The sequence below is a fragment of the Tenrec ecaudatus genome, chromosome 4, assembly GCF_050624435.1.
Source record: "Tenrec ecaudatus isolate mTenEca1 chromosome 4, mTenEca1.hap1, whole genome shotgun sequence".
Taxonomy (NCBI): Eukaryota; Metazoa; Chordata; class Mammalia; order Afrosoricida; family Tenrecidae; genus Tenrec; species Tenrec ecaudatus.
In genome coordinates this window covers 34939592-35227949 of record NC_134533.1, presented here as the reverse complement: position 1 = coordinate 35227949, position 288358 = coordinate 34939592, and the positions used below count along the sequence as shown (strand labels likewise).

Here is a 288358-nt window from a genome sequence, read left to right as displayed (position 1 = left end):
CGTTCTGCATGTGGATATCCATTGTTTCCAGCACCACTTGTTAAAAAGGGCATCCGCTTCCCACTTGATGGTTTTGGGACCCTTGTCAAAGATCGGTTGTCTATATGCTGATGGTTGTATTCTTGGGCTTTCTATTATTTTCCACTGGTCTGAGTGTCTGTCGTTGTGCCAGTACCACGCTGTTTTGACAACTGTATCTGTGTAATAGGCATTAAAATCAGGTAAGGCGAACCCTCCAACTGTGTCCTTCTTCTTGAGGAGTTCTCTGCTAATTCTGGGTTTCTTCCCTCTCCATATGGAATTGGGGTTCAGTTTTCCCAATTTTTTTGAAGAAGGTTGATGGTATTTGTATTGGTATAGCCTTGAACTTTTAAAGTGCTTTAGGTAGGATTGTCATCTTTACTATGTTAAGCCTTCCAATCCAGAGCAGGGGATGTTCTTCTATTTGTGGAGGTCGTTTTTGCTTTCCTGTAGTAGGGGCTTATAGTTTTCCTTGTATAGGTCCTTAGTATTTTTTGTTAAATATATTCCTAGGTATTTCAGTTTGTTCTTAGCTACTGTGAAGGGTACTTCCTTCTTAATCCCCTCTTCTGTCCGATGTGTATAGAAGACCTACAGACTTCTGTTTATTGATCTTCTATCCTGACACTCTTCCATATTCCTCTGTCGCTGTAAATACTCCAGCTGTGGAGCTTTTGGGTTTTCAATGTATAGGATCATGTCATCTGCAAATAGCAATAGTTTCACCTCCTTCTCTCCCATTTGGATCCCTTTGATGTCTTTCCACTGTGTTATGTTGTTAGCCAGAACCTCCAAAACAATATTGAATAGAAGTGGGGACTGGGGGCATCCTTGTCTTGTACCCTTTTTCGGTGGGATTGTTTTTGTCTTTTCTCCATTGAATATGATGTTGACCGTTGACCTTTCATAGATAGCTTGTATCAGCTTGAGGAACTTACCTTCCAACCCTATCTTCATGAGTGTCTTGATTAGGAGTGGGTGTTGGATGTTGTCAACTTTTTCTGCATCTACGGATATTATGATATAGTTTTTATCCTCTTTCTTCTTGATGTGGTGTAATATGGATGGATTTTCGGGTGTTAAACATTCCCTGCATCCCTGGAATGAACCCTACCTGGTCGTGGTGGATGATATGTTTTATATACTTTTGTATTCTATTGGCCAATATTTTGTTAAAGATTTTTGCATCTATGTTCATTAGAGATATTGGTCTGTAATTCTCTATACCTGTGGGGTCTTTGCCATATTTGGGTATCAATGTAATGCTGACTTAGTAAAATGTATTTGGGAGTTTGCCATCATCTTCTATGTTATGGAATACTTTGTGGAGGATCAGTGTCAACTCTTCCCTGAATGTTTGGGATGCTTCCCTGGATGCTCTTCCCTGGATGCTTCTGCTGTGAAGCCATCTGGTCCTGGAGCTATGTTTGCTGGTAGGTTCTTGATGACCCTCTCTATTTCTTCTTTTGCTATGGGTTTGTTGAGGTTCTTGATCTCTGTCTGAGATAATCTAGGGAGACTGTTTTTCCAAGTATTTATCGATGTCTTTCATGTTTCTGAATTAATTAGAATACAGACCTTCATATTGCTTTGTGATTACCCTGTTAATCTCATTGGGGTCCGTTGTTATTGCCCCTGTTTCATCCCTCTCCCTGGCTATTGATGTTTGCACCTTTCTATCCTTGGTAAGCTTTGCCAGAGGACTGTCAATTTTGTTAATTCTTTCATAGAACCAGCTATTAGCTGTGTTTATCTTTTGCATTGTTCTCTCGTCTTCCCACTGGTTTAACTCTACTCTGATTTTTATTATTTCTTTTCTCTTGCTATTGGAGAGGTTGTTCTGCTGACTCAGTTCTAGTTGTTGGAAGTTTTGTGTTAATGTGTCACTCATACTCCTCTCTTCTTTTTTCATATATGCATTTAATGATATCAAGCTATCTCTGATAACTGCCTGCACAGTGTCCCATAAATTTTGATACGTTGTATTCTGGTTCTCATTAGTTTCTAGAAACTTCCTAATATCCTTTCTAATCTGGGCCTATACCCATTCATGTTGCAGGAGATCATTGTTAATCCCCTAATTGGTTGCCCTTGCTTTTCTGGACATCCTCTTATTAAGCTCCAGCTTTTGGCATGGTGATCTGAGAAAGATGTCTGGATAATATCTATGTGTTTCAATTTACTCAGACTGGACTTGTGTCCCAGCATGTGGTCTATTTAAAAAGATCCATATGCACTTGAGAAGAATGTGAAATCCTTTGCATTTGGATGGAAAGCTCTATAAATGTCTATCAGGCCCTGTTGCCTAATTATATTGTTTAATTTTATGATCTCTTTACTGAGTTTCTTTCCCAGTGATCTGTCTTTCTCTGATAGCAGAGTGTTAAATTTACCTATTATCATTGTTGAGTCCATGTTTTCTTTTTTCATCTTTTTAATAGTTTGTTTGACGAAATTCGCCACACCATTATTAGGAGCATACATATTCAATATGCTAAGAGCTTCTTGGTTTACAGAACCTTTGAGCATTATGTAGTGTCCCTCTTTGTCTCATTTTTTATGGTTTGAATTTTTTATGGTCCATTTTTTCTGAGATTAAGATAGCCACCCTTGCCTTTTTTGAGATACAATTTGATTGGTAAACTTTCTGCCAACCCTTTATTCTTAGCATATTCTTGTCTGTGTGCTTAAGATGTGTCTCCTTCAGGCAACAGATTGTTGGATTATGTTTTCTGAGCCAGTCCTAAAGCCTTTTTCTTTTAATGTATGAATTTAGTCCATTTGATATCAGAGTTATTATCACTATCTGTGGATTCATAGTTGTCATACCCTGTTTTGTGTTTTCAGTCTTTATCTCTCATATCAGTGTGCTGTTTTTGAGTGGAGAGTTTCCATCTTGTCTTCTTTTCCATCTGAGAAATTGTTGTCCTTGTAATTGTTGCTGACATGTTGGCTTCTAGATGGAGATGGCCTATATGAAGGTCTCCTGTTTGTTCTTGGTGGAGGTTGATCCTCAGGCCATAGTGAGTCAGCCAGTATCTTCTGCAGGGTCGGGTGTCTTGCAGCATATTCTTTGAGTCTTTCCTTGTCCTGCAAGACCCTTATCTAATCATCTATCTTAATGGATAACTTGGCATGGTACAGGGTTCTGGGAGAGGTGTTTTTCTCTTTCAGCTTTTGGAAGATGCTGTTCCATTCTCTCCTCCTCTTCATGGTATCTGCTGATAGGTCTGAGCATATTCTTACCTGCGCTCCTTTGTATGTGACTGTCTTCCTTTCTCTTGCTGCTCATAAAATTTTCTCTTTTTCCTCTAAGTTGGATCTTTTTATTAGTATATGTCTTGGCGTGTTCTTCTTGGGGTCTGGTCTAGCTGGCGTCCTTTCTGCTTCCTGTATGAGTGCCTGGTGGTTCTCCCTTGTTATGATGGGAAAGTTTTCTTCCAGAAATTCCTTTGCTATCTTGGCTGTCAACTTGTGTGTTGTGTTGTGCTCTGGTAGACCGATTACTCAAATGTTGTTCCTCTTTATAGCATCTGTCATTAATCTCAGACTATCTTCTGTTTCTTTAATTTTCCAATTTGACTGTCTTTCTCGCTTGCTTAGGTCTGTTTGAGTGTCCCCAAGATCACTGATATGGTTCTCTGCCTCCTCAAGCCTAATCATAAATTCTGTGACCTCGTGTGTGGCTTCTGCTACCTCCTCTGTCAGCTCCTGAAGTTCCTTTTGGTGGGTGGACTTCATCCCCCCTATTGTGGATTTCATCCTCTCTATAATGCACTTCATCTCCTCTTTCATTGCATCCTTATTCTGGTTTGCTTCCCTAAGCTCCTGTATTATTGTGAACAGACTTCTGAAGATCTCCTTCTGTGGCAGATCTATATCTGTTTCTTCTATGAGAAATGTTATCTCTGCTACAATGTTTAGTCTGTTGTTTTTTGTTGGGAGTGCTGTGGTCTGTTGATTTTTCCTTGATCCTTTCATAGGTTCCATGTTTCTGGGAGGCTAGGGGAACCTTATCTGTGTTACTGTTAAGGATTTTTTCAGGCGACTGCCTATGACCTACTATAAGGATGGGTCAGACTGCTGTGTAGGCAGAGTTCCCCGAAGGCTTAGTGACCTGCAGTGGTGAGATGTTTCAGCAACTGGAGTGGGGGTTGGAGCCTCAGTGAGTGCCCCCAGGCTACTTTGAACTAATTTGTCAGGATACCCTTAGCAGCCCTTTTTTTTGTTTAATAATTAAAAAGAAAAAATTAAAAGTTAATAATTTTTAAATAATTTTTAAAATTTGGGGGGAGGAAAAATAAAAAATGGAGAGAGAGAAAGAAGGAGAAGCTATAAAAGAGGAGAGAAAAGAAGTGAGAATTGTGAAAGTGGAAGGAGAAAAAGATATAGAAAGAAAATCTATAGAAAAGGGCAGAAGAGAAGTAATAGCAATAATGAAAAAGGAGGAAGAGAGGAGAGAAGAAAACACAGAAAGTAAAAGAAAAAAAGCAAAGCCAGCAAGAGATTATATATATAAATTTATGGGCAAGGCCTCGCTGCCACTGGATGTGGTGCTGATCTGGGCTTTGGTGCCGGACTATGTGGGGGGAAATGCTGTTCAGATAAGCAAATCTCCCAGCTCCCTGCAGGCCTGTAGAGTTGAGCCTGTGGGGAGAGGCTACAGAGGCAGGAGCAGCACCACAGGGGCAGGCCTCCTGCACCGGGTGGAAAAGGCTGGGGCCGCAAGGGGTGTTGAGGGAGGCACAGGCTGCAGCGCCTACCTCCTATGCCAGCTGAGAAAGGCTGGGGCAGGCTTAGAAGCTGGCGCTGGGGACCCCGCAGGGCCCCACAGTGATGAGAGCTGGCCGGATCGCACAGACGACTCTGGCAGGGACTACAAAGCCATGTCCTAGGCTCCCTAGCAGGCGGCGTTTATCACTTGAGCCGCTAGTCCTGTGAGCAGCGCAGGCTCCTCAGCGACGTGGTCCTGGCCGGTTCCGACAGCGGCGCTGGGAAACAGGGGGCAATGGCACTTGCCCCCACCCTGGGAGGAATACTCCCGCGGCAGGCTTAGAGCTCAGAGCCGCAGCACACCAGCGAGGGCAAAGCCGCTCCGGCAAGAGTGCAAGGTCCTGTCACTCGCGCTCCCAACTGGCACGAGCACCCATTCTTACTCCCGGTGCTGTCAGTGCTGGAAGGGGCGCCCCGGCAGCAGAGAGGTCTAGCGTTGCGGTGGGGGGGGGGGGAGGGGGATAGGGTGGCAAGTGTGCAGTGCAGGTAAGCTGACGGGGGCAGGCAGCCAGCCAAATGGGGTGCTGGTGGAGAGGTCCCAGGCAACAGTGCGGTGGATGCTCCCCATTGGGGGCTGCGCAAGGAGCCCCCAGTAGATTGCAGGTCAGTTACCCGGTCCTTGGATGAATGGAGGGAGGGACAATGTACTCTTTTTTCTTGGAATGGCTCTAAATTTCAGAAGCTGGATTTCTAATAGATTCTTTAGCTTATTGGACGTAGAGTTCATATTTGAAAGCATTATTTGTTTTCTGTCTCAGTGCACAGCCCCTGTCTATGGAGAGGCAAGATAATGTTGTTGTTGTTAGGTGTTGTGGGGTCATTTTCAACTCTTAACAACCGTGAATGGAACACTGCCCAATCCCTACCATTATTGCATTATTTGAGCCCATTGGGGCAGCCCCTGTGTCAGTCCATCTCCTGGAGGGTCTTCCTCTTGTTTGATGCCTCTCAAGTTTACCAAACATGACGTCCTTCTCCAGGGACTGGTCTCTCTGGATCACATGTCCAAAGTACGGGAGATGAAGTCTCGCCACCCTTGCTTCTAAGGATCATCCTTGCTGTACTTCTTCCAACATAGGTCTCTTTGTTCTGTTGCCAGTCCATGGTACTTTCAAGAATCTTCACTAGCACCATGATTTAAATTCACCAACTCTTCTCCAGTCTTCCTGATTCAATGTCCAACTTTCACACACGTGTGAGGCGATTAAAAATACCAAGGCTTGGTTCGGACTCACCCTAGTCCTCAGAGTGACAACTTTGCTCTTTCACACTTTCAAGAGGTCCTGTGTGACAGATTTACCTAAGGCAATGCATTGTTTGATATTTTGATTGCTGCTTCCATGAGCACTGATTGGGGAAAGGAAGAAGGTAAGGCTGAGTAGGGAGCAACATACAGAGTGAAAAGAGCCAGCCTCCCTGTTGAGCATTAACTTTGTCTCACTAGGACCAGTGGCAGCAAGTCAAGTCCTACACACGGCAGCCCTCCGCGCTCAGTAGGGCCAGGAATGGATGGTTTGGGAAAATGGGTTACCAGGTTTTCCTTTCAAGGTGCCTCTGGGTAAACCGGGGCCACCCACCTAACCGTTGTCAGGCAATGATGCAATTCTTGGACATAAGGTGGCGTGTAACCAGCTTAAGCGGTAGGTGCTGTGATTGTTCCCTTTTTCCAGAGAAGGAAACAGCTAAGACTCCAAGGGTCTATGATTTGTCTGAGGAGCACAGAGCCAAAATCTCAGAGCTGAGAACCCTGCAGGGATGCCCCTGCCTCGTGTCAGCATTTCTACAGCATGGGGCCAGCGTGATGCTCGGAGCCCTGTGGTTCTGAATAAAATCAGGATCTCTGGGTGGGACTGCCAAAGGTGGCTGAGACCCACTGAGGCAGTGCAGGCTCCTGATGGAGAAGGATCTGCTCCTCTTTCCTTCCTTGCATCTACAAGGCCCCCCAGCAACTGGAGCTCCTCCACTGCCCCCCTTCCCTTTCCCAGGCCAGATGAGGTTCTGCCTCTGCTATGCTGAGCTAAGGGAAAGTGTCAGGACAGAGAGAGGAATGAGGCCTGGTTCCCTGGCCAAGATTGATCTCTACATCTGCCACTAGGAGGTCCTGTGAAGTTCAAAGGAGAGTCAGGAGGGAACCAAAGGGCACAGGATAAAATATGTGGACATGGTTCTAGGGAGCATTGGGATGCTGGGAGGAAAAACTAATGAGATGGAGAAGGGAATTCGGGTGGGAAGGGGAGTAGGAATGATACCTGGAGCAGAGCACTGGTCTGGGAGCCAGGAGAACTAAGTTAGGAGGATGTCTCAGTCCAGCTACTCTGGGCTAGAAGGAGAGGCTTTCCTCCTAATGGACAAAGCAAGATTTAGTCTACGTTCATTCAAATGGTCCTACAATTGGGTTTTGACACCGGCCTTCTTGCTGGTCCTGTCCCATCCTCCACTCACAGGGGGTCGGAGTGGTCTTTGTGTCTCACTGCATAGCCACCTAGTTCACTGTTCCCCGAGAATGAAACCCTTGCAGATCTTTCATCTGCTGACCCTTCTGTCCCTGAAACAATGAGACTCCAGCCTGCACTGGACCTTTGCACACACTACTTCTCCCCGGGAAACTCTCTTCCCACTCCACTTTTCACTTATCCTTCAGGACTGGGCTAGCTCGACTCCAGGAAGACTTCTCTGATTCCCTCGGAGTGTGGCCTGCTTGCTTCTGCTCTTAACCCTCTGTACTGTGTGTGCTTGTTTTTGGGCCTGCTCCCTCAAAGTAGGAACTATAGCACACACACCCCTCACAACACAAACCCCCTGCCATCGAGTGGATTCCAACTCATAGTGTACTTGGACAAGGTTTCTGAGGCTGTAACTCTATAAAGAAGCCTCGTCTTTCACCTGCAGATCAGCTGGTGGGTTTGAACCTCCAGACTTGGTGTTAGCGGCCAATGCGTAAGGGACACCACTGTGAGGGTTCCAAGTGGAAGACTCCAGATGGAACCCTAACCCACAATCTCTGACTTAGGAAGCCAGTGCCTTACCCATTCCTAGTTATCAAAGAGGGCAGATGCTAACCAACGAATCCTGCACTCCAGGCCCGTCTCTCCTTCAGTTGATCCCATTCAAACACTCTGCTTTCTAGGTAGCTAGCCCCTGCCTTTTGAGGCAAAGGACTCCAGTTTGAATATTGGATCTGTCGCTTAAGACCTGTTCAGCCTTGATAATGTCACAACTCTGCACTTCAGTTGCTTCCTCTGTCCAATTGCCCACCACAGGGCTGCCACGGAGGGCTGGAATCAATGAGGTGGTACTGAATAAGCACTCAGAAAGTTCCCATGGGTACTGCACACACCTGTGCACCTGGTGTGTACACCACCTGGAGTCCCCAGGCTGGAGGACAAACAAAGGCTAGAATTTAGCTCACCTTCTACTGAGCAAGCCACACACTGCAGCCACATCCCCCCCAAAGGGTGGCCTTCAGAAATTTGCACACCTACCCTGTGAAGGTTTAAATTGTGCTTGGCACCCCCACCCCACCCTGCAAAAAAAAAAAGATCTATTCATATCTGTGTCTTAACCTCCTGTACTGGTGAATGTGTCTTTATTTGGAAATGGGGGCTCTGCAGATATAATTAGCTGAGTTAACATGAAGACAGACGGGTAATCCAATCTGACTGGTGGCCTTATAAAAATGGAACAGACATGGCAAGAGACACCCACGGAGAATGCCATGTGACAACGCAGGCAGAGATCGGAGTCAAAATGCCACAAGCCAAGGAGTGCCTGGGGCTACCCGAAGCTGGGAAGGCAAAGGAAGGCTCTTTCTTCCCCTGGAGCCTTCGGAAAGAACATGGTCCTGCTGTCTCCCCCAATTCAGAATTCCGGTCTCCAGAAATGGAGAGAATTAAATTCTGCTGCTGTAAGCCACGCCGTTTATGCCATTTGTCATGGCAGCCCTAGCCAACTAATACGGTACCTTAACATTGCTCCTGGCAGGGCCCGGTATTCATTGTTCCCTACCAGTAAGTCGGCAAGTTGGCCCCAGAGCCGTGATGGCCCACAGCTCCCCATGACCATTGGGATCCATCGGCTTTCCCCTGGCTGATTTGGGGAAGTAGGTTACCAGCCCTTCCTACCTAGTCAGGAAGCTCTGTAGAGACCTGCTCAGTGGTCTAGCCAACACAAGTCTCCAGGGACAGGCAAATGGGCCCACCCAAGGTGTTCGCATGTGAGGAGCATTGACCAGGAATCACACTTGGCGTTTCTCTCGTGGGAGGCAGAAATTCTACCAGGGAGCCCCCACTGCCTCCACCCGACACAGATGAGGTCTCACTCAACACCAACCGAGTTTAAAGTCCTTCTTCCCATACAGAGGGAAAATAGAAATTACGGTTGCTGAGAAAGTAACCATCGGAGCCCCCTTGCTGTGAGTGGCAATATCGGAGAGCAGTTACCAATAACAGCCTTGGCGTTAGACCAGGCTTAAGTCCCAGGTCTGCCCCCAACGACGATTTGGCATGATCATAAGCAGTCTGCACAGCCTCTCTGTCTCAATTCCATCATCTGTAAAAGGGGAATCACTTGGGAAGATGAATGGTGACTACTGTAATTGCTGCTTCCAGAATGCCTTATATTTTAAGTGCTGCAGCACCTAATTTTATGGGGAAAGAGCCCCCACATCACCAGAGGTAATCAAGCATTCATTATTGTAATTGGTATTTATTAAACTCCTAATGTATTCTAGACTCTGGAAGGCTTATACCACCTACCAAGAATATTCTGCTTACCAGATCGTATGCTAAGCACTTCATACACGCCATCTCATTTACACCCACAACCCCCTATGAGGGAGCTACTATTGTTATCAGCTCTGAGCGAACTTGTAGCTGAGCTAAAAAACAAAACAAACAAACAGATTCATTCCTAAGACCATCTGAGCAAACACTAAAGAAGTAAAAATAGATTGCATTTCTGAGGAAGAGAATGCCAGGATGTACTTCTAGCAAGGTGGTATCTTGGAATTGGAGTTCATGGCTGGAGGCGACCTAGATATCCCTCTCCAGGGAGCTTTGTAGAAATAAATAATGAACTCGTCCACAGCAGTCAGAAAGAACCCACTAGAGTTATGTCTTGGAAAGAGACGAGCTCTCCAAAGCAGTGTGAAATGAAGAAAAGAAATGGGGTGAGACTTGGAGCATCAGGAAGTTGTGTAGTACAGGCCAAATCCACCACCCATCCATCTGTTGGCTGTACTATAGTAACTTGCCTATTGCTGGCAGCTATAGCATCAATATTCCAGATGCCAGGAGAACCACGCGTGGTGGACAGGTCTCGGTGGAGCTCCCAGATGGAGACAGGCTCAGAAGAAGAGTTGGGCAATCTACTTCCAAAAATCAATGAAAATTAATTTTTGAAAAAATTAATTAATGAAAAGAAATCTGATCTGATGCTCGAAGATATACCCCATGGATCACCAGAGAATATTTAATATTATCTGATCTGATGCTGGAAGATACACCCCAGGACTGGAAGGCACTCACAAAACAGTGGGTTTGGCCATCCAACTGATCACAAAGATGGCGTAGCATCAGGCAGCATTGCATTCTGGTGACAATGTGCTCACCATGAGTCAGGGCCAACATGACAAGTAATGACCAAAATATGACAAATTGGGGGTGAAGTTAATGGTTACTTCACTCAACCATGAGGGCCTGTGTGTATAATTCAAAATTATACAGCAGGTGGAATAAAACATATTCTACCAACTCACCATCACAAATAGACCTGCCCAGTGGCCCAGCAGGTGGAAACCACCAGCCCCTCCACAGGAGAGAGGCAGGATTTCCTACTCCTACTCCCATAACGAACGGCAGTCCTGGAAACTCCTGGGGGCAGTTCTACCCTGTGCTAGAGGGTCGCTTTGAATTGGCATCCACTCGATGGCAGTAGGTGAGAATGGCCTGGCTGACGGCTTCCAATGGAAGATTTTCACCATCCTTGGCTTCGACTCCTGAATGATGAGGCACCCGGGTGAGAGCTGGTCTTGCTAAGTTTTCCTTACTCTCCCCCCTCTGCTGCCTGCATACGCCTGCAGCGAGGTATCCTGCAGACAAACCCAGGAAAGAAGACCGCAGAGACCTGGCACGCACACAGGCAAGTCAGCACCCTGAGTGGGAACCAGCTTGACAGCACCAACAACAAGCCACTCCTCGGGATAAGGAGTGGCAGCGTGCCTCCGCAAAGATCGCAGCCTGGCACCGGACTAGGGCGGCGCTACGCTGTCCCACAGGGGTGCTCCGGGTCGGAATGGACTCCATGCAATGAGCTTTTCATTTGTTGCTTGTTTCTGTGTTTAGATATCAGAAGTGAAATCCATAAGCGGTACCTGAGCTCCAGGTCAGGACAGCCTCCTGGATCTTCAGAGTTTCACCCCTTTGAAAGAGCCATAGATAGAAGCCGGCAAGAGTGGGGTCCTTCAAAAAAGCAGGCTCCTTCTTGCCCAAGTCTAAGGGCAGTCCTGGGCTTGAATGAGGTGAATGAGACTAAGAGAATAAGTAGACTTCAGGGTGTATGCCCGGGTTTGGTAGGAATAAGATTATCAAGTAGCCTAAAGGAGAGTCTGTGAGGTGGGCGAGCCCAGATTTGGGTGTTTGCCACACGAATGACAACAGCACCAGTCAAGTGAGACTTCTCCTTTTCCTTCTACCCCTCTCTTCTTTTCTCTGGAGGTACTGAGAGCCCCAAAGAGAGTCGGGGTGTGACGTGTGTGAAACAGGCACGTCCAGCGCTGCCTCGACCTCCTGGTCAAGTCAGAACTGAACCTGGATTGGAGGAAGGAACTAGAGGGAAGGTGAGAGGTTGGTGGGGAAAAGAGCTTGATATTAGATAAGAGGTAATAGACTAAACTTATGCCAGAATGAACGTTTGGACGTTTTAATGTCCAATAGTCAATAGAATGAGTTGACATCCAATAGTCATAACTTTGTAAGATCTGCTAGCCATCAGAATCAGCTTTGCGTTCATCCAAGATGCTATCGAAGGCTTGCAAAGGGAAATCATTAGAGAACATTCGAAGTAAGCAATGGGGGGGTGTGTGTACCAATTACTCATTGTACCATACTAATTGTACCATACTAAGTCCTCCCCATTCCAAAGAAGAAGGAGGAGGAGGAGGAGGAGGAGGAGGAGCAAGTAGCCCTGTGTTGGCCTGTAGACAGGACGTGGATGATGTTTGGGAAGTCATGGCTACTCCAGAACAGTAAGAAGGACCAAAGAGGAATCGGACGAACTTACCACTTTTCGAGGCAGATGTTCTAAATTACTTTAGTTTTAAAAAGCCATGTAGAAAGGAGTATGGGGCTTTGAATGACTTGCCTCCATTTGCCGAACAAAGCACTTGACAATCTCCTCAGCCCCAGGGGGGTGGGGGTGGGAAGCAAGCCAAACACGAGACCTAACTTGTGCATTACGCATTCCCCGCTCTAATGTCACTACAAGGCCAAACTCTGTGATTTCCCTAGTGGGTGAGGAAAATGTTGTTTATTATTCCAGCGGTTGCTATAGCAGTCAGTATTTCCCTGCTATCATCCTTTCCCCCCTAGACATTACTCCACTAATACATGTTCCAGACCTCCAATCTCAGGCAGTGCGGCCAGAAGCAAACACGCTGGTGCTGCCGTCAAGTCCGTGGCAAAGGCCAGCCCTGAGGCGGGCTGTGGAATCCTCAGCGTTTTCCATCGCCACACCAGCACCGTAGGTACGGTGGAGCCAATCTCCAGACTCCGCAGGCAAGGATCCAAAAGAGCATCAGCCAATCCCACTGTCTCCCATCCTTCGCCACCTGCGTGTCGGGCATCAGACTGCCATCTTCTCATCAAAGCACTCGAGAAAGGACACAGAAAGGCAGAGACCAGCTAGTTGAACGCCCATCAGCTTATTGCAGTGAAGAAGCCAGGCAGGTCTCCAATGTTCTGATTAAGGTGTCTGCTATCTGGACATTCCCAGGTCTTAGCAGGGTCATGGAGTTTTCGTTTATCATTCAAATAGAAGAATAAATTAATAGCTAGCTAGAACCCATACTATTAATCAAATAACCACAAGAATTCTTTGGAGCATTACATGTCTCCTTGTCACGTCTTAGCCTCATGTCATGTTTCCAGTGAATTTCATCTTTCCGGTCTGTGACTCACCTCCTTGACTGCTCATTTCTCAGTTGCTGCCTAGGAACACCATCCCAGCCATCTGTCCTTCTAAGTTCGACTTTCAAGGAACCCTGGTAGCACGATGGTTAAGTGCTCAGCAGCTAACCAAAAGACTGCTGGTTAAGCCAACAATAGCCACCACCACCATCTCCACCACCAATACCAGGCTTTGACCGAACCTTTTAGCCAAGACGGTTAACGCATAGCAAACTCTAGGAGTTGGGCTAGATTTTAATATCCACTGTATATGCACAGGATAGTCCCAGATGGGACACAATACCGAAGGACGTGAAGTCAGGAGCGGGAGGGAAGTATTCATCCAACCCCCCCAGATCGATTGAGCACCTAATGCACCACGCCAAGCACTGGGCTGAGTACTTGGGATACACTCGGGAACTGCCCAGACAAAAATCACTGCCATCGTGGGACCTTACGTTTTGTGAGATGAGGCAGTTAGAAAAAAAATCAAATAAATAAGTTGATAAGTACAGTGAAAACAATAACTGGGGAGTGCAGTGGGTGGGGAGAGTTTCGGTCTTCGGCAGGCAGACAAGGAAGACATTGCTAAGAAAGTCTTATTTGAGCAAAGGCTTGAGAACGGTGTGTGTTGTAAGTTGCATTCTATCCCCCGTTAAAAGCACGTGGAAGCCCTGCCCCCTGGTCCCGATGGATGTGTCTTTGGAAATTGGGTCTTTGCAGATGTAATCAAGTTAAGAGGAGGTCATTAGGGTGGTCCTAATCCTTGTGATTGATGGGTGTCTTTATAAGAAGAGGAGATGAGGTGCTGACAGATACAGAGAGAAAATGGTCATGTGAAAAAGGAGGAAGAGATCAGAGCTTTGCTGCCACAGGCCCAGGACCCCCTGGGGCCACCTGAAGCTAGGAAAGGCAAGAAAGGATCCTGGCCTAGAGGTTTGTAATCCCAAATTACACCCTATTTGGGATTCCTACCTAGTGTCCAGAACTGTGAGACAATAAGGTTCTGTTTTGTAAAGCCACCCAGGTGGTGTTAATGTGTTAGAGGAACTAATACTGGAGGAAAGGAGCAGTGGGGATCGATGGAGGCAGGGTACTTCAGAGAGAAGAAACAGCCAGCCCCCTATATCCCTAAAGATGACCACCAGGACCATTCTGCAGAGCCATGATCCTGGCATGGACTCTTCAACAGTGTGCTTGGTTTGCTTGTGGCAGCTTAGAGTAGCCATAGGCAAGGATCAAGTCACTTCCTGGTCAAGGGTTATTCTCATTCTAGAACCCCAAATGTAAAAAAGTAAATGAAAAACCAAACCACTTGTCACTAAGTCAATTCCAAGTCATGGCAACCCCTGTGCTGGACAGTAGAACTGTGCTCAGAGAGTTTCCATGTCAGTGACCGCCACTCCTCTCTGCTGAGGCACCTCTGGGTCAGCCTCTCAATGAAGAGTCAAGCACCACCCATTGTCATCCTAGAGGTGCTCAGGATACTTCCTTACCTAATCCATCTGGATCATATAATTTCTCATTATCTAGTTGCACGTTCCCCCTTTCACCTGACTCAAGAAGCAAATACGAACAAATATGTGTGGGCGGGAGTGAGATGGCTTTATAGCTGGTGCCGAGTCCACTCTGATTTCCCAGTGTAAGCCATCGGCTAATATTGGGATTTCATGAGTGGCAACTTGCTCTTAATGTAGCTGGCATCAGATTGCAGGTACGTGGCAATTCTGTGGCTGAGACTAGAATGAGGGAAAGTGAACCGATGCGGCGGAGTTCAGTACATTCTATTATGAACGCTAAGCACAAAGCGGGAAGCCCAGTGGTAAAAAGCTTGAGATGTGGAACTGAAAAAGACAAGTCCTGAATCCCAATCTGCCCTTTATTAACGTTTAGACTTTAGGCAAGTTACTTAACCATTTGGACCCTGGGTATTGCCCTGGTGATCACGGTGGTTCAGTGCCCACCAACCACTCAGCAGACCAAAGGCGTGGCGGTCTTCTGCTGCCAAGATGAAAGCCTTGGAAACCCTGGGGGGTGGCTCTAGTCTGTCCCATGGGATACTGACTCCATGGCGACAGGGTGGGTGTTCGTGCCAAAGGGATCCTAACAGCGTAAACAGGATGGGGTTGCTGTGAGACTTACCAGCAGTGACACAAGTAAAACAATGAGTGTGAGGCTACTCCAGAAATACCAGTTACAGCCAAGGATGCACAACCCACAGAGGCACGGTCTTCTGGGAGGGAAAGAGGGATTAGTGTTGAAAGTGGTGTAAAAAATAGTTTTCATATTATTGGTAAAAAAAATAAAATCTATCCAGCTGTACATGGCACAGATGTTTTAATTAAAATATATTTAGCTGATTTCAAAGTAGTGTGAAGTTATTGCCTGGGTCCATATTTATATGATGGGAAACCAATGTTTTGAAACAATAAACCCAACCCCCCAAACCACCACCACCACCACCACCAAGTCAATCCTGACTCAGAGAGACATGACAGGACAGAGGAGAGCTGTGTGTTACAATGGGTACTTTAGAGAAATAAATCCACAGAAACGCACGTATAAGAGAGCGTTTTACATGAAGGTTAAAAGTGCACATTAAGAAAACATCCCAACCCAGTGCTGCCCAAACCCACAAATCCAACATTAACCCATATGTCCGACACCAATCCACAAAATCCTCCTCCATCTCACAAAACACACACTATGACACTGACTGCAGGAGGAAAGCAGAATCAGTGAACATGTAAGCATCTCAGCGCTGGCAGGAGTCTCCACATGGCTGCTCCAGCACCCAGGGCTGCATAGGGTAAGTCCATACGGCTTCACCTCAGGAGTGTCTTGCAGGAAGTGAGCCTTGCCAGCTGAGGCAGGGGACTGGCTAAGGCAGCTGCACCCCGGTCCGACCATCAGACAGCAAGAGACACGAGAACTCGAAAGGCTAGGTTCACTGAACCATTTATCCCTCCGCCCTTCAATTAACCCCACATGTGTTTATCGGCCAGGTTGGCACAATAAACTAACGACCTCAAGTGGCCCCATGAGAATCCTGTAATCTTCACAGAAGTGGACTGACACATCTTCTAGCAGAGGGACTGGCAGGTTCAAACTTTTGGTTAGCATCCCCGTGCTTTAAACCACGGTGCCAAACCACGGTGTCTCAAGACAAGAGCTTGGTGCATATTTTGGCATCTTATCTAGATGAGCCATATTGAAAGCATCCTGCTTTGAAATCTGTTTTGAATCCAAGCTATTGTGAATAAATGTTTTGAAGTTAAGTTGTGTAAAATCTTTCCCACCTTACCCAGAAGTACGGCTATTCAGATAAATAAGTTTCTAAAGAGTTTTAAATTATTTAGATGAAAAATATCTGTAATTTTAAAATAGTACAAAGGACATTTCCAAAATATTTTGCCTAAGTGGTTTAGTTTAAAAGCCAATCTAAAACCAAACAGGATTTTACTGTCTTAAAAACCACTTACATGTTATGAAAACCACATGAAATGCATTCCAAATCAAGTAAGTTTGAGGAATCTAGTCCAACACCAGTATTTTGAAGAACTTTCCAATGTAACCACTGATGCTACTGCTTCTCAAAACTGAAAAGAAAATAATTATTAGATGTGAAGTTCATGTTTTTGAACGCTGTGAAATATCTTTTCTCCTTCCTGGTTAATTTTAGCCCTTGGCATTTCCAGCCAGAAAATGGGAACAGGGTTTAGCAAGTAGGCAGAGAAGAAAAGTATCAGACATCAAAAGTATGCATTCGTCCCTCTCTTCTCAGAGGAAACGTAGAGGAAGAAAATTGACCGTGCATGGGAACAACTAGTCTAGTAACAGGCTCCTTGAATATCAGTCTCCATGGCCGAGATCAGAAGAACTAGACGGTTGTGGTTAGGTGCCATTGAGTTGGTTCCAATTCTAGAGACCCGACGTACAACAAAATGAAACACCACCCAGGCCCTCACCACCCTCACAATTGTTCTTTGTGTGAGCCCCTTGTTGCAGCCATGTGTCACTCCAGCGTGTGAGGTCTTCTTCCTTTTTCAATGCTCCTCTATTTTCTCAAACATGATGTTCTTTTCGGGGGATTGGCCTCTCCTGATAACATGACCAAAGTGTGAGAGATGAAGTCTCACCATCCTCACTTCCGAGAACCTTCTTGCTGTACTTCTTCAGAGACAGACCTCTTTGTGCTGTTGGCAGTCCATGGTGCTTTTGATACTTTTTGATAGCATCATAATCCAAATACATCAATTCTTTCTCAGTCTTTCTTATTCAGTGTCCAACTTTCACATGCCTATGAGGCACCTGAATATACCTTAGTACACCTTAGCCCTCCAAGTGGCATCCTTGCTGTTCAATACTTTACAGGGGTTTTGCGCTGCAACTTACTCAGTGCAATGCAGCATTTGATCTCTTGATTGCTGCTTCCATGAGCATCAATTGTTGGTCCAAGCCAAACAAAATCCTTCATAATGTTAATCTCTTCTCCACTAATCATGATGCTTTTTATTGGTGCAGTTGTGAGGATTTCGGTATTCTTGACATTGAGCTGTAATATATATTGAAGACTGCAGTCCTTGATCTTCATCAGCAAGTGCTTCAAATTCTCCTGACTTTCAGCAAGCAAGGTTGTGTCACCTGCATAGCACTGGCCGTTAATAAGCCACCCTCCAGTCCTGATGCAGCATCCGTTTTTCATACAGTCCAGCTTCCCACATTATAGTGCCCAGTCACCACTATGAACTGCTCTGAACGGCATCTCATTAGAAGGTACTGGAGGGAGTGGGGGGAGGGGGAAGATGGAACCAAACTCAAATTCCTAAAAGATACCACACTTACAGGTCACATAGAGACAGGTGGAACCTCAAGACCGTGGCCTTTAGTCCTCCTTTGGATGGCAGCAGGAAACAAGGGTGGAGGAGGGATGACAAGGGAGGAGGAGGGATGGCAAGGGAGGAGGAGGGACGACAAGGGAGGAGGAGGAATGACAAGGGAGGAGGAGGAATGACAAGGGAGGAGGAGGAATGACAAGGGAGGAGGAGGGATGACAAGGGAGGAGGAGGGATGGCAAGGGAGGAGGAGGGATGCAAGGGAGGAGGAGGGATGGCAAGGGAGGAGGAGGGATGAATGGTGCTGCATTGAAAGGAATGTAATGAATGAGATAAGCCAATGTGAGTCCATGGTTGAATGTGAAACTGATTATCGGCTCTGTAAGCCTTCGCTCAACTTACAATGAAAGGGTGTTTTGTTTGGTTTCCGAAGATAACGATGATTTTACATCAAGGGAAGGAGAAAGGTCACTGTCTTCCTAGATCCTTTAGCTCGTTAAAGGAATCCTAGCTTCCCACGCAGTGCTTTTGGTGCGGATGCTACCCCTTGGAGTTTACTAAGGAGATGGAAGACGTAACCATACAAAGATGTTTGCATCTTTTGCAAAACTGTCTTTCAAGGGTAAAAATTAAAAATCTTCAGACTGTAAGAGTTTCACAATTCATGTGTCCAAGAAAAAAGCTTAATAAACTATTATATAGCAATAAAAAGCGATTAGAACTTTGGGAAAGTCATGGGGTAGTCCTGTCCTACAGGGTTACTATGAGTTGAAATCACTCAATGGCAGTGGTCTAGGATTTTGATGCTGTTCCTAACACTGAAAAGACCCCTTCTTTCTTTATGTTTTTGGTGAAGAATTCTCCACCATCTAATACCACTACTCTGTGAACTTTTCTCTGTTCTAAAGTGTGATAATTAGATTTAGCATCAATTTGGCTGGGCCAGGATGCTCAGTGGATTCACAGTTGAGTAGTTGAAGGGTTAGCAATCCCCAAGGGTGTGACCTAACCCAGTGCAGTCAACCCCAGAAAGGGAGTTGATGAGCGGAGTGCAAGCCCCTTAGTCAGGTCGCAGCCCTGATGCAGTTGGAAGGAAGTTTCCTCACGGGTGTGGAGACTTTGTATACAAAAGGGTGCTATGGGAACACTTACTACTTGCTGCTTTTCGGAGTCTGAATAATGCACCTGACTCATCGACCACTCATTTTTTGGACTTGAGTCATTGGTCTGCCATATTACCTACAACCCTAGGAGTCATTAGCGGCTTGCCATTTGACCTACTAATGTTGAATTCACCTGCTGTTCCATTCATAAGTTTGACCTACTAACCTTGACTTCATCCATCTCTATAGCCACCAGCCTGTGGTGTTTCTATGATCTTGGGTTCAACAGCCCCCAAAGCGATGCATCATAAAAAGCCTCCAGCTTAAGATATGGCCCATAGACTCGGAAGCTGCCAGCACTTGCCCACTTCTACAACTGTATGAGACATTTTTAAAATATAAGTTTCTGCCTATCTATTGATCTGTCACCTATCTATCATCTGTAATTCACTGGTTTTGCTTCTCTGGTGAACCCAGCCTCACACATAAGATAAAGGACACTCTTTCTCTCTCCCTGATTACCTCCTTGTGCTGTCTTACTGTGGTAGTTACATAATCTGGTATCAACTTGATGATTAAGAGTGTAGGAGTGGAGTCTATCCTGTCAATCAGGATATAGCCAATGAGGCCTCTGTCGGGGCATGGCCTTCTCCTGAGGATTCTAGGAACTCCTGTATTTCCTCCCTGGAGGAGGGAGACACTCTCTCTTTCTGCTCACTCCCTGAGAGACATTGAAGCTGACAAGACACATGGAACTACATTAGAGCCCTGGGAGCTGGAGCAGCCAAGAGGAGACCCTTGCCAGTGCTGAGATGCTTACAATGCCACTGGGTTTACAAGACTTCCCACCCACTGGCCTGTGATCTTCCTGCATTTGGTGTCATTGTATGTGTTTCCTGAGTCTGAAGAGGACGTTATAGATTGGTATTGGAAATATGGGCTAATATCAGATTTATGGACTTGATCTGGGATGTTTTTCAATATTCAATTGCTCTTGTATATAAAGTTCTTTCTTATACACATATGTGTCTATGAATTTGTTTCTCTGGTCTACCCAGAGTAACACACTTACCATCAAGTCAATTCCAGCTTCTAATGACCCTGTAGGACAGCGGTTCTCAACCTGTGGGTTGCGACCTCTTTGGGGGTCAAATGACCCTTTCACAGAGGTCGCCCAACTCATAGCAGTAGCAAAATGACAGTTATGAAGTAGCAACGAAAATAATTTTATGGTTGGAAGTCACCCCAACATGAAGAACTGTATGAAAGGGTCACAGCATTAGGAAGGTTGAGAAGCACTGTGCTAGGAGAAAGCAGAGGTGCTATTTCTAAGACCACCGTCTTTACAGAAATAGACTGCCAGATCTTTGCTCCATGTAACAGCTCTTGGACTCAAACTTCAAATTGTTCATGGAAAGTGGGTGATTCGGGAAATCTGTTGCAAGTGACCGAATCCATGAGCTTGGATGGAACAAGAGTGTTTATTGAGGAACAGAGCCCCAGGAAGACGGAATGAAGCTTTTCCATCAAAATCTGCTTCCTCAAGCAGCAGGCAGAGCAATGTTTTATAGTCAGGCGTGGGGGAAGGGGACTTCTGGAGCAGTCTGAACTATGAGGTCAGCAGTCTGCATCTGATCCTTCTTTTTGCTTGGCATGGCATCCAACTTCCCGCTGCAGATATTGCTGTCCATGTATTCTGCCCTTCAGGCGGAAATGAATTCATTTTAATTTATAAAGGGAAATCAAAGGTTTGTTAGTTCATCGTGCACTCTAAAGGTGTAAGATTGAAATAAGAGGGGAGTAAGTTATAGGAAGTCTCAGGAAAGAGAGTGGCATCACCTCCTTTTGGTCCGTCGCCACAACTGAATCCATTGTAATCATTTGGTGTCCAGTCTGTCACAATTGACATGGGACTTCCCAACGGCACAGGAGTTTTGTCAGTTATTTATAGCTCTCTTCCAAATAGGCGGTCAAATCAAAAAGTATTGCTACAAAATATCTTGGTTTCCAACGAGTTCCCATCTAGGTCTAGACACTTCTGAAGACGGCCGATTCCATGGCAGTGGGCTGAGAACATTTCCCCCAAACACCGTGTCGGTTTGGTCATCCTCCAGGGATCCAAAGCATGTTCATTTTCAACATCGAGCGTTGGGAAGAAGAAATCTGAAGGACAAGATGAGAGCGATAGGGCCAATGGGATGAGGTTTCCCGCCCGGATTACTTTAGGACAGCATTTGCTCCCCTTCAGCAATTAACAGGTGCCCGCTTAATGCCAGAAAACGGAAAAGAAAATCCTCAGGGCAACTTTCCTGGGCTTTTTCTTGCTGATGGAGTTTTCAAGTTTCTTAAAAGTTCTTTGCAATAGGTCCCCTTGATGGTCCTGTGTCTCAGGCCCCACAAAAATAGTCATTCTCTCCACCTTGACCTCTCTGCCTCGAAACTGGCTCAGCAGACCCCCTGGGGAGCCACTGCTTCAATGGGACCTTGTTCTAGAAATCATAATGGTGAATCAAGGACTCATCCGGGTTTTGATTGGGTCCATCAAATCCTCCTCATGAGTTCGGACTTTTTCCTTGATCAGTTCTTTGAGCGAGCTCAACACTTTTGCCTCCCTTGAGCGAGCTCAACACTTTTGCCTCCCATCCTTTTTATTTTTAGGCGCCCAAACTTAACAAAGATAAGTGCTTTTCTGAGAATTTGTCTGTTGTCACCCAGAGATCACAGAGAGATGTTTAAATATGTTTTGTTTGCAACAAACCTATGCATCTATTAATTAACAGGATCCCCAGCAGCAATACTTTTTGATTTGCCCTTGTTTACAGCAGTCAAGGATCTGACTCCAACCCCCCAAAAAAGAGTGCTCAAATTGAGAGATTCGTGAGTGAAAAGGAAAACAAATGCTGCAATCATGCTGCTGCGTTCTCGATGTTTTCTTTTAGTGCTAATGCCTGAGTTTCCTTTCTTTTAAAGTTAGACCCTATGACTAATGAATCACTCCCAAGCTTTTTCCAGAACTCTTAAGTGGAGAAATGGAAAAACAAGATAAGCCAAAAGGAGTAGCCCCAAGTATCTCTTTAATGGGCCACTGTAGACAGCGACTCTTGGCTCTTCAGCCTCTGTTGTTGTTGTTGTTTTAATTCAAGGAAGATGTGGGAGTCAAGGGAAAGGGTGTAAAGTTCTCTGGGAGATTTGTTAAAAATTGTTTACAAAGTTATGATGCCAGAAGGGGAAGCTAAGGACCCAAGGAAATAAGAACAGAAGAACAGAGGCTTTTCAATTTTTTAATACATTACAGGCATGGCAAATACATGGCTTTGTAGCAAATATTTTCCTGAGCCCCACCCTACACCCTGCCATCCTTAGCAGACATAACTAATCCATTAGAGAACATCAATCTGTCAGAGGACCCCTTTCCTTTGGGGGCGAAAAGCCCTTCACAGCCTGCATGTCCGAAGAGTTGGAGTTGTTATTCCTGGGCTCTCCAACCTTCCAGGAGTTTCCAACCTTGAATAAACTTCAGATTCACTTAGGGAACTTCGAGCCAAACCCTCGGAAATTCTATTTATGAGCTTGGATTGGGACACTATGACACATTGTTAAAAAATCATGTCTGGGTAAAAATATCCATAAATCCCAATATCAAGATAGACCAATGGGTTTCTTTTGTTGTTGTTTTAAACTTTTTCGTGTGACTTGGGTGAGCTTGCCATCGGTGTCCCATTCAGTGTTTCATACACATTTTATTACATCTGATTTTCAGCAATCCCCGCATTGTTACATCACTGTGATTGTGAGGTTTTTTGTGCCTGTAAGAAGATATGAGTGGCCTGTAGCCTGTCCATCAGGTTGCAGTTTGATGACCTCCTTTGAAGGTGCTGCTGGGATAAATGACTCTCTGAAAGCCAGCCCCCCACCCCCCTCTCTGTCTTTACTTTTTTGATTGACAGCCACATTGAAACCTGAATGAACCATTTGATATGGCCACTGCCATTGGATCCGCACGACTCTACACCCACTGGCCTGGTGATCTCTCTGCATTTGCATCACTGCATGTGGCTGTGTGAGCCTGAAGAGGGACTTATGGACGAGTACTGGACTCGTGGACTTGAATTAGACTAGGCTGGAATGGCTTATTGCTGCCTGATTACTTCTTGATATAAAGTTCTTTCTGATATGTATATCAGTGTCTCTGGATTTATTTCTCTAGTCAGCCCGGCCCAACACAATTCCTTAATCCTTTCTCCCTGTTTCTAGTTCCCATTCCTCCTGCTTTCTCAGACCTTCCAACCTTCTGGAATGGTGCCCTTGGGTAAATGCTGCCCCTTGGTCTTAAGTTGTTCATTAGTCTAAGTTGTGGGTACATTACCCGGGTTTTTATTCCTGTTAGACCTGTTTACTGTTTGACTGAAAACTGAGCCACAAGAATGAATTCATTTCCATACCTGAAGATCGACTAAGGGCCACAGTCTTTGTGCAATAAGCAGTTATATAAAGAGGCTTTTAACAAGAGTCTTCCCCTTTCCAACTACATATCCCTGTGAGGCCAGAATCCCCTCACAGTCATCCACCCAAACAATGTATCCCAACAGATTTATGCAAAAGCAGATATGAGAATCCAACTGACTTGATTAAAAACAAAGTAATTTCATTCTTCTGATTAAATTTCTGAGGTGTTTAAAGGTATGGGTATATACATTTTTAATTCCAACTGGTTTTTGTGTGTGTGTGTTAATGTATACTGGGTTTATTTTGTTGTTTTAAATTCAATACTAGATATTTGATTATTCTGCTTTAGTTTCTAACTTGGTAAATACCCATAGATGTAACCGACATAAGCAAAATGTCTTTGAAGTCTTCAAAAAATTATAAGCGTAGAAAGAGATTTTGAGGCCAAAAGTTTGAGAATCACGAATTTTATCAACCAAGTTCCTAGGGAGGGGTCCTGCTGGCAATGGTTACAAGTTGGGCTGATAGCCACATGCTCCCCAGTTCAAAACCATGAGCTGCTCCTTGGGAGAAAGGCGAGGCTTTCTACTCCCATGAAGAGCTACCCTGTCCTTAAAGGGTCGCTATGAGTTGGCATCGACTGGATGGCAGTGTGCCGAGTGACATCCCTGGGTATTACAAATGGCTCATGTGCTTAGGGACTAACTGAAAGGTCGGAGGTTTAATTGCAGTCGACTAGAGTCTGCTAGAGTAGATCCCGAGGTACTGCAGAAGAAAGACAGGGCTATCAATTCTGAAAACACAATCACTGAAAACACTATGGGGCACTGCTCTCCTCTGAGCCACACGGAGTTACTAGGAAACGAGATGTTTGTTTTTTAAATTTAGTCGACCCCCATTTAACAATATCGACCATAGGTCAGTTTGCCAGCCACTCGTTGCTGTAGATCCCAACTCAGGACCGCCCCCTGCTCCAAGCAGCCTCAACAGCCCACTTAGTGAAGCAAATCTGCAAGGCTTTCTTCCCAGACACATCTGCGTGAACTCAGTCCCAGCTTTAGCTGAATCAGTGGTTCTCAACCTGTGGGTCACGACCCCTTTGGAGATCAACCGACCCTTTCACAGGGGTCACTCGATTCATAACAATAGCAAAATGTCAGTGATGAAGCAGCAATGAAATAATGTTATGGTTGGGGGTGACCACCACATGAGAACCTGTATGAAAGGGTCGCAGCCTGAGGAAGGCTGAGAAGCCCTGCTCTAGATGCTGAAAGCCTTCGGTAATTGCACCACCCAACAGTCCTTGTCAGTCTCAGGGCATTTGTAAAGACAGCCCTTGCCTGTCCAGAGCTCCCACCAAGAGGAGAAGTTACTGGAATATACACCCATTATGCCCTGTAGGTGCACCTGCCCAAGCATTCAAATGAGGGTGCACAGGGTGACTCTGGGAACACCAGGCAGATGCAGTCCTTAACTCAGATGAAGTGTTCCTGTTTCCAGCATACACCCCTCACCCCCTAACCTGCCACTCTCTCTTCCTGAACCCTCGTGGGAAAGGAAGAGCCACACAGGAAACCAGGCAGGAAAGAGCAAGGCAGGCTGAGAGGATGGCGTGCTCAAATAGGCCAGGTTAAGAAAGAACTGAAATGGCTCAGGGACCAGCAAGGGGTTGTTTATCACAGCCGGTGGAGGGTCCACACAATGAGCAGTAACAGGGGGGATGGGATTTCCCACAGAACAAGAAGATAAATAAGTTTTGCAATATCTCTCATTTTTTTCCTATTAGCAGATGACACTAGTTCATTTCCCCCATGTCACGGAGGGAATGGGCGTTGATGACTCATGAGAACATGAGCCATTGCCAAGGAATTGGTGCGAGGAAGTCTTAGGCAGGGCTCTTCAAGCAAAGGCCGCAAGAAGCCTCGCCTTAGCAAATCAATGTGCTCAGTGCTAAGTCGGGTTTCTACATTTATATTTAAACCCCTGTGGCCTGGACTTCAAAATTCACATGAATTTTTAAGGTAGAACATAAAATTTAAAGAGGCTTCCTATTTGCAATGGACAGCTTTGGTTCCGTGCGTACAGTTAGAAACTTCAGCTATGATTGGTTTAATAGAGAAGTAGGCCTGCAGCCTATAAGGGAGCCTCTCCTCATAAGCAGTTTTGTTTTCTCATTTTTTCATGTCATACTTCTATATCTGCTCTTGTTTATTTTTCTGTAGGCAACAGTTTTGTTTGTGTGAGAATGGCTCCCAATGACCCCCTCCTGGTACCTGTGTCATTATGCAATCCCCTCTCTTTGAGGGGAAGCACCTAGTTACTTGCTTCTAAAGAATTAAATATGGCAAAAATGACAGGATGTCACTTTCCAGGACCAAGCTACAAAAGGCGGACTGACTTATGCCAACTTGGCCTGGCTAGGATTCGCTGTGGGTTGGCAGTAAGCCCTCCCAGATAAGGTGCAGGCTGCAGCCTGATGACGTCTCCTTGGTGGTATGGCCCTTTTTGATATTTATAAAAGAGATGCTGTGGAGAACTGTCTCTCTCCTTCCTGCTGGCATGGATCCTGCGTGTGGTATCTTGGGATATATGCCGGGTGCCTGATATTAGCTGCCAATTCTGGAAGCTCTCTATAGCCTGCCATTCCAGCTGATCTGCCAATCCGTCTCTGCTTCCACTGGCCTCTGATCTTCCGGCCCCCAGCCCCAAGCAGGTGTGCGAGTCAGGAAAAGTATCTAGTGTGACATCTGACAACAAAACTGGATGTAACAGCTTCTATGGTGGTGTGAGCCATTTTTATTTATATATACTTCTCTATGTATGTATGTATGTGTGTGTGTATATATGTATGTATATATACATATCTATATGTATATGGGTTTCTCTAGAAAACCCAGCTTAACACATATTTCTAACTTGCTCTCATTCTCTCTCTGGTTCTCACTTGCTCGCTTTGATGAGCTCCAGTGTCAGCCGCTGTTCACTGCCCCACGGAGAGACTACCTGGCAAAGGACTGATACCTGGCAAAGGACTGAGGGTGGTCTCCAGCCCACATCCATCAAGAGCCTGAGGCTGCCAGTGAAACAGGCCTTCAGGAAGTGGACATTGCCAACGACCCACAGAAGAGGCGTGTCCCTAGTGATACATCCATGGCAGTTGCGAGAGTTTCCGTCAGAGGAGCCAATAAAACTGCACCAGATTGCTAGTCCACAGAACCTGGGAGATAAAGACCAAAAAAAATTAATTTGTTATGCAATGAAGTCCCTGGATGGAATGTATTCAGGGGCTAATTGAAAGGTTGGCAGTTCAAGTTCACCCACAGATACCTCAGAACAAAGGCTTAGATATCTACTTCTGACAAACCAGTCATTGAAACCCCTACGGAGAGCAGTGCTACTCGGCTGTGGGGGGAGGTCAGATGCTTACAGACATCCGCCCTGAAGGCAGTCGCTGCCAGACTGCAGTCTCCTCCACCACAAGGGAAGGCCTGCTCCCTGCTGCTGGAGAGAATGAGTCCTTCTCCCTGAAGCTTGCAACCATTAGCTCGGTTCCTGTAGGTGGGGTTTACACCCTACTGATAATGGTTCCTATGGAGATCCAGAAAACAGGTCAAAGTTAAGCTGCTCCTGACTCTAGGATCTGCCCATCTTGTCACATGTATACCCCAATCCCTCCTTTTCCTATTGCGTGTATGTCCCTAGACCACCCCATCTCGTTGCTGTATAACCCATAGTGCATCCCCTTCCGGTGACGCATGTCTATCTGTAATTAGTGGGCTTGCACGCCCCCAAAAGGTATATAGGCCTGGAGTAGCAATAAAGATCTCTCTTCCTCTCGCCCGCCCTCACTCGCTCTCTTCCCCTCTCCTCTCCTGTCCTCTGCTCCCTTTCCCTTTGCCCTCCTTCCCTTCCCTCTCTCCCTCCACGTGGACCACCAAGCCGGGCTGAGGTGAGCATGCTACCATGAATTGTGTCTGACTCCATTTATTTCAATATTTCTCTTCTATCTCTCATGCTTTCTGTAACTTTCCTATAATCTTTACTTATTATCGCTGTACAATTACACCTACCGGACCCGTAATGATGTGTTAGGGACTGGTTTCCCCTTGCACTTGGCCATGCAAGGAGGGCCCGTGTGGTATCCCCACAACTCTGAATTGATTCAATGGCAACTGGTTAGATTTTTCTGATGCAACGATAGCGAACTGTTGTAGACAAAGTTGTTTCCACAAAAAAAGACCAAGGTTGCCAGTCCTAATCCCTATGTCTGTGGTTATAATCCCATTTGGGAATAGCATTTCTCTGTGAGATTCGTGCTGCTGGAACATCCCAGCAGGAGAGACTCATAAAGTTTGGACAGGTTATTAGGAGAGACTAGTCGCTGGAGAAGGCCGCATGCTTGGTAAGGGAGGTCAACAGAAAAGAAGCCCCTCAACGACATGAATTGACCGAGTGGCCGTCGTCGTGGGTCCCGACACACAACTGTGAGGATGGTGCCGGAGGGGGCCGGGTTCTTCGATTCAACAGCTCCTACCACCACAACAGGCATGGAGGCTGTGTCTTAAGTCAATCTCTTTTGAGATTAAAACAGAGAGAAGAAACAGATGGAGTGTAAACCAAGCAAGAAAGCAGAGCTAGAGAGAGAGAGAGAGAGAGAGAGAGAGAGAGAGAGAGAGGTGCCTCTAGAACAGGAGCCCTGAACTCCGACTCAGCCTTCAAACGATGAGAAAAGACATTTCTCCTTGCTAAGGCCGTCCCCTGGGCCTTCCTACCGCGGCAGGACCAGAAAAGCCCGATGAGAACTAGTCCATTCTCTGGAGTCAAGGTGCAAAAGGATAAAACCGTCGTCACCTTTCATAAAATAGAAGAAAAACAAAGCGTATGTCCTGTCAGACTGAGAATGTTCCAGATAAGATGGCAGGTGGAGACTGTAGGAAATCTCCGTTGTCTTTCTGCAGAGCACACTGTGGCATCCAGTTGTCCGTATGTTTGGTCCAGTTACCGTCCAACCCCGTAATTATAACAAGCCAGCACAGCTGTCTCGGGGTCTCCATTCTACGATGGCTACTATCCACTTGCATTCGTGAATCTCCATTCTTTTGCCTTCAGAAATTCAATAAACTGCCCATTGCCCATCGAAGCTGACATCCCATTCCAAGGAGCTGTTTCGGGCCTTGAACTTCCCCACCATCTTCCTTGTGCTATTTCCTCTTCCTGCCAGTGCCTCTTATCTGCTCCACCTCTCCTTTTCTGTTAGCGTTCTCATCTCAGCTGGATCAGGGGACCGTGGAGAAAATTGGGTGGCGGCTCTGCGTGAGCCAGCTTCAGATTCAAAATGGGATGTTTCCCAGGCAGGCCAGCCTTCCACACTCCCCAGACCCCAGAACAGAATTTCCAGGCGGCGCTAGTTTGAGTCCGTGAGTCAGGCTCCAAGAGGATCTTGAGCATACGCGTACTTTGTAAGAAAAATGCCTGCAGGAGGCCAGGTCTGGGCACAGACATGGGGCTGGAGTAGCAGGCTGAGCCCTTGGAGAGCTACACTCCCTGTAGTTCAGTGCCTGCAAGGCACATTCTCAGGGCTGCCCCAGAGGCGTATGACAATGGAACCTGCAGCAGGGGGGGGGGGGGTGATGTGTGTGTGTTAGAAGCCTTGGACAGCAGGGTGTGTGGTGGTGGTGGTGGTGGTGGTGATGTGTGTGTGTGTGCGTGCGCGCGCATGCGTGTGTTGGAAGCCCTGGATAGTCTGGAAGAATAACTCTCCTTTAAGAGAGTTCTCCTGAGGGAAGGAGAAAGTCAGTTTGTTGGAGACGAGGTGCCCAAATGGCGGCTGGGATCCTTGGAATCTTGTTGTGGTAGTTCCATAATCTGGTGTCAATTTGGGACTTGAGAGGATTAAGAGTGAAGGGGTGGAGTCTAGTCTGTCAATCAGGTCACAGCCAATGAGCCCTCTGTGTGCGTGGCTTTCCTCTGAGGATTCTGGGAAAACTCTGGTATTTCCTCTGCTCATTCCCTTTGAGACCCTCTACTGGCAAGGCTCACTTCCTGTGAGACATCCCTGAGGAAAAGCCAAATGGACCTACCCTGATGCAGCCCTGGGTGCTGGAGCAGCAGTGTGGAGACCCCTACAAGCGCTGAGACGCTGACAACACCTCTACATCTGTAAGATTTCCAACTCACGGATCCAAAGACTTTTTACCCACTGGCCTGTGATTGTCCTGCTCTCAGTGTCATTGCATGCATTTCGTGAGTCTGAAGAGGGCTTTATAGATTGATATCGGACGTATGAGCTAATATCGGACTTATGGACTTGATCTGGACTGGGCTGGGGTGCTACAGTTGCTCTTGTATATAAACCTCTTTCTAATACACCTGAATGTCCATGAATTTGTTTCTCTAGTCTACTCATACATCTCACACTTTCACTTTGTAAATCAAATTGATTTGAGCTTTTCAATGGAGATTATTACCTTCCCACCTCCACCTGCAGCCAAGGTAGGACAGGGCATTTGTTCTTGTCTTGGTGCCCCTGGGAACATTCTCCTCATTGTCGCCTCCCGAACCAACTGGGGGCAGAGTCCATTGCCAGGAGGGGCATTTATCCAGAGCCAGACAAGGAATAAGAGCACACACAGTTAGTATTTTTTTGTTTTCTTTTTCTTTTTTCTGATCCTTATGAGGAAAAGTATGACTTTTAACCAAAGAAGCAGAACTACGTGGCATTCCATGAGTTCGGCAGCTCATGCTCAGGGTGGCCACAGGGCCGATTCACACATTCTTCTCTGTCGCACTGAGCCACTCTGTTGGGAGCAACCTGTTCTAGTCACTAGAGAATTCATGGGAAACAAGACAGTCGGTGGAAAACCTTGTTTGGGGGCAGCGGATGGTAGTAGTATAAACCAAAAGTGACAAAACAAATGTCCATGTTAAAAAAAAGTAGGACAGTGCAGTCAACAGTGACCTGCGGGAGAGGGGGAGAGACGTGTATTCCGAGCGCGTTTCTGCTGCCTTCCCGTCTTGCCCCTCTGACTTCCTTTTGACACGGACCATCTGACCTGACTCCTGCTCGATTTCTCTCCCAACAAAACCACTGGCTTGTATTACCTCCTCCCATTAACCCTGTTAGGGGTGCCTAGTGACCCCACTGAGATCCTGTGAGAGCCCTTCCCTGCACACAGGGGACAGAGCTGGTCGTGCGGGGTTGAATAAACATCTCTTCTCAGTGAGTAACCTCTCGAATTTGTCCAGGACTCTCATTGTTTTTCCCTTTCAAAAATAAAATCCTGGACCCATAGGAGTCAGAAAAGCCATACGAGTAGAGCTTTACTTCTGGAGGCGCGAGGCCCTCCTCTCCGGAAGTGCATGCGCCACCCACCATAATGAAGAGGATGCAGTAAGTGCAAGCTTGCTGGGCCAGCGATGCCAAGGCCTGCAGTTTGCTCCAGCTTGACCATGAACCAAATGTGCAGCCTTAAACCATGGCCTCCCTCTCTGGTGACTGGTTTTCCGGTCCTGTGCCAGGCTCACAAGTGATGCTAGGTTCAAGCTCACTGTTGCAGCCACGGAGTCAGCTCATCTCCTTGAGGACCTTTCTTTGTTTTGCAGCCCCTTGACCTTGTTAAATGTGATATCCTTACCCACAGATTGGTTTCTCCCGACAACATGTCCAAAGTATGTAAGAGGAAGTCTCGCCATCCTTGCCTCTAAGAAGCACTCTGGCCGTACTTCTTCCAAGACAGATCGGTTTGTCCTTTTAGCAGTCTATTGTACTTCGGCATTCTTCTCCATCCCCACAATTCAAATATTTCTGTTTTTTTCTTTAGTCTTCTTTATTCAATGTTCAAACTTTTACATGCATATGAGGCGATTGAAAATGCCAGAGCTTGGTTCAAGTGCACCTTAGTCCTCAAAGTAACATCTTTACATTTCAGTACTCTAAGGAGGTTTTGTTCAGCAGAGTTACCTAATGCAACTTGGCTTTTGATCTTTTGCCTGCTGCTTCCATGAGCATTGATTGTGGATCCAAGCAAGAAGAAATCCTTGACAACTTCAACCTTTTCTCCATTGATCATGATGTGACCTAGTGGATCAGTTGTGAGGATTTTGGTCTTCTTTACACTGAGTTGTAATCCACACTGAAGGCTGCAAGCCTTGATCAGCAACACCAAGTGCTTCAAGCCCCCCTCACTTTCAGCAAGCAAGGTTAGGTAATCTGCCTATCACGGGTTGCTATTAACCTTCCTCCAATCCTGATGCAGCATTCTTCTTCATATTATCCAGCTTCTCCGAGGATTTGTTCAGCATTCAGATTGAATAAGTATGGTGAGAGGATGCAACCCTGATGCTCACTTTCTTAATTTTAAACCATGTAGTCACCCCTTGTTCTCAGAGCTCCCTCTTGATCCATGGGCAATATCTACATGAGCACATAGAGGCACTCTGGAATTCCTCTTCTTCTCAAGGTGATCCATAGCTTGTTATGATCCGCCCAGCCAAATGCCTTGACATAGTCGATAAAACGCAAGTAAACATCTTTCTAGAGTTCTCTGCTTGGAGCCAACATCCATCTGACATCAGTCATGATATCCCTTATTCCACATCCTCTTTTGAATCTGGCAGCTCCTTGTCAATATACTGTTGCAACCCTTGCTGGACAATCTTCAGCAAAATTGTACTTGCCTGTGATGTCAATGACATTGTTCTGTAGTTTGAGCATTCTGTCGGGTCACCTTTTTTGGGAATGAGTGCAAATATGGATCTCTTCCAGACAGTTGGCCAAGTAGCTGTCTTCCAAATTCCCTGGCATCGATGAGTGAGTACTCCAGTGTTTCATTGGCTTGTTGAAACATTTCACATCGCCAGGTTCATCGTTAAGTACATCATACATATCATTGGATGAAGGGAACAGGAGCATAAATGCTATCACTTTCTGTACCTCAGTACAGATTAACAGGCTGTAACAAAGAGACCCAAAACTACAGTGGCTTAAACAAACAACAGAGGAGGGTGTGTCTCCCCCATAAGAGAATGGTCAGCAGGGAGAGTGGACTTCTCGGCTTGTTGAGGTTGTACCAGGATCAAGGTTTCTTCTATGTTGTTGCTCTGAGCACCTGAGCACCTCGGATGTTGTTCTCATCGGCATGGTTGACTCTGGTCCAGCAGCGCCACCTTAGAGAGCAGAGGGATGGAGAGTGGAAGCATCCATCTCCTTGGAAGGGGATGATGTCAACGCTGCTCTCCAGTGCTCTCGTTCCGGAACAGGAATTTGATCACGGCTGCCAGGGAGGCTGGGGAATGTGGTGTCCAGTTGGTCAGCTGTGTTCCCTGATAGCACCTGTGGATCGGGGGTGCAGACGAGGTTTCTCAGACTGAAAGGTGAGAACAGTCAAAAGCAGACCTGGGATCAGTCTCCTCTGCGCTTTTGATAAGGCTCTTTAACAAAGTCCACAATTCTAATGTGAATTGAGTTTTAGTGGCATACTATCTTTTAATCTTACTTGTTTTGTTAGTTAATTTGTTTTCCAGGACTGTTCATTGATTCCAGTGTTAAACCTACTATTAGCTTTGTATATCCTTGTATATATTTTAATAAAGGGTTCATGATTCTCACAGCCTCACCCACTCCCCGCCCAACCACCACCACGAATCCAAAAGCAAAACACACTGCCATTCAGTAAATTCTGGCTCATAGCAACCCTGCAGGATAGGGTAGAACTGCCCCTGTGGGTTTCTGAAGTTTTAAATCTGTATGAGAGCAGAAATCCTGTGGAGCGGCTGGTGGTTTCAAACTGTCAACCTTGTTGCTAGTAGCCCAATGCATAGCCACTACATTCCCAGACCTCTTTCACAGGCCTCCAGAGGAATATAAATGTTTTTGACATGGGTCTTTTGTCACTTGAGACTTTCATCTTGATGGAAATAACTAAGTGTTGCAAGTGGTTAACATGCTAGGCTGTGCGCCAGGATGCTGACAGGTCCAGTCTACCTAAAGGCACCTTGGGGAAAGGCCTGGTGATCTAAATTTGAAAAGCCTGACACTGAAACTCCTACGGAGCGGAGTTCTACTCTGACTCACGTGAGGTCACCATAAGCTGAAGTTATCAACTCCATGGCAACTGGTTTCATTTTTGTCATAACCTTAAACTTGAATCCTATCATGCTGTATCAGCTTGTGTCCTAAATATATCCTACCATGATATTCCACTGGCTTGGGTCCTGCCAGTGACACAGATGCATAGTTAGTACAGAAATGGCGGGTTACCTCCAAACTAAGGCAAAACCAGTTCCTAGTGCACTTCACAAAGACGGGTTCCTTAACCGCTGGAAGAGGGAGAGGTGGTGGGTCATCCGTCACACTGTGTCCACTGGCATTAACGTGATGATTTCCAAGGACCTGGGGCAGCCATCAGTAAGTACCATGTCCCCCTCGAAGAGCTGCTTCAGATCCCATCAACCATCAACCTTCATGTGAAATGTATGCAGTTAATTTGAATTACATTGGCTTGGTGATAGCTTTGTTTGTATGTAATCTGTAATTTGTATTTGGTCTTTTATCTGAGCTAAAAACATAATTTTGAAAGCAGCATTATAATCAAACAATTAGTAAACCCTGGAAGAAAAGCAGTACTTTCTTTTTCTCTAAAAGGGATTCGTACATGACTTAAGTTTAAGAAAGAGACTTATCATTAATATTTTAAAATATTTTATTGCAACTCTTACAAGAGTATACACAGCCAAACAGGTTCTCACTCAATTTGTCCTACACATATTATTCAATGATATTGGTTGAACACGCAAACAAAGCTCACCACCATGGAGTTAATGTCAACTCATAGCCACCCTATAGGACAGGGTAGAACTGTCCTTATGGGTTTCCAAGACTAACGCTTTACTGCAGTAGACTGTCCTGTCTTTCTCCTGAGGAGTGGCTGCTGGTTTCAAATTGCTGACCTTGCCGATCATTGCCTAACACTTAACCACTACACTGCCAGGGCTGCATGACATTGGCTACGTTCTTCAGGTTGTGCCAACATTCTCATTATTACCATTCTAGTCTTTCCATTCTCAAGAACCCTACCTCATAGCCCTTCACCCATCTCATCTGTGCTTTAGAGCAACTGTTCACCATTCGGTCTCGCAGAGATGATTTTTCAAAGGAGCTCATTATTCAAGGGTGATATTTGTATGTTAGTAGTAACCTGCTAGCTAACTAAAACGTGACTTCAAGGGAAATGGTTGGCTTAAAGTATTTTGTTTTTTTATTTAAATCATTTTATTAGGGGCTCATACAACTCTTATCACAATCCATACATACATCAATTGGGGAAAGCACATTTGTACATTCATTGCCCCCATCATTCTCAGAACATCTGCTCTCCACCCAAGCCCCTGGCATCACCTCCTCATTTCTTCCCCTTCCTCCCCACTTCCCCCTTCCTCATGAACCCTTGATAATTTACAAATTATTATTTTATCATATCTTACACTGTCCGACATCACCCAATTCTCTGTTGTCCGTCCCCCAGGGAAGAGGTTATATGTGGATCCCTGTAATTGGTTCCCCCTTTCCAACCCACCCTCCATCCACTCTCTCAGTATCACCACTCTCACCACTGGTCCTAAAGGGATCATCGCCCTGGATTCCCTGTGTTTCCAGTTCCTATCTGTACCAGTGTGCATCCTCTGGTCTAGCCAAACTTGTAAGGTAAAGTTGGGATCATGATAGTAAGGGAGGAGGGGGGAGAATGAAGCATTTAGGAATTAAAGGAAAGTTGTATGTTTCATCATTGCTACATCACACCCTGACTGGCTCATCTCCTCCCTGAGACCCATCTGTAAGGGGATGGCCAGTGGCCTACAAATGGGCTTCGGGTCTCCACTCCGCACCACCCCCTTCATTCACAATGATATGATTTTTTTGTTCTGATGATGCCTGGTACTTGATCCCTTCGATACCTCATGATCACACAGGCTGGTGTGCTTCTTCCATGTGGATTTTGTTGCTTCTCAGCTAGATGGCCACTTGTTTACCTTTAAGTCTAGATGCTATATCTTTTGATAGCCGGGCACCGTCAGCTTTCTTCACCACATTTGCTTATGCACACGTTTGTCTTCAGTGCTTGTGTCAGGAAGGTGAGCATCATAGAATGGTTGGCTTGAAGTTTAAAGAATATCTCAGGGTAATCATCTTGGAGATTCCTCAAGCTTCAGTGGGTCCAGTAAGTGTGGATTTTTCAAGCATTTGAAGTTCTGTTCCGCATTTTCTCCTCCTTTTTATCAAGAGTCATCTATTGGGACCTTCATCTGAACATGTCTCAGTGTTAGCCAGGCACTAGCTCATTTTTGGCTCTGCGCTGAGAAGGTCATGCTTCCTGTCCCATCGATCGGTTCCTTCTCTGGGGAATCTGGGCTTCCTCTTCTCTTTTGCTCCAGACGAGTAGAAGACAAGGGTTGTATCATAGATGGCTGCTGATGAGCTTTCAAAATCCTACGTGTAGATGCTACTACCACACTATCATGTAATACATAAACTGTAAGGACTCTATTAAGTCAATTGAACGAATTTTCCAATGAGATTATGACTACATCTTCAAATAAACCAATCCTGTGAGGTTGTATCTAAGAAGAATGTGTACCTGAGACCCCTATTTGCTTCATTTGTTTTTTTGCATACATGTATTTATATATATTCATTCATCTTTGTAGATTTGAGCATTTGCTCCTTCCTTCCCGTGATTCCCTCATAGTTTCTCATCTGGCAGATCCTAAAATCGTCTTGTCCTGGCAGCACTTACGTTAGACTTTGCCCTACCTGGCCACCCAGCCTCAGGGTCTGCTCTGTGGTGCCCTGCTGGCAGAGTGGGTCCAGAGCTGATCTCCTGAGCCGCCTGTCACTCTGCAGGAGAACGATGAGGCTTTTCGTTTCTGTAAAGCATTTCACCTCGGAATCACATAGGGGCAGTTCTACTGTAACCTATAGGGTCACTATGAGTTGGCATCAACTCAGTGGCAGCAAGGTTGGTTTGGGCTTGGGGCAGAAGAAGAAAAAAACATGAACTTCCCAAAGACTTGCAGCACTGCATAAATCCAAGTAATGGTACCCAAGAGGGTGGGTAGGCTAGTCTCTGATGTTGCTGAGTTCCTGCTTGGGTAGTTGATTCTGTTACCTAGAAGTACACGGGAGTAAAAAGTTCCCTCCTTTGCCTCCTGTCTAACCCAGGACTGCCGTCTGGAGGGTAATAGTATGACAAGGGTAATAAACATCCCACCCCCCTGTGGCAATGGTGCAGGAAATGACATATATAGGGGCTGGCTAGAGGTGCATACATCAGTCTATCTCGTGCTTGGAGATCTTTGGGGATGAGAGGTGCTATATAACGGTAAGTTATGGAGACACTTAATCAACTCTTCTCCCACCGACTTGTGTTCCGTCCGTGATTTACAGACCCCTCTGTTTACCTACAGGATAATGGTCCTGGTGGAGGAGAGTAAGAGGAAATAAATGACTTGGCGGGTGATTAATTGCCCTAGTGCAGCACAGGGTCCGGTGCCGAGATCATTATTTCTATTGTATGACAAGAAAGAAAGGAGCAGAGAAGCTGTGTGCATAAATAACAGGAGAAAGATTTCCTGGCAGCTCGGCAACATTCCCCGTCCCTTTCTTTGAAGACCTGTGGCAGTGAGCATACCTTCCTTGAAATCCTTGTCTCTCTCCCGAGCTACAGCACTGATCTCCGCTCATGCATTCAGTTGAGGGCGAAGGCCATTGTAGGAACAAACGGCCATCCCCTTTCCTCCCCTCCCCTCCCCTCCCGAGGGAGCAAGGCATGGCAGCTTTGCCCTTTCTGGAGCTTGTGGACACAAGCTCTCCCTTAGGAAGCAGCTCTGGGCTTGAGGACTAAGAGGCAGCAGGGAGGAAGATCCATTTGAATTGGATGAAGAGGACAAGAAAGGGCTGAGGAAAACAGAGGAAAGGTCCTGGCCACCAGCACATCTGCTTTCCCATTTTCTGCTAATGAACTGAGCAATTAGCACCACTGTGCTCAGCACCTCCCACCATTCAGAAGCACTTGGGCGATGTGGGGGAAATGCCAGCACCCAGGTCTTCCCTGGGGGGCGGGGGGGGGGGGGAACAGGCAATGACATCATTACCTTTGGAAAGCTCATTGGATGAGTCCCACAGGCCCTTGGGTTGGGAGCACTGAGCTAATGGAAACTGAATGCCTGGGCCTTGGACTTGCTGCGAGACTGGGGCCACTGCTTTCAGCAGGAAATCCCTCACCAGGCTAAAGAGAACAGCAGCAAAGAGCGAAAGCAAAGCCACGCTGCTGGCAGACTGTTCCAGCTCCTGCGTTACTGCTTCCAACGGGGGCAATAAATCAGTGGAGGAGGGCTGTGTCTGATTTTAACTAGCCAGGGCTTTAATAGCCAATCAGCTTGGGTTTAAATGCTTTTTGAGAGTGCTCCTCGTTTGACCTTAAACAAAACAGATTCAACCTTGACATTTACCATAATTAAACAAAGAAGATTTTGCTCGTTAAATATTATATTTGTTTCTTGAGCCATGAATATGGTTCATCTTCAGGCAGTGCAATGGTGTGTCCCTCAGTCCTAGCAGCTGTCAGCAGCTGTAAGATTCCCCTCAACTGAAAACGGCAGGGAGGCTGGCATTGCCCAGGGCTCTCCTGGCGACTGTCAGCTACTGGGAAATGTCACAGACTGGCATCCTCCAAAAGGAGGAGGGGCAGGGTGCCAGGGAGAGGCCGACCACCCTGCCCCCATTCTCCTGGGTCTGTCCCTCAGCTCTCGGGGACGATGGGGCAGGGCATCATTTGGGGCTCTTGCCCAATTCACTTAGAACCCTAAATTCCCTCCTCATCTCTAGTGGAGGGCCTCAGCCAGCCACTTTGTAAATGCTGAGTAGTATTTCACTCTTCCATGATTCAGGAGCCCCGGTAGCATCATAGCATTGTGGTTATATGTTGGGCTGCTAACCAAAAGGTCATCAGTTCAAACCCACTAGCCACTCCATGGGAGAAACCTGGAGCTTTCTACTCCAGTAAAGAGTTATAGTCTCAGAAACTCACAGGGGCAGTTCTACTTTGTCCACTGACTTCATGGCAGTGTTTTGTTTGTTTGTTTTGTTTTGGTGAGGCTAGGGGTTAGGTGTTGGGCTGACAACCACAAGATCAAAGGTTCAAACCCACCAGCTGTTCCATAGGAGAAAGGTGAAGCTGTCTGCTTCCATAAGGATTTACAGCCTTGGGAACTCTTTCTTGGGGCCAATATAGTCAGAATGAACTCAATGACAATGGGGTTGGCAGATCTGCCATAATTGAGGTGACACAGTAAGTAGGCACTCAACTGCTAACCAAGAGATTGGCAGTCAGAGCTTATGCCACCACTCCTTGCAAGAGAGATTTGCTGATTTGCTCTCGTGAAGATTACAGACTAGAGAAACCCAGTGTGGTCAGTCCACTCCATCACACAGGCTTGCTAGGAGTCAACATCACCTGGACAGCACCACCTATCAGCAACTGCCTTAGATGATTAGGCCATTGGTCCAAGTTGGGTTTCAATTCCAAATTAGAATTGGAAACCAAACCAAGAGAAAGAAAATATGACTGGATAATCACATGGATAGGATGGACATGTTCAAGTCACCATATGAATGGGGGTGTGGGGGGTGTGGCAGAGGAAATCCAATCTGCGTGGAATAGGAAGAATGAACCAGAGGCAATCAGGGACAAAAACTCTAGAATGACTCTGGTGTGTGTCCTGGTCCCTGATCTTTATCCTTTCACAAGACCCCACTTTAGACCTATTTATTTGTTTTCAAGTAAATCCCCCTTCTAGCCACAGTGAACTTGACCTGGTTTTTGTATGAGTAAAATAAAGCACGTAGGGAAACATGTCTTCCCTGTTCTTGCCTCTGCATCCTTTACCTTCCCGTCTTCTGTAACAGGGTTGTCTAGGGCCAAGTCAGCCATTTAAAGCCCAAATCCACAAGCTATCTCTAACTTATTGGAAACTACACCCACTGAGATGGGTCATTTGGGGCAACCTCTTCTCAGTGCCCAATGTAACCTTTAATTCTGGAGCACTGGGCCTCTGGCTGTTGTTGTTGTTATTATTATTTCCTTTTTGTTCCTCTCTCTGATATGTTAGCACTGACATTAACTGGCCAGAGAAACGCAATGTGGCAAATTGGAATGAATGCTGGACCCAAGGAAATCAATTAGCAGGAGAATCATGGGCAAGAGACTTCACCTATCGGGCCCACCTCCGACACTGAGTCCTTCTATCTTAATCGTAGTTTGGATGCGGCATGGTAAGGCCAGGCACGAGGTCAGGAGAGGCTGTGGACATCTTCAAGCTTTTATGGTAGGAACAGGTTCCCGAGGAGAACACAGCGCACAAGAGACATTGCACTTAAGGGTCGGGTAACAACTGCTGGGATGTCTGTCTGGCCTTGTGTGTAGCAAGGAGGGTAGAATCAGCTGGGTTTGGAGGGCTTCCTGGGTATTTGGCATTTTGAATTATTCTTCAGGAGCATAGCGGCTATTCCTGGTTTTGGGGTACCTGACCGTGGGACAACTAGGACAGGTGCACAGAAGCCTCCAGAGCACTAGAACTCGATGAGGGCAGGTGTGAGTGTCAACTTAAGGTTGTGTGTCAACTTGACTGGGCCAGAAATCCCAGTGGTTTTGGGTTAATACCTAGTAATCCTTCATGACCTGACTTAACACAGGGTAATCATAGATAAGCGGTGGCAAGCCTCCCTAAAGGGATAAGAGTAGGGTAGAGATGTAACACCTTTACTCAGGTCACCATCCTGGTGCAATTAATTGCTTCAGGGATGTGACCTGCTTCCAATATAAGTAGATGCTATGGGAAAGCTTGCTAGCTATTTGCTAAGTCTGATCCTGCATGGAGCTTTGGCGGCTGAAAACCACAAGATCAGCAGTTCGACACCACAAACTGCTCCGTAGAAAAAAGACAGGGCTTTCTACTCCCAAAAGCAGTTACTGCCTCAGAAATTCACAGAGGCAGTTCTAACCTGTCATGCAGAGTCGCTATGAGTCAGCATTGACTCAATGACAGTGAGCTTGGTTTGGTTTTTGGTTGCATCCTTCATCTGGTTCATCAACCTCCAGCTCTTTGAACTTGAGCCAACAGCCTGCCAAGTGGCCTACCAATCCTAGGAGTCTTCAGGGGCCTGCCATCTGATGTACCGACCTTGAATTCGTTCACCTCTGCAGCCACAGCCTGTTGCCTTTTGCTGACTTTAGGTTGACCCGTCTCCACAGCTACAAGAGTCAGGAGAGCCCTCCTAACATCTGACCCCGGACCCTGGCACCTGTGCACGCCTGGGCTTGCTTACTTCTACAACTGTGTGAGCCATTGTCTTGGTATAAACATAAAAATCCCCTTGTGCTTCACTGGTTTTACTTCTCAGGAGAATGCCGCTTCAGACACAAACATGTACACAAATGTCAAGGCAGGTCTGGAGAAATCTAGACACACCGTGACTGGTGCGGGACCCGGCAGAAGAGTTTCCTTTTATTGTTCTTAGGGTCACTCTGAGTCCAAAGCGATCCAAGAACCCATAACAGCAACAACAAATCCTTGGAGGGCTTTCGAGCATAAAAAGTACGGGTTTTGCATCCCTGAGCTGTACTGGGTAAAGCTTGGGGCCACTACGACTGTGGCGGAGATTCAGAAAGGACACTGCCTTTCTCTCCTCTATTCCTGGGAAGGAGAGGTGCTCTTCCCCCCGGGGTGGAAGGGAGAACGTCATGAACCCCAGCAGATGTGGGCTCCCTGTTCCTAAGAAACCATCCCCAGGATCAAAAGGCAGCCAGGAGGATGGGGATGATTTTCAGAGAGCTGGTTTGACGCTCAATACCACAGCAGGTTGCAGAAAGAAGAGTTGGGGGCACAGCACAGGGAATCCTAGTTCACAGCCGAGAGCTCAGCTAGGAAGTGGCCTTTCCCAGCCGGTGACAGACTGGGAGAATATGCTCTTGCTTTCGTCTTTCTGTTGATCTTCCTGCTATATCAGACAATGCCAAGGCCAGTTAAAGTTGAGGTGTACACAGAGGACTCCGGCTTTGCCAACTTAATGAGAAGAAAGATCGGGGGCTCTGCGGTGGTGACCCAAACCATGTCTGTGCAATAGGTAAGGCACAGCCCCAAAGCAGCCTAGAGAGCTGCCTGTCCAAGCACATTCTGCAGCCATCATAGTCTGCATCAACCTCCTATCGCAAGCCGGGTCCACGACTTCCCAGACCAGACCAGTTCTTTCTTTGAAGAGCCTCTGGAAGTCATACGTTAGTTCTAAGCCCATCTTTTCCTATGTAGTTTTCCCAGATGCATTTGTCCAAATGTGAGGGAAACCGGTCTCTAACACATCATCACGGGTCCAGTAGGCGCAATTGTACAGCGATAACAAGTAAAGATTCTAGTAAAATCATAGAGAGCATGAGAGATTGAAATAATGGAGTCAGACACATTTCATGGTAGCATGATCCACTTGGAGGTCCACGTGGAGAGAGCCAGAGAAAGATTTATTGCTAACCAAGACTTTTATATTCTCTGGGGACGTGCAAGCCCCCTAATTGCAGGTGAAGACCTACATCACAGGAAGGAGTTGCACTATTGGCTATACAGCAGTGAGAGGGGAGCAATCTAGAGATATACTCGCAATAGGAAGGGGAGGGATTGGGGGCACACATGTGACAAGAAGGGCAGATCCTAGCTTCAGGATGGCAGCCTAACTTTGGATGTCACTGAGCAGGTCTCTGGCTCTCCCTGGAAACCATTATCAGTGAGGTGTAAACTTCTATCTACAGGGACCAGACTGATGGTCTCAAGCCCATTGTCCTTAACAGCAGGGAGTGGGCCCCCTTTGTGGTGGGACCAGATAGTAGTCTGGCAACTGACTGCCTTCAGGGAGGATGTCTCTTAGCATCTGAACTCCCACCATGTGCTGGCAAATAGCCTCTAATGTTTGACATGCCTTTGGGGGAAACAAAGCTGGGGAAAGGTTTCTTTATAATCCCACATCAAAATGTGGTGCTTTCCTCAACCACATCTCTACCACCCTAGCTACTTCTGTTCTTACTAGCTACTGCACAGGTCCATGCAAGGGCTGACATCATAGGTCCTCCACCAAGTCGGAGCATCGACGATGTGCCAGCCACAGTATCAGGCTTGGGAAACATTCCATTGACTCCTGACAACACTACTGTGAGATGCGCATCGTGAGCTCGGTCTCACAGATGAAGTGTGCAGATTGCAGACTCCATATCCATGCAGTCTCTATAATCCATTGCTGTGCAGGAAAATGATGCAAGCAGCAAGAATAGTGCAGAAATTGCTTTACCTGAAAATGAAGGCAGAGCCCCAGGTGCTTTCCAGAAACTTTGAAAGTAGTTTTGAAAGGTCCTAATTGGTGGCTGTTTTATAGTTAGCCCAAAGGGACAATGAAACCTTTTTCCATTGTGCATCCTGTTCCTCACTTCTCTGGGTAGAGTTTGTAACTTCTCTTTTGGGATATTGCCTGGGTTTTTTCTTTGGTTATTTCTCTACCTCTGCCAGGCAGCTATTGCTAGGTTGCTGAGGCTACCTATAAATTATGTCTCTCTCCCCCTAAAATTCTAAAGCCACTGAGAAGTAATCAAAAGAGTCAAACAGAGGTATATCTCCACAGGGAAAGTGGAACCAGACTTCAACCCAGTGCCGCAAGGTGTGAAGGCAACATCCCAGCGTGGAGTAGGGAACCAGTGGAGAGGTCTGGGAGGCTGGCCCCAGCACCAAAACTTAAGTGGATTCCTGCCCCTCCCCCAAGAAGAATTTGTTTCAAAGGACGACATTGATTCTGCAGCTCCGGGAGATGGACATATCTGACCAGAGCACACGGAAGCAGATGAAGGGGGAGGAGGAGAGAGTGGAACACAGCCTGGCCCACCTGGCCATAAGGATGATGTTCCTGAGTAGAGCAGCCAGTCCACAGAGAGAACAACAGGGCTGGCCCCACTATGAGACATGATGCCCCTCATTGACTAAGGGCGATACAGGGGACGGCACTGGAGACACAGTGTGAGAATTGCACCTGACCTGATCCCACCACACCGAGGCAAAGCGCTGGGGGAATGCAGTGGAACAGCAAGGGAATGGAGTGGCAAGGTCCCCAGGGAATGCTGAAAGTGGACTTTGGAGCCAGGGTGTGGTGCCCCAACAGACTGGACTGGAAAACACTCCTAAGGGCCAACAAATGATCCTGAACTAACCACAAGCTTTTCTTTCGTGATGTGTTTTGTTTTGTTCTTTGTCAGTGGTTTGTTGTTGTTGTTTTGTTGTCTGGTTGTATACTGTTGCTTTGTTTTCCTCTGTCTTGTTTCCATGCATGTTAGTGTCTCCACAGGTCTGTCTAAATAAGACAGGCTGGATGAACTATCTGGAGGAAAAACAATGGGACCGACAGTTCTGGGAGGACTTGAGATAGGGGGAAGGGGGGGGGTAAGGAAGTGGTGTTAACAAACACAGGGAAAAGGGAACAACATGGGACCCAAAATGGTAGTGAGAGGGGAGTGGCAGGCCTGGTAGGGAATGATCAAGGGTAAGGTACGTAAAGAAGAGGTATAGCTGTAACCCAGGTGGGGACGGAGCATGGTAGTGGGGCAGGAGGAAACTCAAGGGAGATGGAGAAAAGAGCTAGGAGTCAAAGGGCATGTATAGAGGTCTAGACAAAGACATGTACATGCAAATATATATATGAGGATGGGGAAATAGATCTATGTGTCTATATTTATAGGTTTAGTATTAAGGTGATGGAAGGGCCTTGGGCCTCTACTCAAGCACTCCCTCAATGCATGAATACTTTCTTTTATTAAATTGGCACTTTACGATGCTCACCCTCCCGACACAACTGCTGAAGCCAAAGCAGGTAAACAAGTAAATGTGGTGAAGAAAGCTGATGGTGACCGGCTATCAAAAGAGATAGTGTCTGGGGTCTTAAAGGCTTGGAGATAAACAAGCAGCCATCTAGCTCAGAAGCAACAAAGCCCACATGGAAGAACACACCAGCCTGTGTGATCACGAGGTCCCGAAGGGATCAGTTATTAGGCATCAAAGAACAAAAAATCATATCATTGGCTGCACACCTCCATGATACGATCGCCGAAGACAAACGGGTGCATAAGCAAATGTGGCGAAGAAAGCTGATGGTGCCCGGCTATCGAAAGAGATAGTGTCTGGGTCTTAAAGGCTTGAAGGTGAACAAGTGGCCATCTAGCTCAGAAGCAACAAAGCCCACATGGAAGAAGCACACCAACCTGTGCGATCACGAGGTGCTAAAAGGACCAGGTATAAGGCATCATGCTATAGATAGATAGATAGATAGATAGATAGATAGATAGATAGATAGATAGATAGATAGATAGATTGATAGATAGATATAGATATAGATATATACACCATAGTGAATGAAGGGGGAAGTGCAGAGTGGAGAACCAAAGCCCATTTGTCCGCCACTGGAGATCTCCTCACAGAGGGGTTTAGGAGAGGAGATGGGTCAGTCAGGGTGTGATGTAGTACTGATGAAGAACACAGCTTTCCCCCAGATCCTGGATGCTTCCTCCCCCCAACTACCATGATCCGAATTCTACCTTGCAGGACTGGATAGAGCAGAGGATGTACACTGGTGCATATGGGAGCTGGAAGCACAGGGAATCCAGGGTGGATGATACCTTCAGGACCAAGGGTGTGAGGGGCGATGCTGGGAGAGTGGAGGGTGAGTGGATTGGAAAGGGGGAACCAATTACAAGGATCCACATGTAACCTCCTCCCTGGGAGACAGACGGCAGAGAAAGGGGGGAAGGGAGACTTTGGATAGGGCAAGATATGACAAAATAACAATCTATAAATTATCAAGGGCTCATGAGGGAGGGGGGAGCAGTGAGGGGAAAAAAGAGGACCTGATGCAAAGGGCTTAAGTGGAGAGCAAATGCTTAGAAAATGATGAGGGCAAAGAATGTACGGATGTGCTTTATACAATTGATGTATGTATATGTATGGATTGTGATAAGAGTTGTATGAGCCCCTAATAAAATATTTAAAAAAAGAAACCAAAAGAGAATAAATGGGAAAATATTTTTTAAAAAAAGAATTGTATGAGCCCCAATAAAATGATTTTTAAAAACTCACATAAAAAAACAGTCAAACATAGGTTATCATAGTCATTTGACTGATGGCCCCCTGGCCTGATCAATGGGGGTGCACCCTGTGGCCCAAGTGAGCTTTCTATTCCTTCCTCTCTGAATTGTTCTTAGCCACCTTGTCCACCTTCGTCACAGCCAGTGGACATCGAGATACCTCTCACCTGAAAGGTTTGTCCTGGTGGGCCAACACATGAAAGAGACAGAAGGAGAAGAAATAACCATACCTGCTTCAGATCATCTAGCCAGATCCACAGGGAGCCACAAAGAGGATACTCACTGCCGTCGAGGAGAATCTAACTCACAGTGATCCTATAGGGCAGAGTAGAACTTCCCTGTGGGACTTCAAGACCGTGACTCTTTTCAAGAGTATAAAGCGTGTCTCTTTCCCATGGAGCAGCTGGTGATTTTGAAGTACTGATATTACAGTTAGCAGCCCAATGCAGAACAACTGTGCCACCAGGGGTCTTGTACAAGGAGTACAAAAGACCACAAAATTGAGCCATCAATGCCTTCCATCCCTGCATAAATCTCTCATTGCAATATGGTGTTGCCGCTCTTCCTATGAAGAGTGGAGCCAATTTCTCTACTTTCCTGAATCTGGGCTACCATTGAGACTGGCCTTGCCAATGGAAAGCAGCAGAACAACAGGATGCCACTTCTGAACCGAGCTGTCAAGAGATCTCTGCATTCTCCCTCATAAAATCCACCACCAAGTGAGGATGCCTAAGCTATCCAACCCAGTGCAGAGGCCACCTGGATAAAAACCAAAGGTCTCCAGCTCAAGGGGTCAGCCCACTGTCAGACCTGGGAGTGATGCCACATGAGACCAGCCACCATGCCATCAACTGACTGCAAACACACCCATGAGCCCAAACGGCACCACGTGGAGCAGGCACGGCAGTCTCAGCTGAGCCCTACTCAACAACCAAGCACACCACTGATACATGAGCAGGGCCTGCTCAGTAATTGCTGTTCAGCTTCACCAGCCAGCAGAATCTCTCTGGAGAAAGGCTCTAACATGGATTTCTATGGAAATATGAAGAGTGGGAGACAGCATATCTCTAATCAAGAGTTATGAATCCTGTGCCTATCATGAATGCTGAAGAGCTCCATAAATGAGAAGGCAATCTCTAATAAAAGTCAAGGACCTAATGAAAAACAGTGGGTTCATTTCCGATTGCTACTGTGGCAAATGGCCACTAATGTGATCATTTAAAACAATAAAACTGGAAAAACCTTACGCTTTGGGAGGTCAGAAATCTAAAATGAGTACCACTGGGCTAAATCCAGGTATCAGCGTGTCTGGTCGGTCCTTTTCCGGAAGGTTCTCAGGGAGAAACCTGCCCTTGCATTCCCCAGCCTCTAGAGTACATCCGTGTTCCTTCTCAAAGCCAGCAAACGTTACTCAAGGCTTGACCAGATTTTGTCCCTCTGCTTCTAACTCTTCCGCCTCCCTCTTCTACATTTAATGAAACTTCTGATGACAGTGAGTCCATGTGGATAATCTAGGATAATTTCCCTGCTTTAAGATTAAATGGTTGGCAACCTAAATTCTGAAACCTTTACTTTCTTTTCTCATGCAACATAAAATATTGACAGGCTCTGGGAATGAACATCTTTTGGGGAGGGAGGCGTTATTCTGCCTACAACAAACAGGGATGAAATTCATAAATCAGAAAGCACAGCATCACACCACTTAGCAAGGCCTAACACTGAGTTCTTTGCTTACACCTCTCCTAATAGTTTCCAAACCAAAACTCACTGCCATTGAATGTATTTTGTCTCAAAATGACCTAAAAGTAGACATAGTAAGAAGCTATAATTGTATGGCATGTCTTGGAATTCATTGGAGAGCACAGAAAATGCAAAACAAAATACATCGTATCTGTTGCTTCACTGTAATAGTTCTGGAAAGCCCAAGTTGACAGACCACCCAGCTTCCCTGTCAATCATGTTGTCAATAGCAACACTGAAATGGTGCTTGGCGCATCCAGGCTGAACCTTGTCAACAAAATAGGCCTCATGGAGTAAGAGGCAATCTGTCACAGTCTGTCAGATGGGACAGGATTTCTGAAGGCAACGAAGAGAGTTCTTGACTTCTCCTGTTTCCATCAGTCTATCAAAGGCTGTGAAAGAAGTAACACAGCAAGCGCTCTTACCAGAAGTCAGAGAAGCAGATGGGTGAGTCGGAGATTTTAAAGAATAAAGAACGGTCTTCTTAGCCATTTCCTTCTTGAAACGGAATGTCAAGGAAGGAATGATTTAAGAGGACAGTTTAAAATGATGCCTTGACTCAATGCTTCCCTTGAAGGGTACAATATACAACGGTCAACTTTACAAATATCATGAGTACTTGTTTAACCCAAATTCCATAAGTAAAGGAGTGTCATGTTGTTGTTGTCATTATTTACCCTATTATATTACAACTCACTGCAATCCCAGAGGGCAGTGTAGAGCCAACATGGGGTTCCTATACTGCCATATTGATGGGAACTGATGGCCAGGCCTTTTCTCCTGTGAAGCTACTGGTGGATTGGAACAACTGATGGATTCAAATCCCCAACATATCAGGTAACAATAGAGTACGAACCATTACGCCACCAAACTCTAGGTGCAAAGGGCGAAACATGCGCTGTTATCTTTAGAGCATGCACACATATGCATGCATGTATGTTTTGGGACAAACGTGGGGAGCAGACACCCAGAAGCCCAGCACTGACACACGCATAAGTAGTTGACCATCGTATTAATCAGGACAATGTGACTGTGGAAAAGGCAAAAGAAGTAAATGCCAACACAGGGTACTGAAGACACTGTTGTATCATGGTGGATGCTGGGACTTTGGAGCCAGATAGAGGCCAGAGTGAGATACAGCTCCATCATACCCTTATTAATCATGAGAGATGACTCTGGGAAAGCTATTTAATTTGGCTTCTCATATGTCATATCTCTTTTACTGTGTTGTAACCACAGGTCAGCAATTTGAAACACCATGGGAGACAGATGGGGCTTTCTAGTTCCGTAAAGTTAGTTTCAGAAACCCACAAGGGCAATTCTACCCTGCCTTAAAGGGTCCCTGTGAGTTGGAATGGAGTCACTGCAGTGAGTTTGGCATTTTGGTTTGTCTCTTTATTTTACTGTGTTCTGCTGGTTACATTGATTATTCTCAGTGAATTCCATCTCCTGGTATTTTTGCCTTTGTGTAGTTCCCTCTCACATCGACGCTACACATGGCCATGTGGTTCACTTTGGCCAATAGGCTAACATCCTTAGATGTGACACAATCAGAAGCTGATAAGTGCCAGCAAGTTTTGATTTGTTCATTAGGAATACTTCCACCATCACATTCCATCAAACCCTTACCCTAAGGGGCCTCCTTCCCTGCCAGCCCACAGAATTACTCAAACAAGTCAATCATACACTCCTGCAGGAACCCAGGCATACTTCACCCTCTCATGATTACAAAGCTAGCCTTCCGTCGCCCCTGCCAGTTCACTCTGCTCTCAGCTGTAACGCATCGTGTGGCCCAAGGTTGTGCGTCGTGTTCTCCTCTTCGAGGCTATGAGTATCCGCAATTAATGAACTGCTGTCAATGTCATTGGCCATCAGCTCATTGGTCCAGTACGGGTGTCTTGTGTTCAGCCATATAGTACTCTTTAGGATGGAGGCTCCCTCCTCCACCAATCAGGTGAATAGGCGGGGGCCAGAACAAGGACAGAGATGGACAGAGAAGGACGAACAGATGACTCCAAGGTTCCGAGGCAGGACACCCCTATAAACAGTAATATCCTTACCAAGGTTCAAAACCTGAGAAAGAGAGGGTTAGGGGACCACACTTCTCAGTCTCACTTGACCTTCCCATTTTGTTTGTTTATTTACTTTACCACAGGGCACATACCTGATGCAGAGCCTGTTACCTGGTCCCTGTATCATCCTCCAACTCCTCTGCCCGTCCCCCACCCTCCTCCTATCCCTACACCCAGTGGTGGGATTCAATCAGTTCACACTGGTTCAGCAGAAGGATACCTAATTTGTTGTTGGGTTGGGCAAACTGGTTGTTAAATGGCACGTATAACCGGGGTTCCTTCGCTAAGGTGGGGGGCTGCACAGCTGCCCCCTGTGGAAATTGCAAATTGACATTTCTCCTCTTTTTCAACACGCCTCTGCTCAACAGCACATTCTAAGCGCTCATTCTGTTCCTCAATATAAAAAGGTAGATGGAACTATGCTTATAATATTCATTTATTAATTTTATAAAACTTGTTATATTTTTGATGAAATTCTACATTTTTAATTTCTTTGCACTTGTAACTTCAGTAAGCAAACCTACAGTGTATAAAGCCGTGGTTCTCAACCTTCCTCAGGCCGCGACCCTTTCATGCAGTTCCTCATATGGTGGTGACCCCCCAACCAAAAAATTATTTTCGTTGCTACTTCATCACTGTCATTTTTCTACTGTTATGAATCGTCATGTAAATATCTGATAGGCAGGATGTACTTTGTTACAAATGGCACATAATTAAAGCATAGTGATTAATCACAAAACAATATGTCATTATATATTGTGAAATATTTATTTCTAATTACAAATAAATGAAGTTTTGTTTTGAAGTTTGGTGTAGCGTGGGTAACAGTCTTCATGCCAGGTACTAGTATACGGGCATATCTGCGAGTGGGTGGACCCGCCTGGAGATGGATAGAGGAGCGGTGTCTCGGTTCCTAAGATCATCAGAAATATGTTTTCCGGTGATCTTAGGCAACCTTGTGAAAGGTTTGACCCCCAAGGGGGTCACAACCCACAGGTTGAGGACTGCTAGTATAAAGAAAAAGTTCCAAGTAAGCAGAAGGTCACACAGTATCATTCATTCCAACTTTGTGTTATGCCCCAAATTCCCATGAGATATTCCGAATAAATTATGAAATTCTTGAAAGTGTTGAAAGCATTGAACATATTGTCAGAGCAATTTCTGGAAGTTCAGCAGAAACAGAAAGGGCGTTTTCAAAGTGAACATCACACATTCAGGGAAGGGAAGTCGCCTGTTTCTACTACATCAAACACAATGATGATTGTCTAATTGGCCTGCATCCAAAGGAAGGGGATCCTATTCCTACAGTGAAGAGATGGTTAAGGATAAACCCAGAACTGACTGTGCGCGGATAAAGTGAAAAATATTGCAAGTGAGAACGTCAATCTAGAAGAAATCTGGAAATATCTTAAATAGCGGTTTCATTGTTTTGTCAGGTATTTTAAATTTTTAATTAATATTTTAAAACTCTTTGTTATAACATAATCTAGTTCTATGTACCTGTTTGTTCTTGGTTAAGTATTAACTGTATGAAATAATAAAACAACCTTTCGCTATATCATTTTCATGTACTTGAAATAGTCATTAGGGCAGTGAACTGGTTGTTAGATTATTCGAATCCCATTACTGCCTCTACTCATCCGTCCTAAGCCCTCCTTCTGACTCTCAGCGCAGAAACATTTGTTCCCATCTCAGTCTCTGCCTTTGATGATCCTGATGATTGGGAAGCTTCCCCTCTCGTCCCAGAGATCTCTGTTCAGTGGCATCCCTGACGATTCTCGCTAGGAGAGCCCCCTCCCACCTCGCATCACACTCCTGCACAGCACCTGATTTACATTCCTTCCAGCCCTTACCACACCTTAAATGATTTACACTTGTCTGTATTATCTTGTTACCTAAGGGACACCTTGAACAAAAGGAGTCTGCTTGGTTGACTGTGGTTCTCCCAGCAGTAAAGCCACTGCCTGGCACCTCACAGGCATTCAACACATATTTGTTGACTCACTGACTGGGAGATGACAGAGCTGGCACACCAATGAGGGCAACAAACCTTCTGAGGATACTGGGGCTTCTTCTGGGATGCAAACTTCTCAGGGCTAAAACGGGGCAGGGCCCAGGCAAACAGAGAGCATGGAACAGCCTCCCTCAAGCCCCGGTCGTCTAATGCTCTGTACAGTGCTCTTCTCTCTCCATCGCCCTGAATCCCATGGCATCTCATTTGAGGTCAAAGACCTTGTGCCTACAGCAGTGCTTGGCACAAAGAAAGCAAGAACCAAAATAGATGTGGGATAAAATGAATAACCAAACCAAACTCACTGCCCTCAAGCCATTTCTGACTCAGAGCAACCCTGTAAGACAGTATAGACCGGCCCTTGTAGGTTTCCATCCCTGTAACTCTGTATGAGCACAGAAAGCCCTATTTTCTCCTGCAGAGTGGCTGTTGGTTTTGAACTGTCAGGCTTACACTTATACGTAACCACTATGGCACAGTGCCCAGGCTCCCCTAAAGAGAGACCTACTGTAATAGAATCTTCCTGTATATACCCATTGGTTTGAACCACATTGGTCTAGCTACACAGCAACCTCATCCCATGGGCCACGTAGGTATTCTGGCATCTTAAACAGCAGGCCATAATAAAGTCCACGGCAGTTGACTGTTCATTCTTCATGTTCTCTCCACTCTCTAGCTACTGAGCGTCAGTTGTACGTAATACCTTAGATTATTTGACCCTTCAAGGCCCACATTAAAGGGGACTCATACAGGCTCACGAAGGTGGGCAGAGGAAATTCCAGAGGTTCCAGGAAGCTGGTTCAGGTATTATCATGAACTTAATTGCATCTCCCCACCCTCTCACCTAAATATATGTTGAATACCTGGCTCCCATAAGTGTGTATGTAATCCTATTTAGAACTAGCAACGTTTTTTCTCTGTCGATGAGGCCATCCCAGTAAGGATAGGTCCCAAACCTAGCCCCTCCTGAGTTGTTAAAAAAAAATCTGAGAAGAACCACAGAGACACACACATTCAAATGAGGCATAACTCCAAGAAACCATGAAATTTGAAGGCTGTTATGTTAGGCAAGGTTCTCTACAGAAACAAAACCAAGACACTTATGATTTTATATATCTATATCTATATCTATATTTTTATATACTGAGAAGGAATACAACAACTAATTGGTCCACATAGCAGTACAGAGGGCTCAGTTCAACTCACTTTTGTACATCAGTTAATATACTGAAGGTCCTTTAACTCAAGCTGTATGCTGGTCCAAAGTCAAGGAAGCAGACAGAGGAATCTTCCCTCAAACAAGTTGAGCAGAGTTGGCTGGCAGGCAACAGACATGCCAGGGTTGGGCAGCAACAGCAGGAAGATGAGAAGTTGAGGCGCAGCCCAGGCCAGTAGCACAGGAGCGTAGGAAAGCAGGTCCCAATGGAGGCAACAGGATCCACCAGTAGCGTGGCAAAGCAGGTCCTGGTGGAGCCTCAAGCTCTAGCAATTCACGGCAAGAAGAAAGGATCCACAGGTTGGCTCAGCCCACAGGTAGCGCAGCTCATGGTTGAGGTAAAGCACTAGGTTGAGCCAAAGCACTAGCTCAGTCAGCAGCATGTTGGCCTGATCACCAGGAAGAAAGAGAGAAGGAGGCCAGCCTCAGAAAGCCATTTATCTCAATTGCCTTCCGATCATGCTGCAACCTAATTAACAGGCTAAATTCTACCCACATGTTCCTATGGTGCCAAGTTGGCACAGAAAACCTATCACAGCTGCCAATAAGGGTGACCAAAGACAAGATCCTGACAGAAAATGCATGACTGCTCTTCTAAGCCAACCACTTGTAGTATTTATGTTATGGTAGTACTGGATAACTATGATGTGTATACTAGCAAAGAAAATTATTTTTCACGTTTGGATGATAAGCCCTGAAGTCATGCACCCAAGGTAGAAAAAGAGAACAACTGAGGGTCAGAATGGCCTCCCCTGTCACTGCCTCCAGTCAGGACTGCAGGAGTTAGAGAAAGCATACGCATGCAAAGGTGGAGAATTTCTGGTGTTTAATTTGGAGAGATGGACAAAGCAGACTGCTTTGGGAATCAGGTTCTGAGCCAAGAGTCAAGAACACTCCTACATAGGACACAAAATACGCACGTGAGATCAAGGCCTTAGAGACTTTGCTGCTGAAAAGAAGATAGGCTTTAGAGCCTAACAGATCTGAGATTGAATCTCAACTCTGCCAACTGACATCTGTGTGCTCTTGACCTTAGACTACTGAACCCTCTGAGCCTCATTTTCCTCATCTGTACACCAGGGTTTCTGGGGAAACTGGAGTATGGATCTAGAGTACTTGGCACCTAATAAACCCACTACCACTGAATTGAATTCTGACAGAGTAGAAGTGCTCCTTAAGGTTTCTGACACTGGAAATCTTTATGAGAGCAGGCAGCCTCATCTCTCTGCTGCAGAGCAACTGATGGGTTTGAACCATCAACCTGGCTAGTTGTCTACCCAATGCTTATCCCATTGTGCCACCAGGGCTCCTTCAGCATAAGTAATACCAAAAAAAATCCAACTTTAACATCCAGTTGAGTATAGGTCGGCCAACGGTAAATGACAGCCATCATGATCACCATTGCCCTTCTGGTTTACCTTCAAGGGAACGTGACTTGGGCTAAGGGCGGTAGGTGGTTGTGTCCCTGGATAATGCACGATGATTAATGCAGTCAGGCTGCAAGATATGGCTTTGGCATCCTCGCAGCGAGATGGGAGTAATGAAGCTGGTGGTTTGGATGTTCTCAATACAGACAAAGCCTCCCCCACCCCCCAGGAGCGATTCCTGACTTTCATTTAGATTTAATAGACTTCGGTTTAACAAGATGGTTATTATACTTGAAATAAATACTGACTGGCCAGAAATGCAATGCTGACAGCAAATTAGGAAGGAGAGAGGGTGCCTCAGCTACATCCCTGGTCTAGCTCAAGCACAGCTTTTAATAATTAATTTGCCACTTTGATAATGCACAATAACCGCCTATTAAGCCAAGAAGCCTGCATTTATTCAATGCTAACTTAATGGCAAACAAACAAAACCTGAGTCGATAGTTGCCTCGCCAGTTATTAAAAGCTTCTCTCCCTGAGGATTTGTGTGGAAGGCAGCCGGCCGATGTGGTTGGGGCTCAGAGACTGAGGAGGAGGCAAGGAGGGGACTGGAGGAGGATTTTTTTTTTTTCGGTCCAGACCCTACCTGCTCAGGTGAGAAGATATTCCTCAGACTCTCTGGGGCTAGCACCAAGGAAACCCCTTGGAGTCCTCACCAATCTCTTGCCACCCCCGTAGCTAGCCAGAGCATTTTGTTTTGTTTGGATTTTCAAGAAGTTCTTTTTGGCCCGGTGATGGAGTTTAGAGGCAGGAAAGATAGCTAGAGAGCGGTGGGGTTCACACCAAGAATAGGGGAGTAAACAATGTGTTAGGTCTCTCTCTACGGCCTAAATTCCAACCTCAGTCCTTGGCTCCACGCGAGAAAGATTTCACGCCGAAGCCGGGCTCGTGATCCAAGTGAATTTAATGAAAGTTCAAAGAAGCATCAGGTTTTACACGGCACCCATTAGGATTCCTTTGACCATGCGGCCTGGCAGAGACTGCTCCAGACACGCAAGGATCTCTCCCCTCCCACGAAGACGACCAGACCGCACAAGCAAGCCAAGACAAGACCAGCCAAGACCCCTCTCCCTCTCCGTCCCTGCCTTTTCAAGGGTTCCCGGGGGAGGCGTGGTGAACTACCCCAGGTCGATCCCATTGGCTAAATTGCAGTCACCTGGCCCAGGTGGGCTGCTCCAGGTGTAACGCCCATCTGGGCCCATGGGAGAGAAAATCCAGCTTTTGTCCTTTGCTGGCTCTCCTGGGCATGCGTAAATGGACTTCCCAATTCCCTAGGCTAAGCTACCTAACAAATGCAGCCCAGTTTTGCAGTCGATGTGCCGTAGGAACATTGAAGAAGAAACTCTCAGGCTGGCACTTAGGACACATTAGAACCCCCCTGGGCCCCTAACTGTTGGCACATTGTTGTTGCTGGCGGACAGCCACCCTCTCTCTGTACAACCGAACGAAGCAGCCCTGTGCCATGGTCACAATCATTCCTACGTAACAACCCCTGCCACAGCCCCGGTGTCCACCCACCAGGTGGAGGGTTTGCTTTATCAAGGATGCTTGACTTTACCTAGCATGGGTCCTCCTTCTCCAGGAGCTAGTCCCTCCCGCCAGCAGGTCCAAAGTACCCAAGACAGTCTCTCCACCTTCAAACGTAACACCAGTTGTGAGGGAGATGCGGGACTCGCAGCCCTTCATGACCTAGAGTCACTCTATGTGAGAACCAATCAGGCGGCATCTGACAACAAATAGCAAGGAGCTTTAATTGGGTAAATGAAGTCTCCCCCAACAGGGAATTCGGAAATACATAGGCTTCTAAATTGGGATTCAACTCTGAGTCAGTATCGACTAGATGGCACTGAGCTAACATTACATTTAATTCCATCCACATTGGCAAAGGATACTGAGAAATGTGCTTGGAGGGCTGGATACATTGCTATACCCATCAATATCCTTTTTCTGCCACTAAACAAGACTACATACTGGGCAGGCGAATAGCAGTCCTTGCTGCTTGAGGCGACCAGGGTGAGCTGTTCAATTACTAAATCACACCTTCAAGTACCCATACTTCGCTCATCTTCCCTCCATCATCTTGGGCACTGGCCTTCTCCTTAGATTGATAGCAAGTAGCTGGGTAGTGTGGGATTATAAAGAGATTTTTCCCCAGCTTTGTCTCCCCCAAAGAAATGACAAACATTAGAGGCTATTTGCCAGTATATGGTGGGAGGTCAGATGCCTAGAGACTTCCTCCCTGAAGGCAGTCAGTTGCCAGACTACTGTCTGGTCCCACCACAGGTAGGCCAACTCCCTGCTGTTAAGACCAATGGGCTACTTCTCTCTAAAGGCTTGAGACCATTAGTTAGGTTCCTGTAGGTGGGGTTTACACCCTACTGATAATGGTTTCTATGGTGGGCCAGAGAACAGGTCAAGCTGGCTCAGTGACATCCAAAGTTAGGCTGCCACCTTGTATCTAGGATCCGCCCATCTTGTCACATGTATGCCCCAATCCCTCCTCTTCCTATTGTGTGTATAGCCCTAGATTGTCTCCCTCTCATTGCTGTATAACCTATAGTACAACCCCTTCCTGTGATGTATGTCTTTACCTGTCATTAGTGGGCTTGCACTTCCCCAAAGCTATATTGGCCTGGGTTAGCAATAGAGAGCTCTCTCTGGGCTCCCCTCTTGGCCTCTCATAGGCTCCCCTCTCCTCGCCTGCCCTCGCTCCCCGTTTCCCTTTCCCCTTGTCCTCCTTCTCCTCCCCCTCTCTCCATGTGGACCACCAAGCGGGGCTGAGGTGAGCATGCTACCATGAAACGTATCTGACTCCATTATTTCAATCTCTCTTCTATCTCTCTGCTCTCTAGGACTTTGCAATGATCTTTATATATATTAACGGTACAATTGTGCCTATTGAGCCCGTGATTAGTTGTGGGGGCTGGCGTTCCCAAACCCCAGGGTAGCGGCTCCAAATTCAGATATAAGGACCAGAGAAAGACAAGAACAAAGATTACGGCCTCTTCCCGGAAGGGAAATTCTTTCAGAATCTCAACAGCAGCCTTCCATTCCGATGACCGGAATTGGGAAAACATGGCCTCTCCCCCGGTGCTGAGAAGGAGCACCTCCGTCGGTCCCATTGGGCCACCTGCCTAAGTACCTTTGGGAAAACCAGGGGCTACAAAGCATGAGTCATTCATTGAAAGCATTGCTTTGATAAAAAAATAAAAATAAAAAAAATAAAAAATAAATAAAATAAAATAAAATTAAAAAAAAGAAAGAAAGCATTGCTTTGATCATGCTCATCTAGTTAAAAAAAGCCTGCTCAGTGTAATGAATTTAAACACTCCGGAACATAATTGAGAAAAAAGAAGAAGAAAGTTCTTTCTCTTCCCATTTCCTTTCCCTGAGGTAACCCACTATTAACATTATATATCCCTGGACTTCTTCCTAGCCATACATCGCTTTTATTCCTGGATTTTTTTTTAAAATTCAGTGAAGTATGCTGTCGCTTTATAAAATGGACTCCACTGCAAGAGAAAGTTTGCCCTGAAATCACATAAAAAACCCATCCCTACATGATTCCTTCGGGCCACATTCACTCAAAGCAATGGAAATTTAAATCCAACTGCCCTGCCAAGGGAGCTCCAAAGCTTGCAACCCCGATTTTTGTGGCTGTTGTATTTCTCGTGTTCAGTTGAGGCCGGTTTAATTAGTGCATAGGATTGTCTGGAACAATGTCATTTTTATTCCTGTTATGGCCAGAGGCAGCACAGAATTCACCGTATTTTAAATCCTAATAAAACTAGCCAGCTTAATGGTGCTTCTCTAGCATCTTTAGAGTTTAGAATGCCCTGTGCCTAAAGCGACTGATGAAAAAAAAAAAACAACAACCCATGTTTCATGGGTGTCTTAAAAGGAACAGTCCCAAAGGCCTTCCCAGGCTGGGTAAGAACATTGGAGAATCCATCGTGCCTTTGCCTCCCAACTCCGCAGGAACGATAGACTCGACGGCTTGTCTTCAAACCCTGCTATTCGCGTGTGCTGGCTCAGGGACAGGTGCCACCTCATCATCCCCAGCTGGTTGTCGGGAAGACTATACAAAGAGTCTTCGGGTGGCACAAATGATTTGCTGTTGACTCTTGAGACTTGTCTCAAAGTTGGTGGTCCAAACCCATCCAGTCGTACGTGTTGTGGAAGACAGGCCTGGCAACCGGTTGCGGTTAAAATGACATTCAAGTCAACCGCATTAGCACACAGGGTTGCTAAGAGCCAGAATCGATGTGACAGCAACTGACAAAAGCAGCTAGACTGCTGCTCAACACTCTCAGAACCGGCCCAGAGTGGCCTGTGGCGGGAGATTGGTGAATTATTCACTGTGGCTCTTCTAGCCATGGTCTTTGTAACTCCCACCTGTGACGAGGTGGGGCCATGCAAATAAGTTGTACAAGATTGGTCAGTCTTACAGGGAAACCCCTCAGGAGCAGGAATGTGGGGAGTGGCAGGGGAAGTCTCCGTGCCATCAAAAAAGAAGAGCCCAGAGTAAAGCATGCCTCTGGACCCAAGATAGCCTGTGTGATGAGCCTCCTCAGAGGCTCATCACACAGGAAAGCTGAGTGCCTTTGGACCAGGGGTCACTTGCAGAATAAGTTGCCTCCAGGTACTTACTTGGAGAATTGGAGGAACTAGAGCTGAGTACATTTAGGCTGACATTGATGGTGGAGTGGAGAGTACAATTGATCAGTTGTTCTAAAAGAGCTTTGTAGCATTGTTCAAGAAGGGCAGGGGATTGCTGGGTGGAGAGGCTGAGGAATAGAGGGAGGGACGCCCGAGGGTATAGTTGAGGCGAGGCACTCCCAACCCGAAGAACTGTATCCTGAGCATTCCTAATCTTGAATTGTAATTTGTCAACTTCCTCAATAAGCCCCACGCACATGAATATTGTCTGGGAACCCTGTGTGACTATTGCAATGAAATGTCACAGCCACGGAGAAGCTAGGAATGCCTTGGTGTCAGGATTGGTGAAGAGAGTTGGAGGGTGCTGGCATGCCGAACCTCTGCCTCACAGGAATCACCGTAGGGCTGATGTTGAGTAGAATTGTTCTTCTCCCATCCAGCTGCCATTGTGATGGTGGCAGAGCTGCTGGGCCTTGTGTCACTTTTAGTAGACTTTTCACCAAGAAGGGAGGGTTGGTTCCGGAACCACTAGAATTCAGGAGGCCCGGCTTTGAATCTGGTCTGATAGTGTAAGACTTGTGAAAACTTTGGGGGATATATTTAAGCTCTCTGAATTTTGATTCCTCTTCTGTACATTAGGTCTACGCAAGCCTCTTAGGTAGGAGAATGTCAGCTTGGCATGTAGCAAGATTCAGCAAATGGTAACACTGTGCAATGGTTATGCAGACATTCAGCTCTAACACCAAGGTTGGTGGTTCGAAAGCATCTATGGGCTCCAAGAGAAAGAGCCTGGGGATCTGCCAGGACACACTCTGGCCTCGTCCTACTCTGTCACATGAGGTCGCTAGGAGTGAGAATCAACTCAATAGCACACAGCATCAAAATTAGTCCACCCATGGCTTTTAAGATGTGACTTCTGTCTGTCATCAAAAAAACATTTTTAATATTGCCCAGCATCCCCCCTGTGTTAGGCCAAGTGTGCTTAACACGTTCCTGATACTTGGTTTCCCCTAAAAACTAAATCACAAGCAGTGAGTGGGTGGCCAAAGGAAGGATTTGTTGACATGAAGGAGGATTGTTCTGGGGCTAAAGGGAGGCAAGGCTGGCTCTGGCAAGGCCTCTGTGGTGTGTGGATGTTGCCGGGAGGCATTACTAAGGACAGGAAGCATTCCTGAGCCCGCTCCCAGACTGGCCAAGCTCCCCGCATCTCATTTTTCCCTTACACTCTTGGGTCTTGGCCGGGCTCCTCTTTCCTGGGAAACACAGATGGTCAACAAGAAAATGCAGTCTGGATTGAAGCTCAACTTAGACCCAAACCCAACCCAACCCACTGCAGTCAAATCTAACTCAAAGAGATGCTATAGGGCAAATTAGAACTGCCCCACAGCGTCTCTGAGTCTTTCGATCTTTACAGAAGCAGACTGCCACACATTTTATCAAGGAGCAGCTGAGGCGTTTGAACTGCCAACCGTTCAGTTAGCAGTTGAGCATGTTTCTACCGCACCACCAGGCTCCCCAGGCCCATTAACTTCTCTCTGTGTCTCTATCTCTATCTGTTACACACACACACACACACACACACACACACACACACACAATACAGTCCATCTACCGTACATGTGCTCCCCATTCCCTGCCTCTCACCATAGATAACATCTCCCCAAACCCAACTCTCTGCCATCAAATTGATGCCGACTGACAGCAACCCTATAGGACAGGCTAGATGTGCCTCCCCCGTTGCTGGCACCATAACTGAGACTAAAAAGCCCCGTCTTGGCCCCTGTCAGTGGCTGGTGGTTTTGAACTGCTGATCTTGCAGGTAGGAGTCCAATGCAGAGCCACTACACTACCAGTGATAGAAAAATCAGGAGAGACCCTAGTTCTCTGTGCAAATAAAGGTCTCAAACACCCTCCTTCCTCTGAGAAGCAATGCTAATCACATTGATGGACACTTTGGTCTGGTAACTGATGGAGTCAAAAGGAGGAACATTTGTTATTTGGGGTGGGGTGTGTGTGTGTGTGTGTGTGTGTGTGTGTGTGTGTGTGTGTGTGTGCACACCATGGTCATCAACATTTACTTAGGCCCCAGGTGGGATGCATCACTAGGCAGCTGAATGGCAAATCACGCTGCTCAGTATCAGGTCGGATCCTTGAGAAAGCTGCCCAGAATATGTATGTGAAGGTTTTACTGCAGAGCTTACCGTTTTTTACCAACTACTAGAGTTCAGCCATTATTATTTAAAAAGCTATGCATGATTTTTTTTACTGGAAAAACAGAAATGTCGAGATGGATACAAATGGAATGATGGTCCAGCACAGAATTATCCACCTACATATTACCTTCCTGTCACTTAGCAAAGGCCTGCTGAGCCAATGATTGAAACCATTAGTTCAAAATGGACCAATCAGAATCGATCTCCTGAATTAGACATCTCATAGCTTCACCCTTGAGAAAAGACCTTCCTACTGATGTACTAGGGGTGCTTCCCAGTGATTCATGTTCAGCTCCTCCATTGATGCGGAGAGCTTTTCCATGACCCTTTCTATTAAGTTCCATATTTTCTTTGCTTCTTAGCCAGTTACTGTGACTTGCCACCAAAGAGACATCACCTGATTCGATGGAGTGAGTACAAATTCCATAGTCACACAGGGACAGGAGTTCAAAAGTCTTACATTCTTTGTCACTCTATAACTCACTACCATCCAGTCAACTCTAATCCCAAATGGCCCTATATAGAGCTTCCAAGGCTTTGTAAATATGTATGGGAGCAGACAGCCTCAGCTTTCTCTGACAGAGCAGCTAATGGGCCTGAAATGTCGACCTTGTGATTAACAGTCCAAAGATTACCAGACACTGCCATTGGGATCCTGTATTACTCTGTATCTGCCCTTAATTATATATATACTCATTAATACTTACCCAGTTTTCCCACAATGCTCTATGAAGTAGAAATCAAAAGGGCTTATGGTAAAAAGTAAAATTGCCTCCCACATATAAACACTACTCACAGATTAGTGTCTACCCTCACAGTATGTGCCTGGGTTTCCATATTTACTGTGTGCCTACTACATGCCAGAGGAGCCCTGGTGGGGTAATGGTTCTGAGTTGGGCTTCTAATTGCAAGGTTAACAGTTCAAAACCACCAGCAGCTCAGAGGGAGAAAGCCAAGAGAAAGTCTTTCTATTCCTATAAACTCTGGAGTTAGAGTCTTGGAAACCTACAGGAGCTGTTCTCCCCTGTCCTAAACCATCCCTAGGAGTCAGACTGGCCTCGATGGCAGTGAGTTTGATTTGGTTTGGGTACGATCTGACATAGCTGTACTAGAACGTTCCACAGAGTGTGTTTTATGTCAGAGCCCTGGTGGCCCAGTGGGTTAAGATTGCTGGTTTGGGTCAGCTGCTCCGGGGAGAAAGGTGAGGTAGTCTGTTGGGGAGACTGACAGTCTCTGAAGTCCTGCAGGGTCACTAGGAGGGGAAGCAACTCTACGGAGGGAGATGGCGCTCATAATTGATTTAATCTCATAATCTCATTTAATTATCACAATATCCCTGTGAGGCAAGCACTCGTGTCCCAGTTGACAAAGGAGAACATGAAGGCTGGGGAATCAGCTACTCATGCTGATCCTCCACAGGGAGCAGCTCTGTCCTCGCCCCTGCACACACTGCCCTCTCGGTGGGCTAAAACCCAAAAAAACCAGCACCACGCTTGGTCTGTTGGCTTGGTTTTGTCATTTTTGATCTAGGGTATCACAAACCCCCCCCACCCCACCATCAAAGAAAAATCAAGCTCACGGCCATCTAGTCCATTCACGCTCATAGAGACCCTATGGGGCAAAGCCGAGCGGCCACTGTGGGCTCTGAGCTGTGGATCTGTACGGGAGCAAGCAACCTCCTCTTTCAAGCCGGCTACCAGTCCGACACATCATCCACTCAGTCAGCGGGACTCCTTTTTTAGGCCAAAGGAAATTTTTGCTTCTTACTTTTTGCTCATTGTTCTCTTGGAGTTGTCTTTTGGTTATTTTCCATTCTCCCCCCATCACACACACACACACACACACACACACACACACACACGCGCGCACACACACACGAAAAATAAGCCAGTGGCTGGTGGCTGATCCAGTTCTCCTTTGCTTTCCGTCCCTCTTCCTCTCCTCCTCCTCACCCAACGCCCTTCGAGTAGATCTCCTGCTTGCTCACCAAAGAAAAGGGAAGACGGAAAAACCTTTCTCCTGACCCAGCTCTTCTTCCTCCCTTCCCCTTGCTCTTGTCATAACAAGGGACACGAGAGAGAAAGCCAGTTGCTGTCGCGTTCACGCCAACGCACGGCAACACCACGCCCATCAGAATAGGCCAGGTGGGGCTGTCAGTGGCCGAGTCTTCAGATGTTAACCACCAACGCTTCAGTCAGCAGCTGCACATGGTAACCAGGTGTGCCACAAAAATAGACAGCACCATTCAGGAGGGGAGGTGGTTTTGAATATTTCAGGGATTAAGAATGGCCCTGGGTTCCCTTTTATGCCTTCATTACTGTAGTTTTCTTTCTTTTTAAATCATTTTATTTGGGGCTCGGACAGCTTTTATAACATTCCATCCATCAATTGTATCAAACATATTTGTACATATGTTGCCATCATCTTCTAAACGTTTACTTTCTATTTGAGCCCTCAATATCAGCTCCTCTATTTCCCTCCCTCCCCACCTCTCACCCCCATGACCCATTGATAAATTATAAATTATTATTGTTTTCATACCTTCCACTGATCGCTGTCTCCCCTCACCCAAGTTTCTGTTGTTCATCTCCCCTGGGTGGCGGGGATGGTGGTGTCATGCATCGATCATTTAGATCAGTTCCACCTTCCGCCCCTCCACCTCCACCTTCCCCTTATCCTCTGGTCTTGCTACTCCCATTTCTGTTGCTGAGGCTTATCTGACCTGGATTCCATGCGTTGTGAGCTCTTTTCTGATCCAGTGTACACGCTCCTCTAGCCAGAACGGAAAGGTAGGACTGGCGTCATGATGGTGGTGGGGGGGCGGGTTGTTGAGGAAACCTCAAAGAACCAGAGGAATCTTGGTTGGCTCATCCCTTCCTTGTGACCCTTCTGTGAGGGGATGTACTAGTGTCTACAGATGGGTTTGGGGTCTCTGCTCTGCCCCAACCTTTCTTGTTTTCTTCTTGTTTGGAGGCTTCTGGTCCCTGTTACCTGGTTCCATTGACACCTCACGGTGCAGTTTTTATTAGAGCTTATGAATGTTTAACAATTACATGCAATCAAGTGGGAAACTCAACATGGTCGTAGAGTCTGCAGATGGGAGCAAAATGTGTGTGTGTGTATGTGTGTTTGTGTGTGTGTGTGTGTGTGTGTGTGTGTGTTAGAAACGCAGTGGTGTAGAGTTCAGGAAACATACGTTCCAGGTCCAGGTTGTCGGGAACTGTACAGCCTTGGGCACGTCGCACCGTCTCCCCGAAGCTCGGCTCTCTGCTCCATCAAATCGGAACAGTAAATAACTCCTGCCTGCCTCACCAGTGCTCCCTAGCAGGTTGTGAAAATCCAAGGGAGACTGGTATGTGAAAGTACTCAACAAAACTGCAAGGGGCTATATAAATATATCACCAGCATAACTCCTCAGCCCTTCTCCGGCTATTTCTCTAGCCTGCATTGCCCCTAAAATGCAACCATTCTTTAAACTCAAGCAGGCAAGAAATGACCTCTGAGGTTTCTTTCCTCCTTTTGTCCTCCGATGGAATGAGAAGGACGCGGAGATCTCCAGCAGTGGGTCTCCGTTCACACACATGACACGCAGGCTCATCCCCGTCAGCCCCCGGGAGCGTGCCCACAAAATCAGGAGGAGCCTGGCAGCCATCCTTACCTGGGCTGTCCTGGTGCTGAGACAGAGGAGAGGCTGTCCCCTGGAGAAGCAGGCCTCTCTCATCAGACGTGATCACCACCAGAAACTCTCTGGGCGGCAAGTGGGCCTTGATTCGTGGGCCTGGGCTGCTTCACGCAGTCAAGACGAGAGAAGGTCCAGCAGCGCCTCTTCCAGATGCGCTTAGAGGACGCGGATGGGCCAATAGCCAGGAGAGAGACAGGTCTGACTTGCTTTGGACAAGCTATCAGGAGGGACTAGTCCCTAGGGGATACCATGCTTGGCTAAGCAGATGGTCCAAACACAAAGGGCCCTTGAAGAGATGGGTTGACACAGCGCTGCAGCAATGGGCTAAAGCACACCTATAGTGAGGATGGCGCCAGGGCCACACAACATAATAATAATTTTTGGAAAAAGGTCACCACACCTCTCTTCCTAGTCTATCTTAGTCCGAAAACTCCTTTAAAACGTGTCCACCGTGGGCAGCCCGGCGGCTATTGGAAATTCTGGTGGCATCACTTCCAGTATCATAGCAACACACACGTTACCGCAGTAGCACCGACTGAGAGGCAGGCAGTGGTCTTAAAGATTAAGGTCACAGAAAGCTCTCGGCACGCACGCTAACACATGGAAGGTGCCCGAATGTTCGACTGCACCTTCCGAGGGTCCCTTTCAGGCTCTGCTTCCATTTTGTTCCAAAGAGAAGCGTTCACGGGGCTGTCGGCCTGACGCAGGAGCTGAGGTCCTGGGGTTGCCTGAACCAGAGTAGCTCTCTGGGTTTGCCAACACCTTGAGGAAGCAGCGAGGGAGGAAAGCGAAGGTGAGGACAGCTAGATGGACAAAGGCCTTACACGGGGACATGACCCTCTCTGGGAATGGCCCCCTCCTCCATCTACAGTGAGGTTTCTGAAGTCGTGATATTTTGACACCTGCACCTTTGGCTTCCATGCTGTGCAGACGGGTTGCAGCAGCCACGTCTTCTCAAGAAGGCAGCCATTCCTCCCTCGTCGTCTGTTCTTAAGGCTGGAAGCTCCACTGCAACCTGCTCACTTGCGGTGACCCTGCTGCCATTTCCAATACCAGTGACAGAGCTGCCAGCAAGACAGCAATGCACAGCCACCACAGTGCGACACACAGACAGGCGGTGAGCAGACGACACAACCCTGCTTGCTGAATGTGCGGAAGGCTGGAAGCACTTCAAGGACTGCAGCTTCAGTGTGGATCACAATTCGATATAAAGAAAATGGAAAGCCTCACAATGGGACCGGTACGTACACCAACTTGACTGCACCTAAAAACAACCACACAGCCCTGGTGGTGTAGTGCATTACTGGCTGGGCCACCACCTGCAAGACTAGCGGTTCAAAACCACCACTGCACCTCAGGAGAAAGAAGAGGCCTTCTACTCCCATAGAGCAGGGTCCTCAAACTGCGGCCCGCGGGTCACATGCGGCCCCCCCAGAGGACATTTATCTGGCCCGCCCGGTGTTTTTGCCCCATTTGTTTTTTACTTCAAACTAAGATATGTGCCGTCTGCATAGGAATTTGTTCATAGTTTCTTTTTGTAAACTACAGTCCGCCCCTCCAACGGTCCAAGGGACAGTGAACTGGCCCCATTTAAAAAGGTTGAGGACCTCTGCCCTAGAGCCATCGTCTTGGAAACTTGCAAGAGCAGTTCTGTCAGGTGCTAGGGGGTTGCTCTAAGTCGGATTTGACTCGATGGCAGTGATTTTGGCATTTGGGATGGGATAAAGGAGCTTTGGTGGCACCGTGGAGTGAACGGTTCAGTCAGTGGTTCAAACCTACCAGCTGTTTCGTGGGAGAAAGAAGAGGTAGCAGTTCTGACGGAGCAGTTCTACCCTGACAGGGTCACTGTGAGTCAGCATTGTTCAGCAGCAGTGGGGTTGAACTTTGGTTTAGCGTCTCAGATTGGTTGGGAGGTTTTTATACCAATGAGATGCAGTGTGCAGGAAACAAGTACGTTCTGATGGATTATTACTGGCGTGTGACTAGCTGATTTTCCGTCCCCCTTGCTGAAATACGCAGCGACTTCCATCACGGTTCCAGCGAGAGGCCATAGGCTGTCCTTGGCCTCAGCCAGCCCTTCTGTAGCCCTACGGTAACAGCTTTTCTGAGGCGGGAGAGCCTCCTGGTCCCCTGCCTGGGCTGCTTGCTATTCTGATAGCACTTGTCTGTGCAGCAGCAAGTTCTCAGTTGTAAATTACTTACCTGCTGGCCATCATTTTCATGTAAATGGATTTTAAACAGCAGCAAAAGGAATATATTTTCATTTGGAGTTCAAGCCTCCATTTTTTAATGCGTTCCAGCCTGGCCTAGGAGAGATGGCAGAAGAATGGCTGCGAGACTCCTACAGCTAATGATGATGATGGAGATCCAGCGGGCAGCCGATATTTCACTCGCTGCCACCTCCATCCCAGCCCTGCTGCCAGCCTGGCCTTTCCCCACCATCCCTTCCATTAACACCCACTGCAGACGATGAAACTGATAGAATAAAATCTCTGCTCTCCGCAGCCTTGATTGGTCTTGACACATTATCACAGAAGAATTCAGACACGAAGCACAAAGTCCTATGTATAATAACCCCTGGCAGGAGCCAACAAAATAAAACCTGATGCTTTTACGGAGGCCCCTTTCATCAGTGATCAGAAAGCTTTACAAGCTTAATTAAGCTTCAGCAGCCCTCTGATGGGCCCTGAAAGAGGAGTCGTGGGAGTGGGGGGCGGGAGGGGCAGAGCACCACTCATTGCTCACTGGTAAGGCTCTGGGCGGCGCTGAAGAGAAAATCAACAGAGCTAGCGAGCCATCTCTCCGAGTAGGGAATGTCTGCTGAGTGAATTTTTCCTGGGCAGGTGAAACAGCACCCGAAAGGACCTTTGAGAGTCTCTAATCAAAGTACTTTTTAATCTAACAGCAATAAAAAAAACAACAACAAAAACCCAAAACTCGGTGTCATTGAGTTAATTCCTCTTCATAGACTCATAGCAACCGCGCAGGGCTGTGTACAACTGCCCGGTCGGTTTCCAAGACGAACTCTTTGAGGGAGTAGAATGCCCGTCTTTCTCCCACAGACCGCCTGGTGGTTTTGAACTGCTGGGTTAGCAGCTCAAGACGTTACACTATCCCAAGCGGGCTCCTTTCTGTCTGGGGAGCGGGTGATTAAGAATTGTCTATCTTATCAAAATAAATAAGGATTAAGTGGACCCAATATAGTTCTGTGCTTCAAGGATGTACCTGTGGGCGTGTACATGCTGTTCCCTTTCCCCACCTGGAACACCCCTACCCCTGAAAGCTCCACCTGGACATCATTGTCCCGTCCTCGATTTCGGTGTGGATTCTGCTTCCACAGAACCGAGCCCCCTGGAGGCCATCCGACCCACGTGGCCCACTATGGGGAGTTCAGTGGCTGTGGCCTTACAGGGCTTTCTGACCCAACACTGCAATTGAGAGGATTTAGTGGGCACAGGGCGTCAGGCCCCCAGTAAAATGATTTTTAAAAGGAAAAAAATATATGCTGAGAGCATTCTTCCTCTTTTTGTTTTCTATGTCTAGGTCTGAGCATATTTCATAAAGTATCTTACCTTGTCTCCCCAAGCTTCCCTGTGACATTTTCTATTTGATGCTTTGACGTCATCATTTCTTCCATTTGCTTTAGCTCCTCAATGATTGGGAGCAAGTTTTAGCGTCTCTTCTGACATCCCCTTTGAGCTTACCTTTTCTTCTGGTCTTTTAATGAATAATGTTCTTGATGCCCTCCCACAGCTCATCAGGTCTTCTCTCATTAGCGTTCAAAGTGTCAAATCTGCTCTTGAGATGGTCTGGAAATTCTGGTGAGACAAACTGAATTTTGGCTCTCATGGATTTGTTTTCTTTTTCTTCAGCTTTATTCTGAACTTGGACATGAACTATTGATGGTCTTACCCATAGTCGGCCCCTGGCCTCCTTTTAGCTGCTGATAATTGAGCTTCTCCAGCATCTCTTGCCACTGATGGAGTCAATTTGACTTCTGAGTATCCCCTCTGGAGAAGTCCATGTGTACACAGTCCCCTTGTGTGGGGCTGAAAAAAGGTACTTGCTTTGAACAAGTCACTGGTCCAGCACAATTATATCATGTAATTGCTAGCTTCATTTCTGTGACCAAGGCCATAGTTTCCAACTACATAGTTTTCTTCCTCTTTGTTTCCAAGGGTTGCATTCCAATTGCCAATAGTTATCAATACATCTTGAATACACAATCGATAAATCTCTGGCTAAAGACATTGGTACAATTCTTAAATTTCTTCGACACTAGCTTTAGTGGCTAGTGTGTAAATTTGAATAGTAGTTGTATTGATTGAATTTTTCGGAAGGCAGATAATTATCATCCCATCGCAAACAGCACTATACGTCAGGATGAATTTTGAAATGGCCTCTTTGACGGTGAATGCCATACCATTCCTCTTGACTGTGACATTCCCGGCATAGTAAAGCAGGTTACTTCCAGATTCTCAATAGCCAATAACAGTTCATTTCAGCTCACTAGTGCCTAGGATATTAATCTTTGTGTATTCCATTTCATTTTTTTTTCCATTTCATTTTTGATGGCTTCCGATTTTCTTAGATTCATACTTTGCACATTCCAAGTATTGGGCATTGGAGATTGTTGAGGCTGCATCCCTGAGTCAACCCCCATCAACAAATGAGGATCCTGAAGGTGCCACGCCCCCAGGCTTGACAACTCACATCACCAAAGCCAAGTCCATGCCAACAAAGCTCCTCCTCCATCACATGTCAAGTGCCCTCCACCCGAGGGGCCCATTTGCTGGCACTCTCTTTGACAATGCTCCACTTCCTTTCATTAGGCCTTCAGAATCCGACAGTGTTTTGAAGCTCTGTATGAGGTTTTCAGCGGCTATTTCCTCCCAGGTGGGTAGCCACGCCCTTTGTCTGTTCTTTATCTGGAAGCTCTGCCAAAACCTGGGCACTTTTGGTGACCGAGGTAACACAGCTTCCAGCAGCACAACAGCGCACAGGCCACCACAGGACAACAAGCTGACCAGTCAGGTGGTGGAATTTGACGAGTCATCTTATTAACTGATCTTCCTTGCAGGTGTATGGGATATTATCCTATAAGTGAGTGTGGTGCTTCTGCATAGATCTTGAACTGTCCTTTTTGACCATGACAATGAATTCCTCGTTTTTATGCTGTTCTTCTTCAATTTGCTGTTCCCAGCAAATACGCCATGACTGTCCAATTCAGAATGGCCCAAATCCGCCCATTTTAGCTCGTGAATGCCTAGTAAATCCATCTCCAAGCATTGCCTTTCCTCTCAGGTAACTTCCAATTTCCCTAGATCCGTACTTCATACATTCCACCTTCTGATTACTCATGGATGTTGGCAGATGCTTATTCTCATCTTGAGTTATGCCATATCCGCAATTGAAGGTCCCCAAAGCTTTGTTCTCTCCATAGCGTTAGCTCAAGTCTACTTGGAGGAGGCAGCTCTTGTCCAGTCGTGTTCTGAGTGCCTTCCAAACTAAGGGACTCATCGTGTGGAACCACAGCCCATAGTGCTCTCTCATTCAGAAGACTGCCACCGGCCAACTTTCCAGAAGTAGACTGCCAAGTCCTCCTTCCGCCTCTGACTCAGTCTTGAAGCTCCACTGAAACCTGTCACCATGCAGGACTCTGCTGGTGTGTCGGGCTGGGTTCTCTAGAGAAATAACACGAGTGATACTTGTATGTGCATGTGCGTAGAAAGAGATTTCTGTCAAGAAATGGCTTACTGAAAAAAATTATTTTATGAATTATCAGAGGTTCATGAGGGAGGGAGGGGGGAAATGAGCTGATACCAAGGACTCAGGTAGAAAGGAAATGTTTTGAGAATGTTGATGGCAACATATGTACAAATGTGCTTGACACAATGGATGGATGGATGGATGGTGATAAGAGCTGTTAGAGCCTCCAATAAAATGATTAAAAAAGAAATAAATGGCTTCCACAGTTGTCTAAGTAGGTAAGTCCAGCCTGGTTCAAGTCTTTAGGTCAGGTGTAGGCTAGGGGCTTCTCCTGACTCATATAGCTGCAGAACAGGAAGCACGATGAGGAAGCAGGAGAGCAAAGGCTAGTGGATGCAGAGGTCCATTAATCCGAAGTGGGCTGAATGAATCCAAGGTCAACAGGCCTTGAATCTTGGAATTGGCAGACAACACATCAGACTGACAATCCAGGTGCTGGATTCAGGTCCAGCAGAAGGCAAAGAAGCAAGAGTTTGGTTCGCCTCAGAGTCTCTCTTTTATACATCAGGCTGCAATTTGATTGATAGGTTGGGCTCCACCCCTACCTGCACCCAGGTATGTCTAGTTGTCATAAACTCTCACCATCACAGTTGGCTTTTGAAATACTGCTGGCATAGCTTCCAACATCACAGCCACATGCAAGTCACCCGTGCAACAAACTCAGAGAGGAATGGTGTATAAAATTACTAGTCTCACCATTATTGGGTTCATGTCAACCTTGATCTTCTCTCCAGAAACAATTTGTTCTTAAACGTTGTACCCACTCAGGCAGACAGGTTAACTGCTTTCAAGTCTATTATACTTCCTGTTAGCCTTATGAGTTTCCGATATGACTGATAAGATAGCTAGATAGATGTGTGTGTGTGTGTGTGTGTGAGAGAGAGAGAGACATTCAAAAATCTTGTGGAAAACTCCATTATCTTTTAATATGTATCTATATGCTTATGCCTGTATATGCCAAATTCTCTTAGCTATCTATTCCTATATCACAGAAATATCACAAGTGGGTGGCTTTAACAAACGGAAATTTATTCTCTCACAATTTAGGAGCCCAGAAGTACGGATTTAGGACAGCAGTTTTAGGGAAATGGTTTCTTTCTGAATTGGCTCCCAGCTTAAGAGGAAGATATTGTTTTCCTTCAACGTCTGTGGCTTCGGCGCTCCTTGGATAGCTGGATGGGTCAAGGACTAAATCAACGAGACACTGCTGGGTGAGGGTGGAGGTGGAGCTCAACCTATCAAGCAGCAGCCTGACGGCACCTCTTTGGCATCATAGACCTTGTTGTATGAGAGAGAGAGAGAGAGAGAAAGAGAGAGAGAGAGAGAGAGAGAGAGAGAGAGAGAGAGAGAGAGAGAGAGAGAGAGAGAGAGAGAGAGAGAGAGAGAGAGAGAAGGGAGTGATATCTAGAAGAGTTGACTCTTCTTTGCCTTCTACCGCAACTGGATCTTGTGGCTGGTTCTTCAAACTCCTGTTGTGTCATCTGCTGACCCCAGGAGCTGTCAGGGGACACCCCTAACTTGAACCAGATTGGACTTACCTATTTCTACAACTGTGTGAGCCATTTCTCAATATAATTCTTCCTATGTACAAGACATACAAGTGTTAGTGGTTTTGCTTCTCTAGAGAACCCAGCCTAACATGGATCCGGCTTCCCCTGGCTCTAAGAGGTACTCAGTTCACAGGCCTTGAATCTCAACTAAACTCCCTGTCTCTAGCTCTTATTTCTTGGTAGCTGTCAGGTCTCACCTTCTTTGTTCACGTCTCTCTCTGTTTATCTCCTGTAAGATAAAAAGTGATACAGGTCCTCCCCCACAGAAATTCTCCTTATATTCGATCAGGGTTGTGACCTCAACAGCAAGCACATCTCTTGGAAGTGAAAGTAGTGAGACTGTGCCTCCTTTAGACATGTTATCAGGAGGGACCGGTTCCTGGAAAAGGACATCATGCTTGGTAGAGGGTCACTGGAAAAAAGGATCCTTAAGGACATGGATTGACCCAGTGACTGCAATGACGGGCTCAAGCATCACCACCACTGTAAGCATCCACAGGTCCAGGGAAAGCGTCCTTCTGCCACACACAGAGTGGCTGTCAGTCAGAACTCCTTCAGCAGCACTAAATACCACCACCTCTTTGGGAGGGGCTAGACAACGCACCTGACAGTCAGGGCCTTGGGGAATGCTTAACCCCTGCTGTGCATTTGATTCTGACTCAAGGTGCTCGGCTCCATAGGGTCTCCTTGGCTATCTTCATTATGGAAGTGGTCAGAGGAGCCCTGACCCTCAGAAGAGCCCAGGATGGAAGGTGTCAGAGGGAAAGGAGGCCAGCAGCAGACTCCAGAGGCTCCAGGAGGCTCTGGCTTTTCAGCAAAAGTTGCACAGGAATATTGGTAACAATCCTGCTGGTCCACTTTGACATGTAAGGAGAGGAGCAAACCTGTCAGAGAAGGTACCCATCTGGTTTGAAGAGGGTGCATTGTGCTGGAGTACCACATGTTCGGTCTTTCAATGCCAGAGAGAAGTTTGGAGGAGGGCAGCAAGGGGAAAGGGCGGACACCCCTGAACCCGAACAGTGAAGTGGTGGCATCAGAAGAAGTAATCATGGCAAAAACAACAATAAATAATGGCAAGCGCTTAGATGGTCATTTAAGCGCATTGCCTAAACTAAAGCCCAGAGAGGTTAAGTAATGTTCTCAAAGTCATACACCTGGTTAAGTGGACAGGAGTGGGGCTTATTGAAATATCTCTTAACCATTCCACCTAGGAGCAACCCCTGAGAACACTGCAAAGCAAACGTCGTCTGAGTTGAGTCTCCTTCAATTTAAGGCAATCATTTTTATGGAACCTGACAGATGCCCAACAGTTTGTGGCTTACAAAGGGTTTTATAGTCATCATTCTGGACTCCCAGGCTTGTTATTTACTTCCCGTATGACTCCAGGCCTGTTGCCCGTTAAGCTAAGTCTTACTTGTCCCATCTGTCAATGGGGAATAGTTCTAGTCCTGATCAGGGTCACCAGGTAAGGTCACGCCTATGCAGGGTCCCCCATCCCTAACAAGCACCCAGTAAATGTGTGTGGTTATTGCTGTGATGGATCTCATTCATATTTCACTGGAGCTGCAGAACAGCCCTGTTAGGTGGGGAGAATTTATTATCCTCATTTCTCAGACAAGGAAGGCAAAACCCATCACAGCCAGAGAAGTGGAAAGGCCGGCCTTGGAAAATCTTCGCATTCCAAAGCTTCACCCTTCCTCCTAACCTCAATACCACTTCCTCTCATCTCCCTGGGAGACACTGTTACTTCTCCCAAGAGGACTGGGCAATGGTCGAAGAAATTGCAAGTCCAGACTTAGGGAAAAGGTACTCTGGAATATGGAAAGTCTTCGAGGTGAAGCTAACGCTCCTGTTCTTGGCTTAGCCAGGTAGCATCTACCCGCGTGTGCCTACAAGGAGGCACACGGAAAGATGCTAACCCAACTTCAGCCACAGTGGTTTCACAATGTGTGGGGGGAGCAGTGTGCAGGCCCAGTAGTAGAGGATACTGGACGTGTTGGATTCATCCGCCAGGTGAACTGGAGAGTCCTGAAAAATACTGCTAAAATAATCAAATGCCACTTTAAGATTAGGTTCCACTTCTTTTTTCGGGGGTGGTTTCCATGAACACATTAAAGTTTCCTACCTGGGTTTCCCAGGAGCTCTGGGGGAGTGGTGGTTAGGCTTTGGGCTACTGAACACAATGTCAGTAGTTCAAAACCACCAGCCACTCCTCAGGAGAAAAATGAGGCTTTCTACGCCCATTAAGATGTTCAGTCTAGGAAGCCCACTGGGGCAGTTCTACACTGTCTTATAGTGTCGTGCAGAGACCTGGATTTCCTGGTCTAGTACATAGGTCATTGATTGGGAGGTGCAGATGACTTGAGCTCTGCTGCTAACCTAAAGGTTGGTGGTTCAAACCTATCCTGTGGGGCTGTGGAAGAGAAGTTTGGAGAACCACTTCCATAAAGAATTCAGCCAAGAGGACCCTATACAGCCCTTCACCACGAGTCAGAATCAACTTGGCAGCTGGTTACACATTCTAGCCCAAGACCCTAACTTTCAGGTGCCTTCCCCCAACATTGTGTGCAGAGTTTTCACAGACATCTTTCCCTTTAAACTTGGATGAACATTCATATTTTATATCCTACACCAGGAAGACGTTTCCAACAGAGCACACTTGACTCACGGTACGTGTAGCGCTCCATTTCACTACCATGCCAATGATTAAGTCAGCAATTTTTGTATGGAACGTCCACTGAGTGCCAGGCCTGAGGACTCCACCCAAACCCACTGGCATCAAGTCAGTCCAGGCTCACAGCGACCCTGTGGGTCTGCGGAGAATTGCTCCTTAGGGTTTTCAAGACGATAAATCTTATGGGAGAAGACAGTCTCATTTTTTCCCCTCGCAGCGGTTGGTAGGATGGAATTGCCGACCTTGAAGTTAGCATCCCACTATTTAACTGGTGAGGAGGCCTCCAGGGCCCCTGGATTTGTCACAGTGCACCATAAAACAACAGGGAAGGTTGATTCCACTTGGGGTTTACAGTGAATTATCCTTTGTAGTTATGATAGCTTTCATTCGCAGCTAAAGAGCCACCGACTACTCCGAGTTTCCCCACAGCATGTAGGACTTGGCGTGGGCCACAGTAGATGCCTAATAGTCTCAGAATCGAATTGACTTAATGTCCAGTTGAAAATGCGCCGGCCTCTAATTAGATATTCTACTGACGCACACAAGATGGCGCTCTTGCTTACAGTTTGCCTAAGCTGTTGGCGAGGCTAAAAAAAACCAAATCCTCAGTTCAACCCAAAGACCAAAAATTAAATTCAATTTATCTCCCGTCTATTTAGTGTAATGAACTATGCTAGATGCGTAGGGACATAAGAGTTGATAAGACATGGTCGCCGGCCTCTAGAGAAACAGAGTCTGCTGAGGAGGAAGACCGCATTTTAAAAGAAATTAATATGTTTTGATGTATTCATAGGGGAGACGTAGTAATCTCTTTATAAGATAAAATCTATAAAAAGGCAAACAATAGTCACAGTGGGTTACGGAAAAGAGTCAATAAAGCACCCCACCCCCACCCCATCCCCAACACACACACACAGACACTTGGGTCAATAAAACACTCACCATGCCAATGAAAACAATTGAGGGGACCTGGCTCAAAGGCCTCATATCTGGTCATGTGATGTATCTGCTCAGCTGAGAGCTTAACTGCCCCATACTACTGGAGGATTCCTCCCTTGCTTAGAAGCTAAGTATGATCCGTGCCAGGTGACGAGCTAGCTAGTGCAGTGAAAGCCTGCGGGCACACCTGGAGAGGCGGAGGGTGGGGAGACAAGCCGGGGAGGGCAAACACATGTCAAGGGCGGTCCTCCCCTCACCTGGGTGAACAGAGGCTCACCTTGAGCCTGGGGCACACTTAATGTGGTCCAGAGAAGAAAGTCCCCAGAAAGAGGTGCTGGGCCTTGATGCTCCACCCCACCCCCCAAACTGTTTTTTATAACTAGTCTGTCGAATGTTATGGAATGCGCGTGTGTGTTTTCTTAATTGAAAAGTTCAGGCTGGTGAGTAAAACGATTGGCTAAATGGCAGTAAATTAAAGAGAATTGTGGGGCCTGGATCAAAGGATCGCACTTTTCTCCATGGAGGGCAGATTGGGAGACCAGTTCGGATCTCAGCTTCCCCACTCACGAGCCGGGGTGGCGGGGGGGGGGGGGGGGAATCCTGAGTAAGCCCCAGTCCTTTTCGGTGCCGGGCTTTCTCCGGGGCAAAACGTATTTTCTCTGGGAAATCACCCTCTAATACCCGCTCCGGGTGCTCTGTGCTCTCTTAGCAACGGGAGCCGCTCCCTAGAACGTCCACCCCACAAGGTCTGGGGTTGGGATTTCAAAGCCCTGGGCCCGAGGCGAGGACTGGACGGGGACAGGGAAAGAAAGGTGTTCTCCGCACACCAGAGGTGTGATCCTGCATCAGTTCCGTGGGACCCGCGGAGGTGCCAACCCCACGGTGACCTTCGGTGGTGGGCGTGCTGGAGAACAGGAACAGGGGCAGGTCGCTCCAAAGTGGTCTGCTCCACAGGGCGCCTCTCGAGAGCTAGGGTCCCATCCTGGGTGGCTCCGAGATTCCCGGGGGACCTTACATAAGGCGGCCTGGATCCCACCGCCTGGAAACGACAAAGGCTGGGGGACCCGCCCAGAGCGCGGTCGGGGACCATCTGAAGTTGGCGCAGAGAGTCGGCCACCACTGACCACTGCGAGGACCCAGGGGCGCGTCCCCCAGCCAGAGCCCGGGCTGCAGCTCGGCGACGCCCCGCGCGGGAGCCACCCGCCAGGCATCTTCCCAGCCCTGAGTCCCGGGCCGGGCGCGAGGCCATCCCTCCCTGTTGGAAAGCGCCATCGCCGCTTTAAGGGGAAGAGGAGGGGAAGGGGGCGGGCGAGCGGGGGGCGGGGAGCGGCGGCGGCGGAGGGGGCGGGGGATCCCCCCCTCGCTCCCACGTGGTCCGGGCGCCTGTGAATCGCGCCGGCCGTAGGGTCTCACAGCGAAATACAAAAGCAGCTGGGAAGCGGCGGCGGGGCGAGTTCCCAGCGCCGGGCCGGGCCCCGCAGCGCCCCGCGGCCGCGATGGGGATGAGGCGCTCGGAGCCCGGGAGCCAACGAGCTGCCGGGCCCTCCCCACCGCCGGGACCCGGGCGCCCGGGCTCGGCTTGAAGCGCGGCGGCCCCGGCAGCATGGGCAGGAGGATGCGGAGCGCCGCCGCCTCCGCGGGGCTCTGGCTGCTGGCGCTGGGCTGTGTGCTGGCGCTGTGGGGCGGGCTCCCGCCGCCGCGGACCGAGCCGCCCCAAGACCGGCTCCCGAGGCGCCCGGGCGGCCCGAGCGGTGGCCCCGCGCCGGCGCCGCGCTTCCCGCTGCCCGCGCCCCTGCCGCGGGACGCCCGCGGCGGCTCCCTGAAAACTTTCCGGGCGCTGCTCACCCTGGCGGCGGGCGCGGACGGGCCGCCCCGGCGGCTCCCGGACCAGCGCAGGCGGCACGTGCCAGCCGGGCTGCCCGGCGCGGCCGAGAGCGCCGTGGTGCACGGGGGCGTCTTCTGGAGCCGCGGCCTGGAGGAACAGGTGCCGCGGGGCTTCTCGGAGGCCCAGGCGGCCGGGTGGCTGGAGGCGGCGCGCGGCGCCCGGGTCGTGGCCCTGGAGCGCGGAGGCTGCGGGCGGAGTTCCAACCGGCTGGCCCGCTTCGCCGACGGCACCCGCGCCTGCGTGCGCTATGGCATCAACCCTGAGCAGATCCAGGGCGAGGCCCTGTCCTACTACCTGGCGTGCCTGCTGGGCCTCCAGCGCCACGTGCCGCCGCTGGCCTTGGCCCGGGTGGAGGCTCGGGTGGCTCAGTGGGCGCAGGTGCAGGAGGATCTGCGCGCAGCCCACTGGACCGAGGGCAGCGTGGTGAGCCTGACGCGCTGGCTGCCCAACCTCACGGACGTGGTAGTGCCCGCGCCCTGGCGCTCGGAGGACGGGCTTCTGCGGCCCCTGCGCGCCGCGGGGGGCGAGCTGGCCAACCGCAGCCGGGCGGAGTTGGTGGACCTGGTGCAATGGACCGACCTGATCCTCTTTGACTACCTGACGGCCAACTTCGACCGGCTCGTCAGCAACCTTTTCAGCCTGCAATGGGACCCGCGCGTCATGCAGCGCGCCACCAGCAACCTGCACCGCGGCCCCGGCGGGGCGCTGGTCTTTCTGGACAACGAGGCGGGTTTGGTGCACGGCTACCGGGTGGCGGGCATGTGGGACAAATACAACGAGCCCCTTTTGCAATCCGTGTGCGTGTTCCGGGAGCGGACTGCGCGGCGCGTCTTGGAGCTGCACCGCGGCCAGGACGCGGCGGCCCGGCTGCTGCGCCTCTACCGGCGCCAGGAGCCTGGCTTCCCCGAGCTGGCGGCGCTCGCCGACCCCCACGCTCAGCTGCTGCAGCGCCGCCTCGACTTCCTCGCCAAGCACATTTTGCACTGTAAGGCCAAGTACGGCCACCGGCCGGGGACTTAGCATCACCAGAGGTGGAGAGAGAGAAAGAGACTGGCCTTGGGGGTGGGGGATGGGCCGCCACCGCCAGCTCCTGGGACCAGCGAGCCAACGCCCAGCTAGTGGCCCGAGTGCAGTACGGGGCGCCTGTGAAACTTGAAGATCGTCCACCTGCCCTTTTCTCTCCATCCCACGTTTGAAAGTTCTGGGAGGACGAACTCACCAAGGCGAGAAGACTTAACATTCCCTCCACCCAGCAGCCTCTGCAAGGATTCGTCTCTGTGCTAACAGTTTGCGATCCCTAGGAACCGGCGGCCGAGTTTTTGCCCGGACGTGGCCTTCTCTGTCATTGTGAGAGCTACACCCCAGTCCTGAGCCCCGTCAGCCCTCTCCCGTAAAAGGAAAGCTTCCGTTTGAGCCGCTGAGCTAATTCTGCTATTTCCCACCAAATGCTGAGCTGGTGGCCCTGGAGTAGGGCCGTGACAACGGCTGGTGGAGCCCCTTCCTGTGTTCTCTCTTTGTTCCGGCCTCGCGATGGTGAGATCACTGTTAAGAGCAGAGGAAACAAGGACTCCGATAGGACAAAGAGAGCAGGACCTCCAGTCCCTGGGGAACCCTGCTGACCCTGACCTCTGCCTGACCCCGCCGATCCCCCTTGTCATTTGGGCCTGAAGGCCACTTGGTGCAAGACCAGCTGGGTGCACTGAGCCAAAATAATGACAGCCTTCCTTCCCCACCCACCCCCCTCACAACCGACCAAAAGATTGACAATGATTTTGTTCACTCGAAGAAGAAGAAAATAATTTCATGCACTTTACTTTGATTTTATTTTAATTTTTTATTAAGGAGGGAAAACTTTTTTATTTGACAAAATTTGCCTTCTATGTATATATGTGCATAAAGGGTGGTGTAAATATACTAAACAAACTTATATTTCAATAAAAGGCGTTTAAAATATAGAATTACATCCCTGTGCGTGCCACTTTGGGGCATACCACATGCCCCCCACCTATTAAGGAGAAGCTCTAAGGTTCTCTTGGGTCTGCCCTGAAAACAAAGGGCGCTTTCCAGCCCAGGTGTGGCTCCGGAATTTCAACAACTGAACAAAGACAGGTTGGTTCCCTGCCATCAGTCAGAGGCATTCTAGGGCTGGAAATTTCAGAGCACCACCTAAAAACCAGGGGTGGGGAGGGGAAGGAGGGTTGTGGAAAGAGCAGATGGGAAGGGCGGGGTGGGGGCAGTGTTCTATTTCCTGGCAAAAGTTTATGTAACAGGATTTCACTATAGTATGTTTCTATAGTGATCATTTGGAAAATACAGCGCCAGATGTGCAGACCAAAAGAATGACAAATGCCCCCTTTTAAACGACAGCAGTCACGTGCTGCACATTATTTCCAGCATCGTAATTACTGTGCGGCGCAGTGGGTGCACTTCATAAGTGGAGCACATATTGCAAACAGGTAGAGAGGAGTCATAAATTAATTCTGCTCTTTAATCTCCTGGCATAAGTTCCATTGTGTCCAGAAGATCATCATCTTGGACATCTGGACACGGCCAGCTTCCTGAAGAGGTGGAACGATTGCTGTACATCTTCTGGGCACTAAACTCGGTAACCATTGCGAGATCAGAAAAACGGGCTGCTCTGTGTGTGTGACATTTGAACCTCTCCCTTCCTGAGAACTTCAAACAGAAAGCATTTTGGGATAGTCTCAATTCCGTTTTAGAACCAGGTGGGCGAGGGGGTTGATACTGAACTGTTTTACAGCCCACTGGTGTTTTATTTGGGCCCAAGAAATCTTCCCTATTATCTTCTTTATTGAATGACCTTTAACTCAAGGCAACCTTTGGTTATAACTTTAATCCCTTTTCATTTCACTTATATTTATAAACCCAGGGTTTTATAGGCTCACGAAGAGATACTGAATCTCCTTGTGTCCCCCTTCCCACCCTACATTACAACAGCGTGTGAAATTTAACCATCTCATGCTACCCCTAATCTTTCAATGCCTATGCTAACCCAACCCCTAATTCAGCTGGGAAAGGAAAAAAAAGCAACTGACAATTTGTGGTGTGAGCCAAAGTTTTCCTAACATAGTCCCCCAAATGTACTAACAATGGCAGATCTTGTTGCAAAATACCGTGGAGTGTAAGACCCCTGATAACTCGGCCTTTGAAAGAGAAACATTTGCCACTTCTGGTGGTGAATGCCTTTGGAAGATTTGCCTGAGTCCATGGGGACAGCCCCAAGCAAAGGACAAAGATCCAGCAAGCTGCAGTGTTACCAAGCATGTGCATCTGGAGGACAACAATGAGCAGAGCTAAGTCAGAAGTTCCCCAGTTTGTACAGGAAATACACTCTTATTCCCTATAGTTCAGCCCTGGTGAGTCTGGACCTGTGGCATTCTCTGCATTCCTTCCGAATTCAGGTCCAAGCCCAGACTTGATCATGATGAACCAGGAGCCCAGAAGCAAGCCTGGTGTAAGGAGTCTCTCTCAGATTCTTTAGTCTCTCAGATTCGTTAGTGAGCTGTGTCTGCCTGTTTGGAGAAGTAAGTTTAATTACATGGTGGAGTTGTTAAGGGAACCAAGACTTAATTACAGAGACCAGGTTTTCACTGTCGCTCTTCCTCATGGATAACTGGGCAACTGTGGCAGGGAAAGATCCATTAAAGTGTTGCCATGGTCAGCTAGTATTGCTAGAGCCTAATCATTTTTTCAGATGGAGAGAGAAAGAGAGAGAACAAAAAACCTTGCAGTCTGCAACGAGATGTGGGAAAGTAATGGGTTCGCAGACAGGCTTGCTTTGTCCTCCACCTGACCTACCTCCACTAGGTCATTGAACTTGGTGTGCTCGCCTGTGAAACGAAATGGAACTGTGCAGCACAGAGGTACGTCATCCAAAGCCCACTGCCGTCAAGTTGATTCTGACACAGGGACCCTCTGGGACAGAACATAAACTACACCCCCAGTATCCACAGCTGTAATTTTTACCGAAGCAACCTGCTGCATCTGTCTCCTGAGGACCGGATGCCGGCTAGGAACCACCAACCTCTGCAGTAGCAACTGAACACTTAACCACTGTCCTGCCAGGGTTCTGAGTACCTGAGACTCAATTGTCAGTGAGTTGATTCTGACTCCCCGGCATCACTATAGGACAGGGTGGAACTGTCCCCAGAGGACTGCTGAGCCTGCTGACAGAGTGCCTCATCTGTCTGTCACAGAGGGGCTGGTTGAAGTGTACCAGCAGGGCTCCCTGTCAGGCACACACCCGGGTCCTCAAAACAACGAAAGAAGCAGCCTCGTTTCCCGGTAGCTCTCAAAAACTCTGCTTGATACCCTTAAGTAAACTCCTTGTTCTCAGCATCAAAGCCAAACTTCGCAGATACTAAGGTAAAGAAAGCTTCAGTGAAAGTGAAGTCATCCTCTTGTTGAGGACTCCCATCACAGGGTGATCTCCACATGGTTTCGAGTTGCACAATTTCAGCCAAGCGATGGACCAGAACCCCGGCCCCAAGGTGGCTATAAAAAACCCAAAATGGAAACAGTGACCGTGAAGTCAACTTCAAATGTGTGGAAACCCAATGTGTGTCCCTAGGGTTTTCAAGGACTGATTTGGGGGAAGTAGATTGCCAGATCTTTCTTCCAGGTGCCTCTGTGTGGACCCGCATCACGAACCTTCACAGGTGACAGCCACCTGTGGTCAGGGACTCCCAGGCAGATAGGCTACAAAGGTAGAGCAAGTTTTAAAAGAAAGGGGTGGGGGGGGGAGGCGGGGGAGTAGATGGCTCATTGCAAATCTCTCATCACTTCTGGAAAGCATCAAAACGTGGTGAATCTTTGCAAGAACAATCCTCCTCCCAATTTCCTTCTGCCAAGAGAAAGTAGGCAGTTGGCCTGTTCTCCCTGGATTTGCCTGATTAACTCACTTTGTCAATGACATAGTTCTAAAACTCCATTAAGAGGCCTTGGTCCTCACCTTCCTGCCTTCGAATCAGGAGGAGAAAAAGAAAACAAAACAAAATAAACCAAATTATTTTAACACATCTCGATACTTCTCAACCTTCTGCCTAGACTGTTGCCGAGAGTCCTCTACAGCCTAAGAGGCTGATTATGTGGAATCAACGAATAAATATTGTCCTATTCTCAGAACTTCACGAGCGCAGTCTGTGTGATGTTTGTTTACTGGCGGCCCAGATCCTTTCTTAAGTCAAGACCAGAGGCACCTTGAGTTCTGGGCAGACTCCTCTTTCATAATCCCAGTTCTCTGCAGTCATAGCTCATGTTCCACATGCTTCTGTTTTGGCTCAGGACGGCCAGCCAGTGTGCGTGAGTCTGGTGGGAATTATATTCTTCAACTGGTTATCTTGTTTCTGAGAATATCCTCTAGATGAGTCGTCATTGGCACCTCCTTTTCTCACAGTGAGGGTCTGACCTCTGTCTTGTGTGGCTCATGAGCCTCAGAGAGCCGTGAGCTGTGGGGTTTTACATCTTCTGAGACACCCACCAGTCATGGATCATCGAAGGCTGAGGTCTGAATATCTGACTCTCCATCTGCCTGCCCCATTCGACAGAATCACTGATCTCGTATGGCATGAGGGTAGCCGGAGGATTGGAGAAAGAGAAAGGGAAATCCAGTTGGTACAGAAATACAGGACGTGCCAGTTACCAGGTGCTAGAAAAAGCACGGTGAAAGGTGACACACCTTCCAGAGGGACACTTTCATCTCTAGCGCCTAGAGAGAAGGATCCTGGGAGCCAGGCAGTCTGGGTTGCTCCCGAGTCCCTGGACAAACCAGTTCACACTCAGCTCTGATTGGCTCCCATGATTTTATTTGAAACAGGATTGTCTCTTGTTTCATTCCACCAGAAACTTCCAGTCTCTTATTTAAAACAATACGCCAGACCGAAAAAAAGCACAGTCCCCAGAGTGGTCCAACATGTGCACACACTCACGCATACACGACAAACAAAACTTCCACAAGCACACGTGCAACCACTTTGCTCTATTTCTGTTCCTTCTCTTCTTCTTTTGTGGTGGTGATGGAACGCTCAACTCCTCCTAATATAGTCAAGCCATTTGGACTGGACGGCATGCGACCCACACGTTCAAACAAGAGAAATAACACACACACACAGGCGTAGGGGAGAAACAGATGGGAAATAAAACCAGAATGAAGGAGGGGCAGTCCTTTTCTGTCAAAAACGAGGTCCTCCAATCCCTGCCTTTCTGCCCCGTGTTGTCACCATGGCCTGGGAGTGGACGCATTGTCATAGGGACCCTCTCCTCTTTCTTCCTCAGAGCAGCTGCCACCTGTGAGTCATGGACCTCATGGTGAGCAGCCCAGTGCACATTGCCACCAGATACGCGAGTCCAGAACTACTGGTTGGTGCCATCTCTGGATGACATTGATAGATTTCAAGGTTTGTCCTTCCCAGTGGTTCAAACTCTTACCCAAAGATGACCCATTGGAACCCACCATTCCCCCGGAGGGAGATCGAGTAGTGCGCTTCACGGGAACAGGCTTGGAGATCCACTGGGATTGTTCCACTGTGAAACATTGGGAAGCTGGGAGCTGAGAATTAACTTTCCATACCCAATCTTTGTTATTTTTTATCAGTTTTACTGGGACATAATCTACAGATTATACAACCCCATACTTCAATCACAGCAAGAAGGGTTGTACAATCATTGCCACATCAACTTTAAGCATTTTCTGATTTTCTCGTGTACTCTGTTATTAGCACCCCATTTCTCCCTCAACCCCCCCGCCCCCTTGTAGTGCCTCTAAGAAACCATCCATCCAGTTCCTGACTCTATACATTGAACCATCCTGGATTTTGTATACTGAAAAACGTACAAAACACCCCCACAAAAAACGCGAACAACAAAGAAACAATAAAGCTAATAATAGTAAAATAGAGAAAATCCTCAATCAAAAAGAATGCAGAAAAGTTTTAAAACTAGAACCATTTAAAATGTGTGAAAAAGGAGATCAAATAATAAGGTGTTAAATTTTAACATCTGCCAAACTCCACTTTTCAATGCAGCCTGCATGATAACAAGGCTCTTCACACCCCTGCTCGATGTCACCAGAGGCTTAATCTACTTGTAATTCCCCTTCACCTTTTTAAAAAACTAATACAGCATTTAATTGGGTCAAAAGGAAGGTCAAATAAGATGTCATATTTTAACATATCTACTGTAATCATCTCCATAATAGTCCCTGATAACAAGGCCATTCACATTCCTCTACTATGGCCCCAGGGGATTGACTGGAGGCTTAAACTATGTGTGACCCTGCACATGGCTCTCGGGTTTCCACTGTCACCCATAGCCTTCTGCAAACCAAGCGTTCTCAGCTGAAGCTCTAGTACTATTCCTTCCCTTGGATTTGGGTGATGTTATTGACAATCCTTGGATCACACAGACTGGTGTGCTTCTTCCATGTTTCCTTAGTGGACGCCTCACTTAGATGGCTGCTTGTTTGAAGACAAGCTTTTAAGATCCCAGATGCTATTTTTTTAAGAAAGCAGTTTTTTATATATTCTAAATATCTACTTACAGATTACTCTATTTCTTTTTTTATTAAATACTTTTATTGGGGACTCTTACATCTCTTATCACAATCCATACATTCATCCAGTGTGTCAAGCACATTTGCACATATGCTGCCATCATCATTTTCAAATCATTCTCTTCCCACTTGAGCCCCTGATATCAGCTCCCCATTTCTTGCCCTCCCTCCCCACCCACCCTTCCTCACAAACCCTTGATAGGTTATAGATTATTATTTTCATATCTTACATCATCCTCTATCGCCCTTCACCCACTTTGCCATTGTCTGTCCCCCTGGGAGGGGTTAATCATAGGTTGATCCTTGTGATTGATTCCCCCTTTGACCCCACCCTCCCCTAATCCTCCTGGTATCTCTACTCTCATTGTTGGCCCTCAGGGGTTTATCTAGTCTGGATTCCCTGTGTTGTGGGCTCTTATCTGTAGCAGTGTGCATGTTCTGGTCTAATCCGATTTATAAGGTAGAATCGAGGTCATGATAGTGGGGGGAAAGAAGCACCAAAGAGCTAGAGGAAAGTTGTGTGTTTCATCGGTGCTATACTGCACTCTGACTGTCTCATCTCTTCCGTGTGACTTTTCTGTGAGGGGATGTTCAAGTGTCTACAGATGGGCATTGGGTCTCTGCTCCATGCCCCCCACCCCTATTTGCATTGGGTATGGTTTTGTTCTGGGTCTTAGATGCTTGATACCTGATCCCATCAACACCTCGTGATCACACAGGCTGGTGTGCTTCTTCCATGTAGACTTTGTTGCTTCTGAGCTAGATGACTGCTTGTTTACCTTCAAGCCTTTAAGACTCCAGATGCTATATCTTTTGATAGCCAGGCAACATCAGCTTTGTTCACCACATTTGCTTCTGCACCCATTTGGTCTTCAGCAATCATATTGAGAAGGTGAGCATCACAGAATGCCGGATTATTAGAACAAAGTGTTCTTGTGTTGAAGGAGTGTTTGAGTTGAGCCAGATGCTATTCTTTCTAATAACAAGGTACCATCTACTTTCTTCACCACACTTTGCTATAGCACCCATATCTTCAATGATCTCTTCATGAGGGCTAGGATGAAGCAGGGCCATGTCATAAAAACCAATTATTTTTAGATTGGTGCTAGAATTAAGTGAACACCTCATCTTTTTAAAAACAATTTTATTGGCATGTAATTCACATATATAATTCAATAGTTCAAGCACATCAATGGGAATTATAGAATTATCACCACCATCAGTTTCAGAACATTTTTTTATTCTTGTACTCATAGTTATGAACTCCCCATGTCCCCACAATCTCCCCTGTCGTACCTCCAAGAAACCACTCATCCAGTTACTGTCTCTATCGATTTACCTATCCTGGATTCCATCTACAGAAACACAAAACAAATCTGACAACAATAACTACATAAAGTAGATACAAACCTCAATAGAAAAGCAGAAGGTATTAAAAATTAGAACACATTAAAATAGATCATCAGCGAGATCAAATGATATGGAGTCAGCACCCAGTCTTGCTTCTAAGTTATTAATCCCTTTATTTTGCTTTCCAACTGTTTTTCTGCACCTCAGTGTATGAACTAACTTCCTTCATGGTGAGAGGTTGGATGTTCAAGCCCAGCACTGCTCCAAGGAGAAAGCTGTGGCCATCTTCCCCCATGGATTTACAAAGCCTAGATTCCCTAGAGAGTCACAGAGTGGGAATGCACTCAATGGGAGTGGGTGGGAGTGGGCAGAGATGGGGCCCTGGCAGCATAGTGGTTTAGAATTAGTAGGGCTCAAACCTACTAGTCTTTAGATGAAAGATGTAATATTCACCACTAAAATTCTTCTGTATTCTTTATCCACTGTCCAACTTTTGTGACTATAAAGATCAAAGTTGATCAGGTCGGCCTTATTTCTCAAAGTGACCTCTTAACATGTTAGGGATGACAGCCTAGAAGACCCAATGGGCCAATTCTGTCCCGTGGTGACTGACCACTCTGACTTGAAAACCAATGGTCCTTAAAAAGTATGTGGCTAAGGCACAAACTTTTACACATGTACATACACACAACCAAGACGAATAGGGCAAGGTCACTGGGAGCTAGCCCCCTATTCAATGGTGGCACTATTTTGTCACCTCTACACATGTCTCTCATGCCAATGTAAGGGCACTGGGGACCAGCTCCCCACGGGGGACAAGCAGACAGTGGAAACAAACATGCTATCCCTCAGTGGTTAAGGTACTATGGATTGAAAATTTTTTAAGTACACCATGAGTCTCCCCACTTGGCCTGAAGTGTCTCCAGCCCAGGGGGCAGAGGGGAGGGGAGGGCTACACTGGCCAAGTAACTGCTCCCACATCTCACCTGCTGTGTTAGGCCAAGTTGACTAGATCAGCGGTTCTCAACTTGTGGGTCTCGAACCCTTTGGGGTTCAAAAGACCTTTTCACAGAGGTCACCCGAATCATGACAGTAGCAAAATTACAGTGATGAAGTAGCAATGAAAATAATTTTATGATTGGGGAATCATGGCATGGTTGAGAACCACTGGACTAGAGAAATCAGTGACACTCATGTGCAAGAAAGAGCTTTATATCAAGAAGTAATTGTTTATCAGGAAAACATCCCGGCCAACTCCAATCCAGAAATCTGATACTGGTCCATAAGTCCCTCTTCAGACTCATGAAGCCACATGCAATGATGCAGAATACAGGAAGATCACAGGCCGGTGGGTGCAAAGTCCCATAGCTCCAATGGCAATAGGCGCATCTCCAGGGCTCTGGAAGTAAGCAGGGTCACCAGTAGGAAGTTGAAGGCACAGAAAGAGAGGGGGTGGGGTTCCCAGGATCCTCCTTATGAGAAGGCCACACCCACAAAGAGTCACCATCAGGATATGACCTGATTGACAGGCTAACCTCCACCCTTACACTTTTATATATCTTCAAGTTGACATGAAATTATGTAACTACCACAACCCCAATAGGTTCTTGCCTGCTGGTTTCAAACTCTGCCCAGTGAGCCCCTCAGTGGTGGGATGAGGACATCCTTGACTCTCTTCAGGCTGTCAAGGTGTACCCCCTACGCCCGTTGGTCATGGCTGTACAGGGGCAAATTCCTGCCCAGCCTACATACATTGCTTGTCCCCCTCCCTTCATATGCCATCAGCAGGGTCTGAGCTGGGTGGCCTGTGTGCTGGGAGGAGGTGCTAATTGGAGCCGTTGGGCAGGGCCTCCACACAGGTCAAAGGCAGAGACTGCTCCTCAGATGACCTGTGGGCAGAGAGGCTTGGGCTGAGCCTGGCCTCCTGAGGTACCTCTTCAAGTGTACCTGGAAAGGCTTCCTCTCCCCTGCCCCTGGGGCACCATGTGACCCCAACAGTCCTCCCCTCCCCCCGCTCCCCAGGAGCTCCTTGCATGCAGGCCTGGGCCTGAGCAGGACCGAGGGGCAGCAGTGCTGATGGGCCTGTGCTTCAGCAGGTCAACCTCAGCAAACATCTGGAGCGCCTTCATCGCCCCGGCACTGCCTGGTCTTTGGTCGCCACCCTATCAAGCAGTGGTGGTCGCATCTCCTCAGGTACCACAGTCAACAAGAGCTTCTGCAGGCCCCGGTGAAGGGCGTGTTCTCAGGATGCTAGGGGGTGGCAAGCAGGCCCTGGTACATCCAGCTGAGCATGCCATCCTGCAGCATGGTTCAGGGCAGCAGTGGGAGGGGGGGGGCATCTGGCCAGCCCGCAATCCAAATCCAGGCCCTCAGCAGCCAGGAGAGCAGCGGCATGAAGCCACCTCACAGCGTCTACAAATAATAGTGGAAGAGAGCATCACTGGCCAGGCTGCCCAGGATGGCCAGCTGCTTTGAGGCCCAGGATAGGACCTGCTCCTCTCCCCCCCAGGTCCAGGTGATCATTGGCTCCTGCCATAAGCATGGGCCCATGTCCATGAGGTCACTGACCACATGGCTCTAGTGTCCCTGGCCCGGGTAGGGGGTGCCAGCATGCTGTTAGCTATGGTGTCTAGGTGTGCAGGATAGCAGGGGGTGGAGGGCCCCTCAGCTACCAGATGCACCTAAACCCATTCTCTCCCAAGCGCCTCGTCGACTTCTGGTGCTAGGTGTGACTCTGCACTGAGTCCAAACCTCCTGAGTGGGTCACAGGCTCCAATATGAAAAACACTCGATTGGATGATTGCTAAGCTCCCTGCCAGCCCTGAGAGCCCAGGGAAATTCCATTTATAACCAGTTACCACCTGCTACAATTTTTCCTAAAAGAGAATACAAACAGAATTCAATTTTGTGTACTCTTTAAAAACAAAAGGCTCAAGTACTTTATTTCGACATGTTAAGTGGGAGAACTGCTCAAAAAAAAAAATCGTACAGAAGGCCGTGTTAAAAATACTTTTCAAACCCCCGAAAAGTGAGAAGTCACTTTCAGTCTGTTCCCACCACGTGTGAGCACATAGTGCTGTTGTAAGGCTTTGTTTTAAAAAAAAAAAGACGGAAAAACAAGCCTTTGTACCACTGTCTCCTCATGGCCCAAGGATGACTCAGGAGGACGGTTTATTTTCTGTGTATTCATAAAGATCAGATGTAAGAGTCATAATTTTTTAATGTGACTGTTTTACCAGTTTCTCTTGCTGTGTCCTGCTGTGGGGGAAACTGCATTAATAAACTATGTCTCAAAGCTGCCTGGCTGGAATTTTTTTTTCTCTGTGGGATGCCACCAAATATAGCTAACGGAATGCTCATTTTATTTATCTTTTCAACTTTCTTCCCATTTTGGATATGTCTTCTTGACACACTTGAAATCTCTCTCTTAAAGACACCTTTCATTGTTTTGGGGGTTGGTTTTTTTGTTTTTAAGCAGAATCGAGAGCTAATTGTTCAGTGAGCTAGCAAAAAAAACCAAGTCCTTTTCCCTTCCCCGGTGCTCTGTGGTGGTTTGGTTTGGTGATTGTTGTTGTTATGGCTTTCATAGCGATCGTGCACTCAGTCCAGCAAACTGGGCCCGTCTATGGAACCGGCATTTTTCCTGTAGCTACAGATTTGGGCGGTGAGACAGTGTGGGCTAATCATCGGGAAGTACCACCTTGAAGTTGATGGCTATCTACCTGGCCTTTCTCTTGGCCTGCTTCCACCTCCCTCGTGCTGTGTTTGGGTTTTCATGTTTAAGGTTCATTAAATAACTCTTCAGTTGCCCCCCATGACTTGAGCATGGGCAGAGGAGAGCAGCCTTGTCGCTACCTGGGTCAGGGAGGCAGCATGATGGAGTGGAGGCAATGCCCATCTGGGCAATCGAGAATTGGGATGGAGTTTAATTGTTGTTTTTAATAGCCCAAGATGATGACCTCCAAATTTTTCTCATTTATAAAAGAAAGGCAAGAGTACAAGGTCTCGAGAGTTCTTTTCAAGTCTAGAAAACACCATGTTTTTATATACAGTAATAAATTCCTTCCCTACCCTCCAGTTTCTCTTTGGCGGGTAGCTTTGGGTTCAGTAACTACTTAGGTACCTCCTACATCTCAGGCCATCTGCTAGCAACTGCGTATTGAATGGTAGCAAGATCGGTAAGGCTTCTGCCTTTATACGAATTAAGGTCTAGTTGAATGTTTTTGCATCATCAATAAAGCACAAGTAAACACCTTTCTTCACCAGGCTTCCTCACTCAATATTCACCTTTCATCGGAGGTGATTGACAAGACCACGACTTGGGCCAGGAAGAGAAGTATCTGTGAACTTAAAGGGTGGTGCACGCAGAGAATCCTGAAAACACAGGCTTCGTCTCACACACTCTGGACGTGTTCTCAGGAGAGACCAGTCTCTGGAGAAGGACATCAGGCATGGGAAAGAAGGACATCAGGCGTGGCGAAACAGAGGAAGAACTCAAGGAGATGGTGTGCCACAGGGGCTGCAACCAGAGCTCAGACATCACAACCCTTCTGAGCATGTCTCAGGAGCAGGTCGTGTCTTGTTCTGTTGTATGCAGGTTGCCTATGAGTCAAAATGGACTCAACAGCATCTAAGAACAACAAACATCGCTCTGGTATTCTCTGCCTTTGGCCACGATCCACCTGACGTCAGCAATGATACACCCCCACCCGCCCTCATGCCATGTCCTCTTCCGAATCTGGCTGGAATTTCTAGCAACTCCCTGTCAATATACTACTACAATTCTCTTCAGTACAGTTTTAATTGTATGGGATATAAACCATCTTCAATAATTTCTGTATTCTGTTGGATCCCTTCTCTTTGGAACGAGTACAAGTACGACAGGGAGCTGTCTTCCAGATTTCTTGGCATAGATGAGCACGTGCTTCCAGCGCTTCATCCGCTTGCGGGAACATTCCTTTGGTGTTCTGTTCGTTTCTAGAGCTTTGCTCTTCATTAACGCCTTCAATGCAATTTGGACTTCTTCCTCTAGGACCATTGTTTTTTGATCGCGTTACCGCTTGAAATAATTGTGTGCTGGTCAGGTTTGATTATTATGGTTATTTTAGTACAATTCTTCTAGTCTGTTCCTTCCATCTTCTTTTGACATTTTCTGCATTGTTCAATATTTTGACCATGGAATTTTTCAATATACCCGAGACTTGAATTTTTTCCCTTCAGTTCTTTCGGTTTAATACATGTTGACTGTGTTCTTCCTGTTTGGCTCTTTAGCTCCATATCTTTGCCCAGTTCATGGCAATACTTTACTTTGTCTTCTCTAGCTACCCTTTGAAAATTTCTGTTCGCCTCTTTCATTTTGTTTCTTCCAGTTCATCATTCAAAAGCAAGTTTCAGAGTCTTCTCTGACATTCACTTAAAAACATTTTTTTTCTTGTCTCCTGGATGACCTTTCCCTGCAGGTATGCTAGTCCCCATGTCACCCACAGCTCGTCAGGTCTGCTGCCATTCGTGTTTATTGAGTCCAATCTATTCTTGAGGTAGTCTCACAATTCAGGTGGGATCAACCCAAGGTCATACTGTAGCTCTCATAGATTTGTTTTAATTTTCTTTTGCTTCAACGTGAACGTTCATATGAGCAATTGATGCTTTATTCCACAGCCATCCCTTGGCCTCGTGTTAGCTAATGATATTAAGTGTCTTCTTCGTCTCTTCTCACATGCAGAATCAATTTAATTTTATGTATCCCAACTGGCAAAATCCACATGCATTGTCATTGTTTATGCTGTCAGGAAAAAAGGTATTTGCCATGAAGAAGTCATTGGTTCTTCAAAATTCTACTATGGTGATTTCCAGCTCCGTTTCAGTCAACAAGGCCGTATTTCCCAACTAGTGCTCCTTCCTCTTCGATTTTCAACTTTCCAATTCCATGCATCTTGATTGCATGTTTAATAAATATCTGACTAACGACACTGGTAGAATTCTTTACTATCCTCATTACTAGTGGTGGCTGTATAATTACTGGCGTTTGAGTAAATTGAAATGATTGTAGTAACCAACTTCCTTGTATGCTCATTGATGTATTATTACAGAAAGCATTGTGGTTCCAGATAGATTGACATGTTTCTTTTGGCAACGAATGTGATACCATTCCTCTTGCATTTGTCATTCCTGACATAGTAAACCATGTGACTGTCTGACTCACAATGGTCAAGGCCAGTCCATTTCAGCTCACTAATGCCTAGTATATCAAACTGGATGTATTCCGTCACATTTTCAGTGACTTCCAAATTTCCTAGATTCATAATTCATGCATTTCATGTTCTGATTACTAACAGACACTTGCAGCTGTTTCTTTTCATCTTGAGTCTTGTCCATCAGCAAATAAAGGTTCCAAAAATTTTATGCCATCCATATCCCTGTGTTCGACTCTACTGTGAGGAAGCAGTCCTTCAAAGTCCTCTTTCACGTACCTCCAAAGGGAAGGGCTCATATTCAGGCACTGTATCTGACAATGTTTAGCTGCTGCTCATAAGGTTTTCAATCATTTATCTCTCAGAGGGGACAGCCAATTTCTTCTCCCTAGTCTGTTCTTAGTCTGAAAGCTCTGCTGAAATGTGTTCACCATGGGCGACCCTGCCAGGATTTGAAAGACAAGTGACATACTCTCTATATCACAACATCATAAAGCCACCACAGTGCAACAAACTGACAGGCTGGGCCAGGGTTGGAAAACAGATTCTGTCTATAATATATTTTTAAATCATTTTATCGGGACACATACAACTCTTATCACAATCTAGACATACATCAATTGTGTAAAGCACATTCCTTGCCCTCATCATTCTCAAAACATTTGCTGTCCACTTAAGCCCTTGGCATCAGTTCCTTATTTCATCTCCTCCTGTCTCCCTCATGAAGCCTTGATAATTTATAAATTATTATTTTGTTATATCTTACACTGTCCGACGTCTCCTTTCATCCACTTTTCTGTTGTCTGTCCCCCATGGAGGAGGCTCTATGTAGACCCCTGTAACTGGTTCCCTCTTTTCACCCCACCCTCTCTCCACCCTCCCGGTATCGCCACTCTCAGCACTGGTCTTATAGGGATCATCTGTCCTGCATTCCCTGTGTTTCCAGTTCCTATCTGTACCCAAGTATATCCTCTGATCTAGCCATATTTGTAAGATAGAATGGGGATCATGATAGTGGGAGGGGGGTAGGGAGGAAGCATTAGGATGTAGAAGAAAGTTGTATGTTTCATTGTTGCTGCACTGCACCCTCACTGGCTCCTCTCCTTCCCATGACCCTTCGTTAAAGGGATGTCCAGTTGCCTACAGATGGGCTTTGGGTCCCCAATTTGCACTCCCCCTCTTTCACAATGATATGATTTTTGTTCTTTGATGCCTGACACCTGATCCCTTCGACACCTCATGATCACACAGGCTTGTATGCTTTCCCCATGTGGGCTTTGTTCTTCTCAGCTAGATGGCCACTTGTTTACCGTTAAACCTTTAAGAACCCAGACACAATATCTTTTGATGGCTGGACTCCATCAGCTTTCTTCACCACATTTGCTTATGCACCCATTTGTCTTCAGCAATTGTATCAGGGAGGTGAGTGCACAGTGATATGATTTTCTGTTCTTTGATGCCTGATAACAGATCCCTTCCGCATCTCCTGATCACACAGGCTGGTGTGCTTCTTCCATGTGGACTTTGTTGCTTCTCAGCTAGATGGCCACTTGTTTACCTTCAAGTCTTTAAGACCCCAGATACTATATCTTGTGATAGCCGGGCACCATCAGCTTTCTTCACCACATTTGCTTATGTGCCTGTTTCGTCTTTAGCGATTGTGTTGGGAAGGTGAGCATTATGGAATGCCAGTTTAATAGAACATGTTCTTGCATTGAGGGAGTACTTGAGTGGAGGCTCAATGTCCATCTGCTACCTTAATATTAAACTTATAAATATATGCACATACATCTATTTCCCCATCCTCATGTGTAAATATAGTTACATATGTACATGCCTTTATTTAGACCTCTATAAATGCCTCCTAGCTCTTTCCTCTATTTCCTTTGACTTTCCTTTTGTCCCACTATCATGCTAAGCCTTCATTTGGGTTTCAGTAATTCCTCTCGGTTCCATTACCCTTGGTCATGCCCTACCAGGCCTCCTACACCCTCCTCACCACTGATTTGGATCACTTGTTGTTCCCTTGTTCCTGGGTAGGTTAACACTACTTTCTTTCCCCTACCTCCCCCTCTCCCATATGCCCCTGGAAACATCGGTCCTGTTGTTTTCTCCTCCAGATTGTTCATCGAGACAATTTATTTAGACAGTCCTGCTGTCAATAATATTAATAGCTACTTTTTGCTGCGTGTGTGCTACCAAACAAGACTTTATGTTAGATATTTGGCTGAGTTGTTGCCAGGAGTAGAAATGATAACTATGGTTGAATTTTTTTATTTCAAAGATGTAGAACGTTTTAAACAGGTTAAGTAAATTGTGTGTGCCTTGTGCCAAAGATATGTCTATTGCTAAAGACTGGATTATATTTTCCCCTCATCAATCTTTCTTCTTCTCTTTGTTTTTGTATCAATCTTTTTTTAACTGCTCTCATCCAAGATCTTTTCTTTGTCTTTGGCATCCTGTAATTTCCTTGTGATGTCATTCAATACAAATGTATTTGTTTTTTTCATATTTGTTTTATTTAGTCATACTTGTTTTATTCCAACATGAATCTGTTCTATTTCTTAAATCTAAGGCTTCTTCTTCTTTTTCTTTTAGTCCAGAAAAATCCCCTCCATCTCTTCAAATGTGTCGTTTCCTTCCAGAAATATTACTGGGCATATGTTAGGTCATCTAAACTGGGCATATTACTGGGCATATGTTAGGTCATCTAAACTGGAAATATTACTGGGCATATGTTAGGTCTATAAACCTTGGTACAAGTTCTCTTCCATACTTTTATTCTCCATTTTCCATTTTCCATTTTACCTTCCGGTGTTCTCTTCTGGGTACTGTCCTCTGTGTAGCTTCCAGTTCACGAACACTCTCTTCATCAGTGGTCAATTTCCGTTTAATCCATCCCTAAAATTCTATTTACTTGTCATGTTCATTTCAGTTACCGCTTCTCTTTTCCAAAGCTCCTTTGTGCTTATTTTCAAAATGTCTCAGTCAGATTTTAATATTATCTTCTTCATTTATCATGTCCTCAGGCTTTAGGTATTCAATCATGTCGAGGTGTCCATCTGATTATTCTTGTATCCGAGACTCTGGAGTGCTCTAGAGCTGTTGTTTGCTGTGCCCCCCGACTTTTGCACATATAGGATGGCCTTATAAAACAAAAAATGCTCAAGTAGCCTTAAATTTCCAGTAGAGAATATTTTTTAGTGTGAGTATGTCACATGCTACATTTGAGATTTGCTCATACTAGAGACTTATCTTTCTTGTTGTTTATTTGAAATTCAATTTTAATTGGTGTGATGGTTACAGATTATGTCAACTAGACACTCCTGGGTAAGGGTAGGGGTGGACCTCAACCTATCCTTGAGGTTACAGCCTTCTGACACTTCCTTGGTTTCGTAAGCCTTTTTGTAGAAGAGAGAGAGACCCAGGAGAGTTGAATTCTGTTTAGCCCTTTGCCCTCTGTCAGAGCTGGATCTCGAGTCTGGTTCCTCAATCTCCTGTTGCATCTCCTGCCGATCCTAGGAGTCATCCGTGGACTTCAGACCTCTGCATCCACCAGCCCCCTGCGGTCACAGATTCATCATCCTGCTTCCTGCTCATCAGCCTCCACAGTTCTGGAGAAGCCTAACTTGAACCAGACTGAGCTTACCGATTTCTACCACTGTGCCATCCAGTTCTTGTTATAATCTCTCTCCATACACAACACGTACAGTGCCACTGGCTTTGTGTTTCTAGAAAATCCAACAGAACACAACTGGACCTCCTGTTTTGTTTTTGCTTCATTCTAACACACTGGCCCATGAAGGCTTGCTTCTCTGTGTATCTCATCATTTGAAATTGAAAGCTAATGCACAGCCCGACTACGTGAGATTCCCGTTTTGTTTGGATTGAAGGGACATTGCTCCCAAGAAGAGTTCATTTCCTTGTTCCAGGTACCGGTGACCTAGAACTGGCTCACTTAGTTATTGCATGACCTTAAATATGAGGTCCTAGCAGATCGTGTAAATTTAAATACCAAACATGTGTGATATCAGGAAGAGTCATCGGTGAAATGGTTAGTTCTCCGAGGCCCAGTTCAGACAAAGATAAGCAACCTTCCTCTATATTTCCCCTAGCTAGAAGGAAAGATTTCCCCCTTAAGGGCCCTGGCTTTATAGAGTGTCTTAGATCTAGCTTTTCCTCCAGTTGGAGCTCATTAAACCCAAACCCTCTGATTACCAGGACCACTCCCCACCGCCCACCCCCACGCCCAAATCAGGGCAGACTCAGTTTCACTGCGCACCCATCACTCTGGTTTGGGTTCGGGTTTCCCTTTCAGTGTTATGAGCTCAGCTGTGCATTTTCAAAGATGTTTGATATGTTTGATAAAACATTTATAGGTGTTTTCTAAAAAGAAGGCTTGTAGGTCATTGCTGAAAACAAAGTCCACCTGAGCTCTCTCGAAACCCTGCTATCAAATCCTGTTTGCAAGACGCAGGCCCTTACTTGAGGATTAGATGCCCTATTTGGTTATTCAGAGAGATTTCCCCAGAGTGGAGACATTTACTTTAATAGGATTTGACCTGGAATAATCCACGAAACAAGTGACCCACGAGTCAATAGCAAATTCTGTTCTGTTTGCAAGTTTGAAATATAAGCCGGGGAGATGATTAAAAGGCAAGAAGAAAGGAAAAGCTTGAGGACAAGGGGAGCAGGGACTGGGGAGGGATTGTTCAAAAGAAGGAAGCACATGTGGTTGAGTGACAAAGGGGCAGCCCTTGCCTCTGGTGCATCTAGCACTGGGAATGAACTCGAATCGGTGTTGGAGCCAGCAAAAGTGGTGCCACATTGCAAGCAAAAGAGCTAATGTCCCTGCAGGTTACATTCAACATCAGAGAAAGGTCAAGTAACTTCAGGGAAAATGACTTTCCATCTGCAGTCAGCTTCCTGCCTCTCCCAGCGCTCCATCCCAGTCCGGTCATCACCAACTGATCGTTGGCTCCTTCACACGGAAGACCTGACCCTGTCAACCTGATGAAGCAAAGAAAACCTTTGCCATCAGCCAGATAGCTGGCATCCCATTTGCTTTCATTAGCCAGGGGGGCCCATCTCTAGAGGCCTATTAGCAAAATCAAAAATGCTAATGAGAGACGAGGTTAAGTATCTTTGACTTCTCAAGGCATCGAACTAATAAAAGATGCCCAAAAATGACAAAAAGTTACTGAGCAACTCCCATCTCTTCCAGCTGTTTGTAGTTGTACATATTACAACATTCATCATTCCACTCCACAGAAAGATGCTGGAGGCATGACTCATGCCATGCAAACTATTGAAATGCCTGTGGGCTTAGCAACATACAAGTCATTGGTTCGTGTGAAATCTCCATTGAGTTATTTTAGACCCTAACTCATGGCTCAGGTATGTGCAGTATGCATCTGGACAGCTATATTAGTTATTATGCTATTGACATAGTTCCAGTTCAGTTGATAAATGCCCATGTCTAGAATTACCCTGTGTCTCCAGAACGCCCCTCCCACCTTCTCAGCCTGTGTTCTAAAAATACTCCTGCCCACCTCTCCAGGACCCAGCAACTAAGTGGTTCACTCCCGGCACTGCAGGAAGTTCCTAGGACAGCACCCAGCACAAAGGCCAGTGTAAGGGTGCTTGCTCAGCCATCTAGTTTGAATAATGTATATAGTCGTCGTTGCCGTTGTTGTTGTTGTTGTTGTTGTTGTTGTTAGGGGTCATCAAGCTGGTTCCCATCCATAATGAACCTACATACAAGCGAAGAAAACAGCGTCTGGTCCTGCGCCATCCTCACAATTGTTCCTAAGCTTGAGTCCATTATTGCAGCCACTGTGCCAATTCATCTTTTGGATGGTTTCGCTGCTCTTCCACTTTACCAAGTATGATGTCGCTCTCCATGGACTCGTCCCTCCTGACAGCATGTCCAAGGTATGCAAGATGTATAATGGAATAAATCCTTGGTACAGTGAACTTGCCCTCTTAAGCCTTTCTTTAGTTCCTCTGATTTACGCGCAGGCTGCCTTCTTTGTCGCGAGTCGATGCTGCTGCTCTCGTCATTGTTAGATGCTGTCAAGCTGGTCTCATTCATAGCAATCCCGTGAACAATAGAGTGAAACACTGCCCAGTCCTGCACCGTGCTCCCTACCATGGCTATATACGGTCCACTCTGCCAGCCCTTCTCCTTGCAGGTCTTCCTCCTTTTTCCCAATCTTCTACTGTACCTACTAAGAGGTCCTTCTCCAGAGACCAGGCCCTCCTAATAGGTTCAAAGTAAATGAGACCAAGTCTTGCCATCCTCAAATCTGAGGAGCATCCTGGTTATATGTGTGCCAACACAGAAATGTTTGTTCTTCTGGTAGTCCATGGTGGAGTTAATATTCTTTGTCAACACCATAATCCAAAGACACCAAAGCTTTTCCAGTCTTCCTTCTTCAGTTGTCTACCTCTCGCATGCATATGAGGTGATAGAAAGCATCCAACCTTGGGAACAAGTGCCTTTGCATCTCGAAGTATAAACAGGATACTCCTTAAAAGATGTTGAGAATTTCCCAATTCCACCTTACAAATCTGGCTAGACCAGAGGATGTACACTGATACAGATAGGAACTGGAAACACAGGGAATCCAGGACAGATAAACCCCTCAGGACCAGTGCTGAGAGCGGCAATACCGTGAGGGTGGAGGGAAGGTAGGGTAGAAAGGGGGAACTGATTACAAGGATCTACATATAGCCTTCTCTGTGGGAGATGGACAACAGAAAAGTGGATGAAGGGAGACGTCGGACAGTGTAAGATGTGACAAAATAATAATTTATAAATTATCAAGGGTTCATGAGGGAGGGGGAGTGTGGCGGGAGGGGGAAAATGAGGAGCTGATGCCAATGGCTTAAGAAGAGAGCAAATGTTTTGAGAACGATGAAGGTAACAAATGTACGAATGTACTTTACACAATGGATGGATGTATGGATTGTGATAACAGTTGTATGAACTCCCAATAAAGTGATTAAAAGAAAAGATGGTGAAATGTCATCTGATATATTTTGGACACATTGCAGGAGAGACCACGCCCAGGGGAAAGCACCACCCTTGGAAAAGTAGAGGGCCTGTCAGAAGGAAGATCCTCAACAGGCTGCTTCGACACAAGACCTACAACGGACTCAAACCTACCAGCAACGGGGAGGACGGAGCCGGGCCAGGCAGGGTTTTGTTCCGTTGTTGACAGGGTCATCTTGAATTGGAACCAGCTCGTTGGTTAAAGCAATGACTAGTATGCAATATAGACTCAATAGATATTAGAAATTCGGTGCTAAGATGAAGAAGACACAAGAAAAAAATGGAGGCCCTGACAAAGTGGCTTCTTTTCTTCCCATTTCTATTCAATCTTTGGGGTTTACGAATCCCATTTAAATGCACCTAAAGTTGCTGGTGCTATTGTCACCGTAGCTCCTGAGACCTTCGTTTGTTGAGCCCCTGTTCCCACAGCCCATTTTAGCAAAAGCAGGTTCCCCATGTCAGTTTGCTATGGGTTCTCCCTTGAGCCAGTTTCTCTGCAGGGGCCTCCAAAGAGAAGCCATAGAAGCCCGCAGTTAAAGGGAGATCATCCTGGCAGAGTCAAAGAAAGGAGGCCATCCCTTATAAGCCTGTTAAAAAAAAACGGAGAGGGAAAAGAAAGAACAAAAGAGAGTGAAATCACCTTTGTGAAATCGATCACAGCAATGAATAGAAAGGAGAAAGAAATTCAAGCTGGAAAAGGCTCAGGACAGAGGCCCAGCAGTGCCTCTGACAGGTTTACAAAACTGCTTAGCTGGTGCCCCGGAGAAGAAAGGGCTGGTGGGGTGGGGGTGAGTCGCTTGGTGAAAACAAATCTTCCTAGGATGCGTCCCAAGATTAGAGCTCATCCCTGGGGACCCCCCAGTACTGACATCAAAGCCAGCATCACATGCATCATGCTGGGCGGCTTAGGAGAAAATGGAGGCACCAAGGCTGATGAAGATCACAAGTCTTCCCCCAGAGAATGTCACATGGAGATCATGCTGTGACGTGCACCCTCGTGAACTCCATAAACTTTGGGATTATTCAAGCTAGAGGCAGGGAATGCGTCTCCTGAGGACTGTACCTTCTACAGATGGGTGGGTCCTAAGGGTTTTCCCCGGCTTTGTGCTGTCACCACACTCAATGTCGGGCCATGTAGGCAAGGTTTAGTTGGCAGGACTGTGCCCTTTGACTAAAGTGGCCATGAAACATCCCCCATCCCCCCCCCCCCCCCCATGGACTGAGAACGTTGACACCACTGTGGTCCCTCAGCATCCGTTTCTTCACAGGAAACCCTGGACAATTCCCCGGATGTGCTAAAATCACCCGGTTTGTTGAGTCCTAAAGCTAGGGGCCCTAGATTGCTGTACTACATAATGTGATTTAAACTCAGCCACCTGGATTCTTCTCCCTCTCAAGACCTTCCTTCTTAAGAAAGGGGAAAAAAAAGGAATTGTCTGTTTTTCGGCTGATGAGATTGGGGAGGGGAGATGTGTTTCCCTTCTACCAGACTCTTCTGCAGCTGGCTGGGACCTGGCTGTTCCAAACTATTGACTCAAATTCCTTTCAAGCCTGGGAATTCCCATTTCCTGTCATTATTTTCCCTCTTGCTTATCTGTGCCAGAGTAGGTTTCTGCTGCTTACAATTAAAAAGACCCTCTCAGATTTAAAATAAGAAAGAGAGAGAGAGAGAGAGAGAGAGAGAGAGAGAGAGAGAGAGAGAGAGAGAGTTCAAGCAGTAAGATGGGTGGAAATGATGTCTGGAGAGATTGTGCCAGGACAAGAGACTATTTCCCTGAATGCAGTGTCCAGGGGTCAGTAGGAGTGAAGAGGCCAGGGGCAGGAACACCAAGAGTACCTGTCCCTCGCCATCTGTTTGATTGGACAGTGACTCTTTGACCCGACCCAGCGTCCTGTTGCTGGCCCCGGAAGTGGTGGAAAGACAGGCTTAGTCGCATAGTGGTTCCATTGCACCGAGAACTGTACTGGTGAATTAGGGAAGAAGGACTGGTTTGCAGTGTGCCAATTTCCATGGTAGAAATACTTCCCCCCTGACTAATTTCCAGCTAGAAAGTGAGGTTGCTGAATACTGAATTTGTAAGTGTTACACAAAGTCGGCTTTCCCGAGGCAGCTCAAGCACAGTGCTGCCTCTGCCTGTCTACATGCGGCAACGACATAAGGGCACTTTCTGGGGAGTCGTCGGGGCTGACGTTTAAAGAACCTTCCAGGTCTCAGGATTGGAGGGAGGCTTATTTACAACCTGTGGTAGGCAGATGACACCACCTCGGTTGCTGAAAGCGAGGACCTGAAGCACTAGCTGATGAAGGTCAGGGATGACAGCCTTCTGCATGGACTATAGCTCCATGTAGATAAGACCCCAGTCCTGCCAACTGTGCCAATCAGTAACATCATGAGAAATGGAGCAAATGTGGTGAAGAAAGCTGATGGTGCCCGGCTATCAAAAGAGATAGTGTCTGGGGTCTTAAAGGCTTGAAGGTGAACAAGCGGCCATCTAGCTCAGAAGCAAATAAGCCCACATGGAAGAAGCACACCGGCCAGTGCAATCACGAGGTGCCCAAGGGACCAGGTATAAGGCATCATGCAAAAAAAAAAAAAGATGTAAGTGTGTGTATGTATGTGTATATATGTGTATATGTATATATGTATGTATATATATGTATATATATATCATATTAAATGAAGGGGGAAGTGCAGAGTGGAGACCCAAGGCCCAAGTGTCGACCAATGGAGATCCCCTCATAGAGGGGTTTAGGAGAGGAGATGGGTTAATTAGGGTGTGAGGTAGTATCGATGAAGAACACAGCTTTCCCCCGGATCCTGGATGCTTCCTCCCCCCAACTACCATGATCCGAATTCTACCTTGCAGGGCTGGATAGGACAGCGGCTGTACACTGGTGCATATGAGGGTTGGAGGTACAGGGAATCCAGGGTGGATGATACCTTCAGGACCAAGGGTGTGAGGGACGATGCTGGGAGAGTGGAGGGTGAGTGGGTTGGAAAGGGGGAACTGATTACAAGGATCCACATGTGACCTCTTCCCTGGGAGAGGGACAGCAGAGAAGGGGGGAAGGGAGACTCCGGATAGGGCAAGATATGACAAAACAACGATGTATAAATTACCAAGGGCATATGAGGGAGGGGGAATGGGGAGGGAGGAGGGGAAAAAAAAGAGGACCTGATGCAAGGGGCTTAAGTGGAGAGCAAATGCCTTGAGAATGATTGGGGCAGGGAATGTATGGATGTGCTTTATACAATTGATGTATGTATATGTATGGATTGTGGTAAGAGTTGTATGAGTCCCTAATAAAATGTAAAAGAAGAAAAGAGAAAAAAATTTAAGAAAAGAAAAAAAAATAATAAAATAAAATCTGCCTAAAAAAAAAAAAAAGATCGAGGGGTTCAGGATTTTGCCATGTTTGGATCCACACTTAACACTCACAGGAGCAGCACTCAAGAGATCAAAGGACACATTGCATCGGGTTAATCTGCTGCACATGATCTTTTCAATCACACCGTGCACGTGCAAGATGGACATTGAATAAAGGAGACTGAAGAAGAAGTGATACATTTGAAGTGTGCCTAAGACTATTGGAGTACCAATAGGACAAACATATCTCCGTCTTGGAAGAGCAATAGACAGAATGCTCCTTCGAGGCAAGGATGGGGAGACTTTGTCTCATTTACTTTGGACATGTTGTCAGGAGAAACCATGCTCGGTAAAGCGGAGGAGCGGTGAAAAGGGGGAAGGCCCTCAGCAAGATGACTGACACTGCGGCTGCGACAGCGGTCTCCCACAGAACCACTGTGAGGCTGGCGCAGGACCGAGCAGGGTTTCCTTCGGTGGCACCCAGCGTGGTTCTGAGTGGGAACCAGCTGGACAGCACTTAACAACGACACCATGGACCCCATTCTAGGCGCGTTGCGTGTCTTCTCCCGTTGAGTCATATCTTGAGGCAGGTGCGGTTACAATCACCACTCTCCAGACAGGGACACTAAAGTACCAGGAGAACCGGGACCTGTTCAGAATCATAAGACTCAGAAGTCTAGATGCTGTGAGTGCACTCCAGCAGCACCTACCTCGGGCACTGTGCTGGCAGTAGGGTTATCATCAGGCACTGTACTGGCAGTAGGGTTACCAGGCACTGTGCTGGCAGTAGGGTTATCATCAGGCACTGTGCTGGCAGTAGGGTTATCAGGCACTGTGCTGGCAGTAGGGTTATTATCAGGCACTGTGCTGGCAGTAGGGTTATCAGGCACTGTGCTGGCAGTAGGGTTATCAGGCACTGTACTGGCAGTAGGGTTATCAGGCACTGTGCCGGCAGTAGGGTTATCAGGCACTGTGCTGGCAGTAGGGTTATCAGGCACTGTGCTGGCAGTAGGGTTATCAGGCACTGTGCTGGCAGTAGGTTATGAAAGATTTTGCCCTTTAAAATGGGGAGGTGGTCTCAGAACTACAATCATGTCATTTGCAGGTACTGTCACATATTTTCTACGTGAGCCCGTTTTTTATCCCCTTTTTATATGGATATGTTAATCGTCTACCTTTATAAAGAAAGGGAAGCATACTGAACTAGTAATATCGAACAATTGTTGAGCTAGTACCTGCTGTGGACCATCTACTTGTCTAGATTTGCATCTTATCTTTACAATAACCCTTTAGAGCTAGAGATTACTATATCCCTTCTGCAGGTAAGAAAAGGCTGAATGCGGGTGGTGAAGTGGGTTACTTCCTGAGCTGCTAACCAGCGGTCAGCAGGTCAAATTCTTGAGCTCCAGTGGGGGAAGATGAGGCTGTCTATTCCCATAAAGATAGATAGTCCGGGGAACCCAAAGAGGTAGGTCAACATTGTCTGATAGGGTCACGATGAGTCGGCATCAACTCGACGGTCATAACTGAAGGCTCATTACAAGTTGAGGTACCAAAGTCTGTCTGGCTATTAGGCAATCAAGAAAACCTCTCCAAACTCACTGCCAAGAAGTTGATGCCGACTCATAGAGACCCTGTCGGCCAGGATAGAACTGCCTGTGGGTTAACAAAGCTGTCGTTCTTGATGAGAGTACAAAGCCACATCATTCTTTCACAGATTGACTAGCAGTTTCGAACTGCTGAACCTAGTGGTTAGCAGCCCAAGAGCTAACCACGACCCCACCAGGGCACTCTACTCTCAATAAGACTGAGAGTATCACGTGAGTGAATAAGATTTACCATCTTTCTGATAGGTGGCCGCCATCTTTTGTTTCTTTAAGTCATTTTATTTGGGGGATCATACAACTCTTTCCACAATCCATACATACATATATACATTGTGTCAAGCACATTTGTACATCTGTTGCCATCATCAGTCTCAAAACATTTTCTTTCTACTTGGGCCCTTGATATTAGCTCCTGAATTTTAAAATCATTTTATTGGGGCTCATACAACTCTTATCACAATCCATACATACATCAATTGAGTAAAGCACCCTTATACAGTCGCTGCCTTCATCGTTCTCAAAATTCACCTTCTGCTTGGGTTCCTGGAACCAGCTCATTTTCCTTTTTTCCCTCCCCCTCCCTCCCCGTTCCCCTCTCCCTCATGAACCTTTAATAATTTATAAATTATTATTTTGTCTTATACTGCCCGGCATCTCCCTTCACCCACTTTCCTGTTGCTCATCCCCCAGAGAGGAGGTTATATGTAGATCCACAAGATCGGTTACCCCTTTCTACACCCCTTCCCTCCCGATATCATCACTCTCACCATTGGTCCTGAGGGGTTCATCTGTCCTAGATTCCCTGTATTTCCAGTTCCCATCTGTACCGTGTGCATCCTCTGGTCTAACCAGGTTTACAAGATAGAATTGGGATCATGATAGTTGGAGGGCAGGAAGCATTTAAGAACTAGAGAAAGGTTGTGAGTTTCATTGTTGCTACACTGAACCCTGAGTGACTCATCTCCTCCACACTACGCCTCTGCAAGGGATGTCCAGTTGTCTACAGATGGACATTGGGTCCCCATCATGCCCTCCCCTCATTCACAATGATATGATTTTTTTTCTCCGCCTTTGTTGCTTGAACCTGGTCCCCTCAGCCCTTCATGTTCACACATGTTGGTGTGCTGCTTCCATGTGGGCTTTGTTGCTTCTGGGCTAGATGGCCGCTTGTTTACTTTCATCTGTTGTTTTTCTTAAAATCATTTTATTAGGGGCTCATCCAACTCTTATCACAAGCCATACATACATCAGTTGTATAAAGCACGTTTGTACATTCGTTACTCTCATCATTCTCAAAACATTTGCTCTTCACATAAGCCCCTGGCATCCGTTCCTAATTTCCCCCTTCCCTCCCCCTCCCTCATGAACCCTTGATAATTTATCATTTATTATTTTGTCATATCTTATACTGTCCGACGTCTCCCTTCACCCACTTTTCTATTGTCTGTCCCACAGGGAGGAGGTTATATGTAGATTCCTGTAATCGGTTCCCTCTTTCCACCCCACTTTCCCGGTATTGCCACTCTCACCACTGGTCCTGAAGGGATCATCTGTCCTGGATTCTCTGTTTCTAGTTCCTATCTGTACCAGTGTACATCCTCTGGTCTAGCCAGATTTGTAAGGTAGAACTGGGATCATGATAGTGGGGGTGTGGGGTGGGTGGCAGAAGCATTTAGGAAATAGAAAGTTGTATGTTTCATCATTGCTATGCTGCACCCTGACTGGCTCATCTCCTCCCCGTGACCCTTCTGTAAGGATATGTCCAGTTGCCTACAGATGGGCTTTGGGTCCCCACTCCACACTCCCCTTTATTCACAATGATATGTTTTTTTGTTCTTTGATGCCTGATACCTCATCTCTTCGACACCTCGTGATCACACAGGCTTATGTGCTTTTTCCATGTGGGCTTTGTTGCTTCTGAGTTAGGTGACCGCTTGTTTACCCTCAAGCCTTTGAGACCCCAGATGCTATATCTTTTGATAGCTGGCCACCTTCTTAAAGTTGCTTTTGTTTTAATTGTGCTCTTCTTTCATTTTGATTGAAGTTTTTCTATGTTCTATATACTCATTTGTTTGTTTGTTAGTTTGCATCCTGTGGCGTTTTGTGTGATTTTCTGCAGAAGAAATCCAAGATAAGTAGATCTATAGAGAACGCAATTAGATTGATAATTGCCTAGGGGAAGATGATATTGGCCGGGGAAGATGGGGGAAATAGGGAGCGAACCACAAGGAGTACAAGAAGAAACCAAAGCCAAACTCAATGGGGCCAATGTTGACTTGTAGTGACCGGCTATGGGTTTCTGAGACTGTCAATGTTTATGGGAGTAGAAAGCCCAGTCTTTCTCCTGAGGAGCTGCCAGCCACGGGGATCACAGCCCAACGCTGACCCACTAGGCCTCTGACATTGATTCTTGTGATGATTGCACAAATCTTCTCAATATGATTAAACGATGAACTTGTATGATATGTGAAGTACATGCCATATCCTACAGGGGCAGTTCTACCTGGCCCCGTGGGGTCTTTGTGAGTTGAAATGTATTGATGTCACTGAGAGAGACTTCATTTCATTCACAAGAAACCAAGTTATACAAGTTGCCCCATGTGAACTAGTAAGTGCTGATGCAAATCGCAGTCTGCTTGCTGCCAAAGCTCCTGACCTTCACACCATGCCCAGTGACGTCCCCCTCTGAGTGAGCCTCCTGATAGCACAGCCAGAGTGATTTTTCCTAGACAGCCTTGCCTGATTAACTCTGCCAAGTGCCCCTGCCAGGGCCAACTGCAATCCCAAGCCCCAGAGGGTGTCTTCTTAACCCCCTGCCTTTTGTTCATGATCGCCTAAGTCCATATTTTCTCTACCAAGGTCACCTCTCTTTGAAGATCAATAGCCCGTTTAAACCCCAGCAATGATGAGTTGGGTTTGCTGATCTGCGACTGCCCCGTGGGGCCTCGGTGGGATGGATGAGGCTCGGGATCACGGGGTGTAGGCTTCTCCTTGGGTGTGATACTGGGGATAGATTCTGCCAGATATAGACGCAGCCGAACCTGACTTCCTTGACAGGTGTGATAGGGATGAGGTGCTCCCGTTATTGGTGATAATGAGACTTTTCAGTGTCTGTCAGTCAGAGAACAATTGATAGCATCACGTGAATGGCAGCTTCTCAGCTAACTTACTGAGCACAAGCAGAGCTGCTGAACCCGCCAACGCTTTGAGGAAGTCATTGAGGCTGGTTCTGAAAGGGTTAACCGTGCGCCAGCCTGAACGGTGGGAGCTCCTGGGAGCGGAGTGGGTGGAGGTGGGGATGGAGGATGTGTGACTTTCAGACACATATCCATAGCAAAACCGTAGAGAAACCGTTTTAAACCATATTGTCCCCCCGCTCTGGTTTGCATACTAATGTCTTTAGGATGACTTGCCCCTGCTCTGGCAATCTGTCACCTGTAATGGAGGAGCAGAGGCGGGCGTCTGGGAGTCTAAAGGGCTGAGTAGCACACCCTGGTTTTTATGGGGCTGCCCTGTCGGTTCTTGAACTAAGTTTGGGCCCTGGTGAAGGGGCAGCTCTGCAGGTATACCTGAGAACACTGCCCGGTCATCTCAACACCTCTTCCACTCCCAGGAATGTGCACAAGGCTGGCTCCCAACTGGCTTTTCTGATTCCTGCGAGAGATGTGCCTAGATATAATGAAATGACACTTGAGTCAGAATCTCTGGGGGTGATTGCCATCTATAGATTTCTCAGTCACCTGGGGATTTATAAGAATCACCTGGAGGATCTTGTTTAGTCATAGATTTGATTCGGATTCTGTATTTCTGGGGTCGAGAGGCAAGTTCTCAGCAGGGGGTTGAATGGAAATGAACGAGTTCAAAGCCAAGCGACACCCAGCACAGTGCAGGTCACCAAGGTGCTTACCAAGCAAGACCAACTGAAGGCCAGCGTGACTCTTCCTTGCCATAATCTGTAAAGTGTGTTTTGAATGTTAGCTGAGTGCACACACTTGCCTTATCCTACTCTTCCAGGAAGCATCATTATTTAATCTGTTAACAGAGGAAGACATGGAAGTCCTGATGTGTAATGTAAATTGCTAAATCCCACGGCAGTGATGGGAAAGAAACAACAAACCCAACTCCCTGCCATTGATTCAATGTCAACTAACTCACAGCGACCCTATAGGACAGGGTAGAACTGCCCCTGGGGGTTTCTGAGACTGTCACTAGGGATGGGAGGATTTCTGCCCAGTGATCGCAAAACAAGACAAAAACAAACAAACAAACAAACAAATAAAAACTACTGGCTGTTAATTCGATTCTAACTTATGGTGATTCAATGAGTACAGAATAGAACTGTTCCATTCGGTTTTGAGAATTATCGTTCCAGACACTTCTGGGTGGATGAATAATCAATTGCTTAGCTGTCCATGCTACCCAGGGACTTAGAAGAAGGATTTAACTTTGACCTGCCAGTGGCCCAAAGCAGCACCATCCACACGATCCTCACCTTTTATCCAATGCCCTCTTCATGGTGTTTCAGTGCCAGATGGTCAGAGGGATCTGAGTCGACCTGCCTTTTGCCACGCAGCTAACCCAAGCTCGGAAATATTTTAGCATTTGTCAGTAGAAGTCTACTTCTAAGCCAGGGAACTAAAATATACAGCCTGATCTGATAATAGCTAAATGGAGAGAGACCTAGAGAATTTCCCTAATAAAGATGCAGCTATCTGTCATGCGCGCCTTTGGCTGGCTTCTAGAAATAGAACCATAGGGCGGCGAGCGTTTCCCCGTGATCAAGGAGAACCGCGTCTGAACGGCATTGGTAATAACCATAAGCTAAATGCAGGCCATTGCTTCTGAGCCATTTCTGACGTATGGCGACCCCAGGAGTGTCAGAGTAGAATTGCACCCTGTGTAGTTTCACCGTGAGGACCTTTGCAAAGTGGACCACCAGGCCTTTCCCCTGAGGCACCTTTGGGTGGGTTGACCTATACCCCTGGGACAACTTTTAGCATAATTCACTTATCCCTGACCCGGCCTCTCTCTTGGTCTGAACATAGTGATGTGGCATTTTGTTTGTTTTGTCGGTCTGAGCGCCTCAATGATGTGTGCCTTTCCCAGGTACTGCTGCCACCCTTAATATTTATCACGAAGATATATATTGTGCTTGTGGAGCCCCGGGGGTGAGAGTGGTTATGTGTTGGTCTGTGACCCGCATGGTTGGCAGTTCGGAACCACCAGCTGCTCCTCGGGAGAAAGACTGGGCTTTCTACTCCCATAAACAGTTATAGTCTCAGAAACCACAAAGGTTCCGTCGCTATGGCATTGCCTCGATGGGCAGTGAGTACTCATGGTCATTGGAGCCAGCTGATATGCATTAAGGTTTTACTGGGCTTCAGGGTTTTATGGCCTGGGCGAAATTCCTGGTTCCAACACTTCCATAAATGGATTACATACCCTTGGGCAAGTTACTTCACCTCTCCGTGCCTCAGTCTCCTTATCTGTGAAGTGAGGGCGGTAACAGCACCCCTTCTTGTGAGAATTAACTGTGCTCATGAAAGAAACCACTGAGTAGGGTGAAACTTATTGCCACAGAGCCAACTCCAAGCCATAGCGACCCTGACCCTACAGGACACAGCAGAACTGACCCAAAAGGTCCCCAAGGCCGTCAGTCTTTATAGAAGCAGACGGACCATCTGCCTCCTGTGGAGTGGCTGGTGGATTTGAACCATTGACCTGATGGTTTTCAGCCGAGCACTTAAACCACAGCATCACCAGGGCTCTAACACAACATTGTACCTGACTGAAAACGAAACACGATGCACATCAGACATTATTGGGAATGCTGTGGAATACACGGCTGCATCTTACTTCCCAAGCTCCAGTGAGATGGAGAATCTGGCCCGCCCATGGTCCCCGTGTAGGAATGCACCTCTGACTCTGGCAGGCAAGGGAAGCAGACCTAGGAGGTGAGAGAAGGTGGCTTTGAACCCAGCGTAAGCATCAAACATTCTCCTCTGGTACCAATTACTGTGATAAATTGAAGGCGACAAGTTATTTTATGACATAAATGCAAATCAGCATTCACTTCACTGTTATTTCCAGTGCCTGGCACTTTAACGGTCCCCATAAGTTTGCCTCACTTGCAGCAAGTACCCGTGTGTTCACAGTCAGCCAGAGAATTTATTTTTAGGTGGGGAGTGCAATGAACTGAGCCCACCGGCTGACTTAGAAAAATGATCACATTCGCATCCACAAATTACTCACAAAGCTAGTTAGCATTTGAGCCTCTGTGGGGGAAATAACACGATACATAGAGGTTTGTCAAAGGGGCTCATTTCCACCTGCCAGACTTGCCTCTCTAAATATTAAGCGTTCCCATTTTCATAAGAGTGTGTATTGTTTTGTTTTGTTGGGTTTTTTTATCCACCCGACGACCCAGCCAAGAGTGTGTATTGTGTGTGTGCTTATCAAGAAAGGAAAACGCCTGTCGCCCAAATGTACCCTTCCCCACAAGTGACAAGGAGCTGAGACCTTCTGCTCCTAACCCAACCTTGCAGGGGAAAGAGCCTGGTTCCTGTCCGTTGAGCCAAGAAGCTCTGTGCCCTTGAAACGCGGACGTCAGTAACCTCCACCTGAAAGGAGACAGAAAGGGAGAGACTCTTATTTCCATCCGACCTGCAAACACCAGAATCGGTGCAAGGCGGTCACTTGCCCGAGAAGGGAAGCGCACAGGTTTATGTGGAGTCCTAGAAGAATGGAAACCCTACACCAGGTCCGAGGCAGAAAACTGGCGAGATCAGGAAATACAGCTCTCCCGAGTTTCCCTGTATTTGCTTCTGCTCAACACTGACGTCGCTTTCTTGTCCTGCCGTTCCCCCAGGCCCCTTCCTTCCTGTTGATGTTGATGGGGACTGACGGTGCAGAGAGACCCCCCGGAGAAGGCGGGATCGTCCCCGTGCCTTCACCTCGGCCGCCGTCTGACACTGGCACCCGTGGGCATGAACGGACAGCGGAAGCTGTTTAACATGCTGCCTAATTAATTTAAAATACAACTTCAGAGAGACAACCCCTAATTGTTCAAAGCACTTTCATTAGTACATAAAGATAATCACAGAACGAAGCCATTAAGAGTCCTAATAAGGAGACAGGTGCACAAAAGAAGTCACGATCCCCAAAGGCATTCTTCTCTCCTGAGGAGTTCAGGCCCTGTATTCATTCATTGATTCACCCCTCCATTCAGAGTATCTATTCTTCATTCACCACGTCTCTACTGAATGAGGGCTTACCTCTAGGTTCCTGCCACTCAGTCACCAGAGCCTTCCCTCCTGGAGAGGTGACTTGTTTTCTCATTTTTCTCCTGCTTTCCTACAATTGCTGTTTGAGTCTGCGTTTGTGTGTGTGTGTGTGTGTCCTGTTTCCATTCTGAGATGCAATCAGTGAGCGAGGGCAGGCAGGGAGAGACAGCTTTTTGCACACCACAGGACAAGGAGACTCCCCCAGCACTTTGCCTTAAGTTCATGGCATCCAGTTTCCCCCTGACATGTTGGCACCTGGAGGCACAGTCGCACCCCTCCCCCACCCTCCAACTCGAAACCTGACATCGCTTCATGTCAAGTGTTTAATTTCCCATTGTTTGAGATAAAATGGTATGTAAAGCATGCGTTGCTATGGCTGCAAAAGCCAACGATGTCTTCAGAGGCCCCCCGAAACTGGTAAATTTGGGTGTGTCCAGGTATCAGGAAGCTGGAAAAGGCAAAGAATGAATGACCTTCCCAAAGGACACTTTCAGTGGGCAGCTGTGCACTAAGTATATTGTCCTGCACCAAGCTCTTCCTTCTACCTGGTTGGGAGGACAAGATGCACCTGCTCAGCTCTTGCTTTCAGCTGTTTTGTGGAGTTCACGTTTTACCTGGAAGCCTCTCTGAAAAAGACCCTGGGCAGTGCTGTTCTGCTCTCAGGTGGGGAAGGTGAGGGGGTTGGGATTCAACCAAGACAGTCTCTTTGGTTGAACATGATACTTGAGGTTGGGAAACTACATCCTAAAGCTGAATGCATATGCCGCTCCACTCTTAGGTACATACCCAATGGAAGTACCCGCATACGTTCCCAAAAGACACACCAGCGGTACTAGTCATAATAGGCACACACACACACACACACCACCACCACCACTGCCACCACCACCACCACCGCCGCCACCACCACCACCGCCACCCCCCTCTGGCAACTGCTCAAATGCCCAGCATCACAATGATGCTGTTGTTGGGAGGCCCTGTCCAGTCGGTTCTGACTCACAGCGACCCGGTGGACAACAGAAGGAAACATGCCCGGGTCTGTGCCAGCCTCACCATTGTTATGAGTCATTTTTATGACCTCCAAAATGCGGTAGTTCCCCCATATGACGTATTTCCACGGCGCCATATATTACCCCCTTTCCTACTTACTGTTTTCTACGTTCAGCTCCCATCGGACATGAAAGTGCATGAGGACAGACACCGGGTCCAAAGATGGTGCATGTATGTCTAGCACCCACCGGAACCCCCTTTGGGACAGAAGAGTACCCAATAATCTTTTACTGCATGGTTGCGATCCCAAGTCCCTTCTTCGTGAGTAAAAAATGCATTTCTGTCAACAATGCATTTCCACGGGTTGCGTTGAGCGGGGAGAGGGAGAGTTAGCATATGCTTACATTGGACCCTGCCTGTGCATTGTGCCAGTATCATCATATTACAAGAATCCTTGCAAGAACACTAAGGTAGATATTATTAATGGCTTCTTCTTATAAATCAAGAAACTGAGGCTTAGAAAGGTTAAGTAACTGGGCTAAGGCCAGCTAGTGGCCTGAGTCTCAATTCCTTGATCTCTGTCTCACTGGTAAATGTTTCTGATGTCCTATCTCCCTCACAGAGCTGGAGGCAGGGGTGGGGGTGGAAAGGGCCTCTGAAATAACCACAGTCAATTTCCATATTAATTATGTGAGGCTGTATTGGATGTGTCCTGATATTCTATTTTGTCACTTTAGCAATGACAGGCCTGCATTTCTACATCGCTTAGCCACGGTGCCTTAGTTTTGACCTCCGGCCTCCCCTGATTCTTTGAAATTGCTTCATTTCTCTCCTTTCAAAGGGAGCCCGGGCTGCTTCAGTTGGGAGGCCCACAACAATTTCCTTCCAAATCCCTCTTTTCTCAGGCTACTGTGAAGTTATTGGCTGCTTGAGAGGCTCTCCTGCCCCCACCCCTAACTAGTCTCCAGGGTGAGTCACCTGCAGGCATCAGCAGGTGGGTGTATAACAGGGGGGGCATTATTGCCAAGTTCAAGGGCTCTGGAGATGCTTCACAATGTAATGCCCAATCCTACCTCCTCCACTCAGATTGTGACTCGCTCTGCCTAGGCATTCTCATCTGTAAACTGTCACCTGTCTGTCGCACAGGGTCGTTGAGGGGACTCAGCGATTTCACAAGTGCACCGTGGCTAGCCCAGAGTCAATGTTTGATACACTAATGAGGGGTTGTAATGTTTTTATCAGCATCACTGAAGAATTTGAGATAAAACATACACTGCCATTGAGTCGATTCTGACCCCTAGCAACTCTCAAGGACAGACAGAGCAGAACTGCCCTTGCTTGTTTTTGAGACTGTGTGTCTTTAATGGAGAAGAAAGCAAGCCCCAAACCAAGCTCACCGCCATCAAGTCAATATGGTGGCTCATAGCGACCCCTGTGGGTTTCCTACAGTGTAACTGGTTATGGGAGTATAAAGTCCAATCTCTCTTTCCTGCGGAGCTGTTAGTGGTTTCGAACTGCCAACCATGCGGATCGCAACTCAATGTGTAAGCACTCCACCACCAGGGCTTCTAATGGAGCAGAAAGCCTCCTGTTTTCTGAGATAAAACAGAAGAAACTTTATTCTGTGTGCAAAAGTCTTCCCCAGACTCCTTCATGTTGTCTAGTTCTCTTTCTGCAAAGGGACTAGAAGCTATGTACCCCTGGGTGGTTTTTGCAGTGGGGTTAGCAGTGGATTCCAGAAAGCTGGGCTCCTGGGGAGGCAGGATTATTCCCACCGGGTGTAGCTCTGGTGGCCATGCTTTCTTTGTTGAGTTTTCTTTCTCCCCTCCCACTCCCCACCCCTCAGCAGTCTTCTCTATCTCTCCCCAGTGCTCCTGTGGCAGGAAAAATTCATTCCCCTTTCTAACTGAATCACAGCTTTAATAAAGCTATTGTATTTGACCACAGGCTTAGGAAGTGGTAATATAACATAATAAGAGGCGATCATTAAAGTTCTATAAAGCAAGCATGCAGCTCCTTCATTTCCAGTGTCCCCAAGCCTGAGATAAGGGATAAACATTTTTTAATCAAAATCTAAATAACAGTATACCTCACTTTTCATTTCATTTCAAGTATTTCCCCCATTAAGTATGTGGTGTTTTCTAATTTCCTGAGTAGATCAGATGGGCTATAAAAGATGATGATTATTATTTTTAAGTTTGGGGGGCACTTTCCTGACTGCAATTTCAGCACATGTCTTTGGTTAGGTTTCCAGAGAAGTGAGCCAAGGATGATTACAATTCTCGAGGCTGATTTGCAGAAGAATAAGAACAAACGAGCACTGGGAGGTAAGGACATTTATTGGAGGGGAAACTGGGTAAGTGGCTCAGAAATACGGAGGAAAAGAAGACATTAATTATATGATTCAAAGGGTTATGCGGAGGGAAATTGTTTTAAAGAAAAATAGAGGTTTTTTCCCCCTGCTTTTGTTTACATGAGAAACAGCTGCATAAACATTGAAATCTTAGTCAGGGACTCCATTTGCTAACTGGGTGGCCTTGGACAAGTAACTGAACCTCTTTGAGACCCATTTTTTGGGGGTGTGGTGGGGTCTGTCAATGGCAGGAATGCAAACTTCATTATTCACCAGACTGTCAGGAGATGTCAAAAGAGACAGTGTTTTCAATGCCCTTAGCTCAGTCTCCAGCACGCTATAAATGCATAGTTCACTACAAATGGCCATGCAGAGTTCCTGATCATGTAAACAGCATGCTTGGCTGCTAACTGTAAGGGTAGCAGTTCAAGGTGACTCCCATAGTGTCTTGGAAGAAAGACCTGGCAGTCGGTTTCCCCCAAATGAGCCACTGAAAACCCTAAGGCACAGAATTCTACTCTGATCCACATGGGATTGCCATGGGTCAGAGCCGACTCTGCGGCCACTGGTTTACTACTTGTGCAGACACTTCTTAGCATTCTTCTATTTCAGACGTTGGGACACTTCCAAATGAATCACTCAGAGTGAACTTATTTGAGGCATTCTGAAGCTGCCTGGGCTCCGGTACCAAACATGTAAATCTTGGGTACACTTGTAAGTGAGCTGACAAAGTGGGACTTGACAACTTTATCAATGCAATCAAAAGAATATTTTTCACTCTATTTTATAGAGTCAAAAATGCATATTTTCCCACATTTTGACACCTCTCAAATCAGAATATCTTGCAATTCCAACAGTTTTTTCCTTTCTTAGTGCTATGTAAAATAATGGTGTATATCCCAATTTATGGTGCTCACAATGTAATGAAATATGGTATTAAGCATCAAGCTTCTGGGAGAACTCTTCTGAATAAATCAGCCCAATCAATTCCTGCCCCACAGAGGACAATGTAGAATATGTAAAATATAGGAAATGATAAAGATAACACAGAAACAGGGAAGACTCGTGGTCCCTTATTAAAACAAAATTAGTCAAACTGATAAATTAAAAAAAATAAAATCCTGTCTCATCCTCATCTTGGAAACGTGTTCGAGTCCTGTAACCTCTTTGAGCCTTGACTGTCTGTTCCCTGAAAGGGAGCTCCTAAGAAGCTTAAGTGGTTCTGGGCAGGGTTGAAAACCTCGCCAGGTAAAAGCGTTGTACGAACCATCATGCTTGTTTGCTGCGGTGACAAATCCCACAAATTACGTGGCAAAAAAACTCCAACACAAATTTATCATCTGAAGGTTCAAAGTCCAAGACAGGTCTCACTGATGTAAAACCAAGATATTGGCAGTCCGTGGTCTTTTCTGGAGGCTCTAGGGAAGAATGGTTCCCTGACTTCTCCAGCTGCGAGAGGCCACCTGCAGTCCTTGGCTCATGGCTTCTTCCTCCAGCTTTGAAGTCAAACACAGCAGCTTCATTCCTTCTCACATCACTTTGCCTACTCCTTCTGCTTCCTTCTTCCATTCTGAAGAATCCCTGTGCTTATACTGAGTCTGCTTAGATAATGGTAGTTAATAACCTCAGTTGAAGCTCAACTGATCAACAGCTTTAATTCATTGACAACATTAATTTCCTTTTGCTATTTAACCTAGCGTAGGCACAGGTTTGGTGGACTGAAGCCTGGGCCTCTTTGTAGGGCTAGTAATACACCTAGCACACTAATTAAATTAAAAAAAACTCAACATGGGGTTGGTTCCAACGTGTGGCCATTACATGTGCTACAGAGTAGGACCGAGCTCCCCAGGATTTTCGTGGATATAATCTTTATGGGAGCTCACTGCCAAGCCTTCTTTCTTTTATTTTTTAAAAACATTTTATTAGGGTTCATACAACTCTTATCACGATCCACACATATACATACATCAATTGTATAAAGCACGTCCGTACATTCTTTGCCCTAATCATTTTCTAAGCTTTTGCTCTCCACTTAAGCCCTTTGCATCAGGTCCTTTTTTTTCCCCCTCCCTCCCTGCTCCCCCCTCCCTCATGTGCCCTTGGTAATTTATTTTGTCATATCTTGTCCTATCCGTTATTTTGTCATATCTTGTCCTATCTGGAGTCTCCCCTCCCCCCTTCTCTGCCGTCCATCTCCCAGGGAGGAGTCACATGTGGATCCTTGTAATCAGTTCCCCCTTTCCAACCCACTCACCCTCCACTCTCCCAGCATCGCCCCTCACACCCTTGGTCCTGAAGGTATCATCCACCCTGGATTCCCTGTGCCTCCAGCCCCCATATGTACCAGTGTACAACCTCTGCCCTATCCAGTCCTGCAAGGTAGAATTCGGATCATGGTATTTGGGGGGGAGTAAGCATCCAGGATCTGGGGGAAAGCTGTGTTCTTCATCGGTACTACCTCGCACCCTGACTGACCCATCTCCTCTCCTAAACCTCTCTATGAGGGGATCTCCAGTGGCCGACACTTGGGCCTTGGGTCTCCACTCTGCACTTCCCCCTTCATTCACTATGATATATATATATACACATATATATATACTTTTTTTTGCATGATGCCTTATCCCTGGTCCCTTTGGCACCTGGTGATCGCACAGGCTGGTGTGCTTCTTCCATGTGGGCTTTGTTGGTTCTGAGCTAGATGGCCGCTTGTTCACCTTCAAGCCTTTAAGACCCTAGACACTATCTCTTTTGATAGCCGGGCATCATCAGCTTTTTTCACCACATTTGCTTATGCACCCATTTGTCTTCGGTGATCATATCATGGAGGTGTGCAGCCAATGATATGATTTTTTGTTCTTTGATGCCTGATAACTGATCCCTTTGGGACCACGCGATCACACAGGCTGGTGTGTTCTCCCATGTGGGCTTTGTTGCTTCTGAGCTAGATGGCTGCTTGTTTATCTTCAAGCCTTTAAGACCCCAGACATTATCTCTTTTGATAGCCGGGCACCACCAGTTTTCTTCACCACATTTACTTGTTCACCCGCTTTGGCTTCAGCAGTTGTGTCAGGAGGGTGAGCATTGTAGAGTGCCAATTTAATAAAAGAAAGTATTCATGCATTGAGGGAGTGCTTGAGTAGAGGCCCAAGGTCCTTCCGCCACCTTAATACTAAACCTATAAATATAGACAAATAGAGCTATTTCCCCATCCTCATATATATATTTGCATGTACATGTCTTTGTCTAGACCTCCATAAATGCCCCTTGACTCCTAGCTGTTTCCTCCATCTCCCTTGACTTTCCTCCTGCCCTACTACCATGCTCCGTCCCCATGTGGGCTACAAAGAAGAGGTATAGCCAAGCCTTTTTTCCATGACTTTGCTGGCAGAGTTTGAACCACCAACCTTTAGATTAGTAACTGAGCACAAACTTTTTATCCCCCCTCAGGAATACCAAACTAGACTAAATTAAAATTTAAACCATTAATTACTAATGGCAAAGATTTGTTAAGGCCTGATTTGTTGTTGTTAGGTGCTATAAAGTCGGTTCCAATCATAGCGACCCTGTGTACAACAGAGTGAACCGCTGGCCGGTCCTGTACCATCCCACAATTCTTATGCTTGAGCTCATGGTTGCAGCCCCCATGTCAAGCCATCCTGTTGGGGACCTTCCTCTTTCACTGTTCCTCTACTGACCAAACATGATGTCCTTTTCCAGGGACGAGCCTCTTCCAATAAACGTCCAACATGTAGGTGCGGTGAAGTCTCACCATCCTTGACTCTAAGAAGCATTCTGGCTGTACTTCTAGGGCAGATTTGCTTGTTCTTTTGGAGGCTCTTGGTAGTTTCAATATTCTTCGCCAGCACCATAATTCAAATGCATCAATTCTTCTTAGGTCTTCCTTATTCAAGATCAACTTTCACATGCGTAGGAGGTGAGTTGAAAACTTCCTTGGTGCCAGCTCTCAGCACTCAAATGCTAAGCACTTTTGCAAACATTCACTTACCTTCAGACAGGGACCTTTACTGCTCTCATTAGCCCTGGGTGCTTAGCCTTGGTGCTAGGTGAGCTCAGCTGCGAACTGGAAGTCTGGTGATGAGTCCTCTTCCCATGAAGGTTCTTGAAGGGAAGCCTAGTGATCACCTTCTGAAAAAACAGCCATCAAAAGTCCTATGAGACACAGTTCTACATGGATGGACATGATGGATGGACATGGCTGTCAGAATCGACCCAATGCTAACTGATTTTTAATCTCTTATAGTTACAGCCTCAGTAACTGCTATGGCAGCATAGTGCCTTAACACTTTTTTGAAAAGGCCTTATTTTTAAAGAGCATGCTTAGAGGGACTCAGTCACCTACTACCTATCACTCACACCCTACTCTTAGCCAGTTCAAGAGGGTACCTTTCATGAAGCAAAGTTCTTCATTCATGGGTAGAATAATAAATTGAGTCATGATGCCAAGAAAACAGACTTACCCTTCAGAAAAAAATTAATGGGGCCCCCATCTCAAATGATACACAAAGGTGAGCTCTGGCTGACACTCAATGTAAAAAATAGAAACACGGAGACAAAGGAACAGGAAATGTATCATTATTACTTGGGCAGAGGAAGACTCCTTGAATACAACGCATTCAGGGACATCGAAACCCAAGGTCGTCTTTCAAAAAGGGCTCCCAGAACGCTGGTGACAGACTGAGAGAAGATAACTGCAATCTAAAGCTGATCAGAATTTAATATCTAGAAGGCACAAGAGATTACCTAGGAAAATGGTGTTGCTTGGTAGTTATTGTTGACAGGTACCATCTAGTCCATTCTGACTCACAGCACATGTCTGGGCAACAGAACAAAACATTGCCCGGTCCTCTACCATCCTCACAATTGTCATGCTTGAGCCCCTGGCTCCAGACATTGTTTCTGCACATCCATCTCTTGGAGTTGTCTTCTTTTTTGCTGACCGTCCTTTTTATTAAGCAAATGTCCTTGTCCAGAGCCTGAGTTCCCTTGACAGCACAGCCAAGGTATGTGACCCTGTCTCACCATCCTCACTTCCAAGAAGTATTATGGCTGTACTTCTGCCAAGACAAATTTGTTTGTTATTCTGGCAGTCTATGGTCATTTCAATATTCAATTTTCTTTGCCAATGTATTCAAATACATGGATTCTTCTGTGGGTGTCCTTATTCATTGTCCAACTTACACTTGCATCTAAGGCATTAGGAAATACCACGTAGACTTTAGTACTCAAAATGGCATCCTTGCTCTTAACACGTTAAAGAGGGTTTTGCCACAGAATTTTCTCAAAGCAGTGCATTGTTTGCTTTCTTGACTACTGTTTCCATGCGCATCGGAGCCAAGCAAAATGAAATCCTTGACAACTTCAATCTTTTCTCCATGTATCATGGTGTTGCTTATTGGTCCAGTTGTGAGAATTTTAATTTTCTTTATGTTGACTTGTGATCCATAAAGCTATGTTATGATCTGACTAACTACTCCTGATGTACAGAGATAGTGCACTATCGACTGAAATCCTAAGTCTATAATTATTTCCAGCCCAGTTCAACAAAGCAAAGTCCTGTTGCTCTTATGTTGAGGTGACTCAGAGGCACAATACAGGGTAGAGGATCCCCATAGGATGTCAAAGGCTGTAATCTGTTGTGGAGCCCTGGCGGCATGATGGGCTACACATTAGGCTGCTACCCAGAGAGATGAACAGTTTGAAACCAGCAACTGCTTCTCCACAGAATGCCGTCTCCTCCACAAAGATGTACAGTTCACGGACACCCACTGAGCGGTTCCATTTTTTCATAGGGTCACCATGAGTTAGCTCAAGGGGCCATACGTTTTACATTTTTATATATGAGACTACTCCATCTTCTCGGCCCCTGCCCCTCATGCTCATAGGTTAAGAACATCCACCTTTGGGTTCACAGCTAAGCTGTTTAATCACTGCGTCACCATGGCTTTGATTAGTTCCAGTCCTTAGATGACAACTTCCCCAATTTGAGGGGTGAGAGACAAATTTCAGGATTTTTCTCACTCCAAAGAGTGCATTCACAGATGATTAAGTGCCTGCCTTCAATCCTAGCAGCGCACTGCAATAAAAGACAAGACCACCCAAAGAAAGCTTATCTCAAGAGAGCTTGAAAAACATCTTTTTGCCAAACGGAATTAGTATCACTCTGGGGGCTAGGAAGGTGACTTAAAGACCAGGGAGGAAGTAAGAGATTAACCCACAATTAACCGGAGGTTCTTGGAAATACATCTCTGGGCCTTTGCTTTCCACAAGGTAGGATAGAGATTTCAGTGAGCTGGGACTTTGTAGAAAGTGTTTGGAGAAGATTGAAGCCAGCGTCACGGGCTTTTAAATTATAGGTGAAAGAAAGGGTTGTGAAAGTAAAAGACGTTTATGATTTCTAAAGTTACAGAAACTATTTGGCACGATTAGCAATGCGCAGACTAACAGCTGTGACTAAAATGCCTTGATCTGGACGTAACTGTCAAATGTCCTTATTTTTTTTAAGGCGTGAGGGTATGTGGAGTATGATGTTGCCAAACGGTGGCGCTCTCTTGTAACTAGGGGAAGAAAATGAACATGTTCTGAAGGCTGTTGGGTCAAGGAATGATTTTGTGTATTGATTTCTGTCACCATAAAGACAGCCTAATTTCATAAGACTGAGCCCGGCTGACGAGGTGCTGGAACTTTCCCTACAGCAACGGGTTCAGAACTTCCACCCTATTTTTCAGAAAGCAAATTCATTCTGTATGAATCTTTCCAACGTCTGGTTCTCTATTCAGAACAGGTGTAGGGATGGTAGTTGATTGCCCAGTAGGAGGGAAGCTACAGGTAAGGTTATTGGGGCACTGAGGTAACGCCGGTTGCTCGTATTACTTTGAGGATTCGGCATTGGAGTGAGTGTGATTCCTAGCGCAGCACATTCTGTTTGCGTCATCGTTAACAGGGTTCTTCCCCTGTCTGAATCTAGGTTTGTTCCATGGTATGAAGTTCAAATAAATATCTAATGATTTGAGAGCTAGTGCTCAAATAATAGCAGACATCTGTTTATCTTAGGAGTACACCACTTCTTTCTGAGCTTTCCACTCAGAAAACACACTCCATGCAAACTCTATGCGCTAACTGGGCCGTTCTCCATAGTGGCTGCCTTTGACCCTCGTGGAGATGCCCCACCGTCATTGCTAATCAGAATGAGAAGACAAGGCCCTCCATAAATGACCCCTAATGATCGGGCAACTTGTTTTGCAGCAACTATACCAAAACGGACTTGGCATCAAGTATGGGCTAGTTCCATAATGAAGTCCTGAAAGGGTAGAGTGGCTTTAGTAGTGGGCACTGGGCAGCAGATGGACCAGCTTTGAAGAGCGTGTTCCTGAAAACATACAAAAAACAGAAGCACCCAACTCACTGCCATTAAGTCGATGCAGACTCAGAGCAACTCTGTCGGTCAGGGCTGAACTGCCCCGTGAGTTTCCAATACTCTGTTTATGAGAGCAGAAAGCCACAACTTTCTCCCACAGTGTGGGTGGTGGTTTCAAACTTCCGACCTTGTGGCTCGAAGCCCGCCTCATAACCACTACACCACCAAGGGCCCTCACCCAAAAGAAAGGAGGAAAAGGTGATTGATAATTGGAGGAAAGATAGTCCTTGGAAAGCCCTGTAGAAATTGGTGAAGAACTTAAACCTCTGACCGATAGCCATGAGACTAAGCCTCGCTGTTTGGAAAAGGAGTTCTACATTTCTAGACAGGCCTTCCAGATAACATCTTTCCTGAAGTCTCTGTGAGACCCCGAACCAGAACCACCCAGCGAAGCTACTCCAGCTCTACACCTCAGAAACTGCATGAGATGATATTTGCTTTAAGCAGTCAAAGATGGGGCTACTTTTCTATAGTGCAGTAAACTAACATACCAAGGGTACTTGCTCTGACTGCTCCAAAGATCGTCATTTCTAAGAAAGCAAGTGTTCGGATTTCTGTGCAGAGGAGCACAAAAGATGTGTGTCATAGAGTCTGGCACAACTTGTTACCAGAGCTTGATATAGTCCCCAGATTTTAACAGCTCCATCTGTTTCTGGCTCTAAACCCCTTTCTCCACAGCGGGCTCAAAGGATTGTGAAATACTGACTTGCACAGTATGATAGTTTTACTTTCAGGTAAAATTAGAACGAAAAACATAATGAAAATTGTAAGATACCCTTCCCCAACACCCACACAAAACTGTCCTTTTAAGACATTATAAAGTGTTTTCATTTAAAAAATAAAAATTTTCTTTCTGATCACATTCCTTTTATGAAGACTAAATTGTTTCCTTTCAAGCCTGGGGAGGTGGAAGTAACTAAGCAGGGCGCACTATTCATAGGGGTACTAATGTTGACGTTTGAGTTGTCATCTGCTGACCTTTTTTTCTTCTTCCCAGAATAGTGCCATCAATCCCCGTTTTGAATGCAGACACTGAAATCATTTCCAGGGAAATGAACTGGAGAAAAGCAAAACTGTGCACGGAATCGTGACAAAACAAACCTCCTGATTTTCTTCTGAACATTTTATAGATTGTTCGGAGGGTTGAAAGCAAGCGATTTCTAACAAATAAATATTGAACAAAGGCTGCACAGCGATCAAACATACATTAACACATATTTAGAAATACGTATCTTTCATCCCACTACACCCACTTGTAAAGAGCCCTGGTACCTTGGTAGATTGTCAGTTGGATGGCTTATAACCAGCTACTCCTTTTGGACAAAAATATGAGGCTTTCTGCTCCTGTGAAGATTTACAGGCTCTGCCCTGGAAACCCACAAGGGCAATTCTACTCTGTCCTATAGGGCCAGCATGAGTGTGGTAGTTATATAATTTCATGTCAACTTGCTAAGTAAGTGCAAGGGTGGAGTCTAGCCTGTCAATCAGATCACAGCCTGATGATGCTTCTTTGAGAGTGTGGCCTTCCCATGAGGATTCTGTGAACTTCCTCTTTTTCTCCCTGGAAGTGGGCCACACACTTTCTCTCTGCCACTCGTTCCTGCTGTTGAGACCCCCAGAGAGCTGGAGGAACCACGTGGAGACCCACATCAGTACTGAGATGCTTCCACAGCCACTGGATCCATAAGACTTTTCACCCACCAGCCTGTGATCTTCCTGTATTCTGCACCTCTGCATGTGCTGTATGAGTCTGAAGAGGAATTTATGGACTAGTATCAGACATATGAACTAATATCAGACTTAGGGACTTGAGCTAAGGCTGGGATGGTTCCTCAAAATACAATTGCTCTTTGATACAAAGCTCTCTCTTTCACACAAGCGTCTCTGGATTTGTTTCCCGAGTCAACCTGGACAAACACGATGAGTCAGAGTTCACTCAATGGCAGTGTTTCTGAGTTTCCACTCTACTGCTAAATGCTAATGCTTTTGAATTTCCACCCAAGTCTGTATTTCTGTGCAGATTCTCTGGCTATCCTAGCTAAAATTCATCTAAGGCAGTATGGCTTTCAACCTTCCTAATGCTGCGACCCTTTTGTGGTGAGGCCCCCCAACCATAAAATTATTTTTATTGCTACTTCATAACTGTAATTTTGCTACTATTATGAATCGGGCAACTCCTGTGAAAGAGTCGTTGGAACCCCCAAAGGGGTCACGACCCACAGGTTGAAAATTGCTGACCTAAGGGAATCAATGGAGAACAAACACCATTCCACCCTCTCGGATGCTTTTCAACCACACCTTTATCTTCTCCCCTGATTATATCAATATGTGCTTTCTCCTTTCCCAAATACAAAGCAAAAGTTCCTTTTTAACCAGAGAGGCACAGGTATGGGATACAGGTGGTAAGGGGTGGCCATACCACCACTAATCATCCCTAAGTATCCTCTTCCCAACTTCACTGGGGAGTCGATGCCAACTCATAATTCTTAAAAAAAATAAAATAAAATAAATAAAAATTTCTTTAAAGAGCCAAGATGAAGCTTCCCATTTCCAAAAAGAGTTAGCATCTCTTGGAAACTCACAGGGGGGCAGCCCTACTGTGCCCTGTAAAGTAGCTGAGTCTGACTCGACTCGATGGGAATAAGTTTTTGAGTACGAAAGATAATTTGTGCCAATGATAATGGCTAACAACAGAGGGCTGTCACCTTAACATTTGGTCTACAACTGTAGGCATTACTGTTGTCACTGTACAGGTTTGGGGTCACAAAGCTAGCGCTTAGATAAACCAGAATTTGAGCTCTCTCTCTCCCCAGATCTTCCAAAGTCAGCTCTTTAAAAGAGTCACATACCTATGTAGTCCAATTGTTAGCATTTTAGTATTGCTCTTACGGAGTCAAATAGGGAAATGGCATGTAATCGGGAATTCTCACTGGGCAAATACTGTGTCCTGCTGCCTCTCTTCATCTGACTTCTCATACTAGTCCCCAAGGCCGTCTGTCAGAAGAGGGCACAGAGGTGGCCACCTTAGCATCTCTGAGCCCCTGGAGGAAGGGATGCAAATAGACTCTGCAAACAGACAAAGCACAGACAAATCAAATGTTGGTTTGCTCATTCTGACTTGGGTTCCCAGAGCCTAAGAGAACAAACACACCGCGGGCCCTAGGGAAGTCCCAAGCGACCACGACCCGCCTGGTAAACAACACTGCCCAAGGCTCCTTGCAGGACACGCGGCGCCTTGGGGGCTGTGAGGGGGATGCCCCACACAGGCCTAGTGGTCTCCTAAAGGCAGGTGGGGATCCCTGGGAAGCAAATGGAGGAGACGAGTCTCAATTCCCGCCTCGGGTCCGGGCAGGGTGGGGGTGGGTTGCACCCCGCGCTCCCCCAAAGTTGCGAATCCGCCCCGCGGAGCCGGGCCCCGCGGGAAGCGCAGAAAAGGGCCATTGCCACTTTAAATGACTCCGGAAGAGAAAGGAGGCCGCCTGACAGGGAAAGCCGAGTGGAGCCGGGGTGGCCTCCACGCGCTCGCCGCCGGGGACTGCGGGAGGCCGGCGGGCTGCAGCGACGCGGGCGCGGGGGCGCGCGGGAGGCGGCCGGCGCCGCGCCGGAAGTGCCCGCGACGCCAGCGGAAGCGCAGCGGCGCGCGGGGCACGGCCGCGCCGGCGGGAAGGCCGCTGGCTCCTCAGCCCGGGACGGCGGGAGCTGCGGGGAGCGGGCGGCCTCGGCCCTGCGCGGAGTCCCGCCGCGGGCCCGGCGGGCGGGCGTCGATTTCCCGGGCAGGGGCCCCGGTGGGGAGGAGGACGTGAGGAGGCCGCCCCGAAGACGCCGGGCCTGGAGGCCCCGGGGCGGCGCGCGGCCCCCACATGGCCTCGGGCGTGGGCGCGGCCTTCCAGGAGCTGCCGCACGACGGCACGTGCGACGAGTGCGAGCCCGACGAGGCCCCGGGCGCCGAGGAAGTGTGCGGGGAATGCGGCTTCTGCTACTGCCGCCGCCATGCCCGGGCGCACAGGCACAAGTTCTTCAGCCACCACCTGGCCGCCTACATCCACGGCGCGGGGCCCGGGGCCGCGGGGGCCGACAAAGGCGAGGCCACGGTGGAGAATGAGCCCGAGGTAGAGAGCGAGGCAGGGGATGGGAGTCAGGCCGAGGACTACGAGAGCCAGCCCGCAGAGAGCGAGACGGAGGACGAGAGCGAGGAGCACAGCGAGGAAGAAATGGAGGATGAGCAAGAGAGCGAGGTGGAGGAGGAAGAAGAGAATCAGGAAGAAGGAGAATCCGAGGCCGAGGGAGAAACTGAGGCGGAGAGTGAATTCGACCCTGAAATCGAAATGGAAGCAGAGAGAGTGGCCAAGAGGAAGTGCCCCGCCCACGGGCTGGATCTGAGCACCTACTGCCGGGAAGACGGGCAGCTCATCTGCGTCCTGTGTCCTGTCATCGGGGCTCATCAGGGCCACCAGCTCTCCACGCTCCACGAAGCCTTCGAAGAGCTGCGAGTAAGTATTGGGCCTTCAGAGCCTAGGCCTGGGGGTCAGGATGCCTGCATTTCAACTCTGATGCCTTAGCCGTGGCCGTGGGCCCTTTACTTGCTCCTAAAAGGCCAGCCCAGCACGTTTGTCCACTTTTCTTAATGGTTGGACTCGTTTGAGAATCAGATAGATCTCTGGACCTTCACCCAAGGGGGAAAAAATGCATGTATCCACAAACTCTAGTATTCAATTTCGTAAAACTGCAAGTCTCTCAAGTCTGGATTCCCCGAGAAAGCGTGTCTTGGGAGCTTAAACCAACTGCCAGTTGTGTTGATGTTTGACTTCTGGTGATCTCCTGTGTCAGTAGAACTGTGCTCCATAGGGCTTTGAGTGACCGCTTTTTCAGATCACCAGGAATTTCATCTTAGGGGCTCCTTGGAAACTTGGACCCCACTTACGACCATTTCTGACTGCATCACCTGTGTTTACTTGTGCTGTGACTTCACAGGGCAACATCTGTGCCTTCTTGAAAACATGGGAAGCAACTGCTGCCAAATGAATCCAAGCAGATAGTCACAGTGAAAGATGCCCTAAAGGAGTGATTTTAAAAAATAACTTCATGCGGGCCCTGGAGCTCTTTCTGGTTCTTCGCATGTGTGAAATGAGACAGGAAAGGGGGCTGAGAAGGTAGAGATCAAATTAGGATGAGGTGAGGATATGGATGTCCTCCATCTTTTATAAGCGTGCAGAACCGCGGTCTAGCGTCTTGGACCATGTTGGTATCTTAGATAGGCGTTTGGCGAGTGATAGGCGAATAAATACTTGTTGAATGAATGGATTTGCAAATTGTTTTCCTTTTATTTGTATCTTGCATGCTTACATTTACAGAAACAGCTGGAGTTGTAAGTTTGAGCAGGGCGAACGGTTGATTAAGTGATCACATCATACGTGAATGTTACCCTCTGAACAGCTTTCTTCCCTAAGCAACCTTAAAGAGTTGTTGGGACTGGGGTAACAAATACTTGATAATTATGGTTCCCTTGTTTCTTTTTTATCTTTAAACTTTCTGTAAAACATTAAGAAAGTGCAAAAATGTGTGCATCATTGAATAAATAGAGGCAAATATTCTTACGGAACCATCACCTAGTTTATAGAACATGACTAGCAAGTTTTGAGCCCCCTTCCCATCCCCTTCTCCAATTATAACCATGGTGATAATTCACCTGCTGATCTTTATATCTTACCATGTATTGTGCATGCCGAAACTTTTGGAGTCTGGCACAATGAGAATGAATATACATTCCTCAGGGCTTTGCTTCCTTTTCTTGATGTACTTTTGGGGTACATTGAGTGCATGCCTATGGTTTGCTCATTTTTATTGCTGTATAGAAAGTCCATTTCATGGATATGTTAAATAGCAGATGAGTATTGAGTTTGTTTCTAGGTTCTGGCACCATTACAAACAAGGTTGGCTGAAATGTTACTGGTCGTGTCTCCTGGGGCATGTTTATATACATTTATTTATGTGGAATAGAAACCTAGTGCACTTCCTAGGTCACAGAGTAACCTATCTTCTTAGTAATCAATGTTGCCAGCTAGTTTCCAAAGTAGTTGTACCAACTTGTGTTGCTATTAAGACTGCATGATAGTTGCTCCAGCTGTGTACTTTCACCAACAGTTGCTTTTGCCGAAATTTTACATGGTTGTCATTCTTGTGGGCATGTAATAGCTTTTTACTGTAGTTTTAGCTTGCATTTCTCTAGTTACCAATAACTTTAGCATATTTTGTATTTCCCTTTCTTTGAAGTGCATATCTGATTTTTGCTCATTTTTTTCCCTACTGGTTTGTCTTTTTCTCATTAATTTACAGGAGATTTTTGTATTATTTGACTTCGTTGTTGGTTGGAAATATCTTCTGCCTCTCTGGTTTTATTCTTCCTTTCTCCTTGTGTCTCATTCTCCATAATCTCTTCTTTCTTCCTTTTGCTTTTTGTGCCTTGTTTTTATGTCTTATGCCCTTGATATTTGTGTAATGGAGATAAAGGTTCAGTTTCATAACCTCCCCACCTTCCCCATATGACTAGCCAGTTGGAGCCCTAGTGGTGTAGTGGTTACTACAGTGATCTGCGTGGCGGCCATTTGGAACCCACCAGCAGCTCCGCAGGAAAAAGACTAGGCCTTTTATTCCTATAAATGGTTACATTCTTGGAAGCCCATTGTGGGGGTGGGGTGCTGCAAGTCAGCATTGACTCCATGGCAGCGAGTTTGGTTTGGAATAACCATTTGCTAGCAGCATTTATAATAATGCCCAGCCAAATTTGTGTTTTCAACTGTTAATTGGGTTAGTTCTTTTCCTCCTTCCTACCTCAAGTGTAGTTATGTTATCAACTTGTAATGCATTAGATTCATTTGTCATTGCTTATGTTGAAATTCAAGGAGCCCCTGTGGTGCAGTGGTTAAGTATTTGGCTGCTCTCTGAAAAGTAGGTGGTTTGACCCCACCAGCTGCTCTGTAAGTGACAAATGTGGCAATATGCTTCAGTAAAGATTTATAGCCTTTTGAGGATCTATAGGGCAACCCTGCTCCATCCCGTAGAGTCGCTATGAGTCAGAATTGACTAAACGGTGATGAGTTTTTGAGGTTGGATATTATATTTAGGTTTCCCCACATTCTGGTTGACTTTATTAATTTTGTTTCTTTTCTGGGCTATGAACCATTACTGTGGTTCTGACACAGACACGCAACCACATGCATTCTCACACACAGTGAGACACAGTGACAGTTTAATAACTCAGTGGGAAGCTTATTACAGATGATGCATTCTATTTCTAGTCTTTCAAAAATTCTTTTGCCTTCTCCCACTGTGATTTCATAGTACACTCACTAACGGCTATATACTGAATTTTGAAAAGCACTAGCCTAGAAATCTGTGTGGCAGCTCACACTCTAAGATTACCTGAAGAAACAATGAAGTTTGTATATGAGGGACATCAAAAAGTTTGTGGAAAATGCAAAGATGATGGAATTTTCCCGTGAAATTTTGAAGCCCCTTCAAATAGTGGCAAAGGGAGATGTTGGCAAAATTTAGTGTTTATTGAGTATCTTTGGAATTGTTTTCATTATGTTTCTAGGGGTCTCTTGCCCTTCAGCATACCTTTAAAAGGGTGGGCATTTGGGGAGAGGAATGTTTAATTAAGCTACACTGGGAACAGCTGCAAAGAGGAGCTAGTGAGGGGACTTGTAGCAGAGTTGGAGGGGTATTGGCATATGCCTCGAACAGCTGTGTCTCCAGAGGCCCTAGAGGTGGAGCTATGGCAGACTGCAACCCGCGTGGTCAGTGGATCTTGCGCTCTCGTTAACTCATAAGGAGAAGCTTATGGGGAGGCAGGGCATTGAAGAGCAGCTGCAATGTGCCTATTTTTATAGTTTTGGGTTCTTAGCCTCACCTGAAGGGAATTGACACCTTATAATAAAAGAAAGCACTGACTACACAGTGGTTCAATTAGTGCTTTATTCATTTGTACAGAAAATGATAAAAATGAAAATTAAGATAAAGCATATGACTTGGTGTCACTAGTGCAAGCTACCCCTAAATGGCTCTGTGAACTATGTCTGTGAGAAGGTTGCAGATCTGGGGTTTTCCATCTCCGTCTACCACCCCAAGTGCCCATTCTTGCCCTGTACTAGAAGTGTAGAAAGTCTGGCAGAAGGCATATTAGCGTTCATGTCGTCTATGCACTTGCCAGAGGAATAGTTGTGTGGCGTCCTCAAGTCAGTTTCCGCTCATAAAACCGCCTGTTCATGTGCCATCCTCAGCTTCTGTTCTTGAGCCCATTGTAGCCACCATGTCAAACCATCTCTTAGGTGCCACTCCATCTTCAAAGAGGAGAGAGGCAATTTGGGATGGTGACGTGTACTATGACGATAGTTAATCCTAGTGATAAAGAAGTGGAAGTGTGGCAGGATGAGGTTAATGTTTTTGAAAGGGTTATCATGGAAGACAGCTGAGTGTATGTTAGTTGGGTGGGAACCTAAGTCAGGAGCTCTTGCAAAGATCCACAGACATCCCCCTATTGTGCACCATTTGGTGTTATTTGCACAAAGTCTAGTAGTTTTCTTCATAGCAGAAATGAGTGGTTTGGTTTATATGTCTTACAGAGGATGGGTTGGCTTTAGAACTGAGAGTAATATATTACTTTAGTGTTTTGCTGCTAGCCAGGTAAAAATACTTCTTTATGGAAGGAATATGAGTTAGGGGTTTTCGTTTTAAAATAGTTAAAACTTTTCAGAGCGTCAATGCTCTGGAGTGTTATTCAAGAGAAGCTTACTAGACAGGCTGATAAGGTGAACAGCACCACCTGTGAGGAACATGCTCTTTAGAACATTCAGGTACACATGACCAAAACGACAGCATTTGGCCGAAAAGAAAATTCAGGGGGCAGGAAGGGGCAGGAGAGGTGTTGTTACATACCATCAAATCGGCTCTGATGCATGTAGACCCTCTACACAACAACAAAACACTGCACGGTCCTGCACCATCCTTATAATTGTTTCTCTGAGCCTACTGATGCAGCCACTGTGTGAGTCCAGCTGGTGGACGGCCTTCCTCTTTATTGCCGCTCCGCCACCTTACCAAATATGATGTCCTTCTCTCGGGACTGTTCGCTCCTCATAACATATCCAAGGAATGTACAATGAAATCTTGGCCCTCCTGCCTCTAAGGAGCACCCTGGCCTTACTTTCAACACAGATCTGCTTATCCTTTGAGCAGTGGTACATTTACTATCCTCCTCCAGCACCACCATTCAAACGCACAAATTCTTCCACATCATCTTTATTCATTGCCCAACTTTCACATGTATGGAATGGACTGGAGAATACCATGGCTTGAATCAGGCACACCTTAGTCATCAAAGGAACATCCTTCTTTTTCAATACTCTAAAGAGTTCTTGTACAAGAGATTTACCTGAAACAGTATGTCTTTTGATCTCTTGAATTACCTCTATGAGCATGAATTGTGTATCTAAGTAAGACACCATTCTTGACAGCTTTAACCCTTTCTCCATCTATCATGAAGTTACCTATTGGTTCATTTGTGAGGATTTTGAATTGTAATCCATAGGTTTTTGGGTTTTTTTAATCCATTGTAATCCATACTGAAGGCTACAAACCTTGATCTTCATCAGCAGTTGCTTCAATTCTTCCTTTTCAGCAAGCAAGGTTGTGTCATCTTCAAACTGCAGGTTGTTAATAAGTTTTACTCCAATTCTGAAGCCACCCTCTTCTTCATTTAATCCAGTTTCTCTGATGATTTGCTCAGCAATAGATTGAACAACTATAGCAAGAGGATACAACCCTGATGCACACCTTTCCTGATTCTAAACTCTGCAGCACTCTTGTTCTATTCTCACAACTGCCTCTCGATCTACAGGAGCACAATGACGTGTTCCAGAATGCCCGTTCTTCTCAGGTGTCCACAGTTTATTATGATCCACACAGCCAAATGGCTTTGTGTAGTTAGTGAAACATAAGTGAACATCTTTCTGGTATTCTCTGTTTTTAGCCACAATGCATCTGACATCATCAATGTCACTTTCTGAATCCGGCCTGAACTCCTGGCAGTTCCCTGAACTTCGTTGCTGCAACCTTTGATGCAAAATTTTACCTGTGGGTGATATCGCTGCTATCATTCTATAGTCTTAACATTCTCTTTGGTCACAGATCTTTGGAATTGGCACAGATATGGATCTCTTGCAGTCAGTTGACCAAGTAGCTGTCTTCCAAATACAATTTTCTGGTATAGATGAGTGGGTGCTTCCAGTGCTGCTTTAGTTTTCTGAAGCATTTCAGTGAGTATGCCATCCATTCCCGGAGCCTTGTTTTTGGCTCATGCATTCAGTGCAGTTTGAACTTCCTTCAGCACCATGATTCATGCGCATATGTTACCTCTTGTGATGTTGGGCTGTCAGCTAGTTCTTTCTGGTGCAGTAACTGTATTCTTTCCATCTTCTCTTGATGCTCCCTGCATCATTCAATATTTTGCCCCTAGACTCTTTCAAAATTGAAACTCAAGGCTTGAGCTTTCCTTGAGTTCTTTCAGTTTCAGATATGCTGAGCGTGTTCTTCCCTTTGGTTTTCTAATTCTTGGTCCTTGCATATTTTGTTAAAATATTTGGTTTTGTGTTCTTGAGTTTCCCCTAGAAATTTTCTATTCAGCTTCTTGATTGCATCCTTTCTTTCACTTGTTTTAGTTACTCTCTGATTAATAGCAAGTTTCCGAGTCTTTTCTGACAGCCACTTTGACCTTTTGCTTTCTTCAAAAATAATGGTCTTGATGTCCTCCCACAGCTCATCACGTCTTCTGTCATTAGTGTTCAAGGCATCAGATCTGTTCTTGAGATATTCTCAAAATTCAGCAGGGATAGATTCAAGGTCATATTTTGACTCTGGAGGGTATGTTTTAATTTTCTTCAGCTTTATCCTGAACTGACATGAGCAACTGATGGTCTGTTCTACAGTCAGCCCCTGATCTGGTTTTAGCTGCGGATATTGAGCTGCTCCATCATGTCTTCCCACGGATGTAGTCAGTTCGATGTCTGTGTATTCTATCTGGGAAAGTCTGTGTATGGTTGACTTTTGTACTGTTGAGTAAATGTATTTGCAGTGAACAAGTTGTTGGTTTGCAATATTTCATGCGATCACCAAGTCCATAGTTTCCAACAACTGTTCCTTCTTTGTTTCCAAGTTTTACATTCCAGTTGCAAGTAACTATCAATGCATCTTGATTCCATGTTTGGCCAATTTCCAACTGAAGTCATTGGTAGAATTCTTTGATTTCTTCATCACGATCTTTTGTGGTCAGTGCATAAAGTTTAATAATGGTTGTATTGATTGGATTTCCTTGAAGGCAGATAGATTGATGAATGGAAATAGGTTACCTAGGGTAGAAGTGAGGTCAGTGATGACACACTTGGGGGGTTGCATGGAACTATCTATAAACAAATTGTCAAATAGGAAACCAACTTGTTTTGTAAATGTTTGCCTAAATCCCAATGTTTGCAAGAATAAAACCCCAAAAAAACCCTAGAGGTCTTCTGCACATAAGTAGAAGGGAAAAGGATATGCCCTGATTCGGATGTGGGCTCTCCCCACAATATTCATTATTAACATTATACTTCATTTATAAGATCTGGATAAGTAAAATATCGATCAGAAGGGTGGCTAAAGCAGAAAGTATGGTCAGTGGAAAGCCTTCCGGGTATAAGTAAACTTGTGATGGTGGAGGCACAACAGAAGGCCATTGTAGGCTACAGTGAAAGGGGAAGTGGCAAGAGCTCAGCAATGCAGCCAGTACTCTTCCTGCATACAACCTTAACTGCATATTTGAATGACCTTGGAGGGAGGGTGTTTAGAAAATACCCATGATTGGTCCCACTCCAGCCAGTTAAATCAAAATCACTGTGGATATATTTATGTGTGTGTGTTTATCTATAGGTAAGTGAAGTTTGAATTTAGGCTAGTTTGAGATTTACAGAAAATTGAAAAGATAGTATAGCGTTCCTACAGAGGCCAACCCCTTTCCCCTGTCAGGGACATCTCCTGTTCGTACTGCACATCTGTCACAGTGTGGCCTCATATCGATAATTACAGAGCTCTGGTGGTGTAATGGCTATGCCTTGGGTTGCTAACCGTAGGTTAGCCATTCAAAACCACCAGCTACACTGTGGGAGAAAGATACGGCTTTCTTTTCTCATAGTTAGTGTTGGAAATCCACAGGGACTGTTCTCTGTCCCGTAGGGACACTATGAGTTGGAATAGACTTGATGGCAGTGAGTTTTTTGGCTTGTGTTTGGTGGTGCAATGGGTTAAACATTGGGCTGTTAACCACAAGGTTGGTGGTTCAAACCTACCAGGCAGGGTCCTTGGTCCAGAAAGACTCTGAAGTTAAGGAACCAGCAAAAGTTTCTTGAAGAAAGGAATGTTTAAGATGGGCTTAGAAAAGTAGATAGGGTTTTACTATGTAATTATTTGTTCAATACTCTTCCTCAGTATTCCCATAGCAGCGGTCTATACATTTATTATATTACTAATTGTTTCTAGGTGCCATTGAGTGAAGAATTAAACTCACAGCAACCCAATAGGAAAACAAAGTGTTCATAGGCTTTCTGAGGCTGTTAAATCTTTTATGAAGCGTTCTGCCTCATCTTTCTCCCATTGAGTGGCTAGTGGGTTTGAACTACCAACTTACCCTGCTGTGGCTCCAGGACTCCTTAAATACATGTATTACTAAACACAGTATACCATATGAGTGTTTTCTTTTCCCATGTGTGTCCTGTGAGTTTTGAACTTTTCTAGTTAGGTTCCCAGCACCTAGTATAGTGCTTTGCTAGTATATGTACAACACATATATGGTAAATATGTAAGATATTGAGTATAATAGAAAACCAACAGAATTAGTATTGCATAGGGGCTACATTATAGTTGGAGTTCTTGAGTGGTGTGGTCTGTTAAGCACTGAACTACTACGAGCTGAAAGCTTGGCAGCCCCACCCAGAGGTACTTTGGAAAGATCACAGCTTTGACAACTCTGGAACAGTTCTCTGCACACATGGGGTCACCATGACTAAGAATCAGTCTCATGGCAACAACCCAGAGTTATTGTGCTCAAAACACCACTTCATGGTGCTGAATGAAGACCAAACTGCATAGTGAAAAACGAGGTTCTATGAATTGATGTAATACCATGTGAAATATCTCAAGAAGCTGATAAAGCACTAGAAATGCTCATTTATGCCAAAAAATGTGGACGAGAGCTACATGGCTAACAAATTGGAAGAGATCCATATTTTTCCCATCCCAAAGAAAGGTGACAAAGTGTACAAATTATCCAAAGAAAGGTGACAAAGTGTACAAATTATCAAACAATAGCAATATCACATGCAACTCAAATTTTGTGGAGGAACTCCCAACAACAGTCGCATCAATGCATTGAGATGGAACGGTGAGAAATTCAGAAGAGAATGTGGCCCATGGAATATCATTGCTGGTGTTGGATCTTGGTTTAAGGCAAAAGACACTGAAAAGACATTTACTTGTGTTTTATTAACTATGCAGAGGTATTTTGAAGGATCATAAGCAACTATGGGTAATACTGAGAAGAATGGGAATTCCCGAATACTTCATTATGCTTATGTGGAATCTGTACATGGACCAGAGACAGAACAAGGGAACCCTACACGGTTTAAAATCAGGAAAAGTGTATGTCAGGTTGCATGTTTTCACCATCCATATTCAGTCGGTATGCTGAGCACATCTGAGATGCTAGACTATATGAAAACTGGCATCAGGATTGGAGGAGGCTTAGCAACAACTTGAGTCATGCCAAAGACACAATCTTGCCATACTGAAATTGAGGAGGACCTGAAGCACTTGCTGGTAAAGATCAAGGATTGCACTTAATGTTAAGAAATAAAGTTTCTCAAAACTGGACCAATCAATAACACCACGGTAAATGGAGAAAAGATTGAAGTTGTCAAGGATTTTATCTTGCTTGGGTCCACAGTCGATTGATGCTCATGGAAGCAGCAGTCAAATCAAAGGATGAATTGGTCATAGCTGCTGCACAAGACCTTTTTAAAGTGTTGAAGCACAGGGATGTCACTTTGAGTACTGAGATGCACCCAATCCAAAGTATTTTCTATTGCCTCATATGAATGTGAAAGTTGTACAATGAATAATAAGAACCAGAGAAGATTTGATTCATTTTAATTATGGTGCTGGTAAAGAATATTGTAAGTATGTTGGACTACCAGAAGAGCAAACAAATCTGTCCTGGAAAAAGTACAGCCAAGAATGCTTCTTAGAAACAAAGATGATAGGACTTTATCTCACGTGCTTTGGACATGTCAGGAGAGACCAGTCCTGGGAAAAGGACATCATGTTTGGTAAAGTAGAATGTCTGCAAAAGAGAGGAAGACATTGAATGAAATGGATTGATACAGTGCTTCCAACAATGGGGTCAGCCATAACAATTGTGAGGCTGATGGAGGAATGGGCAGTGTTTCATTCTGTTGTATGTAGGCTCACTGTGAGGTGGAACCTACTTGACAGGACCTAACAACAGCAACAACAGTAGGGTAAAGTTCAGCTGCATTTAAAATAATCGTGTGTAGAATTAAAAATAACAGCAACTCAAATAACGTAAAAGTTTATTTTTCTTTAGTACAAAAGAAGTCGGAATGTGGACAATTTAAGCCTGGTGTGTAAGAACCACAAAGTTATCAAGAATCTAGATTCTTTCCAGCTCCATTCTGACAACTTCAGGGTATACTCCTGGTTATGGTTCAAGATGACAGTTGGAAGTCCAGTCAGTTTACTTAATGGGAACTCTTCAGAAGTTGCAGAAAATGCTGCTGCTTATGTTGCATTGGCCAGAACTTGGTCCTGTGCCTTTTAGGGAGACTGGGAAATGGTCTTTTCTCTAGTCTGCCTCACACACAACTAGAGTTCTATTACCAAGGAAAAAATGAAAGACTAGTACAGGATCCATCAGTTTCTGCCCCACTTGGCTTTGTAATTCTATGGGCTTGAGTCCTGCTTGCTCCTTATTGGTGTCATTTCGGGTCAGTCAGCTTCTCTGACTTGGTTCCCTCACCTGTACCAGGGACATAAGATTTAGGTATTTTTACAAAGTTATGAGGAACAGATGAGATTAGAGATTTAAAGAAGTTATCACATTGGCTGGAATGTAATTATCAATTATTGGTGTGTTATTATTCATAAAGAACCATCAAAGGTTCTCTTGAGAGTTCAATACTAGACAAGTTAGTCTGACAGCAGCAGCATTTCTGGACACCAAACTCTGGGTGAAAACGCCTCAGCCTCCTCTCCTTCTGTTCCTTCTGCCTCTCTGTTGTGGGTAGATAGGCTGGTGAAAAACCAGTCTGCAGAGAAGAGGCTATTTCAGTGTCCCGCTGGTGCCATGTGCACTAGCTAACCAAAACACAGCTGGCGAGTCTAATTTTAGGTTCACAAGTCTTGCTGGTTGTCCTCTTTAAATTCCGTTTTATATTCTGAAATATGGGAAATTTTTATAGAAGTAGAGGGTGAAGCAGGGGCAGTGCATTCTTTACTTTCTGGTTCAAAATACATTAGAATTTTGTCTGATAGTCAAGAGGAGGCATGTAGAGTTTTACAGGAAGCCCCACTGCTCTGTGTGCTGAGTTGTATGTATACAAACCTTAGCAGAAGGTAACTTGTTGAGTGGGAAGAATTAAAATGCTTACCTGTGTCTGAGGTTATAAAGCTAAGTACATCTAGAAGCTTTTATCTGCTGTTGAATTTTGAAGTGCCTTCCAAAGATGCAAGAGCCCTGTTGGTGTAGTGGGTTATGAGTTGGGTTGCTAACTGCAAAGCTAGTAGTTCGAACCCAGGAGTCCCTCCTTTAAAGATAGATGTAAAGATGTTCTACCCTTTCATTTAGGGTCACTCTGAGTCAGAATTGACTTGAGGGGAGTGAATTTGGTTTTGGATTTTTCCAAAGATGGGAATAATAAAAATGTTTTTGTTAGGCACTGTCAAGTCAGTTCTGACTCAAAGCAACCCTGTGTACAATGGAAGGAAACATTGCCTGATCTTTCATCATCTTCACAAGGTGGTTATGTCTGAGCTCTGTGTTGCAGCCATGGTGTCAGTCCATGATGTTGAGTGTCTTCTTCTTTTGCACTGACTTTCCCTACTGCCCAAGATTATTCCTTTCCCAGGACTGATTCCTTCTGATAACACGTCCAAAGTACAAGAAACAGTCTCATTTCCCTGTTTTTAAGGAGCATTCTGAGTGTACTAATTGGATAGATTTGTTTGATGATCTGGCTGACCAAGGTGCTTTCAATAGCCTTTGCCAATACTATAATTTAAATGTATTCTCCCGTTTTCCTTCTTTGCTGTCCAGCTTTCACATATATGCGAGGCTTGTGAAAATACCATTGGCTGAGTCAAGCACACCTTCATCTTCAAAATGACTTCTTTTCCCTGGAGCCCAATAAGGTGGTCTTTTACAGATTTTCCCAGTGCTATATGCCCTTTAATTTCTTGACTGCTACTTCCATGAGCATCCGTTGTGGCTCTAAGCAGTTCAAAACCACCAGCCGCTCTGCTGGAGAAAGATGAGGCTTTCTACTAGAGTCTCAGAAACCCACATGAGCAGTTCTACACTGCTGTGTAGCAGTGGTTCTCAACCTTCCTAATGTCGCGACCCTTTAATACAGTTCCTCGTGGTGACCCCCCGCAATCATCACATTATTTTCATTGCTACTTCATGACTGTAATTTTGCTACTGTTAGGAATTGGGAAACCCCTGTGAAAGGGTCATTCAACCCCCAAAGGGGTTACAACCCACACAGCGAGAACTGCTACTGTATTGGGCTGCTTTTGAGTTGCAATTGACGGGATGGCAGTGTTTTGACTGAGAGGGCACAAGTGGTGGTTTTCCTTTTTTTTTTTTTTGCATAGACTGATGAGTGCTTCTAGCAGTGCATCACTTTGTATTCTGTCAATTTCTGGAGCTTTTTTTTTTTTTAACCAATGCTTCTAATGCAGTTTGGACTTCTTTATTCAGTAACATTGGATGTTGACTATATGTACCTCTTGGGATGGTTGAATGTCAACCAGTCCTTTTTGGTACCATGTCTGTGTGCATGCCTGCCATCTTCTTGCATCTTTCATTGTTTCCGCTGTAGATTCCTTCAAATTGAAACCTCAGGCTTGGATTTTTCTTCACTTCTTTCAGCTTGAGCAGTGCTGAATGTTTTCTTTCCTTTTGGTTTCTAACTCCAGGTGCTTGGACATTTCATTTTAATACTTGGTCTTCTCAAGCTGCCCTTTAGCATTCACACATCTTTCATTTGCTTTAGCTATTTTATGTTGAAGAGGAAGCTTCAGAGTATCTTTTGATATCATTTTGTTCTCTTTTTTTTTCTTGCCTAATGCCTAAGGACATCAATCTGTATACGTTCCATTTCACTTTTGATGACTTCTGACTTTCTTAGATTTGTACTTTGTGCATTGTACGTTCCACTGTTTAATGTGTGTCTGCAATTGTTTCTTCTCATTGTGAGTTGTACTACATAGCAAGTGGAGGTCTTGAAAGCTTTGTTCCATCCTTATCATTTAGGTTAACTAGGCTTTGAGAAGGCAGCACATGCCTAGGTGTATTTTGAGTGCTATCCTTTATTGTTATTAGGTCAGATGCTTTTCATAAATAATTCCAGGTGATACCTGATTCAGTTTCTTAATGCTACTATAAGGGAAATACCACAAGTAGGTGATTTTAATGTAAATAGATTAATTTCCCCCTAGGAAGTTACAAGTCTGAATTCAGAGGCCTAGCTCTAGGGGAAGGCTTTCTCCCTGTGTGGGCTCTGGGGGGAAGGTCTTTGTCTTATCACCTCTCTTCCTTCAACATGTCTTGTGGCTTAGCATCTATCTCCCCCTCTCTGTGCTTCCTTGTTTCTGTGCCTAATGTACTCCTGTTAGGTCTTTAAAGTAATTGCTTAAGAAAAACCCTACCCTGATATGGCCTTATTAACTTATCAGAGAAAACTTTTTACAAATCGGAATGCATCCACAGATAAGAATGGTTAGGATATACAAAATGTTTTGTGGAATAAAACTTTGTTTGTAACATTCCTGAATACAGTTCTATAATCAGCTGTACTATTGTGAGTCCCATATTATAGATTAAGAAACTTAACTCAAAGATGTTAGGTTTTCCCAGTGGTCACCCACCTGGTGAGTGGAACACCAATGTGTATACATGTTGCCTCTCTGTTCCACTGTCTCTGTCACCGTTTGCTTCTACTCTTATATAAAACTTTATGGAGCAGACTGCTTCATCTTTCTCCTGTAGAAGGACTGAGGGGTTGACCTACCAGCCTTTTACTTAGCAGCCCAGCACTGCACCGCGAGGCTCCCTTCTCCTTTAATTATTCCCAGTCCCAAATAATCTTTATAAACTATACTGAGTCTTTCTATTGCAATAAACAGTTACAGTCTCAGAAACCACACAGAAATTCTACTCTGTCCTATGGGGTTGCTGTGAATCAGGATGGACTCTCACAATGAGTGAGTGAGAAACTATATTGAAATAGTCTCTGATGTGTACCATATGTAAACATAAAAAATGTTTGCTATGAGCATTTCGTAAATGCTCATCCACTCCTGTCAAGTCAATTCTGACTCAGAGCAACCTTGTGAGAACTGCTCTGTAGGATTTCTGAGACAGTAAACCTTTGCAGCTTCATTTTTTCTTCTTTGTAAATGCTCTAAAACTATTTTCTCCTTTCTCATTGAAATTTTCTTAATATGTATTTTAGAGTATTTTGATTCATAACAAACTAGGTTTGCTCTTTTTCATACTCAGCACTCAGATTTTTACTACTCAATGCCTGACATTTAGTAGTCCCTACATATATTGTTATTCAACTGATAATAACAAGAACAATGGTGATCTTTAAAATTTGTTGAGCACTTGGCATGTGCTAGGTTCTGTACTACAAACTTTCTACACATTATCTCCTTTACTTTTTACAACAATTATTTGAGATGTAGTATTCAATAAAATATAGCTGTTTACTGTTTGTGTTAGTCTGGATTGACTAGAGAAACAAATCCATAGACATTCATGTCTGTAGCAGCTTTATATCAAAGAATAATTGTATATTAAGAAAACATCCCAGCCCAGTCCAGAATCAAGTCCATAAGTCCAATATTTGTCCAAATGTCCAATACCAGTGTATAAATTCCTCTTCAGACTCACACAGCACATGCAACTGAAGATTACAGGCCAGTGGGTAGAAAGTCTTATGGAGCCAGTGGTATTGGAAGCATCTCAACACTGGCAGCGATCTCCACATGTCTCCGCCAGCTTTAGGGCTCTGGTTCCATCAGCATAGCTCCATGTATCTTGCCAATAGTAAGCCTAAGCAGAATCTGTGGTTGTGGCCTGTCAATCAGGTCACAACTTGACCTCATTTGGAGGTGCGAAGGAGATAAATTACTCATCGGAGGCCAGATCCATTCTCTGCTCCTTATTCCTCCCTGGAGGCAGGACACACACTTTCTCCCTGTGAGACAGTTCCTGTTAACAGGACACATGGAGCCAAGCTGATATAGCCACAGCCCTGGAGCTGGAGGAGCCACAAGGAGACCCACACCAGTGCTAAGATGCTTCCACCTCCACTAGATCTAGAAACTTTCCACCCACTGGTCTGTTATTTTTCATTGCATATGTTGTGTGATTCTGAAGAGGAATTTAGAGACAGGTATTGGACATATGGGCAAATATCAGATTTATAGACTTTAACTGGACTGGGCTGGGATGTTTTCATAATACAATTTCTCTTTTATATAAAGTTCTCTCTTTTCCTCTGTCTTGTTTTTGTGCATGTTATTATCTCCACATGTCTGTCTAAATAAGACAGGCTGGATGAACTATCTGGAGGAAAAAGAATGGGACCGACAGTTCCGGGGGACTTGGGATCGGGGGAGGTGGGGGGAGGGTAAAGAAGTGGTGTTAACAAACCCAGGGACAAGGAAACAATATGGGATCCAAATTGGTGGTGAGGGGGGAGTGGCAGGCCTGGTGGGGAATGATCAAGGGTAAGGTTGCATAGAGAAGAGGTATAGCTGTAGCCCAGGTGGGGACGGGGCATGGTAGTAGGGCAGGAGGAAAGTCAAGGGAGATGGAGGAAAGGGCTAGGAGTCAAGGGGCATTTATGGAGGTCTAGACAAAGACATGTACATGCAAATATATATATGAGGATGGGGAAATAGATCTATGTGTTTATATTTATAGGTTTAGTATTAAGGTGGTGGAAGGACCTTGGGCCTCTACTCAAGCACTCCCTCAATGCATGAATACTTTCTTCTATTAAATTGGCATGCTATGATGCTCACCCTCCTCACAGAACTGCTGAAGCCAAAGTGGGTGAACAAGTAAATGTGAAGAAAGCTGATGGTGCCCGGCTATCAAAAGAGATAGTGTCTGGGGTCTTAAAGGCTTGAAGATAAACAAGCGGCCATCTAGCTCAGAAGCAACAAAGCCCGCATGGAAGAATCACACCAGCCTGTGCGATCACGAGGTGCCAAAGGGATCAGGAATAAGGCATCATCAAAAAAAAAAAATCTTACCATAGTAAAAGAAGGGGGAAGTGCAGAGTGTAGACCCAAAGCCCATTTGTCGGCCACTGGAGACCCCCTCACAGAGGGGTCTAGGGGAGGAGATGAGTCAGGGTGCGATGTAGCACCGATGAAGAACACAGCTTTGCCCCAGATCTGGATGCTTCCACCCCACCAACTACCATGATCCGAATTCTACATTTGCAAATTCTACATTGCAAGTCTGGATAGAGCAGAGGTTGTACACTGGTGCATATAGGAGCTGGAGGCACAGGGAATCCAGGGTAGATGTTACCTTCAGAACCAGGGTGTGAGGGGCGATACTGGGAGAGTAGAGGGTGAGTGGTTTGGAAAGGGCAACTGATTACAAGGATCTACATGTGACCTCCTCCCTGGGGGACAGACAACAGAGAAGGGGGTGAAGGGAGACGCTGGACAGGGAAAGATATGACAAAATAATAATCTATAAATTATCAAGGGCTCATGAGGGAGGGGGGAGCAGGGAGGGAGGGGGGGAAAAGGACCTGATACAAAGAGCTTAAGTGGAGAGCAAATGCTTTGAAAATGATTAGGGCAAAGAATGTACAGATGTGCTTTATACAATTGATGTATGTATATGTACGGATTGTGATAAGAGTTGTATGAACCCCTAATGTTAAAAATAAAGTTCTCTCATACACATATGTGTGTGTCTATGAATTTGTTTCTTTAGTCTCCCCGGACTAACATTGTTTGAAATCAGTGGCATATTTTTTCCGTTTGATCTATATATTCAACATACAAGGGGGTAAACCACCCCCAAGTGGTAAAAGCTCCACTGGGCATACCTTTCACAGTATACATATTTCCCTCTAGGTGAGCATCGAGCAGCTCATTCTGAATTAGTGTACTCAGTGGCATCACCTGGGAAGACTCCCTCTGGTCACAGTGGATTTCTTAGTAAAAAGCAGGTTCACTTGAACCTCATTTTTTGTGATGGTTGACTTAAGAGTACAGCTTGGCAGCTATGAAATTTTGTTTCCTGCCTGGGAAAAATGCTGCAGACACTGTTGTGATGTTGAACACAGCTGACAAGGACAGTGCTATGGGAAAAACTCAAGTGTATGAATGATTTTCTTGTTTCAAAATGGGTGAAATGTCAAACGATGACAAACCTCATTCTGTATGTCCGTCAACTTCCTGAATGGATGAAAATTGACTCATAGTGCATTTGGAGTTCATTCCACCACGTCAGACTGTTAATCAAGCTTTCTGTTTAGAGATTCTGAAAAGATTACGTAACAGTGTGTGACCAAAAAAAAAAGACCTGATTTGTGTCAAACGGGACTGGGTTTGCTACCACAACATTGCACCTGCTCACACAGCCAGTTTTTGCCCCGTGCACCTTACTCACCTGACCTTATTCCACGTGACTTCTTTTTGTTTCGACAAGTGAAGCGGAACATGGAAGGACAGCAATTTGGTGAAGTAGAAGAGGTGAAGAAAAAAATGAGGGAGATATGTCAGCCACCCAAACAGCTGAGTTTGAAAAATGTTTTCAAGAATGGGTTCTCAAATTTGCCAGATGTACTACTTTGAAGGTAGTAAGGTACTTTTGTAAAAACCAAGGACATAAATGTTGAAAAAAAATCCTGTGATTTTTGGTTAATGCCCCTTGTATATTTATCGAAGTAATAAAATTTGTCAAATAGAGTACTTTAGGCAACAGGGAGCCTAATGAACAATTCTAAGACTTACCTCATGAAGCCTGTATTCTATGGACAGGACAGACAGTTAAATTTTTGAAAAATGATACTTTAAATAATGATAAATTCTATGAATAAACTAAGAGACGTAGATGGCTAGTGACAGAGACAGGAGAATGAGACGAAAGTTGTGTCAAGATCTTAGAAGGGCCTGTTGGCGGTAATAACGTGGGTACTGTTGACACCAGCCATGGGGAGATCTGGAAGCATAGTAGTCTTCGAGTAAATTGAGACTGCCTTTGGTGGAACATGCTTACCGAGAGAGAAAAAGAATAGCTGGATTGTGTTGAGCGAGGGCTGGGAAGTAGTAGAGGAGGTCCGAGAACCAAGTAGTGCATGATTAGGATTACCATGTGGAACATGCATGGACTCTAGATTTTATTGTACATGTAACGGGAAACCATGGACTTCAGAGAAGGGAACAGTTAGTTATCTGCTTAAAAATTCACTCAGGTTTCTGTGTTGAGATTGGATTGCCAGGTGGCAAGAATGGGTCTTTCTCTGACTCAGCCTGGAGAATGGGAAACATTGCATAGGAATGGACTTGTATGTTGAAAATAGAGTGATCTGAAGAAGGTGTTAAAAGAATTTTTATACATTGGATGGTGATATTACAAGTTAGTTTCATTTTCTTTTGGCAAAGCTTTGCTTTCTTATTTAATCCCTTAGGGAACCCATTACTGTCTATTCCAATGCATATTGAGCCTTCAGGACAAGAGTAGGACTGTCCTGTAGGGCAGAAATTCTATCTTCTGATCCTTTTTCAGTATTTCTCCCTAAGACAGCTTTGCCAAAATGAAAGATGGTTGCGTGATTTTTTTATTTTCAAGCATGAAAGCAGTGAAAGTCCAATGGGATAGGAGGGACAACAGCTTGACAATAATCATTCTGAACTCAGTCTCTGATCCTTTGCAGTACAGAACTCAGTGTTGAGAAGCCAGTTTAAGGATCATCGTGTGATTGCTTTTCTATCAACAGTTGAATTTCTTTGGGTGTACAGCTGGTTATCATTCAACTAGACTGACTGCAATAAAAGTGCAAGACTAGTTGTCAAGAAAAATGTTTGCCTGTTCTGATGTCACATTTGCTGCTCATATTCCACATTTGTTTCTGTCCCTTGCCCAGAATGAACTGTATTAATTCTGTCTTTGGGGGGGGGTGGATGGATGGATATATGCATATGAATTGTTATGACCCACTTTAAAGAAAGATACCCACCTTGCCTGATGTCCCAAACCAACTGTCTCACTGAGAATTTCTTTAAGAAGTAGCTACTTGATATATCTTCAGGGACCAAGAAAATAATGTAAATGAGAAGAAGCCAAAATAGCATTGGCAAACTGGAGAGAGCTTGTCTTGCTGAGTGCAGGCAGCTGCTGTTCGCGGACAGAAGCCCAGCATAGTCATACCCTTTAGATTTTCAGAAGAAGCTAGAAATCTTTATTGTTATAAAATATCTCCTGATTTTCAAATGCTAGCACCTAATTATAAATAGCGTGCTGTATAGAGCAACACTATAAAAGGCAGAGAAAGGTATTCTATAGGCTGTGGATTTGTAGCTTCTGATCTGGTTCTTCCTCTCTTGCAGATTGACAGAAACCCAAAGAAGGAAAGTGACTTTTTCAGGTTCACAGAGCAGTTATTGGCGGAGCTCAGTCTGGGTCTACTTTTCCTGTGTGCAGTGCTGCTTCCCCAGGAACTGTTAACCTTGGGAACCTGAGGAACTCTCGTGCTCCTCTGCCTAGAAAAGTGCATGTACATTCCAAATTTCACAGAAAGTGTTAGGATTTTCAGGTCCCCACAAAGTCCACTTGTTTTCACTGATAAGTTGTCTCAAACCTGAGCTGATTCATAGTGACCCTGTGTACAGTAGACCACAATACTCCAGTTCCTGCCCCCTCCTCAGTTGTTGCTGGTCCGGCTTGATGGCATGTCTAAAGATGAAATCTGTTCGCACCTCTAAGGAGCATTCCAGTTGTACTTCTGAGAGACAGTTGTTTGTTCTTTTGGAAGTCCGTGGTACTTTCCATGTTCTTCACCAACATTGTAATTCAAATACATCAATTCTTCATTCCTCCTTATCCATTGTCTAGCTTTCACAGGCACAGGAGGCCGTTTCAAATACCCCAACTTGCATCAGGTACACCATATTGTATTTTCAAGGTGACATCTTTCCTCAGTATAATCTATCATTTTATTTTCTATCTGTTACTGTTATGGGCGTGAATCTGTGAATATAACCAGGTAAAACTCTTCGCATGTACCTGCTGGTTCATATGTTTCAGTGCAGAAGAAATAATATTGCAGTATTTAGACCTAGGCTAATTAATGGGGGAAAGTCACTTAAAGCATGGTGTGTTTTTGGTTATTTTTTTTCCAATGAAAGAAAAAAAGCCAAATCCATTGCTGACAGCTCGATTCCAACTCACAGTGACCCTATGAAATAGAGTAGAACTATTAACGACGGGAATCCATCCCCTAGCACATCATCACGGGCCTGGTAGGCACAATTGTACAGCGATAATAAGTAAAGATTATAGTAAAGTCATAACGAGCATGAGAGGAGAGATAGAAATAATGGAGTCAGACACATTTCATGATAGTAATGCTCACTTCAGCCTCCTGGTGGTCCACATGGAGAGAGAGAGAGAGAGAGAGAGAGAGAGAGAGAGAGAGAGAGAGAGAGAGAGAGATATTTAATGTAAACCAAGGCCTTTATATTCTCTGGGGATGTACAAGCCCCCTAATTACAGGTGTAAAGACCTACGTCACAGGAAAGGTTTGTGCTATAGGTAATACAGTAATGGAAGAGGGTGGTCTAAGGGTATACATGCAATCGGAAATGGAGGGATTGGGGATATACATGTGGAAGATGGTCGGATCCTAGATTCAGGATGACAGCCTAACTGGATGTCACGGAGTCGTTTTGACCGTTCCCTGGCACCATTATCAGTAGGATGCAAACCACCTACAGGAACCAAATCCATGACTGCAGGCCTCTAGAGAAGTAGCCCATTGCCCTAACAGCAGGGAGCGGGGCCGACCTTAGTCTGGTGACTGCCAGGGAGGATGTCTGTAAGCATCTGACCTCCCCCTATATGCTAGCAAAAATCTCCTAATGTTTGGCATGTCTTTGGGGGAGAAAAGCTGGGAAAAGTCTCTTTATAATTCCACAAAGTATCCCATAGACTTTCCAAGCATGTAAATCTTTCCTGGGGCAGACGGCCACCTCTTTCTTCCTTGTTGTTGTAGGTAGGTTGAAACTGTTGACCTTTATGGTGCAACTAAGCACTAATCATTGTACCACTTGGGGTCCAGCTTCTTTTTGAATATTGAATCTTAATTTTGCAAGTAATATGAATATACTTAAACTTGCTGCCATCAAGTTGATTATGATTCATAAAGAAAACTATTAAATCCATTCCAACTCATAGTGGCCCTACAGGACCGAGTAGAATTGCCCTTAGGGGTTTCTGAGACTAAATCTTATATGGAAGTATAAAGCCTTATCTTTCTCCTGTGGAGAAACTGCTAACCTTACCTTACTATACCATCAGAGCTCCTTATGACTCATAGTGACCCTATATAGGATTTCTGAGTCGGTAAGCCTTTGTTGGAACAGTCAGCCTCATCCTTCTCCCGTAGAGCTGTTCTTGGGCTTGAACTACCAACCTTGTGGTTACCAGCCCAGTGTGTAACCCACTGTACTACCAGGCTTCCTTACATTTAGATCAATCTAAAACATCTTACTACTACTACTCTCCTTAGAGTTATTCTTTCCAGTAATTGCTCTTCTGTTTATCTACCTCCCTACATTAAGAGCCCTGGTGGCATTGTCAGGTGTGTTAGGCCAGGCTGACTAGAGAAACAAATCCAGTGACACTCATGTCTGTGTAAGAAAGCGTTATATAAAGAAGTCATTGGATATCAGGAAAAGATCCCAGCCCAGTCCAACTCAAGTCCTTAAGTCTCTTTTCATACTCACACAGCCACATGCAATGACACAGAGTACAGGAAGATTCCAGGCTGGTGGGCGAAGAGTCTTGTGGATTCAATGGTGGTGGAAGCATCATGGTTCTGGCAGGTTTCAGTGTGGCTCACCATAGGACGGTGAAGGCAGAGGGAGAGTGGGCCACCTCCAGCAAGCCATTTATCTCAATCACACATCCAAAGGAGGTTATCAAGCTGCGACTAGCCTCCACCCTTATGATGGCACAAAAACACCTGTCACATCAGGTAAGTATTGGGCTGCACTGCAAGGTCATAAGTTCAAGCCTATTAGCTGCTCATGGGAAGAAAGATGAAACTTTCTGGTCCCATAAAGCTCTGTAGCCTCGGAAACACTACATTGGGTCACCATGAGTTGAAATTGAATCAATGGTGGTCAGCTTTGATTGGGACTTATTGGGACTTACCTATGTTCACTTTCACCCTTGGAGTTCTTGGGAAGTACAAGCAGATAATAACCAAAAGGCTGGCGGTTTGAGTCTGCCCAGAGGCATCTCTTGAGAAAGTCCTGATGGTGTTCTTAATGACATCAGTCACTAAAAACCCTGTAGAGCACAATCCTATTCTGACACATGTGCAGTCAAATCCACACAGTTGGTTTGCTTTGTTTCATTTTCAATATCATCCATAGAAAACAAAATTGTATGTGTGTATATTTAAAGTGTTTATGTTATATACCACTTTCAAGTCTTCTCCCCTCCCCCTTTTTCAGCCAGCAGTACATCTTGCGTTGTATACAGCTGCATACAAATCCACAGCATTCTTTTTATTTGCTGCTTTCTAGTCCATTGTTTCTTAATTTCCTAGTTTGTTTAGCCACTACAAGCTCTTTGAAGTGGGGGCACCTCATTGGACTTTCACAAAGCCGTTTTTCCTCCATTGTGAAGTGAGTCCATGCTCTCTTCGGAGTGATTGTGAAAGGCCAATGAGAGCACGTGAACACTGATCTTTGGGTTCATTTGATTTCAATCACCCCGTTTTCTCAGCTGTAGTATGAGAATGCACTGCTTTTTAGGGTTCTGGCGAAAAGACTGGATCAAGTGCTAGGGTAAGTAAAGAATGCCTTCAAATGGAAATCATTTTGTCCTTTCTCTGGTTTTATTATGACTCATCCCTAGGAGCTAGCATTTGTGAAACATCCCACACCTCCACAGATGGATCAAACTCTGAGGGGTGGGTGTCACAACAGAGCATTTGTCTTTTTTCTACACTCTCCTGGGGGAGGAAAGAGGCGCATAAACAAGATATTCTCAGGCTGAACTCTTTTGTTCTTGGAAGGCATTGGGTAGGATTGGAGGTGGAGATGTGCAAATATCAAGCAAATAGATTTCACTTCTTAACTAGGCACAGTGCTATTGCTTCTTATGGAACTGGATGTTTGCAAGGTTAGAATTAGGGGAAAGGCTTAGTTTCATACCCAGTTTCTTGGGGGGCCGGGGGGGGGTTCCTGTTGTGCTTTTTCCTGTTGTGCTTTTTCCTGGCGAACATTCTAATCCATGGCCTACCTTTCTTACTTTCATGGTACACTTCTCAAGTGGCACTCAAGTTTCAAAGATGGTCATTCTGTCCTATTATTACAGCTAGAAGATGTAAACCACTGCCATCAATTTTTTTCCAACTCATAGGCATCCTGTTGGACAGAGAACTACTCCCTGATTTTCTCAGACTAACAGTCGTCATGAGCACAAACAGCTTATCTTTCTGTCTCAGAGTACATGGTGGATTTGAATCGCTAACTCTGTGGTTAGTAGGCCAACCTCTTACTAAACACTATACCAGAACATGATCTCCTGTTCTGGTTACTTTTTGAATAATGGGTATACTCTGCAAATGCATATTTAATAATATTTAATAAAATCTTTTTACCACTTTGGTTTGGGAACACACATACCCAGATATTACCCTTAGATCCAGACCTCTCTGGGCTCCTCAGAGCTCCATCTTTAGAAAGCACCTCTTCTGGCCATGCCCTTCTTCTTCTAGAATACTCTTCACATATTCAGAGCCCCAAGACATACCTGCCAAATGCCCTTAACCTGCCTCTAGGCCTTCAGAGACTTATTCCATCTCCCCAAGGATGGATTAAGCCACTTGGAACTGAACAAGATGGAAGGATTCCAAAAATTCATCCTCACTGCCATTGAATCAATGCAGATTTATAGCGACCTGATAGGACAAGGTAGAACTGCTAGGTGAATTTTCTAAAACTGAACTGTTTGCGGGACTAGAAAGCCCTTTTCTTTCACCTCAGAGTGGCTGCTGGTTTTGAACTGCTAACCTTTATGGATCACAGCCTAACAACCACTGAATCACTAGGGTTCCTTTGATGGAGGGATTAGGAATGCCCTAAATCTCAGGTGTGGACACACGGGATTGTATCACAGGGGTGTTCCCAGAGCTCAGATGTGTTGGCTGGGGTATGTCACCTGTGCTTTTGCCTTGAAAAAGCCATCGGACTATAGGAGGCTCTAGAGTCCAAATGATCTTTGATGATAATTCTTTAAAATGGTGTGGTGAGGTTAATGTGGAGAAAGCTGTGGTAGGTAGTATGCTTCTGGAAAGATGTACAGTCTTGGAAATCCAAGGCAGCAGTTCTGCTTTGTCCTATAGGGTCACTGTGTCAGAATCAACTGGGTAGCAATGGGTTTGTTTTGGGGTGGTGGGAAGGGTGAGTTTCCTGAAGGGAAGCTCTCAGAGCCTCAGTCTCTCCCCTGAGGAAGCAATGCTGCTGATGCTTTGTGAAACGGAGGGAGGATTCTGCTGACAAAGCACGTTCTCATGAAAGGAGGCTACAGGGCCCCTTATCTCGGCACAAGACCCATCTGCCTGCACACAGGCGGCCTGCTGCTTAGGGATTCCTTCACTGGCCTGCTGTTTCTTTTCTGAAGGTTTTAAGGCACTGTTTGTTGCATTCCTTTCTGTTCTTTAAAGCTGGGTGTGTGTGTGTGTCATAATACATCAAGGCTCATTCTGGAGAGCTTAAAATGGGCGCTGGCAGCTGGCATGTGGGGGAAGAGAGCTTTCCAGGGACAAATGACCTGCTTGTGCAGCCAGTGAGCAGCAGGTTGGAGGCATGATATCACCAGACAGGCTTTGTTGGCTGATCATCTTATAAAAGCAGGGTTGTGTTTGTCAACTTAACCCTTTTTCAGACGGTGCAAGTCTCACCCACTTGCTGGTATGTGACCTCCAGATTCCTTTTCCCAACTGGTATGAGACCACAGGACAAAAGACTAGGGATTGGAGATGAAATTAGGAGAGGTGTACACCATCGTAAGACAAATACAAAATGAAAATTTAGAATGACATCCAAAAGGAAATGTGAGCTAAGCTATGTTTGGCTAGTACAACTGAAACAGATGTCAGTTTGAGTCATGTCCTATCAGATTTTATTGTATAGTCTAGAGAGGAAAGAGAGACTCGGCGGGGGGAGGGGAGGATATTTGGCCTTTAGTATATTTTAATCTATATAGTAGAGTCTTACTGTTTCCTAAACTTTAGGAAATATGGCTGATTCTGAGGCCAATTTTGAGTAAGTGATAACTTGGAATGTTTGTTTATACTTCTGTGTTGTCTCGTCTCATAAAAACAACCATTGATTACCTCTTAGTGCTTTCTGGTACAGTGAGGATGATGCTCTTACCCTCTCCTGTAGTGTTTTGGTAAGAAAATAAATGAAGCCATGTGACTTTAGATTGTGCGGAATACGTGTAATGTATTATTATTAGGACATTCATGCCTTAAGAGTGTGTGTTTATTCATTTAATTCATCCAGCAGCCCGTAAAAATCTCCTCTTGGTGCTGTGCATAGGAACTCCAAAAATGAAAGATTTAATTCGTACTCTAACTTAAAAACACGAAAGAGACAGCAACAATAATTTCTCATGCATTTGCCATGTGCCAGTCCTTGTCTCAGCACTTGGACATGTATTGGGTTACTTAACCTTACTACAGCCTTGTAGCATAGATACATTTTTAGCCATATTTACAGATAAATAAGGAGTTAGCTTTTCGGATTGGCTGCAGATCGATGAGGAGGTACCATCCAACCTCAGCCATGTGGTGGGGCATCGGTGGTGGGCCCCACAGCCAGATTCTTAAAGATGCAACAAAGTCTGAGCCTTGCAGATACATAAAGGTCATCAAAAATTGATCAGGAAAAATGGCTATGGACTATAGCCACAGGTGGAACTAAGAATTATATCCTCTAGGTGTAGCTGTGGATGAATGTTCAGTCCTTTACCCTTTGGTATTTGGGAATTCTACATTGCTTCAAGTGTGACATTGAACTTTTCGTTAGAGGAAAATTGAATTGGTCATGAAGACATCGGTGGAAGCAAGTGAAGAAAATATTTTATTTGACAATGATGACATTCACAATCATGAGGAAAGAGCATGTTTGGATACTAATTTTCTGTAAAATAGGTTTTTAAAAAAATATGTCAAGTCTTTAAAGCCATTTCATTCGGTAGCCACTAGCTAGACTTGTTTATTATAATGTACTTGTGGGATATTATGTTCAGAGTCCGATCTTGGGCTTGAACTGCTTTTCTCTTAAGTTCAATCAGTTCAAGATTATTTGCCATCTGAAAACTCAAAATAGCTGTATCAAGAGCCTGAAACTATTAGGTATTAGTAAATATTTGTTGAATGGTTTGGTAGGGAAAAGATTACTTGTTCAGGATCGTCTAGAGAGCTTGGCAGAACTGTCTCATGTCTGGCTTTATGGTCAAGCTCAAGGTGGTAAAGAGCTAGATTTAGCTCAAGTTGCTTATTTATCACTAGAGTAAATAGTCCCTGGTCCGTAAGTGGCAATAATCTGTTGTAGCTGTTGTTGACACTGAATCAGATAAAGTCTCTTTTTTCCATGTATTCTTCATTATACAGATTGAGTAGAAATAACTGCATTTGGAGTAACATAAAATAAGGTAGCTTCTAAGAAGGAAGAAGAAATGCTGTGTGGATCATGAGAAATCTTACAAAATGCTCTAGCATTTTCAACCAAAATATAATGAAAGTAAAATCTATTTAACCTGCTTAAAATAAATAAATAAATAAAAATAAACAAACAAATAAATGGAGGCACAGAGAGGCTTTAGGTTGCACAGCAAGTGGCAGATTTGGTATGTAGATGTAGGCAGCATGATTTTGGAGGGCTGATGGCACAGTGGTCACAGTGCTTGGACACTAGCCCATAGGTTCATGCCTTGAACCCACTAGACCCTCCATGGGAAAAAGCCATGCTCTCACCTGTAAATATTTATGGTCTTGAAAGTCCAACCCTTTGGGGACAGTTTTACTCTGCTCCATAGGGTTGTTATGAGTTGGAAATGACAGGACAACAGTGGGTTTAGTTGTGGTTTTAGAATTTAAGATCTAAATACAGTAGCTATCAGCTACATGTGGCTATTAGATAACAACCACAATAGAATGAGAACCAAACTCACTCCATATTAAGTCCCATTTAAGAATTTTAGAGAGTAGAGTAGTCCTGGTGGTATAGTAGTTATGCACATTGGCCTGCTAACCGTAAGGTCAGCTATTTGAAATCACTGCTGCTCTACGGGAGAAAAAGTAGGCTTTCTACTTCTGTAAAGAAATGTTGTCTCAGAATCCTGCAGTGACTGTTCTACCCTGCCCTCTCGGGGCGGAATCGACTTGATGGCAGTGGGTCAGTTCCTTAGGCTTCAGAGACATCCTGACAGGAGCAGACACCTTCATCTTTCTCCAATGGAGAGGCTGGAGAGTTTGAACCACTGAACATTGGAACTTTTTACCCAAGATGCTACCTACCACGTGGCTCCTCCCCTGTAGCTAGAGCCAACTGAACTGTGTAGTGTGAAGTATGTAATAGATTTCAAAGTGTTCCCATGATGATAGTTTTGATATTATGATATAAGTAAAATTACTCAAAGTAGATAGGTACCTATTTTTACTTTATTGCAGCTACTAGAAAATTTTAAATTATATATATAACTTGCATTTGGAGATCACATTTAAATTTTTATTTGATGTTTGACCCCCCCAGTCATCACAATGTGAAAATACTCATAATACAGTTGACATTTTAAGAAGCACTTCCTATGGGCCACCTACTGTGACAGTAGCTTTACAAACACCACTTCAGTTAAGCTTTAGGAAAAAACCAAAACAAACTAAAAACTCATTAATTATCCTCATTATAAAAAAAGGAGAGGCTTTAGAAATTCAATAATTGGTTTCCTTTGTTTTCATTGGTACATGACTATTTAGTATTGCACACTTCTGTGTTTGACGTGGAGCCATGGTAGCACTGTCAAGTAGCATTGACTGCTAGCGATAAGGCTGGTGGCTCAAAGGCACCAGCTTCCCCTCAGGAGAAAGATGAGGCTCTCTTCCCATAAATATGTACATCCTTGGAAACCCTGAATAGGGTCACTAGAAGCTGGGATCTGGATGGATTTAGGGGTTGGCTTTTTTTTTTTTTTTTGGTTTGTTTGTTTCCCATTTGGTATTTGACCTGTATACGCTCAAAATAAAAATCAGTAGGCCATAAAACCGACATCTTGGATAGAAGTCTCCATTGCAGAGTCTTGGTCTTCACTGGTGCAGCTGAGCCCTGAGATGAAGCGATGAGTCAGCCTGTACAAATTGCATTTAATTTTCATTCCAATACTTCTCCCAGGTCACTGGGCAATTTATGTCCCGACCCACTTTGTCCTCAGAGAAGGGAGAGGAACTATGCAGTTCTCCTTAGTAGTTTAATACTGTTGGCTGATAAGAAGGAAAAAATGGCCTTTTCATTTTTCTCTGCAATGCTATTTGTGTTTGAGAGAGCTACAAAATACTGCCTAGTGACCCCTAACTTGTCTTTCTTTTAGAGCAAAGACTCGGGCGGACTGAAGGCGGCGATGATAGAATTGGTGGAAAGGTTAAAATTCAAGAGTTCAGATCCTAAAGTAAGTATTGTTTTTGGAAATTGACTGGGCGCTGTACTCCAAGCATTTCATTCTCCTTGAGCTAAGTTTAAGGGCTGGTGATGATCATCTCTCTGAACATTACATTAAGATCTAATTAAGCCTGCCCATCAAAAGCAGAGCAGAGTCCTAATATGCCTAGAGATAAGTCATCTACTCTTCCCCTCTCTATTTTATGACTTAGAACACATAATCATTAATTGTTTTCCCCGAACTGCAGACAAGTACATTTTTAATCTTCCTTTAGCAGGCCTTTGAGACTTCTGTCCTCTGTGTCCATTAAGTCCAGCCAAAGGCATCTAAGCTACCAGTAGGGGCTGAGACAGGATTCAGACCCATCCAGTTGGTGCTCCGCACTTGTACCTTGCCTCTCCCCCACTCACAGGAGCCAGCTGCCACTGAGAATGCTTTTGTCCTCATGACCTGGAGTCTGGTCTGGAAAGTGGTCTAAAACTGCCAGTGTTTTTCCTGTCAGATGTTGGGGGCTGGACAGTTGATAACTGTAGGAGACCACATACCAGGACAGGGGTGGATTAGGAACAACATGCCTGGGGGGATGCTCACTAACAGGCTCCGTCCTCCTACCCAGACACTAACTCTGGCACTACTTGCTCTGGGTGCCAGCTGGCTCTGGCCAAGAGTCAAAGCCTCTCACAGTGAAATTGGAAAGGGAGCATACCTTTTAAAATTCTTTATTATCTCTCCCCACCCCTCCCCCCCGCCCCCACACATTTTTTCTTTAAAAGGTTTTATAAAGGGATGGGACTCACTGGGGGTTTTGAGCACCTGTTGGGAACCATGCTCTGTGCTAGGAAACTTATGCACTATTGATGACTGCAATATCCCTGTATGTTCCAGTACATTATCCCCATTGACGCAGTCAATTACCTCAAATCCTAGGGTATCGAAGAGTTGGAATTTGACTTGTGACTGTAGTGCCTGTGGTCTCGCTTCCATACTCTGCTGCAGATCAAGCCCCACGCGTCGTCTCCTTCCTACCACACAATCCTGGTGTGCCACCTGGGTCTTCTAAGCTGAAACCGGCTGTGAGGCCGGGCATAGACAGACAGGCTTCTCGGAAGGCGACTGCCACCCCCATCTACAAAAGAATTCTGTCTTCACACAGCAGCAATAAAGTATTGGGGGCTTTGGTGAACTCTTTGGCTGTCTGGTGTGCTTAGAGTCCAGAGATAGAGAGTATCTTTGTAGATACAAAAATAATGAGATCACCTTTATCAGTTCTCCTTGCTGAAAGTACGAGGATGCTAAGTATAAGTAATTATCCCTTTCGTGGGGATGAATGGATTAATTATTAAAGCTTTTTTGACCACAATTTTTTGGTTTCTGGGGAAACAGCTGTCCGGAGGATGACAACTATAATTGTCTGTTTTCACCACGCCCTCAGGCCTGCAATCCACTGGGAAACAAAGAGAGAGGAGGGTGTGCATATCAACGGTAATGCAGGTAGAAATGCTTTGGCATCCTTTGTGATGCGCGCAGTGCTTCTGATGGGGAGCCTGCCCTGTGTGAAACAACCTAGAACCACCCTGAGCACAACCTTGGAATTTTCACACTATGATCAGCTAAAGAATGTCAGGATATAACTTGATCTTGAACATACGTAGACAGACTTACCTCTTCAACGTTTGCTTCATCTTGTCTTTGATTATTTGCCACCAACCTGTTTTATTTACGAATTTTGGTTACCACGTTCATCTGCTGTGTACTTGCAAAGCCAGTTTGAAAGGGAGACCATAATTGCAAAATGACTGCCAGCTAGGGTAGGGGGATGGAAAATGGGCCACTTCAACACCTTATTTCTGCAACAAAGAAACATTTCCCCGAAATATATAGGCATTTCTCAAGAGAACCCTTAAAGTTCTAGCTTGTTCTGTTTCTCCTTGGAATCCCCACCCCCAACCCCTTTTAAACGGGCCTATGTAAGAGCAGCAGGATAGCTCAGACTTGAGAAAGCTGTCATTTCCTGGCATGGGTGGCTTTACATAGAAGACTGAGTTGTGGAGGGCTGAGCACTATCTCGGCCTCACTTGCTCTAGAATTCCCCACAGCATCACCAAGTTTGATTAGTCCAGACACTGAAGTCGACTGGGGCTTCAGTTAAATTTTCACTTCTGAATTTTTCCAGAGAAAAGTGGAAGATGCCTAGATTAATCATTAAATAAATAAGTAAATAACACACAGTAAAATACACACATATGCTTCTGATTAAGAAAGTAAATCATAGGGGGAAGGTAAACCTATTTCCCTCAAGTTAACCACTATTCACAGTTCACTGTGTAGCATTCTAAATATATTTCCATATGTAAATACAGTTTCTGAATTTTCTATAAATATTGTATTCTACCTGAGGTTTTACAGTGATTTTTTTTTTCAATCAACAGCATCCTAGAAATTCTTCAGTTTCAATGATATAGACATATATTTTTTTTAGGGGTATGTTCCATTGTGCCCCAAACACTTGTCAGACACTTCTTTTCCTCTAGAACAGCGGTTCTTAAACTTGAGGCTGGGGGAGGTTTTGTTGAAATACTAAGTGCTTTACCCACTACCAGAGTTAGTCTCAGTAAATGGAGAATTGTTGTTGCCAACAATCCCTCCTAGGGGATGCGGCGCTGGTGAGTCTGAGACAGGAACCAGACTCTGTTTTGTACCTTGGGTACTTTCTCCTTATTCTTGCTTTGTTTGTTTGTTTGTTTTTCTCATGAAAATACAAATAGACTGAAGAGCTGGAAATAAGTCCACGTTTTCAACTCTGACATGCAATTAAAAAAAATCCAGGCAAACAAAAGTGATAAATTGAACAGAGGTTGGCAAAGATCTAAGGAAGTGGAATAAGAAGTGGGTTGGGGCACCACTGCTCAGGTGGCCTAAGAGGACATGAGTGCCCTAAGATCCACTTCCAGCCAAAAAGAAGGAAAGGGGCCTTTTAAGAGGATTTAGGAGGATGATCAAAGCTCATTGTCCATCCTAGACCGTGAATCCTGAAGGCTTAGGAGCAGCAGGGGACATCAAATTCCAGTCTCTAGGGGTGAGTCTAAGTATGGGAATCTGAGCTGATGATGGTTGGCAGAAAGGGGCAGGACCAAGCGAAGTTCTGAACGCTGCATGCTGTGATGAATGAGTCCAGGGATCTAGAAACTGGAGTATAGTGGGAAGAGTTATTTGTAAATACAAGCAACCTTTTTTGCAAGAGAGATTCATAGGAAATGTACTTTTAAATAATAAGCCATTCTAATATGCTTGAAATGATCATTGAGTTTGTAAGATATTTTTTCTTCTGCCAAACTTTGTAAAAATATCATTTGCACAAAGCAGGGCTTCTGTCCCTAGGTTTCTTTTTAAAAATATCATTTTATTGGGTACTCATACAACTCTTACCACAATCCATACACACCTCCACACAATGGAGGTGTGTATGGATTGTGACAAGTACATTTGTACGTTTGTTACCATCATCATTCTCAAAACATTTTCTTTCTACTTGAGCCCTTGGTATCAGCTCCTCATTTTTCCCCTTCCTCCCCTCCTTTCCCCTCCCCTCCCCTCCCCTCCCTCACGAATCCTTGATAATTTATAAATTATTAATTTTTCCATGTCTTACACAGTCCGATGTCTCCCTTCACCCACTTTTCTGTTGTCCATCCCCCAGGGAGAGGGTTATATGTAGATCATTGTGATCAGTTTCCCCTTTCTACCCCATCTTACCCTTACCCTCCTGGTATCGCTATTCTCATTATTGGTCCTGAGGGGTTTATCTGTCCTGGATTCCCTGTGTTTCTAGCTCTTATCTGTACCAGTGTACATCCTCTTGTCTAGCCAGATTTGTAAGGTAGAATGGGGATCATGTAAGGTAGAATTGTAAGGTAGAATTGGAGGAAACATTAAAGAATTAGAGGAAAGTTGTATGTTTCATTGGCACTATACCGCACCCTGGCTGGCTCATCTCCTCCCTATGACCCTTCTGTAAAGGGATGCCCAGCTGCCTACAGATATGCTTTGGGTCTCGACTCTGCATTCCCCCTCATTAAAAATGGTATGATTTTTTTTGTTCTTTGATGCCTGATACCTCATCCCTTTGACACCTCATGATCACACAGGCTGGTGTGCTTCTTCCATGTGGGCTTTGTTGCTTCTCACCTAGATGGCTGCTTGTTTATCTTCAAGCCTTTAAGCCCCCAGATGCTATATCTTTTGATAGCTGGGCACCATCAGCTTTCTTCACCACATTTGTTTATATACCCACTTTGCCTTTAGCTATTGTGTCAGGAAGGTGAGCCTCATAGAATGCCAGTTTAATAGAACAAAGTATTTTTGCATTGAGGGAGTATTGAGTGGAGGCTCAATTTCCATCTGCTACCTTAATACTAAACCTGTACATATATTCACATAGATCTATTTCCCCATTATCATATAAAAATATATTTACATATGTACATGCCTATATTTAGGCCTCTATAAATGTTCTTTGCCTCATAGTTCTTTCCTCTATTTTACTTTCCTCTTGTCCCACTATCATGTTCAGCCTTCATTTGGGTTTCAGTAATTCCTCTTGGTTACATTGCCCTTGATCAAGCCCTACCAGGTCTCCTATACCCTCCTTGCCATCAATTTTGGATCACTTGTTGTTCCCTTGTCCCTGGATCTGTTAATACACATGTCCTTTCCCCTGCCTCCCCCTCTCTCTCATGTCCCCCCGGAACCATCAATCCCATAGTTTTCTCCTCCAGATTGTGTACCCCGCCTATCTTATCTAGATACACCTGCAGAGATAATAATATGCACAAAAAAACAAGACAGCAAAACAAAGCAACAAAAGAAAGCAAGACAACAACAAAAAACCCCAAGAACAACAAAAAAGAAAAGCCTGTAAATAGTTCAAGGTCTGTTTGTTGATTTTTAGAAATGTTTTCCAGTTGAGTCTGATGGGATGCTATGCCCTGGCACCAAAGTCTATTTTTGGTATTCTCTGGGGACTTCATTGCTCTGTTCCCCTTACTGTTCTGTTGCACACCCTTAGTGTTTTGCCTAAGAGTGGTGGGGTCAGATCAGGCGCAGTTCCCGCACTGTGTCTCCAGTGTTGTCCTCCATAGCATTATGTGTCATGAGGGATGTTGTGTCTCGTAGTGTGGCTAGCTCTATGCTCCTCTCTGTGCTATGGGCTGCTCTGAGCGGGAATATCGTCCTCAGGGTTTGGTGGGCCAGGATATGCTCCACTCTCTCTTCCTCTCCCTTCATTTGCTCCTGTGTGCTCTGATCAGACATGACCCACTTCCTGAGCTGTAGCTTCAGTGCTGTCCTCTGAAGTGAATTCTGTGGGGAAAAGGGGGGGCTGTCCACATAGTTGGGATCCCTAGATTTCATATACCTCTGCTAGCCTTTAGGAAAGTTAAAAGGTATGTATGTGTGCATGTGTGCATACACATGTACCTGGAATTTTAGGAAGTTTAAAGTAGACTGAGGTCTTTATCTTGCCCAATTTCTTTTGTAATGATGAGGCAGTTATCTTCCTTAGGTTAGCCAGGGGGAGACACATCGATTCCCTTCCCTCCCTTCCTCCTGTCTGGTCCCTCAAAGCATTCTACCAGAAGCATAACATGCTAAGTTCAATGAAACTCACCTCTCATTATGCAGTTAATAACAGCCACTTTGTCCATTGTGTATTGATTGCTTTTCTGCCCCTTTAAGATCGCTGTTCATTTTTTCCTATAACTGATGTGCTTGATGGAAATGCGGTTAAAAACACAGTTCTCTGCCTCAGTTTCATACTAATCGTATCAGAAGTCATTCTCAAAAAAAGAAGCTTTTGGAAACTTGGGCAAAATGATGCATATTATTCTGTCTGAGTGGGGTAGGATTAAGCATGGATTTGTTCATACCCAAATGGCCTGAAAAATACCAGGGCCCCGCCCCCGATGCCCCTGCCCCTTTCTTGCTTTCTCCAATCCCCAAAGATATTCTGACCAAACTGTGAAACCAAAGAATTGGCTAGCGATCTGAAGTCAGTTCAGCCGATTTGAGAGTGGTTTTCTTGTTTTACTCAGCCTGCACATTGATTGTGTAACTACACAACACCGTTCCAGGCATTTTGAGGGGCTGATACCATTGCCGTAGAACCACCCAGCCCAGTCTGTCACTCTCCTCTCATAATTGTAGGTTCCAGGACAGAAGCATTCGTTGGTGCCATGCTTATTCACCAGTCTGAAGCAAAGAATTGAAATACTATGGTTATCAAGTTATCAAGAAACATACAGTGTTCCTTAGGCCAGGGAATTATTAGAATTATCTACCTATTTCAGTACTGTCTGTTTAAAGAAAGAAGTTGTGAATTGGAGGGTATGAATTGTGTTTATTTTATCTCCCAATCCCTTATTATCATAGTGTCTGACACATTGTAAGTAATAGGGAGGCATTGTATAGTTATTTCACAACGACCTATGGAAATAAGTATTATTTGCCCTAGCCTTTGGTTGAGTAAACCAAGATGTAGAGGGATTAAGTAGCTTAACTTCAGATTGGCTTTATGCTATAGCCCATGCTCTTCACACCCTCCCTGTTGTTACCTCTCTGGGTGAGTTGCCATGTGTACACCCTGACACATCCCTACAGTGGGATTTTCTCCTTGCACCTCTCTCATATTTCCCTTTTCATAGGTTCCTGCCGTCAGAGGTCGGTACCATCATCTATCACCCCAGGAGTCCAGAATGGCCTTTTGTAGTGGGAAATTGGGGATCTGGCAAAAGAGGTATCACAGCTCCCAGCACAGGGGACACATGCCCTTCTTGGCTAGGTACTATATGTGGACTACTGGCACTGAGGCTCAAGGAGCCCTGGTGGTGCCACGGTTCAGAGCTACCTCAGATGCTCACTAAGAGAGTTGTTTGATTTCCCGGAGTGGCTTGAATGGGAGAAAGGCCTGTCACCGTTCCAGCCAAGTAAATAGAGTCTCTAAGAGACAACTCAATGGCACCCAACAGTAGCCCTTGCGGCCCAGCCCTGGCTAAGTGAAGCGCAAAGACAAGGTCTTCACCAGGTGGGCATTCAGGAGGCTGCCAACAGGAAAGGCTCCTGCCCCTGTGAGGCGCAGTCCCGCCTCTCAGGCATGGTGACTACCCGGCAGTAAATGTGGCTCCTTTTCCTCTTCCATAAAGAGCAGAAAGGAGAATGCTGCTCTTGTTCTCCTTCACAGCCCCCTGTGCTTCTGCCAATATGAAACAATTCCTTCTTCCCCCTCTAAGCACCGTTCTGAAAGTAATACACATTCTCTAGAAGAGTGGGAAACAGAGAAGGGTAAAGTAAAAAGAAGGGAAGAAAACACACACATTGCCTGCAGGGCTTCTATGCCTTGGATACTTTTTTCGTAATGCAGTCTTTTAAGTCTGCACCCAGAGTATGTAATTTAATGTTTTTGTGATCGGCTTTTAAAGTGTGCACCTGGGTGGTTCTGATGCCCATGGTTGTGGACTATATCCTGAGGGACACCCATGATGCGTTTGCCTTGCCTTTCAGATTGAAAATTGGCCTTCTAGATATGTAGTTAAGGACCCCTCGTGATGCTGTGGCTTGAAGGTTGGGCTGCTCGCCACAAAGTTGATAGTTCAAACACACCAAGCACTGCCAAGGAGAAAGATGCTGTTTGGGTAAAGATTCAGATCCTTGGGGACCTTATATAGGACCATTATGAATCAAATTGACTTAATGGTAGCAGGCTATGTAGTTGTAAAAAAATGAAGTGAAAAATATAACAAGTTAGCCATTTTAAAAGTGAATATATATAGATTTTAGCCCTGCTTTTTTATTTATCATTTATATAAATGCACAAATTTAAAACATTTAACCCACTCTATCATTGAGCTCCACCTTATTAAAGTTGGTTCCCTGATTGGTAAGGCTAATCTGCTATTAACTCCCATGGAAATTTTTTTACCTGGAAAGATGTTTCTGTTTTCTTCCTAATTGCATAAACAGATTCTGTTAGCAGTGTTCGTTTTGGTTCAGTGCAGAAATTACAGTTATAGCCTGAGGTTGTTGGGCCACTGTAGAAACAATGTAAAAGCAGATACATAGTGGTACAGCCAGCCTTAAACTACCTGTTTCACAAGGTCAGCTGCTCCGTTGGTCATAGGATCTCCCATAGTGGGACTGAGTAAATAGTAGTGGGACATATGAGAACATCTACTTTAACCCCCAGTCTACAGTTGAGAAAGCCGAGGTAGCAAGAAGGTTAAAGGTGCTTGTGCCCAGTCACACAGCCAGGATGAGCAGTGCCAGACTGACAGTTTGCGGGACTGCTGGTCTCCAGTTTGCTCTAGAAAGTGATACTGGCTTTGGATGTGAAGAAATTGGAACCCTCATAGATGGTTCATGAGAAAGTGTGGCACTTCTAATAAAGGTCAAAGATAGAGCTTCTACTTAAAAACCAACAAAGAACAACCACTGCCATGGAGTTGATTCGAACTCATAGCCACCTTGAAGGACTGAGTTGAACTTCCCATGTGCGTTGCTGAGAGGAGCAGAATGCCTCATCTTTCTCCCAAGGAGCAGCTTGTGGGTTCAAACTGTTGACCTTGTGGTTAGCAGCCAATGTGTTACCCACTATGCCAATACTTGCTCGCTCACTCACTGCCGTCAAGTCGAAGCTGACTCAGCAATGCTATAGGACAGGGCAGAACTGCCCCTGTGAGTTTCAGAGACTGTAACTTTTAACAGGAGTAGAAATCCTATCTATGTGCCACCAGGTTACCTTGAAAAACAAATATATATATATATATGACATGTTTCACAGATTTATGTTTCACAGATTTATGCGTCATCCTTGCCCAGGGACCATGCTGATTTCTCTGTTTCATGTCATCTTAGTATATGTGCTGCCAAAGTGAGCACACAGGACCCTGCAGTAAGCCTGAGAGAAATTAAGACACGTGTGTTTAAAAACTTGCACAGCAATTCTGGGCCGAAATTATGTGGGCACACCTATTCCTCTGGATTTGGGAATGTGGACTTGGTGGGGCCTCAGTGTCTCTCTGGAGCCTGCACTGCTTTCTAGATTACTTGGCAGGCACACACAATTTCGATCCTGTGAAAATGCAGTATTTGTCTTAACATGGAATCACTGGGAGAAAACAAAACCAAGTTCACTGTCATTGAGTCAGTTCTCAATCAGAGTGACCCTGTCGGACAGGGTAGAAAAACTTCTGTGGGTTTCTGAGACACCCCCCCCCCCAGCTCTATGGGAGTGGAACCTCTTTCTCCTGTGGAGTGGCTAGTAGTTACAAACTGTTAACCTTCCGGTTAGCACCCCAACTCATAACCATGACACCACCAGGAAAGTCAATTTCTGAATAATGCACACTTGAAGTATAGAAATTAGGCTTATCTCCCAGTAAAAAGAGACAAATGTATTCAACATCTCGTTTCTAAGGTGTGTCACCTTATACTGCAACAACAGTAATTTATGGTGCACACCCACAGTTACGCAGGCCCCCTCCTGATGGCTGCATACACCATTGGTGGGAAGGCAGCCGCCCACTGAACACCAGAGCAGGGCAGTGTCGGTGGCACTGTGTGTCTGTCTCCGGGCTCATTAGAGGGCTCAGTGAAAGAAAGCACATAGGAGAGAATGTAAAACGGCTAGAATAGGCAGGTTTATAGAGGCAGGAGGTAAGTGGTTGCCTGGGACTGGGGTGTAGAGGCTGATGGGAGATGCTAAAGATAAGGAGAATTTAGGGAGAGATGAAAATGTTCACAAATCGTGTTGATGGTTGCCCAGCTCCGAATATGGATTAAAGTGTACACTTTAAAAGGGTGCATCACTTAGTACCGGAACCCTTCAATACAGCTGTTACAAAAGTGAGGAAGGGTGGCGGGGAAGCAGGGAGGGGGGGAGAGAGGAGGGAAACATGTAAATGGTTGAATTACCTTTTTTATGGTCCTTCCCTTAAAGTGTCAGCAGTCTCACGCTTCCCTTCCTCCTGTGATCAGAGATGAAGGCCAGAGACCAGATGTCAGGCTCTGACAGTTAAAAACACAGGCTCTGGAATCTGCACCCTGACAGATCCACTCCAGCAGGGCTAGTGCCATCACCTCAGACAAACTGTGTGTGTAACTCTTCTGTTCCGTGAGTGTGTGTGTGTGTGTGAGTGGCCGGATAATGGATAACAGCACATACTTCATGAGGGGTTAGGAAGACTTCATGAAACCAACCATGTAAAAGCTTAGCGCAGTGCCTGCCATTCCAAAAATAGTAGGTGCTGCTCCTTTCCTCCTGATGCCGAAAGTGGCCTGCTTCCCCCTAAAGGGCCAGGATAACCCTCCCCCCCCCCGGGTTCAGATGCTTTCTGAGTCTTTGAAAAGTAAGTTACATGATTATAAATAACTAGCCTCTGTATTTTGATCAATTAACCCTTCCCAGGATTAGTGATATATAAAGAGATTGCAGGTTTTAAAGGGTCATTAATAGCTCTTTGAGTGAGAATGATATTCAGATAATTTTTTTTTCAGTCCCCAAAATTGTGACCTTTGCATTCTACCTGGCTGGCTGACTGCCCTGGTGAGCCATGCCTGGCTACAAAGTAACTCCTCAGCATAGCCCTGTTGCCCATTCAAGTCAAGGCATGTCTATCCGCCAAGGGACTGTGCAGCTATGTCCGTATATTCCCAATAGAAACACGAAATCAGTGCAGAGAAGCAATTACAGTTACTGTTATGGAGCAACCTCTCTAGTTAGCAAAACTGCCTGGTGCCAAATTAACCAGAGTAACGAAATTATGGCTCACATTTAAGAGACACATTAGGAGCTATAACCCCACTTTAAAGTAACTCTGCCGAGTCTTCCTCCCTCTCTGCTTTTACCTTTCCTCCTGCAGCTTTACCCATTCACTGTTCTTTCTGTCAGGACCCCAGAGAGCCTCTTTGAGCCACTGGACCAATGGACACTAACCAGAACTCACACCCACTGCCACTGAGCCCATTTCAACTCGTAGCGACCCTTACAGGGCAGACTTGGACGGCCCCAAAGGGCCTTTAAGGCGGTGCTCTTCGTGGGAGCAGACTCTCACATCTTCCCCTGTGGGGCAATTGGTGAACCGGAACTACAGCTGAGGGTGTGACCGGCAGGCCGCCCAGGGCTCCTGCCGTGGAGACTGGGCATTGTTGAACTGCACTAGGCTCTCTGGTGGGCTGGAGGATTGTTAGAAAGCAAAATGATTGAGCTCTGAATGGCTTAATACAATTAGCACAGTGTCCTGCTCTCCCTCATCCAGCTCGCCGCGCCTCTGCCAGGAGGCTTGAAGGGCTGACTTCTGAGCTGACACTGAGAGGAGACTGGCGCTGCCAGACTTCCCCCATAGGCAGCCACGCTGCTCGTAGCTGGTGCAGGATTGCATTTGACATTTAATTGAAGAGCTTGAGTACTGAGATATAAACTTTACTGTGATAATAGTGATGAAACCACCCAGACTTTTATTGAGGGGCCTCCTTCCCTTCCTGTTTGTTCACACTCTCGTGCACTTAAGAAATTTCAGGCTGACTGGAGGCAAAGATGTTTTCTTTGACAGTCTTAAGGCAAAACCCCCAGAACACAACCCCCAGTCTACAGCGGGTCTGTATGTGTGTGTCAGCTTAAAGTTAGAGTGACTCTATTTTTTTATTGACAGCAGTTAGCTAAGAGGTAACATTCATCAGTCTTCCCTGCTGCTAGGAGCTGGGTTGGGCTGAAAACCTGGAGATCAGCAGTCTGAATCCCCCAGCACCTCGTTGGGCGAAAGAGCTTTCTACTCCCATAAAGAGTTACAGTCTCAGAAACCCACAAGGGCAGTTCTACCCTGTCATACAGGGTCACTGTGAGCTGATATCGACTCGATGGCGGTGCATTTGGTTTTGTTTTTTACCTGCTGCTAAAAGGAATTCCATTTCACCCACTGATCCAGCTGATCACTGACCCCTTGTTCAATTGTTTTGTTTACTTTCACAACCTGTAGTATCCCCCAATTCCTAACTCAACGTGATTAGTTAGACATTATAATGAATATTTTTACTGATGAAGAAACATCTGTAGTGATTTACCTGTCCCAGGGCACGGGGCTAATGATGCAAACACATTGGCTTTCTGTGACAGCTCTGTAGACTCAGTCATAGTTGTAGGAAACTAACGTTTACATATTTCACATGGGATGGGGGATTGTGCACGGTGCAGAGCATAGGTGTTCGGTGGCGGGACTTCACATTGAATATGACATATTTTGAGTGTGGGGAAAAGAGCACAGATGGCCTGAGCCCACCTGCTGGAGATGAGAAGTGAGGGAGAACAACGGTTTGGTGTCAGGGTTTGGGGTCACTCCAGAAGTGTTTTGACCATCGTAGTTAGTTAATAAACTGTAGCTCTGAGGGAAGCAGGGGTGCAGATGTCGAGAGTGAACCAGTGACTCTCCCCAGCGACCATCTGTAGGTGCTGAGGAGAAAAGTGGAGCCCAGCCCTTCCTGCTCTCCTGGCTGCGTTGCTCCCTTGTCATTGAAGCAGGCTGTAGCTGAGATGGAGCCCAGTCACAGCGTCACATACTAGAAAAGGCAGCCCTTGCTCCTTGGCAGTCTGGCCATTTGCTGAAACTGATAGGAAAAGCCTGGCACTTCAAAGCCTGAGAACTCCTTTCTGAGCTTGTTAAGAGATTAGGGTCTGTATTCCCAAGAATGTATGCTGTATTTTTCAAGGAATAGTATTGATTCTGCCTTTTTCTCCCATGAAAGCTTGTTGAGGGTGCTTCACCCGTGAAAACTGACCACCCCATCAATGTTCACAGTGACCGCTACCCCTGACTGGCAGAGCATGGTCTTAAGGGGCCAGAGAGGACCAACTTCTTTCCATGTGTGTGTTGAGTAAATTTCACAGTGATATCTACATTAGTCCTATTGCCCCCATTTTACCAGTGAAGCAACTAACCTTTCTGCTTTTCCACAGGGCTAGCAGAACCAATGCTTTCTCCATCCCTCCGTGTGTCTCACCATGAGCCCCTGCAGCAAAGAAACTCAGAAAGCACCAGGCCTCTGTCTCAGTGCTCGCTCCCTGAGTACTGCTGGAGGTGTGTGGCGGTTTGGGTTTTCTGGTTTCTGCCATATTCAGAGAACTGGTTTTGCAGGGCAGATTTTTGGCTTGGGAGAGGGAATTTGAATGGTTTAAAGTTTCTTTAATCTTTAAACAAAATGGGCTTTCTTTGTATATCCAATTCTTACAGCCTTTTAGGCAGCATGATTCTGTCTAGGTGCTCCCTAAAACCTGGTGTCACGTTCCATCTTCCCATTCCTGCAGGCTGAGGTGGGAACAAAACAAGATGCAGTTGAAACTCTCCCTCTGCACAGTTGCTGTAGGTCCTGGCTGTCTCTGGGAACCCATTCTGATTCTTTCACCCCTGTAGGAGGTCATGGAGACAGTTTGTTTGCTTAGGAAAAGTGATGTTCAGAAGTTTGTGATTGCCTTCTTTATTGCCGTCTGGGGTCAAGCAGAGAGGGGAGCATCTTGAAAGCAAGCAATAGTATCGATTCAGAGAGAGCCCAGCGTCCCTGGTGAACCGTTCTCCGGTACATTCAGTTCAGTGTCGTGGCACTGGGTTACACATTAAGTTGTCATGGAAATAAAGTTGTAGCAACTGACTGCAGGAACCAGCAGCCCTGGGAGGATAAGATGCTTGGTGATGATGCTTCCACCACTGTGGTTAGATCTCCTGCCTCCCACCAAGGTCTGCTCTGATTAGTCACTCTAAAGTGACTGGGGGTGCCCAGCTGTGATCCACTTCACAGCTGATTAGCAGATTCAATTCAAGTGTTTATTAGCTGCTTTCAAGTACAAAGCCTCTGGGAAACCTGGTCCACAGCCTCTACTACTACAATAATTAGGTATGTTTCCTGCCTGGAGACATGGCTGTGTATATTTCTTTTCTACATGGGGAGGGAAAGATAGAACTAACCGGTTTGAAAGAATGGATCTAATGGCCCCAGGATTGTGAACGATCAGCAGTGGATATGTATTCTTGGACCCTTAACAACATTGGTGCCACTTTTGCTTGTCACATTGTGGGGAGACAACATGCTATTGGTATCTATTCCCTAGAAGCCGGTGATGCTCCTAAACACCCTACAGAAACATCTACATTCACAGAAAGAATGGCTATGAAGATGTACTGGGGAGGAGTAGGGATGGATTTCATGCAGGGAGTTTCATCTAGATAGGCGGGGGAGCATTTCTTGTTCCAGTAGATTGTGGCACGAAGGGCAGATTAAAGCCTGCTTTTGACAGCCAATTCAGCACATATTCATTTCCCACCATTATGTGCAAGACCCTAGACTAAGGTGTCCTAGTGTCTCACCAAGCGATTAAGTCAAGAAACCTATTATCACGTGGGGAAAATAAAGTCCTGCTCCAGAGTTGGGGGCCAGAGTGATAGCCTGAGTTGTAGTATCACATTGTGGACAGTTTATTACTTCTCTATGTTAGTGTCTTCGTCTGTAAAATAGATAAAATAATGATGATCATCTCGTCCTATCATTGTGACAGTTAATTAAAGTCGTGGGTGTAAAGTACTGGGAATAGTGCCTAATACGTGGGGCACCTAAGACAGGAAGCCATTTACCTTTTAAATGAAAGTAAATTGCTAACAAGAAGGTAGACACCTAGTGACTTGGGTGAACAGGAAGACACAAACACTAATTAGTTTCAAAAGGTACAATCAGGAGGAAACCTGCCACCTGCAATTTTTGGTTGTGGCTTTGTCGTGAAAAAGAAGATGAAAGGTAGAAATGATAACGAGAAGGAAGATTCCATTGAGACTTGATGGTCTGCTCCTGTATCATTTTAGAAAAGTGTTTGGGGAGAAAGATGTATCTGCCCAGCAGAACTGACACTGGTGGGAGAGTCTGGGTTGAGGAGCTGTCTCTTCCTACTTTCTGCCCATGAGTCCGTTTTGACTCATTGCAACCCTATGAGACCGTGAGTTTCTGAGGCAGTAAATCTTTATGAGAGCAGAAAACTTCATCTCTCTCCTTTGGAGCTGCTGGTGGGTTCAAACTGCTGGCTTTGAGATTCTCAGCCCACTGTGCTCCCTGGGCTTGTGCTAACTCTCAGTGGGATGAAACTGCTAAAGACCAGGGTGGAGAGTAATGTTTCAGAACAGATGGTGGTTTTGACCCTGGTGGACACTTGACAACATCTGGTGCCACTTTGGTTGTCATAATGTGGGGCTACAGCATGCCGTTGGTGTCCAGTTCATAGAAGCCGGAGAAGCTGCTAAACACGCTATAGGAACGTCCACAGGACAGTTCTCTTTCTAAGCCTACCTGCACCCGAGAATAAGCTCACGGACATCAAGGCAGTGCTGACTCATAGCGATCCCTGTGGGTCTCCGAGACTGGCTCTGTGCACTGCAGTAGAGAGTCCAGTTTTCCTCTCCCAGAGCTGCTGGTGGCTTCCAATAGCCGCCCATGCGGATTGCAGCCAAACTCATAACCACTACACCACCAGGGCTCCCGAAAATATCATTGGTGCTAAGGTTGAGAGACTGGTGTAGAGGACTTCTTCCATAAGGTTTTCTTGGAGAGACCAAGGTTACAGGGATGCAGCTGAGAACCAGAGAAGTGCATAGTCACTGAAAGATGAGGGGGCACTGTAGTGGTAAATGCTGCTGAGAATTTGGTGGTGAGGTGGACTGGGGCAGTGATTCCGAGTTGCCTCCTAATGGAATCTTCAGTGGAAGAGACGGGCTGACAAGGATGATGTGACCTTCTAAAAAAGCCTGGTGGTTAAACACAGGAGAGAGGGTAATACTTGATAGAGAAACATTTTGAAAAGAAAAGGATTATTCTGAACCCTATTATAACAGATAAATTACATTTCTTGTTCCATGAATCACCCTCTTGTTTGGCAACAAATGTGATTGGAGAGGAATATTGTTCCAAGAATCTTAAATTAATACAGGTGTACCACTTTAGAAGTAGAAAGAATCTGATTTGGGCCTCTCATGCTTTTATAGCTAAGGAGCCTGAAGTCCTGGGAGATTTAAGTGGCTTGTCTAAAGTCTCATCTGGTCAGTTCTGAAAGACAGTTCCGACTGACTTCCCATCCTGAGTGCTTTCTGCCCTACTGCCTTGCTTCCCTGTAGTCCAATCCTATTTTTCAGAGGCTTAGTGTGTTAGGCTGGGTTGTCTAGAGAAACAAATCTAGTGACACTCATCTATGTGTACGAAAGAAGCAATTATATATCCTCTCACCATACTTATTCAATTTCTATGCTGAGCAAATCATCAGAGAAGCTGGATTGTATGAAGAAAAATGTGGTATCAGGATTGAAGGAAATCTTATTAACAACCTGGGTTATAGAGATGAAACAACACTGCTTGCTGAAAGTGAAGAAGACCTGAAGCACTTGCCGATGAAGGTCAAGGACTGCAGCCTTCACTATGGCTTACAGCTCGATGTTAGGAAGGCCCAAATCCTCACAACTGGACCGGTAGGTAACATTGTGATAAATGTCATTGATCCACAATCAGTGCTCATGGAAACGTCAGCCAAGAGAGCCAAAGACACATTCCATTGGCCAAACCTGCTGCCCAAGACCCTTTTAGAGTATTAAAAAGCCAGGATGTTACTTTGAGGACTTAGATGCACCTAACCCAAGCCAGGGTAATTTCATTCGCCTCATCTGCATGTGAAAGGTAGGCATTGAATAAGGAAGACCAAAGAAAAATTGATGTATTTGAATAGTGCTGCTGCAGAAGAATATTAAATGTGCCATGGGCTGCTAAAAGGACAAGCCCATCTGTTGTGAAAGAAGTACAACCATAGTGTTCCGTAGAGGCCTTCATCTTGCATACTTTGGACATTATTGTCAGGGAAGACCAGTCCCTAGAGAAGTACACCATGCTTGGTAAAGTGGGAGAGGCAGTGACCAAGAGGAAGGCCCTTAATGAGATGGATTGACACAGTGGCTGCAACAAAGGGCTCAGACACAGGAAACATTGTAAGGATGGCGAAGGCCAATGCAGTTGGTTTGCTATGGGTCAGAAGTAACTCAATGGCATCTAACAGTAACTATTAAATATCAAGAAAATATCATAGGGCTACTTTCTGGGCTTGGTGCACATGCTCCCTCCTCCTTCCCTTCAATCCTGAGCCTGAGTGCCATGGTGCCACTTCTCGGCCGCTCTGCAGCCGCTCCCACCTTCCCTGCAGTCACTGGGCCCCAAGCACCACAGGCAGGGCCCGCTTTCAGGACTAGATGTGCCAGGTTCCTCTGCAGTCTTTGGAATGCCAAAGGCCTCCCCCTTCCCCATAGTCACTGGAGCCCAAGCACTAAGAGCAGCTTCCCCAGGAGATCTTCAGCTGATCCCTGTCCTCCCCCAGTAGTTACTGGAGCCTGCGTGCTGCAGCTGCTCCTTGGGTTCCCAGGCTCTCCACTGCCACTCCCTCATCCAACCCACAGTTGCCAGACCCCAGAGCATAGCCAGCAGCTACCCGCTGGGGATTCTGCATCTGCTCCCCGCCCCCCAGTTGCTGGAACCTGATCATTACTGGTGGCCATTTCCTGGGTTCCTCAAGCCTGCTAGCAACTCCCTGCAGCAACTACCCACTTCCTGGAGGAACCCCTCCCCCCCACACCAAAGCCTCCATTTCATGTGCTGCTTCTACAGATCGCCTTATCCATCAGCTCCTCTGGGACTCTCATACCCACCAGCCATTCCCCATAGATGCAGGCTGCTTCCCCAGCCACGCATGCCTACTATCCTCTTCTCGGGCTCCCTGACCCCACCGGCTTCTTCCTGCCTCTGTATGCTGGGTCCTGGGCCCCCACATGCCCACTGGCCATGTCCCAGGCCTGCAAGACTTCCCAGGCCTGCAGTGTCCACTGTCTGCCTCCTGCTTCCGATGGCCCCTTTCTGGACTCCCGAGCCTGCTGGCCACATACTGTGCCCACTAGCCACTTACCAAGCCCCCCATGTCCCCTGGTTACATCCTGCATCTGATTACCTACTCTTAGGCTCCTAAATCTACAAATCAATTACCATGTCTGCCAGCTGCTCCCTGAGCTCCCCTACTACACCTGCCAGCCTGATGTCCTGGGAAAATGGCGTGAAGTTCCAACAAAATGACACACAGACAACAGCCTACTACAGCAGCCACTATAAGAAAGCAAGAGAACCCCCATTGACCCATAGCCCTATAGGGGACAACACTGGAGACACAGTGTGAGATTTGTGCCTGAGCTGACCGTACCACACCAAGGCAAAGCACTAAAGGGCATGCAAAAGAACAGCAAGGAGAGCAGAACAAGGAAGTCCCAAGGGAGTATCAAAAACAGACTTTGGGGCCAGGGCTTGGCACCCCATCAGACCCAACTGAAAAACACTCCTAAAGGTCAACAAACAGACCTTGAACTACTTACATGCTTTTTTTCCCCTTGACTTTTTTGTGTCGTTGGCTTTTTTTTCATGTTGCTGTCATTTTGGGGTTTTTTTGTGTCACTTTGTCAATGTCTTGTTTTTACGTGTATATTATCTCTACAGGTCTATATAGATAAGATAGGTGGGATAAACAATGTGAAGAAGAAAGCAACGGGACCGATGGTTCTGGGGAGACATGGGGGAGGGAAAAGTGGGGGAAAGGAAGTGGTGTTAACCAACCCAGGGACAAGGGAACAACAAGTGATTCAAAACCTGTGGCAAGTAGCGGGTGGGAGGCCTGGTAGGGAGTGATCAAGGGCAGTGTAACAGAGGAATTACTGAAGCCCCAAACCCAAATGACGGCTAAGCATGATAGTGGAAGAAGAGTGAAGTAAAAGGAAATAGAGGAAAGAACTAAGAGGCAGAGGGCATATCTAGAGGCCTAAATACAGCTATGTACGTATGTAAATATATTTTCATATGCTGAGGAAATAGATCTATGTGCATATATTTATAGGTTTAGTATTAAGGTAACAGATGGACATTGGGCCTCCACTCAAGTACTCCCTCATTAGAAGAACACTTTGTTCTCTTAAACTGACATTCCACGATGCTCACCTTCCCGACATGATCACTGAAGACAAATGTGTGCATAAACAAGTGTGGTGAAGAAAGCTGATGGTGCCTGGCTATCAAAAGATATAGCGCCTGTGGTCTTAAAGGCTTGAAGGTAAACAAGCGGCCATCTAGCTGAGAAGCAACAAAGCCCACATGAAAGAAGCACACCTTGTGTGATCACAAGGTGTTGAAGGGATCAGGCATCAAGCACCAAAGAACAAAAAATTCATACCATCGTGCATGAGGGGGAGTTTGGGGTGGGGACCCAAGACCCATCTGTAGCCAACTGGACATCTTTTTGCAGAGGGATTGCAGGGAGGAGATGAGTCAGTCAGGGTGCAATGTAACATGAATGAAATACACAACTTTCTTCTAGTTCTTAAATGCTTCCTCGCCCCCCCACCCCCACTATCATGATCCCAATTCTATCTCAGAAACCTGGCTAGAACAGAGGATATACACTGGTACAGAAAACTGGAAACACAGGGAATCCTGGACAGATGATCCCTCAGGACCAGTGGTAGGAGTGGTGATACCAGGAGGGTGGAGGGAAGGTGGGGTATAAAGGGTGAACCAATTACAAGGATCTACATATAACCTCCTCCCTGGGTGATGGACAACAGAAAAGTGGGTGAAGGGAGATGTCGGGCAGTGTAAGATATGGTAAAATAATAAGTTATAAATTATCAAGGGCTCATGAGGGAGGAAGAACAGGGAGGGAGGGAAAAATGAGCTGATGCCAAGGGCTAAAGTGCAAAGCAAATGTTTTGAGACTGATGAGGACAACAAATATATAAATGTGCTCAACACAATGGATGTATATATAGATTGTGATAATAGTTGTATGAGCCCTCAATAAAATGAATTAAATTTAAAAGAAAGAAATAGAAACAAAACAGTGTTGGAGAAGGACCTGAACCTAGCGACATAAATAGAAGCAGACTTTAAACCACTTCAGGATGAAATCTTAAGTATGCTGCTTAGAGTCATACAGAATATGAGGGAACCAATACCGAAAAAGAATGAAATAATAGGATAGAGTCCACATACCAAAAGTAACTACAAGAGTTAAAGGATTAACCAGCAGAAACAAAGAAGATGGTAGAAGATATCACCAACAAGCTGGAAGAAGCAGAGAACCATATCAGCAACCTGGACGATAACCAAGCAGAATTCAACAAACGTGAAAGACAAGATAATTTTAGAAGCTGAAGAAAACCTAAGAACAATGCATGATGCTATGAAGGAAAATAATATTCAAATAATTGGGATACCAGAACAACATGTAACAAAAAAATCAACAGCCAAAATAGCAAGGGAATTCCTGGAAGAAAACTTCCCCCAATATAATAAAAGAGCTTCTGATAATCACTCAGGAAGCAGAGGGGACAACAAGGAGTCTGAATCCAAGGAAGATTACATCAAGGCATATAATAATCAAATTATCAAACTTTGAGAATAAGAAGAAAATCATAAGGGCAGCTAGAGAAAAAAATTGCACCCTCTAGAAGGGTTATCAGATGAGAATATGCTCAGATTTATCAGCAGAAACCATGAAGAAGGGAGTATGGAGTAACATCTTCAGAGAGTTGAAGGAGAATAATTATTGCCCAAGGATCCTCTACCCTGCCAAACTCTCCATCAAAATAGAAGGGGGGGGGGGCGGGGAGGTGTGTTAGAATTTTCTAGACTAAGTAGAATATGTAAAAAGAAAACCAGCACTAGAAAGATTACTTTCCAACAACATCTACTGCATAGTGCAACACTATCAAGAAGTCATGGCACTGGTAGAAACACCTAAGTCTTTGACCCAATGGAAGAGAGAAGGCAAGTATGAATCCTGCACACATACCCAACACACGCTAAGGAGGGAGGACGGAAAATAATTATCACAAAAGGTCCAAGATGGCAGCAAAGAACTCACAGATGGATGTAATTACTTTGAACATCAATGGTCTGAATTAAGCAATTAAAAAACAAAGACTAGCAGACAGGAAAACAGGAAACAACACCAACCAATCTGCTGTCTGAAAGAGATGGATTCTCAAGCTCACAGACAAACACAGGTTGAAGGTTAAAGGATAGTGAAAAATGTACCATGCAAATGGCAGTCTGAAGAAAGCAGGAGTTGAAATTCTAATCTCTAAGTCAATCTCAAGGTGTAGGACATGAGATAAATATTGGGTACTATATAATGCTTAAGGAGCCATAGACCTAGAGCCCATGAGCATAATAAACATATATGCACTCTGTGAGAGACCCACAAAGTTCATCAATCAAATCCTCAAAATGATTGAAAGATAAATCATAGTAGGAGACTTCAATACACTACTTTCCAAGAAAGGGAGATCAATGGGAAAGAAGCTAAGCAACAAGGCTACAGAACTTAAGGCTACAATCAGGCAACTCAACCTGATAGATATATTCAGAGCTTTCAACCCAAATGCCAATATATGCACATTCTTTTCAAGTGCATATGACACGTATTTGAAAATAGACCACATGCTGGGGCACAAGTTAAGCTTGAGTAAATTCAAACATAGTGGTCATTCAGACCTTCTTCTCTGACTACCACATCATAAAGCTAGAAATGAAAGACAAAAAGAAAACAAGGGCAAATACTTGGAAGCTAAACAACATACTTCTGAAAAAGAACTAGGCTGGTGGGCAAATTAGACACAAAATTAGAAAGTTTCTAGGAAGGGGGTTCACCAAAAAATGTTTTTTCAAAGTTATATATTTTTTGTATTTAAATTTTTTTACAAAACAACCTTATCGCCTTCAAAGTACTCTCCATTACACTTAACACATTTGTGAAATCTGTAATTCCATTCTTGGAAACATTTTTCAAACTCATCTGTTTGGATGCCTGGCAATACCTCCCTTGTTTTGGGGGGATTTCCCCCCCTCTTCTACGTTGTCAAATTGCTGTCCTTTCATGTTCTTCTTCATTCGTGGAAACAAAAAGTCACACAGAGCAAGGTCAGGTGAGTCAGGTGCATGGGACTCCTGTGTGCCGCAAATCAAACCCTTTTTTTGAGTTACACACTGTTATGTAATCTTTTCAGAACTTCTAAATAGCTTGATTAACAGTTTGACCTGGTGGAACAAACACCAAATGCACTACAAGTCAACATGTTCATCTGTTCAGGAAGTTGACAGACATCTAGAACAAGGTTTGTCAGCAATCAACATTTCTCCTTTTTTGAAATGAGAAAACCACTCAGACACTTGATTTATTTTCCCATAGCCCTGTACTTGTAAGCTGTATTTAATATCACAACAGTTTCTGTGGCATTTTTACCTGAGCAGGAAACTAAATTTCATAGCTACACCGTGTTCTCTTAATTTGGCCTTCGCAAAAAATGAAGTTCGAATGAAACTGCTTTTTTGAAAAAATTCACTGTGACCAGAGAGAATCTTCCCAGATAACACCACTGGGTGCACTAACTCAGAGTGAGTTGCATGATGGTCGCCTTGTGGGAATAATGTGTACTACAAAAACTCTGCCCCACCCAGTACATTCCTGTTTTTTTGGTACCCCATGTATGTCATACCAAGACCTAGGGATACAACAAAGGCAGTGATCAGAGTATGCTTGACAGCAATAAATACACATATCAAGAAGGAAGAGAGACTTAGGGTTGATACCCTATCACAAAATCTTCAGCAGTTGGAACACAGTGAATAGAATAATCCATCTAATAGCAAAAGAAAATAAATTATCAAAATAGATAAATGAATGGAAAAACAAAAAACAACCAAAAGGGGAAAAAAATGAACTCATTAAAAGCTGGTTCTCTGAAAGTATCACAGAATTGACAAACCACTAGCAAACCTAACAATAGATAGTAAGGAGCAGATGTCAAAATCTAGAATGAGGGATAAAAAGGGGGAAATTTCAGTGGACCCCAATGAAGTTAAAAGACTAATTATACAGTATCTTGAAAGACTACTCCAACAAATTCAACACCGTGGAGGACATGACCACCTGGAAAAAACAACCCCCAATTTATCTCATGTGGACCTCAAGAACCCGAATAGACCCATGCCAGAGAAGAGATAGATAAGCCTATTAAGGAATGTGCAACTATAAAAAGCCCTTGCCCAGATGGGTTCCCAGGAGAATTCTGCTAAGTATTCAGGGAAGAAGATAGAAAAGGATGGTAAATTCCCTAACGGTCTGTGAAGCTAGCATAACACCGATACCAAAGTTCAGCAAGGATCACACAAGAATAGAGAATTGCAGGCCAATATCTCTAATAAACACAGATGCAAAAATTCTTCAATCAAATACAAAAGTATATATAAAAAATCCATCATGACCAAGTGGGATTCATACCAGCAACGCAGGGATGGTTCAACATTCCAAAACCCATCAACATTATCCATCTAATTAACAAGAACCATATGATATCACTAGATGCATTTACAGCATTTGACAACATTCAATACCCATTCCTATTTAAGACATACAAGAAGGTGGGATTAGAAGGAAATCACCTTAATATATAAAATCTGAATACAAAAAACCAACAGCTAGCATTATAATTAATGGAGGAAAAAAAAACATTCCCACTGAACAAGGGGACATGAAAAGGATGCCCCTTTTCCCAACTTCTTTTCATTGTGGTCTTCGAGGTCTCAGCTAATAATATAAGGCAACAGAATGATATAAAAAGTTTACATTTGGGGAAAGAAGTGAAATAGCTAATAATATAAGTGAAATAGCTAATAATATAAGGCAACAGGACATCAAAGATGCATGTTTGGGTAAGGAAGAAGTGAAATTATTTGTGGATGGCATGGTTTTATATATTGAGAACCCTAAAGACTACAATCGGATTGCTAGAAACGATAGAGCAGTGGTTCTCAACCTGTGGGTCGCGACCCCTTGTAGGGTCAAATGACCCTTTCCCAGGGGTCACCTAAGACTATCAGAAAACACATATTTCCCATGGTCTTAGGAACTGAGATACCCCTCCTTTACCTGTCTCCAAGTGGGTCCGCCCACATGCAGATACGCCCACATATGAGTACCCAGTGTGGAGACTGTTAAGCATGCTACACCATGCTTCAAGACAAAATTTCATTTATTTGTCATTAGAAATAAATATTTCACAATCTATAATTACATATTGCTTTTGTGGTTAATCACTATACTTTAATTATGTTCAATTTGTAACAATGAAAATAATATCCTGCATATCAGATATTTATATTACTATTCATAAAAGTAGAAAAATTACAGTTAGGAAGTAGCAATGAAAACAATTTTGTGTTTTTTTCCTATTTTTATATTAATTTTATTATTTTGTTTATTGGTGTCAATCTATACAATAAATGTAGGATGGGCTGTCTTACAGAGACAGCAGTTGGACCGACAGTTCCTGGCAGGGATGGGAGTGGACAATTAGGGGTGGAGGAGGTGAGCCAGGAGCCAACGATGACAGGCACAGGGGAATAGTAAGTGTTTTGAAGTGGACCGCAAGGAGGATGTAGCTTTTTTAGGCATTTTTTATCAATTGAATTGTTCTGTGAAGAATTACTGAGAAGTGAATGGCAGGCAAGCATAATAAGTGAGTTAGGAGGAAAAAAACAAATAAAATATATACTGTATATACTCATGTACAAGCCAAGTTTTTCAGCACATTTTTCATGCAGTTTTTGTGGTAAAATTAGGTGCTTCAGGTAGGCTTATAATCAAGTATATATGGTATATATGCATATATTATATATAGTATATGTGCACATATATGAATATGTATGTATATTTTAATATATTTATATATATAAACGCATCAAGGAAGCCGATGGAATTTGGGCTCTATTTCTATTCTTACCACTGTACAGGAATGGTTTGTTCTAATAATGTGGCACTGTAGGATGCCCACTTCCCTGATCCAATCCCCCAAGACAAAATGGGTGCATAAGCAAATGTGGCAAAGAAAGCTAATTTTACTTGGCTATCAAAAGTTATAGCTTCTGAGCTCTTAAAGGCTTGGAGTTAAACAAGTGGCCATCTAGCAGGGAAGAAACAAAATCCCACATGGAAGAAGCACGCCAGACTGTGTGATCATTAGGTGTCAATGGGAAGAGGTATTAGAAGTTCAGAAAACACTTAACCAAATTGATTTGAAGGACACTGGATGTAGTGGAGACCCAAAGTCCACCAGCAGGACATTGGCCTCTTAGAAGGGTCTCATGGAATGGAGGATAAACCCAGAGTGTGGGTTGGCACTGATCAACACATAACTATATCCCTGTTCTTTAAGATTTCCCCCTTTATTGTTATAGTCCATATGTGATATACCTCATTGGTCAAGTTAGACTTGCATATGTTCATTTTTACATTTAATATTACTCAGTTCCTGGTAGTCAAGATAGATGACTCCTCAAAGACAGTGACAAGAGTAAAGGTTCCCCGAGGGTATAGAAAGTGAAGGGGGGTTGGAGAAAGCTGGGTGGCGGGGAGTGGAGTGGAGTTGATAGCATTGATGAATGTATAGCCCAACTGATGGGATTGAACATCAGAACTGTATGGGAGGGAAAGGATATATTGGTAAGAGTAAGATATGTCAATAAAAATATTTTAAAACAATCCTAGCTCAATCTATCTAAAGTCCAATGTTAATCCATAAATACCTCTTCAGACTCATGTAACAACAGTAGGCTGGTGACATGGAATGGTGAGCCAAGAAGCAGGAAGATCACAGGTGGTATAAAAAGTCCTATGGATCCAAGGTCAGTGGGAACATGGCGGGGTGCTGTTAGCTCTCAAAATGGGGCAGCCCTCCTGCGGTCACCTTTAGAGGTCAACAGGAAGGCAGAGGGGCAGAGAGTAAGTTTCCACCTTAAAAGAAGTCCACACCCTCAAGAAAGGCTGTGACCTGATTGACAGGTTGAATGCCAGCTTTACACTTTCATAAAATTCAAGTTGATATGACATCATCTAACTACACACTCATCCCTGCGTGTGCTTGCGTGGTGGTCAGAGCATGTTTTTGGAGCAGGGCTGACGTGAAGGTAAACTGCTTTGCCCCACCATTTGCCAGCTGCCTCACACTGTATCCTTACCACTCAGTGAAGACCCCTTTCAACATGGTGATGTAGTTTGTACAGATTTTTTTTAATAATAGAAATACTAATAATCACAGTAGTAAATGTCATTGCAACTTCACTGAATGGATACCTGGATCATTAAGTGGGTAACTGAGGGAGTGCTCCGATGATGGACTACTAACAAAGTTGGGGTGGGGCGGGGGAAGAAAGGGGGATAGAGATATGAGACTCCGATGGCCATGAGAGAGGTGGTTTAGAGGAGAATTTATGTTCACTTTCATAGCCATTTCCTCTACCTGTCTCCACCCTTTTGTAACACCCAAGCAGGTCAGGCCTCTATCCAGATAGTCAGCAATGTGTTTGACATCAGTGAGAATGAGAGTTACTGGAATTTAGTTCGTGGTCCTTGTGTACTATGTTTTGAGACTGCTGGGTAATTTTTTCAGACCTGGAAGGCAGGCAGGTGTTTCGCTCAGAAACCAAACCCCAGGAGATGGGCGTCTAACTGTCCTCCTCTAGGACTGGACTGACGGAGCCTGGCAGCAGTTGGAGGAGCACAGGGCAGAATAAATGCTGCAGACACAGCTGCTGACCACAACAGCACTGTGAGCCCGCCACTCATTCCCAGTGAGAAGGAAAAAGCCATGTGCACCTGGAGAGAGTTAGACTTTCAGAATCCCTCTGTGGGGCACTGTGAGTCATAGCGGACTTAAGGGCAGTGGGTTTGGTGTGAGCTTTTGTTGTCATTGTAGTTGTCATCGTACCAAAGCCTTATCTTCGAGGTTTCTAACCTGGACATTTTAGACAACACTGGCAGGCTGTGAGCACACGGCTGTGGGACTGAGGACAGCATGTGGCCTGTGACAAAGCTCCATTGGTTGGTTTTTGATATTTCTGTTTGAGAACAGTGGCCATGCAGAGAAGAGGAGGAAGATAAAAATGGAGTTTTTGACCTTTTAGGGGAAGTATTCAGTGCCACCCTATATGCGTTCACTCTACAATTTTCTTAGTTGGTTTTGGGGAAGGAATCTTTAACCTTTAAGGAGCACTGGTGATACAGTGGTTACCAGTTCAAAACCACCAGCTTCTCTGCAGGAGAACAACAAGGCTTACCATCCTGCTAAAGAGTTACAGCCTCGGAAACGCACAGGGGCAGTTCTGCTCCATTCTAGAGTCGCAATCAACTTGATGGCAGTGAGTTTGGAGTTTTTAGATCTTTAAATCTAGCAGGAAGTTGGCTAATAAAGCAAGTATTCCTGACATCTTATGTCAGTACGGACCAGGATGTGTTTTTTGTGTGTGTACCTTCCTGTTCCTAACCATTCCAGCTTTCTCTGTTCATCTTAGCAACACTTTCCTGGATAAACTTCATTCGTAAGCCATGCTGTGTTCTAACTGGTGTGTGTATTTTTCTAATCTGAAAATTGAAGAACGCTCTGGTGTCCGAAAGGCCAGCTGACTAGGAGTCAATGGCTTCCAGCCCATGTCAAGCACATTGAGTGGGTGTTGTTTCTAAGCACAGGCTCTTAATTCAAGGTTTTATGTGTTTAATTATGTATGTGTAAAGTGCCAGTCTGCAAGCCCTTGGGTCTGGCCTCGCTTGGAAATACTAACTGCAGAAACATCTAAGCAGTGCCAGGGATGAGATTTAGCTCTTCAGACAGAAATGCTATATCTCAAGATGCACTTGAGGGAAACGGGGAGAGGTGGGAATAATAGAAGCCGTCTGTTAAATGAAGATTTTTTTTTCATCCTGAAGCAAGCTGAAATATATCATTAGAAAGAAATGTAGCAAAAGAAGCTGGATTAGAACAGGAAACCTTTTTTTTTTTAATCTAGAAGGCTGATCTCTAATCACAAATATCAGGTGTTCATTAGCTCTAACCATTCACACAGAAACCTTAAGTTCTTTCAGATTACATCACTGAGGACTAGTCATGCTCATATAACTTAGACATAGAATTTTTCCTTGATGTAGCTATAATGAAAATAAATCATCTTACTTAGAACCAAGGGCCTGGAGCTTTCAGCAACTCTGAGACCAGTCAGTTGACCAGCGGGAGAAAGCTTTTTGTAAGGTTGCGTTGGCACAGGGAACCCAGCTTCCTTGGGTGTGATCTTCCTCCCATGTCTTAGGAAGTCCTGCAAGGAGACGGGGCAGTAAATGCTTCTTTGAATCAAAGTGGTTCCACTCTTGCTGTGGTTACTAGCTGCTGTACAATGATTTCAATTCAGGGCAACTTTATGCACAGTAGAATTGCTTTGTAGTATTTTTCATTTTATTTAACTTTCCTTGTGAATTCAGTGAAGGTTCCTAGAGCATATTGTCAATTTTACATTCAGTGATCCATGCACTTCTGTTTCATCTCATTCACTGCATTCCTCTAGGGGTAACATCATGCCTGTATGGGGTCACCTCCCATGTCTCCTGTCTCCATGCCTCTTCCTTCCCTAACCCTTGGGAACTTTGTCCTTGGAAATATGCTGCCCTCTTGATCCCAAATACTTGACTATTGTTATGTGTAGCTCACTCATTTTATTGATCCCCTTATAGATTTGCTGATTGTTTGTCTAAAAATTGAGCCTTGAAGTTGAGTTTAGTTCCAGACCTTAAAGGTGACCAAAAACAACAGTCTCAGGAGTTTTATCAGTCTCTGTCTGGCTAACAAATCTGGTTTGCTTTAGGGGATTTTTAAACTTGTCATCATTGGAAGCAAATCGGTAGGCTTGTCTTCTCTAGTTCTGTTATATTTGGGGGCTTTGCTTTATCTCTCTTCTCTGAGTATGTTGAATTGTCTCTTTTTATGTAACAACATGTACTTAAGAGTTACGAGTGTGTAGCACTACCTCTCATCTCAGGCGCTAGAGGGAGGACAGAAGCTGAAATCCCAAGAAACCCACTTGGAAATCATGTCCCTAGCTCTCAGATAGTAGGTCTGAAGGGCACATGAGTGGTCTGCTGTACTTGGAGAACTACAGTCTTAGAAAAATAGTGTTTCGATGGCAAGGGGGAGAAATGGAACCTGAAAGGAAGTTTTTAATGAGCCTTCACTCATGCCCTTGTCTCATCCTTTCCCCCGAATACTCACCCTACCATTTTCCAAATCATGGTCGTTACATGATTTCTAGTCAACTTGAAGATATGAAAGTATAGGGGTGGAGTCTAGTTTGTTAAATCAGGCCACAGCCTGATGGTGCCTCCCTGTGGGCATGACCTCCTTATAAGGAGGGTCCTCTCCTGCCCCCTCTACTTTCACCCTCCTGCTGACAAGCTACTCAGAGACCTGCTGGAGAACTTCCAGAGCCCCGTGATGCTTCCACTGCCATTTGATCCATAAGACTTTCACTCACAGGCCTGTGATCTTCCTGAATTTTGCATCATTGCTTGTGGCTGTGTGAGTCTGAAGAAGGATTTATAAACTAGGCTTATGGACTTGATCTGGACTGGGCTGGGATGATTTATGGATGCATAATTACTTCTTGATATAAAGCTCTCTCTTACAGATATATGAGTGTCCTTGGATTTGTTCCTCTAAGCAACCCAGCATAGTGCACCATTCTTCCAGGACATGAATCCTTTGGGCTTTAAATTAGAAAGATGTCATGAGCTCCAAATTCCATTTGGAATTAGATTTGAAAATACTCAGTTGGTAGTTGTTGTTAGGTGCTGTTGAGTCAGTTCCAACTCTTAGTTGCCCATGTATAACAGAAGAGAACACTGCTGGTCCTGATCCACCTTCATGATAGTTGCCATGTTTAAATCCGTTGTTGCAACCACTGTGCCAATCCATTTAATTGAATATCGTCTTCCTTTTCGATGATGCTCTACTTTACCAAGCATGATTTTCTTCTCTGGGGAGTGCTCCCTCCTCATAACATGTCTAAAGAAGATGAACCTTCACTCGCCTCCCTTCCAAGAAGCATACTGGCTATCCTTTTTGCAAGACAGGTTTATTTTTGTGCGTGGTGGTCCGTGGTCCATTCAGTATTCCTTACCGATACCATGATTCAAAGCCAATGATTCTTCTTCAGACTTTCTTATTCAATACCTAGCCTTTGCCTGTATATGAGGCAATTGAAAATACCATGTCTCGGGTCAGGTGCACTTTATTCTTCCAAATGACATCCTTGCATTTCAACCCTTCACAGATTTTTTGTAGCAGATTTGTCCAATGTGGTATACATTTTACTTCCTGACTGTTCTTTCCCTGGGTTTCTGTTGGGACCCCAAGCACAATGATATCCTTGACAACTCACATCTCTCCGTTGCCTATCTTGATGTCCATCGGCCCATTCGGGAGGCTGCATTTTTTAATATGGAGGGGTAGCATGCTGGAGGTTGTGGTCTTGGATCTTCACCGGAAAGTGCTTCAAGTTTTCTTTGCTTTCAGCAAGTAAGGGTGGATGACACACCCTTATTAATGAGTTACTATACCAGATATTAATGAGTTGGCTTCTAATCCTAATTCCTCACTCTTCTTCATGTATTTCTGCTTCTCATATTTTGTGTTCAGAATACAGATTTAAAGAGGATGCAACGATACTATGCTGACACACATCTTTTCTGATTATAAGCCACGAAGTATCTACTTACTTTGTTTAAGCAACTACCTCTCGGTCTATGTGTACATTTTGCATGAGCACAATTGAGTGTTCTGTAATTCCCACTCTTGGTAATGGTGTAACTTGTCATGATCCGCCCAGTTCTTTGCATACGCAGACACAGGTAAACATCTTGAGGTGTTCACTGCTTTCAGCCAAAGCAATCTGCGAGCTGTGCTATCTCTTGCTGCATATTTTCTTCTTAATCCAGCTTGAACTTCTGACAGTTCCCTGTCTGTGTATTACTGCAAACATTTCTGAATCATCTTAAGCCAACTTTTACCTGTGTGGCATCATGGCCCTGTTTGGTAAGGTTTGCATTCTGTTGTACCCCCTTTCTTTGCTATGGGCACAGATCCAAGTGGTTGAACAGGTAATTTCCAAATTCTTGACATAAATGGTAAGTGCTTCCAGTACAACAGCAATTTCTTGAAACATTTTTCAGAGAGTTGGTAGAGCCTGCTTTTCACCAGTGCCTCCAGGACAGCTGGAACTTTGTCCTTCAGTACCATTGGTTCTTGATTATGTGCTATCTTCTGAAGTGATTAAACATCAACACATTCTTTTTGGTTCAACGACTCTATATTCCTTTTCCTCTTTTCATGTTTCCTGCTTTGTTCAGTATTTTCCCATAGAATTCTTCAGTTCTGAAACGCAAGGCTTGACTTTTTCTTTCAGCTTGAGAAATGCCAAGACTCTTCTTCCGTGTGGTTTTGTAACTCCAGTTTCTTTTTTTTAATGTTTTATTTATTTATTTTTAAATCATTTTATTGGGGGCTCATACAATTGTTTTCCCAATCCATACATACATCAGTTGTGTAAAGGACATTTGTACATTCGTTGCCCTCATTCTCAATATTTTTGCTCTCCACTTAAGCCCTTGACATCAGCTCCTCATTTTTCCCCTTCCTCCCCACTCCCTCTCCCTCATGAACCCTTGATAATTTATAAATTATTATTTTTTCATATCTTACACTGTCCGATGTCTCCCTTCACCCACTTTTTTGTTGTCTATCCCCCAGGGAGGAGGTTATATGTAGATCCTTATAGTTGGTTCCCCCTTTCCACCGTTCCCTCCCTCCACCCTCCCGGTATCGCCACTCTTACCACTGGTCCTGAAGGGGTCATCTGTCCTGGATTCCCTGTGTTTTCAGTTCCTAGCTGTACCAGAGTACATCCTCTGGTCTAGCCAGATTTGTAAGGTAGAATTGGGATCATGATAGTGGGGAAGGGGGTGGTAGGGAGGAAGCATTTAGGAACTAGAGGAAAGTTGTATGTTTCATCATTGCTACACTGCACCCTGACTGGCTCGTCTCCTCCTCGTGACCCTTGTGTAAGGGGATGTCCAGTTGCCTACAGATGGGTCTTGGGTCCTCAATTGCACTCCCCCTCATTCACAATGATTTCATTTTTTTGTTCTTTGATGTCTGATGCCTGATCCCTTGGACACCTTGTGATCAAACAGGCTGGTGTGCTTCTTCCATGTGGGCTTTGTTGCGTCTGAGCTAGATGGCCACTTGTTTACCTTCAGGTATTTAAGACCTCAGACACTATATCTTTTGCTAGTGGGGCACCGTCAACTTTCTTCACCACATTTGCTTATGCACCCATTTGTCTTCAGCAGTCGTGTTGGGAAGGTGAGCATCATGGAATGCCAGCTTAATAGAAGAAAGTGTTCTTTCATTGAGGGAGTACTTGAGTGGAGACCCAGTGTCCATCTGCTACCTTAATACTGAACCTATAAATATATGCACATAGATCTATTTCCCCATACCATATATAAATATATTTACATATGTACATGCCTGTATTTAGTCCTCTATAAATGCCCTTTGCCTCCTAGCTCTTTCCTCTTGTCCCACTATCATGCTCAGCCTTCATTTGGGTTTCAGTAATTCCACTTGGTTGCATTACCCTTGGACACACCTCCTACACCCTCCTCACCACCGATTTGGATCACTTGTTGTTCCCTTGACCCTGGGTTTGTTAACACCACTATCTTTTCCCCCACCTCCCTGTCTCCCATGTCCCCCAAGAACCATCGGTCCCATTGTTTTCTCCTCCAGATTGTTCATCCAGTCTATCTTATTTAGACAGACCTGCAGAGATAATAACACACACAAAAACAGGACAGAGGAAAACAAAACAACAACAACATTAAAAAGCCAATGAAAAAAACAAAACAACAGCAACACAAAGAAAAGCCTGCAGTTATTTCAAGGTCTGTTTGTTGGCCTTTAGGAGTATTTTCCGGTCACGTCTGATGGGGTGCCAAGCCCTGGCCCCAAAGTCTATTTTCAGTATTCCCTGGGGACTTCATTGTTCTGTTCCCCTTACTGTTCTTTTGCACATCCTTAGTGTTTTGCCTCGGTGTGATGGGATCAAATTGGGTGCAATTCCCACACTGTGTCTCTGGTGATGTCCCCTGTAGGGCTATGGGTAAGTGAGGGATGTCATGTCTCATTGTGGGGCTGGCCATGTGGTCTTCTCTGTGGATTGGTTGCTCTGAGCGGGAATAATGTCCTCAAGGCTTGGTGGGCCAGGATGTGCTCTGCTCTTTCTTCCTCCCCCTTCATTTGCTCCTGTGTGTTCTGATCAGACATGTTCCTCTCCCTACGCTGTAGCTTCATGCTGTCCTCTGAAATAAATTGTTCTGGGGGAGGGCCAGTGTCCATGTAGTTGGGATTGGGACTGGCCTCTCCGACCTCTCCACTGGTTCCTTACTCCGTGCAGTATGTTGCGTTCACATCTTGGCTAACTCCAGTGTTTGTACATGTCATTGCAACACTTTCCTTGTCGCTTCAAACTACTCTTTGGAATCTTCTGGTCAGCTTTTATAAGTCATCAATTCTTCCATTCGTTTGATTTAGCTACTCTATGTTCAAGAGCTATTTTCAGAATCTTTTCTGACATCTATTTTGGTCTTTTATTTCTTGACATGTCCTTTTAGTGACAGTTTGATTGTTTTATGTGTAATGTCCTAGATGTCAGCTCACAGCTCTCTAATCATGCACCACATCTCTTCCAGATGATCTTTACATTCATGAGCAATGTACTCAAAGTCATACTTTGTCTTTCATGGCCTGGTTTTAATTTTCTTCAGCTTCAACTTAAATTTGCATATGAACAATGGGTAGATTATTCTACACTTGGCCCCTCACCTTGTTCTAACTGATAGTACTTAGCTTCTCCATCATCTCTTTTCCATAAATCTAGCTCATTAGATTCTTGTGTATTCTACCTGGCAAGGTCCATGTGTCTGATGTTAAAAAATGGTATGGATAGTCTATAAATTGTTGGTCATGCCAATTCTATCATGCAGCCAATTTTCCAACAGTTGATCCTTCTTCTTTGTTTCTAACTTTTTCATTGCAGCCCCACTAATTATCAATGCATCTTGATTGCATGTTTGACCACTTTCAGACTGCAGAGAGGTTGCTTTAAAATCTTCTGGTTCTTCATCGATGGCATTAGTGTTCGATGCATAAATTTGAACAATAGTTGATTAACTTGTGGGCATATGGATATTTTATAACTCTTAACGAGATAGATCTTGAAATTTTCTTTTTGATGATGAATGTGACCCACTTCTCTTGAGTTTGCTATTCTCGGCATTGTAAAAAAAAAGATTATCAGATCCAACATGATTAATATTGGTCCATTTCAGCTCACTAATACTTGATATATTGCTCTTTGTGTATTACATTTCATTTGCTATGACTTTCAATTTTCCTAGATTCGTACTTCATATATTCTACAATCCTATTATAATTAGATATTTACAGCTGGTTTTTGGTCATTGAGTCATCCTACATTAGCAGATGAAGGTTCCAAAGAGTTTGCTTCATCCACATCATTAAAGTTGCCTTACCTTTCCAGCTGACGACTCTTCTCTGGTCACATTTTGATGCTTTGCAACCCGAGCAGCACATCCTCTGTCATTGTGTCAGATATAACGGCCCACTGTTATTCAGAAGGTTTTCATTGACCGACTTTTTCCAAGTCTGCCTTAGAAGTTCTGCTAAACCTGTTTGCCATGGGTGACTCTGCTGATGTATGAAATACTTGTGGCCCAACTTCTGGAATTACAGCAGCATGCAAGCCCCCACAGTATGTGTGGCGGATTTACTAGTTAGTACTTCTACTGGAGAACCAGAATGAGAAGTCATAAAGATTTTGTGGAACATATCATTCTGCCTTCAATTTGCACTTGTGGTCTGATCTATATAAAATAAAGTCTGTCAAAAGTCTATTTAAAGTAATGGGAATTGGGGGATTTAATTTTTAAAAACAAAACAACCTTTCGCCTCCCACATTCAAATTCATCTTTCTTGATTGTGTGATGCCAACTTTCCCAACTTTTGAGCCCATGCATAGGTGAAGTCTAGGCTACATGACAGGTTTTATTGGGATTCCGAATTTTAGCTGCTTGCAACCAATAGAGTTTCTCAAGGCATTTCCGAAAAGTTTTCTTTACTAAAACTTCTCAGGTTTGGTTTCTGGAAGAAATGGGCCTTAATTAGTACTAGTGTAGGGACCCATTAAGAAATGATCATCATCCTGCATAACAGCCCCAAAATACACACACCACAAATAAAAAAGAATTTCATAAATAAGCCTAAAACACAGTTCTCAGCCTAGTATAGAATTTTCAGGGGAATTAATAGCACTTATCACTCCCCCTCCCTTTTCTCAGGCACGAGGAGGGGCACCTGTGGAGAGTGAATGAGCTCCTGAGGGCTTCTTTCACTTGATCCTGTGATGTGTGAGCTGTTCACTCCTGCAGGCCTTAATTTTGCATTGACTTTGGAATGGCAGTCTTAAAAAGCTGCGTAAGGTATCAAGCCTCTTTCAGGTTTCAAGAGTCTAATTAAAAATAGCTTTATCGCAAAAGAAAGAGAGAATGGTTGCAAAACTGGAAGAATGTAATTGGTGTTACTGAATTGTACATGTAGAAATTGGAGTATCATATTTATTGAAAATAACACTTAAACTAGACTACAAGTTTTACCTGATTTCATCATTTCTGGGCATTGTATATACATGGGGTGTTACATGGGTATGTTCTTTATAAGAAATATGGATGCTATTTTGCTCTGCATATTCTCAATATAGATACTCAGTGGCTTCATATCTTTCCTCTATTATCTAGTCTTCCTCTTCCCCAGTCTCCTCTAAGATTTTCTCACTGTGATTTCTTTCCAGAGCACCGGGCTAGAAGATTAGAGTCCGCTACTCTGCTGACAAGTTTTCAGATGTGCCTGATTCCTCATTGATAAGAGGAGAGGGCTCACTTACATGGCTCTCACTTTTGTCTACCCTTCTACCTCTTGCTTGATCCCTGCTTCAGCTACTCAGTATGCATAAATCAGTCACCTCTGAGTGGATTCTGACTCAGCAACCTTATAGGACAGAGCAGAGCTGCCCCATTGAGTTTCCAAAGTAGGACGTGCAGACTTCCACATGTTCCTCCTGTGGAGTGGCTGGTGGCTTTGAATTTCTGACCTTTGATTAGCATCCAAGCCCTCTGACCGCTGCTCCACTAGGACTCCTGTTCCATGATCTTAGTTATTTAAAAATACAATGAAGCCAGTAAAAGCCAGCCCTTGTTGAAGACTGCCTTGGTTTTCCAGGTGTAAAGTTCTCTGCCTCTGCACTCTCACCATTCTGTGGTCACTCTGTTGGTGCAACACCATTGCATGTTCCTTCTCTGACAGGTTACCAGCTTTCTCAGGTCTTCTTGGGCAGCGCTCCCTCTCTTCCATGGTGTCACTTTCCTCGGGTTATCTGTGGTCAACCTCAGTGGAAAAGGTTTACATTGTGTACCTACTGACTGTCATGGTGACTCTTCTGCTGTCCTACTTGGTCTGGGAACTGACTTCCTCCTCCTCCTGAGCTTGGGCCTCCTGCCCCCGCTGGGGAGCTGTCATATGTATGTGTACAAAAGCATGGGGCTCCAGCCTATCTGCATCCACTGGGAGTCATAGAACATGCCCCCATGGGCGACAGGGGTGGGACGACTGTATTCATAAAAGAAACATGGTTGTGAGGAGACCAGTAAGTGCATTTGCTCCAGGAGTTAGACTCTAGGTATTCTTATTTGGTAGTTTCTCACATCATTTGCCTTTCTCAAGCCTTAGGGAAATCATACTGGTTTTGATCATGTGGTTGCTATTGGTTGTGGTAATAAATTTTTATTACAATTACATGCCGAAATGCAGAAGTTATGAGGGTTCACATTAAAACTAAAATACTCAGCGTTTTGGACAACAAAGATGTCCAACAGAGATGTGCCAAGTCAAGACCTATATGTCTACATGGCAACAGTTGGCTGTAACTGAACCCTGCCCCTCCTCTTAGAGTGTAGGCATAATCCCTCAATTTCTCCACAGTCTTCACCGGCCTGCTTCACTCGAGTACAATCTTGAGCAGGGATGACTCTGATGGCATCGTCCATGGGGCCTGGCACCTTCGATCCAGACTAGGCCAGAGTCTACATCCAAAAATTCAGACTTAATAGGCTCCAGTGTGGCAGCAACAGTTCCTACTTAGAGTCTCCTCGTAGTCAAATGGCTAGTCTCTGTAGATTGACCCCAGCCAGCAATGAGTGAGGACTGATAGGGATCAGCTTTCCTGGAATTAGTCAAGTGGTTGGGACTTCGTCCAAGAAAGTGCCTCATCTTCTATTAGAAATCTGAGTATTTTTATCTTTATACCGAAGCTCATTTGTTTTATTGGATTAATTTTGCTCCCCCCCTTAATCTCAGCTTCATTTCCTTTAAATTAAATGTACCCTTATAAGGGTATCTTTTGATGCCTGCGCCACCCCCACCCCTGCCCTGCTTTCCCTTTTCTGGAGCATCTCAGAACAGGGAGAGAGCCAACTACGTTCAAATGCAAACAAGATTAAAGTACAAATGAGTGAATAAAAGAGATCAACTAAATACCCCAATCAGACTCTCTGTGCCATCCTCTTCCCTATCCTCTTTATCTGTTTAAGATCAACTGAAAGTGTTGATAGGATACCTCACACTCCGCTAGCACTTTCATGCTGCAGCCCTATGTGGAGAGCGTATAGTTATGCAACTCTTGCTCAAAAGAGCCTGTACAGCTGTTAGGATTAGTATAACATTTTCTGGGTAGCAGATGCAATATAACCTGCAAGATTCCTGGAGGATTAAGATGGTCAATAAAAGAGCAGATTATTGACTCTTCATGTGATTTCCAGATGATGCATCAGCAGTAGGATGTGACAGCCTGCACCCCTTGGGCCAGGACTGTTGATATTTTATAAGAGTACAATTTTGAGGCTCAGGACCAAAATGGCAAGAGGGCTCAAACAGAACAAATAACTGTAATCCTCCAGTGATGATACAGGGTGAGATATACTCCCCAAACAATGCCAAAATTGTTCAGAACTGGCTCCATGTATGAGAGAGCTTCAGCGAGTGCATGGGGAAATGCCTTTTCTCTACAAACTTTTTGAATCCCCTTGTATTTAGAATGCATATGTATCATCTCAAGATAACAATTTGAATGTGACTATTCTCATTTCACTGTGTAAATCCTGCTAACTGTACATGCCTGGCTTTACTAGGCTTCTGTCATTTAGGAGCTTGTTAGAAATGCAGACTCTTGGGTCCCACCATACATCTATTGAATCAGCATCTTCACTTTTATCAAGATCCCCATTTGGCTCATGTGCACATTACAGTTTATGAAGCACAATTCTAAGTGATTTGTGCTTCTCAGTGATTGGCCAGTATAGTTTATGTATTCTCACATGATTTAAGGCATTATCTTTCTTTTACCAATTAATTTCTAATTGATTATTATGTGGCAACATTCATAATAATTCCAGCAACAGTAATAGCAACTATTTAGTGATTACTATAAATCTGACTAGTACAGTGGCTGTTCAGTGGTAAAGTTCTTAACCTTCCATGTAGGAGACATGGGTTTGATTCCTGGCAGTGCACCCAATATGCAGCTACCAACTGTGGAGGCTTGAGTGTTATAATGTTGAACAGATGGACTAGGAAGAAAGGCCTGGCAATTTATTGAGAAAAGATCAGCCAGTGAGAATCCTGTAGGTTACAATGGCCTGACCTCATTGTGCATCGGGTTGCCATGAGTTGGAGGCCAACTTGGTGGCAGCTCACCAACTACAATAAGCCTGACATTGGGCAAGAGTTTACTTGCTTCATCATCATAAATTACTACAACAGCATGTCTTCTTAGAAAACTATTGTTGGTTACCATTGAGTTGACTCTCAACTCAATGGCAACCATATGTCCAACAGAAAAATACTTTCCCATTTCTGTGCTGTCCTCATGATTGATGACAGATTGCCAAAGTCAAGGTTTTTTTTTTAAATAGTGTCTCTTTATTTGCATCATGAGCATTTCCATCTTTTGTCTGCCCAGGCTATACCTAGGAAGGAAAGCTTGGTGATATATTTCCAAGAAGTTGACCATGGAAAACCCTATGGAATGCATTGGGTCTGACACACCGAGGGTCACCATGAGTTGGAACTAACCTGAAAGCAACTGATTACTGTATACCAGTATTTGAGTTTTTAAAAAAGCAATACTGTATTATTTATAAGTAAATATTGACATCAAAAGAAGGAAAGAGGAATTACTTCCTGAAGAATGAGAATGGCAAAAAGATGAGGAGGAAAATTTTATTGGGACTATTAAGGAGGCATTGTTTAGAGATTGAGATAAAGTTTTTTGTGCCAACCTGGCCAATAAACACATGGGGTTAATTGAAGGGCAGGGAGATAAATGGCTTGGTATGCTTCACCTTTCTAGTTCTCGGGTCTCTTGCTTTCTGATGGTCAAACAAGGTGCAGCTGCTTTAGCCAGTTCCCCACTTCAGCTGGCAAGGCTCACTTCCTGTGAGACATCCCTGGGGAGAAGCCACATGGACCTACCCCGATAGAGCAGCCGTGTGGAGGCCCCTGCCAGCGTTGAGATGCTTACGTGTTCACTGATTCAGCTTTCCTCCTGTAGTCATTGTCATTGTGTGTGTTTTGTGAGATGGAGGAGGACTTTGTGGATTAGTCAGACATATGGGCTAATGTTGGACTTGTGGGCTTGGGTAGCACAGCACTGGGTTGGAATGTTTTCTTTCCTTTTTTTTCCCCTTCATTCCTAAGAATTTTATTGACATAATTCATATAGTATACAATTCAATGAAGTATTAGTACTATTATTTATGCATTCAGTAATTTAAAGTATTTTCTTCTTTATTTTACTCATTATTAGTAAATCTCAATTACCTCTACTCTCTACTGTTATAACTCTAAGAAACTATTAACCTACTTGCTCAGGCTATAGATTTATCTTTCCAGAAATTCATATAAAGAAAAACATATTAACCAAGAACACCAAACCCCCATAAGGACAAAACGACTCTGGCTCCTGATTGCTTCCCCCCCCTTCACTACCATGACCCAGTTCTACCTTAGAAATCTGACTAGACCTGAGTACACACATCGGTACACAGAAGAGCTCTCCACACAAGAAATTCAGGACAGACAAAACCCCCGGGAATAGTAGTGGGAGTAGCAATATCACGAGGGTAGGGGATTGGTGGGGGTGGGGGACATAAAGGGGAAACCCATAACAAAGTTGGGCATACAACCCCCCCCCATGGGTACATAAAACTGAAATGTGGGTGAAGGGAGACAAGGGACAGGGAAATACAAGAAATAACAACAATAATATATAATTGATCAAGGTTTCATGATGGTAGGAGGGTGGGGGATGGAGGTGGAAAATGAGGAGTGGGTATCAAGGGCTCCAGTAGAAAGAAATTGTTTTGGAAATATTGATAGTAACAAGTGTGCTTCAAGATTGAATGATGGATTGCCAAAAGATTAGTAAGACGCCTCCCTCCCAATAAAATTAATTTAAAAATAGTAATTTCATAGGGGGGGAAATTTAAATGAAATAGAAGAACTTCAATTGAAGAGAAACAAAGTATTGAAAAGTAGAAGTAAAAAGGGGTCAAAAGAGAGAAATAATGATAAGGTGTTAACTGTTAGCTAGGTACATGTGTACTAGTTGACTTCTAGTTATTTCCGTACCTTATGAAAGGTGAGGGTATTCCCAGTGGTGTCATCACATAGGATGACTGCCAGTGTACTTTAGACATTCAGTGTCACCTTGCTTGGAGCTTCTGTAAACAGGATGCTCAGAGTTTAGGCTGTTTTACCATACCTGCCTTAGGTCTTAGCTCTTGTCTTTAAATGGAATGTTTTCTTGATGTGCACTTTTTATATAAAATTCTTTCTTATACATGAGTGTCTGTGGATTTGTTTCTCTAATATACCCAGACCAAAACCTTTGAGATAAGATAGGACCCACAGTCTAGTGCATCCAGGGCTCAATGCCTAGCACTTAGGCGAGTAGCTATACAGTTTTCTCTGAAAGCCGCACTCATTCTTAGTGCCTCTCTGCTCTACAGGTAACTCGGGACCAGATGAAGACGTTCATACAGCAGGAATTTAAGAAAGTTCAGGAGGTGATTGCTGATGAAGAACAGAAGGCTCTTCATCTAGTGGACATCCAGGAAGCAATGGCCACGGCTCATGTGACTGAGATACTGGCAGACATCCAGTCCCACATGGACAGGTTGATGACTCAGATGGCCCAAGCCAAGGAACAACATGATACCTCTAATGAATCAGCCGAGCCAAAGGCAGAGGTAATGGAGAATGTGCACTCTTAGTAGTCGCAGGAGGACCAAGAAAATACGGACGGCCATGTCTGTTAGCACTGGCAATGCCCCCTTGTGGTCCCTGAAAATGAAAGCTTTCACACAGCATAGATGTTTGTAGTGGGGTGTAAATGGGTGCAGAAGTGTTGGTCATTAAGTCCCACCCCCTGATTTTTACCAACCATCATCTGAAAAATACAGGCAATGGACATTTACAAGTGCAAGGTGTGGAATGAATCTATAACTAAAGCCATCATTTGAATTGCTGAAGGAGTCTGGGTCAGGAAGTAGAGCATGAAGTAGGCCAAAATGGAAGGTAATTGGTCTCTCAAGCTGGTTTTCAATTGGAAACCAGCTGTATAAACTGGGGACACAATTGCTAGACCAACAGAGGCGTGGGTGGCAGGGTATGTGAAGATGCAAGAAGGACAGTGTGGATGAAGAAAGGTAAATGTTGAATCACTTGTATAACTATTAGTCACTTGTATAACTATTAGTGACACAGTGGAGTAAGTGTTAGGCTGCTAACTGAAGGTTGGGATTCAAAACGACCAGCTCCCCTGTGGGAGAAAGATATGGCAGTCTGCTTCCAGAAAGGTGGACAGGCTCAGAAACCCTATGGAGCAGTTTGACTCTACCCTCTTGGGTCACTGAGTGAGAATCAACTTGATAGTAGAGGGGTTTAGGTATTCATTCTTGTTTTCTAGCAGGAATAACAGGGTCTTAGGTTTCCCAGGCATCATAGTCAAGAACCTACTTCTAAAACATAATTTAAGGCAGATATTTTAAAGAGATACTAAACTAGTGTATAGTTCAGCCTCTGAGGAGATCTTTATCAGCACTGTATTGGAAGTTCAGGCCCAGTTTATGCCAGATAGATGTAGAAAACCTAAAAGAGATTACTCAGTGATCATACCTCTAACTAGTTGTCCTGCCTTGGCCCTGGAGAGCCTGGTTAGAGAAAGAAATCGGCTAATGGAAGTGTCCAAGTAGAATCCAGGAGGTAGGCGTTGTCCAAGCCATCCTGACAGGAAATGCAAAAGCCTGCTGCAGCCATCCTGGTTTCTTGATTACATTCCATCATTGTGTGAGAAGAACTGCTCTTGTTCTTTACACTCATCCTTCTTAGAATGAAGAGCCTGTACCTATGTGAGCTTCTAGGTAGGGAACAGAGAATGCTATGTTCATCATATTATTTAATCCCAACACTAGCACTTGGTTTTTCTCAGTTACACATGGACGATTCAGTGCAGAGACATGCTGACCACTATCCCAGTTGTATCTGTGAGAAGAATTAGGAGAATCAATATCCTTGACTGCTTGCATACCTAAGACCCTTTATAGTAGTGGTTCTCAACCTGTGGGTCGAGACCCCCTTGGGAGTCAAATGACCCTTTCACAGTGGTCACCTAAGACTATATTTCCGATGGTCTTAAGAACCAAGACACCGCTCCTCTATCCATCTCCAGGGGGTCCGTCCACATGCAGATATACCCACATAGCACATATGGGGGGGTCAATACAACATGAGGGTCAAAGCATTAGGAAGGTTGAGAACCACCGCTTTCCAGTACTGTAAACACTTTGTCTTAAGAAACAAAAAGTTCAACCAGACTCACCTCCAGGAGTCCTTAGCATAATTTCATCTCCAGCCCCTCTTAAATCTGACCCTCCACATTTAATCTGCGTGTTGATTAGGTTCTTTCAAAAATAAAGATTTAATTTGAGCTGCATCTACCTCTCTTGTTTTTATTTCCAACAGCATGTTTAGTTCCTCCCCAGCGTTAGCCATCCTGTAAGCACCTGAACGGCGCTGTGCTTGTTAACTCTGAGGAATTACTCTTGAGGATGCAAGAGCTGACAGACCTAAGGACCAAGCTGAGAACAAAATAAGCTATTTAAAAAAGAAATCGCATTCAGCTGGCTAGAGCTCTTACAGAGAGCTGTTATCATCTTAATAGTCTCTTGTTCCAGCTAATCTGGTAACTTATTGGTCAGAGCAAATTTCTAGTTTGTCTCTGGCACTTTGAGAGGAATTCAGTAGAGATGAGAGATTTTATGGTTCTGAATTCCATTCTTCTAACAGAGTCATATATATATATATTCCTCTTTTTCTTCCCTTTATCAACTATGGGATTAAAAATAATAATTTGCATCTTAAATTTGGCCAGAAGATAACCCTCCAAGGTGTATTATGAAAAATTTCCAACATCTAGCAAAATTGAAGGTATTGCACAGATTGTACCTCTATCTCCACCACCTAGATTCTACCACTAACTTTTCTTGCATTTGCTTCATTGCAAAGCTGGCAATCTTTCCAACCTTTTATTCATCAGTTCATCTCATTTTTGAGTGCATTTCAAAAGAAATGGCATCTTGTGGTTGTGATCCTCTTGTTAATTATAATTTAAAAACCCCTGGACAGAATACATTACTTCACCTACCAGAAGATCCTAAAGGTGTAGAAAAGATGGCAGACTGGCTCGGGTCTGGGATTTGTGATTTGAGGAACTACACAGCAGTGAGCTCACTGGTGTGTTTTCTTATTTCCTATGAATGCTGAAGAAGCATTCAAACCAGAAACACGAGGACCCAACTCTACAAAATTTGTAAGCCCCCAATAAAGCTCCTCTCACCAGACTATTCATGGGAAAGGGTAACCCAGCTGGGACAAAAACCAAAGCAGCACCCCCTTATCCATGCCACCTGGCACTCCAGCAGTGGAATCATGTGGTGAAAACCGTTTTTGCACCCTATTCTGCAGCACTGAGGTGCCCTTTCCACACAGGGCCTAAATGTGAAATTCTGACTTTTGCCCTCCCCCCTTACCCACCCCACTACAGTAATGAGTTTCCCCCCTCTGTTGGAGTATGCTGGCAGCGCCCTGACTTCCACCCAGCCCCTTAGCAATCACGCCAAACACATTGGCATTGAGTCAGTGCTGACTCATAGCAACCCCCGTTTCCAAGACTTTCTCCTAAGGGGCTGCTGGTCGTTTCAAACTGTTGAACGTTCGGATTATAGCCCAACTCGTAACCCCTACACCATCAGGGCTCCCCATAGGAGCAGTAAGGAAATAATAGTACACCACCCCTCCTCTTCAAAGACGGTGGCTGGAACTCCCTAATTCTTGCCCTTTAGCCCTTGCTGTATTAAGGAGATGTCCTCCCTGGCTGAGCCAATGGTGGAATCTTGGCTCCCAATTCTTCACTGTAGTAATTTGTCATTACTCCGCCTTATCCCCAGCTAGACTGGGCTGAATTCTTGCCTCTGAATAATACAGCATAGGGCAGGTGAGACTAGTACTGTGAAGTCTTTATCAACTCCATGGACATAGTGATTAATCACATATATATATATATATATAATTATCTATTAATGAAATATGTGTTTTCCGATGGTCATAGGCAACTCCCGTGAAAGGGTCGTTTGACCCCCCAGAGGGATCGAGACCGACAGGTTGAGAACCACTGTTATAGAGTGTTTCAGAAGTGTAGACACAATGTAAAATGAGCACACACACATACAAAACCTGATACTTGTTTTTGTTTTGTTTTTTCAAATCAGATTTAAAATTTTCTTCAAACTACCAGAAATTGCTCATAGACATAAGGTTTGAATCAAAGATTCACATTTACCTTTTACCTCATTGTTGTATTTTAGGTTATTTCCAACTTGTCATTTATAATATGGTAGTGAATATTTTTAATAGTTGGATCATTTTGTAAATATATTTAGTCTCATATTCTTGGGAATGATTACAGGGTCACAGATATAGACATCTTTTTGGCTCTTACACATGTTTGCAAACTCCAAAGTCAAACTCACTGTCATGGAGGCGATGCTGACTCCTAGCCACCCTATAGGACAGGGTAGAGCTACACCTGTGGGACTATAACACTCTACAGGAGTAGAACGCCCCATCTTTCTCCCACACTCAGCAGCTTGTGGTTTCAAACTTCCAACCTTACAGTCAGCAGCCCAACAAGTAACCACTACCTCAAGTCTTCTGTTTGCAGATTATCCATCAAAAGAAAAATCCCAAACCCACTGCCAATGATCTCACTTCAACCCTGTGATCCTATATAGGGCTTCGAAGGCTGAACTTCTTGACGCCGGATCAAAAGGCTGATAGCTCAAAGAATGCATGTAGCCTCCACGTGCTCCCTCAGAATGTTGGTGTGTTTGAACCACCAACCTTGTGCTCGCATGATCACACCACAAGGGCTCCTCAAACTCTCCGTAGCACTGTTACATCAGTGTATCATCGCCAATTTTGAGCATCATTATCTTTTTTATGTTTTCCTGGATTGAATGATATGTTTCAAAATTTGTAAGCCCCTTTTATTTGAAAGTCATGACATGCCCATCTTTTGTCTATTTCTAGAGAAGAGTATTGAGTTACAGTGAGATAAAAAGTCAGTTGAAATGAGGAAGTCATTAAAATTGTATATGTGTTCTTTAAGCACTTATTTAACTTGAAACAAAGCACTCTTTGGATTCAGATTCAAGGCCTTTTCTTTGAGAATATGGTTTTGCTGCCTGGAGTTCCAGGTCATGTTTTTCTCATATTGTACTGTTGATGTTTTCCAATTTCCATCCTTTTAAATAACAGTGAAGGAAACATTCATAGGAAACTGAATATAGAATTCTAGATTTTATAATCTAGTATCCTAATATTTTGCACATGTTCCACTTTCATCAAAATGGTCAACAATGTTTAAGCGAGCCATCTTTGATTTTACAGAAGCAGCAACTCATCGAAGCAACATCATTTTCTTGCTGGCTTGTACTTTTGCTGTTTAATTAAAACATGTCATTGTAATTACCAGTTCAAGTGGCATAAACAAACTGGAGAACAAGATATTTGGATCTTGGTGAGCACACAGTTCTGGTAGGGGAACTGAAGATGGGAGTTGTACTGCAGTACAGACTGCCAGTTGAGAGCATTTCAGGTGTGGCAAGCATTAGTCAGTTTTACTGAGGGCTTTGAGAACATTGCTTAATCTAACCAGACATTTAAATGGACGATGGTGCTTCACAGATTTCAATTCTGATATTCTGATGCTATAAGAGCAAGAATTCACTTGTAATGGGACTAGAACTAATCTGCTTATGTGTTGCCTTCTCTGTTTTCCTTTCTTGAATAACTTGCTGTATCCCTTGTACTGTGTTAGGTGCAGGGACTACAGAGATTAACAAAAAAATTCGTTCTGAGGGGACTTCAAATCCAAAGAGGGAGACTTTATGCAATGCTATATGGTGGTTCTCTGCTCATAATATTAACCTAGACATGTGTACTATAGATATATATGACTATAGATATATATAGATATATATACTATATATAGATATATGTGTACTATATGTATATATGTGTGTATTGTAGATATATACATACTATATATGTACTGTATATCAGATATATGTACTATATGTGTACTATAGATATATGTGTACTATATATATATATAGGGCAATTACGCCATGCTTTCAGTAAATAATAGTTTCCAATGGAGCCCATTGTTACAGAGATACTCTCTCTGTGAAGACTAATGTTGATAATTGGTTTGGTAGATATGCAAATTAATTATGTAGGAGAGTTACCCTTCTATTTTGTTGAACACTTTTTATCAGGAATGGATTTTTGGGTTATGTCACATGTCTTTTCTGTGCGAATTGATAAGCTCATATGGCTCTTAGTGTTTTAATAATGTGGTGAGTTACTTTGGTTGTTTTAATCTTGAACTATTGTGTACTTGGTCATGATATATTATTCTTTGATATGTTTTTAGATTCTGTTGCCCAGACTTTTGTTGACAAGTTTTACATCTACGTTCATGAGGGATATTGGTATATATTTAGTAAAGTCTGTCCTTGGTTTTGGTATCGATTATATTTGTTTCATGAGATGAATCAAAGAGTATTCCATCCTTTTCTGTAGCTTGAGTTGAATTTGTGTCAGCTCTTCTCTGAATGTTTGGTAGAATTTGCCAGTGAAACTATCTAGACCTTGACTTTTCTTTTGTTGAGATTAAAAAAAAAATCAAAAACCTGATCGATGTCTTCTTTTGTTATGGGTCTTTTCAAATTTTCTACTTCAGTTCATGTATGTAGCTAGTGCATTTCTAAAACATTTTCCATTTCTTCTAGGATTTCAAGTTTGTTGGCATAGTTTTCTGTTTTTATTTTAGGTGTTTCTATTGTGATGACACCCATTTCATTTCTAATTCATATTATTGGCTTCTGTTTTTCCTTTGTTTGTGCCTTTGGTTTGTTGATTTTGTAAATTTTTTTTAAAAAACAACTTTGAGTTAAGTCCATTCTTTCTATATTTCTGTTGTAATATCATTGTTTTTCTAGTGACTGTAGACTTTTTTCTGCTTTAATTGTTGGAGATGGTGGGTTAAGGTGTGATTTGGGTTCTTTTTTGATGTGTCTGTTTTTGCTTCCTCAAACGTTTTGGTATGTTGTATTTTCATTCTCATTTGATTTAAGGATTTAAAGATTTTAATTTTATTTCTTCTATTGCTTGGTAGTTTTTAAGCAGGGTGTTTAGTTTCCATTTGTTTTGATATTTTTCCTTTTACCTTCCCATTGTTTACCTCTGATTTTATGGTGATTTGAGAAGATGCTGTGTAGTATTTTGATGTTTTACATTTTATTGCTTTGTGGTATGACATATGTTCTATATTGGAATATGTTCCAAGTCCTCTAGAAAAGAATGTGTATTGTGATGTGTGGCTGGGTAGAGTGTTCTGTTCATGTCTAAGAGTTTAAGTTGACTTATTGGGTTTAATTCTTTGTCTTTGTTGAGCTTCTGTGTAATTATTCTGCCCTTCAATGAAAGTGATGCATTAAAGTCTTCTATGATAAAAAGTATTGACTTGCCTATTTCTCTCTTAAATTCTACTAGGTCGATTTATATTTTTAAAAGCTCTTCTATTGTGTGCAGAAAAAAATACCTAATTTTAGCTATTTCCTCCTTTTCAATTGATTCGATAGTCATTTACAGTATATATGAGGGGTACCCCCCTAAAATGGAATTTTTTTTCAAGACTGTATTTAAAGACTATGTATTGCCATCAATCGACATTTCACCTTTTTTGAAATGAGAAAACCACTCATACACTGTTTTTTTCCATAGCATTGTCCTTATAAGCTGTGTTCAACATCAACAGTTTCTGTGCCTTTTTTTCCTGAGCAGGAAACATCATGTTGTCTTAAATCAGCCATCACAAAAAATAAGGGTTGAACAAAACTGCTTTCCTGAAAAAATTCACTGTGACCAGAGAGAACCTTCCCAGGCGACACCACTGGGCGCACTAACTCAGAGTAATGTGCTTGATGCTCAGCTAGCTGGAGAATGCATGCCAGGGAAGCTCTGCCCAGCGGGGTTCTTTTCTGTTTTTTGGGGGGGTACCCCTTCATCTAATATACCTCTGATGCTGTTTTTCCCCATAAATTCTGTTTTATCAGAAATTAATATTGACACTCTGCTATTTTTTTTAATTTCCGTGAGCTTGATTTTTTCTAACTTTTGATGTTTAGTGTGCTTTTACATTTATGTTTATTATATGTCTCTTCTAGACAGCATATTGATGGGTCCTGTTTTTGTATCATTTCCAACTCTCCATCTCTTGACGGGTACATATAATCCATTTACATTTAGTGTAAGTATTGATAGGTATGAACTTATGTTTTCATTTGCTGTGGGGTTGTTTTTTGGTTGATTGTCTTTTGATGCTGCTGATTTTTTTTCCATGTAATTTTCTATGCTGAATTCATTTTGTTGGTTGATTTTCTTCATTGCTATTGCTTTAATGTTTATTGAATTTATGCTTTTCCTGTTTTACATTTTGATTAGGACGTTTATCAATTAAGTTTAAAACAGCTTATTCTCTTTGAAATTGACTTTACTTCTTCTCCATTTAGAAATTTGTTAACCAGACAGTTTATTCCTGCTTTTACTTCGCAATAGTCTCCATTTGTTTCATATTTTACGTCTTTCAGGTTTGGGGTTCTCTTAAACCTGGGTGGATTTTGGTTAGTGTTGTGTTGTGTATCTTAATCTCAGATTGCCCGTCATTGCTGGTTCTCTGTCAGAGGAACACCTTTTAATATTTCTAAGTCTGGGTTTTAGAAATTCCTTCCATTTTTGATCATCTGTTAGTGTCTTAATTTTGCCATCAAGTTTGTGGGGTGAGTTTTATGGGTATATAATTTCATTTGGCTTTTTAAAAATCTTACAGATATGTATATATTTTTTATTTTCGCCTTCTTGTTTGCATGGTTCCTGCCGAGAGATTTAATCTTACTGATTTTCCTTTGTGTGTAACTTTTCACTTTCCCCTGAGCTGCTTTCAGGATTCTTCCCTTTTCTTTGGTTTTGTAAATTTTACTTATGTATGTATTTGTGAGTTTATTTTTGGGTCTAGACTATATGGGGCTTATTCATATTCTTGAATACATATCTTCTTTTGTTACATATTACTAGGGACGTTTTTTCCCAACAACTCTTACATAATTTTTTTCTTTGCACTTTTTGTTCTCTTCCTGTTCTGGAGTTCTTATCATACAAGTTCTTCTTTATGGTGTCTTACAGAATTCTTAGACAGCCTTTATTTTCAGTTCTTAAATAATTTTTCTAATTGTTCCTCTAGCAGATTAGTATTGAGAGATTTGTATTTAAGCTCACTTATTCCGTCTTCTGTGATTCAGTTCTACTTTTTTACCCTTTCAATGCATCATCTGTTTCTGAATTCTTAACATTGCTAATCTGGATTTTTACATGCTGTTTTTGTGTGGTTCATAATTTACCATTTCCTTTGATAGTTTGTTCTGATAGTATTTTATTGAATTTTTCTAAAGTTTTGTCTGTGTTTTCTTTGATTTTATCTGCAGCTTTCCTTATCTTTATTTCAAGCTATTGAAAGTATCTAAATATTTTTCTTAGGAATTCCTTATCAGGTCATTCCAATGCCATTTATTCCTCAAGATAGTTTTCTGGATCTGTGTTTTGATCACTTATTGGAGCCACTGTCTTGTTTCTTTATGTGATTTGAAATAGTTTGTTGTCTCCAAGACATTGTGTTGCTGTATTTGTATATAATTAGTGATTGTATGTTGTTGTATTCTAAGGCATTTACCATTTGTCTTCTGGTAAAGGTAGAGAATATTAGGATGTGGGTAGTTTTCTGCTGTTCACGTAGCACAGTTCAATGAGGTTTGGGTGGTGGTCACTGTTGCCCATTGTTGGTCAGGAGGGCTGCAGGAGGTATAGGTGTGACTGGGATGTGTGGACATGTTTGTTGTGGGACAAGTGTGAAAAGGAAACATCTATAAAAATAAAATAAAATAAGCTAACAACATCAAGAAAAATGAATTTCAATAATAATAAGGAAAATAAAATTTAAAATAGGTCAACAAATAAACATATAGAGCCGCTCCCCCCGTCCCCCCCCCCACACACAAACTAAAACTAGAGGCAGGGGAAGTAAAGAGTATAGTAAAAACAAAGCTTAGAGAAAAATAATTAAAGATAGGAAGGAAAAGAGAAGTAGAAGGAAAAACCAAAGCAGAGAAAGCGGGGGGGGGGGGGGGGAGAGGAAGGAAATAAAAACAAAAGAGGAGAAAATGGGTGGGCAGGGCCCAGAAAGAGTAAACTGTAGGCCTTGGGGGCAGAGCACTCAATATGGGCCAGTTCTCTCTGCCGGTCAAGGGTGGAGGCCCGGTGGGGTAGGGGATGGAGGGTGAGTGGGTGGGCATGTAAGGGAGGGACAGGACCCTAGACCTTGTACAGATTCTTTCCACCTTGAAGGTGCTGTGTCAGGGCCCTTGATCCAGAAGCAGCCTGTGTCAGCTCAGCGGGTGCCTGAGACGAGGGACTTATTCCTAAAAGAAGTCCTTTAAGTCCAGAGCACAGCTAGGTGCAGGGCAGCTGGTTTTGACAGAGTTCCCTGCCCACCGTGGGGTGGTTTGGAGTCAGTCATTCATCTGGCACTGCCCTCTCTGCTTGCTGGAGTTCATATGACTGGAGGCACAGGGGTGGTGTCCAGGCAGCTCCTGAACCATGAGGGCTAGGCCATGGGGCGGGCCATGGGGTGGGAGTGGTTTAGCGGCTGCTGACTGGGTGAGCATAAGGAGCTTGCCACCCTTCAGGTTATAAGGGAGGTGTGGAGAAACAAGGGGAGGATCGCATCTTTCTGAGCATGAACCCATAGTTGTTGGCCTCATTGAATGCTGCTTATAAAAGTGTAAAATAACTGCCTGGCAGTTCGCCCTTGCCACTTTTGTTCACTTTCTTCTCGTAGGCTTCTCCTATTCAATCCGTGGCTCTACTTTTTCCTTTAAAGGCTAAGGTTCTGGGAGTATCCCGCATATCTGTCTTCGTTCAGTCTCTTGAGTCTTTGTTGTAAAGGGCCTGCGTAATGTGTCTGTCCTCTTGCCAGCTGTCTCCGCCTACTGACCTGTGGGAAAGGCTCTTATGCATGTATTTCTTCTTTCAACAGTAAATCTCTCACCTGGCCATCTCCTGTGCATCGTGACTATGACTATAGTCTCTGAAAAGAACCAGGTGTCTATAAGTAACAGAACTAGATAAAGCACAAACCTGTATCCCATCATCTGTGTCCTTCTCCACATTCCTCTAGAGAGTTTATAGAGGGAAAGTACAATAATGGCCACCACTTGGTAAAGATGTCATGCACTACACACTTGCTCATTATTTTGCACACATTTTTCTCCTTTGCTTTATGCCACCCAGCTACCCTGTGAGATAGAGTGAGGATTTCCACTTGCAGATGAGGAAACTGAACCTCAGAAAGCTATGTGTATTGTCAGAAGCCATGCTGTTGCAGTTCATAACCCCAAATTTGAAGTCATGTTCCTCTAGGTCAGAAAGCCCATTTCTTAACCCTTGCACCAGAAGTTGTAATCCAGAGGGTTTGCTCTAATTCACAGAAGAACATTTGGTTACTTTTTTCCCATAAGGTTCTCCTAGACAATTATGTTTAAACATCCAAAGATAATTGAAAAATTGTATTGAGGTTTAATTGTCATTGATAGTTATGTAACTCATGTTACATTTAAATTGTATGACTTTTCTTCTTAGATTACAGTTCCCATAAGACATACTAGTCGATCAAAGTGCAAAGAAAGCTTCCCCACTCCTATCCCTCGTTTCCCCCGCTCGTCATACTTCTCTCTCATTAGGGTACAGATAATTAGTTCCTGCTCCACTATCGCAGATCTTTAACAGTCTGCTGAAAATGCCCGTAGCCAACCTCCAGTGTTCAATCTAATTTAAATCTCCTCTCTGACCGTAGCTGCCCTTTCCAGGATGGTGCCCTGGCACTCTCTTAAGCCATGTCCCCTCTCACCCCATGACCCTGCCACCAGACCCACCCCCACCAGTCCCCACCATGCCCTGCCCAGCCCTACAGATGCACAGTTATTTTCTGTGGTTCAGAGAATTCAACATTTCTTAAACAAAGAGTGCTCCCCCCACCTCCACCCCCTCCTTTAATTCTATGTCTTTATTCTAGTGTAGTACCCATCCCACTTTCTCTGTTGTCGGAAAACCATACTTTTCCCTCAAGTGTCAAAATAAATGTCATCCTCTCTCTGGAGCCTCCCCCAGCCTGTCCAGTCAGTGTTCACCCTTCCCTCTGACTCCCAAAGAATTCTGTCACATCTTTGGTAGAGACCTTAACTCATTTTTCTGTCTGCCCACTTCCCCTGCTTCTCCTAGGAGATCCTGGGAGTTACATTGTGGTGGGTGTTTTTCTTGTCCTTGACCCCTACCTATAGTAGCGTCTCAGTAAATCATCGTAGCCTGTGTCATTTTGTCTTGGCTTGTGTGTTGCTATGGTGTAAAAGTTACACTACTGATATTTCAGCTACCTGCAGGGTCACCCACAGTGAACAGGTTTCAAAGGAGCTTCCAGACAAGACAGACTAGAAAGAAAGACCTCAAGATCTACTTTAGAAATGTAACTGCCAACCACAACAAAACCCCTCCCTGTCACCGAGTAAATGTTGACTCATAGACACCTACCTACAGGATGGGACGGAACTGCCTGTGTGGGCTTCCAAGGCTATCCATGTTTCTGGGAGCAATGAGCTTCCTCTTTCTCTTATGGAACGCCTGGTGGATTCCAGCCTGGACCTTCCTAAGGGTAACAGCCCAGTGTGTAACCCGCTATGCCACCAACGCTTCTGTTTCAGAAAATTAGCCAGTGAAAATTGTAGCACCCCAGCAGAACATTGTCCGACTTGCTTGCTTTAGACATGTCATCAGGAGGGCTCAGTTGCCAGAGGAGGACATAATGTTTGGCGAAATAGGAGGCCAATGGGGCGAGGGCTATCCTCGGTCAGGGAGATAGGTTGCCGCAGAGCTTCAGTGATGGACTTGAACATGCTGGTAGGTATGAATACGGGCCAGTGTTTCATGCTTTGGTACTTCAAATCACCAGGAGTCAAGAATCCAATCAAAAGCATCTATCTTATCAGTAAATCCTACTGAACTGCTACTGCTATTGATCAAATCAAAAGCCTACTGCCATCCAGTTGATTCTGACCCATAGCGATGACCCTATAAGATAAACTAGAACTGCCCTTTTGGGTTTTCAGTACTTTTCAGTCTTTATAGGAGTAGACAGTCTCATCGCTCCCTCAGAGCAATTGGTAGTTTCAAACCACTGGGCAGCTTGCAGTTCATTCAATGCATAACTCACTATGCTGTCGGGGCTCCTATTGATAAAAGTAACCGTTTTCAAGTCCATCTTGTTTCTCAGTCACCACGCTTGATGATTATATACATTATTTCCTTTAACCTTCTTTCTCTGATGCAGGGATAGCTACCCTGTTTTACACTATAGGAAATTAAGGTTTAGAGAGGCAAAGGAACTCCCACAGAGTAACCCAACACATCAGGAATGGAGCCAAGATCTGAAGCCAGAGTTTCTGACTCCAGAGCTCACTTAATATCAGTAGAAACTAAGAGCAAATGGACTAAGTAAGTAATTCTCTAAGTATAATCAACAGCGTGGAGCTATATACTCTATTGAAAACCCTAAATGACTAAAGGGAAGGATGTCAAAGTTACTCTGTCAACAAAAGGGTGAGTGGGGTCCCCTGGAAAAGACTTGAGAGTCATTTGAAAAACCTCGTTTGGTTACAGAAGGAGGCTCAGAGGAAATTTGTGATCACAGACAAAGATTGAAAGAACAGTGCTTGTTGTTAGTTGACTTCTGGTCATTTCTGACCCTTGGTGACCCGATGACTAACAGAACAAAACACTGCCCGGTCCTGCACCGTCCTCACAATTGTACTTACGTTTGAGCCCATTGCTGCAGCCACTGTGTCCATCCATTTCATCTTCTTCAATGCCCTTTTCCAAGCGTAGTGTCCTTTTCGAGGGTCTGGGGTCTCTCCTGATAACATGTCAAAAGTACGTGAGACAAAGTCTTGCCATCCTTGCCTCCAAGGAGCTTTCCGGCTGTACTTCCTCTGAGACAGATTGGTTTGTCCTTTCACTACTCCATGGTGCTTTCTATATTCTTCCCAGCACCCAAATGCAGCAGTTCTTTGGTCTTCCTTATTCAACTTCACATGCATATGAAGTGACTGAAAATATCATGACTTGGGTCAGGTGAGCCTTAGTCTTCAAGGTGACAGGCTTCTTCTCCAACACTGGAAGAGATCCTGGGGGGCAGACTTTCCCTGTGCAGTGTGTCTTTTGATCCCTTGACTGCTGTTCCCATGAGCGTTGACTGTGGATCCCATCACAATGAAAGTTTCGACCACTTCAGTCTCTACTCAACTTATTACGATGTCACCTTGTGGTCCAGTTGTGAGAACTACCAGAGAAAATAAGCCTCACAAATTGGTTTAAGCCCACAAATGAGGGAGAAAAGCCATTGTTCAACTGAAGGACACCGTGGATTGTCAAAGTCTACAACCATCCTTTTACAATAGAGAAAACTGATCAAAACCTAAAACCAAACTCACTGTCATTGAGCCGAATCCAACTCAAGGATCGTATGAGGACCAAATTGAACTACTCATAGGGTTCCTTAGACTGTACATTGTTACAGGAGCACATACTTTCTCCTGTGGAGCAGCTGGTGGTTTTGAACTGCCAGCCTTGTGATTCCTAACCCAAGGATTAGCACACTGTTCCACTAGGGCCACTCAATAGTGATCAAGGCCCAGGTTACTTTATTAGCTTGACCAAGGCCAGACAGCTAATAAATAGAGAAGTTGGCCTAGAATCCCAGTTTCCTGAGGTCCAGTTCAGTGTCCTTTCCACCACTGTGTCCTATATATTAGAGTTTTTCTGTGCATCTTTGTAGGAAAAATGGCAGACCAAGGCGGAAAAGAGCCTTTGAAGGAAACAGCTTGACGCTTTTGGACCTGGTCAGCTTTTGCCTAAGACCTGCTGCTATTTTGGGCTCCCAGTTTGCTCAGAACTTCATAACGGTCAGCCATACAAATAAAAAGGCAAAGCTATTAGGCAGGCCTCCTAGGTCTGTGCTTTTACTTCAGTGCTTGCCAGGGCAAATTATCAGCTAATCTCTGCTGAGCAGGTTGGACATTGGATTATGTCAACACTTGTCTTAGCCCTTGGGCATCTACTGGTTTGTCTGTTAGAGTAAATGCACGGGCCTTGCTTTCAGGCTGGGAAAGGAGAGGGAAAATACTGAAATCTAAATCGGTCTCTAGCTGATCCCGATTTTAATGCTGTGTATTTCTGTTTGTTTTTCAGGGTGACGAGGAAGGACCCAGGTAAGAACACATTATTGCAGCTTGTCTGTTCTCAGAATTGAAGGAGACTGACATTTGTGGCCTTTTAATGCCCCGTGAAATATGGCCAACCAAGGAACAGCACAGAAAAGGGATCTTCGTAAGCCAGGGCTTTGAAGATCTTTTTCTGTCAGGCTCCCATCTCCCTCCCAATCTAAGTCATTTCCTGCCTGCATCCTTCAGATAAAGGTAGACTTTAAAGAATGTAATGGCAGTAACTCTGCTTTGTTCTTTGGCACATTCAGAATACCTGTGAAGAAGAGCCAGCACTACATGAATGGTAATTAGACTATCAGGTGGACTGACTAGATAAACTTTGGCTTTGTTCTTTCTTGATTGGAATTGGATTGCTTTTTTAATGAGCTCTGGATCCAGTATTCCTGATTTCTGACCTGAAACACTTTTGTGTCTGACCCGAGACACTGACAGTGACTCCTAGGTCAGAGGTGTACACAACTTTGATTAGCGGCAAAAAATGTGCCTTCGAGCTTCTGTATTGCCAGAGTTAGATGGAATGTCAAACTGCATTTCTTTATTGCCCAGCGTGCCAGGGGCCCTCTACCTCAATTTCCTTGCTTTTCCAACCCTTCTGCTCAGGCAGGGAGAACTGGCTTTCGGAAATGCTCCAACTGTTTCGCCAGCACAATTGAGAGACGTGCGCAAAGAAAAAGGCAATGTTTATACCGGTCCCAACTGTCTTTAGGAGAGCCCTGATTAAGGTAGTGGTTCTGTGTTGGGCTGCTAGCTGCAAGGTCAGCAGTTCAAAACCAGCAGCCCCTCTGAGAGAGAAGAATGGGGCTTTATACTCCCTTGGAGTCTCCGAAACCCACAGGGGCAGTTCTACATAGTGTCCAATAGTGTCACTCTGAGTCAGCATGGACTCTATGGCAGGGAGTGTGATTTTGTTTTTAGAAGCCTCTTTAAGGAGTTGAAACTCTATCCTGAAGGCAATGGGAAGCTGTTAAAGAACTTTAAACATGCATTAACCTGAGCAGATTTGCATTTTAGAAGTTTCCCATGCCTGCAGAGTGAAAAAATAAACTGGAGGTGGGTCAGCACGAGAGCCTGTGAGGTCAGTTGCACTAGGCTGGTGATGCTGAGGGCCTAGCTCACCATTGGCACAGACCTTAGGCAAAGCACAGCCATCAAATGATCTCCCCAGCACTCCACCTCTTCTCCTCTCAACTCGACCTCTAAAGCCAAAGCCAAACCCAGTTATGTCGATTTGATTCCAACTCACAGTGGCCCTTGTAGGCAGAATTGATCTGCCCCATAGGATTTCTTAGGCTGTAATCATTACAGGAGAAGACTGCCACGTCTTTCTCCCAAGGAGTGGCTGGTGGGTTCGAACTGCCAACCTTTCAGTTAGCAGCCAAGCCATGAATCATTGTACCACCAGAACTCCTTAAAACTAGTTCTAGTTCCTTAAAATTTAGGCCATTCAGAGCCTTGGGCCCCCTTCATTCCCAGGAAGTGAGTTCACATGAGACCATGACGTGAAGTGCATCCTGTAGCACTCTTTTCTGGTCTCTACAACCACATGCCAGAGTCACTTGATTAGAAAAACACAAGGACCTTATAAAGAGATTGACTCTCTTAAAGATACTGTTCCACGTGAGAGAGTGGCTTTAGCATTTAATTGCCAATACCTTTGTGTCATTGTGACAAGACATGGTGAAGCAGTTTCTTTATTAGCAGCCAGATGTCAAGTTGTTTCCTTTGAGCAAGGCTGCCCTGGATGTCAGCAGAGATGCTGTTGGCCGGGGATGGCATATAACCTTTTTTAGTATGAGGAGCACTTGAAGAGCATGTTCCAATTTGGCAGAAAGAGAGGAGTCTAGTTTTCTTTTCAACAATTAAATTCCTGTTTGCTGGTTCCATTCATTTTGTTTGTGTTGAACTACCATTTGGCTCAGTTGATTCTAATTAACACTTCAGGGCAGATTGCCTTTGATCTGAAATCTCTCTCACTTATGGTACACACTTTACCATCTCAACAAGCCAAACAGAATTTTGTTCTAAAGACTTCTGTATTGCTGACAGTGCTGAATGAGGGGTTGATGTGAAAGGGAGGGTTAGGGAGTATGGGTCTCTGCACAGGGGATGAAGGAGAGTAAAATCATCTGGAGACCGTGAATCAAAGAGTAACATGACCTAGAGCACCTTCATTCCAGTTCTTTTTGTCTTTTTACACTTGGGGCACCTTCCCCTGTCGGCACAGAAGGGAAGATTGGATGCCAACCTGTTTTCACAGTGGCAGCAAAGAAGGCAATTCCCACCCTCCTGAAACCGGTTTGCCTGCACTTGTTTTCCACTCTTTGTACCAGCTGGAATCTCCCTTCTTCCTTCCATCCAGTTTTGACACAACGTGGCCAAGTATTGTCTAGTCCCGCCTCACATTTGATTGTGCAGTTGTTCTCTTAAATTGCAGTGACTAAAAGCTACCATTTATTGAAAACGTACTGCCTACAAAGTGCCTTATATGTTCACACCCTCACCGAATCACCATGCAAACCTTATGATGTGGTCGTCATCCTGTTTGTCAAAACGAGGGACTCGATGCCCATAGAGATTACCTTGCCCTCGACCACACAGCTGTGAAGTGGCAGAGCTTGCTCACGGATATAGTCAGGCCTCAGGGTTTGTGACCTCACTCAGATTCTGGCCAGGAGCAGCACCCTCCTCTCTGTGACCGTGTCTGAAAGCCCAGGACACCCTCAGAGGAGCACACTCGGAGGTCTTGCTCCTCTAGCGTGGGTCGTCTCACTGGCTTTGACTTTGAATTTCTCTGGCCTCTGTTTTGTGTACACTGAGCCCGTCCTTATGAGGAGATATGTCTTCATTCCTCCACCGCCAAGCAATGTCCTCTGAGGGTCAGCAGCACCAGAGCCGCTTTGAGACTTGCTGGGAGGGGGGCAGCCAAGCCAACCTTCCTCTGACTGCACAGAGTAGCCGCCTCTTAGCTCTCCATGGGCAGTGCACACTGCACATCCATGACAGCCAGTCAGAGAGAGAGCAAGGATTCTTGGAGGGCATGCAGGGGGAAAAAGTCCTAATATGTAGAATAAGGCTATTAACCGCTCTGGAATTATCTTTTAAGAGGCTGCCTTTGAAGCCTAGAGTGATTTTTTTTTTTCCTAAGCAAAAAAGCAATTTACACTTTGGGCAGCAATTTTCTGTCTTCTCCATGCTATTATGGGAGATCTTGTGTTCACTCCATCACAGATTGGCTCCTTCTCTACTCCTTCCGGAGCCTGCTGAGAAGTATTAAATATTCGGAGGGTGGGAGGGCGTGCAGGGGTTGGTGGAGTGGCAGTGGGATCTGCTACCTTGAAAGTGGTTGTGCAGTGGGCGGGAGTCAGAGAGGGAAAGACCCTTAAACTCTTGTGCTCAAAGGAAAAAAAAACGAGATCAATATTAAATTTTTCTTTGCCGCTAAGGTTTTCTATGATTTTTTTTTTAAGTAATGGCTTTCTAATGGTAACAGCCAAACTTGGGACATTTGTTGAATTTTTTCATCTTCAAAGCTGGCTCTTATTCAAGCAAGAAGCTCCTGCTGGGATCAGTGTGGATCTGACCCGTGCTGATTCAGTCATCAGACAGGAAGCGTATTCTGAAGGAGTGAGAGCGGAAGAGGAGTCAGCAGTCTCAGCTTCTATTCTGGGCCCTGCCTGTGACTGATTATATGACCTTGAGCAAGTCGCTTACCCTCTTTGCACCCAATTTTTATTTCCCTGTAAATACTAGTCTCACTCCTCTCCAGTACGTGTAGCCACCACCACCAAATAATAGAATGGAAAAGGATCTGCCTGTGGATTCTGAAATTTGGTAGATTTGAAAAAACTCAGTTCCTATTCTTTAACAATCATCTGTGTGCCAGACAGTGTTTTACCTCCTTAAGGTAGTAACCATATGCTTTTGATAGGTGCCGGCCAGTCAGTTCTGACTCATAGCATCCCTGTGCACAATAGAATGAAACACTGGGAGCCCTGCACCAGCCTGACAATCAGGTTCATGTTCGAGCCCATTGTTGCAGCCACTGAACCAGCCCCTGGTGTCCAGGGTCTTCCTCTTCTTCTCTGCCCTTCTACTTTACTAAGCATGGTGCTCACGGACTTGGCATTTTTAGTTCATAGAGATAAGAGAGGAGTAAGTCAGTGATACACTTCGGGTTTCTTTTGTTTTCAGATTTCAAATCCATGGTTGAATTGGTGCACTATTTTCATTTCACGGAGCCTAGCTGGAAGCTAAGAGATCTGGTGACACAGTGGTTTAGCACTCAGCTGCTAAGTGAGAGGTTGCCAGTTCAAACCTACCAGCTGCTCTGTGGGAGAAACACATGACAATCTGCTTTGTAAAGATTTCAGCTGAGGAAGCCCCACAGAGCACATGTACTCTGTCCCACAGGGTTGCAAGGCATTGGGATCTACTCTAGGGCAGCTGGTTTTTCGTTTAGCTGGAAGCCCAAGCAAATGGCTCTGACACTTGGGAGGAGCAGTGCCGCCTACCCTGCACAGTGGGTCCCACCATCTATGCCAGACTTCATCGTGGAGTCCCTTACCTGCCATGCTTTCCCCGCCGATGTGGATTGCTTCTTTCCCACTTCTGACAGATGAAGGATGAAGCCAGGCTATGCACTGTGCTGCCAGTCTGTAACAAAAGCAAGCCTCCTTGCTAAGATTGTTGATTTTCAGATACTTGCCTGCAAGACTCACAACTTTATTTCATTTTGTGCATGTTGGTATATAACCAGAGAATACTCTCACAGCTGGAAAATTCAGCGAGGCGCCTCTGGCTTATTGCATCTGCCTGACACTGGGAGCAGCCCACTTCCTAGCATCCATCTGCCTGCCTTCTCTTACTTCTTAATGCGAAGAAAAAGGCCCAGCGGGAAGAGGGCCTGGATGTCACTTTGCATGCTGTGGTTCCACTCTAATCAACTTTGGTTTGCCATTCAGGACAGCAGTGATGATGCTTGGCAAGTTATCCTTGTTTGTATCTTAGACTTTCAAGATGCTCAGGATAGCATTTCCCACCAGGAGTTCTGCTCCCTAATCTTTCAGGCAGGAAAGCTGGCAGATAAATGTTTTTTTTATTATTAATTTGTTAGACAATTATTTTGCAGTACCAGGCCCTATGCTTGGTCTCAGGGACAGAAAACTGATTGGACCTTTGTCTCTGCATTGAAAGATCTGGAAGTCTGGGTTAAAAGAGAGAGATAATAAGCACTTATAATTTCATATTTAAGTACCATATCATTGGGACTTACTTTAAGCAAGAATTTCTTGACAAGCATGTGCTAGGGCAGCAAAACGAGGAAGACCCGCGACAAGATGGACCGACACCGTAGCTGCCGCAATAGGCGCTGGGCGGTACTTCGTTCTGTTGTGCCTCTCATTGCTATGAGCTGGAACCAATCCCATAACCCCTAACAGGTCAATAACATGCGCTAGAGAAGAATAAAAACCTTTACAGGTGGTATTTAATTCTCACAATGGTCTAGTACAGCAGTGTTCAACCTGTGGGTCGCGACCCCTTTGGGGGTCAAACGACCCATTCACTGGGGTCACCTGATTCATAACAGTAACAAAATGACAGTTATGAAGTAGCAACAAAAATAATTTTGTGGTTGGGGATCACCACCACACGAGGAACTGTATTAAAGGGTCGCAGCATTAGGAAGGTTGAGAACCACTGTCTAGTAAATGTCAACTACGTTACCTTCACTTCTCATGTGAGACAAGAACATGGACTCAAAGAGAGGATCTCCCTGCAAGAGACCACACAGCTGCAACGTGGCAAAGCCTGCATACAGACGCACGTCATCTGATTCCAGCATGTGGGCTCTTAATCACCACAGCATACTGACTTTATAATAAAGACAGCGGGTCTAGAGGAGGATGTAACTAACGCAGAATGGCAAATCAGACCTCAAGGGATGGTTCCCTGCTGTCCTCTCGTCTCCTCACTTGTGACGCGTAGTGACCCTACAGGGCAGAGTTAAACGGCTGCAGCTTTCGCGTGTCTCGTTCTCGAGGTGGACAGCCGACTAATGCACCGATGTCTCCCCACCGGAGTTAGGCTGTAGATGAGTTTCTGAAAGGCTCGTCAAAGCGCCAGGTGAAAGTGAAGGAATGTCTCACTCAGCCTGAGTTAGATCCGGTCCTGAGGAGCCTGGCTAGAACCTTACTGTTTTGCTCTCACCTGACCTTTAGACCAGAATTAAGCATGATAGGTGTTAGAGAGTCACAAAATTTCCATTTTCTGTTTTAAGAACAGTTAAATATGGTCTCCTTGGTTCTGTTCCTCCTTCTTAGGGGGGTCCTGCTGGCCTCTTGCATCATCTTGCTTGCTCATAGGGAGGCAGGCAAGAGGTCAGTAATTCTGTGTTCCCCACAGCCTCTAATCTAAGGGGTCCTTCATGTCCTTGGTAAGCTCTGTCTGACCTAACTGCATTCCCTCTTTATCTAGAGACCCACAGCAGGCGCCTGGAACCTATGTGGAAAGCCCAAGCTGGTGGGCTGTTATTTTTTCGCTTTTGCCATTTAAAAAATTTTTAAGGTGGCACAAAGTTTGTAGTCATTGAGTATGTATTTTCTTTAGCGCTGCAAGGAGCTAACTTGGAGCTTTAAGAGAAGCCACCACAGGTCCTAATGGTGCCCTGAGTGGTGAGGGTCCATGTCAAGGACCAGTTGTCATGGGCCTATAACCTGTATAGACTCAGAACCTGGACACAAGAGGACCTGGGTTCAAAAAAGAAATATTTTCTTATTCACAACAATCAGGGGCCTTGGGGAAGAATATCATTTTCCTATACAGCTGCCTCATCCCCCACCCCCAACTCATTATCACCCCTACAACTTATTCCTTGGGGTTGCAGTTTAGTTGTAAAGTTGGCAGGGGGATGTGTTTGAGACATGTACTTGGTGAGTACATGTCTCCTTACCCTCTGGTTCCATCAACTCTATTTAAAGGAAAGTGAGATTGAGCCTGAGAAAAACAGCACGGAAGGGAGGAGCTGACAGCTCAGCCGTGAGGAAGGAAGAGAAGTGATTCTCATCTATCTGCTCCTGGATGCTGCTCAGCTCCAGACGATGCTCCCGAGGAGTGTGCCATTGTACCCACCCGCAGAGACTCTCTCTGACAAAGTCCAGTCAAAATGATCCCAGCTACCAACTCTGCCCTTACTCCCAGGGTTCAGGGCTAACACCTGTGTAGCAGTAATAGTCAGACCTGCCCCTGTGTTGAACATGGAGTGTGAACTATGGGGGAATCCTATTACCTTCTCATTCCACCACCTGTGGGAAGCCCCTCATAAACCTTAAAACGATTCTTTGTGATATAAGTTTCCTAACCCTGCCCCCCTCCTTTATGTATATGAGAAAATTCAGGCCCAGAGAGATTAAGTGACTAAACTGTGGTTACACAGTGGCTCAACCAGGATTAGAACTCAGATCAGGCCTAAGATAGCTCTGCTAGAACCAGTCTGGGATACTGTCTTTGTCAGGAGATGTAAGACTGGAATATTCCAATGGGAGTAAGAGAAGCTGGTGGATGAGATTGTAATAAGCCAGCCGGGATTTGGCATTTCTATCAAAAAACATTTCCATTTCCTTTGTTGAATGCCAACAAGCAGTTTGTCTGCGAAGGAAGTGGAGGTGGGTCTTGCAGGAAAGTGCCTGAGGTGGAGGAGCAGGAACTTTTCTCCCCAGCCAGGTAAACAGGAGCTGACTTTCCCTGGCTTTTGTGGAGCCAGCAACTGCCATCGCCTGTGCTGAAAGAGCCACTGTTCACCCAGTGGCAGGTGCAGGCCAGTTGTTGTCATGGCAACGGCAGGAGAGGCAAAGCGGTTAATTCCAGAACTGATAATTAACTGGGGGGGGGGGGGCGGCTAGGTTGGGGGCGGGGAGTAGGGGAGCGAAATGGGGAATAATTGTTACAGGAGGGAAAACTTAGCAATTAGTGACAAGCTGCATTGATGAACAGGCCACGCACAGATGTTACTGCCCAGCACGCCCCCAGCACTCGGTGCTCATCCCCTGGGGTTGGGAACTTACGATAAACCGAAATCAAGAGTTGAGACCCGGAACCCAACTGAGTCTCCCTGAGGAACCACATGAGCAAAGAGGAATGTTGCACAGGCTGTGGGAAGCAAAATAGGGGGCCGGGGTGAATGGCTCCCCTTCGATGATACCGCCCAGCCAGAAGCAATCCCCAAACGCTGTCTGTGCTCTGCTGCCGGCAGAACTCGTGCAGGGGATAAAGCAAGACCACGAAGCGTGCCTGCTGTGGAGTGTCCGTATCCGTGGATAGAAGCAGAGGATGTTGCTCATCAGCAGAAAACAAAAGAACTTAGAGAGGTGACAGGAGCCTGGTGGCAAAGTGGTTGCATGTGGGGTTGCTAACCACGCCAGCCGCTCCCTGGGAGAAAGATGATTCCTTCTACTCTTGGGAAGAGTTGCCGTCTTGGAAGCTCTATGGGCAGATCTACCCTGCTCTATAAGGTCCCTCTGAGCTGGCATTGACTCAGTGGCAAGAGGGAGTTTGAGAGGTGAGAGAGCCCTGGAGGTGCAGTGCGTAAGCACTGGGCTGCTAACAGGTTTGTAGTTCAAAGCCACCCATGTGGCTACAGGAGCAAGATGTGGCCATCTGCTACCAGAAAGATTACAGTTTGGGGAGCCCTGTGTGGCCTTGCTGTGTCTGTGTCACTCTGAGTTAGAAATGGGCCTTTTTTTTTTCTTTCCAGAAATGATGAACTTGTGTAAGTATCTAAGTGTTGTGGCCCTTAGTCTGCCGAGCCCTCAGAGATGTAGTAATCCAGGGAAGGCATTATTATGGCTCACATTTCTGACTTAGAGATGTTCAGCTCCTGCTCGAAGTCACAGGCCAAGTACATCAATATATTGAATCCTGTTATCCTATTGATTGGTATTTGTGCCGTAGAATCTCTATTAAAATGACATCAGCCTTGTTGTGTTGTTAGCTGCTGTCGCATTCCTTCTGTCTCACAGCGAGCCTGTGTGCGACAGAAGGAATCTCTGCCAGGTCCTGTTCCGGCTGCACCATTGTCTTATTTTTTTAGCTCATTGTTAGAGCCACTATGTTAGTCGTCTTGTTCTTTTTACTGCCCCTCTCCTTTACCTAACATGCTTTCCTTCTCTAGGAGCTGGTCTGGCCTAGCAACATGTCTAAAGTAGGTGAGACAAAGTCTCACCATCTTCACTTCTAAGGAGCAGTCTGGCTGCACTTCCTGGATGCAGATTTGTTTCTTCTTTTGGTGGCCCAGGGTACTTTGAAGACTCTTAGCCGCACCGTAATTTAAACTCATCCCTTCTTCTTCGGTCTCCTTATTCACCGTCTAACTTCACATGCATATGCGGCGATGGAAAATACCGTGGCTTGGATCAGGCATTCCTTATTCCTCAAAGTAACCTTCCTCCTTTTCAACTCTCTAGCGAGGTCTTGTGCAGCAGATCTACCCAATGCAGTGTGTCGTTTGATCTCCCGATGACCGTTCCTGTGAGCATTGATTATGGATCCAAGCAAGATAAACTCCTTGACGTCAGTCCGTTCTCTGATTATCATGATGCTGCCTGTTAGTACAGTTGTCAGGATGTTTGTTTTCTTTACATTGAATTGTAATGCATACCAAGGGCAGCAACCCTTGATCTTCACCAGCAAGTGCTTCAAGTCCTCCTCACTTTCAACAAGGGGCTTGGGCCTCTGTGCCAATCCACGTCCTTGAGGGTGTTCCTCTCCTTCTCTGCCCCTCGACTTTGCCAACCACCACATCCTTCTCCAAGAACTGATCTCTCCTGATCACATGTCCAAAGCATGTAAAAATTGCAATCCTTGCCTCTAAGGAGCCCTCGGGCTTGTCTTTTGGCAGTCCAAGGTAAAGTACCTCACCAAAAAGTACAAATGAATAATACTACAGAATGCCCTCCCGCCGCTCTGAGGTCTGTCAGGCTCACAATGCCAGATTTGCCTCCGAAACCCAGTCGTGATCAGTAAGTCATCATGAGTCATGGTCCTGCTTGTAGCTCAGCTTGGATCAAGTCTTAGAAGAACAGAGGACCTGGGGACCTTACGTAATGCAGAGACTATCCCTCCTTTAATGGTCTGTTTTAACCAAACTTCAGTGATATATGTATTTTTCTTGGGAAAAATGCCATAGTGTTTATAATAAGATTTTCCTGTATGTCAGAGGGTATGTGTATGTGTGTGTATGATATTTAAATCTTTCATGACCTAATTTTCTGCTTTTAACATCTTTTTGATACTATCAGTAAAAGTCATACTGAATCAAAGGCTGCCTTTGAAATTTTGTTATGAAATACAGGTTTTGATGCATATTACGTGGGCCACATGCGCACCTCTGGATTCTGGATCTAGGATGATTTGTGACACCTGTACCTAAGCTGATGTGGGTCATACTTGTTATTTCGGACTTAGCGATGTAGGTAAAATTATGTGGGACACACATAACCCTCTGGATGCTACGCTGCCTTCTAGTTACCCCGACATACAATGTAGGGCACCTAAAAATATGGTGTTGGAGTGAACTTGATATCACAGAGAAAGGCAGCACCAGGGACAGGGAAATCTACTTGTCACCCACTGAAAGGCAAGAATAGAAAAGTTTTGCCAAATCACACCTCCAGGATGCATCGTGTCTGACAGTAATCTCCCCAAGCCAGAATTGGAGGTATGCATCCTGTTTTAAAAAGTTATTTTAATGCCAGGTCCCCTCCTAACAGCCAAGACCCAGAAACCCCAGAAGAGGAAAATGTCCGTGGGTGCTGAACATCCTACAGGCCGAGGAAGGGTCCCGACGGTGTGTCTAAGTGGGAGGGAGACTCACCCATTCGGCAGTGCTTCCTTTGCTCCTGGCAGGGTCTTCCGTGCCAGATGGATAGATGTGAGCAGAACTTTCCAAGCCTTGGCCTTGAAAGAACTTATTTTCTAAAATCCCACGTAGGGATGGAAGAATGTTGATGGTATGTAATGTAAAAGCACCTATCAAAGAGACCCACTGGCCCTTCTAATAACTATTACAGAAAGTGCAACTCTGGCTGGTAAGAAACTACGCAGAAGATGGACTAAGGGGTGGTTGGTACTCACTACTTAAAACTATGCGCTTCTCCTTGATTTTTCAGAGATTTGACAAACTAGTAAATTGATGTTACCTTTGTAAATGAAACAATTAATATCAACATTTGGGAGCTGGACTGACACAATAATTATACTGGAAAAATGCAATTTTGCCTGCATAAAAGAGATGGGCTTATTTCAAGGAGATCTCATTAATGTGCTGTTCATCAACAAAGCAAAATGTAACCTTTTTCTTATTAGATTAGTGCAGGGTCATGATGCAAAAGACTGCTTGAATAATTCTCAGTCTTCTGTTCAAAGAAAATAAATTAAGCACTGTCTAGAAGTCTAGATATGGAAATTGAAATCACTGGCGATAGAAAAGCAATGTGGCCACCCATTTTGAAATTTCCATGAGCCGCCTGTCAAATCTGTAACTTTCTCTCCTTTATTCATTTACTTAGCAAGTGGTATCAAATGTCTTCCCTGTGCCAGGCTGCCCTACATATTGGAATGCAGAGCTAGGTACCATCCTGGTTTTCCTGGTGCTTACCATAAAGTCCACAATTTCTTCTCTGTCCTTCAGGGACATGCATCCGCTCTCTGACTGCCCAGTCTTTGCAAACTTAAATCACCGTGCAACCTACTAAGCAGATAGACGAGTGATGAATGGGAGCCGCCGGCAGGTGAGGTCTAATGCCAGCTATCGGAGCTTACTGAGTTGCTTTTCTGTGCTATGTGCTCAGAAAGGCTCCTTGTGTTACTTGCCTCTTGGAGTTGCACAAGTACCATAGTGCAACAAAGGCTTGGGACAGCCCTGTGTTCATGAGCCTTGCTTTCTTTTGCTTAATCCAGCATAACCATACTTGCTGATTCTGTTACCCCCTGACACATCAATTATCTTAGAAACTGCGTTCTTCAAAGTACATGCTGAGGACCACTACGCATGCCCACCAGATGTTGGGACTGGTCCAGGGGAAGGGTGTAAGGAATGTAAGACACATGGTAAGAGCCCATCTCTCCTTCACTTGACATTTTCTTCCTATCGTAATTTGCTTAAAACTGACACTTCTGAACCCTTTACCTACTGTTGACGTAATTAATTTCCAATACAACTGGAAACCAGTGTAGTTATCTGGAGGGCAGACAATGAAGCTGAACGCAGTCCACGGAAAAGAAATCCAGGGAGATTTTAACAAATTGATTGCATATCATTGTATGCCAAGCAATCGAGCACATTGCATCGTAGAGTGTAGCTCCTCAAATATTGGTTAAAGTAATGAGTGAGTCAATCATTCAGTGACAAGGCACATTACTATATGCAAAACACTGCACCATGATGGCACTTTTCTGGCCTTAAATGTCAGGGTTAACTTTTGTCCCGTGACAGGATTTCTCACATTTGATAGTTTCACATACTTAGGTTGGGAGGGGCCAAGAAAATAATGTATATATAAGTATTCTGCAAACTCTTTATCTAGTGCATCTAAGGAAAAGTTACATTATTCGGACACTAAGGCTCACAGATGTGATTACCATTCTACATGTCAGCCATTTCTCTGATACGTGTAGGCTATCATGCCAAATGGACTGTATACCAGAATTATAGAATTCAGACTTAAGACCATGAGATGATAAATGCACTAGGCCCAGATGTCAGGCTTTTAAAAGGACCTTTCTGTCCCTCAGTCTTCTCTCAGTCAGCCTTTTTCTGTTTTAAGATTCAAGTGAGATATGTAGGTGATAGCTTTGTTGTTGTCAGATGCCATCCTAGTGACTGTATTTGAAGTACAACAAAATGCTCCCAGGGCCCCATCCATGTTCACAGTTGTTCCCATGTATGAATCCATTGTTGCAGCCACCATGCCAATCCACCTAATTGAGCTTCTTTGTCACTCTCTACCAAATATCCTATCTTATTCTGGAATCGGTCCCTCCTGATAATGTGCCCAAAGGATGTGAGACAACTTTCATCATCCTCACGTCTAGGAAGCATTCCAGCTGACCCTCCTCATCACAGGTTGGGCGTCCTCCTGACAGTCTGTGGCGTGTTTCATGTCCTTCAGCACTCCACAGACATCGGTTCTTTTGTTCGCCTCTTTCACCGGCCGGCGTCCCGTGCCTATGAGGCAATCTGTGAATGGCAGTGCATAAGAACTGAAGGGAAGCTACAGGTGATTCAAATGAAGGCACCCTAGGGGGGGGGGCACTGTGGCTCAGGCATTGGATTGCTAATTGCAAAGATTCCCCAGCTGCTCCACAGGAGAAAGGCGAGGCTGTCGGCTCCCAAAGAGATCGCAGGCTCAGGAACCTTATGTACAGTTGCTATGAGTCCGAATCTACCCAACGGCAGTGGATTTATTTGCGTTGAAAGTATAGAACCCTAAACTAGTGAAATTGGAGGGATGATATAAAATTGAGTTGTTTTATAGTGCCATTTGCTAAGATATAATTGTATTTACCACCTGAGATTTAAACACGAGTCATTCAGACAAACATTTACTACAAATAACAAAGGCAACAAGAAAATCAACTTGATCCATCATCTTTAAAATTTACAGTGCATTCATAAGCATTTCTTTAGTCTTAACAGTCCACAGCGTGGTTTTAGATATCTCCATATTCAGTTTGACAAGGACTGCCAGAAGAAGAAGCAAGTCAATTAGGGATGAAGCAGAACCGAAATGTTCCATAGGGGCAAGGACAGTGACCAGGTGGGACCAGTTCTTAGACAAGGACAGCATGCTCAGGAAAGGGGCAGCAAAAAGAGGAGGGCCCACAGTCAGGTGGACTAACAAGCTGACTGCAACAAGGGCCTCAGATGACGAGTGTGAGACGGGACAGGGACGGCAATGTTCCGGCTTGTTCTACTTAGGATCTCTGAGTTGCCACAGATGCAGTGGCTCCTCATAACAACAGCATATTGTGGGTGAGGGAACTAGAAAGGGGTCAGTGACTTGTCCGAGATTGCTCAGCTAGGAGAGGCAAGAGTCAGGAGTTCAACTACGGCCTTTTCACTCTGCATCCCATGCCTCCTTGCTACTTTTGTTTCAAATGGAATTCTTGTTTTCACTCTCTCCTCAACATTTTTCCTGTCTCTACCTTCTCCTCAGTAACTGACATCATCTTGTCTCAGGGCAGCAACCTAGGGATTATACTTAACATCTCTGTTTTCTTCACCTCCAGTATCTAATTAATCATCAAATCCTTTTAGACTTGCCCTCAGGTCTACATCAGAGACACTCTGGTGGCACTCTGAGGCAAACATTGAACTGTTAATGCAAGGTTGGCAGTTCAAACCCAACAGCTGCTCCAAGGAAGAAAGATGGGGAGACCATATGGATCTACAGCCTCTGAAACTCTGTGCAGGGTCTCTCTGAGTCAGAATTACTTGATGGCAACGGGTCTAGGTTTTTTGTTTTTATATATCAAACCCAAGGCGACCACACCACCTCCACCCAGCATCTTGTCCAAGAATGCTCCTTCATTCCTCCTTGTTGCCACATCTCTCTTTCTCCTCCTCTCCTTCACTCCATTCTTTGGGGAGAAGGCAGAGTGATCATTTAGAATACAAAGAAGAGGGCCTGATGCCAAGGGCTTAAGTGGAGAGCAACAGCTTTGAGAATGATGAGGGCAAAGAATGTACGGATGTGCTTTACACAATTGATGTATGTGTGGATTGTGATAAGAGTTGTATGAGCCCTTAATAAAATGTTTTTTAAAAACAGAATACAGAGACGATTGTGTGGAGTATTCTATTCAAGTGAGTCATTATAAGTCTGGTATTTCCCTCAGGTTAGCCTGAGGGAATGTGACTCCTGCTTATCTCTTCATCCTCACACCCGTCCTCACCCCATTGTTCACTTCAGCCAAACGGCTCTCTTACTCTTCAACATTCATGGAGTTCCTGCCTGCCTTGGCCTTTGTCCATGTGTTCTCTTTGGCCCAGAATGCTTTCCCAGATCTTCCATGGCCCATTTTCTTCATTTTATCTAGGCTGCCGATGAAATGTTAATCTTTTAGACCTTAATCCCTTCCCTGCTTTCAGCTTGTTTGTTTGTCTTGTATATGTTTGTCCCTACATGAACACGTGTTTTGCATTTGTTAACTGAATGTCTGCTTTCTTCACGTCTGTGGTACAGTGATTAGTCTGATCTGGCTCTTCTAGACATCATCTTCGTAACTACCACCAACGGTTGGGTGGAACCATGCACACTGGCACTTCTCCTTGTTTCTGGATGGTTCTGGGGAAGGGGAAGGGGAAGAAGATGCTGATAGGATTATATGATTTTGTTATCAATGTTAATTTTGATTGTAAAAACTTGGAAATATAACAAGGGGATTGATCTGTTTTGACATCCTGCTGGGTATAAAATGAGCCATCTCCAAAGCAGGAAGGGGTATCTTACTACCTTTGAGAAGAGCCAGGAGCGTATGTCAAGAGTCCTGCACATTGAGCTTTCTTAATGCAGGGACAGAAAGCGGTGATACCAGAGGAGCAGCAGATGAATGGCAGAGGAGCCACAGCAGCAGAGAGCCAGAGCCAGAGCACAAGCCAGACTGATGGGTTCCCCAAGCCACAGAGTGAGTCAAGCTGGGCACCTTCTTGCAGTAGCCTAGTTTGCAGAGTAGGGGGCCCTTTGGCACTTAACTGGAGAAGCTAGGTTTGCTGACTCATGGAGCTAGAGATGAGTACCTTCAGGCTGAGGATTATGGTAGAGTAGTAGGCCACTTGGGCATTTATTAAAAGAGCTTTTCAATATTGCCTGAGCCACCGCAGAAACCAGAGAACTATGTGACTGAGAAGCCAAGGACCAGAGAGAAAGTGTCCCTGCGGGCACCGTTGAGAAGAGGCTGTCCTGGTTGGAAGAATTGGGTTTGGGGCATTATTAATCCTAAATTGTAATCTATTAACTTTTCTAATGAAGCACATAGTCCTGAGGATTGTCTGTGAGTTCTGTGTGGCCATTGCAATGGATTACTGACAGGAGAGAATGCCGCAGAAGGAGCCAGTTGGTGTCGGAATCAGCAAGGAAGAAAAGAGGTTGGAGCCTGTCTGACTTCTGCCTCACAGGGATCAGCCTTTGGCTGATGCTGACCTTGCTCCTCTCCGTTCTCCGTGTGAAGTTGGAGGAAGTCAGCCCACAGTACCTCCCTGCCTTTTTGCAACCACTTCAAAAGAGGAAGGGAAAGCATCATCAGGATAAAACTTTGCTCTTTCCACCACTGCATTTTCATCACCTAGAGCCTAACAGGTGCTCCAGTTGACTTTGAGTGACTCCATAGCTATGCACACTCCCATTTGCTCAGTTGCTAAGAGAGCTGTTGTTTGCACTGGGGAAACTCTAGGTTCACTTGAGTACACTCTCAATGTGGAAGCTTTGTTTGTCATTCTGTTTTGGGTGTCCACAAAAATGGAGGTAGGAAGATAAAATTTTAGGGGGTTAAATGAGAAAGTGTATGAGCCCTCTGAAAAGAGTAAGGTGTTAGGTATGGAAAAGAAAGCTATTTGAGTCTCAGACCCTGTATTCTCATGGCTCATGGCTGGTGCCGGAGGGAACTGTATAGAAATCCATTTCTTGTAGTACTCTCTGATGCGCTGAAACTTTACGGTGGTATTCCTCCTCAAACCCTAGGCCAAAGAATAACTTGCTTAAGCCACATGATTTCTGAATGACTATGAGAAATGGTCTTATGTATCATACTTTTGTTCTAAGAACCAGTAATATTAAAATAGTTAGGTAAGGGGCAGTTTACTTAGGCAGGACTACCACAATGATAGGGAAAATGTCACTTGATTATTCTAAAGACAGGCTTGTTCTGGTTCCCAGAATATGCCAGATTGCATTTAAATGAATGAGTAGCACTGTTTGTCATTACTCAAACCAGACCTACCCTGATGCATTTGGAATGAGAAAGCCTCTTCCCATGTAATTGCCAAATTGATTTCAAGGAACGGGCCCTCCAGTCTTGAGCATTGTGTCCCCTAGATGGGCAGGATCCTTCTCAGACATTCGTGGTGTGGTTATTGAGTCAGTCGGTCAGTGCCCAATGGATTCTGACTCTTTGTGACCCCACATGTGCATGGAGGCATCTTATCGTCTGTCTTCTACCCCAAACCTTTCAGCTGCGGTCCTCCTGGTCCCAATCCCCTGCTTTTCCTAAAAAATCATTTTGTCTAACCTCTGCCCAGTGTAGTTAGTCACTCAGACCCAATCTCTTCTAGTTGCTGTAGCACAGAGCAATGGAATCCTCATCAAATAAGTGAAATCTAATAGTGAGCGTGCTGGTATTTCTTGAGAGATGATTTGTTCCAAGGAGAGAAAGAACTGGAACACTGCTAGCCCTGCACGTGCTGCTGCCTCGGTTCCAGTTGGCAGGAGGGGACCGCATGGTGGCTGAGACGGATGGCAGCACCAAGAAGAGTTTCAGGACATGGAACAGTGACTCCTGGAAAGGGAGGCTAAAAGAATCCTGCCGCTGCCTTCATGTTGCTCCTTTCTGCAGCACTTCGCCTAACAAAGGTTGACTCCATGTCAAAAGAATAAATGGGGTGGTCGTGGTAGAAATAATTGGCTCTTGAGATAGTAATAATAATAATCAGTAAAATTATAGATTGAACCCACTTACCAAATACTTACTAAGTTCCTAACAAGCCTTAGTCACTTTAGACATGCATGCTAGCCTGGGACTTGGAGCTTTGTGCTAGTGGCAATTTGCGTAAAAGAGAGGCATGCGAATACAAGGGGATTTAAAGAAGTTGGTGGGAAAGTGGAATTAAAAGGTAATGAAATTTTTTCCACAACATTTTTGAAGCTCCCTCACATTACCTTGCTTACAGAGAGGTTATCATAAGAATCATGTGATAAGTAAGGAGAACAGGACATAGTCTTAACTTGCTTCCAGTCCTCTTGGAAACGTCACTCAGGCTCAGTATAGCAGCGATGACCATGTCCACGCTGTGCCTTCAGCAGCAGCTCCCCTTGCCCGCCCACTCCAGCGCTGCTCTTACGGAGACTAAGCTCTCTGTCTCTCGTTACCCCGGTACAACTCCACCCGTTCCTTCAAAATCCAACCTACTTGTGTCTTCTTCCGTGAATCCCTTTTGACCCGGTCTTTGTAGTGCCTGGTAGGGCTGAACCACTTTCTTCTCAGTCTGTCATCATGCCTGTGTCGGATGACACCAGCAATCTGTGAGCTTCTGAATGGCAGCTGCGCTTTTGCTTTTCCTTTGTCTTCATAACATGTTGCTGGCCTGTCGTATTTGCGGATACATACATGTACGATATTCCCCCAAACTTAGAGAATGACTGCCTCATGAAGATCATCTTGACCATAAGAACTAACACTCATTGCAGGCTTACTCTGTGCCAGCCACTATTCTGAGAGTGCTAGGTGACCTTTTCCATTTAATCCCCACAATACCTCCAAAGGGGTAGATACTATTATCACCCCCGTTCTCCAGATGAGGGAGTGAAATACGGGAAAGCAAAATACCTTTCTGAAGGCCACACGTGGAGAAAACGACAGAGCCCGTGTGTGGAGCAAAGCATCTACCTGCAGAGTTTGTGGTCTTGCCTGCCTCTCTGTGCTGCCTCCTGACTTCATCAGTGTAGGCTTGAAGTGGAACGAGTAAATAAAAGTTCTGCCATGCATGTCTGCCCCAAAGATGGCTTTCCGTCTAGCCAGTCAAGGCTGACAGCTCGGCTCTTTGTTTAAAGCAGACGCGCCTGCCCTGAGCACTCTGCATAAGCCTTCAGAGACGAGAAGGCTGCTGCAGGGAGAACCTGGGGGAGAAACTGCCATCAGGACTGTGGCAGAAGAGCCCCTGGAGAGATGTGGGCAGTGCCCTTCTCCCTGGCCTTGCCAAGAGGCAGCTTGCTGGAAGAGGTTCTTTCTTGGTGCCTTGGACATGATGAGATTGGGCAACAGCTGCCCATGTGACTCAGGGGCAGTACAGCCTACAGTTTGGGAGTGCAGGGTGTGAAATAAACAGCTATTTTGTGCAGACTGCTAGTTTTGCCACTGAAGCCTGGCCGGTTCCTCTTCCTTTAAAACTATTTTTCTACTCAGCCATTCTCGTCCTCTCTGGCTGACATCTGAGCAGAAGGAAGGTGATTGTCTTCATCTTCAAAATTCATCATCTCTGCCCTATCTAAACATTGCTTTAAAGTTCAGCCATCGCCTCTGGAACTGTGAGCCATGGCGAACAGCCCCCAAGTCAGACTTCTGAGAACTGGAAGAAAGAAGGATGACTTCTTGCCACAAGGGGGACACCAGCCACCATCAATCAGTGATGGAGTTCTTGCTGAATCTTATCCAGGTGCCTAGACTTGTGATAGGATGGAAGCGGTGCCCGCAAGTTGCTTCTAACCAAGGACGAGTGATAGAGTCAAAAATTCTGCAAATCATCAGATAATACATAATACAGAAGTTTTGGTTTTTTTTTCCAAACTCAGATATTGTCAGAGTTCTCAGAATCAATGTGGTGCCCTGGTTAGAGAGTATGATCTTTAGAGGTTCTGGATTTGACTTTTTCAGCTTTCCTTCCTACTAGAACACTTCATTGCGCTCATGTGAAACTTGTACCTTCATTAAGAGGCAGTTGTCTGAACAGAACAAGGGAATGCTACATGGGTTAAAATCAGGAAAGATATCATCTGCACACCAGGTTATATCCTTTCACCATACTTACTCAATCTGTATGCTGAGCAAATAATCAGAGAAGCTAGATTATATGAAGAAGAATGTGGTATCAGGATTGGAGGAAGGCTTATTAAACAGATATACAGATGAGACAACCTTGTTTGCTGAGAGTGAGGAGAACTGGAAGCCGTTATGGAGAAGATCAAGGATAACAGCCTTCAGTATTGGTCACAACTCAATGTTGTGATAAATGGAGAAAAGATTGAAGTTGTCAAGTACCTTATTTTGCTTGGATCCACAATCATTGTTCATGGAAGCAGCAGTCAGGAGACCCAACAAGAAGTTGCATTGGGTAAATTTGCTGTGCAAGACCTCTCTTAGATTTTGTATAATTGTACGTGATCTAATTGAACTATGGATTGCTATATAATTCATTAAAAATAGACCTCTGCTAGAGTGTTGAAAGCAGAGAGCTTACTTTGAGTACTAAGGTGCACCTGACCCAAGCCATGTGTGTTAGACCAGCTTGATAAATGCAGGGATGTTCATATATGTATATATATGTGTATATATATATATATATATATATATGATAGAGCCTTATAACAAAGAGCAGTTGTATATTGAGAAAACATTCCAGCCTAGTCCAGATCAATTCCTTAAGTCCAATATTATCCCGTAAGGCTGATATTAATCCATAGATCTCTCTTCAAACTCATGCAGCCCCATGCAATGATGCCAAGTGCAGGAAGATCACAGGCCAGTGGGTGTAAGTCTTGGGGATCCAGTGGTGGTGGAAGCATCTCAGCACTGGTGCGGTTCTCCACATGGCTCCTCCAGCTCTCCAAGTGTGGCTCCTCAACAGGAAGGTGAAGCAGAGGAAGAGAGAGGGTCTTGCAGGGATCAGCAAGTCTCCATGTGGCTTGTCAATAGGAAAATGAAGACAGAAGTTCCCAGAATTCTCATGGGAACACCACGCCCACAAGGAGGCATCCTCAGGCTGTGGCCTGATTGACAGGCTAGAATCCACCCCCACACCTATTTATCAAGTTGATGTGAAATTTTGTGACTACCACACCATGGTATTTTTCATCATCTCATATGCATGTGAAAGTTGGACATCGAGTGAGGAAGACTGAAGAAAAACAGACACATTTGAATTGAGGTGCTAACGAAGAATACTTTTAGTAGTTCCAGGGACTTCTACATGAACAGACAAATCCGTCTTGTGAGCAGTACAGCCAGACTGCTTCTGAAAGAGGCAAGGCTTCGTCTCATGTACTTTGGACATGTTGTCAGAAGAAACCAATCCCCAGAGAAGGGCCTCATGCTTGGTAAAGTGGAGGGACAGTGAAAGAGAGGCAGACCCTCGATGAGATGGACGGACACAGTGGCTGCACCAGTGGGCTCAGGCACAGGAACAATTGTGAGACTGGCACAGGAACGGGCCGTGTTTTGCTCTGTTGTGCATAAGGTCGCTATGGGTCAGGGCCAACTCAGTGGTACCTAACACCACCACCAATCTACTAGCTGTGTAGTGTTAGGTCTACTCTGTATAGTCTGTGGACCTTGATTTTCCCATCTTTATAATGAGGTGAGTAATTTTAAATAAGGATCAAGTGAGATGACCCGTTCAGCAAAAATACCTATCGAGTGGCTGCCTTCATGAGAGTCCCTGTTCTGAGCCCTTCAGGCATACAAATGGCCCTTAGGTCTCCTTGGCTTACAACCAAGAAGGTGTGTTTCGCTCACATACTGCATGCTCACTTGGATTAGCGGTAACACTGCTCCAGTCTCCTCCATGCTAAGACCAAGGATAGAAAAGCATCCTTTATGAGGAACCTGCTGGCAGGAGTAGAAAAAAGGACAAATCCTGCAGCCACTCCAGCAGCCCAGTGAGGATGATCCCAGATACGGAGAGAAGTCCTGCAGGGCCACTGGCTCAGAAAACTGTTGTGATTCAGATGTAAGATCTTGGCATTCTGAACTTGGACAAGAATCAGGACATGGAGAGGATTCACAGAGTGTTCTGAGGAATGAGGGAGAAGGCTAGCCCTAAATTCAGAGTGCTGGCTCCCCGGCCTGGGTCTGCCTCGACTCCAGTCACTGCCATCTCTGGGCTTCCATTGGAACCTCTGTAAAACGAGGACCCTCGTTTGCTACGGACTCTGATGGTTCTTTCAGCTCTGTGCCTCCGTGGCTTTTTGACTTGAAGGTCTCTAATCGGGGCAAGTACAGATGGGAAGTGGTGCTATTCGGACGAAAGATTATGTGAGAAGAAAAGATGTCAGTACCAACTGCTGTTTTGCATTGCTCTTAGCCGACTGGGCTGTGTACCTTCCCTCCTTCCTTCTTTTCATAGCCCTCCCGTTCACGTTGGCTCTGCTGTGGATCGAAAAAAGGATATCGAGTGTATGCTTCATCTTCAAAGTACAGGCCTTGGGGACACAGAGCCTCACGGTCATGTGACTCATGTAGCCACATGCATAATTTTTTCCAATGTCTTTTGTTATCCTGGCATCTTGATATACTTCGTGCATATTTCACATAATGATAATGTCTTCATAAATACCTAAAAATATGTTTGAGGAGAAACTCATGCTTTCTCCTATCCCCATATTTCCACAGAACCAGAAACCTCTACCAACTCTCCTCCTTCTCACAAGCATACGCTACATCTCTTTCTAGCCCTTATTTGATCCTCCACTGGGAAGAGCAACTTGCTGGCAAAAGTCCATCAGTCATGTGTCCTCCCTTCTCTGTTGCAGCAGGGTTAATTTATTAATGTTCTTCTACCTTCAGTGGTGAGTAGCAACTAGAGTCTGAAAAGCTGGAGAGCAGCCATCTACAAAGACAGCTATTGGCCCTTCCCCTTCTAGAGTAATGAAGCAAGAAGAAAAGCACAGAAACTTTGGGAGTCACGGCCTCCACTCCCCAAAGACCAGAACTCGATGGTGCCCAGCTGTCACTATCAGCCACTCTAATTGGCACCACAGAATGTCCTGGAGAGAATGGTAGGAAAGTGTGGAACACAATTCAAAATCGTACATAAAGAAGACTAGACTGGCCGATCTGTTAGAAACTGATAGAACCCATGACCAAGACTCTGATCCTCACCCACCTGTGAAAACTGGAACTGGAGCCTCCTTTGAGGGGATCACCTTGGAGTCAAACCGCAGGCTGACCTATGAAGTGAACAGCAGCACTCACCTCACGAGGAAGGTAGCCCTCAGAACAATTAAGCCACCCACACAAGGTGGCCGTTGTCCCCAACAAAGCTCATTATCAGGAAGGAGCAGAAATGGAGAACAGATGCATATGGGAAGTCCACGGCGGGAGTGGGAAGAGGTCTGGTACACTGAGGGATTTACAACTAACGCCACAAACGAAACCCAGCAATTGCTGCATGGAAAACCAAGTTGCTCTATAAGCTTTAACGCAAACCACACACACACACACACACACACGCGCGCGCTGCATTTGGTACTTTTTTTTCTTCAGATGGCCATTTCAGCTACATGATCACTTGGACTTTTCATTACTAAATTCACTGTGTAGTATGATGTTCTCAAAGCTCAGAGCTTTACCCAATAGTTGTTATTTTTTATCACCACCTTCATCACACATTCCATGCATTGAATTGGGCTATAATTTTTAATTGGCAAGTGCTTAATAAATTCTCGTGTGATATTGGTCTGGAAAACAAAAAAGGAAGAAGGACATGTCAGCCTAATGCGATGGAAATGGTGAACTGTGGTATGAGTTGGGGAGGCCAGCCCCCACCACTCATCATGGGTTCAGTAAGCACAACTGTATGGTTGATATACAAGTCATAGAGAGCATGAGGCATAGAAGAAAGTCAAATAATGGAGTCAGACACATTTCGTGGTAGAATGCTCAGCTCAGCCACGCTTGGTGGTCCACGTGGGGAGAGGGGGAAGGGAGGAGGACAAGGGGAAAGGAGAGGAGAGGGAGCTGAGGAGAGGTCAAGGGAGGAGCTGAGAGAGTGCAGGGTCTCTATTGCTAACCCAGGCCTATATACCTTTGGGGGAAGGGCGTGCAAGCCCACTAATTACAGGTAAAGACATTGTCACAGGAAGGGGTTGCACTATAGGTTATACAACAATGAGAGAGATACACGGCAATAATTGGAGTATACATGTGACAAGATGGATGGATCCTAGAATTAGCTTAACTTTGACCTATTCTCTGGATCTCCATGGGAACCATTATCAGTAGGGTGTGAACTGCAGGCCTGTCCATTGTCCTTAACAGCAGGGAGCAGGGCTCACTTCAGTCTGGCAACTGACTCAGGGAGGATGCCTGTAAGCATCTGACCTCCCCCCACAGGGAACCAATTTTCAATCATAGATGCAGCCACAGTGTTCAGGGGGGAAAAAAAATCTTATTTCCAAACCCTCTCCCATCAAACAGAGCTATTGAGCATTGCTTAATCCCACTGCTGTGGGCAGGACAGAGATGAAGAGTAAGCCAGGGGTCCTACACTCCAGACACTCCCAAGAGTTCAGGTGAAGAAGGAAACTCATGCACCAGGAGTTACAATACACCAGTGGAGGGAGAGTACTGGTCTTGTTTCCACAGAATCGGGAGTGGGCATGCAGATCCTACCATGATGCACCAAACCATGAGGACAGCATGGGCACATGGTAGGATGCATGGAAAGAGAGGGCTACAGGGCTGGCCCCAACCAGAGCCAAACTGACCCCTCCCGGGAAGTGGGTGTGGTGAAGAGCAGAACTGGACCTACAGGTTGGGGAGAGGGGCCAGCATGCCACACCCACAAGGAGGCAGTCCAGGAAGGAGGAAGAGAAAGAGAGCCAGACTGCACCCCACGCTGGCACACCAGGCTCGGAGGATGACATCACTGCGGGCAGCTAATGGGACACAGAGGGGGTGGAGCAAAGGACAACAGTACATGTTATGCTGTCTCCTTACTGGAGCAGACTGCGACAGAGGACATTTCTGGGGTCACATGGGTGGGGGGAGCAACGTTGTCTGAACCCCACAAAATGGAGTTAATAAAGAAGGGAGCATACCTAGATAAACAATCCGGAGGAGAAAACAACGGACAGTTCCAGGGGGACATGGGAGAGGGGGAGGTGGGGGAAAGGAAGTGGTGTTAACAAACTCAGCAGCAAGGGAACAACAAGTGATCCAAAATTGGTGGCAAAAGGGATGTAAGAGGCCTGGTACAGCTTGATCAAGGGTAATGTAACCGAGAGGAAATACTGAAACACAAATGAAGGATGAACATGATAGTGAGACAAGAGGAAAGTAAAAGGAAATAGAGGAAAGAACTAGGAGGGAAAGGGCATTTATAGAGGTCTAAATACAGGTATGCACATAGGTAAATATACTTATTTATGAAGATAGGGAAATAGAGCTATGTGCATACATCTATAGGTTTAGTATTAAGGTAGCAGATGGACATTAGGCCTCCACGCAAGTACTCCCTCAATGCAAGAATTTTTTTTTCTATTAAACTGGCATTCTATGATGCTCACCTTCCCGACACAATCGCTGAAGACAAAACAGGCGTATAAGCAAATGTGGTGAAGAAAGCTAATGTGCCCGGCTATCAAAAGATATGGTGTCTGGGGGCTTAAAAGCTTGAGGGTAAACAAGCGTCCATCTAGCTCAGAAGCAACAAAGCCCACATGGAAGAAGCACACCAGCCTGCATGATCATAAGGTGCTGAAGAGATCAGTTATAAGGCATCAAAGAACAAAAAATCATATCATTGTGTGCTCACCTCCCTGATATGATCACTGAAGACAAATGGGTGCATATGCAAATGTGGTGAAGAAAGCTAATAGTGCCCACTATCAAAAGATAAAACATCTGGGGTCTTAAAGGCTTGAAGGTAAACAAGCAGCCATCTAGCTCAGAAGCAACAAAGCCCACGTGGAAGAAACACACCAGCCTGTGTGATCACGAGGTGTCGAAGGGATCAGGTATCAGACATCATCAGAACAAAAAATCATATCATTGTGAATGAGGGTGGGAGTGCGGAGTGGAGACCTAAAGCCCATTTGTAGGCCACTGGACATCCCCTTAAAGACAGGTCTTGAGGAGGAGATGAGCCAGTCACGGTGCGATGTAGCAACAATGAAATATACACCTTTCCTCTAGTTCCTAAATGCTTCCTCCCCCCCTCCCCGCCACCTATCATGATCCCAATTCTACCTTACAAATCCAGCTAGACCAGAGGATGTACACTGGTACAGACAGGTACTGGAAACACAGGGAATCCAGGACAGATAAACACCTCAGGATCAGTGACAAGAGTGGCGATACCGGGAGGGTGGAGCGAAGGTGAGGTGGAAAGTGGGAAGCGATTACAAAGATCTACATATAACCTTCTCCCTGGGAGATGAACAACAGAAAAGTGGGTGAAGGGTGATGTCGGACAGTGTAAGATATGACAAAATAATAATAATTTATAAATTATTAAGGGTTCATGAGGGACGGTAGATCAGGGAGGGAGAGGAAAAATGAGCTGATACCAAGGGCTCAAGTAGAAAGCAAATGTTTTGAGAATGATGATGGTGACAAATGTGCGGGACACTATGGATGTATGGATTGTGATAAGACTTGTACGAGCCCCCAATAAAATGATTTTTTTAAAATACACCAGTGGAAGAACTCCCAGAAGGAAGACTAGCAAGTGCTCTGAGAGCCAGGGAAGGTTTCGTGGAACTGTTGCCTGAACAGGGCTGTGCATCAGCAGTTAGACGACTGGTGGCCCAGCCGAGAATGGACGTCCTAATCACAAGCTCTGGTTATGGCAAGGGAGTCCTACAGAGCTCCCAAGGCAGGAAACGTGCACTAGAACCACCATGTAAGCCCTCGTTTGGAATTGTGCTTCATTTGTAGGAAAAGAACTTCTACGAAATTTATACTAATGGTTTAAAAAAGATCCTTGACATAATGAAGTAGTCTCCCTAGACTTATTTGTGGCACCTACGATTCAAGGCCTTTTCAGTTTTGGAGTGGCATGCATATTCATTCATTCTTTACCCCTCTTTCTGTGTAGATTGTTTCCGTTCGGACGACTCTTGTTCTCTGCTCTGTGTCTCCTGTTTTATTGTATTTAGAGACTGCTCATAAGGAAACAGAAATCTACCCAAACTAGTTCAGCCAGCGCAGTGCACAGCAGTCTGTGCAAGTGTTTCTGGGCTGGTGGTCTGTGCGTGGGAGCCAGTGAGCACCAAAGGTGGCTCCCGTCTGCCTTTCTTTTCCTGGGCTCTTGGCTCTTCCTGCCTCACAACTCTCCTGGCAGAACAGTCTCTTCCCTTCACTTGTCATCTCCCCTTATAATTTCACCTTGTCCTGACACCAACTTTGCCCCAGCCCTACAGCAGACTTCTCCAGCTCCTCACCCCAGCTTCAAGAGAGAACCCAGCAATTCTGTCAGTCTGTGAATTAGCTGCTCTTGGTAGATGGTCACACTAGGCTAGTCAGTGACGGAGGGGGGGGGGGGACGACAAAACATTAGAAGGAGCACCTGTGGTTTGCCCAGCTTCTCCTGCCCAAGGTGGAGGGAGGGGAGATTGGGAAAAGCAGACAAAAGGCTGTTCCCCAGAGGAAAATGAATAGAAAATCTGAGATGATTTTTTAATTTTTTTGACCCACACTTCTTATCATTAGACAACATAGTGCCCCTAAGTGCCCACATCCAATGTCTTTCCAAGAGCCATTCTTACACACTTAGAAGTTCATAGCGACATAGAGTAGCAATCATTCAACCAACACATGGCTCCTAGCTGCCCCACAGTTACTCGTCTGCAGCACTCATACAAGCCAGGGTAGGTGAGAAAAGACATGGATCTGCGGATACTAATTTAGGGACTACGAGAAAATTCTAACTCCACAGCCTCTCCTCCCTCTGCCTTAAGATGGTGTTGACATGTGCCTCCCAGGGCGTCAGGTGCTTGTGCGGGGCACCCGCGGCCTGGGAGTGGGCTGAGCTGTGAGTAGTGAAGCCCTCTGCAGATGAATTCCAGTTACTGGTGAAGGATGTTCGAGGGAAGAACTCAGCTTCTTGTCGGGCACTCGGCACCGAGGACTAGGGAACTGAGCCTCTGGCATGTGCTCGGCACGGCTCTAGACGCAGAGACACACTGAATTATCCAGTTGGTTCTCGAGCTCTGAATCACAGATTGCCATCAAGCTCTTATTGCTATTGGAGTGGAAGGTACCATGGAACCTCATGTGCGCAGGCTCCTCCATCACTGTGTGCGCATCATCGTGCCTGTGTGTGCTGGAGGACCGTGTGAGGCTGCTCCGGCGGTGCATGCGCGTCGGGGTACCTGTGTGTGCTGCAGGACCGTGGGTGCTGCTCCATCGGTGCGTGCGCGTCGGGGTGCCCGTGTGTGCTGGAGGGCCGTGGGTGCTGCTCCTCTGTGCGCTGGAGCTATTGTAGTCATTCTAGTGGTGCTAAGTGAGCTGTTGTCCAGGTGCTTCTTTTAGTGAGATGGTGATAGTGAGAGGAAAACATGTACCAGAAATGTGACTTCACTCAGGATCATCTTTCTGTAGATGTGGATAAGAACAAAGAAAGGACCCGATTGACTGGCATACAAGGTCACATTGTTGCGTCTCCCTCCTCTGTCAGGCCCAGGTTGGGTGCGTGGCAGATAATTTTGGTCTTGCGGCCCTATTCTAGGACAGGAAAACAGAGCGAGGTGGAAGGAGGTGCTCCCAGCCCTTTTCCTGTACCTTTTCTGTGGCTCTAGTACATCCCCGTGCTTTGGTGGGAATAATGAGGAAGCATTATTCTCCTAATGTCCTTTCGCTGTGGGAAAAGATGATCACCCATACGTATAACAATTTTACCACCTCAGATGTATTATTTGAAGAGAGGCAACTTGGTGTAGTGGAAAGACCATGAACTTGGAAATTAGACAGATGTGGAATCAAAAATAAAAGCTCACATCAATTATTTTCTAAGAGATATGACCTTGGGAAGTTGCTTAACCGCTGTGAGCCTCCAATTCCCCATCTGTGTAATGTAGATAATAATGCACATATATAATCAACTAGGATGGGACCTGGCACATAGTTGCCCAATAAGTGGCAGCTGTAATTAAGATAATGCAGGCTCCTGGTGGTCTTAGGCCCTGGGAGGTTGTTCACCAGGTAGAGACTGACCATCAGATGGCAGGTGCAGTGAAACTTCTAATTCAGAAGGGAGGAGGTGCTTCTCCCTACCACCTCAGTTGGTCCATAGGGCCAGCTCACAGTCCTCTGTTACAGTGTTATATTCACTGATGGACACGTTTCAGGGAGAAAGAGATTGAGCAAAGAGTCAAGGAGGAAAATTTGGGTACAATATGAGGATAAAAATTTGAAAGAAAACGCAATGCTTCAATTATAAGTGACCCAAAGAAACTGTTTAGTGTGGATTCAAATTTGGAGTTTACCCTGTAGAACAGAGCCTGACGATGGTCTTAAGGATTTAATCCTCTACCAGGCACCATGCAAGGTAGTTTGCATACTAAATGTTGCTTCATTCTCATGGCAACCCTGAAAGCTAGGTGGGATTACTCCCATTCGCAAACAAATACAAGACTAAATCATTTGGCGATGGTCGCACAGCATGATTTAACCCCATCTGTCTGAATGCAACAATTTTCCACAATGCCACTTCACCACCAGACCTTACAGCCACTCTATAACTTCCTACTTGGTGCTTTAGATCTGAGGAAGATCCATGAAGATAGAAACAGAAGTCTGTGTGTTTGTTTCAGTAATTTAGAAATTAAAATAGACTACACACGTATGTCTTGGTCTCACATTCTTTGGACATGTTGTCAGGAGACACTGGTCCCTGGAGAAGAGCATCATCTTGACGAAGTATTGGGACAGTGAAAAGGAGGGAGCCTTTGACAAGGTGGATTTGCATAGCACCTGCACTTAAGGGCTCAAACATAAGAGCAATTGTGAGCCTGGCGCAGGACCAGGCAGAGTTGCCTTTGGTTGTACATAGAGTCGCTATGAGTTGGAACTAATGTGACAACACCAAACAACAATAACGAACACATGTATGTATTAACTTGGGTAAAGGAAAGGCAATGTGCAATGACGTCAGCACAATGTGACCAAGGCAAAGGCAGACACTGCCCGTTACAGAGTAAATAACAATAAATATTATTATGTGCACAATTCTGCAATAGCAGTCATGACAAATAGTAATTGATAAGTGGATATTCTCGTTGATATATACACTGAATGGGTATATACACTGAATGACATACTGTGGTATGCCCATAAGCACGTACAGTCTTCCAGAGTATAGTTGTTCGTTTGTGTTTGTATGTACTACAAATATCCCCTTATATGTAGTAGAACAAGGAGTCCTGGTGGTGTAGTGAGTTAGGAATTGGGCTGCTATCTGCAAGGTCAGCAGTTCAAAACCACCAGCCACTCCATATGGACATAGGTGAGGCTCTCTCCTCCCATAAATTTTTCCAGTCTTGAAAACCCACCAAGGTACTTCTCTTGTGCCATCTCTGGCCACTATGAACCGGAATGGACTCAATAGCAATGAGAAATATAGTTAAACGGAGAGGACAACGTTAGAAAATGTTCTCAGTCATAACCAAACACCTTAAGGAATTGAGGACTTTGGACCATAAGTTTGGGGAACATGAAAGTCAACTGGGATAGCAAAGTGTTCTGCATCTAATTTTGATGAGTAGTAACTGAGATTTCAAAATCAGCAGTGTAACTATTGGTCTGTTCTCATCTGGAGCAAAGAAGAGTAAAGAGAATTAAAGACTCGAGGAAACAGTCTAATGGACCATACACATCACATCACAACCTCCATACCCTGAGTCTGGAAGAGCTAGATGGTGCCCACATATCTTGCCATCCACTCTGACCAGGCTCACATTAAAAGGTTCTGAACAGAGTAGGGGAAAATGAAGAACAAATTTCAAGATCATCAAAAAGACCAGTCTTACTGGTCTGACAGTCTGGTGGAACCACCCAGATAATAGCCCTTAAATACTCTTCAAACCAAGACATTGGGCCTCCATGCAAGTACTCCATCAATGCAAGAATACTTTCTTCTATTAAATTGGCATTCTATGATGCTCACCTTCTCGACACAACTGCTGAAGACAAAGCGGTTTGAATAAGCAAATGTGGTGAAGAAAGCTGATGGTGCCCAGCTATCAAAAGATATAGCATCTGGGTATTAAAGGCTTGAAGGTAAACAAGCGGCCATCTAGCTCAGAAGCACACCAGCCTGCGTGATCATGAGGTGTCGAAGGGATCAGGTATCACGCATCATCAGAACAAAAAATCTTATCATAGTGAATGAGAGGGGAAGTGGAGACACAAAGCCCATTTGTAGGCCACTGGACATCCCTTTACAGAAGGGTCTCAAGGAGGAGACAAGCCACTCAGGGTGTGATATAGCAACGATGAAAACTACAACTTTCCTCTGGTTTCTAAATGCTTCCTTCCCCCTACCCCTCCCACTGTCATTATCCGAATCCTACCTTGCAAGTCTGGCTAGACCAGAGGATATACACTGGTACAGATGGGAACTGGAAGCACAGGGGAGCCAGGGCGGATGATCCCCTCAGTACTAGTGGTGTGAGTGGCGATACTGGGAGGGTAGAGGGAGACTGGGTTGGAAAGGGGGAACCTATTTCAAGGATCTACATGTGACCTCCTCCCTGGGGGACATACAACAGAAAAGTAGGGGAAGGGAGACGTGGGACAGAGCAAGATATGACAAAATAATGTATAAATTATCAAGGGTTCATGAGGGAGTAGGGAAGGAGGGGGAAAATGAGCTGGTGCCAGGGGCTTAAGTGGAGAGCAAATGTTTTGTGAATGATGAGGGAAATGAATGTACAAATGTGCTTTACACAATTGATGTATGGGTTGTGATAAGAGTTGTATGGGCCCCTAATAAAATTATTTTTAAAAGAAAGAAATTAATTATAAATGATTAAAAAAATAATAATCTTCAAACCTGGAACTGAATCCACTCCCAGAGATCACCTTTTAGACCCACAATAGACCAGCTGTTCTCAACCTGTGGGTTGCGACCCCTTTTGGGGGTCCAACGACCCTTTCACAGGGGTTGCCCAATTCATAACAGTAGCTACATTACAGTTATGAAGTAGCAACGAAAATAGTGTTATGGTTGGGGGGTCACCACCACATGAGGAACTGTATGAAGGGTCGCGGTGTGAGGAAGGGTGAGAACTGCACTAGGCACTAGGCCTACAAAGTAAACAGTAACACCATGAGGACCCTGTTTCTTAGAAGAGTTAACCAGAGGAGACCAACAGGGCAGCATTTGCCCAAAAACTGAGTTCAGAAGGCAGGAAGGGCAGAGGGAAACAGAGGCCAGGGAAGACAAGGACAGAATGCTGTCTGATTAAGGGATTGCCACTAATGTCATGAAGCAGATTATATAAATGGTTGGATGGGAAACTAATTTGCTCTGTGAGCTTTCATCAAAATAAAAACAAAATGTTAAAAAAAAGTATAAGAAAACATCTTATACTTCTCGGCAACAGCTTTACCCTCAGTAATAAAAATTCCAAATGTCTCTGCTTAGCACCTCCATGATGACCAGATTTGTTAGTTATGAAGGTATGTGATTCACATTTAAAAATACCAATTGAATATTTTAAATGTTCTTCATTAGACATTTTCTTTTCTTTTTTTTTTAGACATTTTCTAATAAACTCTGAAGCCCCTGGATGGTGGTGGTGGTCTTTAGGTGCTATCAAGTTGGCGTCAGCTCATAGTGACCCATGCACAACAGGACAAAACACTGCACAGGCTTGCGCGAGCCTCGTAATTGTTCTGGTGCCTGAGCCCATTGATGCAGCCACTGTGTCAGGGGAACCAGCCCCTCAAATCACCACAGGCCCGACGGGCGCACTGTACAGCGATAATAAGGAAAGATTATAGTGAAGTCATAGAGAATAAGAGAGATAGGAGAGTGAAGAGTCCAACACATTTCATGGTGGCATGCTTACCTCACCCCACTTGGTGGTTCACGTGAGGATGTGGAAAGTGGGAATTGCAGGAGCAAGAGAGCGCTTTATTACTAACCAAGGCTTATATATCTTTTGGGGGTGTGCAAGCCCCCTAATTACAGGTAAAGACATATGTCACAGGAAGGGGTTGTACTATAGGTAATACAGTAATGAGAGGGGGATGATCTAGGGGTATGCATGCAATAGGAAGGGGAGGGATTGGGGGGTACACATGTGACAAGATGGGTGGGTCCTAGATTCAGGATGGCAGCCTAATTTTAGATGTCACTGAGCAAGTTTGACCACTTCTCTGGCTTCCCATGGAAACAATTACTATCCTTATCAGTAGAGTATGAGTCCCACCTACAGTGGACCAGACAGTAGTCTGATGGCTGAATGCCTTCAGGGAGAATAACGCTAAGCATCTGACCTCCCACCAGGTGCTGGCAAAGAGCCTCTAATGTTTGGCATATCTTTGGGGGAGACAAAGCTGGGGAAGAGTCTTATTATATTCCACACCCCTGTGTCAGTCTGTCTCATCAAGGGCCTTTATCACTTCCCCTCTACTTTTCCAAACATGATGTCCTTCTCCAGGGACTGGTCACCTGACAATACGCCCACAGTATTTAAGATGAAGTTTTGCTTTCCTTGCCTCTAAGGAACACTCTGACCTTACTTCTTCCAGCACAGATCAGCTTTTCTTTTAGCAGGCCATGGCACTTTCCGTATTCTCCAGCATCACAATTCAGATGCTTTGAGTCTTCTGCTGTCTTCTGTAGACAGTGTCCAACTTTCACATGCATAGGACGCAATGGAGAATCCCATGCCTTGAGTCAGGTGCACCTTAGTCCTCAAAGTTTAATATCCTTGCTCATCAATACTCTAAAGAGGTCTTGTGCAGCAGATTTACTTAATGCAACTCTGTCTTTTGATCTCCTGACTGCTGCTTCCATGAGCATTGATTGTAGATCCAAGTAAAACAAAATCCTTGACAACTTCAACCTTTTCTCCATTGATCACAATGTTAACTATTGGTCCAGTTGCGAGGATTTTGGTCTTCCTTATATTGAGTCATAATCTCTATTGAAGGCTACAATCCTTGATCTTCCTCATCAAGTGCTTCAATTCCTCCTTGCTTTTAGCCAGCAAGGTGGTGCCATCTGTATACTCGAGGTTGTTAATAAGCTTCTTTAAATGCTGATGCTACTCATCTTCATATAACCCGGCTACTCTGGTGATTTGCTCAGATTGAAACGGTATGGTGAAATGATACAACCCTGAGGCACACCTTCCCTGATATTAAACCATGCAATATTCCCTTGTTCTGGTCACACAAGTGGACCCATGTACAAGTTCCCGATGAGCACAATGAAGTGTTCCAGAATTCCCATTCTTCTTAAGGCGATCCACAGTTTATTATGGTCCACATAGTGCAATGCTTTTGCATAGTCAACGAAACACAATAGGTAAACATCTTTCTGGTATTCTCTGCTTTAAGCCAAGGGCATCAGCAATGATGTCCCTTGTTCCATATCCTAGTCTGAATCCTGACTGAACTTTTCTGGCAGCTACCTGTTAATTAATGTACTACTGCAACCTTTGGTGGGTGATTTTAAGCAAATTTTTACTTGTATGCGATATCACTGATATCATTCTATAGCTTGAGCATTCTGTTGGGTCACTTTTCTTTGTAATTGGCACAAATATGGATCTCTTCCAGTCAGTTGGCCAAGTAACTGTCTTCCAAATCTGAAACATTTTCCGTGGGTATTTCAGCAATTCCTAGAGCCTTGATTTTGGCTCATACATTCAGGCAGTTTGAACTTCTTCCTTCAGCACCATTGTTTTTGTTCATCTGCTACCTCCTGAAATAGTAGAATGTCAACTAGTTATTTTGGGTACAGTGCGCCGTATATTCTGCACACATTCTCTTGTTCCTGCGTCATTCAATATTGCCTATAGAATCTTTTAAATTTGCAATTGCGGCTTGATTTTTCTCTTTGAGTTCTTTCAGTATCAGATATGCTGAACGTATTCTTCCCTTTTGGTTTTCTAATTCTAGGTCCTTGCACATTTCGTTATAATATTTGGCTTTGTCCTCTCAAGCTGCCCTTTGAAATTTACTATTCAACTCCTTGGCTTCATCCTTTCTCCCATTTGCTGTAGCTCCTCCACGGTTTAGAGCAAGTTTCAGAGTCTCCTGTGACATCCACTTTGACCTTTGCTTGCTTCCCTGTCTTCTTAGTGACCTTTTGCTTTCTTCATGAAGGATGGTCTTGATGTCCTTCCATGGCTCATCAGGTCTTCTATCATTAATATTCAATGCATCAAATCTGTTTTTTGAGATATTCTCAAAATTCAAGTGAGGTAGACTCAAGATTGGATTTTAACTTTTTTTAATCATTTTATTGGGGGCGCGTACAACTCTTATCACAATCCACAATACATCAATTGCTTAAAGCATATTTGTACATTCGTTACCCTCATCGTTCTCAAAACATTTGCTTTCTACTTGAGCCCTTGGTATCAGCTCCACATTTTCCCCCTTCCTCCCCACTCCCCCTCCCCCTCCCTCATGAACCCTTGATAATTTATAAATTATTATTTTGTCATATCTTACACTCTCCAGCATCTCCCTTCACCCGCTTTTCTGTTGTCTGTCCCCCAGGGAGGAGGTTATATGTAGATCCCTTAAAGATTTGTTTTAATTTCTTCAGCTTTATCCTGAATTTACATATGAGCAACTGATGGTCTGTTCTACAGTCGGCCCTGGTCTGGTCTTAGCTGCTGTTTTTGCGCTTCTCCATTGTGCCTTCCCACAGAGCTAGTCAATTTGATTTCTGTGTATTCTATCTACGGAAGTCCATGTGTATTGTGTTGTCGGAAAAAGGTATGTGCTATGAATAAGTTGCAGATTTTGCAAAAATTCTATTATGCAGAAGCCTAAACTGAAAGCCTAAACAAAGGAAGCTGACCATTGTTAGAGAAGCTGACAGCGCCTTGGCCCCTCAGGTCTGATGACCCTCTAAATGTGACTGAAAAGGAGTGGACTTCTTGAGGAGAGTCAACCATGGTGACATGAGTCAGGAAAAGCCTATGGAAGTGAAGCCTTTGCTCGGGATTTTCATTGGCTGATGGGGCAGGATTCAATATAAAGAGAAACAGCTTCAAAATCTTCTAATAATTCGTATTTGGAATATGCAAAGTATGAATTAGAAAAATTGGAAGTGGTCAAAATGAAATGGAATGCATGAAGATCAATATCCTTGGAATTAATTAGATTAAATGGAATGACATTGGCCATTTTGAATCATAAGATCATATGATCTATTATGCAGGAATAACACAATCAAGAGGAATGGCATAACATTCATTGTCAGAAAGAATTTTGCTAAATCCATCATAAAGTACAATGCTATCTGTGTGATCGGATTATGCCTATCTGCTTTTCAAGGAAATCCAAGCAATGCAAGTATTATTCAAATTTATGTACCAAACACAAAAGCTTATGGTGACTAAATTGGAGAATTCTACCAACAATTTCAGTCAGACATTGATCAAACATAGAATCAAGATGCATTGATTATATTGATGACTGTTATTGGTGATTGGAATGAAAAAGTTGGAATCAAAGAGGAAGGAACAGTAGTTGGAAGATATGGATTTGTAATTGAAATGAAACTGGCTATCACATGATAGACTTTTGCAAATCCCTGGATGGTAAATTGTAATAAAGATTATAAAATACTATCCAATTGAAAGCTTGCAAACTGACGAACCGTCATTCAAATCTGGCCTGATAAAGTGTTTTATTTGGCCCATAAATTTTGTTTTTTTTCCCAATTTATGAATTATTACCCAAAGAGAAGAGTACACTCGGCATTTCTCAAGATGAAAAGGAATTGCGCTGACATCAGGGCAGGCAAAGAAGACGAAGTCAGAACTTCTTCCCTGAGGAAGGTTATAGTTTAGCTGAGTTTCTTTTTGATTTATAAAAGCACCTAGTGCCGTGATAGATGTACCTCCTTTGCTGGAGCATAGTGATCAACAGCATGGGATTGGTGTCAGTGAGCCGGATTGTTATACTGGCCCCACCATTCATTGTCGGCTTCACTGTAGCGAATTTATATAAACTCTTCAACCTCACTTTTCTTGTCTGTAAAGTGGGGGCAATAGCGTCCATGGTTTGAAGTAGGGTTACACGAACTGACCTGCATAAAGGGCTAGGTATATACAGTACGTAGCATTTAATAACATCTCGATCTAGGTGATGCACTGGACTTTCATTTGGCATTCAACTGATCCTTGTCTGAGGAACAATTGAATAGTATTTTTTAAAAATAGCCTACACTGTAGAGTAGATTCTGACTCACGACACCTATAGGACAAGGGGGAGCTCTTCATTGGGTCACCAAGGCTATAAATCTTTACAGAATCTGACTGTCCATCTTTTTCTCATGGAGCTGCTGGGTGAATCTGCGCTATGGACCTTTCACTTAGCATCAGAATGCTGCACCACTGTACTACCAGGGTCTGATCAACTGGGTAGGTAGAATGAATTGACTGGAAGGCATTAGGTACATGTGAGAGGACAAAGAGCTGTCCAAGAAGATGCTGTAAAAAGTGCCCTCAGTAGGCTGGGAAGCACAGCTTTCTGATGGCTTTGCACACCCTGGTTTATGAGACAGGTGGAAGCACATGTTAAAATCAGCACCCTAAATTCTTTAAGACAATTTGTAAGTGTCCCTTGGTGGGATAACATCAACCACAGTTTAAGATAAGTTCATCTAAGGTTGAGAAGAGAGGAATAAATCTCTAAGAGTCTTGCGAGGTAGACTTGCACTCATTGCTTTGAGAATGCACTCAAGATCTCAGGACAGCCCATGGACATATTAAAATTTCCATACATGTCATCAGTAGTGAGGTAATTCCACACATGCTCCCCAGGCCAGTCTCCCCACTTCTAGGCATGCCCGGTGCCCACTAACTCCTTCCCTGTCCAAAGGAAACCCAAGTAAAAGCTAGCACAGTGAGTCCACTGAGTTAGCCCACACTGGGCCTTTGTTTTCTTTTGTATTTCAACAAGTGTTTATGCAGCATCTGTAATAGCCAAGCACAACTGCTGGTGTTGAGGGTAGAGGGTAAGGACAACAGATGAGATTCCCTCCTTTAGTGGAATTTGATTTTGAGTGTGTTTGCATGGGACAGGGGCAAGATAGACAAAAAAAAAACTGGTAAGCAACCAAATGAACAAAATAGTTTCAGATAGCAGTGTTAGGAAGGAAATGAAGCAGGATAATTCCTTAGAGAGGGACTGGAGAGAAACTGCTATGACGAAATGAAGGCTCTGACCCAGCGGAAAGGGCTTTGGAGCATTCCACCCGAAAGAAACCGTTCACGTCCCATCTGGCCACCAGGAAGACCGCTTCACCTCTGAGACTTTTTAAACTGTGGTGTGCTGAATTGTGGAGCGTGTTTCTGTGACACATACCCTCACAGTGGTTAAATGAGCTCCTAACTGAAAGTAGGTGGTCTCAATTCCACCAGTGGCCTCATGGCAGAAAGACCTGGTGACTGCTCCTGTAAACAGTGCTGCTGTTATTGTTAGGTGCTGCCCAGCCCATTCCAACTTACAGCGATGCCTTGCATAGCAGCAAACCCACCCGGTCCCGCCCTACCCTCACAGTTGTTGTGTTTCAGTCTATGGTTGCACCAACCGCGTCAGTCCATCTTGTTGGTGGGCTGCCTCTTTGGGGCTGACCTACTTGCCCAAGAATGACATCCTTTTCACAGACTGGTCTCTCCTGATAATGTCTCTCTCAAGAAGGATGTGTTCGTTCTTCTGTCAGTCTGTGGTTCTTTCAGTCTTCTTCGCCAGCACCATAATTCAAATGCCTGCATTCTTCTTTGGTCTTCCTCGTTCACTGTCCAGCTTTCATGGGTGCAGTCAGCATTCCAACAGGTCCTTAATGAGCTCCCCACTGTGAACCAGGTGCTATGCCAAATGCTAGGGAAACTTTTGGCACAAAAGGCAAGGGCACCGTTGCTGTTGAGACATTTTAATCACCGAGTAGGGCAGAGGCAACACTGTGGTCATGTGCTCAGCTGCTAACCAGTGGGCAGTGGTTGCAGGCCACTAGCTATTTTGCAGGAAAAAACAATCGGCAGCCTGCTTCTTTAAAGACTCACAGCCTTGGAAACCCTACGGGACGTGGCAGTGGCAGTGAGACACGTTAGTGGATAATTACCCTGTGTTTATGGAGTGCTCTGAGGTGTCCACGGGCCATAGGGAGGCTAATCCAGTGGGCAGAGAGGGTCTTGGAATGTTTCCTAGTGGAGATATTACTAAATCTAAGTCTTAGAGGCTATATATAAATCCGCCAGATGGATCCAAGGCAAGGGAATTCTTGGCAGAGGAAAGACCATGTACTTAGGTAGAGAGCTTTTAATTCTCTGGAGCAGTTGTGCATTGCATTGGTTCAACTTGTGTTGAGCTGTGAGTAACAGAGTAATCTGGTCTCTGTAGCTAATAAAAGTAAAGGGTGATTTGTTTCCTACAGGGAATAAATCTGGAGGGTAGTGACTGTTGGCTTGGTGTCTGTGGTGGAGGAAGTCAGGACCACCAGGTGTATCATTCCCCAGGCTTCTCCTGCATGTCTGTTGCCTTCTGACTGAAGGTGGGCTGCAGCCCTGGGTGTCGTAGCCATGCTTAAGCGTGAAGAAGAGCCATGTTTCTGGGAATCGGGAAGGCAAACGCCTTCCTTCCCAAGAAAACCAAAGGGCTTCTCCCCAACAGACAACTGTTCTTCCATAGCTTGAGCCTGAGTTGGACAATTCGGCCACCCCTAACTGGAACATAAGCTGAAAAGGCCAGTGTTTAACCTTTCCACCCTCCAAAGTAGTAGGAGACCAAGCAGAACGAGCTGGAAATAACTCCTTAGCCAAACAGGCAATAGTGTCTGCTGATCACATACCATTTCATCTGCTCCTCATAATCACCCCAGGAGATAGGGGGAGAGGGTGTGATTAGCCCCACTCTACAGAAAGAAAAACCGAGGTTGGGAGGGCAAAGGGAGGCCTAAAGCCGCAGTTCCTTACATTTGTTTAATGATTATAAAAAGGGAAAGCAAAAGCTCATGTTGACTGTATGCTTCTTACACACCAGACTCTGCTCCGTAATTGCCATCTGGCCTCTCATTTCTTCCTTGTGCAGGCCTGTGAGGCAGGGCTCCCCTGGGTTTGAGGCAGTATTGGCTTGCCCACGATCTTGAAGCTACCATGTAGCCAAGTTGTAACTCAAACCTTGGCTCTGCAGACTGTGAGCCTGGTGCTCTTCTTGACTCTTGGACCTTCAAAGTGTCAAAGCCTTCTCCCCGTGGTCCCGGTGAATGTGGCATCTCTCTGACATTGCCCAGAGCTCTGGAAGCCTCCCCATGCCCCTGTTACTCCTTTTAATTTATGTGACCCACTACCGCTCTTTCATTATTGCTTTTATGGACACAGGAGCCAGCAGCACATTATTTCAAATGTCCTACCATTATGAATGCAATTCCTTTCATTGTAATAGCACCGACCATAATGAATACATTTTGTATCCATGCAGATGTCACTGGTGTTTTCGATGCTCCATTCTAATTTATGTTGGAAAATGAATACTTAAAGTATTGCCCAGGCTCCCATTACTCCAGAGGAAATGAGGGATGCCCTGTGTGCGTGCATATGCTTTTGCATTCATGCGCAGAGAGACTATTTTGGTCAGAATGAGTTGTGGGCCTGACCTGAGAGTCTGGCCCCTTTCAGAAAGGGCACATTGGCGGTCATTTGCGATGCACACCAGAAGCAGCTTTCTTTGGAATGAGTGTTTGGGTCTACCTCACGAGCCCTAATTAAAGTCAGACTTGGTTTGCAGTGAAGAGGGAAAGTCCTGCTGGTTGAGGGTTCTAGGTGGGGCACCCCGAGCTCTTCGTGCCTTCAGGATGCACCGTGTTGATCATTGCTGAGGGGCAGGTGCCAGTCCTCCACACCCTGGTGCATCTTGACACCACCTTGACATCATTGAGCGTGAACAGTGAGAGACAGCCGCACGGGGGAGCAGACGATGATTGGCCTGGAATCAGTTATGTGAGCTGATTTTGGTACTAAGAGTCAGTCCACAAAGTAGAGAGATGGAAACAGTCAAAGAATATGAAACATCGCATTAAAGTAGGTCCATGTAGGTTCCTGGATTTGTTTGACCTATCACCCTCTTTTCAGAAAAGCTCAACACTCCCCCCAACCCCCGCTCCCTTGGCAATTAAACCCTTTTGTATCATAATCCAGCATGAAATGTGGGTATCTGCTTTTGCAGCGCCCCTGGATAGTTCAAGCACAACCCCCACCTGCCCTCCACCCCAGGACAGTGTCACCTACCTTGGGAAACACGGGTAGGACGTAGCTCCTCTGGAGAGAGAGGGTGCAACCAACCAAGAAATGCCTTCTCCCTGTGTTTGAAATAATGTGTGAGGCACAGTGCTGTGCGCATTCAGCTTGTCTCCAGGGCTCCCCTGGCTTCGTGACTTTTCAGATACACTTGTTCCGAGTGTATCATGTCCAAGTTTAGAGATCTCAGCCATTAAAGGGAGCCATGATACTCAATATCATGAATCCTCATTCAGAAGTCCTCATAACTCCAAAGGGGAGTGGTGGTTCACGGAATATAAAGCTATCCCAAGATTCCATAATACCGTATATGCGCAAGCATAAGCCAACCCGAATATCAGCCGAGGCACCTAATTTTACCACAAAAATGTGCTGAAAAACTCGGCTTATACATGAATCTCTACGGTATCTTACATTTGTATTCCACACTTACCCCAGCTAAATATTTTTCTTATGGAGCCATTGCTCCTTAATAAAAGTCGGCTCTTCAGTTTAGGATTCCCACCTCTGTAATGCATGCCAAAGGAAAGAGATAATGGAGCTGGGAAGCCAGCATGAAAACAGGTGGGGAAAACACATACTAGCATCTGAGAAATGTTTATTGTGTAGCTATTAACAACAGCAAAGAAAAAAGATAAGACCTTTTCTAAAACTTGCCTGAGGGTAAGCAAAATGTCTTTCTCTTGGGTGAGGGATCTTAAGTCATGCCAGTCTTTTATGGCTGAAAACTTATGTTAAAAAACTAGACTGGAATTTCAGTCTCTCTCCTTTTCTGTGTCATAGGGAGTGCGTTCTCCCTCTTTGAATCTCTTGAACCTTACTTTTTGCACAACGTGTCATCTGACTTTATGTCAATATCTGAAAGACATACAGTGGGAGTTCATTGTCTAAACGCTATGTAGAAATGTTAGCATGGATAAGGCAGCATAATAACCGTAAAGAAGTTATTATTCTTTCCCATCTGTGTCAAAAAGCTACCGATAAAATGAGCAGAAGACTTGGAATAGACAGTTCACCAAATAGCATTTTCAAACGGTCACCAAGCACAAGAAGAAGTGCTGAGTAGCCTTTAGCCGCCAGAGAGCTGCAGACCCAAACCACAAGTCCGACAGACCTTTCATCAGGATGGCTGAGATCTAAAAATCAAAACAAACGACGATAACAAATACTGGTGAAATGACAAACAGCTATTCGCACTAGGATAGCTGAGGCTAAAATATGTGTAGAATAACATATTGGGGAGGATGTAGGGATATCGGAACCCTTATCCATTGCTGGCAGGAACGCAGACAGTACCGCTGCTGTGTGATGGGGCCTGAAAAACTGAACCATGAACTGCCCTATGACTGCCACTCCTAGGTATGCACCCAAGAGACTTAGAGACCCACGTTCACTGCAGCACTATTCACAATAGCCAAAGGGTAGAGACAACCTAAATGCACATCAACAGAGGAATAGATGCACAGTGTTGCACATGCAATCGTACAATGGAATGTTACCCGGCCAGAGAGAAATGAAGTTTTGATATGTTATAGTATAGATGAAGCTTGACTGAGCGAAATAAGTCAGTCACCAAAGGGTAAGAGTTGTCTGAACTTGCTTATATCTAAAGGTAGATATTTAAAGAACACAGATGTTTAGTGGCTACAAAGACAGGACTGGGAAAGGGGAAATTCACATGAATCCGGGCAGGATTGCACAGCCTGGTATTGTATTGATGTCAGTAAGTTGGACACCTGTAGAAAGTTGGACTGGTAAAAGTGTGATCAAATAAAATAAAATCACTGCCGTAGAGTCCATTCCAACTTATAGTGACCTTATAGGTCAGGGGAGAACTGTCCCTATAGGTTTCTGAGACTGCAATCTTTATGGAAGTAGAAAAGCCCCTTCCTTCTCCTAGAATACCTTGTAGTTTTGAACTTCTGACCGTGCGGTTAGATTCCAACACCTAGCCCACTATGCCACCAGGTCTCCTCAAAAGACTGGTAGATGTATGTATATACAACAGACACCTTACCTCCACCCCACCCCCCAAAAAAAGCAGCTTCTAGGTTGTTTCTGTATAACTAACCCTCTGCCCCTAGGGATTTGTTTCCTTGATTTGGAAGTTTAGCCGCATGGTTTCATGGGACATTCCAGTTAATTGGCTAATACTGTGGTTAGTGCTTCTGCTCTGCCTCCTAGTTCGTTGTGTAGTGCCTAGGATCTTGAAAGCTTGCTAAAGTCCATCCAAAGCACAGCAGTTGGTCTCCATTTACCTGGAGCATCAGAGGAAGAAGTAGTTAGGGATAGGAGGAGGAAATGGGGTGCGTGGCTAATTGCCTCCATGAGCAACACCTCCTTTGGCATGAGACCACAAGAGCAAGATGGTGCCCAGCTACCATTATTAAACATTTGGATCAAAGATCTCATAGAAGCATCCCGATCAAAGTGGGGGAAATGCAGAACAGAATTCCAAAGTCTCATGGATTCCAGGTGCCCTGGAGCAGGGGTGCTCAATACGTCGATCTCAATCTGATAGTGATCACAAATGTAGTGTGGGTAGATCGCATGGCATTAAAAAAAGTAGATGTAAGCCTATCTTCAATCCCATCCTTAACTGATATACAGCGCCGCCATTCAGATGCAATCATAGGTGTCAAACGCATGCGCAAACAACTGCGCTAAGTGCAGCAAAACTGATGAGCTAAGTTATCGCCAATTTCTAGACCTTTTCTTTCTCTCTTAAACGTAAAATGAGTTGGGGAGCTGGACCAAGTAAGAAGACAAAAGCTTATCATTTTCATACGGAATGGGAGATGTTGACACCACAAGCTGACATTCAGCTGAAGTCCAGAGCGCATGCATAGTTCTGGAACTTACTTGCAGGGGGAAAGTACCCAACATGAAAAAGGTGCTACCTCCTTGACCGCATTATTCGGCTCTACTTATTTATGTGAGTCAGCCTTTTCCCACATAAAGATCAGTAAGGCCAAGTACTATTCCACCATGACTGATGATCATTTGGAAGTGTATTTGAGGCTGGCTCTCAGCAGCTACTGCCCAGACTATGCATCCCTGGCTCATTCAGAGCAAGTCATCAGAGTAAACTCAGGTCATGACAAAATATGTACATAGTAAATTGTGTGGTGTTTTGCAATATGGACGCATGCGGTTATGCAAAATACATAAACATACATTGTACATATAAAGAATTCTCAATGCATTTATGAATAAATGTAATAAATAAATTAAAATACATATGTGTTTTACATTTTTGTAGTTGGTAGATCATTTTGACTTGATCATTTTATAGGTCTCTTGCGTGCTGCAAAAGTGTGAGCACCCCTGTTCTGGAGCCATGGTTGGTGGAGGAACCCCTGAGACCATCTTTAGATTTTAAGCCAAAAATATACTATGAAATCATCCTAACACCAAACCATAATTCTCTGAACTCGTAAACCAGATCTACCTGGAATACTGTGCTCCTCTAAGAAATCTCTACTTCAAATTGACAACAACTTGAAAGATGAGCTAGGAGGCGGTGAGCTTATGTTAATGAGGGAAGAGCTACTCAGAACAGGAGGGTGAAGATGTAACCAATGCCATTAAATTGTACACGTAGAAGCCGCTGAATTGGTATATGTTCCGCTGTGATGATTCTCCACAGCAACAGCAAAGTAATTAAAAGAGCTATCAACGCTTGTCCTATATTGAAAGGACCATTTTTAAGTGGGAAATTCTGTAGAACCAAATGCACGCTTTTGAGGATTAGTTAAAATTTAAATGAATCCAGCTCTGCGTTGGATTTCGGAGTCCCATATTCTCCAGGCTGGTGAGCTCTGATGGCAGGATTGCCTGCTGTAGCTAAGGCAATAAACAGCTCAAAGAAAACAGCAAGAGACAAAACACTGAGAGCTCTGCCTGTCTGGGCAGTTTTCCCTACTATTGGCCATTTCTACAGGGGCAGTGATTCCGCCCTGGGGCATGTTAATCTGCTTCAGCCTAGAAAACCCAAACCAAGCTCTCACTTCAGTGGAGTCAGTTCTGACTCATAGATCAACCTAGAAAGCCATTCTCAGAGGGTGCGGAAATGAGGGTGCAGATGCAAGCTGTCCCCCACAGAGCTGGCTTCAGGATCCTCGGGCTGGAGAGCAAACTGCCTGCAGCTACCCCTCACAGCAGCTTAGGGGCAGAATCTTGGGAGAGCAAGCCTGAAAAGAACCTCAGGGTCTCGGTGCTCCCTCTGCAGTCAGAGTTCAGCCACCACCTTGAGGAGCGGGGGCTGATGACATAGATTCTCCTCCAAGTCACTGCTCCCTGCTAAATTAGCCGGCAGACAAGCCTGGGAACTTCCCTCCAAAGGAACCACCCATCCTGAGGGAGTTCTCACAAAGATGCCTTCAGGGGACTGTGTAACTAGAAGCAAAGCCATTTGTGTTAGTTCATCCTACACAAGTAGTTCACTTCCAAAATTGCTCAAGCCTCCGCCCCCGTGTGTGTATAGTATTCGTTTCTAGCCTCTAAATAGCTGTTTCTATTTTCTGTTTCATGATGATGGAGCCGCATTGGAGGGGCCCAGCCCCGGGGGGATAGGGCTTTCTGCTGCCCGAGCTGCAGTTGTCTGTGTACCCACTCCCACTCTTGTTGTGGTCATGCTTAGCCACCTAACTGCGCTCGCGGTGGCTTGTCCCCAACGATAAACAGCACCTACAGGATGATGACAATGACCTCTGCAGAATGAGAGCACGTTGGTGCCAAATCTCTGTGTTTTCTGACACAGCTGACCTTACGTGAAACCAACATTACAGTAATAGCCATCATTTATAAAGTATTTGTCTTGTGCTGTAATAGTTCGCCTAAGTAAGGCCATTTATACTAAGCAAACATTCTGCACCAGTCCTAAAGTGCAACCACAGGCCTTATAGCATTCTCAAAAAAAAAAAAACAAAACCCAAAAAACCAAATAGCCCCTTGTTCTTAAAATCAGCAAAAGACTATCCTGGACCAGGAAATTGTGCAACCGCAAAGTCTGCTTCTGTACCAGCTTGCTCAGCTGTGCTCCTTAACAGCAAGTTCTGCTTCTGTACCAGCTTGCTTGCACAGAACAGCAGTTTAATGAAACCTTATAAAAACCCAAGTCTGTAAGCAGGAGGGACCAGCCAGCCAAACTTTTTTCCTTTCAGGTTGCTGGTCCCTGCGCAGGTTCTTCCTCTTCTTCTTTTTTGTTAATAAACTTTTCTATTTCTTTCCATCTCACGTCTCAGTTGTTCTTGTCCGGCTCATGCACAGCAGTGTCAGATACAGTATTAAGGATATAAGGTATCTATCTGGTGTACACAATCACTCGATTACCTAGGTTTTGTTGGAACCACATTATAGATGAGGATACTACACATGGAGAGGAAAGAGTCATGTGTAAGGTTGTATTTTCTCCTGATCTCAGTTCCCCAAAGCCCAAACCTGTTCGATTTCAACTCAAGATCACCCCATGTGCTGCAGAGTGGAGTTACTATCAAGGGGTTTCTTGGCTGTAATCTTTATGGAAGCTCATTGGCAGCGTTTCTCCTCCTGAGTCACTGGGGGAGATCAAGCCACCAATCTTTAGGTTAATTGTTGGGGACAAACTGCAGAAGCGAGTTCCCTCCGCGCTCACTGCCATTGAGTCGATGCCAACTCATAGCAACCCAGTGGGGCAGAGTAGAACAGCCACCGTGGGGTTCTGAGACTAACTCTTTACAGGAGTAGAAAGCTTCATCCACAAAGCAGCTGGTGGTTTCAAACTGATGACCATGCAGTTAGCAGCCCAACAAGTATCCCACTACACCACAGGCTATTGATCACCATAAGGTCCAAGAGAGAGATGCCATCAATATGATTCCATCAGTCCTCTTAAGATAAATAGATTGACCCTTTCTTTCACCAGGGTGGACAGAAAAAGCTCTGAGACCACTCATGCTACAAAGACAAATCAAACACACTGTAGTCAACTCTCTATAGGATTTCTGAGACAAAATCCTTTCAGGAGCTTACAGCCTCATCTTTCTTCTAAGGAGCAGGTAATGGGTTTGAACTACAGCCCAACATCTAACCCACAGTGCCCCATCCCCCTCCCTTACCCACACCTGCCTAGCCCAGGAGCAGCAGCTCCTGATAGTTGGTGAGTGTGAAGACCTGGAAAGTTTTCACAGCCCAGCCTCGTATTCTGTATGGTGGGAAGGACATACAAATCTGGGGTCCACATGTGATCAGGTCGCTGACCCCTCCCTGCCCACATCTGTAAAACAGATGTCCAAATTGAATGAGCTAGTACCTGTAAGTACCTATCATAATGCATCTTACTGCACAGGTGGTCATGGAATTACTTTATAAATGCAGAATGCCTTACATGTCATTTCACGTTGCTTGTGTTGCACAGCAGGACTTTGAACCAGCTCCGGCTGGTTTGACCTCCTGCTGAGAATTTGTCTTTCCACCCCGGATATACTGAATCAGAATCTACAGTCTAACAAGATCTGGAAGAATCACCTGGGGATCTTGTTGAAATGTAGATTCTGGGGTGGAAAGGTGTGAAACCAGAATGAATGAATTCAAAGCCCTGGTTAATAAAAGGTTTCCCATCATCCTGCAGGGTTTGGGTCCCAGTAGGGCAGTGGCTGGAAAAGAAATGTCCTCCTGTTTTCTAAACGCAGGCTCGGTCCTGAGAGCCAGCTTTGCTGTGTGCCCTGTGTTTCCACATAGACAGTGGGCTGCTCCTTCCCTTTCCTCTCTGCCCGCCCATTCTGTTGTCCTCCAAAGGCGTATCCTCTCACCTCTCCTTCCTGAGCTTTTAATGGCTGCTTGACACTAGTGAGACATGCCCAGAAGGCAATTGCAATTGCTGCTTGTTGCTGGACATGCGTTTGTGGGTGACCTCTGGGACAGCAGTGTTGGGATCAGGGGCTTGGAGGCAGGAGTCAGGCTGCTTCCACAAAGCTCTGAGACGCCTCTGGGTAGCTAGCCAGCAGGCGCTGGAGGAAGAGCTGGGGAGATTGCTCTCACGCCGTCTGCCACCTCTGCCAGCGTGTCTGCAAGTGAAGTCAGTAGAGGAGTGTGGTCGGGGTGGAGGCCTGCATTCCGAAACCCCCCAGCGCCCAGGGCTGCCACCAGTGTCTGTGATATCTCCGTGGGGAGGCATGGCATACTCTTCGGGACAGCCTGCACACAGCTAGAGCCACCCTCTAGGATACCAGGGCCTGGATTGCACGTGTGCATGCACAGGGGCACACATACACTTTTGGTTTTGGTTTCTTTAACCTTCTAACTGCCCTCCCTGAGAGCTGGGTGACTAAGCTCCAGGAGATGGAGGGAAAACGCAGATCGCACATATCTTCATTCAACCAAGCATGCCCCAGTGCTCTAGGAGGGCTGTAAGGGAGGAATACTTGCCCAGAGCATCCACTTACTGTCTAGACGGGGAAAGCCAAGTGTCATTACGGGGCTTCCACTACAAGAGATGCCCTGTGGGAGCCGGGACATGGATCCATGGTCAAGTGCTACTGCCCCATTGTGTGTCACCCCTAGAACCTTAAAGGGTTAGCCCCAAGCCACGCAGCCAGCTGGTTCCCCTGATACTCCATTCCCATGATGACTTAGTTGAACCTGCTGAAATGCAGACTTCGTAATGAGTGTGTCTGGCTGAAGGTGGCTTCCTGCTCAGGGCTGTCCTTGGCTCTTCTCCACCAGCCCTGACAATAGTCTGGCCTCGGTGGCAATCCTTCATGCATGCTTCCTTCTCGCCCAGTCTGACAGTCTGACCAGCTTCAGGTTTCCCAATTTCTCCCACTGCTGAGTATACCTCCCCTAGCCGCCCCCCCCCCCCCACTGGATCCTGACCCTTGAGACTGTGAAGTAAGAGTCTGTGCACACTGAAGTGGTCAGCGCACACTTGGTGGGGGTGGAGGATGGGCAGACTAGCTATGATGGAGTAGGGAGGGAAGGGGGACTATTCCTGGCTGGAGCAAGGGAGGCCGTTGTTTTGACTTGTGAACAGCTGGGAAAGCCGTCAGTGTGAGGGAGAAGTTTGGAACTGGAGTGGCCACTGAGATTTAAGGATTATCTGTGTCATGACTGTTTTTTTACTGAAGGAAGAGCATGAAGACTAGTCTGGGGCGCATGTCAGACGCATGCCCTCCTTCTCTCTTTCTCCAGACAGATTTTACATTCCTGTGCTAACCCGAATCTGAGAGCCTGGATGCGACTCCAGGCAAGAGTACCCTTTGTAACTGCAATGAAAAGGAATTACGCTGAGTGGGAGATCATCTGTCTCTCTCTCTCAGACCCCTCCACCCTGCACCTCAATGCGATCCCATTGCCAAAGCTGGGTCTTCAGCAGCAGCAGCAGACAGCAGAGGTCTTCCCTGCAGTTCCATGGGCTCCCAGCAGGAGACTAGGGGCAGGGAATTTGCTTTCTTTTTCCAACTGAGGATAAAGCATTCTGACCTTTGACAGAGCCTGGTGGCACAGTGGTTTAAGCTTTTGGCTGCTAAGCCATCCGCCCCTGGAAGAGAGATGAAACCTTCAGCCCTGCACAGAGACAGTCAGGAACCCGTTGGGAGCAGTTCTCCTGTGTTCTATGGGCTGGCCAGGCTCAGAATCACCCCCACAGCTGTGACAGACGGCTCTGTAGGCTTTTCTTCCCACTGACACACAGGATTTTTAAAGACTTGTGTCTGCTTTCCTGTATACACTTCAGGGCCCTCAAAAATAGTTTTTGTAGGGGAGTAGATTGATTGTTTAGCAGCAAATGGTTTGTTGGTTTTTTTAATTCAAAAACAACCCACCCCAAATAATGATCTTGTCTTTTTCACCAAGTGATTGGCTGAGACATGTCCTTGTCATTGCCTTCCTCCTTGCCCTCCAAGCAGAATGCAATAGATCTGTGACTTTCTCATGCTGATTAGAGCAGCACGATTATGAGCATCTTAGAGATCATCCGAGCCAAGGAAGGACAGATGGGAAGGGACCCACATAGTGTGGAAGGGACATCTCTAAGGAGGCCCATCCTTGAGAAGAGCTGTCACTCAATGAGGACTGACCATGAGACCCACAAAGAACCTGGGAATTGCTGGCCCTAGTTACCCTGGTGGCATAGTGCTGGGCTGCTAACCCTCAGGTCAGCACTTTGAATCCACCAGCCACTCCAAGAGAGTAAAATGAGGCTTTCTGCTCCCATAAAGCTATGGTCCTGGAGACCCACTACAGCAGTCCTGCTCTGCCCTGTAGGGTCACTGTAAGTTGGAATGGACTCGATGGCAGCCAGTGGGGAGCCCTGGTGGGGTCGTGGGCTATGTATTAGGCTGTTAACCTCAAGGACAGCAGGTCAACTCTAGCAGCCAAAAAAATGAAAACTTCTGCTCCCTAAAGATTTCCAGCCTCAGAGACCCACAGAGACAGGTCTGTCCTGTCTTAGAGAGTTGGTACCATTCAGAGTTGACTGGGTGGCAGTGCGTTAACTTACAAACAGGAGACTGGCCCAGCCGAGTGAGCGAAAGGACTGGCTTCGAACCACAGCCCCACAGCGGGCCAAGCCTGTCTACTTTCTACTTCTCCGTCTGAACATGAGGATTGAACGACCTGGCGGTAGGAGCCCGGCCATCTACATCGTTGACAGGGAGCGTCTCAATTAGCAGCTTTAGAGGTGGCTAGCCATGGTGGCCTCTAATGGAGCACCTTGTCCTGGTGTCCTCTGGGGCATTTAGACAGCTCCTTCTGAATTCCCTATATAATTGATCCAACATGTAGGAACGCAGTTCTTTCCTGGTCTAAAGAACTCTTAGACCAGCTGACGAATCTTGAGACTGAGCCAGGAGCAGGTCCTTCTGTAGACTGATGAGAAAGCAGGTCTGCAGTGGTAGGATGGTGCTCCTTAGGTATCACAAGCAGAGATGACTTCAGGGAAAACTAGGAAGCAGACAGGTATATCTTTAATAATCCCGATCAACATCTTTTAGTGCCCAATACTTACACCCTAGTCCTGGCCCTTTAAAGAGGTCATTTTTCTCTCCCCAGCCGAACATCACCATCCCATCAGTTCTGAAGAAGAGAGCTGGCTCACCCAGAAACGCATGACTGTGTCCGCGGTTTATGGCTGGCCGTGGCCGACACTTGTCTTGTGATGGAGACTGATTTTTATCTCCAGGGACTCAGACTACCTTAAACCAGCAGAGTGACTTGATGAGGGATTTTAGATTTAATGGCCTGTGGGGAGAAGAACATCGAGATATGGCAGAGGCCCTGGCCCCCTGTCCTCTACCATGTTGGGCACCTGTCACTTGTCACAGTGCAAGGGCACCCTTTGAGTTCAGAGCAAGGGCTTTGTTACATATTGAGGTCAAATGATACAGAAACTGGGAACCCGCCGTTCCAGCTCTTTCCCCTCTGTCTCAGCTCTTTCATTGGCTTGTTCGCGTGTACCCGGTCGTCCTCTCTTCTAGCCAGGCCAGTGCCAGCTCCCATCTGACAGCGCTGAGCTGGGATCCAGGGGAAACCTCTGGGAGGATTGGCTGAGGGCACTTGAACACGCTGTTCACCTCCTTGACTGTCTTCATCAAGCAGCCCGCCTCCCAATAGGGACAGATAGTTACAGTCTAGTCCTAAGGGATGTCTGTCTAGGAGCTGTTGGAATTTTAGAGCTAGGAAGGGTAGCTTTCTGACCACCTTCTCTGTGTCCTGGGAACTCATAGATCTTTTACCATGGGGACAAGGATGAGGACATCGCTCTCAGGTGCTGCTGAATCCATTCCGACTCACAGCGATCCGATACTCAGCAGAACAAAACACTGCCCCGTCCTGGACCACCCTCAGAATTGTTGTGGTTTTTGAGCCAATGGTAGTAGCCACCATGTCAATCCACCTCATTTAGGGTTTTTCTCTTTGAGTCCTAAAAAGGCAGCCACCCCCCCCCCAGCAGGAGGAGAGTGGGGGCCCTCTGCCCGAATGACTTCCTTTCAGAAGTATCCACTTCCCGCCCCTGCTCCTCTCTGAGAAGACACGCTGGCATACGTGTCTGAGTCTGCCCGACAGTGATAATTAACCAGGCAGCAGAAACCTCCTCATAGCTCACTGCTTCCTCAGCGCCCTTTAACTGCCCCTGGCATGGGCCTGGGACTCTTGGACAAGTGAGTCTGGCTTTGGCTAAGAGAGACCCTTGGCTCTGCTTGAGAGCAAGTTCCCATTTGCTCCAGACCCCCGCGCATCATCAGATTGGCACCTGTGTTACCCTTGCAGGCTGAATCTCAGACCCCAGCTTGATGGTAAAATCACGTGTGAGCAGCCTGATGCCTGCCTGCCTGCCTGCCCCCGCTCCCGGCTGCACACTCAGGCTTTCTATTGAGTTACCACTGGTGCTTGTTTTTTCTTCTTTCCCGGAAACATCTGTGTATGCTGCCTCATGGAGCATTGCACAGAACACAGCCTGGATATTTTAAACCTAGCCCTGTTCACATTGTGGCATCTGTGGACGCCATATGGAGCCTCGACACCCCTTGCATCTCCTGCTTTTCCCATGCACATCCCCCCATCCCTTTAGGCCACACTAAAGCATGACCCATGAAGAGAAGCGTTAGGAGCTGCTGATGAGGCGTTCTCCCAGCTTACCATCTCACACATCATCTTTAGCCGTTCTGAACCTTCCACAGCACCCTGAACATGCCAGTCTGTTGCACATCTCCAAGACTTAGCTCAAGCTGTTCCCTCCACCTGGCCTGCCCTCCTCCTGGTTCCATTGTCTTTCTGGAAAATACCAACCCATCTGTCAACACTGGCTGAGGGAGCCTTTCCCCATAGCACCACGGCTCCATTCTGTGCCCAACTGTGAGCCCTTTAAGGGTAGGGCTGCCCTCTGCTTCACCTCTGCATTCCTGTCACCCAGCCCGGTCCCTGGCATGTAGTAAGGGGTCAGCCATTGTGGGGTGAGACTGCGGGTGGGAGTCACAGAAAAGCCATTGACTGGTTGGGTGCTCACTACTGGTTAGGCAGCATATTTTACATTTCTGAGCTCATTTAAAGCTAACAGTACCGTTCAGAGTTGGACCCTGAGAGCCCCTCATTCCTGAGTTGCATGTGCGCACACGCACACACACATACACACAACATTCTCTGTCCCATCTTCCTTTTCTATGGGTAGTAACGTCCACTGTATCTGACTTCATTTGTTTATTTGCTTATTATATCACCTTCATTAGAAATCAAGCTCCAGGCTTGTTCACTGCTAAAATTGCCAAGGCCATTACAGTATCTAAGAGGTTGTAATGGAGGCTGTGTGGTGTCTGTTGCCATGGGGTTGACCCCAACTCATGGTGGCCCGTGCCATCTCTGAACCCATTGTTGCCACTATTGTGTGGTGCTTCCCAAACCAGGGGCCTCAGCTTCTAGCACTGCATCAGACAATATTCAAATCTGTAATTTTCATTGGCTACATTTTGGGGAAAAAAAGATTGCCAGGCCTTTCTTCCTAGTCTGTGTTAGTCTGCAAACTCTGCTCCAACCTGTCCGGTATGGGTGACCCTGCTGTTATTGGAAATGGTGCCCAACTTCTAGCTTCATAGCCACCTGCAAGGTACCACAGGATGACCAACTGACAGATGGATGGGGAACCTGAGGCTTAGAACTTTGCCAAGATCACAGTAGCTCAGAAGTTGAAGAGCTTGTTTAGAAACCTAGGTCTTTCTTACTCAAAAGTGGACAGCCCTGTATGTACTATCTTGCTTCTTTTTTTTTTTTTTCAAAAAAAATTTTTTTGCCTCTTATAGAAACTTCCAAGTAGACAGAACTCAGTGTCCAAAAGAAACCTCTGCTGAGAACATAGGCCTTCCTCACTGTGGTACAGAGATTAATATGACAGGCTTCTCTAGCCAGAGTTTTTGTAACATCCACAAAACAACTAACTGAGTGGGGTTCAGCAGTTGGGTGTATTCGGATTTTCCTGAATGGATCTACATAAGGGAAGGTAGCAGGAGATGCTGATAGCATTATATGATTCAGTTGTATGAAACTGTTAACAGAGTTCATTGTGATTTTAAAAACCTGGAAATCTAACCTAGGAATTGGTCATTGTTGCCATCCTGCTGGATATGAAGTGAGCCTTGTCAGACACAAGAAGGTGGCTCTCACTACCATTAAGATTGATGGACCAGGAATAGGGCCTGTCCTTGAGAAGCCAAGATCCCATGCACTGAACCCCCTTGATCCAGGACACAGAGCTGGGAGCAGAGGAAGCAGAACTAAGAGCCAGGGCACAAGACGGAGTGGTCAGCTCCCTGGCCCAGGGGCAAGGACTGAGTGCCTGCAGTGGAGGGGCTTTCAGGCATTTAATCAGAGGTCAGGTTTGCTGACCCCAGGAAGTTAGAGCTGAATACTTCAGATTGAGGCTTATGGCTGAATGACCTTTGGACGTCTATCAGTAGTGCTAAAAGAGTTTTGTAATATTGTCCAAGCTACTCCCTCAATGCAAGAACACTTTGTTCTACTAACCTGGCATTCCATGATGCTTAGCTTCCCAACAGGATCATTGAGGACAAAGTGGGTGCATAAGCAAATTTGGTGAAGAAAGCTGACGGTGCCTGGCTACCAAAAGGTATGGTGCCTGGGGTCTTAGAGGCTTGAAGATAAATAAGCGGCCATCTAGCTCAGAAGCAACAAAATCCACATGAAAGAAACACACCAGCCTGTGTGATCATAAGGTGTCAGTGGGATCAGATATTAGGCATCAAAGGCCCAGAACAAAAAATCATATCAATGTGAATGAGGGGAGTACAGAGTAGACGCCCAAAGCCCATCTGTAGACAATTGGACATCCCCTTACAGAAGGGGCACAAGGAAGAGACAAGCCAGTCAGGGTGTAGTATAGCACAGATGAAACATACAACTTTCCTCAAGTTCTTTATGCTTTCTTCTCGCCCACCCTCCGCCCACTATCATGATCCCAATTCTACCGTACAAATCTGGCTAGACTAGAGCATGTACACAGGTACAGATAAGAGTTGGAAACACAGGGAATCCAGGCCAGATAAGCCCCTCAGGACCAACAATGAGAGTAGCAATAACAGTAGGGTAAGGGGAAGATTGGGGGAGAAAGGGGAAACTGATCACAATGATCTACATATAATCCCCTCCCAGGGGGACGGACAACAGAAAAGCAGGTGAAGGGAGATATTGGTCAGTGTAAGATATGAAAAATAATAATTTATAAATTATCCAGGGTTCATGAGAGAGGGAAAGTGAGGAGGGAGGGGGGAAAATAGCTGATACCAAGGGCTTAAGTAGAAAGAAAATATTTTTTAAAAAGATAATGGCAACAAATGTACAAATGTGCTTGACACAGTAGATGTATGAATTCATTGTGATAAGAACTATATGAGTCCCCCCAAAAATTTTATATATATATATATATATATATATATATATCCCAGGCATGGCAGAGGTCAAGAAACTGAGTGGCTGATAGACCAAGGGCAAAGAAGGATGCTTGAGGGCATGGCTGAAAAGAGCGTCTTCTGAATGGAAGAACTGTATCCTGCACATTTCTGATCCTGAATTGTAACCTGTTAACTTCCCTCATAAAACCCAGTAATCCCAAGTGAGTTCTGTGTGACGATTGCGATGAATCATCAAACCCAGCAGAGAAGTAGGAAATGCCTCTCTGGGCAGTTGGTGTCAGAATTGGTAAAGGGGGTGGAGAGGGGAAGCATCTCTGCCCGGTGCCTCTTAGGACGCTGTCTTGGACTGGTGTTGAGTGTGCTCTACCTCCTCCCTTATGAAGTCAGGAGGTCAGCCTTGGCCCCATGCCATTCTTATGCCCACTGGGCACCTCACCAGCTCCATCCCTTTTCCTCCATCAAGACAGATTGGGAGAGCAATTATATGCTGGCCACTCAGTGTGTCCTCGGCGCCAGATGTGTTGCTAAACACAGGGGATAAACTGGTGAATGAATGAGAACCAGATTCAGCCTGCAGGAGCTCTAATGGCAGAGACTGACATTTAGAAGACAGCCAGACTAAGGCCTGCTGAATCCGTGAGCAAGCAGAGCCGGGCTCTGACAGGCCACCTTTATCCTTGCCTCCTTGCAGGCAGACCAGAGAATACTGTCTTGGCTTAATTCAAACTCCATCCTCTAGAGAGATCACGTAATGATCTGCTGAAGTCTGGACAGGTATTTACTATGCAACCTAATTAACAGGGTGCTTTTCCCCTCAGGGAAGTTGAAATCAATAACTGACCCACAGAGGTTCTGTCCTGTCCAAGAGCACGTGTCTTGTTGGCAGGCCCACATGGTGCGTGGCATATGCTTGGTGGAGTTAACAAGAACCAAGATGAGACACTGGGGAAATGATTTCCTTGAAGCTCGGTTTTAACAGAAAAGGCACAGACTGCAATGGTAAAAACCGAAAACTTTAGCTGCCCTTTTTTTCTTTCTTTTTCCTTTTCCTTTTTAGAGAGAAACTATTGAATTTCCTGTAGCAAGGAGGAAGTTTTCTAGTAATTGGTGCCCAAAGTAGACTTTGAGTCTTGTAGGGCCGTGGGAGACTGGTTAGCAATCAGCAGGTGTGAGCACTAAGACATTCACAGGGGCTGCGACGCGAGGACTGAGCTGGCTGGACACAGTCAGCCAGACGGACTCCTCAGGGCCCCTGCCACCGGGCTCCCTCATCGTTGAGCTTCCGCCTCAGGGTTGAAGACCAGGCCAGGCCTGGGTGGGAGACCCTGGGGCAGTCACTTCCTCTCTTCTTGGTTCTGGAGTGGTGAAACAGAAGTGTTAGTACTATTGCATAGGGTGATTGTGAAGACAGAATGGGAAATGCCTGAAGTGATGAGCCCAGAGCCTGCTGGGTAATAATAGCTGAACAGCGGAATGTTTCATTCCCTCAGTTACAGAAACGGAAACTGAATAGCACCAAATGTTGCCATGAAACTGCGTCTCCGACTCTCAGTTAGACACCTTTTCTACTATTTCTCACTACGGCCATAGGAACTAGCCCAGCGCTCCCCCTTCTGAATTCAGTGATATTTCTTCTGAGGGAAAAAGGAAGCAATGAACGAAACCCCTGGAATTTCCACTTCACCCTGAAAGGCTTGTTTCACAGACCATGAGGGTAAGGAGTGGGTGGTTAACTTTGGAAGCTAAGCCTGCCTGGAGAACAGCTCACCCCAGAAATCGGGAGGCCTGGACGCTGCCCTGCCTGTAGCTACTGTCTAGGGAAGCCAGATGGGACATTTCTTCACTGAGCTGAGTCGAGTCAGTCCTCTGTGGGGGAGGAAGGAGCCATGCTGGGCCTTCAGTGCAGTCTTCCACAGTATTCTCTGTCTACAGGTGCACCCGTGTGTGTCCTTTACCTGCAAGAGTGGGCTCTCTGGAATTGTAGACCCCCCGTTCACGATGAATTGTTCATTTGTATCCTCACCTGGTCCCTGCAATGTGGGTATGTGCCTGGCCATCGTGACTGTAATTGACCAAAGGGGGCACCGTGCCCGGTGCACAGAGAAACCCCTGCTGCACACACAGCCAGAGGATGGTTGCTCAGATCTGATTCTGGGATAGCCCTGAATAGCTGGGAGCTTTCAGATTGATGGGCTGATTTGGGGGACAATAGACAAGAAAATTATGTATATTCATAAAGAGGTATGAGGTAAGACTCAGGAGTGCTGGAACTCTTGTGTGCTCCTATTGAAAGGGCCATCCCATCTGTAATCCACTCGGCAGGTGCACAAGTGTCGGGTGGTGTGTCAGTAAGTTGAGTCCTTGGCTGAAAGGCTTTGCACATGTGTGTGTGCCCATCCTAGTTGAGTCTGGACGACTTGTCTTCTGCTGGTTGGCAGAAAACAACTAAAAGTGGTATTAAATGAATTAGCAAAAGAATCCGGTAACACTAGCCCCGGATGAGGCAGTCTTATGGTGACAGTTATCACAGAAGGGGATCCGGGTTCACCTGTGGAAGTCAGCCATCCGTGGACTCCTGGGCAGCATCTCAGAGACCATCAAGCTACTCTCAGTTGGTGCAAGGAACTTTGGAAGATCATGTTTATTTTAGAGAATGCAGTGATAATGTGTGGTGGGTTCGTTTTGATTATTCGCTCATACTTTTGTTCAAGTGCTAAGGTTTTACGGGTGCCAGGCCCATACCAGGTGCTGGTGGTCTAATCAGAAGAAAAGCAGGGCCTGCTTCATCGCCACAGAATTTCAGATGGTGACCAGGGTTTGGGCGATAAAACAACCGTCTAATGTAATAATGCAGGCATGGGAGGGGACGACAGAGGCTGGAGGTCACTTGGTCCAGAACGTGTCTGTCAGGGTGACATTGAAGATGAGACTTGAATGTTAAAGAGTCAGTTGCTCCAAGAGATGAAAGGAAGGAAGCGCTTTTGAGAATGAAAGCAAACGCCACCCCCTACGGCAGGAACAAGCTTAGGCTATTTGAGGAACCACAAAAAAATCCCAGTGAGGCTAGAAGATGGCACGCAGCAGGTAGGAAAGGTAAAAAGGTCCCACCTCCTGTCAGGGTCTCTGTGCCATGTTCTGTACCCAAACCAAGGGTTAGCGGAAGCCAGTGACGGCTTGTGAAGTAGAGCAGTGATATCATTTATTGCACACTAAAATATCACTCTAATGCAGCTTGAAAAATAGACAGTTGTGACTTGAGAATAGAAGTGGGAAAACCAGTCAACCAGGCAGCTGAAGTCGTTCAAGCAAGAGATGGTTGTGGCGGTGGAGGAGAGAAAGGGGCATGGGCTGACTGTGCCCGTAAGTCAGCAGAACTTGCTGTTGGACTCGATGGGTCAGGAACATGGTATGCCTAAGGTTTTGAACACATGTTTAGTGCATAAAAAGTACGAAATAGGTGTGCTAGCCTGGGTTGACTAGAGAAAACATCCCAGCCCAGTCCAGATCAAATCCATAAGCCCGATATTAGCCCAAAGATCACAGGCCGGTGGGTGGGATGTCTTGTGGGTCCAGTGTGGGCAGAGGCATCTCAGCGCTGGCAGGGGTCTCTACAGGGTTCCTTCAGCTCCGAGGCTCTGACTTCCATCAGCCTGTCTCCTGGGGTCCCATGGGTTCCTCCAACTGAGGGCATTATGGTAGTTCCATGTGTCTTGTCAGCTACAATGTCTCTCTGGGAGTGAGCTGAGAGAGAAAGTGTCTCCCGTCTCCAAGGAAGAAATACAGGAGTTCCCAGACTCCTCGGGAGATGGCCATGCCCTCACAGAGGCCTCATTGGCTATACCCTGATTGACAGACGGGCTAAACTCCACCCCTTCACTCTTGTCAAATAGACAACTGATTATGTAACTACCACAATAGGTAAGAGTGGTTTTTGTTGTTATTAACAGACAATCTGCCATCACACACAGAGGACAATCCAGTGACAGCATGGTCTCTTCAGAGAAGTTGCCCTTCTTTTTGTTAGTAAATGATAGTCTTAGAAGCAATGGGGCCTTCAGCGGGGTGGTGTGTTAAGAACCAGAAACTGACTTCTGGCCAGTCTTACTGTTAGTCTCCATTTTCTCATCTGGAATGACATGGGGCACGTAGTATGTCCCAAGTTCCATCACAGCCTTTCAGTACACATGCCATGCACGCTTCTGCACAGTCCTCGCATTCAGCTCCCCAGAAAGGGGTCCAGAGAGAGTACGATTGTCATCCGTTACTAGGCAAGCGCAATGACCTCAAAGTGCACAGCTGGTGACGTGGCCGAGCTGTGACTCAAACCAGGAGTGTTTAGCTCCTAACTCCATGTTCATCGCCCATTGCAATGTAAGGAAAGTTGAAGTAGGTCTTGAAGCTTGATATGTTTTATTTTTAAATACAAAAGAAACCTCAACTCCCAATAATTCCAGGTGGACATTTATTAAGTCTTAAACAGGAAGAAGCAACACATTTTCTGGATGAGGGAGACTGGTCCTACGAGGTCACAATGGCATTCAAAGGTTGGTAGAGAACTGGGGGCTTAAGTAAGACAGTGGGTGACCTAGAAAACTCACTGAAACATGATGGGCAGCAGATCAACACCTCACGGTTGTTGTGAAACTCTAGAAATGGGAATGGGGCCAGGATTGAGACAGGTACATTATGGCAGGCAGAAGAGCTTAATAGATTGGTCTAGGACCTTCTGATCTAGACTGGGAGGACTTGACTCAGGACTCTCTGACCTCTGTCCTCCAGGCGCCATCAAAGACACACCTGTGCAAATGCCTAAGGAGAATTGCTCCTCCCTGGGCAGGTTAGGGAGGTGGTGGTAATCTACTCTCTAGAGAACTCGGTCTGAGAGCAAGCCTGTCCACACCCCTGGTGAAAGGTCAGAAGGAATCCACAAGGGGACTCTGCAAATGGATTTGCGCTCTGTTATCCATAGCTCTAAGCTCTAACACAGCTTCCACCTTCTGTCTACAACTTCCGGGCTTCAATTCAAGGTCATCACTCAAAACTCCTTAGAAGTATTCTGTGACACTTGTGGGGTGGGGGAGCCTACGATTCATACAGAGATTAGTGTCAGAGTGTATTTATTTATTGATCCTTTCTCCCCCTTCCTTTAGGAACTTGTAAGTTACAGAACTGCTGAGGCAACAGGAAATTTGAAGACCAGCATTTTATTAAATCTTCTGTTTAAGATTTCTGTGGAAGGAAACCGCTTGAGAGAGATTTGGTTTCCATTATTCACATGCCAGGAGAAGATGAGGGAGGGACCTGGGTCTGGTGGATGTTCTGAAGGTGTGGGGAGCAGGGAAGGTAAACCCCTGGGCTAGTTTCTGCTGCTCCTGGCTCCCGCACCCCCAGAGTTTCCGGGCCCTACTAGGAGACATGGGAAAGGTTCCTTTCAGCCTCGCCCCAGGAGAGCCGCAGTGCTGTAAAACTAGCAATGCTGAGGCAGGGGAGGGAGTTTGGAGGGCCAACGGGACAGAGAAAAGCAAAGGCTTACTGCCCCCATGGCACATTCCTCCTTCAGGTCAGTAGAAGACTGGATGTAATGTGGAACTGATTTCAGAGAGGAGAACCACACAGACAGAAAGACCCATCCACGCTGTAACATGTTGGCCATGGGATGAGGAAAGAGGCCTTCACAAACCTATATGCAATTGTACATCTGTGAGAGACTGTTTCTGGAGGGCATCTGTTAATAGTGCACCCTACTAGTGGCATACATGTTGGACTGCCCACCATAAGGTCGGCAGTTCAAAACCACCAGCTACTCTGTGGGAGAGAGACGAAACTTTCCACTCACCTGAAGATTTATCATCTCCGAACCCCACAAGGGGAGAGCTGCTCTGTCCTGGGGGGTTGCTCTGAGTTGGAATGGACTGGAGCGAGTCGATGGCTTTAGAAATGCATTCCACCCTCCCCCAGACAGTAGGGTGAGGCCTCTATCCCCAACGATGCCCTGATGTCATCTTGAAACCAAACCATTTAAAACCTTAACCAGTAAAACCAATCTACCTGGAGCATTGTACTCTTTTAAGAACAATCAATATGGGATCAACTTGACAACAGCAGTTGGGAGGCTTAATCAGGAAGCTCAGGGCGGGAGTTTGTGAGACTGAGGGAGGAGCCACTCAGAACAGGAGGCGGAGAAGGGTTTGCCCAACTTGAGGCACGTCTGCTGTTGAGTTGGCATGTGTTCTGCTCGGAAGGTTCCCCACAGCAACAGAGTAAATACAATTTAGAAGGGGGCAGGGGGAATCCTTTTGCTCTGAGAGAAGTGACAGGCTCTGACCTAGGGCAGGAAATATGCAAAACAACATGGTGTGGGGTTGCGTCAGGGCACATGAGTCAAATGAAAAGAGTCCCCCAAAGCTAATCTGGAATGCTTTAAGTCACAAAATAAATACAGTAGTATTGGATTACAGCCCAAAGCATAAAATAAAGGTCCACAAGTCCATGCCGAGCTACATAAATGAGGGAGAAGACACAAATCTTAGTGCGGAAGAATTTGAACGACTTGCCGTCAGCCCTCCACCTGGAGACTTCCCTCTTCCTTCTGGAGGTGTGGGCGGTGATTCCAGTGGGGTGCTCTGGAGCAGACTTTACCACAGGCAGTAATCAGGTCAATCTCAACAGTGACGAGTCAGGTTGACGGTGTCAACTTAGGTAGCATGTGACCTCTGTCACTCTCCTTTCTAAGACCCATCACACCAGTCTGATCATGAGGAAAACATCAGACAAATCCCAATTGAGGGACTTTCCACAAAGATCTGACCAGTACTTCTCACAGAGCTATCGAGAGCACCAGAAACAAGACAAGATCTGAGAAATTCTCACAGCCAAGAAAAGACTAAGGAAACACCATGACTAAATGCAATGTGCTGTTGCAGTTGAAAAAAAAGCTAAGGACATATGAGTAAAATCTGGACTCCAGTTAATAGTAATGAGCCCTGGTAATGTAGTGGGTTTTGGGTTGGGCTGCTCAACCACAACATCAACAGTTCAAACCCACCAGCCACTCCACAGGAAAAGATGAAGTTTTCTGCTCCCATCAAGATTTATAGCCGCAGAAACCCACAGAGCATTGTTACTGTGTAGTTATAGGGTCACTCTGAGTTGGACTTAGAGCTTCAGAAACCCAGAGGCAGTTCGACTCTGTAATTTTAGGGACGCGATGGGTTAAATATACCCTATAGTTTGGGTTGTGGTTGAATAGTCAGAAATAATGTATAGATACTGGTTGACTAAGAAATGGGCCATACAGTTGTGTATAAGTTGTTAATAGGGGAAACTAGGCATGAGGAGTCTGTACTTTTTGGGTAATTTTTCAATAATCTAAAACTTTTCTGAAAAACAGCATTGATTTTTAACTGTCCTATGACCCAGGGAGTTTCCTTACCAAAAAAACCAAATCCACTGGGAGTTAATTCCCGCTGCCAGTGACCCTACAGGACAGAGTAGAACTGCCCATAGGGTTTCATTTCGTAGGTTGTCATCCGTATGAAACAGACTGCCAAGCAATGTGGCATTTGGAGCAGCTGTAGGTTTGAACCTCCAACTTTTTGTTTATTAGCTAAACTCTTAACTACAGAGCCACCAGGGCACCTGGAGTTTCCCTAGATGTGTGTCACTGAGGTATAGGCAATAGGGAAGAGGTAGAAATAACTTCAATAGCCCATAGTAAACCACAACTCCAAACCCACTGCTATAGAGTCTCTTCTGACTCATAGCAACCCTGCAGGACAGAAGAGATTTACGGCCACTGGGGGTGTCCGAGGCTGTCGATCTTTACAGAGGCAGAAAGTCTCGTCTTTCTCCCAGTGTATAACCCATTGGGCGTGACAAATCCATACAATTCTGTCATGGAGCTTAATCTTACAGAAAGGTACTTCTTGATAAGGAAAGATACTCGTAATTGACCATTGAGTTTTAAAGAGCAGATTATGAAAGCCTGTGAAGCATGTATTTACATGTATGCATGGGAGAGGGACAGATCATATGCATATATCAGTATGGTAATATTATGGAATTCCACCACCTCCTTTAAAAAAAGAGTTCATAATACCTGTTTGCTTCAGAAAGTACAAACCACCAATAAAGAAAAAGTTACTTTTTTTACTTGAAAAAAAAAAAGGTGGGGTTTTTTGAGGATAGAAATTATTCCATTCGAAATTCAGCTATAGCAAAGGACTAAGTTCCAAAGCAGGGACATGTGAGAGCAAATGGCACATCCACCAGCAGGTTTTGTCCAAGTTCCTTTGTGTGGCACGCTTGCTAGCCGCTCCCCTGGACTTCGGAATCAGACTAACTCCTACCACACCACCACCCTCCACCAGACACTCAGCCCCTGTGGAGTGAGAGGACAGCTGCTGATGAGAACTGAGCAACTTGCAAGGTGCCTGAGGATCAAAGTTGGCTCTGTGATGAGCGGGTGGACCTGAGGCCTCACCAAGACCCAAGCCTCTCAGTGGCTCTGCAGAACGGGCCAGTGGCTGCACTTCCTGCTCCTGGCCTTGCCTCTTTTCTCCTTATCTGGTTAATGCCCTGCCCGTCTCACAGCCACACCTCCTGGTAGCACCCTATTTTTCAGGGGACGACACTGAGTCGGGATCTGCTTGGATATCAGAAAGACAGGCCCGTGCCATCCAACTTGATTACAGAGGGTTCTTGGAATCTACTTGCGTAACCTCAGTCTACCATTTACAAGCATTGCCTTGAGCAAGTCAGTCAGGCCCTCTGGGCCTCCACTTTCTCACTTATAGAATGGAGGGAGTAGGGCCACCCTGTAGCTGTTGCATGGTCTGAGATTGTGTACCAGGGCATGAAGTCAGTTCTGTGTGCCAGTGGCCATGAGTGAAGGAGAGAAGGCTCATGGGAAGAGAGATGCAGTGAGGCTGCAGACATGCCGACTTCCAGCACAGGCGCCCAAGCAGGGAAGAGCTTGCTCCCGGGGCTGATGCTAATCAGCCAGAAGGTGCTGATCAGGCTGCACCATTCATTTGGTTTGGGCCCAACCAGTAAAGAGATGGAAGAACTGATAGCAGGTAGGTCACCACCCTTCAGACTGAAGAGGAGAGAGAGGGACCCAGGAAGCAAGAGAGAGACCATCATCAATGAGAACAAATCAGTAGGCTCAGCAAGTGTGCCACTTAGCCAGGAGCACAGCTTTCACATCATCAGGTTTGGAATTTTCCTGAATTTCACCTGTCCAAACCATCCTGAATTCCCGTTTGAGGAAACTGGGTCCCGACTTACCCAGAAGAATCTGGGCTGGACCTCCCAAGTCTTCTGACCAGGATTTTCCCTGGATACACAGAACACATGATACTTTGTTTTAGATTTTCATCTCAGAGCACATGATACTTAGTTTTAGATTTTCATCTCAGAGCACATGATACTTTGTTTTAGATTTTCATCTCACGTCGTGGGCCCAGGCTGTTGGGGCAGGTGAGTGAAGGACAGAAGGGACAGCTCTGCCCTGTCTAATGATCTGAATGTTTCCTTCCTCTCCCCGAGCAGGGCTCTCCCCTACTTACTGAGAGAGGAAGGCAAGAGATTCAGGTGCTGAACGCTTAAGTCTTCTGCAATTAGCTCCTTGTACCATGCCTGGGTGGCTTAATTTTGGGAGAACACCAAACTTTTCTTCTGAATCTCAGCTGAATCTAACCGTCCTCCCTTGCCGATCTGCTTAATAGCTCTAGCCTCCTGAGTTGAACGATCCTTTTGCAACAACAATTAATAAATAAAATAGGCAAGGATTCTGCAGGCATAGTGAGGCCAAACCAAATTAAGTTGTGCTAGAAGCTTTGGAAAGACACGATTCAACGTGCTGAGGACAAAGTGCTTGCCACCTACTTTGTTAAGCGCCTCTCATAAGCCTTCCTCTGGGGCAGTAGCAGAAAGGCTGACCTGCCTAACTGTATGGACTGGCTAAAGATTGTCAGCCAGCGTAGCAGTCCTCAGTCAGCAGGTGTTTGCAGACTGGATGTGCCTGGGCGTGAGGCATGCCCTGATGACTCCTTCCCTGTCACAGTAGCTGGGAAGGGCTCCTCGTCAGACGGTAGGGCCAGCCGAGAGAGAAGACCAGCTGCCCGTGGCCTCAGCCCCTGGCTCCTGGCAGGGTGGCACATGGCCCACTCTGCACTCCAGCTCAGGCTTTCTGAGCTCCCCCTTCCCAGAGCCAAGCGTTTTCCTCCTACCAGAGCTCAGAAAGCAACCATGCGTCTCCTTCCACACGTTTAGGTCGACTCTGAGATTCTAGCTCAAACTGAGATCGCAGTAGCCACGGGTGTGAATCCTGGCATGTTGGGCCATTTATATGAATTTCAGATCCACGTCTTTGTCAAACCTCGCACTGCGGGCTGAGCTTACTGAATTTGCAGGTAAGATTCCCTAATCACACCAGCAGATTAGATCAAGTCTGATTTCGTGGGGTTTTTGCCATTCTAATGAACATATTAATGGACACCCCATGGCAGCCATCTCACTTCTGAATTTTAATCCTTCAGTAGGGGATAGGTCAGGCACACAAGCTTACCAAGAGTTTTTGTCTGGATGGCATAAGAGATTGTCTCCGCTCTTTCTTGCTTTAACCCTTGTCGGTCTTTCTCTTAGAAACAAGGCAATATGGAACTAACCAAAACCAATCCAAACTCTGCCATGGAGTCGATCCCAACTCAAAGTGACCCCGTAGGGCTTGACAGTCTGCTCCTGCGGGTTTCTCAGAGTGCAAATCCTTAGGAGAGTAAAAAAACTCATCTTTCTCCTGCAAAGCAGCTATTGGTTTTGAACTGCTAACCTAACTGGTAATTCAGGAGGCTGGGAGGTGTGCACTCTATCCTTGACACAGGAGCAGGTGGCTGTGAATGTGGAGGTGACCAGAGAGAGAACGGACAGGTTCCACGCATATTCCTCAGCAGGCCAGGTTGGGGGAAGAGTGCGTATTAAAGTGAAGGACCTGGAAGTGTATTTTCTTAAAATTGTTGGTCAGCTGCCTTGACTCTGCCTCCTACTCATGATGACTCCTTGCTTAATAGAAGGAAAGCTGGCCCTGCTTCCGCCCACAATCGCTTGCAGATTAGATCACTGTGCTCCAGAGGGTTTCCCTGGGCCCTTTTCAAAAGTAACATGCCAGGCCTTTCTTTCTGTTTCATGTTAGCGTGGAAGCTCTGCTGAAACCTGTTCCACACCAGATCCCACAGGCCTCCATTGACAGGCGGGTGGTGCGTTGAGGTGCATTGACTGGTGTGATAGTTAGATCTCGTGCCACCTTGCCTGGGCAGGATTCTGCCATGATATGAGCGAGCACTGTGGTCAGCTCCATGATGGGATCCGGAAACCAAGCACAGAATCCCACACGGAACCATAAGTGCCTCTTTCTTAAAATTCAAAAGGGAGCCCGCTACCTTCAGGTGCATTCCGACTCCTAGTAACCCTGCCGAACAGTGTAGACCTGCTGCATGGGGCGGGCAAGCCTGCGAATCTTTACCAAAACAGACGGCCATCTCTTTCTCCCAAGAGTGGCTGGGGGGTTCCAACTGCTAGCCCTTTGATTAGCAGCCCCGCCGTTAGCCCACAGTGACACCAGGGCTCCCTCACCTGCCGCAGCACTTCAAACTAGGTCAGTCCACGACTGGGATAAGACCAGCTCACCAGGCTTCACTCTGTGTTTGTCCCCAGCTCTGGAGGGACTGCCTGGTCTAAAGACCTGACAAACAGCAAGGTCAGAATCATGAGACCCAGCCTTTGAATCCAGCATCTGCATTTCATTAGCCCTACAGTTGTAGGTAACTCCCCAAGTGAGCACACGGGGGACCTGGGGGACAGGAACACCCGTGTGCCCTGTAATACAATGTTTCAGATGATAAAAGTAGGACGCTTGAAGAAAAGTTAGAAGGAGGTATGTAGGTTTTGACTCTGTATAGGAACCAGGTTGGGTTGAGACAGGGGCCTAACCGTTTTGATGACCTGCATTATCCAGCCTTCACCATAAGCCTGTGCAGTAGCCAGCATGACTGGGAAGAAACTGAGAGCAGAAGAGGTCCCCCAGCTCACTAGTGTCAAAGTATGACTCCGAAACTACTTCCGTCTGGTGTGGCTCCACAGCCACTATATAATGTTGCCTCTCTCAATGGCAAAGACCCCTACAGAATGGACTGTCTGCCCAACACTGCTAGTTCAGCCTCAAAAACACAGGCATCAGAAGAATCTCCATAACCCTCGAGTCACGCTCCAAGCACACATTTCATTGTGGCCGGTAGAGGAGAGATGGCCAAGGTAGAAAACGATGCCACTTCACTTAAAGAAAGTCAAGACTTACAGGCTATTGGAAGTCTCCTGCAGGTCGACGGGCTTGTAGCCAAGGTGAACGAGGCTCCTCCAGAGATGGTGCCTCACTCTCTGTTGTTACACAGCCTACACGCAGAGCCCGTGTCTCAGATTCCTTCAGATCCTGTTTCCTCATCATTGGGAATGACAGCTTATTACGATTAGTTCCAAAGCTAAGTATTCTTTCTTCACTGCTTAAAAACAAAGAACAAGATGAAAGCAAAATGATAGGTAAGTACAATACTCCTTCCTTCACCTCTTCAGTTTTTAAACTACATTTGGCAATTAAAAGAAAAAAATTAACACAGTTTAAAGTAATTCTGAATGTATGTGGCAGGAATGTTTAAGAAAATTACAAATGGGAAGGTAAAGGGATAAAAAGGAAGATAGAGTTTCTACACTTCATTTGAACTAGTAATCTGTCAAAACTAGTAAATATGATACTATATATATAATACCCAGAGCAACCACTGAAAAAATTATTTAAAATACAGTAAAAAACATAATGCATGCAATCCTAAAATATATTTATATCACAGAAAAGCAGGCAAAATTGACATCCAATGCAGATCTAAGCTCTAATATAGCAATAACTACATTATATGTCAATGACCTAAATACACCAATTAAAAGACTGATTGTCAGAATGGATTTTAAAACATTACCCATGAGCGAGAGCATAGATTCCCAAACTTGTATGGCCTTCTTCCCCTTTTTTGAAAAAAAATGTACTCTGTGTACCCAGTAATTAAAAACTCTCGTATTCCAGATCATAACCCAAGGTAAAGTCTTAAGTGTCTACTTTTGCTGCCCACTCTGGATTGTTGCCGCACCCCGGGGGTGAGATCACCCACTTTAGAAAACAGGGCTCTAAACTTTAGAGAAGCAGATCCCCCCAGGGCTTTCTGCCACGGCGCCACTGGATGGGTTTGGACTGACCACCTTTAAGATAGCCGTCCAGTGCACGCCATTGGTACTGCACAGGCGCGTCTAGGTAAGCACCGGCTCGCTCGCTCAGACGAGGCGCCATCAGGGCAACCAGAGTCCTCCTGTTCACGGTTGTGCTTTCCATCATGGCTAGTGGGGCAAATGGTCAACAGACAGTAAGCGAGTGAAGCGCTTCTTAACAATGTGCCAGACACCCAGGGGCTCCGTTTCTCTACGTGCAATGAAATATATCTTTATGCCCAAGAAGGAGGGTTCGTTAAGGGAAACGACCCTCTAGCCAGGACTCCTGACCTCTTCCCCAAGCCTGCTCTGCACGTCTTGAGGAACCCAGGAATTCCAGAGGCATTTGCTTTATTTGTATTTGATCATTCTCATTCTTTTGAGGGTTGTTGACCTCTTTGAAACTGTGATGGGAATTGTGGCCACTCTCAGACCAAGGAACACAGAGACAGTTTTGTATACAGACTCAGTAGGTTCAGAAACCCTTTAGACCACAGACCCCAAGTTCAATGCCAGGAAACAAGTCACAGGGCAGGGGCGCTGTGACCATGCTAGACCTCTCACCTTGAAAGTAAAAGGGGATAAGCAAACAATGGGCATTTGCTTCGCCATAATACCAAGCAGGGAGGGGGCAGTGGCTGTGGCGCTGGGTCCAGCTCGGCCTTGTTTCTGGTGAGCAGCTTTTCTGAAAGGCCCTTTGTTCCATGTGCTCCTTGGTGACAGTCTACTGTCTAGGGCTCCCAGCAGGCATGGGGGCCTGTGACTTGGCCGCAGGCAGGAAAGGGGAGTGGGAGGAGGGCAAAGTAGGACCGGGAGGGCTGCTGAGTTGGCTCCTTCAGCTCCTGGAATACAGTTGCCTTAATTTCTAGGCCTCCCTACCTTGAAACGCTTCAGAAGCTCAAGGAGTCGATTGCTCTGGCTGGTTTCCCTTAAAGTTTTCCACAAATGATTGCAAAGAGCACAGACTCCATGGACACAGATAGCCTCTTCTGAGAGGACAGGCTTGGGGCCAGAGCTGGAGCTGCTGCACACCTGGCCTCTTCCTTTTGTGTCCTGCTTCCAACAAAGGAAACACTTCTGCCACCCACCAAGCCCTCCAACTTGATGGCTTTTTGAAGCCTTCCTTGGGCCAAAGAGAATGGCCTTGAATCGAAACAGCCGCCATCTTACTGTGTGTGCTGTGTCACCTAGATTTGACATCTGGCAGAGGTTCACTTTCTTTATCCTTGGGTCCTAGCATTGTTGTGCCAATTAGTAGAAAGAATCGGTGCGGCGTGCCGGGCACACAGTAAGGGCTCCATCCAGGCTGGCTCTGGTCATTATTTTCAGCCAGTGACTGCTGGGAGTGGATGGGAAGCACCTAGGCCAGTGTGCTTCTTTTGCCTCCTCCTGCCCGTCACCTTCTTGCCCCAGATGCACGGTGTCCCCTCTCAGCAGGTTTGTTTCTGGACAAACCCCAGCACAAAAACACAACAGCTGCCTTCCAGCCCTCTCCAACTCACAGTGACCCACAGACGGTGCCCCTCAGGCTGCTTCGTCTTTCTTTGGAGGGTGGCCTTTTGGTTAGCAGACAAGCCATGGGCAGCGCCCAGGGGCTCCGGGACCCAGCCAGGAAGCCAGGGCCCTGAGCTGCAGGCGGCTCTGCAAGCCTCTGGGGCTTCTTCGCACCTCCCTTTGGCCCGGGCCTGAGTGCCCTGGCCAGGGCAGTGAAAGCCAGCCGTTTCCAACTGCGTCCCTTTGTTCCTGTCTTCCTTTTCTGCTGCTGTCCACCCTCACTGCCCTTCTCCTTGTAACACGTGTGTGCCTAGCATCTACTTGTGCTAGGAATGCAGTAAATACAAGTGACAGGCTTGCTCCTCTTTATGCTCCCATTGGGGGTGGGGAGAGTGTACCTACCCCACAAATAATTATAGCAGTTGCTAAGGGCTGTGAAAGAAAGAATCAGTGCTGAGATTAAAAACTAAAGGAGGGCTTGCTGCTCATAGCTTCTCCAGAATGCACTGCCTGCCCCGGTGGGGAGAGCTGAAGTCCTGACTTTATTCCAAGTGAGACATGCCACTGGGGAGATGATGGAGAGCCTCTCCTTGTTTGGTTTTTTCCCTCCTAATAGTGTATGACAAGCTTGGGAGACGTCAAGTTCCTTTTTTCTACTAGCCATCTAGTTTATCTAGTAAGTTAAAAAAAACAAACCATCTTTTAGCCCTCACCTGCGCCTTTAAGTAGCCACCCACTTACTTTGTACCCCGAGTTGGTGGCACGGAGCTAACTGCTGAGCTGTTCACTGAAAGGTCAGTGGTTCCACCCCATCAGCCACTCTGCAGGGGGAAGACTGTAAAGACTTCGCGAAGACTGCAGCCTGGGAAACCCTGCGGGGACAGGCGCTGTGCGTTGAAATGGTCTCATCTGCCACAGGTTTGGTGGTGTTTCCGGTGCTGCGGGCCTGGCAGTATGCGTTTTACATGCATTGTTTTATTTGCTCCGTAACCCAAGAAAGTAGGCTGTGTGGTCATCGCTGCCCCTGTTGTCCATAAACAAATGTAAACTTAGGGAAGCCGAGTGATGAGCCCAAGGCCCTGCTGCTGGCCGGTGCTTTCCTTGGGGCATGCACCCGGCACACGAATCCCCAAGTCTGATGACAAAGCCTGGGCTTTCGCCCGTCTGCTGCCTGCCTCCCTGGTCGTGGGCTCTCACTCACCGGCTTCTCTTTCTCCTTAGCAGCGGTGCCAGCGAGGAAGAGGACACCTGAAGGCTCTTTCCCCGTGGACACAAATCCCTCCCCTCCTGTGTATGTGACAGCGTGTGTGTCCCGGCTTCTGAGTTCTGCGAAAGCTGCCCAGCAACAAGTGTTCTTCCGCCGGATGTGTCCCCGCTCCAAGTGACGACCAGCTCTTACCCTTACGGACCGCGTATGGCCTCTGTTTGGCTGTGGTAGGTCAGGGGAAATTGCCTACTGGATCCACCAGGTAAGTCTTCACAGGCTGCTTTGAACAGACTTGGGAAAGGCAGCCCCTATTACAGTGTACCGCCTCACAGCACTGCTTCGCTAGCGAGGCTCTGGAATCCTCCTGAAGGATAGTCAGCATTGTCCCTGCCGGCCAGGAAAACCCCACTCTGTTCAGACTGCAGCACCACACCGGCTCCGGCAAAATGGGGCTGAGTGGCCGCATCTCGACCTCGACCTCGACCTTCTCCGGAAGTGCAGCTCCAACCCCGGAAAAGTGCCATTTGGGAATCGATGGCTTGAAGACAGGGTGGAGGGAAGGACTAAGCCCTGGAAGGACATGGAAATATTTTTAGTGCGTGAGGTTACAGAGGGCTTCAGATTCATAATTCACTACTGTGGGTGAATACAGTGACTGGGGAGGAGGTAGAAAGAAATGACCTTTTTTAAAAAGAAAAAGGACAACAGACAAAAAGGTCTGATTAAATGTGGAATTCAGGCTTCTCAACCCAAATTGCTTGTATTACCAAAACAACCACTAAGGGGTCTGGATTGTTCAGGTCCATCTAAAGGGCTGTGGGTCGCCCCCTCCCCCACGTGACAGGCTGAAATATATATTACAAACGGGGATTTTCAGTGTAGGCTTTTGGCTTTCCGCCTAGTTGAATTTGGCTTAAATGCTGCAGGGAATTCTTGTCATTCCACGTCTGACACTCCAGCGGGGCTCCTTCTTCTGGTGGCATTTCAGCCCACCCGGACTCTGGTTCTCTTCCTGTTACATGCTCAGGATAGAAACCCAGATTGGGGCATTCTCACCTCTCCCCGTCCCCAGATCACATCTTACGGGAAATGTTCTCACCCCAAGAAAGCAGGGGTGTGAGAGGGGAGTAGACTCCTACAAGCTAAGAAGCAACCCTGCGGCTGCCCGAGATGTTAGTCTTACTCATCACGCGGTTCGGAGGGCAGGAGTGGAGTTCGTTTTTCTCTAACGCAAAACGGCACTATGAAATAGAAGGCCCAGCACGCACAAACTGCTGACATGGCGATTTCAGAGGTCATGCTCATTTGCAAATGGGGTTGTGGTCCTCCTCCCCTGCCTGCCATCAGCGGTATTCTGATGGTCACTTCTGAGAAATCCCCTAAGAGCCTGTGTTGGCTCTGGGGTTGCTGCTGCCTCGGTGTCTAGCCATGGAGGACCCCGGCCCCCCACTTCCCACCCCTTCTCTTCTGAGGCGGCGGCCGTGCGGGTGCACAGGAGAGCTTTGGGGCAGAAGCAGTACTTGCTGACTGGAAGAGCGCCTCTCTATTTGCCATGGTTGATTCCTTTGCGTGCTCTCAGTCATGTCTCACCGTGGGGCCAGGAAGCTACAGGCTTCTCCAGTTCCAGGTTAAGGCCGCCCAGCCCACTGCAGATGCTTACCTGTTATTGCTGACAGAAGTTTAGGCTGTTAAAAAATAAAAGTTAAAAAAAACAACAACAGTGTTTTTTTCCAAACTGGTTGCCAGAACCAATGCTGTGGCTTTCCTGTCTGCAGAGACTAAAGAGTTGGGCATCTCCACGAGTGTAGATGCGATGAGCCTAGCCCCAGAGGAGGACAGGAAACCATGCTTGAAGCAGTGAAAGTATCAGAAGAGGCCGAGGGCTTTCGGACTTGGAGATGTGTGCTACCTTTCTCCAGTAATTCCTCGCCCCTTTCTGGACCGGAGCCTTGTCCTAGCATCGGGCAGGCCACCGGCTCCTTCGCGTCCCCATGGATGTGGTTACTTTAAGTCAGTATTTGGGGAAATCCACGCCTCGATGCCATGGGTATGAACAGCAATGTAAGCGCCCACACCAGCCAGTGTCCATAAATTACCCCTTCTCTGTAGCCCTCAAGGGCAGCACTCTTGCTTTTGCGTAGAAAGGGTTTCAGATTTGCTTTATGGGCTTCTGCTGTCTTCAGCACCTGATGAAACTTTAACCAGGGAAGCATTCAACACAGCACAGCAGCTTCTGCCCAGGCGCCTCAGTTCCTGCTGGTGTCTCCCATGATAGGGACGGGGAGGCTGCCTGCAGGCGCCCGCTCTCCCCCAAACAGGAGCGTGCCGCTCTGCCTTCAACCCAGCCTCTTGTGGGCCCTCCTTCTTGCCAGGCCAGTGCAAGGCAGAGTGCATCCTGATGGGCAGCAGAGGCTCCCCCAGAGGAGCCCTCAAAGGAGGCAGGCCAGGGAACTCTCCAGAATCAATCAGGTGCTCCCAGCTGCCCCTGGCTGCCTTCCCAGTGTCGGGTGTATGTCGGTAGGCTAAGAAGGGCTAGTCCTTTGACTAGACATCATTACGTCTAAGGCAATGCTAAGCCATGCTGGCGGCCCGGCTTAGGAAGGGAGCGATCCTGTAGTGAGGACCTGCTATGAGCCAGGCCTGGGATAAGCACGGTGTGAAATACGAGAGTCCTTTGCTTCAAGTTACAAAGCCAGGAAGGGCAGCTGGGCTCGGCTCTCCCTGACTGATTCTGTGGGCAGATCTCACCATGTGCTTTTCTCCTCGTGCCACCTCAGAGCCCAAGAGGAGGGAAAGGCTCAGGCACCCCCTCTTCCCCTGCAGTCTAGCCACCTCACTTTAGGCACTCTGTTTTCAAGATAATACCTAATGGCCGATAATACCTAGTGGCCATCAAGAAATGCCACCAGGGCAGCCTTATTCCTGCATCTGAGCAGGTGCTCCGGTCCACGGGGGAAACTTGGGCTATCCCAGGAGTTGGCAGAGCCATGCCTTTTTGACATCACCTCCCATTGAGAAGACCTCCTAGGCCTTCAGGAATATAGCACTTTCCAGAAATAATCCAAATGAAAGGTGTCCTGCCATCTACTCTTAAGTTTATTTGAAAATACTAGCTGTTTCATTGCTGCAGAAAAGAAAACACTCTGTCGTTCGTAAGCCTGGCCCATCCTGTGCTTTTGAGGCTCAAAGTCCAGTGAATCTGGACTCCCCAGCCAATACCTGATTTGATTTATAATTATAATTATCAGGGGGGCTTCAAAAAGAGCTTGGAAAAAAATGGAATGAAAAGATAATGGCATATTTTTCCCAAAAACGTTTTGAAGCCCCCTAGGACACGCATTGCATTTGAGAAGTACGGGCAACTCAGAGCACCGCCCTCATTATCTTGCGTGCCACTGCAAAGGTGTCTGCCAGTCCTGATTACAAGTGTCACCAGGTAATTGGAGCTTAGCCGCTTGCTTACAAGATGCTTACAAGAAGTGCAACTCCCTGGCAAAGGTTGTTAGCTCCGAAAGTGCTGAGCCAAAGTGACAGCCCGGAGAGAAATTGCACACCAGACCCACTCCAAGACGTCTGCTGACACGGGTGGGGGTGGGGTGGGGGTTGCTTATTCACGCAGCCACTTGGGGGACCTCAGAGGTTGGCCACTAGGTCTTGCCTGTGGGCATAGCCCCCGAGCCCACTACCCTGTAGTACTGGCCGGGCCTCGGAAGTCCTCTACCTCCACATAGAAAATAGCTACCTCCCAAGACCCAACAGTGCATACTCGGGGCATCATGCCTTTGACCTAAAGCACAGGAGAGTTTGGGTCCCAGAAAAACCGCTACCCCTGGGAAAGCACCCCATGAAGGTGCTGCAGGGACAAGTGCCCCACTCCTGTTTACCTCCCCAGCTGCCTCATATGCCAACATTGACCCCTACGGCCACAGCTGAAAATCTGTTTTGCACACTGGCGAAGGAGCAGGCCTGGTGGCAATGGCTGCCCAGTCTTTCCCCTGCCAGGGACCACTGAAACTGGGCCGAGCTACCTGGCCAGCAGGGGTGCAGTGCCAAGCCAGCAGGTCCCCGGCCTGGGATCCCAGCGCCTCTGAAACCTGAGGTCCTGCAGCTCACAATGGCTGAGGGCAGGAAGGGAGGAAAAGAAGAGGCACTGAGAGGAGTTGTAAGAAATGGCTCTGACTCGAGCTGAAATGGCCTTAGCCCTCTGTCTCCGCGGGGCTGGGCATTCAGCCAGACTCCCAGTGCCCTCGTAGGAATGCTGGTACACTCAGGGCTCGCCAGGCTCTGCGGGCAAGCAGGATGCAGGTCAGGAACTCGGAACACAGTGCTGGAGGGGGCTCCCCAGGGAAGTGCTCCCTTCTCCTCTCCTCTCCCCTCCCCTCCTCTCCCCTCCCCTCTCCTCCCCTCTCCTCCCCTCTCCTCTCCCCTCCCCTCTCCTCCCCTCCCCTCTCCTCTCCCCTCTCCTCTCCCCTCCCCTCCCCTCTCCTCCCCTCTCTTCTCCTCTCCCCTCTCCTCCCCTATCATCTCCTCTCCCCTCTCCCCCCTCCCCTCTCCTCTCCT

At 45.5% G+C, this 288358-nt stretch overlaps 2 protein-coding genes and 1 non-coding gene across 10 annotated transcripts; 2 read left to right on the top strand and 1 right to left on the bottom strand.

The window, feature by feature from the left end:
- The first annotated feature begins 76870 nt into the window (after nucleotides 1–76870).
- FJX1 (four-jointed box kinase 1) lies at nucleotides 76871–79349 on the top strand. Its single transcript, XM_075545885.1, has one exon. It carries the CDS (start codon nucleotides 77110–77112, stop codon nucleotides 78409–78411), a length of 1302 nt encoding a protein of 433 aa, XP_075402000.1. The 5' UTR covers nucleotides 76871–77109; the 3' UTR covers nucleotides 78412–79349.
- Nucleotides 79350–126207: 46858 nt separating this feature from the next.
- Nucleotides 126208–286081, top strand: TRIM44 (tripartite motif containing 44). Of its 8 annotated transcripts, XM_075545881.1 has the most exons (6): nucleotides 126212–127085; nucleotides 155849–155926; nucleotides 197142–197381; nucleotides 212164–212183; nucleotides 266906–266987; nucleotides 283813–286081. In XM_075545881.1, exons 1-5 carry the CDS (start codon nucleotides 126456–126458, stop codon nucleotides 266955–266957), a joined length of 1020 nt encoding a protein of 339 aa, XP_075401996.1. In that variant the 5' UTR covers nucleotides 126212–126455; the 3' UTR covers nucleotides 266958–266987; nucleotides 283813–286081. The 8 variants fall into 8 exon arrangements, with proteins under 8 accessions (XP_075401991.1, XP_075401993.1, XP_075401992.1 ...); XM_075545876.1 differs by lacking the exons at nucleotides 266906–266987; nucleotides 283813–286081 and adding an exon at nucleotides 214423–214829 and having other exon boundaries at nucleotides 126208–127085; XM_075545878.1 differs by lacking the exons at nucleotides 266906–266987; nucleotides 283813–286081 and adding an exon at nucleotides 256689–258512 and having other exon boundaries at nucleotides 126209–127085.
- LOC142447530 (U6 spliceosomal RNA) lies at nucleotides 164741–164845 on the bottom strand. Its single transcript, XR_012784224.1, has one exon. It is a non-coding gene; the product is annotated as a U6 spliceosomal RNA (small nuclear RNA).
- Nucleotides 286082–288358: the final 2277 nt, after the last annotated feature.

Bases quoted from the DNA above. Each gene is read 5' to 3' on its own strand.
- TRIM44 (XM_075545876.1), top strand. From the start codon at position 126,456: ATGGCCTCGGGCGTGGGCGCGGCCTTCCAGGAGCTGCCGCACGACGGC. The intron at 197,382-212,163 runs GTAATGGAGAAT...TTTGTTTTTCAG, and splicing joins CAGCCGAGCCAAAGGCAGAG to GGTGACGAGGAAGGACCCAG. The intron at 212,184-214,422 runs GTAAGAACACAT...CTGTCGGCACAG, and splicing joins GGTGACGAGGAAGGACCCAG to AAGGGAAGATTGGATGCCAA.
- FJX1 (XM_075545885.1), top strand. From the start codon at position 77,110: ATGGGCAGGAGGATGCGGAGCGCCGCCGCCTCCGCGGGGCTCTGGCTG.